We start from the raw sequence: 270,299 nt of genomic DNA, 5'->3' as shown, positions 1-270,299 counted from the left end.
ATGAAAGTGAAAATGACTAATAAGCATATTAAAATAGTCTCAACTTTGTTAGTAATCAGATCTATGCAAATTTAAACAATAATAATGTACTACTTTATACCCTTAAGATTTACAGGAAATTTAAAAATTGTATGATATTGTTGGTAAGCCTGTGAGGAAACATGATCTTGCTGATGGGAGTATAAACTTTAGTCATTCTGCATATATTTTGGAAGTACTGAATCACAAGTATATAAAAAACTTACAAAAATGTGTATGGTAGGTAGCGTTATACATAAAGCAAATACTTAGATACATGAAAGTCAATTTGATATTTAACGAACTTGTAGTTCAGAAAGGTGACAGTTTCCTGCATTATATGGTAAATCTCTTTGAAGTCAAGAACCGTAGTTTATCTTTGTATCCCTGAGCACTTGGCTTGCTGGTAGATATACCATAGCTGCTGTTGGTTAAATAGAAGCATAGTAAAATAGTTTTTGGTTTTTTTTTTTGAGGAATCCCGCTCAGTCGCCCAGGCTGGAGTGCAATGGCGCGATCTCGGCTCACTGCAACCCCCACCTCCCAGATTCAAGTGATTCTCCTGCCTCAGCCTCCTGAGTAGCTGGGATTACAGGCATCCACCACCAATGCTTGGCTAATTTTTTATTTTTGTAGAGACAGGGTTTCACCGTGTTGGCCGGGCTGGTCTCGAACTCCTGACCTCAGGTGATCCACCTGCCTCGGCCTCCCAAAGTGCTGGAATTACAGGCATGAGCCACCGCGCCCAACCCGTAAAATAGAAGTTTTTAAGGTCAAAAAAAAAAAATTTTTTTTTTAAGGAAGGGGGTGTCCAATCTTTTGGCTTCCCTGGGCCACACTGGAAGAAGTATTGTCTTGTGTTACACATAAAATACACTAACGATAGCTGATGAGCTTCAAAACAAAACAAAACAAAAAATTGCAAATAAAACTCACAACGTTTTAAGAAAGTTTACAAATTTGTATTGGGCTGTGGGTTGGACAAGCTTGTTTTAAGGAGTTGCAGAACCCATGGACTATTTAAGAAAAACTTAGTAACATTACATCTACTGTTCGTGATCATAGTCACACAATTTATAGCTACTGAACAGGGATTACAAATCAGAGTCACATGCTTTTGTCCTTTATTTTTTAGTATGTTATTTTCTCTAAGTGTTTGGTATAACATTCCATGAAAAACACAAGGCACATTTTAACTTTAAAGAAAATTCTTTGAAGAGTGGTTGGGAGTTTGTCATGTTCATTCTACCTTAAAAAGCATTTGACTAATGATGTTAGAAGATCATTTTTCTCAAATATAAATAAGTTTAATCTGGAATTCTATATTCTCCAATTTCAGTCATTCATGTATCATCTACCCAATGTTTTCCATATCCATGTATGACTATTATTTACTTCATATTTTTCAGCAATTTGTTTTTCTTACAAAGTTGATTTTTTCCTAAATTAGCCAGGTGTGGTGGCGGGCACCTGTAGTCCCAGCTACTCAGGAGGCTGAGGCAGGAGAATGGCATGAACCTGGGAGGCAGAGCTTGCAGTGAGCCGAGATCGCACCACTGCACTCCAGCCTGGAGGACAGAGTGAGACTCTGTATCAAAAAAAAAAAAAAAAAAAAAAAAAAAAGTTAATTTTTTCCTAAGTAAAAATATTCATGAATCAAAGTGTTGTGCCAATGAAATTTTATACCACACAATTTACAACCATGAAAATAAAAACTACATACCATATACAATTATTATTATTTTATTATTACTATTATTATTAGAGATAGGATCTCACTTTGTCTGCCCAGGCTGAAGTGCGGTGGCACGATCAATAATAGCTCACTGCCGCCTTGAACTCCTGAGCTCAAGCAATCCTCTCACCTCAGCCTCCCAAGTAGGTGGGACTACAGGCACACACGACCATGCCTGGCTAATTTTATTTTAAATTTTTGTATAGTTGGGATCTCACTATGTTGCCCAGGCTGGCCTCAGGCGATCCTCCTGCCTTGGCCTCCCAAAGAGCTGGGATTATAGGAGTGAGCCCCCACACCCAGACACAATTATTTTTATATGTTTTTCACTTTATGAGTCTAGACTGTATCTCTAAGGTTCATCACAGATCTAACATTGTGTCATTCTAGGTTCGGTCCTTCTACTTCAGCATCTTAGTTGCTCACTAACAATGGATGAATGCTATAAGGAATTTAACCAGAATATTGTAACTATAAAGAAGTTATTAAGATGTGTGCCATAATGTTCTGCTTAAAATCTAAAATAGACACATTCAAAATTTACAAATTCAGCACAAACTGATGCCAGGCAGGTATATATAAAATATCTGCAGGGTATACAAGCAAGTGATGTGGGTATGGCATGAAGGGAGTAACTTATTTTAAGAGTTTGGAGAACAGATGGAAGGAAGAATCAAAACAAATCTACTCTATCTTAGTCAATATAGGCTACTATAACAATGTACCATAGACTGAGTGGCTTATAAACAACAGAAATTTCTCACAGTTCTGGAGGCTGGAAGTCTGAGATCAAGGTGCTAGTATGGTTAGGTTCTGGTGAGGCTCTCTAACCAGATTGCAGACTGACTTCTCATTGTATCCTCACATGGAAAAAGGGTGAGCGCTCTCTGGGGTTCCTTTTATAAGGGCACTAATCCCATTCGTGAGGGCTCCACTTTCATGACCTAATCATATACCAAAGGCCCCATCTTCTAATACCATCACACTGGGGATTAGGATTTGAACATATGAATTTTGAGGGGGACACGTTTAGTTCATGGCAACTTACCTTGTTAGTTGGGAAAACTTTAATCTTTTGAAACTTTCTGAAAACCCAAGTAAGATGAGTTGTAAAGATAACAGTAATCAGCCATAGAATATAATTGCAGAAATATGTATTTAAAAAAAGATGAATAAGGCCGGGAGTGGTGGCTCATGACTGTAATCCCAGCACTTTGGGAGGCTGAGGCAGGTGGACTGCTTGAGCCCAGGAGTTTGAGATCTGCCTGGGCCTCTCTTATAAAAGAAAAAGAAAAACAGAAAAAGACAAATAATGCCATTGTGGACATAACCACAAATGAACAGGGTAGGCAGGAAACATGGGAATTCTGTATGCTCAAATTTTAGCCAACCAAAATCCAGAACAGCATGGTGAATAGCTTTAAAAAGAAACAAAAAATTACCCACCAGAAATTACATTTGCTGAATATGATTCCAATTTCTGATTTCAGCTTTACTTTGAAAAGTAAAGGTGAAAATATCAGTAATTCAACTGCAGGATTTTTCAGTAGTGGATACACTCTCCAGACAAGATATTAAAAACTAGAAAATTTTGAGTTTTCATTCAAAATATGTACTATTCATTACATTTTTGGAATGTCATTCATTCAGCTCAATATTTCTAGCAAGGGGAAAAAAGATGTCAGGTTAGATTCATTTGCCTATTTAAAAACAACAAAGAACACACTTTTAAATGTTCTGTTAATTTCTTTTAAAACTCTCTAAATAATCACCCTTCATAAAGTATGGGAATAAGATTAGTAGATACTACAATATTCTTTTCCAGCAATGTAAGAAAATTTCTTTTTGGAATGAATAAATTACTCTTCACAAATTTATTTTGGGTTCAGATAGCTACCACTTTAGCACCAAAGTTACTAAAGAGAATTAACTTAATAAGGAATTGGTGGTGACTGATGCTTTAGTATGGAAATTCATTATCCAGAAAATTATTTTTCAAATCACTAGTACAAAGTAAATTCCTAACAACTCTAATAGTCTTAAAATCTTAGTTTTTAAACTTACAAATTGGACATATAACTTTATATAAACAGGTAAACTATATGTGAAAACTTTTAGCTTTGCGAATTTGTTTTAAACCATGAATGTACACCATTTCTTAGATGTGAATGTTGTCTTAAAAGATTAATTTATGGAAAGCCAAATTAACATAAGGAATATATGTAATCCCATAAACTCAGTGCCATAATAAAAATTCTCTTCTGACACTCTATCTTTAGTCAACAGTAATGAGGTTAAAAGTTATAGGCAAGGGAATATATATCCCAAAATTTGTTTTATTTATTGGGATGAAACTGTTAGTATGATATACCTGACTAACACAATTGGCTTCTCCACTGGGTTTAACAGGTGATCTTAAGTATTTATTTTCACTTAAATTCTTTTTTTTTTTTTTTCGGAGACGGAGTCTTGCTCTGTCACCCAGGCTGGAGTGCAGTGGTGCAATCTCGGCTCACTTCAACCTCTGCCTCAGGGTTCAAGCAATTCTCTGCCTCAGCCTCCCGAGTAGCTGGGATTACAGGTGCCCACCACCACGCCCAGCTAATTTTTGTAGTTTTAGTAGAGACAGGGGTTCACCATCTTGGCCAGGCTGGTCTTGAACTCCTGACCTCGTGATCCACCCACCTTGGACTCCTAAAGTGCTGAGATTACAGGCGTGAGCCATCGTGTGCATCCAACCTCACTTAAATTCTTAATGAATATTGATATTTTGGTAAGCCAATCTACTTCCCAAGAAGATTGTGGCCATTTGATTTTTTTTAGCTCTTTCAAATTTATATAACATATGTTTTTGTTTTTTTCTTTTGAGACAGAGTTTCACTCTTGTCACCCATGCAATGGCACGATCTTGGCTCACTGCAAACTCTGCCTCCCGGGTTCAAGCAATTCTCCTGTCTCAGCCTCCCAAGTAGCTGGCATTACAGGTGCTAACCACCACACCTGCTGAACAACCCACTAGATCTGTATAAGTCTATCCTGTAGTCCTTTCGGCCATTTGATAGAAATTGAACAGGGAGTCAGAAACTGGGAATCAGAGTTTCCAAGTTCTTGCTCACCCCATGACCTTGGAGAGATGTTTGTCCTTTTAAGAATCTGTTTCCTCATCTGGAAACAAAGTTAAATTTTGTTGTCGTTTTTTTAGTAGAGTACGGGTTTCACCATGTTGGCCAGGCTGGTCTCGAACTACTGACCTCAGGTGATCCGTCCGCCTCGACCTCCCAAGGTGCTGAGATTACAGGCATGAGCCATCGCACCCAGCCAACACATGGTCTTTTTAGGCATTAAAATTCCATTAAAAAATTAACACAGCAGCTTGGAAAATATACTAAGTCTCTTGTAAAAGGTAGTAAGACATACAAGAAAAGTGAAAAAGTGCCAGGATTAAGTAATTCAATGCTTTGTAACTCAGAGTTAAGAATTTGGATTAGTGCTAGTCTATTAAAAAAAAAAAAAGCCTGCAACAATTCAGCAAACAATGGATTAGAGAAACTATGAAATTGACAAACAATATGCAATTCAGAGAAATGTAAGAAAGGTGATTTAAAACGGTAAAACTGGCAAATTTACAAGCAGGAAGAGGCTTTTTAGTGAATAACCATTTTCAATTTCTGGAATACAGGGAAATGTTTTGGAATTTCAAAATAACTCATTTTAAGATGAAGATTTAAAACAGCAAGAAAAACAATAATGACCTGTCACTACTGTTCACTGCTGCCCAGAACCTTCTACTGAAGTGTTAATAAACATCATCAGTCATGTAATCTCAGACTTGAATTGTGGTGCAAGTCACAAGAATACAGTGAAAATGTCTGTCTCTGAAGTTAAAAACTACAACAACAGAAGTAGGAGTGTTAATTTTTTTAGGTAGGTTTGTTTTTCTGAAGTTCATTAAAAGACTGGCTGGGCACGGTGGTTCACACCTGTAATCCCAGCACTTTGGGAGGCCGAGGTGGGGGGATCACAAGGTCAGGAGTTCAAGACCAGCCTGGCCAAGATGGTGAAACCCCATCTCTACTAAAAATACAAAAATTAGCTGGGTGTAGTGGTAGATGCCTGTAATCCCAGCTACTCGGGAGGCTGCGGCAGAATTGCTTAAACCCGGGAGGTGGAGGTTGCAGTGAGCCGAGATCACGTCACTGCATTCTAGCCTGGGTGACAGAGGGAGGCTCCATCTCAAAAAATAATAATAATAAATAAATAAAGACCAACTACTTCAAGCAATTTATGGTCAATCATTGATTTAAAAACGGCCAAGGCAAAAAGGTTTTGTGGGACAAACTGTCATTGGGATAGGTCCTTAAGCTGCAGATTCATCAAAAAGTACAAAATTATGCTGGACACAGTGGCTCACGCCTCTAATCCTAGCATTTTAGGAGATCCAGGTGGGCAGATCACAAGAGGTCAGGAGTTCAAGACCAGCCTGGTTAACATGGTGAAATCCCATGTCTACTAAAAACACAAAAATTAGCTGGGCGTGGTGGCACACGCCTGTAATCCTAGCTACTTGGGAGGCTAAGGCAGGAGAACTGCTTGAACCTGGGAGGTGGAGGTTGCCGTGAGCCAAGATCATGCCACTGCACTCCAGCCTGGGCGACAGAGCAAGACTCTGTCTCAAAAAAAATAAATAAATAAAGTACAAAATTTTATGGTTCTGAAACTTGGATTTATGTCTCTTTGAGTAGCTGCATTGCAATCTTTTCTTTTCTTCTCTTTTCTTTTTGAGATGGAGTCACCCAGGCTGGAGTACAGTGGCGCGATCTTGGTTCACTGCAAGCTCTGCCTCCCAAGTTCACGCCATTCTCCTGCCTCAGCCTCCCAAGCAGCTGGGACTACAGGTACCCGCCACCACGCCCGGCTAATTTTTTTGTATTTTTAGTAGAGATGGGGTTTCACTGTATTAGCCAGGGCGGTCTGGATCTCCTGACCTCGTGATCTAAAGTGCTGGGATTACAGGCATGAGCCACCATGCCCGGCCCACATTCTTTTCAATTACTAACACTTGATCAAAATGTAAAGCAGCAAATAGATTTTAAAAAAACAAACAAACCAAGACATTACTTAAGGTGTTTTTCTGAAAATCTAATTCCTGGAGCTAGATGTATAAAAAGCATAAAAACAAAATTATCAAGAACTAGGTTAATTGTTAGGTAGTCACAAAAAACATCCGAGGGACAAAGGTTAGGTTTATGTAGCATAGTGTAATGGAACCATCACTAGACTGTAAACCAGATAACCTGGATCCCACTCCCATATGCCATAACTGGTTATATGTAATTGGCCTCATAGTGACCTACATTTCTATTTCTGCAAGAAACTTAGAAAACTAGAGGCTTTAGACCAGATGCTTTCTAAGGTTATCTTACAATTTAAACTGTTACACTTTTAAGTCTTACGAGAAACATTTGTATCAGCCCTAACAGGAATGTTATAATTAGATGGAATGTGAGTTGCTAGGAACAGGTATGCACATACAACAAAATAGTCGGGATAAAAATAATACCTTCTCCCATCCTGGCTGACACGGTGAAACCCCGTCTCTACTAAAAAAAATACAAAAAACTAGCCGGGCGAGGTGGCGGGCGCCTGTAATCCCAGCTACTCGGGAGGCTGAGGCAGGAGAATGGCGTGAACCCGGGAGGCGGAGCTTGCAGTGAGCTGAGATCCGGCCACTGCACTCCAGCCTGGGCGGCAGAGCGAGACTCCGTCTCAAAAAAAAAAAAAAAAATAATAATAATAATAATACCTTCTAAGAATACTTGCAGCCACCATTGTCAAAACAGACTAAATTCTTGAAGTAGGAAAACCATTGGTCACAAATTGATCTTCCACTTGTATCAATAAACCTAAAAAATAGTATTGTTAGCAGTGCTTGTTAAATTTGAGAGCAATGATACACATAATTCTGTCTTCTTTGTACTGCTGTTTCAGACTCTGCTACTGAATTATGTTCCCTCCCAAATTCATATGTTGAAGTCTTAAACCTCAGCACCTTAGAATATGACGTTATTTGAAGATCAGTTCTTCAAGTTAAAAAGATGTTGGGAGGGGCCGTAATCCAATATGACCAGAGTCCTTATAAAAAGAGGAAATTTGGCCCAGCACGGTGGCTCATGCCTGTAATCCTAGCACTCTGGAAGGCTGAGGGGGATGGATCACCTGAAGTCAGGAATTTGAAACCAGCCTGACCAATGCGGTGAAACCCCGTCTCTACTAAAAATACAAAATTAGCCCAGCTGGTGCCTGTAATCCCAGTTACTCGGGAAGCTGAGGCAGAAGAATCACTTGAACCCGGGAGGCGGAGGTTGCAATGAGCTGGGATTGCGCCACTGTACTCCAGCCTGGGTGACAAGAGTGAAATTCCATCTCAAAAAATTAAAAAAGAAAAAAAAAAGGGGGGGAAATTTGGGGACAGACTCGCACACAGGGAGAACACCATGTTAACATGAGGCTATCCATCTACAAGCCAAGGACAGACCTGAAACAGATCCTTCCCCTACAACCCTCAGAAGGAACCAACTCTGCCAGTAACTCCATTTTGAAAGTCTGGCCTCCACAACTGAGAGACCATAAATCTCTGCTAGGCAACTCAGTTCGTAGTAATTTGTTATGGCAGCCATGGGAACTAATATCGATGCTAATTTACCATTTTATTGACAAACAAATATTGTTAAGCTATACATTTTCATGCCAGCAACCCATATCTCCCAGATCTTCCTAACTTTACATTAAATACTTCAGTGGGTTTTCTGTCAATAAACAATTTGACGTCAGAGATTTGGGCCAAGAGTCAGCATAATGGCTCATGCCTATAATCCCAGTGATTTGGAAGGCCAAGGTGGGAGGACTGCTTGAGTCCAGGAGCTTGAGACTGGCCTGGGCAACATAGTGAGATCTCATATCTATAAGAAATTTAAAAACAGCGGGCATGGTGCCACATGCCTGTAGTCCTAGCTATGCAGGAGGCTGAAGTGGGAGGATTGCTTGAGCCTGGGAGACTACTGCCTGGGAGCTGTGATCAACCACTGCACTCCATCCTAGACAACAGAACGAGACCGCCTCTAAGGAAAAAAATATTAAGTCTGTGCATGAATTTATGGTTCCTCAACAGAAAATGAAACATCAAGTTATAAATGGGTTATGATAGTTATTTATTATTGTGTAAGCCCTTATTAGTTCCTCCCTCATCCCATCTTAAAATATTCAACAATAGACAGGGGCTCAAAAAAATTTTTTTTAAAAAACAGACTGCCATGAAAACCAAATCTTTTCTTCCTGTAATAACAGTGGCTTCCTAGTGTTATTTCTTATTAATGAGAGTATCCGTGGACTTAATTGTATATTGCATTTTAGTTCTAGTCGTGTAATAATTTAATGACTTCATACACAAAAAAACTAATATTGTCTTGAGTTTTAAAAAGAAAAAGTTACTAGCACCCACGGTTAAGGAAGAAAAACTGCAGCTCATTTCAATACATTTGTTTCTTTTCAATTCATGAAATCGAGCACATGCAAGAAACAGGATGACAGTCACCAGGAGTGGTTAAAACTACAAACTATCACGCAATTGAAAATACCACATTAAAGATATATTTATATACTGAAAATGGAGGAATACCAATAAAATTTTATAATTTACAAAAGTTACCTGTTAAAGGCAAATTTCATAAGTTGTATTTACAATCATCCATTTAATCATCCCCAAAAAAAGGCTGAATTTATTATTTTAAACTTTCTGTAAGTTAAAGAGAATAATCAAGTTGTCTCATGGACTGGAAGGTGGCTTATTAATTCCCTTTCGTTTCCAAACCTCATCAAGCAGTCACTACATTTATGAGGTAAGTCAGCTGAGTGCTTGAAATCTAGATGAATTTTAAGATCTTCAATTTGTCCTGTTGAATATTCACAATATTGACATAAATAAATCCCTTCAGATAAATGTGAATTTAAATGCTTGCAATATTCTAGCATACTTGAAAAGCCTTTCCCACAGTCATCACAAACATGAGGAAAAATTTTAGTATGTTCAATAGCAACATGCCTGTTAACATTCGTATGAAGTCTACTCCGAAAACCACATACTTGACATACAAAGAAATTTTTACATTTGTCAAAGGTAATTTTGCTTAAGAGGCTATACTGTCCATGTTCTCCATTGTTATACTTATCACTTAACTCTATTAATTTACATGCATGCTCATTTACCACATGGCTATGCAAGTCTTCTGGATCATTAGTTTCATGTTCACAGAACTGACACAAGTACTGTTCATCACAGCTATGCTCCTGGAAATGTAGGTAGAGTTCACTGCTTGAGGAGAACTGTACATCACACTGTTCACACCAATAGAGGTGATCACTAAAATGGGTGTCTGCAATGTGCTGGCTGAGGTTCTCAAAAATTACTGTCTTATAATCACAGTATTTACAAATGTAGGGATCCTCTTCATGTAGCTTGGCATGTTCTATCAGAAGCATATTGGTAGAGAAACTTTCCTTGCACACTCGACACACATTTGAATCAGTACGTTTATGCTTCAGGATCATATGCTGCTTTAAGTCAGAAAAATATTTGCTGTTAAACTCACAAAGTTCACATTTATAGAGGCCACTGCTATTAGCTCTCAGTAAAGGCCATTTCTGCTGGGCAGTCACATTCAAAGCTTGGCTCTTGTCAAGAATTTTACAAAGTTTAGCTGGTGGTTCTTCATCAGTTTGGTCTTGGAGACTCTCAGAGGAATTGTTTTCTGTCTCTATATCATAATCCTCAGAAATCGCATGCACTTCTACAGCAATTGGAACATCTTCAGCAGTGTGAACTTCTATAGGACTCTCCTCTTGGGTTTGCTGGTTGACTGATTCAGGTGAGTCACACTCTTCATCACAAATTTCAATATCAGCAGATTTTTCTGAAGAATAAAACAAACTTATTATATGACTATAACTAAATAAGATCTGTGAAATACAACTGGGCAAAAAGAAATTTATTGCATGCACTTTTTTTAAAATTCACCAATACAAAATGTATCAATGCTATTAATTAGTTCCCCCAACCTGTAGAAAAGGCAGTGTGGTCTAGAATTCTAAGTACAGGACTGGGAACCAGGTAGTTCTGATTTCTGTTTCTGGCCTTGATTCCATCTGCAAATTTTGGCAAGTCATTTGATGTCTCGGTATCAGAATCATCATCTGTAAAAAGGAATTTGGAAGAATACTTATTATTTATATAATCAAAGCATTAATTATAGAACGAAGCATCAATTTTTAAATACAATTTTGAATTCCAACAGGAACTAAGACTTGGATTTAGTCACAAAAAGAAAATTATCTATATACCTCAGACACAGAAAATCTGCTCAAACAAGCAAATGCTTTAGAATTGATGCCCCATTTGAACTAGGTTACACTTTTTGAAGTTTCTTAGGATTTTAAGTTTAAATTACTGAGTTTCAGTAAGTCTTTATACCCGCAGGTCAGCCCCAGTGTTTCAAAGGTACCACGGGGAAACTGAAATACAGGTTAATAGAGAAAACTGGGCTTCAATATTTTGCGAGGGAGCAAGTTTTGCTCTGTCTACCAAGGCTGGAGTACAGTGGCATGATTGTGCCTCACTCACTGAAGCCTCAAACTCCTGGGCTCAAGTAACCCTTCAGCCTCAGCCTCCTGAGTAGCTAGGACTATGGGCATGCACCACCAAGCCTGGGTAATTCTTGTTTTTTTGAGATGGGGTCTTGCTATGTTGTCCAGCCTGGTCTTGAACTCCTGGCCTCAAGTGATCCTCCCACCTTGGCCTCCCAAAGACCTGGGATTATAGGCATGAGCCACCACACCCAGCCCATCCATCATGTTTTCTTAAAATAGACTTTATTTTTTACAATAGTTTTAGAATTACAGAAAAATCTGAGAGGATAGTATGGAGAGGTCCCATGTATCCCAGTTTCTCCACTACTGACATCTAACATTAGTATGGCACATTTGTTAAAATTAATGACCAATACTGGTATCTTATTAATAAAGCCATCTAGATGTCCTTAGTTTTTAACCTAATATCCCTTTTCTGTTCCAGGATACCACATTCCATTAAGGTGCCATGTCTCTCTAGACTATTGTTGGCTATGGCAGTTTCTCACTCCTTGAGGAGTACTACTCAGGTATTCTATAGGATGCCTTGCTAATGGAATTTGTTGCTTTCTTTTTTTTAAATGATTAGGCTGGAATTACGGGTTACTGGGAGATAGACCAGAGGTGAATTGCCATTTTCATCACTTCTTATTAAGGGTACATACTATCAATATGATTTATGGTTGTTGATGTTGATCTTGATCACCTGCCTTAAGTATTTATCAGGTTTCAACACTGTAAAGTTGTCCTTTTTTTTTTTTTTTTTTTTTTGAGATAGAGTTTTGCTCTTGTTGCCCAGGCTGGAGTGCAATGGCGTGATCTCAGGTCACCGCAACCTCCGCCTCCCAGGTTCAAGCAATTCTCCTGCCTCAGCCTCCCGAGCAGCTGGGATTACATGCATGCACCACTACGCCTGGCTAATTTTGTATTTTTAGTAGAGACGGGGTTTCTCCATGTTAAGGCTGGTCTCGAACTCCTGACCTCAGGTGATCCGCCCACCTCCGCCTCCCAAAGTGCTGGGATTACAGGCGTAAACCACCGTGCCTGGCCTAAAGTTGTGCTTTTATTTTCCATACCTTACCCTTTGTAAGAAGTCACTATGTGCAGTCCATGTTAAGGAGTACAGACTTACATTCCATCTCCTAAAGGGAGGAGTAGCTACATAAATAATCTGGAGTTTTATTGTTTCTTGGCCTTTTGGTTAAGTCTAATAATTTGGAATTTTTCTGCACAGATTTGCCTCTTCTCCTCTATTTAATAATTTATAACAGCATGAATTCATGGATATTTGATACTCTGGGTTATAATTTTTTGTCCTCAAATAGGTTTCAGTTTTGGCTACTGGGAGTTCTTTAAGTTGACTTGTGCTCCTTTAGCATGCCCCTGTCAAGTGCGTGTGTTTGGGTTTTTTTAAGTACTTTTCCTATTTTCCGGCACTACAAAATGCTCCAGGTTCATCTTGTATATTTCCTGCCCCAGACCTAGAATCAGCCATTTTTCCAAGGAGGCCTAGTTCTTTTCACTAAAGAATGGCATTAGAAACCAAGACCTGGGCACTCAATGTGCTCATGCTCACTGCTTCTGGGTGTCATTTCTTTTAGGCCCTCTCAGCTAACAGAGCAAAAAGTGTGTGTGTGTACAGTACCATATATATATATACACACACATATCTACAAGCATTCTGTATGTAGCCATCTGAATCTATAGTAAGCTAAACATGAATTCATACTGATGTCTCCAACTCTACATGATTTTTGTAATTTGTATTTCTGTGCCTGTAACGGGAGCTCAAGGGAACTGGGACAATCTGGTTGCAGAAGTTGTTTAAGTGCAAGTTGTAAATTGTTATCGTTCACCAATGCTCTAGAACAGAGGAGCCAATAGAAGATCCAAGATTGAAAAATACCAAATCAACCTCTGTTCTTTTCTTCCACACTATGTGGTATAGCTGAGTAGAACTGTGTCTAACAGTATTCTTAACCTTTCAAGATAAATACTCCCAACTCTGAGTCACACCTGCTTTGCCACCAATTCCTAACCAACTAAAGTGGATTTAGGACTGAGAGCCGTGGCTCAGCACTCTGTGAGGCCAACATGGGAGGACTGCTTGACGCCAGGAGTTCAAGACCAGCCTGGGCAACACAGCAAGACCCTGTCTTTACAAAAAACTTTTAAAAATTAGCCAGGCATCGTTGTGCATGCCTGTAGTCCCAGCTACTCAAAAGGCTGAGTGGGAGGAATGCTTTAGTTCAAGAGGTCAAGAATGCAGTGAGCCATAATCCATGGAGTGAGACTTGTCTGCATGGGTGACAGAATGAAGACTGTCTCCCCGCAACCCTACTCCCTTCAAAAAAATGGACTTACGAGAGTACACTTTTTTATTTATATATCAGAAATAATGTGAAAAGTTAAAATTATAGCCGGGCATAGTGGCTCACGCCTGTAATCCCAGCACTTTGGGAGTCTAAGGCTGGCAGTTCATGAGGTCAGGAATTTGAGACCAGCCTGACCAACATGGTGAAACCCTGTTTCTACTAAAAATACAAAAATGAGCTGAGTGTGGTGGCGTGCTCCTGTAACCCCAGCTACTCAGGAGACTGAGGCAGGAGAATCGCTTGAACCCGGGAGGCAGAGGTTGCAGTGAGCCGAGATCACGCTGCTGCACTCCAGCCTGGGTGACAAAGTGAGACTCCATCTCAAAAAAAAAAAAAAAGGAAGAATTAAAATTACTTGCTTTCTTAAAAAAATACAACTTTGCTTTCTTACATTGTAACAAATTTCAAAGACTTGTCTGTTTTGAAATCATCAATCCACATTTTAGCCACATTTTCAAGTAAGGAATAAAAAATGTAAAAGCAGTTTAAAGAAACATATTTTCAAAAATATTAGATATACCTTTGTTGTCAAAATATTTTAAATCTGGCTGTCTCATAGAACAGACACTGTAACAATGATCAGAGAAAATTCCATTGAATCCATCTGCAATTCTGCTTATTCCAGAGGAATCTGAACATAAAACAAAATGAAAAATATTTCAAGCACAGTAAACATACACATTTAATGAGAAACTTCCCGTTATCTAACATACACAGATGTTCTTAATGTTACAGTATCTGTAATGAAAATACTATATATTTTCAACTTTTAAAGCTTTTATATTTCAGATCTGATACTGACATTGGACTTTGAAAGAACCACAAATTACATACTTTAAAACGTAACAACTTTGAAATACACAAGGATACATTTGTTTTATACTCAGAATCACACAAAATAAAAATATATGATAAACACTGTATTAACTGCACAAAACAGTGAAATAAACACCAGGAAGGTGTGCCATGTCATGCAGAGAAAGGTTATTACATAGGGGAAATGCTGAGGACCACTTAGGGCTTCTGAATATAGTCATTTCAAGTCTTGTATAAGAAGGGCCAGTAAGCAGTATACTAGGATTAATTTCTTCAGAAATGAAGAATGTGTAGGCTGGGTAGACTAATAGGTAAGACTGAGATGGTCCCAAGTAAATGTATACGAGGTGTATGAGAGACGGCCACAAAGACCCCTTTTCTTATACTGCCAACACAGCAGAGCCAACCTCAATCAAAGGATCTAAAATTACACAGTCATCCAGCCTGGCCAGCATGGTGAAACCCCATCTCTACTTTAAAAATACAAAAAATTAGCTGGGTGCGGTGGTACACGCCTGTAATCCCAGCTACTTGGGAGGCTGAGGCAGGAGAATCACTTGAACCCAGGAGGCAGAGGTTGCAGTGAGCTGACATCATGCCACTGCACTCCAGCCTGGGCTATAGAATGAGACAATGTCTAAAAAAAATAAATAAATAAAATTACACATTCAGAATGAATGAAAGTTTACATTTCCAAAAGTAATAGAGAGGATAAAGTCTTTTTTCCCCAATAATGTAAAATATTTTCTACTAAGGTTGTCATTACTGTGTCTTAAGCACAGCTTAGGAATCAGACATGCAAATCCCAATTATGCTATATAAGTAAATAACCTTGGCTATCTAATTTTAAGTATTTATAACCCATAGAGTTGTGAGGAATAAAATAATGTCTGTAAAGTTCTTATGTGTGCCTAGCACATGGCAGACAATAAGGAATATATATTCAGAGAATGTATTTAAACCGTTCTTTTACCTAAAAATTGACCCAGATACTTAAGTCTTATCTGATCACTCAGGAGAAAATGGATGAGAATATAATTTTGTGGGAATTAATCCATACCCAACTTCAAAATAAATTAATTACATGCTGACCTGAATAACGAGAAGGGTGTAGAGTCTTCCTTTTTCTTTTTTTAGGATACTCATTCATATCTTTTCAATCTAAAAAATGAAAAAAAAATTAACAAATATGTTACAAATAACAACTGTTAATGCCATTATAAAAATTCTAACTGAAGAATTTACTGGCAATAACAAATTTGTGAGCCACTTGAAAATCTATGGTATAACAAAAATGTTAAACAATGCCTCTGTTTGTATTTCAGATTGTTTTCCAATCAGGTTTCAAGGCAGAAACTGATTTCTGTTTTCTTTCTTACAGAGGTTAAAAAATTCTTTTTCAAATGTTGATATAAATTGTGAGAACTGGATAATTACAATAAATCAAATGCTTAAGTCATTTTGTGTATATATAAAAAAAGAAACATTGTGCCTATGGCACCACATTAGGAGTTTTATAGGCACAATTCCTACCATTGGAAATATTTTCACGTAGTTTTCAAGCTAAAGGTGGAGACATTTCCTTTAAAAAAAAAATATCATCACAAATATGTACCGGCCTCCTGGCTTCCAGAAAAAAGTACTCATCACATAGATCAGAATATAAATAATTTTTAAGAAAAAAATCATTTTCCTATTTATGAGGTCACATTCAACGTTCCACTGAGAACACAACAGGTGCAGCAACCATTGTCCAATTAAATTCTCATTAACTTATAAAATTAATTAGTTTCAATACAGTCCACTTACTTGGTGTAATTCTTACTACTGGAGTGAGGAAAAATGAATTATAATAAGTTTCTGTAGATGGTAAAAAAAATGCCTGTAAGTAAAACATGAAAGAAGTTAGTAAGCAAAAAATATAGGTCATTTCTGGTACTGCATAATACAATGGTACCAGATCTTTAATCAACTGGAAAGTTATACAGAACTAATTAAGATACACTATTTTGAAAATAATGTACTACATACTAAAAACTATATATTGATAAATGTGATTATATGTAAATTTCCACATTTCTTTGAAATGATTCACATTCTACAGTTTTTTTTTGAGACAGTCTCACAACTGACCTATAGTTAAATCTTTTGATACCAAAATAAAAATATGAATCTGAATTTATTCATCCATAAGGAAAGCAAGCATAATGAAAGCAAATCAAATTATAAACTTTTTTTTTGTTTTTGAGATGGAGTTTTGCTCTTGTCACCCAGGCTGGAGTGCAATGGTTCGAGCTCAGCTCACTGCAACCTCAGCCTCCTGGGTTCAAGCGATTCTCCTGCCTCAGTCTCCCAAGTAGCTGGGATTACAGGCGCGTGGCACCACACGGGGCTAATTTTCGTATTTTTAGCAGAGATGGGGTTTCACCATGTTGGCCAGGCTGGTCTCAAACTCGTGACCTCAGGTGATCCGCCCACTTCGGCCTCCCAAAGTGCTGGGATTACAGGTGTAAGTCACCTTGCCTGGCCCAAATTATAAACTTTAAACTGTTATAGTCCTTATAGATTATTTATTTAAGAAATAAAAGTGGCTGGGCACGGTGGCTCACGCATATAATTCCAGCACTTTGGGAGGCCGAGGTGGGTGGATCACCCCAGGTCAAGAGATCGAGACCAACCTGGCCAACATGGTGAAATCCTGTCTCTGCTAAAAATACAAAAATCAGCTGGGTGTGATGGTGCACACCTGCAATCCTAGTTACTCAAGAGGCTAAGGCAGGAGAATCGCTTGAACCCGGGAGGTGGAGGGCTGCAGTGAGCTGACATCACGCCACTGTACTCCAGCCTGGGTAACAGAGCAAGACTCCCTCTCAGAAACAAAAAACCAAAACAAAACAAAAAAAAAGAAAGTAAAAGTGATAATAATTTACTGACCACCAATTATGTACCAGGCTGTGAACATACTTTATCTCATTTAATCCTATGTAATCGTATGAGATGCACGTTTCACATCACCCTCTCAAAATCATTTACTTCCTGCTATTGATGAGGAAACTGAGGCACAGCAAAGTCAAAGCCAGACACTCAGTAAATGCTGGGGTTGGGATTTGAATAAAGGTTTACTCAATTTTACTTATCAATCTATTTATTTATTTGAAACAGAGTCTTGCTCTGTCACCCAGGCTGGAGTACAGTGATGCGATCTTGGCTCACTGCAACCTCTGCCTCCCCAGCTCAAGTGATTCTCCTGCTTCAGCCTCCTGAGTGGCTGGGATTACAGGCGCCCGCCAGCACACCCAGCTAATTTTTGTATTTTTAGTGGAGACGGGGGTTCACCATGTTAGCCAGGCTGGTCTTGAACTCCTGACCTCAAGTGATCTGCCCACCTCGGCCTCCCAAAGTGCTGGGATTACAGGAATGAGCCACCGCGCCGCCTATAATGCTCTTAACATCAAGGTGATACACAAGACAAGTGCTCTAGTTGAGGTGCACATACTATTTTTGCTGCTTTGCTAAGTTCTGGGTATAGCAGCACTAAACTGATAACAATACAGCAAGGAATAGTGCTTTTTCAGTTTATTAAGCATTTTCCTAACCCTTATTCTACTTCATCTTCAAAATGGTCCTGTGAGGTACATGGAGGAGTTACTAACAAACCCATTTACATTTTTACTGATATGGAAACAGCCTTAGTGAAAGTTAAGTCAACTAATAAGTGGGAGAACCAGAGATGAAATGCATGTACATCTTGCTTCCAGTTCTTAGCTACCAGGTGGGAGAAGGGAAAGGGAATACCCTAGAGAAACCGATAACCATGAAATGTACAGAAATGATACCAATATTTAAAATGCCTCACCTCGCCGGGCACGGTGGCTCACACCTGTAATCCCAGCACTTTGGGAGGCCGAAGTGGGCAGATCACCTGAGGTCGGGAGTTCAAGACTAGCATGACCAACATGGAGAAACCCCCTCTCGACTGAAAATACAAAATTAGCCGGGCATGGTGGCGCATGCCTGTAATCCCAGCTACTTGGGAGACCGAGGCATGAGCATCGCTTGAACCCGGAAGGCAGAGGTGGTGGTGAGCCTAGATCACATTATTGTCCTCCAGCCTGGGCAACAAGAGCGAAATTCCATCTCAAAAAACAACAACAACAACAACAAAAAAACAAAACCAAAAAAACCCCAAAAATGCCTCACCTAACAATGTAAACAATTGTTCCTTGAGTAACCATCTCAATTCACTGCACTCAAAATTTTAAAAAAGAGCTATTACTATCTTTATATAATAAACTAAAATTTCAAGACTTATTAATACCTCTTTTGTACACTTCCAGAATTCATATAGCCCAAAGCTTCACACTTCACGTTCTAAATACTCTAAAAGTATCAGGGAGAACACTGAAAACCGTCAGACGAACATGTTAAGTAGTCTCTTGTTATTTCAGAATGTATCTCAAGTTCTTTAGAACTTGAAGAATAAAAGTAAGAAAAGAAAACCAAGCGTGGTATTAAAATTAACGTTGCAAGCTGGCCTGGATTCAGGCTGTTAGTTGAGAGGAGTAGGCACACGGATCAGGAACGGTTTGACTCCTACTTAGGGCGGAACAATATCCAAATGTCCATCGGACTTCCTTTCAGCACGATGGTGAGATGCCTATTCAAGATCAAAAATGCTAACCATCCTTCATTTTAGCAAACATTTTTATGTGCCTTTTGTGTGCATAACAGCCTTGAAAAAACTTAAGCTTTTTACTCAAGGACATCAGAAACATTTGCCCACTAGTCTTCTTAGCAGGAAGATTCTGAATCACAAGCAACTTATCACACAGTTCCCCCCTACCCCCGAAATACAAACGACATATGTAACACGTGTCACTGCAGGAAAATCAGAAAAATGTTTTAAAAACTTTATATCACCTAGAAACCAACATCTTTCCACCTGTCATTTTTTTCAACCAACAAGAATGTCTATGCACAAAATACAATACATACAACAGGTAGTCAGCAATTATCAAACAGATAAACATTTTAAAAGGCTTTTCATGCAATGTGTAATCTTTCTTCCTAATTGGTATAAGATGTCTTTACAGTAAATAACTCCATTTTTAACGAGTTTAAAAAGAGTTAAGCTTTCTTTTTCGTTCTCATTAAAATAAGTATACGCTTTAAATTGTAAAGAATGGAAACAAAACATGTTGCAGGAAAGCCTGAACTAGAATCCACTACACGTCCAACGTGGAGGCAGTCTTTACTGCAATACCACACGGTCACTCAATACTTGATTCGCTATTTTTCAGTCCGGCATAAATCTTTCTCTTTGCAAAAAAAAAAAAAAAAAAAAAAAGTATAAACTGCTTCAAATTACTCGTTTCCCTAGGCAGTACTTAAAAACAAAACCAAAAAAGGGTTTCTAAGCACTGTAATGAGTGGAGCGACTCTGGGCTGGAGGCTTTGGGCGCCAGCATCGACGCCTGCTCTCCGCGGCTACAACTCTTTGCGCGAGCCCGGGGATTCGCCGCCGGAGGTCACGAAGCCGCCGGGCAGGGCCGCAGCGCCAGCGAGGACCGAGGGGCGTACCGAGCCCGGACGCAGCCAGACAAATGCCAGTCGGAAGCGCACGGCAGGAGTCCCCGGGACTTAGCTGCCTCCACCCCGGCGCCACGCACCAGCCTCGCCCGGGCCCAGAAGTCGGCGCCGAGACTCCCAAGCCCCGACCCCAAAGGTTCCGTAAAGACAACGGCAGTAGGGGGCCGAGGCGAGCCCGGCCAAGCCGTCCTGCGCAGGGGGTGGAACTGCCACCGGGATGGGGGAGGGGAACGCCATCCCGCCATATAACGAAGGCAGAGTTTCCGTGTAAAGGGAGCTCCAGTCTCTCCCGCCCTCTCCCGTTGGAAGATGCGCCCGCACGCCCGCGTCTCCTGGAGCAGTCCAGCGCCCGGCCCACCCGCTCCTCCCTCATACTCACCAGTCAGTCCCCCCGGGCCCGCCCGGCCGGCCCACGCGCAGCTCAGAAGCGGTGGCTGCCGAGGTGCCGGAGCGCGGGCGGAGGGGCCGCGCGGTCCTTCCCGCGGACGCACGGTGGCGGGCAGCGCTGCTCCGGCCCTAGCGCTCCCCCGGCCCTAGCGCTCCGGGACGCTGTGTTGGGCCCACCCCTCTCCCTCCCCGCGCGCTCCACGCCCTGCGCGCCGGGTCCCTGGCGTAGGCTCGGCGACCGCACTGCCTTGGCCGCCTCGGTCCGCGCCTGCGCCGCGCACCTCAGGGGCCCGCCGAGAGGGCGGGGAGGTGACGAGGTGAGGTGGGGGCAGGGAGCGGGCTGCGCCAACGCACCGCACACGCGGCCTGGGAGGGACCACCGACCCGCAGCCCCGGGGAACGCCCAGCGGCCCGCGCCCCCTGCCGGAGGCCTTGCGCCGCCGCAGTCTCCTTCTGGGCGGGGAAGAGCCCCTCCCGAGCCCCGAGGGTGAGCCCACTCTCTAGGATTGCTCCACGCCAGGCGGCCAGCGAATTTACCCCCGCCCGCCTCCAGCGCCCCCTCGAGCCCTGAGGAAGTGGGAGAAACGTGGCGCGCAGCGGCAACTTTCCCCGCGCTGCTCCTCAGGGGAAAGGACGCGAATGGTCTTGCCCAGGTTAGGCAAAGCAGATGGCATTTCACATCCCAAAGTGTGCCAGCAGCCTGTTGGGGACAAAAAGGCCGAGGACCGCGTCACGGTTTACTGAGGCCACACCAGAGAACCACCCAGGGCTGGGATGCTGCCCTCAGGGCAAGAGGGTGAAATCTGAAGACTGCGAGTCGGTGTTGGGTTTCACCCGATTCCTTGGCTCGAGAAATAGTGGAATGAATGAGGAGTTAAGGGGGACTGGACTCGACGATTTAAGTCCTTTCTCGACTTTGACTTGCTTTGAGCAGCTGTGGAAATGATTAAATTACGCGAGCATAAATAAATTTGTGAACATGGTTCCATAAATGATCTCTGTGCAAGTGTGGTGATATGTTTAATTCAATCCTTTTGATAATGAGTTGAGGTTTTTAGTCACATTTTACAAAATAGAAAAGTAAATGTGTGAGAAGCTAAAGACTGGGTCTTAATTCATTTTGGTAGCCTAAGCCCCTGAGGTTCAAACGGTTAAGAGGATGAGTGAGAGCCACGTGGATTATCAGGTACCCAAGGTCACGCGGATAGTGAGGACTGCAATGGTGTCTCTTTATTCATGTCCACTGCGTTTTCTGATAACCACATGCTAATCAACTGGAAAGTAATCGCTGGAAAGTAATCACAGACTTTGATCTCTTCACCATCGCCCAGGAGATAAAGCTATATTTGAAAGAGACACTGCTTGCTTGTTTGTGAGGCTCAGTTTTTATGACCTCCTAATTTTTATGTGCGTACTCAGCTCAAATAAGCTAATGTTCACGAATGCTAGTATGGTCCGAATTACAGTTCAAAGAAATGTAGAGACATTTTTAAATCCTAGAATAGTTAGTATCTAGCACAGAACCGGGAATCAGCGCAAACCACAAGGGGGTGTCATGCCACCATCTTACCGTCTTGCTCACACCTAGCCTTGTGTCCAAAAGATCTTTATATTTCAAAATGAAGTTTTACTCCAAAACATTTTGTTGTGAAAGTAAACGCACACTCTCCCCAGCATCCCGTGTATTGTTTGCACTTAGAGGAACATGATGTTGTTTAGATGTTGTTTAACATAGTCACAAATTGCAAGCAATTCAAGTTCTTGATTAGCTGGAGTGTTTTTCAGTTTCATTTTTGGGTCCCTCTTTTCCTCCAGCTCCAAGGGAAGGTGATAGCTGGGATAAAACCCTGAAGTCTCAAGAGTACTAAACTGTAGAGTTTGTTCAATACTATTATAAATTTGATTCAGGGCTAATAAAACATCATTCTTCCAACTTTTTCACACATTTGTAGAATAGCCTAATTTCTCCTTACTTCCGTCCGTCCTTCCCTCCTTCCTTCCCTCCCTCCCTCTTCTCTTCTCTTCTCTTCTCTTCTCTTCTCTTCTCTTCTCTTCTCTTCTCTTCTCTTTCTTTCTTTCTTTTCTTTTCTTTTTCTCTGTCTTTCTCTCTTTCTTTTTTCTTTCTTTTTCTTTTTTCTTTTCTCTTCTTTTTTTGACAGGGTCTCACTCTGTCGCCCAGGCTACAGTACAGCGATGAGATATCGGCTCACTGCAACCTCCACCTCCCAAGTTCAAGCGATTCTCGTGCCCCAGTCTTCAGATTAGCTGGGATTACAGGCACGCGCCACCACGCCCGGCTAATTTTTGTATTTTTAGTGGCGATAAGATTTCCCCCATATTGGCCAAGCTGGTCTTTAGCTTCTGGTTTCAAGTAATCCGCCTGCCTTGGCCTCCCAAAGCGCTGGGATTACAGGCGTGAGTCACCACGCCCGGCCACTTAATTTCTTCCTGATTAGAAAAGAGTTACATTTTTAGTACATAATGGAGACAACAGAAAAGTACAAAGAGCAAAAGTAAATTTACCATAATCTCACAACCCTGAGCTCATCAATGGTAACATTTTGCTTTATATCTTTCCGTTATTTTTATACCTATTCAGACATATAAATTTGTTTTCAAAATTAGAATATTGGTTGTGTTTTTTTCTAACAGGTTCTTTTTTCCAATTAGTATAGCATGAGCATTCTTTATGGTTTTTTGTTTGTTTGTTTTTTGAGATGGAAATCTTGCTCTTTCACCCAGGCTGGAGTGCAATGGCCTGATGTCAGCTCACTGCAACCTCCTCCTCTCGGGTTCAAGAGATTCTCCTGCCTCAGCCTTCCAAGTAGCTGGGATTACAGGCCTGTACCACCATGTCCCACTAGTTTTTGTATTTTTTGTAGAGATGGGGTTTCACCATGTTGGTCAGGTTGGTCTCGAACTCCTAACCTCAGATGATCTGCCCGCCTTGGCCTCCCAAACTGCTGGGGTTACTGGCGTGAGCCACCGTGCCTGGCCTCTTTATGTTATTAAAGTGTTAATAGCACCTTAAAATCACTATAAGTTAAATAGTGGACATTTAAGTTGTTTCCATTATTTAAAATGCTTTACCAATTTGTTAAGTAAAATATAGTATTCCATTTTAATACGTGTAATACATATTTTTGTATGAAATGGAATATTTTCTGATGTGCTTATTAACTACGCCTACCCCTGCCCCCGGCCCCCCAGACTGGGTCTCATTAGGCTGGAGTGCAATGGCATGATCTCACCTCACTGCAACCTCCACCTCCCGGGTTCAAGCGATTCTCCTGCCTCAGCCTCTGAGTAGCTGGGATTACAGGCACCTGGCACCACACAGAGCTAATTTTTGTATTTTTAGCAGAGACAGGGTTTCACCATGTTGGCCAGGCTGGTCTCAGACTCCTGACCTCAGGTGATCTGCCCAACTTAGCCTCCCAAAGTGCTGGGATTACAGGCGTGAGCCACGGCCCCAGCCGACCATTTGTACTTATTTCATGAATTCTCAGTTTATGTCCTTTGCCCTTTTTTAAAATAGGCTATTCATCTTTTTTTAACTAAAAATTTTAGCCTTTTACTTGTCATATCTGTTGCATGTTTCTTTTTCTCTCTTTCTCTCTCTCTCTTTTTTTTTTTTTTTTTTTTAGAGATAGGGTCCTGCCCTGCAGTCCAGGCTGGAATGCAGTGGTGCTGTTGGCTCACTGCAGCCTCGACCTCCCAAGCTCAAGCATTTTTACCACCTCAGCCTCCCAAATAGCTGGAATTGCAGGCCCCACAGAACCACATGTGGGTAATGTTTTAAATTATTATTTTTTGTAGAGACCAAGTCTCTTTATGTTGCCAGGGTTGGTCCCGAACTCCTGGGCTCAACTGACCCTCCTGCCTCAGCCTCCCAAAGTGCTGGGATTACAGGCATTAGCCACTGCACCTGGTCTGCATATTTCTTTGTAGTTTGTTGTTTGCTTTTTACTTTTGTTAGTGGTACAAACATTTTAAATTGTAGCGAAAGTAAGTCTATTAATCTTTTCCTTTGCAAGTTCTGTTTTTGGTCTTTTGCTGAAATAATCTTTTCTTCTATGCAAGATCTGGTTGCATGTTTTGCTTTAACTTTTTAGTTTGTCCGTAATTTATTTTGGGATATGGGATGAAGAGAACTCTTTCTCTCTCTGTCATGATCCTTTTGTCTTCTTTCTCTCCATCTTGTATAACAGCCTGAAAAGAAATTTGTAAGAAATAAAATAGCTTCATCTGATGCTCAAGTAATCTCATAAGGCATTAGTTTTCAAACATTTTCTGCATCAGAATCACCAGAAGATCTCACTGAAGTTCAGACATCTGTGCTTTATCCCAGAGTTTCAAACTGGGTAAGTGTGGACTAGGGCCTGAGTAGGTGCAGTTCGAACAAATTTCCTTTTGATGTCCATGCTGCTGGCCTGTGATCACATCTGGAGAACCACTATCCTAAGGCTTTCCTCACCCAACCCCACACTAACCATATGGTATTTCTCACTATTCCACAGATATGCTCTGCCTTTTTCTCACTTGTGTGATCTAGCATGTTTATTCTACCTGCAATTTGTTTCCTTTCTGTCTGTAAGATGAAGCTCACAGTTGATCTCTTCTATGAAACCTTGATTTTCCCTTGCTGAAATCTCTGATCAATCTTTAGAGATTCCACAGTAGTTATTACATTTGTCCCCTTATCCCCAGAGATGGATTTACTGTGAAGTTATTGAAGCTTAAATTTCAAGTCCCTTCAGTTGCATGAACCTCTTCCAAGATCAGGTTCTTAATTTTGTATTATTTATTTTGAGACAGAATCTCACTCTGTCGCCCAGGCTGAAGTACAGTGGCATGATCTCGGCTCTCTGCAACCTCCTCCTTCCAGGTTCAAGCGATTCTCGTGACTTAGCTTCCCAAGCAGCTGGGAGTACAGGTATGCGCCACCATGCCTGGCTAATTTTTGTATTTTTAGTAGAGGCAGGGTTTCACCATGTTGGCCAGTCTGGTCTCAAACTCCTGACCTCAAGTGATCCACCTACTTCAGCCTCAACAAAGTGCTAGGATTACAGGCATGAGCCACCACACCCAGCCTGTATTAAAATTTTGTATTATTTTTCTTCAGTTGATCTCCCCAGTTTGCATAAGCGTCTGCCCTTGAAAATTTTGGCTCCATCTGTTTATCATGTTGTCTCTCCACAGACTGTAAGTTCCAGTTTTATTATCTTCCAATCTGCTCCATTTCCCTGCTTGGCACAGTATATTGCATACAGTCTCATTCATTTCTTTCAGTAGAATATTCATTGCATATCTACTTTGTGTTCAGCACTGTACCAGATACTGGCAATACAGCGTGAGCAAGATAGACATGGTCACTGGTCTCCTGGTCCTTACAGTTAAGTAGGGAATATGGGCAATTATACAACACTGGAATGTAATTGGTAAACTTATATAGTGCAGGTAAAGAATGTTTATGGGAGCACATGACACAGGGCCTAGCTTGGTATTCTGTTTGTCAACTGAATTGATAAACTCTGTCACGGTTACCTAGTCAGCTAACACTAGTGCACACCTAAAGAACATACTTCTGACTCAGGCGTGAGGTGGCTGCAAGCAAGAGTCTCAAGTCAGCGATCTCACGTTCTCAACAGAGCCATCTGAGCTCCAAAATTCCAAGCCACCCTTACACAGGTACAAGGACTAAATTTATACATTTCTTTTTTGAAAGCACTACAGGCCAGGTACGGTGGCTCACACCTGTAATCTCAGCCCTTTGGGAGGCCAAGGCAGGCAGATGGCTTGAGTGCAGGAATTTGAGATGAGCATGGGCAATGTGGCAAAACCCTGTCTCTACAAAAAAAAAATTAGCCACGTGCCTGCCGTCCCTACTTGGGAGGTTGAAGTAAGAGGATCTCTTGAACTCGGGAGGTCAAGACTCCAGTGAGCTGTGATTGTACCACTGTACTCTAGCCTGGGTAACAGAGTGAGACCCTGTCTGAAGAAAACACCAAAAAAGCAGTCCAACAAAGCCCAAGTCTAGCCATTCCAATCAACACACTCAGACAGTTTGCTTTCCTAAAATGGGACAGGGGCAGTGTTTTGGTTGTAAAAGATCTAGCCTAGTTCTCCTTTCTTTCTTTCTTTTTTTTTTTTTTTTTTTTTTTTTTTGAGATGGAGTTTTGTTCTTGTTGCCCAGGCTAGAGTGGAATGGCACGATCTTGGCTCACCTCAACCTCCGCCTCCCAGGTTCAAGCTTTCTCCTATCTCAGCCTCCTGAGTAGCTGGGATTACAGGCACTGCCACTATGCCCAGCTAATTTTTGGTATTTTTGTTAGAGATGGGGTTTCGCCATGTTGGCCAGTCTGGTCTCAAACTCCTGACCTCAGGTGATCCACCTGCCTCAACCTCCCCAAATGCTGGAATTACAGGCGTGAGCCACCGCACCTGGCCTATTTTTCCTTTCTTGAACCTCATCCCAGAGAGCCAGCTAGACTCTATGCTGACCCAGGATCTCTGCTTAGCTGTCAAACCTCTTCATTCAGTGCTCACTTTTCAGTATCAGTCTTTATTTTTTCTGTTAGCTTGGTGAATGAATGAATAACACCTGATTAGTCTTGCATATTAGGATATTAACAATGATTCCTTCTACAGTGTATCTGAGGCACTGTTCATTTTCTAGAGCACTGACTTTACATGATTTACATTACTTTATTTACATTACCTGGGAGTAAAGGTCATGGTGTATCCATTTGATAGATTTGAATTCAGACACACATACCTGCAAAGATTCGAAGGCTGAACCTCTTCAAGGGAAATTGACACGAGTAGATGATGAAAAGGAAGTATTTCCCCAGTAAATAGATATATTTGTTATCCCTAAGAGGAAAACTTATTGACTGTTTAGGTCTGTGGTAGGCATTACTACTGTTCACCAATATCCAGGTGGGGTATGGAGACTTATGCCTATAATTTTGGCATGTTGGGAGGCTGAGTCCAAGAGCTTAAGACCAGCCTGGGCAACATAGTGAGACCCTGTTTCAAAAAAAAGTAGTAAAAAATTAGCCAGGCATGGTGGTGCACACCTGCAGTCCCAGCTCCTCAGGAGGCTGAGGTGGAAAAATCCCTTGAGCCACGCAGGAGGGTCCACTGCACTCTAGCATGGATGATAGAGTAAGGCCTCCATCTCTAAAAATATATAAAAATTAAAAACACTATCCAATTTTTGATACTCTCTACTTTCAGGCATGCAGGAGATTATACTTCCTGTCCTGCTTGAAATTAGGTATAATCATATAACTTGCTTTGGCCATTGACATATCAGTAGAAGTGTTGTGTGTCACTTCGAGATAGAGGCATTTCACGTCCAGTGCTCAATTCTCTAGCCCTCCCTTCCACTGAATGGAGTCATCAGGACCCACAGCAGACACTATATAAAGAAACAGATTTAGGCCAGGCATGGTGGCTCACGCCTAAAATCTCAGCACTTTGGGAGGCCGAGGTGGGTGAGGCTAAGAGTTTGAGAGCATTCTGGTTAACATGGTGAAAACCCGTCCCTACTATAAAAATACAAAATAGTAGCTGGGCATTGTGGCGCACACCTGTAATCCCAGGTACTCAGGAGGCTGAGGCAGGAGAATCACTTGAACTGGGGAGGCACAGGCTGCGGTGGGCCGAGATCACACCACTGCACTCCAGCCTGGGTGACAGAGCGAGACTTGGAAAAAAAGAAAACCCACACAAAAACCAAAAAACAAGTCGTTATTGTGTTAAACTGTTAAGCTTTGGGGATTGTTATTTCAGAATCACTAGCCTATCCTGATAGTTACAAGGGCTAAATTTATACATTTCTTCAGCCACAGCCTGAGTCTAAAGAACAGAACCTATTAAAAATCTATAGTTCAGTAATGTGCCTTTGGATTTCATTTGGATTCATTTAAGCAGCATTTATTAAAGCCTATTATTTTCAAGATAAGTGTGGTGGCCACTGTGGCTGTTTTCACTTTCTTTTATGACTGCCTTCTAAGCCACTGTGGAGCGGGCTGTTTTACTTTCTTTTCTGACAGTCTTGTAAGGGCACATTGAAAATCTTTGTAAATCTGTTAGAACTGTAATTTTCGTGTTGCAGTTCTCAAGTCTTACACCAAGGGGTGCCACATACTAAATGGTAACCATGGGAGCTGCTTTTGATGATCAGGCATATCCAGAGTTTATCTAGTCCAAACTTTGAGTAGCCCAACTTAGCCACATTGCTTTTCCCATTATTGCTAATGAGAGTTTAAAACAACCTCAAAGGCATACTTATTTGTAATAATTACTAATCACACACACACACACACACACACACACACACACACACGAAAACAATCTTGCTGGGGCGAAATGTCGAAATGTGGGTGAGGTGGGTCAGGGTAGGTGAACAAGACTCTGTGGTGTCTTTTCTGGTAGACACTACGCTCTGTGAAGGTAGAAAATTTGTGTGTCTAATCAAAAACTAGCACGGTGCTGTCCCACAGTAATTCCCTAATAAGTATGTATTGTATGAATGAAGGACAAAAGGAAGGAATGCATGACATTCTTAGCACAGTGTAAATCTTCATACAATGTTTAGTTTGTATGCTAAAGTTTGCTAAAACCAAAAGGTTTACTTAGTAGGCATTTTTTCTCATTTTTAATTCCTTCCAAAATTATGTTTTGAAGTTTAAAATCTTTATTTTTGAATCGGAAAATTGATGTGGAATCTTAAGGACAAAGCTAGCATTAAAGTGAGCTTTACTTAGTCACCGTTAAAGCTACAAAGTTTTCAGGTATTTTAAAGCCATTAAGAAAAGAAAAATGAGGGTCATGCACGGTGGCTCACGCCTATAATCTCAGAACTTTGGGAAGCTGGGGCGGGTGGATCGCTTGAGGCCAGGAGTTCGAAACCAGGCTAGTCGACTTGGTATGACTCCATCTCTACTAAAAATGCAAAAATTAGCCAGGCGTAGTGGGCACCTGTAGTCCCAGCTACTCTGGAGGCTGAGGCATGAGAATAGCTGGAACCCAGGAGGCAGAGGATGCAGTGAGCAGAGATCACACCACTGCACTCCAACCTGGACAACAGAGTGAGACTCTGTTTCAGTAAAGAAGAAAAAAGAAAAGAAAAGGAAAAGAAAAAGAAAAAAAAAAAGCTTTAAAGAAGACCATCATCATAGTGAATACTGGCCTTAGTTTTTCTGCTCTTCACAGATGTAAAATCTCTTTATTTAAGAATTTTAAGGCCGGGCGCGGTGGCTCAAGCCTGTAATCCCAGCACTTTGGGAGGCCGAGACGGGCGGATCACGAGGTCAGGAGATCGAGAGACCATCCCGGCTAACACGGTGAAACCCCGTCTCTACTAAAAAATACAAAAAAAACTAGCCGGGCGAGGTGGCGGGCGCCTGTAGTCCCAGCTACTCGGGAGGCTGAGGCAGGAGAATGGCGTAAACCCGGGAGGCGGAGCTTGCAGTGAGCTGAGATCCGGCCACTGCACTCCAGCCTGGGTGACAGAGCAAGACTCCGTCTCAAAAAAAAAAAAAAAAAAGAATTTTAAAATGGATTATGTATAATTGATTTGTTCATAAAAATGATGAGGTTTAGTATATCCAAAGAGTAGTTTGGACCATAATCCCACTAAATGAATGTTTTCCATTTTTAATCTGCATGTCTTTTGGGTATTTTTATGGCTTTTGTAAGCTTTTTCAAACACACAGAAGAATAGGAAGAATAATAAATGAACCCTCCTATGTTCAGCACCCAGTTTTCAATAATTATCAAATATTTACTATACTTCTACTGGTTTATCTCTCTGTTTTTTGTTTGTTTGTTTGTTTGTTTTTCTGACACTGAGTTTCACTCTTATCGCCCAGGCTGGAGTGCAATGGTGCCATCTTGGCTTATTGCAAGCTCCGCCTCCCGGGTTCAAGTGATTCTCCTGCCTCAGCCTCCCAAGTAGCTGGGATTACAGGCGCCCGCCACCACGCCTGGCTACTTTTTGTATTTTTAGTAGAGACGGGGTTTTGCCACACTGGCCAGGCTGGTCTCGAACTCCTGACCTCAGGAGATCCACCTGCCTGAGCTTCCCAAAGTGCTGGGATTACAGGTGTGAGCCACTGTGCACAACCGTATCTCTCTGTTTTTTCTGTCCTCTCTTCTTCCATCCATCCTTCCTTCTCTCTTCTTTCTTTTATCTCTTTCCTGTGGCTATTTATTTATTTGGAGATAGAGTCTCAGTTTGTCATCCAGGCTGGAGTGCAGTGGTGTGATCATGGCTCACTGTTAACTCTGAACTCCTGGGCTCAATCGCTCCTCCTGCCTCAGTATCCTGAGCAGTTAGGAATACAGGCGCACACCACCACACCTAGCTAATTAAAAAAATTTTTTTTGTAAAGGCAGAATCTTGCTATGTTGATCAGAAGGTCTCAAATGATCCTCCCCCCTGGGTCTCCTAAACTGCTGGGATTATAGGCATGAGCCACTGCACCCAGCTTCTGTGGCATTTGAAGGAAACATCAGGTCATTTTACTTCTATGTACTTCTCTATAAAACATTACATCTTCTTACATGAACACAAGTCAATTTCACACCTAACAAAAATAACACTATTTACTTAATATCCTCTAGTACTGATATTTCTTTGTCTTGCAAATGTCTTTTTCCAGTTGGTTGTTCAAAACCAAGATCCAAACGAGGTCCATACATCAAACCTAGTTGTCATATCTCTTTCGTTTCATTTAAGCGGGAATAACCCTTCCCAGTTTTTCATGCCATTGATTTGTGAAAGATGAATTTATATATTTTCTTTTAAATGTCAAAAGTTTTGTTATGGAGAGAACTCCAAAGATCTCCGTTGTAAAGAATCTTGCATCTGAGTCTTTCTCTGCCAGTTTGCAAAAAGCAGACAAACATTTAAAACAGAATAACTAGCTTTATACGGACAAAGAGGATCTGTTTTTATGAATTTATTTGGCTCCATTATAATAAGGAAATTCATATTTTTCAAGGAGAAACAAAACATTATTAAGTACAACACAGGTAATTCGATCATATTTTCCTAGCTTATCACTTTTAGTATTTCTTTTTTTTTTTTTTTTTCTTGAGATGGAGTCTCGCTGTCGCCCAGGCTGGAGTGCAGTGGCGCGATCTCAGCTCACTGCAAACTCCGCCTCCCGGGTTCACGCCATTCTCCTGCCTCAGCCTCTCGTGGCTTGGACTACGGGCGCCCGCCACCGCACCCGCCACCACGCCTGGCTATTTTTTTATTTTTTTAAATTTATTTTTATTTTTTAGTAGAGACGGGGTTTCACCGTGTTAGCCAGGATGGTCTTGATCGCCTGACCTCATGATCCGCCCGCCTCGGCGTCCCGAAGTGCTGGAATTACAGGCGTGAGAAACCGCGCCCGGCCCACTTTTAATATTTCTTGCGTCTCTGGCTGCTTAATTTTCTTTCCCTTTAAGGACCTGTGAAAATTGAAGATTAAACCAAGATCGAGAGTTCCCTAAGCAGCATACATCTCACTCTCTTCCCTGTGAACTAAATCCTGATTTGACTGAGGACTGCAATGTGTCCATTTTTAAAAAACTATGTTTTTCAGCCTCCCTTACAGATAAGGGTGGTATTAAGATGCAGGTCTGGGCCAAGTGCCCTGACTCATGCCTGTAATCCCAATACTTTTGAAGGCTGAGGTGGTAAGTTGGCTTGAAGCCAGAAGTTTGAGCCCAGGAGTTCCAGACCAGCCTGGGCAACATAGAGAGACTCTATCTCTACAAAAAATTAAAAAACTGTGGGGCATGGTGGAACATGCCTGTAGTCGTAGCTACTCAGGAAGCTGAGCTGGGAGGATTGTTTGAGCCCAGGAGCTTGAGATTACAGCAGGCTATCATCATGCTACTGCACTCCAGCCTGGGCAACAGAGCAAGACCCTGTCTTAGAAGAAGGAGAAGAAGGAGAAGGAGAAGCAGAAGGAGAAGGAGAAGGAGAAGAAAAGATGCAGGTCTGACCGATGAAATAGATGTAGGCAGAGGTAGTTTTAAGGGGCTATCAGAAAGCTCTTTTTAAAAATGGAGACAAAACCATTCATAAAGAGAGACGGCCTTTAAACATATTTTTTAAATGCTCAAATTAACTCATAAGAATTTGAATACAAATTAAAACTACCTTGAGCTCTCACTTGTCACTGGCACACTGGCATAAATAAAACAATTTAGGCTGAGTGTGGTGGGGCACGCTTGTAATCTCAGCACTTTGGGAGGCCGAGGCAGGGGCATTACCTAAGCTCAGGAATTCAAGACCAGCCTGGGCAACATGATGAAACTCCATCTCTACAAAAAACACAAAAATTAGCCAGATGTGGTGACACGTGCCTGTAGTCCTAGCTACTTGGGAGGCTGAGGTGGGAGGATCACTTGAGCCTGGGATATCAAGGCTACAGTGAGACGAAATCATGTTACTGCACTCCAGCCCGGGTGACAGAGTGAGACCCTATCTTAAAAAACAAACAAAAACCCAAAAACTCTTTTAGAGAGATGGTAGGGTAATAGGCAATTTCATTACTGTAAAATGATACACCCCTTGATGCAAGATTTGAACAATACCAGCAAAATTACAGATAAATTTGCCATTTGATTAATAAATCTCACTTCTAGAAATTTATCCTTAAAACACACTAGCATGAATATGAAATCGCATATGCACAAGATGTATTTGTGTGTGTAAGTGTTTTTATGTGTTGAATCAAAAATCATAACATACAATGTGGGTGCTCATTATGTGAAGAGGAGATGCAGAAGATAATAGTATTTGAAAAATGGAGAGGGTAAAGGGGCCTAAATGAAACTGGGCTTCTACATTTCACTCAAAGTAGTCAAATACCAAACATTCATATGAGTAGGCTATGGTAAGTTGCATATGTGTATTGCAAAAACTAGAGCAAAAACTAAGGAAACTACACAAAAAGATATACTCAAAACACTACAAATAAATCAAGAGAAAAAAATTAAAAATCAAATAACCCACAAGAAGTTAAGAAAAGAGAAACAGAGGAAACAGACAGGAAACAAAATTTAAATAGCAGATTTAAGTCCTAACATATCAATAATTACTTTGAATGCAAATGGTCTCAATATACCATTAACAGAGAGAGGTTGTCAGAGTAGATTAAGAAAATTGATCTAACAATGTTATGTTTATAATAAATTCACTTCAGGCTGGGCAAAGTGACTCACACCTGTAATCCCAGCACTTTGGGAAGCTGAGGAAGGAGGATCACTTGAGTCCAGGAGTTCAGGACAAGCCTGGACAACATAGTGAAGCCCCCATTTCTAAAAAAACAAATACAAAATACACTTCAAATTTAATGGCATAGATACACTAAAAATAGAAAAAATAAAACAACTTAATAGATATCTATTTGATTTTTTGGTAAGCTTTTGCTAACATTATTTATAGTGAGCAACAGTTCTTATCAAATCTCTATGGATAGTACAAATTCAAAATTATTTTTGTTTTCTGCCAAATCCTTGATCCATTTTTAAAATAAGGCTTCTAAACCAGATGTGGTGACACATGCCTGTAGTCCCAGCTACTTGGGAGGCTGGAGGCAGGAGGATCGCTTGAGGTCAAGAGTTCAAGGCTATAATCCCGCCTGGGAATAGTGACTGAACTCCAGCCTGAGCAACACAGCAAGGCCTCATCTCTAAAAAATAAAATGAATCTTTTATTTTTAGAATAGCTTTAGATTAACAGAAAAATTGCAAAGATAGTACAGAGAGTTCTCGTATACTTCTCACCCAGTTTTAGCAATTATTGACATCTTACATAACTTTAGTACACTTATCTCAACTAATAACTCAATGTTGGTGTGTTATTATTCACTAAAAAAGTATTTACAAATTCATAAAACAGTCATCTTAAATTTATGAGAGAGAGAGGGAGAAAGAGGAGTGTTGATAATTCCTATCTCATAGGGTATCCATGTTAAAAAATATCAACATTATTTATAAAATGCACATTATATGCTTGTGTTTATGATACTCACTGAGAAATACAAAGCTGAATAAAACAAAGGTTCTCAAAGACTATGATAAACTAATAGTCTTTTTGATTGGACATGTTACTGGGTGGGGAGATGCAGCGTAGGGAAGGTTTCTTGAAGGACTAGTAGGAATCAGCTAAGTGACAAAGAGGGGGAAGTTTATTGGCCAAAGGAAATGCATAAATAAAGACAATGAGAAAGAAATATGTCTTGGCATTTCTGGAAGAAGGGGTTAAATTTGAAGTTGAATGTGTTTATAGACAGGCAAAATGGGCAAGGACCAGGTCTGAGAGGGTTTTGTACGGCTTATTAAGAAGCTTAGACTTTGTCTTTACAGCCAACAGGAAGCCATTGATAAGTGGGGGAATAGCCCATTGCATTTGTATTCTAGTGCAAGCAACAGTGCATTAGCAATGGATTTCTAGCCACAATGATATTTCCCTGGAGATAGAAGAGTTAGAAACTATTGCATTGTTCTAGGTGGGAGACGATAAAGACTTTGAAATAGATCAATGGGGCCGGGCGCGGTGGCTCAAGCCTGTACTCCCAGCACTTTGGGAGGCCGAGGCGGGCGGATCACAAGGTCAGGAGATCGAGACCATCCTGGCTAACACGGTGAAACCCCGTCTCTACTAAAAAATACAAAAAACTAGCCGGGCGAGGTGGTGGGCGCCTGTAGTCCCAGCTACTCTGGAGGCTGAGGCAGGAGAATGGCGTGAACCCAGGAGGTGGAGGCTGCAGTGAGCTGAGATCCGGCCACTGCACTCCAGCCTGGGTGACAGAGCAAGACTCTGTCTCAAAAAAAAAAAAAAAAAGAAATAGATCAATGGTATTAAGGACATAAGAACGAGACAAATTCAAGAAATAGGAAGTGAAAGAGTCAGAACATGGTTATAACAGGGTGTTTGGAGGTGAGGAAGAGGGAACAGTGTAAAAGGAATTCCCAGTATCTGGCCTGTGTGACTAAGTGGCAGATAAACATAGGTAATACAGGATGGGGAGCAAGCCTGCTGGGGAAAGAGGATGAGTTAAGTTTTGGTCTTGTTGAATTTGATATACAGTTGGCGTTTAGTAGGCAGGTCAGACACTTTGTAGAAGGAACCAGTCTGGGGATAGACCATATACTGTAAAGATTCATTGTCATAGCTTATATGCATAGCACAGGATTTCAGATTTATTCATTTATGATTCCTGTTGCAGTGTATTGTCTGCTAGTAACACTATCAGGTAGCTGTTGCAAGTGACAGTGACAGAAATTCAATAACCAGTGACAGAAATTCAATTTCAACAAACTTAGGAAGTAACATATTTGTTCACATACAAGTGGGAGAAAAAGGACACAGAGAATGTAATTTGTGTCAACATTAGAGGGAGAGAGGTCATGAATACTTCAGAACCTGCAAAATGGATATATTTAATACAAGAGTTAACTTACTTAGCAGACCACAGAAAGCCAAGTTCTGTCAAAGTCCACCAGCCAGGGATCACCAGGAACACAACTGGAGTTAAACAACTTATGTTCATTTAGTTTGCTGCAGCAAGGGAGAATACAGCCCAGAGGAACCTTGGAAGCACCTCAGTAAGTGGGCATAGGGGACAGGGAGGGGCTCCTTATAGGACTGGATTTTGCTGCATAAGGATTAGGGAATTGGATTAGCTGTGAGTGGGATATAGGCAAGAAGTGGGAGAATTTCAGCAATTGGATAGCTTAGAAATTTTTTTCGGGAGGCTGAGGAACAAACTTGGACTGAGGATGTCATTGGTAACAAAGCAGCAGTCACTTAGAACAAAAGATTGTTAGTTTATTTATTTATTTATTATTTATTTATTTATTTATTTATTTTGAGACGGAGTCTTGCTCTGTCACCCAGGCTGGAGTACAGTGGCATGTTCTCGGCTCACTGCAACCTCCACCTCCCAGGTTCAAGCGATTCGCCTGCCTCAGCCTCCTGAGTAGCTGAGATTACAAGCGCACGCCACCACTAATTTTTGTATTTTTAGTAGAGACGAGGTTTCACCATGTTGGTTAGGCTGGACTCGAACTCCTGACCTCGTGATCTGCCCGCCTCGGCCTCCCAAAGTGCTAGGATTACAGGTGTGAGCCACCGTGTCCGGCCGATTGTTAGTCTTTTACAAAAAAAAAGTTTTATTTATTTAGAGACAGGATCTTGCTCTGTTACCCAGGCTCAAGTTCCATAGGTACAATCATAGCCTACTGCAGCCTTGACCTCCTGGGCTCAAGGGATTCTACTGCTTCAGCCTCCTGAGTAGCTAAGACTACAGGTGTGTGCCAGCAATCCTGGCTATTTTTTTAATTTTAATTTTTATTATTTTAAAATTATTATTATTATTATTTTTGTAGAGACAGGGGTCTTGCTATGTTGCCTGGCCTGGTCTCAAACTCCTGGTCTCCAGTGATCCTCCCGCCTTGGCCTCCCAAATTGCTGATATTATAGGTGTGAGCCACCATATAGGGCCAAGGTTGTTGGTGTTTTTGCAACTGTGGTATGTTCTTATATAGAAAAGTTGTTTCTATTACCTTGCTCATATTCCTTGGAATATGTTTATGTTCTGTTAGGAATATCACAGGCTGATTACCAGTAAGTCTGGTTTTCATTTTCTTAAATCTAACTGCTTATAGGAGGGTGACTCCAAGAAGCAGGCTGATTTTCATAGCAGAATTCTGGAAAGGTTTGAATTAGACACAACAGGCATGAATGGGTATGACTGGGACTGAAAACATGAGGAAGTCTGCAGAAAAATGAAAGAAAACAGTCAGGCCTTTAGAACTCTTTCTCTACATAGCCAGGCTACAACTTCCCACCCCAAGAGAGGATTGAAGGTTTACTTTCTAGAGAGAATCAGAGAGACTCTGGATTTAGAAATATGAGGAATAGCAAACGGAAGAAAGATCCTACTAAAAAGGAACTGAGGGGAACATTTGCATTTTCTGTTTTTTTCTTAATAATTATTTTATTTTATTTTATTTATATATATTTTTTAAGTTCTGGGGTACATGTGCAGAATGTGCAGGTTTGTTACATAGGTAAACGTGTGCCATGATGGTTTGCTGCACCTATCAACCCATCACCTAGGTATTAAGCCCAGCATGCATTAGCTCTTTTCCCTAATGCTCTGCCCCTCCTTCACCCTCCCCTGACAGGCCCCAGTTAAATGTTGTTCACCTCCCTGTGTTTATGTGTTCTCATTGTTCAGCTCCCACTTATAAGTGAGAACATGCAGTGTTTGGTTTTCTGTTTCTGCGTCAGTTTGCTGAGGATAATGGCTTCCAGCTTCATCCATGTCCCTGCAAAGGACATGATCTCATTCCTTTTTATGGCTGCATAGTATTCCATGGTGTATATGTACCACAGTTTCTTTCTTTTTTTTGTTTTTTTTGAGACCGAGTTTCACTCTTGTTGCCCAGGTTGGAGTGCAATGGCACAATCTCGGCTCACCGCAACCTCCACCTCCCAGGTTCAAGCGATTCACCTGCCTCAGCCTCCCTAGTAGCTGGGATTATAGGCATGTGCCACCACGCCCAGCCAATTTTGTATTTTTAGTAAAGACAAGGTTTCTCCAAGTTGGTCAGATTGGTCTTGAACTCCCGACCTCAGGTGATCCGCCTGCCTTGGCCTCCCATAAAGAAACTGCCCACAGTCAAGAAACAACAGATGCTGGTGAGGTTGTGGAGAAAACACTTTTACACTGTTGGTGGGAATGTAAATTAGTTCAACCATTGTGGAAGACAGTGTGACCATTCCTCAAAGACTTAGGACCAGAAATACCATTTGACCAAGCAATCCCATTACTTGGTATATACCCAAAGGAATACAAATCATTCTATTATAAAGATGCACGCGCATGTTCACCGCAGCACTATTCACAATAGTAAAGACATGGAATCAACCCAAATGCCCATCAGTGATAAACTGGATAAAGTCTGCATTTTTATAGTTAGACTTCAGCCCCCTTCCCTGACTCAGCTGTCAGAAGACTGGCTTACAGACTTAGAAATAGGATGATTCCTCCCTTGGGAAACCAGAGAATCGAAGGGGAAAAACTTATAGTTATGGGCAGAGGACAATGTGGGCCCCCAGGAAAACAGCTGGGTCCTGGCCTGATCACCCTACAATGAAGGCTACCATTGTGCTCCCAAAGAGCTTTGTAGAGCCTTACTTAGTCTTAAATATGGGCGGCACCCAAGGACCATGAGAGATTTGGGAAAAGCATTCAACAAGAAAGAAAATAAACACTTTTTTTTTTTTTTAATTAGAAGAAAAGAGACAATCCAGGGAGAATAAGATATTGAGCCATGAAACAGGAAAAAAAAAAAAAAAAAGAAAAAAAAAAAAAACAACCTAAAAAAGGAACATTCAACAATCAAGAAAACATTTTTGATAATTAAAAATGCATTAGCTAAATTACAAACTAAATTAGGGACTGGGTGCAATGGTTGATGCCTGTAATCTCAGCACTTTGGGAGGCTGAGGCTAGAGGATGGCTTGAGCTCAGGAGTTTGAGACCAGCTTGGGCAACAAGGTAAAACCCTGTCTCTTCAGAAATTACAAAAATTAGCTGGGCATGCACCTGTTGTTCCAGCTAGTCAAGAGGCTGAGGTGGGAGGATGGCTTGAACCTGGGAGGCCAAGGCTGCAGTGAGCCAAGATTGTGTCACTGCATTCCAGCCTGAGTGACACAGAAAAAAAAAAATTAAATCAATAAAAGCTTGAAAAGATAATATGAGGAAGTGGGATCATTTGAGCAGATCGAATGCTCAAATGAAGAGTTCCAAAATGACAGAACATAGAAGAGAGAGGAGAAAATAATCAGGAAAAAATATTAGAAACTTTCTCGGAGTAAAAGCTCATGAGAGGCCGGGCGCGGTGGCTCAAGCCTGTAATCCCAGCACTTTGGGAGGCCGAGACGAGCGGATCACGAGGTCAGGAGATCGAGACCATCCTGGCTAACACGGTGAAACCCCATCTCTACTAAAAAAATACAAAAAACTAGCCGGGCGAAGTGGTGAGCTCCTGTGGTCCCAGCTACTCTGGAGGCTGAGGCAGGAGAATGGCGTAAACCCGGGAGGCGGAGCTTGCAGTGAGCTGAGATCCGGCCACTGCACTCCAGCCTGGGCGACAGAGCCAGACTCAGTCTCAAAAAAAAAAAAAAAAAAAAAAAAAAGCTCATGAGTCTCCAGATTGAAGGATCCACAGAGTGCCCAGCAAAATAAATGGAAAAAAATTTCTACACCTGGATGAAGCATTGTGGGATTTTAGAACATCAGGATTAAAGAGAAGATTTTAAAACTCTAGGAATGGAGACGGGGGTAGAACATATACAAAGCATAGAATCCAGTCTAGAATTCTATAGCTAACATATTATCAATCAAGTAAGGGTAGCATAATGACAACCAAGTATTTAAAACGCTTACTGAAATAAATTGTTTTTCAGGAAGCTCTGAATAATATACTCTATTGAAAGAGAGGGTGAATCAAGAAAGAAATATGGGAGCTCCAGTAATAAGAAACACAAGAGAAAGGTGAGAATTGCCAGGATGATGGTAAATATAATTCCTGGAATACAATAATGTAGCAGGCCTAGAATTTTAAAAATCGAAATTAAAACAGAATGGTGGAGAGCTCCAGACATGTCTAAATTTAAAAACAAAGTAGAATACATAGTATTTTTTAAAGCACCAAAAGGAGATTTATACTTCTAGCACAGAGCTTGAAATGAATTAGAAAATTAAGCCAAATGAAGCATCTATAAATTCCAGGGAAAATTAAAAGTGAAGTGGCTCAGGTAACAGAAATATGTATTTACATAGTTGCTATAATATAAGTACTAAATATTTAACAACAATAACAAAAAAAACATAAGGAAGTGAGTGTTTGGGTGTGGGTGTGTGTGTGTTGTGAGGGTGGTTTTCCCACTAAACAGATGGAGGTAGAAGAGATCTAAACCCTTCTGATCAGGAGTAGGATGCCAGTAGAAGATATCTGAACTTGAAAAATCAAATTCCTATATAATCATGATGTCTGGAATATTGAGTAAAGTGTCAGACACTATAGCCAAAAGAGTTGGAAGTGACTGCCATTGGCAGGGAAGAAACTGGGTATGAGGAGGAGTGGAGGAACCGACTGCTGCTGTATATTAGAAGCCTTATGAAACTATTGGACTTGTCGGGCGCGGTGGCTCACGCCTATAATCCCAGCACTTTGGGAGGCTGAGGCGGGCGGATCACATACGGTCAGGAGTTTGAGACAAGCCTGACCAACATGGTGAAATCTGTCTCTCCTAAAAATACAACAAATTAGCCGGACGTGGTGGTGTGCACCTGTAATCTCAGCTACTCGGGAGGCTGAGGCAGGAGAATCGCTTGAACCCGGAAGACGGAGGTTGTAGTGAGCTGAGATCGCGCACTGCACGCCAGCCTGGGTGACAGAGCGAGACTCCACCTCAAACAAATAAACAAGCAAACAAACGCACGCCAAAAAACTATTGGACTTTAAAAAATATGTACATATATTCCTTTGATAAAAGTAAAACATTATCTTAAAAATTGCAATAAGAAAGGAAAGTGCGGCCAGGCACGGTGGCTCACGCCTGTAATCCCAGCACTTTGAGGGGCCGAGGCGGGTGGATCACGAAGTTCGGAGATGGAGACCATCCTGGCTAACACGGTGAAACCCCAACTCTACTAAAAAAATACAAAAAATTAGCAGGGAGTGGTGGCGGGCGCCTGTAGTCCCAGCTCCTCGGGAGGCTGAGGCAGCAGAATGGCGTGAACGGGAGGAGGAGCTTGCAGTGAGCCGAGATCGCCCCACTGCACTCCAGCCTGGGCAACAGAGCAAGACTCCATCAAAAAAAAAAAAAAAAAAGAAAAAAGAAAGAAAGAAAGAAGGAAGACAAGTGGAAACAATTGAAACCATGCTTTCTGTTTCCTTTTTTCTGTTTCTCTCTGTGCCTCTGATGCACTCTCCCTGCCCTGTGGATGGGATTTATCAGAGCTCTGTGGTGTGGGAAGGGCTAGGGAGGATGTGTCAGGGTAAGGGGATGGCCCTCAGCAGATCTGGACTCACAGCTTTGCCCTTGGAGAGCAAAAGACTCTTCCTCCCAACTCCAGTTAGTGTAAGAATGACTTACACTTCTCTTTCCACAGCCCCCTCTGTATTTGTGAAGGTTGTTTTATTGTCTTCAGTACTCTTCCTCCCAATGAAGATGTATTTGATGATTACAGAAATATTTGTAAATATTTTAGGTACTTGTGTTTACAAATATATTTTTTTATCAGAAGCACTTGGAGCCTCATAATGACTCCTAGGGATACTAGCTACTGATTATTTGATAATGATATAGAAAAGAAGAAGACTAGATTAATGACCACTTTTCTCATACATAGTAACAAAAGCATGTACATATGTGCCACTACATCTTTTCAGTCTAATTTCTTGGCAGAAATTTGTCCTTGCTCCTCACTTGGGAGTGTGTGAAAAATGCAAAATCTCAAGTGCCACTTTGTCAGAATCTGATTGATTGATTGACTGATTGATTTAGAGACAAGGTATTGCTCTATCACCCAGGCTGGAGTGCAGTGGCACAATTGCAGTTTACTGCAGCCTTGACCTCTTAGGCTCAGTGGTCCTCCTGCCTTCGCCTCTGGAATAGCTGGATCACAGGGCCTTGCCACCATGCCTGGCTAATTTTTTTTATTTTTTGTAGAGATGGGGTTTCTTTATGTTGTCCAGGCTTATCTCAAGCAATTCTCCTGCCTGGGATTATGGGCATGAGCCACTGTGCTCGGTCCAGAATATGATTTAGTCTGAAGCCTGGGTCTCTTTTTCTTTATTTAGTTCCCCAGGTGATTAGGTTGTTACCGAACAATCTGAGCAAATAATAACTCTATTCCTATTTATTTCACATTTGTGAGTGAGTAAACAGAGTCATTGTTTCCAAAATTTTGTGTGCACTTAAATCACCTGAGGGTCTTTTTTAAAAACAAAACAAAGCAAAACAAAAACCCTTTCATTTTGAAATAATTATAGACTCACAGGAAGTTGCAAAGACAATAGAGAGGTCTTGCATACCCTTCACCCTGTTTCCCCTAGTATTGACATGTTGTGTAATGTTAGCACCTCATTAAAGCCTGGAAATTGACATTAGTACAATGTGTGTGTAGTCAGATGCCATTTTATCACATATGAGATTCCTGTAACTGCAATCACAATACCAAACTAGTCCCAAAACACAAAGATCTCCCTTATGCTACCCCTTCATAATCATACCTGTCCCTTTCCCCCTGCTTCCCAGGTAACCTCTAACAACCACTGTGTTCCATCTCTAGATTTTTGTGATTTTTGAGAATGCTATACATGGGGAATTATTCAGTGTGTGGCCTTTTGAGTGTGGTATTTTTCACTCAGCATAATACCCTTTTAAAATAAAAATAAAGTTTTATTTTTAAAATTATTTATTATTAATTATTAAATTATTTATTCTAAATAAAATAAATTTACTTTAAAATCAAATATGTAGATTATATCAGCAGATTAGATTTTTAAAATCAAATATGTACATTATATTAGCAAATTTTATTTTTTAAATCAAATATGTAGATTATATTGGCAGATTAGATATTTTTAAATCAAATGTAGATGATAGTGGCAGATTTTATTTTTAAATCAAATATGTAGATTAATTAGCAGATTATGTAGATTAGATTATATATTTAAAAAATATATATACATTTTAAATATATAATCTAATATAATTAAAATATATATATATATTTTTTGAGACTGAGTCTCACTTTGTTGACCGGGCTGGAGTGCAGTGGTGTGATCTCAGCTCACTACAACATGTGCCTCCCAGATTCAAATGATTCTCCTGCCTCAGCCTCCCAAGTAACTGGGATTACAGGTGCCAGCCACCACACCCGGCTAATTTTTTGTGTTTTTAGTAGAGACAGGTTTCACCATGTTGGCCAGGCTGGTCTCCAACTCCTGACCTCAAGCGATCCCCCAGCCTCCACCTCCCAAAGTGCTGAGATTACAGGCATGAGCCACCACACCTGGCCCATTTTTATGTTTAAAGAAAAATAGAAGTTTTCTTTTAGCCTCTATTGGTCACAGGAGAAGCTAGCTTACAGCTTTTTTCTAAATTACTTTACATGTGGAGAAAGGATTTCTCTTTCTCCTACCAAGAATCTTTTGAGCAGAGAAGATTGTTAATTCTTTATATCTGTGATTATTGCTATTTTCCATATCAGTGGTCCTGGAGCTCCTTGAACTCAGGATGCTTTTTACCCAGGACCATTATATATGCCTTTGGTAAACCAAAAATAAGACATATTTTTGTGTTAAATGTAGTCCTGTTTCCCTTTAATACGTAGCATAGACAAATCATAATTGGCCTCAAAAATTAAAGAAAAAATTGATAGGAAAAGAGATCTTAAGGCCGGGCGTGGTGGCTCACGCCTGTAATCCCAGCACTTTGGGAGGCCGAGGCAGGCAGATAGCCTGAGCTCAGGAGTTCGAGACCAGCCTGGGCAACACGGTGGAACACTGTCTCTACTAAAATACAAAAAATCAGCCGGGCGTGGCAGTGTGTGCCTGCAGTCCCAGTTACTCAGGAGGCTGAGAGAGGAGAATTGCTTGAACCTGGGAGGCGGAGGTTGCAGTGAGCCGAGATCATGCCACTGCACTCCAGCCTGGGTGACAGAGCAAGACTCTGCCTCCAAAAAAAAAAAGAGGTCTTGTAACACTTTCTTTGCCTATAATTGCAAAAAGACACTAGTGTTTTGTATCTTTGGGAAATGGGCACATATCAGTCAAAAGAACGTCTCTACTCCCCTGTAGATCAAACATTTAACCTTAAAAGGACATTGAATTCTTTTGCAATTTCTTGCAAAAAGGATAATGTCTCTGATGAAGGGTGGCCAAATATGTCACCCCAAAATATGCCACTTTGGTGTAAGACTTATTTTGAGCTAAAGAGACTTAAAAAACAACAGGTGCAAGAGGAATGTTCCGAGTGTCTCTTTTCTTCCTGAAAGTAGGAGATAAAACTCCTGTGTGAAAGGTATCCTCCCTACACTAGGAGGAAAGAACATTTTTATCACCAAGGACAGGGGGTTGAAGCACAGATAATTCTGTACAAACAAAACTTGTTAAAATAACTCTTATCTGCCTCTAGCCTCCCCATATATTTCAGTTACTTTTCCACAATTTCCTCTCTCTGTTCAAACTAGTATAAAAGCAGTTAGGTTTTGCCACTTCTTTGGGTCTTCATTTTCTTATAAAAAATTCTGTGTCACATAAAGCTTACATTAATTAAATTTGTGTGCTTTTCTTCTGTTAATCTGTTTTATGTCAATTTAATTCTCAGACCCAGCTGAAAATTCTAAGAAGGTAAAATTTTGTCTCTGCTATACTGAAAAAGAGAACAATATTATACAGTTACATTTAAGAACTCTATGATCTGATATGTCCTGCTTCTTCAGAAATTGCAATATTATAGTTTCATATAAAATTCATTTTTTTTTTTTGAGACAGAGTTTCACTCTTGTTGCCCAGGCTGGAGTGCAATGGTGCCATCTCAGCTCACTGCAACCTCTGCCTCCTGGGTTCAAGCAATTCTCCTGCTTCAGCCTCCCAAGTAGCTGGGACGACAGGCAGCCGCCACCAGCAAATTTTTGTATTTTTAGTAGAGATGGGGTTTTGCCATGTTGGCCAGGTTGGTCTCAAACTCCTGACCTCAGGTGATCCACCCACCTCGGCCTCCCAAAGTGCAGGGATTACAGTTGTGAGCCCCTGCACCCAGCCAAAATTCTAATAATAGTAGTAATAATAAACATTTAAAAATTCATTTTATATGGATTTTAGAAATAATTGTAGGAGAAGACAGGAGTGAGTCTTGTATAGCAATTAACAAATACCCTTCTCATATAATGATTGGTATTACACATTTACATTTTGTTAGCTTTTTTTTTTTTTTTTAAATGTGTGGAGATGGAAGAAACATGTTTTGGCTCCTTTTCCTACTCTTGTGTTCCCACTTTTCTCCCTCCATATCTCTGCCTTGCTTGGTGAAAACAGAAATGTAGGTATTGCTGGGCATAGTGACTCACTAACCATAATCCCAACACTGGGAGGCCAAGGCGGGTGGATCACTTGAGTCCAGAAGTTCAAGAGCAGCCTCGGCAACATAGTAAGACTGTCTCTACAAAAATAAAATAATTAAGTGCGGTGGCTCATGCCTGTAGTCTCAGCTACTTGGGAGGTTGAGATGGGAGGATTGCTTGAGCCCAAGAGGTCAAGGCTGTGGTCGCACCACTGCATTCCAGCCTGGGCGACAGAGAGAGAGACCCTGTCTCAAAAATGAATATAATAAAATAAATAAATAAACAAATGAATAAATAAATAACCGTAGGAAAAGCAAGATGAAGTAAGGGCCTGTTAAGAGGATGCATGAATGAGCTCAGTCAGGCTCTTGGATATTATTTACATGGGGGAGTAAATTCAGAGTGGAACACAGTGAACAGTCAGGAGTTCTACAAATGACTAAGAGGTTTCAAAAAGTTGTTGATGACATTTGAAAGGACAGAAATAAGGTCTTCAGGGAGGATATTTGAAACTATTTAATTGTAGAGACAGTTTTGGTTTATTTTGTTTCACAGGCAGCCATCAATCCGCTTTTGGTCTTTAGACTTCTGCCTTTCTGTGGTGGACAGAACCCAAGGTGACCAGCATGATTCCTACCTCCTGGTGTTCATGCCTTTGTGTAATACTCTCTCCTTGGGTATGGGCAGAACCTATGACTTACTTTTAACCAATGGGATATGGCAAAGGTGATAGGATGTCACCTCTGTGATTCACATAACAAAGGTGATGAGATGTCATTCCTGTGCTTATGTTACATTACATAAGACCCTGACTTGCCAGCAGATTTGCTCTCTCTTGCCCTCCTGAAAGCCTTGAAGAAGCAAGCTGCCACGTGACAGCCATTAAGAGGGCCATGTGATAGGGAACTGTGGGCAGGTCCTGGCAGCCTTTCAGTTCTCCAGCCTCCAACAAAGGACTCCTGTCAATAACCTGAGGGAATGCTGAGATAGACCTTTCCTCAGTTGAGCCTCTGATGGGACTGCAGCCCTGACCAATGCCTGGATTACAGCCTAATGGGACCCAGAGAGAGAGAACAAATGTGTGTTCATAATATTGTGTGAGATAATAAATGTGTGTTGTTTTATGCCACTAAGTTTGTGATGCAGCAATAGACAATGAATTTGCTTTTTTAGAAATTTCACACAAATGAAATATCATAATACGTCATCTTTTGTCTGGCTTCTTTCCATTAACGCATGCCTTTGAGATTCATCAATATTGTTGCATATATCAATAGTCATTCATTTTTATTGCTGAGTAATATTCCATTTATGGATATACCACATTTGGTATATCCATTCACCAGTTGATAGACATTTGCATTGCTTCTACTTTTGGGCTATTATGAGTAATACTGTTTCAGCATTTATGTACAAGTCTCTGTGTAGACGTATGTTTTCATTTCTCTTGGGCAGATACCTAGTAGTGGAATTGCTGGGTCATATGGGTAGTATGTTTAACTTTTTTTAATGCTGCCAAACTATTTCAAAATTGGCTGCACCACTTTACATCTCACTAATGGGTGACAGTTTCAGTTTCTTCACATCCTCTGTAAAGTTGGTATTTTCAGTTTTTAAAACTGGTATCTCACTGTGATTTTAATTTTATTTTCCTACTGACTTTGGAAAAGTGCTTATTAAAATCTTCTGCCAATTATTTTTTCGGTTACATTGTTTATCTTCTTATTGAGTTGTAAGGATTCTTGTTATATTCTGGATAGAAGTCTTTTCACAGGTGTATCAGTGAATGTTCAATCAAAGAATCAGAACCACTAGGAGACATATAATATATACATACACACACACACACACACACACACATATATTTTAAATACACACAGATTTTTAAAATCAGAAATGTGGCCTTATGTAAATCAGATCAGGGATCTGATTGTGCCCTGTGTACAAGCTAATAAGTTAGCTTGTTAGTATTTCATGAATGCTGACAGGAGAGATCAGAATCTCGGGTCAGAGAAAAAGGATTTCATATTAGTGGTACAATAAGCTGAATGAGAATCAGCATTTTGGCATCAGCTCCTCTTGCCACTCAAGTTCCATGGAGTAACATGAATGACACTGATGGGTGACTGAACACACAGTGGCGTTACAGGAGAAGAACACTGAGCCTGAGGCTGTAAACAGCCTGCTCTTTCTCCCGGAAGTGGACGTTACTTCATCCCACAAGGTTACTTATGGCAACTGTCACCCTGAGAAATGGCCTGAGTAAAGAGCTCTGAGGGCCTTGTGTTCTGAGCATTCTCAGCAAGAATGTGCAAGGAAGCTCAGGGCTCAAGGTGAAGCCTCTCCCAACAATCCAACCCTTGCCCTTCAAGGCTCCTTTGAGTATCAGGAGAAGTATACAAATATGTATCAGTGAGATTGAAACAAGGTCGTGCTGGTCCTTGTGTTTGTACACAAATGGTGAAGGGCACATTCAGGAACTGTCGTCAATGGTCTCAGGCATAGGGGAATAATTCAGCATCAGACATGTCCACATGAGTTTCTGTGTTTTCATTAGCACATGCACAGGGATGACAAACTCAGTGGTAGGTCAGATTTCCCCTCACAGCTGCTGCTTGTTACAAGTGGACCACATGATCATTTTGCCAGACTGTGTTGGTGAGTATAACAGACAGAGAGAGCATAAACTCTTCTACCCCTCCCTCTTACTTCCTATGGTCTAAGGTATTCCCTACTCTGGTGCTAGGGTGTTGCTTTCCCTTCATGACCACAACATTAATGTGTCCATTCTAGTAACTATAACTTTTTTTCTAAGGGTCTCCTATTTGTACTTAGGGGGATCAGGTATGAGGGGAACAAGGGCATTTTAATGAAATTTACAGAGACCTATTATATCTTCCACCTTGGCTCATACAGACCACTCTACAAGGACTTGGTGATTGATGTACTGAACTAAGTGATCATTATCTCTAGGATCTAGGACCATGTCAGTCCAAACAAGTTTGAATTCAATAAGAGAATCAAGTAATTTTGAATTCTTAGGCTTCCTTTTTGCCTGGCTGATACACAGAAGGTATACCAATCACACAAGTCTTGGGCTGCTGTTAGCGGAATGAAAGAATCATTGTGCTCAGAAATGGTCAGGGTAAAAATCTCGCATTTTCAAAGTAAGTCTATATGACCCCTTCTTTCTTCCTGATCATTACAAAGAAGGAGGCTAAAAGGAATTGATCTCTCTCTGGTGATAGCCATGTGCATTGACCAAACTACTTTATTAAAGTGTTTGAAACAGAAGGAGGTGAGAGAGAGAGACTAAGAAATTTTGGGGGTTGATCTTTTGAGAAGACTGTTTTAGTGTTCTACAATACCTAACGCCAGCCCATGACATTAGGTGGGGAGCAGATTCTGTGATGGGGAGCATGGAATCTCCTTTGAATAAACTGATTATTGGCCCATTGTCAGATAGTCTTTGAGGGAGAGAGGAGAGCGAGGGGAGATGATATGATGGCTTTAGCCTGTGCCTGCTGAGCTCGAGCCTGACCAATTTTCCTTTCCAGACTGCCTGCTCTTTGGATTGTGAACTTGCTTAGACAGCCCCTACAATGGCATAAACCAACTCCTTGTAATAAATCTCACACACATTGGAAATTGTTGGGATGAACAATTTCGGAAGTGAGAACTAGGAATTCTCTTTTGGACATCTTCAGTAGATGGTGTAGACCTCCAAATGGAGAAGTCAAGTAGGCACTTGGACGGTTAATAAACATGAGGGCTATAGACGTAAATTTGGGACCTATGATTATAGAGATGCCTATTTTAAACCATAGGTCTCATGAAATTGGATGGGATTGCTAAGGAGAGAACGTATACAGAGAAAAGAGGAAAAACCACAACTGAGCCCTAGGTAGTCCAATGTTAAGCGCTCCAACAATGTAGGGAAAGCCAGAAAAGAAGATGGAAGAGTCATGGTCCCTGAGGTAAGAGAAAACCAGAGAGTGTTATGTCATGGAATCCACAAGCAAACAATCTTTCAAGAAGCTAGAGGCCAAATTCCAATGTTGGTAAACTGTAAAAGGAAGTGACTATTGGATTTTTTTTTTTTTTTTTTTTTTTTTTGGAGACAGGATTTCACTGTGTGGCCAAGGCTACAGTGCAGTGGCTCAATCTCAGCTCACTGCAGCCTCTGCCTCTTGGGTTCAAGTGATCCTCCCACCTCAGCCTCCCAAGTAGCTGGGACTACAGGCATGCACTATCAAGTCCAACTAATTTTTGTATTTTTAGTAAAGATGAGGTTTCACCATGTTGCCCAGGCTCGTCTCGAACTCCTGACCTCAAGTGATCTGCACACCTTGGCCTCTCAAAGTGCTGGGATTACAGGTGTGAACCATCTTGCCTGGCTGTAATCATTGGATTTGGTAATCACAATAATTCAGTGTTCACAGGAAACATTTTGGAGCACTTTTATAACATCTGTAATGTCAGGATTTTTCTCTTACGTGAGATAGTGGGAGGTAGTTATAATCATTATAATCCCTCTTTCATTAATGAGGATTTGGGGCTAAGATAGATTTTAGGGAATTGTTCAAAGTTAAAGTAGCTAGTTATGACAGACCTGGGTTAGAACCAGATTTCTTTATTCCAGCTCATTTTTCTGATTCTAAATCCTGGTTGGCATAGGACTCATCTGCAGAGCTTTCTAAAAATATAGGCACAAATAGTCTCATCAGGGAACTCTGGGATAAGGGTCAGGTCATGAGCACAAAAAAAGTACATATGCAATTCAACAAGTCGTTCTAATAAGAGGCTAGAGTTGAGGATCTATAATGAATTCGTCTATAATGTGTTCTGAGCAACCGTTAAATTAGACTTCTTAGGATGAAAGTCTATGCAAGATTTGGTTAACTTACCTCACAAGGTCAGCCCAAACTTCTTTGAGTTTCCCCAGGGTGGAAATGCTAATTAACCCCACATGTTAATGCCTCAGTTCAATCTGCTAAGTGTTTTCTTATAATTAGTCCCCTGCTTCTGAACGGAGAAAACATTATTAGGGTTTTATCCAATCACAATACGTCATGCAACACCACACGCAAATCTACACTCAAGTCAGAACTGCCTTTCCCAAAAGACAGTTACTTTCTTCATGACTGAACTTCCAAATTAAACTTACTTGTCTCATCAAGTGAATTTCCATGACTAGGTTCCCCAGGTTGAGAATCACTTAGAGTGACGAGAGATGCAACAACTGGGAATGTATGGAGATTGTCATCTGCAAGTTTATGAAATAAGGATTGTATCCAAAATGTAAGAACTTACCTGCTACAAGAAAGAAAATTATGCTTTATGGGTAATTTAAAGCAGGGACTCATACTTATTAAATCATGAGGTATTTTTTTCCAAAATTTTTTGTTGCCTAGGCTGGAATGCAGTGGTGTGATTACGGCTCAGTGCAGCCTTTACCTGGGCTTAAGTGATTCTCTCACCTCAGCCTGCTGAGTAGCTGGGACTACAGGCGTGCTGTCATGCCAGGAAAATTTTTATATTTTTTGTAGAGTCTGGGGTTTCACCATGCTGTCCAAGCTGGTCTCGAACTCCTGGGCTCCAGGGAAGACGTGTGTACAGATGTTTTTCTCTCGACTCAATTGTAAGTCTTTTCAGAACAGGAATGGTGTCTTATTCACTTCCCACAATGTTTAAGAGTGGTAGAGGATCAGTCAATGTTTGTTGAATGAATAAGTGAATGAATGGGTGATAGCTTCTTGTAGTTTCTGATTTATTAATAAATGAGTAATATATAAACGTTTCAACATTGAGATTTTGCTTTGTATCTTTTTCTTTTCTTACGTGGTTTCTTTTTTCTGAAGTTGTTCTGCTGGTTTGTTTTCATATTGCAAGATTTGAAGGAAGTTTCAAAGAGCTGACGAGATAATGCTGTTTCACATGCAAGTATTCCCTCCCCACCTTGGTGAGGAAGGCAATTACTATTTTCTCTTTCTGCTGAGGGAACGAGACTCAGAAAATACAGGGATTTATATGTCACAGACTTTGCAGTAAAATTAGCATTCGAATGTTTAGCCTTCACAGTGAGAGAAGCAATTCTTTATTTTATTCTGCTGATTCCTCTTTTCTTCTGCTTTTTCTATTTATATGTGGGGAATCTATGAGATAAAAATAACCCCTACATTTCTTATTCCTTTCTCAAATAAAATATTTCCCAGACGAGACATGATGTTCAAAATAAGAAACATGAAAATAACGTGAGATAATGTGAGAGGCTGAGGGAGATGATCAATGGTGTTACTTAACTTGTCCCAGCTCTATCTTTTAAAACATTTTTATTGTAAAATATTGCACATTTGTTTAGAAATATGCATCAATTTATTTGCACAGTTTAACAAATATTTATAAGGGAAACATTCATGTAACTGGTATTCAGATTAAAAAATTAAACATTGTGAGCACTTCACAGTAATCCACCTATCAATTTCTGATTACCGTCCCTGCCCTCTTTCCAGGGGCAACTGTTTTCTTTATGTTAATCACTTTCTTTCTTTTCTTTATAGTTTAACCACAACTACATACATCCTTAAACAATATTGCATAGTTTTGTGTGTGTTTTCAAGCTTTATATAAGTCATAGTGTATATATTCTTTTTTTTTTTTTTTCTTTTGAGACAGTCTCGCTCTGTCACTCAGGCTGGAGTGCCGTGTGCAATCTTGGCTCACCGCAACCTCTGCCTCCTGGGTTTAAGCTATTCTTATGCCTCAGCCTCCTGAGTAGCTGGAACTACAGGCGTGCACCACCATGCCCAGCTACGTTTTGTATTTTTTTGTAGAAACAGGGGTTTTGCCATGTTGGCCAGGCTGGTCTCGAACTCCTGAGCTCAAGTGATCTGCCCATCTCAGCCTCCAAAAGTGCTGGGATTAAAGGCATGAGCTACTGTGCCCAACCTGTATAAATTCTTTTGTCCTTTTTGCCCTCAACATTATGCTGTAAGAGTTATTCATACCGCCGCATATAGCTGAAGTTGATCAGTTTTGTTGTTAAATGGTATTCCTGCTTGAATATACTATATTTCTTTTTTACTGTGTATGTATATCTTTAACTTTACTAGATACTACCAAATTGTTTTCCAAAGTGGTTATACCACTTTACAACCTCACCAACATTAGAGTTCCAGTTGCTCTGAATCTTTTTTTTTTTTTTCTTCCTTTTTGTGGAGAACGGGGTCTCGCTATATTGCCTAGGCAGGTCTTGAACTCCTGGGCTCAAGCTATCCTCCTGCCTCTACCTCCCTGAAAGCTGGGATTACAGGCGTGAGCCACCGCGCCTGGCAGTTGCTCTGAATCTTTACCCACACTTGCATCCTTTTTTCCCCTGCCTTATTTGTGGCTATTACAGTGCCAGGATAATGTGTTTCACTGTGGTTGCAATTTGCATGATAACTAATGAGGTTTGCACCTTTTCATTGACTATTTGGATTTCTTGTTTTGTGAACTATGTGTTCAAGTTTTACTCATTTTTCTATTGGATTATATGGCTTTTTCTCAGTATATTTGGTCTGTCTTCAAGTTATAAAGATGGGCATTGATAGTGAAGTTCTGTGATAATAACCAACCTTTTTAGAAAACTGTTAGATGCAGTGTAAGGTTTTGTTTTTGTTTTTGAGACGGAGTCTCACTCTGTCACCCAGGCTGGAGTGCAGTAGCACAATCTTGGCTCACTGCAACCTCCACCTCCCAGATTCAAGTGATTCTCCTGCCTCAGCCTCCTGAGTAGCTGGGATTACAGGCACCCAGCACCACACCTAGCTAATTTTTATATTTTTAGTAGAGGCGGGGTTTTGCCGTGTTGGTCAGGGTGGCCTTGAACTCCTGACATCAGGTGATCCGCCCGCCTCTGCCTCTCAAAGTGCTGGAATTACAGGTGTGAGCCACCCACCCAGTGCTGGGATTACAGGTGTGAGCCACCCACTCAGTGCTGGGATTACAGGTATGAGCCCCATGCCTGGCCCAGTCTAAGTTTTTCGGAGCGGGGCAAGGAAAAGAATTCTGTGTAATGGCTTCTCCTTTTCAGATGTTACCTCTAGGCAGTTCATGAGTTTTCTGCTCTTGAGCCTGGGTAAATGACTCTGTAAGGTCTGAGTAAGCGCCACCAAGGGAGAATACAGGAAAACAAACAAAAAGCTGGTATCAGGAGACCATTTAATGGGGGACATCAAAGGATGTTTATTGCTTGGGGAAGACCTTCTGTTAACTATTACCTAGAAACAGAGAGCAGAGCATTTGATGGCTGATCAACCTCCTAAACTGGTGACTCCCCTTTAACTAATGCTTTGAAGATAATTCAAATTCCCATTAGAACCATTACCTCATCTGGAAACCACTGTTTACATGGAAATCAGCCAAATGAGAAAGGGATTTTCTGAAACAATCCCTTGGAGGAACACATCTTCCTTTCCCTTAAATAAAGTACAGAGAAAGTGGAGGACAGAGAGGAAAGTAGAAGAAAGTTAATTGTAGTTTCTGAGAAATACTCTGCTGGAGCACCTTTGTGTGTCTTTAAGCAAGTACTATTTAGGAAGAGCTGATGGGCTAACTGTAATCTAATGACTGATAATTGATATTTTAAACAGTTTTTCTGCACAGAGGATTAACCTGAAGAGTTGTTCTTTTTTTTCTTTTTAAATACTGCTTGAGGTGGTTGGAATTTTGCAGAGCATTATTTCTCAAACAACACAGGAATTATAACTCTATATATTTTTTGAGACAGAGTGTTGCTCTGTTGCCCAGTTTGGAGTGCAATGGCACGATCTCGACTCACTGCAACCTCCGCCTCCCAGGTTCAAGCGATTCTCCTACCCTCAGCCTCCCGAGTAGCTGGGATTACAGGCGCCCGCCATGACACCCGGCTAACTTTTGTATTCTTTTGGTAGAGACGGGGTTTCTCCAAGCTGACCAGGCTAGTCTTGAGCTTCTGACCTCAAGTGATCCACCCGCCTCGGCCTCCCAAAGTGCTGGGATTACGGGCATGATTCACCACGCACAGCCAGGAATTATAACTCTTAACAAGCTCCACAAAGTCTGACATTTCGGTCTTTTACATGCACCATTGTTTTTCCAGAGCCTTGAGCAGTGCCTGGTACATGATAGGGATTCAAATATTCATGAATAAATGAACGAACAAATGATTTTTTTTGACATTGATGGATAATGAATGCTAATAGCTTAATAACAGAAGGAAGCAAAGATGATGGTCAAAGAGTACAATTTTTAGTTATGCAAGATAAATAAGTTCTGGAGATTTCTATACAGCATAGTGCCTATAGCTAACAATACTGTATTATGTATTTAAAATTTGCTAAAAAGATAGATCTTATGATAAGGTTTTTTAACATGCAAATAATAATAATAATAAAATGGGGTGGAAGGAAACTTTGGAAGGTGATGTATATGTCTGTGGCCTTAATGGTGGTGATGGTTTCACGGGTGTATGCTTATCCCCAAACTCATCAAGTTGTTCACATTAAATATGAACAATTTTTTTCCTGTCATCATACTTCAATAAAGTGTTTTTTAAAGGATTATACTTGTTATTATGTGAACACATGCAAGCACACAGAGTCTACTTAAATTTAACCATGTTTCTGGCTTTCCAGTGGAAAAGATGCACAATTCTGCTCTTAGTGCGTAAATAACTAATGAGCATACAAACACTTTTATAGCCACAGACACAGGCAATAAGCTTAAAGTCTTAGTTCTTGAGGGCAAAAACTGCTTCACTCCCACTTCTATTTCTTAAGGATTCTCCTGGTTAGAAAGGCTTAAAATACGCTCTATCCATAATAGGTTCTGAAAAAATATCCAGAGGATGAACATCATATATCCTGAGGACGGACATAATTTACCTGGAGTTATAATTTAATTCATTGCAAATCAACACATCTCGTATAGCATTTTTTACCTGTGAGAAATCAGCCCTGACGTGGGAAGTGTGTGGGTGGGACTGCATCCCATTGATCTCTGTGTTCTGAGTGCCCTCACATGACCTGGTACATAATAGGGTGCGATCATGTAGATTGAATGAATTAATCTGTCCTATGAAGAAGAGTTGAAGAAGCTGATTATGATTAACCTGCAGAAGGAGAAGTCTTTGGACAGAGGAGGAGATTGCTGTCTTTGGACATTTGAGGGCCTAACCTGCGGCAGATGAAGAGCAGAGCGAGGACACTATGCGGACACTTCCGGTAAGCAGACTTTTATTCATTACATATCAGCCGAGGAAGAGTTTGATCTTAAAACTAAAACCCGGAAAAGAAAAAAGTTGCATTCCTTTTCCAGGTTATTTTTTGCAAGCCATTTTTATGGGGCACCTTGCCTCCCCCTCTTATTCATTCCTTTGTTTTCTTCCAAGGTTTACCGTATGAGTTCCCTGACTCAGCATAAAAGCCCCAGCTTTCTATCAGCAGATCTGCTTCCTGAGGAATGATGATCCTCTCTGGGTCATTACATACACTACATTTCAAGGCTTAGAATTCCATGGCTACCATCAGTTAAGAGTAATATATAGCTCTACCTTTGTCTGTAAAAATGAGACCTAAGAAGTGGTAAGGCATAAATCAATTTTATGTCAAGGCCACCTAAACCTCCACAGCGTTGCTCCTAATGAGTGTTGCTAAGGACTCTCCACAAATCAATGTGAAAAATTAGTCTCTACAAACAGTGATGTATCTGTTGCCTTTGGAAGTATTTGCACATTACCTTGCTATTAATATGAGGTTATATTGGATTAAAAATATTAGTTTTACCTTGACTTTTGTTTGGATGACGGAAATCTCAACTACTGGGCTTTTACATACTATTCTTTTCTACTTTAAATTCAGACCTCATCTTCTATTTATAAAATGCAGGTAATCGAAGAGAAGTGCTATGACTTAGAAAGAAACCAAGAACAGGAATAGAAAGTGTTCTCAACTTGTCAGCCTCTGAAGCTTTATGCAATCTCAGGTAAATTGTCCAATTTCTTAGCATCTCATTGTTCTACCCATAAAATAATGTTAACAAGAGAAATATACCACATTCTTTCTGCTGGAGGATGAAGGTATGCTTAAAAATTTTTGGCATATATTATTAAATTGTCCCTGGAAATAGTGTAAAAATGACTAGATTTAAGTCATTTTGTCAAAATATTTTTTAAAAATATATATTTATTCATACTTCCTTCTTATGAACAGGGCCGTATGGGACCTGGCTTGGGGGCACGCCCTGGCTGAGCTTTACAGGTGGAATTATAGTGACGATGCAGGAGTCCCCAAGGAGAGCTTGTCCAAAGAGTGAGAGGGCCAGGAGGGAAATGTGGTCAGTTTGAGACATGGCCCGCAAAATGCCTGAAAATCAACCTCAGCAACCCATCAGTTTAACAGTGCCTCACTCCACGTGGTGTGATAGAAAGGTCAGTGTTAGGAAGTTTGGGTTAGTGTTAACTCAGCTACAGACTGGTAATAACTCTGAGCAAGTCATTTAACCTCTCTGTGCTACAATTTCTTCATCTGTAAGTTGAGGTATTTCAGCTAGTTTGATACTTTCCAATACAGTGGCGGCCAGCCACATATAGCTATTGACCACTTAAAATGTGTGTGGCTAGTGTGGCTGAGGAGAAACTGAATTTTAAATAGTATTTAATTTTAATGGATTCAAATGTTTATTTATTTACTTACTTACCTAGAGGCAGGTATCCCTTGTCACCCAGGCTGGAGTGCAGTGGCGTGATCTTGGCTCACTGCAGCCTTGACTTCCTAGGCTCCGGTGATTCTCTCAACTCAGCCTCCTGAGTAGCCAGGACTACAGGTGTACACCACCACAGCTGGCTACTTTTTAATACTGTTTTGTAGAGATGAGGTTTGTCATGTTGCCCAAGCTCGTCTCAAACTTCTGGGCCCAAGCGATCCACCTGCCTCGGCCTCCAAAATGCTGGAATTCCAAAACGCTGGAATTACAGGTGTAAGCCACCGCATTGTCAAATTTAAATTTAAAAACTGGAACAGCATAAAACATTTTTATTTTAAACAAAACTTAGTAACTTTGACAGGACTACATTTTACTTTAGCCGTTGAAAATTTAGTGTCCTTACTGAGATGGGTTAGAAGTGTAAATTACAGACTGTATTTAAAGGACAGTGTGAAAGACACTGTAAACTATCTCATTAATAAATTTTTGTATTGACTGTATGTTTATGTGATAATATTTTAGATATGTTGGATTAAATAAAATAATACTATTAAAATTAATTTCACTTGTTTCTTTTAATGTTTTAAAAATGTGGCTACTAGAAAAATTTAAATTACTTATAAGGCCCACATTGTATCCATATTGGTTAGTGATAGACTAGGTGATCTCAATTGCATCTTCCAAAAATAAAGCCTATTGTTCTAGGTAGCAAATGGCAAGCTTCAGCTCCGAGTGACTTTGAGCATGGACTTTCAAAGTAGAGAGTATAAATTATATCCCCCTTTGCCAGCTATGTGATTTGGGGCTAACTTCTTGGCCTCACTGGGCCTCAGTTTCCTCATCTGGGGACCAGAAACACATCTACTTCATAAGGTTGTTGTAAGGATAAAATGAAATAGCATGTGTAAGGCACCAAGCACAGTGCCTGTGACCGTGTTGAAATAAGTTCTCCCCAACTTTCTCTTTTCTCTGATTGAGAAATACCCATGAGGACCAAAAGAGGAAACAAGGACAGGAGGGTTTTAGGAAGCACTAGTTCCTGTGTGGTGGTGTACGCCTGTAATCCCAGCTACTTGGGAGGCTGAGGCAGGAGAATTGCTTGAACCTGGGAGGCAGATGTTGCAGTGAGCCGAGATCGCACCATTGCACTCCAGCTCGGGCGACAAAAGTGAAACTCCATCTTAAAAAAAAAAAAAAAGAGCCAGGGTGTGAAGAGGTTTAGGAGGTCAAAGAAAATGCATGGCTTTGTCGACATGGATCAGCCATGTTCAGGTTTGATCCTTGACTTGATCCAGATGCCCACTTTCTAATCCTGCAGCTCATGTTTCTCCCTCTCTTTACTATTCCCCTTTTGCCCTCACAGTTTTTCTGTTAGTTATATTCTAGGCCTTTATAGCTTGCTGGTCTCAAGATGTAGAATTGCTGAAAGATGTAATTCAGACTGTTTGGGAAAGAAGACAAGTTCCTCTCTCCTTCCTGGGTTTCACTGTGAACCATGGAGGTTCCTACGATGCATGGTTCCAACCATTGAAAATTTAGTGTCCTTACTGAGATATGTTAGAAGCGTAAAATACAGACTGTATTTCAAAGACAGTATGAAAAAGCCAACTTTTGCAGCAGGGACCAAGCTTGTTTTACTTTATACAGGCTCCCTAATTCCTCTATGCCACTTCAACCCTCAACTGAGATCCCTGGCAGAAAGATGAAAAATCAAAAGGGCAAGAGATAGAACATTTGTTTTAGGCGTTGGGACAACTCCAAGTATTAAGGATAACAGATTTATTTCATGCTGCTTCATTTAATCAATGTTCATTCATGGCAAATTTTATTTATTTTTTATTTTAATTTTTGTGGGTACATAGTAGTTTTATATATTTATGGGTTACATAAGATATTTTGATACAGGCATGCGATAATCACATCAGGGTAAATGGAGTGTTCATCATCTCAAGTATTTATCCTTGTGTCACAAACAATCCAATTATACTCTTTTAGTTGTTTAAAAATTTGGGGAGTGGAGGGCAAGTGGAGGGAGAGCATTAGGACAAATACCTAGTGCATGTGGGGCTTAAAACCTAGATGATGAGTTGATGGGTACAGTAAACCACCATGGCACATGTATATCTATGTAACAAACCTGCATGTTCTGCACATGTATCCCAGAAGGTAAAGTAAAATAAAATAATATAAAATAAAATAAAGGAATCACTAATGAAACCTACATTTGCAAAATAAATTATAAATATTGAAAAGAAATACAAAGTACAAAAAATTTTTGTCTATAGTTACTCTGTTGTGCTATCAAATACTAGTCTTATTCATTCTTTTTGTTTTTCTATACCCACTAACAATCCCACTCCCCTCCCCACACGCCTCCACAGCCCACCCCACTACTCTTCCGTGGTAACCATCCTTCTAGTCTCAATCTCCATGAGTGGAATTGTTTTAATTTTTAACTTCCACAAATAAGTTAGAATATGTGAAGTTTGTCTTTCTATACCTGGCTTAAATTTCACTTAACATAATGACCTCCAGTTCCATTCATGTTATTGCAAATGACTGGATCTCATTTTTTTTTTTTAATGGCTGAATAGTACTCCATTGTGTATATGTACCACATTTAAAACATCAATTTGTTAGTTGATGGATTGCTTTCAAATCTTGGCTATTGTGAATAGTGCTTCAATAAACATGGGAGTGTAGATATCTTTGGGATATCTTTTCATCTTTTCTTTTCTTTTTTTTTTTTTTGAGATGGAGTCTTGCTCTGTTGCCCAGGCTGGAGTGTAGTGGCGTGATCTTGGCTCACTGCAACCTCCGCCTCCCAGGTTCAGGCAGTTCTCCTGCCTCAGCCTCCTGAGTAGCTGGGATTACAGGCACGCACCACCATGCCCAGATAATTTTTGCATTTTTAGTAGAGATGGGGTTTCACCACGTTGGCCAGGCTGGTCTTGAACTTCTGATCTCAGGTGATCCACCCGTCTCGGCCTCCCAAAGTGCTGGGATTACAGGCATGAGCCACCTCACCCAGCCTGATTTTTTTTCTTTTGAGTATATACCTAACTCCATTTTTAGTTTTTTGAGGCACCTCCAAACTGTTCTCCATAGTGGTTGTACTAATTTATATTCCCACTAACAGTGTACAAGGGCTCCCTTTTCTCCCTATTCCTGCCAGCATTTGTTATTGCTTTACTTTTGGAAAAAAGTCATTTTAACTGGGGTGAGAAGATATGTCATTGTAGTTTTGATTTGCGTTTCTCTGATGATCAATGACGACGCCTTTTCATATGCCTGTTTGCCATTTGTATGTCTTCCTTTGAGAAATGTCTATTCAGATCTTTTGCCCATTTAAAAAATTGGATTATTATATTATTTCCTATAGAGTTGTTTGAGCTCCTTTTATATTCTGATTATTAACCCTTTGTCAGATGGGTAGTTTGCAATTATTTTCTCCCACTCTGTGGTTTGTCTCTTCACTTTGTTGATTCTTTCCTTTGCTATGCAGAAGGTTTTTAATTTGATGTGATCCTATGTGTCCATGTTTGCTTTGGTTGCCTGTGCTTATGGGGTATTACTCAAGGAATCTTTGCCTACTCCAATGTCCCGGAGACTTAATGTTTTCTTTTACTAGTTTCATAGTTTGAGGTCTTAAGCTTAAGTCTTTAATCCATTTTGGTTTGATTTTTGTATAAGGCAAGAGATAACAGGTCTAGTTTCATTCTTTTGCACATGGATATCCAGTTTTCTTAGCACCATTTATTGAAGAGACTGTCATTTCCCCAATGTATGCTCTTGGCAGCTTTGTCAAAAATGAGTTCACTGTAGATGTATGCATTTACTGTGGGTTCTCTATTCTGTTCTACTGATCTATGTGTCTGTTTTTATGCCAGTACCATGCTGTCTTGGTTACTATAGTTTTATAGTATAAAGTCAGATAAAGTGATTCCTCCCATTTTGTTCTTTTTGCTCAGGGTAGCTTTGGCTCTTCTGGGTCTTTTGTGGTTCCATATGAATTTTAGAGTTTTTTTTCTATTTCTGTGAAGAATGTCATTGGTATTTTGATAGGCATTGCATTAAATCTGTAGATTGCTTTGAATAGTATGGACATTTTAACATTATTGATGCTTCCAATCCATGATCGTGTAATGTCTTTTTTTGTGTCTTCTTCGATTTCTTGCATTAATATTTTATAGTTTTCATTTTAGATATCATTCACTTCATTAGTTAGTTCCTAGGTATTTAATTTTATTCTTAGATATTGTAAATGGCATTACTTTTCTGATTTCTTTTTCAGGTTGTTCACTGTTAGCATATAGAAATGCTACTGATGTTTGTACGTTGAATTTGTATCCTGCAACTTTACTGAGTTTATCAGTTCTAATCGTTTTCTTGATGTATCTTTAGTATTTTTAGTATTTCTTGTTTGTTTGTCTTGTAGTTTTTGTCTTACAGTATTTTGTCTTTAGTATCTTTAGTATTTCCCAAATACAAGATCATATATGAAAACTAGGATAATTTGACTTCTTCCTATCCAATTTGGATGGCCTTTATTTCTTTCTCTTTCTATTTGTCTGATTGTTCTATCTAGGACTTTCAGTATTATGTTGAATAACAGTGGTATAAGTGGGCATCCTTGTTGTGTTCTAGATCTTGGAGAAAAGGCTTTCAATTTCTCCCCATTCAGTATGATACGAACTGTGGGTCTGTTGTATATGGTTTTTATTATGTTGAGGTATGTTCCTTCTGTAACCAGTTTTGTCAGGTTTTTGTTATGAAGAGCCGTTGAATTTTATCATGTGCTTTTTCAGCATCAATTGAAATGGTCATATAGTTTTTGTCTTTCATTCTGTTGATATGATGTATTACATTAATTGATTTGCATATGTTGAACTATCTTTGCATGCCTAGGCTAAATCTCACTTGGTCATGATGAATGATGAGTGATTGAGTTAATGAGTATTGATGAGTCATTGAATTATAAGTTATCGAATACTGAGTTTGATTTGCTAGTATTTGAGAATTTTTGCATCAATTTTCTTCAGAAATATTGGTGTATAGTTTTTTTTGATGTGTCTTTGTCTAGTTTTGGTATCAGGATAATACTGGCCTCATAGAATGAGTTTGGAAATATTCCCTCCTTTCTTTGTGTTTTTGAATAGTTTGAGTAGGATAGATATAGTTCTTTTTTTATTTGTTTGTTTATTTATTTGAGACAAGGTGTCACTCTGTCACCTAGGCTGGAGTACAGTGGTGAGATCTTGGCTTACCACAAGCTCTGCCTTGCCTCCCAGGCTCAAGCGATTCTCTAATAATATTTGCTCTATATATCTGGGTGCTCCAGTGTTGGGTGCATATATATTTATAAAATTATTATATCCTCTTGCTGAATTGACCCCTTTATCATTTTATAGTGACCTTCTTGTTCTCTTCTTATAGTTTTTGTCTTGAAATCTATTTGTCTGATTTATCCAATTTATTTGTCTGACTCCTGCTCTTTTTTTGGTTTCCATTTGCATGGAATATTTTTTTCCAACCCTTATATTCAGTTTATTGTGTATTCTTGGATAAGTTACTTTCTGAGCCTCAATTTCCTCATCTGAGAGTTGCATCTAATAGGGTCTATCTTACAGGACTGTTTTAAGGATTAAATGAGGCAATGCACAGTGCCTGGGGCATGACAAGATATGGTAATTAAGAAATAATTACTCAGGCCAGGCATGGTGGCTCATGCCTGTAATTCCAACACTTTGGGAGGCTATGGTGGGAGGATCGCTTGAGCCCAGGAATTTAACACCAGCCTGGGCAATATAGTGACACTCTGTCTCTCAAAAAAAAAAAGGAAAAGAAAGAAAAAAATTAGCCCAATATTGTGGTCTCATGACTATAGTCCCAATTACTCAGGAGAGTGAGATGGGAGGATCACTTGATCCCAGAAGGTTGAGGCTGCAGTGAGCCATGATTGCGTCCCAGCCTGGGCAACAAAGTGAGACCTTATTTCAAAAATAACTCAAAAATTGCAGTTATTATTGTTATATTTATTTATTTATTTATTTATTTATTTTTTGAGACGGAGTCTCGCTCTGTCGCCCAGGCTGGAGTGCAGTGGCGCGATCTCGGCTCACTGCAAGCTCCGCCTCCAGGGTTCACGCCATTCTCCTGCCTCAGCCTCCCGAGTGGCTGGGACTACAGGCGCCCGCCACTACTCCCGGCTAATTTTTTTGTATTTTTAGTAGAGACGGGGTTTCACCGTGTTAACCAGGATGGTCTCGATCTCCTGACCTCGTGATCCGCCCGCCTCGGCCTCCCAAAGTGCTGGGATTACAGGCGTGAGCCACCGTGCCCGGCATATTTATTTATTTAGAATTATTATTCAATTACTGTGTAATAATCAAGTAAAATTATCCGTTTTTTTTTTTTTTTTGTAGCATCTTTTTATCTCTTATCTGATTTCTTTTTTAAAACAAGTTTAAAAATATATTATAATATTAAAAAACGGAGACCAGGTCTCCCTATGTTACCCAGGCTGGCCTCAAACTCCTGGGCTCAAGTAATCCTTCTGATGCGGCTTTCTGAAGTGCTTGGGTTACAGGCGTGAGCCACTGTGCCTGGCCTTGCATTATTTCTGTTACAGTTATTTATTTCTTTGTTATCTGTGTAATTTATTTACTTTGATGTTTAAAGCAAAGAATTAGAAGTCAGTGAAGGAGATATCCTCACATGTAACTTGCGACTAAATATGACCTTATTAAGAGGGTAGTAGTTTCAATCATGCTGCCCCTATGGGTCATTTAAGTGAGAGTCTTCTGTGTGTCCCATAAGAGTGCACTAAGGCAACTGAAGTCATCTGATGTCCTCAGTCCCCTTGGCAAGCACAGAAGTGCTCAAAAGACTGATGAACTTGACACTAAGATTTTTCTTCCAGAAGACAGGGAGAAATCATCAAATGGATTTTTTTTTTTTTAAAGCAAACTAAATATTTAGCCACCTTTTGGTTTCACCTTTTTTTCTTTTTCTTTTTTACTAGTCAATGACTTGAAGCTCATAGTTTTACTTTTTAACACCAGCCAGTCAGTCAACTGCAGGTTCTTGGGACAAAAAGCAAAAGGAATAATGATCCCTTGTGGATTCCCGAGTCACCTGCTCTGTGGGCTGTGAAGTGTCTGTGGTCAGCACCACACCTGCTACCTCACTACTGTCCATGGTTTGTGCTTTGGGAGCTAGCCTGGAAGCTAAGAACTCTCACTTTCATTTGGTATTAACCACTTTCTTTCTTTCTTTTTGAGATGGAGTTTTGTTCTTGTCCCCCAAGCTGGGGTGCAGTGGTGCCATCTCGGCTCACTGCAACCTCCGCCTCCTGGGTTCAAGCGATTCTCCTGCCTCAGCCTCCTGAGGAGCTGGGATTAGAGGCTCCCGCCACCACGCCTGGCTAATTTTTTGTATTTTTAGTAGAGACAGGGTTTCACTATGTTGTGCAGGCTGGCCTCGAACTCCTGACCTCCGATGATCCTCCCACCTCGGCCTCCTGAAGTGCTGGGATTACAGGCGTGAGCCACCTTGCCCGGCCTGGTATTAACTACTTTCTAAAGGCGCTTTCTGTTGCACAAGAATGATGCATGCAGGAATGACTGCAGACACCTGAACCCTGGGCCTGCTGCTCCCTTAATTTGAGGGCAGCTATGGATGTTGAGCAGAATAGATAGAGCTCTTTTGCTACTTGATCAGGTTCCAATGACTCTTTGCACATACCTTTATTCCTGCACCTGTCCCATGTAATTATCCCTTTATAGCTCTTTCACCAGCAGGAATATAAATGTCACGGCAGGGCCACCTTGTTGCAAACTCCCAGGGTCCATCATGCACTTAGTAGCTTGTGTGAATGGTACTTCTTGGAGGTGGCAATGCACAGTCTAAGCAGCCCTTTGCAGTAAGTCAACTGCGGATGGGGCAAAATGAGTGCTTAGCAGAATTGGCCTTGTACATCTTTTATTCTGACATTGGGTACCTGGTAGGCACTCAACAAATATTTTTAAATGAATGACACTGGGTTTCCCATTTATTTTGAGTTGATTTGACCCATCTTAATCAGTGGATCTTTCCAACTAGTCAGTTGTCCTACCCTTCCACCCAGGAAGGTGTTTCAGTTTTAATAGATTTTTGTTATTGGTGTTTTTTGCACACTCAGTAAAACCTCTGGAGAGAAGAGTTCATATCAGCCCCTCACGTGGAGGGAGCTGTGAGTATTCAGGCTGCTTGGTAATGCTGCGGTCTTTCCAGCAGAGGTGGCTGGTCCTAGAGTGGTGGTTTGGTCCATCACCTACAATGATGCTGGGAAATAACTCAGTGATGTGGCGTCATTTTTTATCTCACAGATGTGGCTCTGGAGAAGATGCTAAGTTTCTGTCTTCAGCACATAGCATCAATGAGTTTGGGTCATAGCTGCAACCAACTCAACCAGAAGCAGATACACAGTATGCAACGAAGTGGGAAGAAATTCAACCCATTTCCCTAATTTGGAATATAGAGCCTCAGGGGTGAAGTTGTGAGTGGCTTATCTGTCCTGGGTTCTTCCTATTTCCTGAATTTATACTTCAGTGAAGGGAAATTTTGTGCCAGAATGGGCAAGTCCCCTAACTAGGTCCTTACCTCTGAATTTTTTCAGCTCAGGTGGACAAGTAGTTTTCGAGCACTCACTATGTGTCAGGCTCAGGGTGACCTTTGCGATTTCCACTTCCTTCTGATCTTTTCACCTAAGGCTGCGGGACTTGTGTTCTGGGAGAAAATTAGAAGCTACATCATCCTTATGGTTCTGAAAAAATTGAGTTCCCCAGACTTGGGTTCACCTGATCTGCTTCTCAAGTGTTAAAGAGGAACATAAAGGCATGTAGAAAATCCTTTTCTCTTGACAAATCCTGGCTTTCCAATTCTATTGTGTTGCTGCAGTCACCAAAATTAAACATTTGGATGTCAGAGACTGAATGTTGACATCCTTATTGTAAAAATCCTATCCCCATTTCTGGCTTAGCTGCCCCAGAGAGCTCTGTGTCTCTGCCTGACGAGAGAGAAGAACACACAGTTAGAGATGCAAAAGAGGAAACGCCATTAACATGTTTCAGGGTGAATATTTCTTTGCATTTGGCACTTTGCAATCCAGGTTAGGACTAGACTGGATTGTAGTATTTCTTTTGCTGCTTCCCTTTTTTGACTTGTCAGGGAAACAAGGCCTAAATACTTCAGCTTGGATGAACCAGATGGGGTAACCCATGAAGTTGTTGATTGTTTTTGCCCACCTGGCTGCAAAGCGAGGCAAGTAATTGTGTGCTCTGAAAGAAGTCATGGTGTAGCATGTCCTTACAGAGAGAACTGATTCCTTGCTGCCAGAATGTTAATGGCAGTGTGATCACTTAACTTGGCCAATATTGATAGTTTGTTTCAATTTATGATTAATGATTCATAATTATAATTAATTACGATTAACAGTTCATATTCAGTTAGAAGATAGGCTTTAATTTATGATTAATAGGTGGCACATAGAGCAAATTTGATTTTCTAGCCTATTTGCCCTTTCCTAGATCATTTAAAATGGGTAAGTTGATGGGTACTTCACTCACGACCATCTTTATGAGTATGCAATGGGTCAGTTTTTCTGCAAAAGAAGGCAGAAAATAAGAATAATTACTTTCATATTTTGGTGAAACTTCTTTCTTTTACTTAGATGGCAGAAATTGACTCTTTCAGAGACAAATGAAAGAAACCCAACTCAGTCTGGCTTCAGCAGAAAGTGAATTTACTGACTCATGTAACAGGGAAGTGTATCCAGGAGTGGACTGGGCTTCAGGCACAGCTGGATCTAGAAGTTCAAACATTGTCATTTGGGCAACTTTTCTCTCTCTACCTTTTTCCCTCTCCTTGTCTGTCCTACAGACAAGTTCCCTCTATGTGGTAGGTAAGATGGGTGACAATATCTCTGAATAAAATTCTCTAGCTGAACTGCCCTGGTGAAAATAGAAGGTTTGTCTTCCAGCGTCCTCACACTACTCTCAGAGAAAACTCATTTGCTCCACTTGGGTCATGTGTTCATTCTGGAAGTGGTCCCCCACTGGGGACATGGTATATGTGACCTGGATGATCTGGGTGAAATACTCATCCCTGTGGGAGGGTGGCCGGATACCACAATTGAGAGGTCCCTAAGGACACATGTGGTCAAGGAGTAGTTTCTCCAAAGGAATCAGAAGAAAAGGGGTGGGAAGTGGGATGGGCAGACAAAAGTCGTAGCTACCGCAGTCTTGCAAATGATCTCTCAAAATATCTCCCTTCCTCTCATTCTACGAGATACTGCTTTTTCTTCTGGAACTGTCTGGGTCTCTCTAGCTTCAGGAAGCTTATTTCTGTCCTGTCCCTCCTTCACTGTCTTCTGGCACTCATGGGCCATGCCACCAATTAAAATAATACATGCTGCTCTCTATTCTTTTGAATTAATAAAAAAAATTTTATTTTATTTTATTTTACTTTATTTCGAGACGGGGTTTTGCTCTCGTTGCCCAGGCTGGTCTCGAACTCCTGACCTCAAGTGATCCACCTGCCTCGGCCTCCCAAAGTGCTGGGATTATAGGCGTGAGCCACCTCACTCAGCCGAATAAAAGTATTTAAAATTTTATAAATGATTTGATGGTGCAGCTGACTACAAAAATGACAAAGTTAACAAAAATAAAATCGTATTATATAAAAGGAGGCATTGCCCACTACCCTGCATAGAGTGGGTATTTAATAATATTTATGATTTGATTTAATGTTTATGAAAGAAAGCGACCGTGAGGCATGGATCTTGTACTCTCTTAATGCCCTAGCAGGCGGGGAGCAGTAGCCAGTCTGTGAGGCTTGTGTGCTGAATGTGTCGAGGATAACTCAGAGACCCGCTGCCTATGTACTCTCTGGTCTGGCAAAAACTTTTCTGGTGCTCATACGAGGTAGTCCCAGTTAGAATTTACTGAAACTGCATGTGGCGGGGATACAAATAAGAAAATCTCTGTTTCTAGCCTTTACCAACCAATGCTATCTAAGGAAGATCTCGTCTTTGCAGTGCTAAGACTAGGACACCTTGTCGTGCCGACTGGTGTTACAGATAAACATAAGGTTTGGAAGAAGCGGGGGATTTAAACAGAATTACATAAGAAAAGGCATTGGTCGGCCGGGCGCAGTGGCAGCACTTTGGGAGGCCGAGACAGTGGATCACAAGCTCAGGAGATCGAGACCATCCCGGCTAACACGGTGAAACCCCGTCTGTACTAAAAATACAAAAAATTAGAAGGGCCTGGTGGCGGGTGCCTGTAGTCCCAGCTACTTGGGAGGCTGAGGCAGGAGAATGGCTTGAACCCAGGAGGCGGAGGTTGCAGTGAGCCGAGATCGCACCACTGCACTCCAGCCTGGGTGACCAAGCGAGACTCCATCTCAAGAAACAACAACAACAAAAACAACAACAAAAAGCTATTTGATTTAACAGCCGTTTATCAAAAAAATCATGTCATTAAAAAACAAAGCCTTTGAAAGTTTGGCTGGTCATCTGCAAAAGAACTCATGTCATTGGTTTTGTGTCATGTTCTTAAATTCATTTGGGCCATCCTGCTAGTCACAGACCCGTGTTTATTAGGAGAGAAACCCAAGAGTTTCGTGTCCTGAGCCTCTCAGGATTTCAGATTCATGGTTCTGACATTCTCAGCTCTGAAGCAACGGTATTTTCATCCAACTGAGTTCTAGTCATGAGCTCTTGTGAGACCAGACTCATTAATCACAAAAGTGTCCGTGCTGGCGAGGGTGTCTGCCGCATCTTGTCCATGTGTAGATTTAATGAGGTACAACATGAGGGTTACCTCAGCTCATTCTGTTCACTTGCAATTCATCCACGGTTTTATTCTGCACATCCCTAGCCCCACTGTGTTACCATAGATTTGAAATTCAAGGCCATAATATATTTGATAATTTTATGTAATACCATCTCTGAATGAAATTTTAATTGTGAAAAAAATTAGTTATGAATTCAGTAGCCATTTATAAACTGTGTATTATACTCCAGGCATTGTGCTAGAAGCTAAGAACAAGGATGAACAAGAGAATGTCCTTGTCTTTGAGAAACTGATAATCTAAAGGGCAATGCAAGACAAAGGGGCAGATGATTTCAGTCCAATTTAATGAGGCCCATGATACAGTGAAGTCTTTTTTTTTGTTTGTTTGTTTTTTTCCTGAGATAGGATCTCACTCTGTCACCTAGGCTGAAGTGCAGTGGCACAATCACAGCTCACTGCAGCCTCGAACTCCTGGGCTTAAGCAATCCTCCCACCTCAGCCTCCTGAGTAGCTAGGACTACAGGCACACACCACCAGGCCCACTTAATTTTGGAGTAAAGTCTTGAAAGAGAAATACAAGCTGGTCAGACAAAGGGGAGAGGGATCAGAAAGAGAACAGCAAGAACAAAAGACAGAAAGGCATGGATGAGTATGGGACAGCAGGGAGTGATGTGAGACCAAATCAGAGAGGTATCTGTGCCACGTAAGGAACTTGAATTTTAACCTATAGACCAGCGTTTTCCAACACACACACACACAGAGTATACGTGTGTGGTAAGAGCACTTAACTTGATATCTACTATAAGTGCACAATACAGTGTCAAGTATAGGTACAACATTATACAGCAGATCTCTAGGATTGATTCATCTTATACAACTGAGTCTTTATGCCCATTGAACTGCAACCTCCATTTCCCCCTCACCAGCCCCTGGCAACCACTGTTCTATTCTTTGTTTCTGGGAGTGTGACTATTTTCAATACCTCATATTAATGGAATCATGCAGTGTTTGTTCTTCTGTGACTGGCTAATCTCACTAAGCGTAATGTCCTCCAGGTTTATCCATGTTGTTGCATATTGCAGAATTTTCTTCCTTTTAAAGGCTGAATAATAATATTTCCTTACATATATGTGCCCTGTTTTCTTTATCCATTCATTCATTGGTGGACATTTAGTTTGTTTTCACATCTTGGCTATTGTGAATAGTGCTGCAAATAGTATGTGAGTGCTAATACCTCCTTGAAATTCTCTCTTTTTTTTTTTTTTTTTTTTTGAGACTGAGTCTCACTCTGTTGCCCAGGCTGGAGCTGGAGTGCAGAAGTATGATCTCAGCTCACTGCAACATCTGCCTTCTGGGTTCAAGCGATTCACCTGCCTCAGCCTCCTGAGTAGCTGAGACTATAGACATACACGACCATGCCTAGCTAGATTTTTGTTTTTTGGTATTTTTAGTAGAGATGGGGGTTTCACCACATTGGCCAGGCTAGTCTTGAACTCCTGACCTCAAGTGATCCACCTGCCTCAGCCTCCTAAAGTGCTGGAATTATAGGCGTGACCCACTGTGCCTGGTCATCCTCTTTAAGATTCTGATTTCAAATTTTTTGGAAAAATACCCAGAAGTGGGATTGCTGGATCACATAGAATTACTATTTTTAACTTTTAACGAAATCTGTATACTGTTTTCCATAGTCACTGCACCAATGTATAATCCCACCGACAGTGTACAAACATTTCATTTCCTCCACATCCTCAACAAACTTGTTATTTTTTGGTATTTGGATAGTAGCCATCGTAACAGGTGTGAGGTAACATCTTACTGTGTTTCGACTTGCATTTCCCTAATGATTAGTCATGTTGAGCATCTTTTCCTATGCCTGTTGGTTATTTGTCTTCTATGGAGAAATGCCCATTCAATTCCTTTGCTCATTAAAAATAAATTAGGTTATTTTTATTATTATTGTTGGCTATTGAGTTGTATGAGTTCCTTATCCATTTTAGATGTTAACTCCTTATCAGATGTGTGGTTTGAGAATATTTTTTCTCATTCTGTAGGTTGCTTTTTCACTTAGTTGATTTTTTTCTTTGTTGTGCAAAAGTTTTTTAGTTTGATGTAGTCCCACTTGTCTGTTTTTGCCTTTTTTTTCCCATTCCATTCCTTTTCTTTTTTTTCTTTTTTTGAGACGGAGTCTCGCTCTGTGACCAGGCTGGAGTGCAGTGGCGCGATCTCGGCTCACTGCAACCTCTGCCTCCCGGGTTCACGTGATTCTCCTGCCTCAGCCTCCCAAGTGCCACAGGCACATGCCACCACGCCCAGCTAATTTTTGTATTTTTAGGAGAGATGGGGTTTCACCATGTTGGCCATGATGGTCTCGATCTCTTGACCTCACTATCCACCCTCCTCAGCCTTCCAAAGTGTTGGGATTAGAGGCATGAGCCGCCGTGCCCAGCCTCCTTTTATTTTTCTTTCCAACTATTATTTTAGGTTCAAGGGGTATATGTGCAGGTTTGTTACATGGGTAAATTGCATGTCACAGGGGTTTGGTGTACAGATAATTTTGTCACCCAGGTAATACCCAATAAGTAGTTTTTCAATCCTCACCCTCATGCCACCCTCCACCCTTGAGTAGGCCTCTGTGTCTATTATTCCCTTCTTCCCTTCTTTGTATCTATGTGTACTCAGTGTTTAGCTCCCACTTATAAGTGAGAACATGCAATATTTAGTTTTCTATTCCTGCATTGATTCACTTAGGATTATGGCCTTCAGCTTCATTTATGTTGCTGCAAAGGCCATGATCTCATTTTTTATGGCTGAGTAGTATTCCATGATGTGGTACATAATATATACCATATTTTCTTTATCCAGTCCATCACTGATGGGTGTCTAGTTTGATTCTATGTCTTTGGTATTGTGAATAGTGCTGCAATGAAGACACATATGCATGTGTCTTTATGGTAGAACAATTTATATACCTTTGGGCATATACCCAGTAGTGGGTCGAATAGTAGTTTTATTTTAAGTTCTTTGAGAAATCTCCAAACTGCTTTCCACAGTGGCTGAACTAATTTACATTCCCACCTGCAATGTATAAGCATTCCATTTTCTCTGCAACCTTGCCAGCGTTTGTTATTTTTTGGCTTTAAAAATTTTTTTAAATAATTTTTTAAACTTTAAGTTCTGGGAAACATGTGCAGAACATGCAGGTTTGTTACATAGGTATACACGTGCCATGGTGGTTTGCTGCACCCATCAACCTGTCATCTAGGTTTTAAGCCCCACATGCATTAGGTGTTTGTCCTAATGCTCTCCCTCCCTTTGACTCCACGCCCTGGCAGGCCCCAATGTGTGATATTCCCCTCCCTGTGTCCATGTGTTTTCACTGTTCAACTCCCATGTATGAGTAACAATATGAGGTGTTTGGTTTTCTGTTCCTGTGTTAGTTTGCTGAGGATGATGACTTCCAGTTTCATCCATGTCCCTGCAAGTACATGATCTCATTCTTTTTTATGGCTTCATAGTATTCCATAGTGTATATGTGCCACATTTGTTTATCCAGTCTATCACTGATGGGCATTTGGGTTGGTTCCAAGACTTTGCTATTGTGAACAGTGCTGCAGTAAACATACATGTGCGTGTGTCTTCATAGTAGAATGATTTATAATCCTTTGGGTGTATACCCAGTAATGGGATTGCTTGGTCCAATGGTATTTCTGGTTCTAGATCCTTGAGGAACTGCCACACTGTCTTCCATAATGGCTGAACTAATTTATACTCCCACCAAACAGTGTAAAAGCATTCTTATTTCTCCATAGCCTTGCCAGCATCTATTGTTTCCTAACTTTAATAATTGCCATTTTTTGGCTTTTTATTAATAGCCATTCTGACTGGTACGAGATGGTATCTGATTGTGGTTTTGATTTGCATTTCCCTAATGATTAGTGATATTGAACACTTTTTCATAAACTTGTTGGCCATGTGTATGTCTTCTTCTGAATGTCCTTTACCCATTTTTGTTTTTGCTTGTTGATTTGTTCAAGTTTCTTATAGATTCTGGATATTAGGCCTTTGTTGGATGCATAGTTTGTAAATGTTTTCTCCCATTTTGTAGGTTGTCTGTTTAATCTGTTGATAGTTTCTTTTTCTTTTCTTTTTCTTTTTTTTTAGACAGAGTTTTGCTCTTGTTGCCCAGGCTGGAGTGCAATGGCGCAATCTTGGCTCACTGCAACCTCTGCCTCCCGGGTTCAAGTGATTCTCCTGCCTTAGCCTCCCAAGTAGCTGGAATTACAGGTGCCCACCACCACGTCTGGCTATTTTTTTTTTTTGTATATTTAGTAGAGATGGGGTCTAGCCATATTGGCCAGGCTTGCCTGGAACTCCTGACCTCAGGTGATCCACATATCTTGGCCTCCCAAAGTGCTGGAATTACAGTCTTGAACCACCACACCTGGCCCTGATAGTTTCTTTTGCTGTGCAGAAGCTCTTTAGTTTAATTAGATACCACTTGTCAATCATTGCTTTTGTTGCAATTGCTTTTAGAGTCTTTGTCATGAAGTCTTTGCCTGGGCTGATGTCCACAATGGTATTTCCTAGATTTTCTTCTAGGGTCTTTGTAGTTTTAGGTTTTACATTTAAGTCTTTAAATCATCTTGAGTGGATATTTGTATATGGTGAAAGGGAAAGGTCCAGTTTCAATCTTCTGTGTATGACTAACCAGGGATCCCAGGAGTATTTTTTGAATAGAAGTCCTTTCTCCATTGCTTGTTTTTGTCAGCTTAGTTTGAAGATCAGATGGTCGTAGGTGTGTGACTTTATTTCTGAGTTCTCTAACTTGTTCCATTGGTTTATGTGTCTGTCTTTGTACCAGTAACATGCTGTCTTAGTTACCGTACTCTTGTAGTATAGTTTGAAGTCAGGTAGTGTGATGCCTCTGGCTTTGTTCTTTTGCTTCGGATTCCTTTGGCTATTCCAGCTCTTTTTCTGGTTCCAAATGAATTTTAAAGATTTTTTTCCCTAATTCTGTAAAAAATGACATTGGTAGTTTGATAGGAATAGCTCTGAATCTGTAAATTGTTTTGGGCAGTAAGAACATTTTAACAATATTGATTATTCCTATCCATGAGCATAGAATGTTTTCCCATTTGTTTGTGTTGTCTCTGATATCTTTCAGAAGTGTTTTGTAATTCTTGTTGTACAGATCTTTCACCTTTCTGGTTAGCTGTATTCCTAGGTATTTTATTCTTTTTGTGGTTATTGGGAATGGGATTGCATTCTTGATTCAGCTCTCAGCTTGGGCATTGGTGTATAGAAGTGTTGCTGACTTTTATACATTGATTTCATACCTTGAAACTTTGATGAAGTTGTTTATCAGATCTGGGAGCCTTTGGGCAGAAACTGTTGGGTTTTCTAGGTACAGTATCATATCATCTGTGAAGAGAGATAATTTGACTTCCTCTCTTCTAATTTGGATGCCTTTTACTTCTTTCTCTTGCCTGACTGCTCTGGCTAGGACTTCCAGTACTATGTTGAATAGGAGTGGTGAGAGTGGGCATTCTTATCTTGTTCTGGTTCTCAAGGGGAATGGTCCCAGCTTTTGCTCTTTCAGTATGATGTTGGCTGTGGGTTTGTCATAGATAGCTCTTATTATTTTGAGGTATGTACCTTTGATGCCTAGTTTGTTGAGGGTTTTTAACATGAAGGGATGTTTGGTTTTATCAAAAGCCTTTTCTGCATCTTTTGAGATGATCATGTGGTTTTTGTTTTTAGTATTATTGATGTGATGAATTACATTTATTGATTTGCATATGTTGAATAAAGCCTACTTGATCATGGTGGATTAGCTTTTTGATGTGCTGCCAGATTTGGTTTTTTAGTATTTTATTGAGGATTTTTACATTTAAGGTCTGAATTAATTCAGGGTTATTGGTCTGAAGTTTTCTTTTTTTGTTGTTGTGTCTCTGCCAAGTTTTGGTATTAGAATCATGCTGGCTTTATCAAATGAGTAAGGAAGGAGACCCTTCTCAATTTTTTGGAATAGTTTCAGTAGGATTGGTACCAGCTCTTCTTTGTATGTCTGGTAGGATTGGGCTGTGAATTCATCTTGTCCAGGACTTTTTCTGACTGGTAGGTTTTTTACTACTGATTCAATTTTGGAACTCATTATTGGTCTGTTCAGGTATTCAATTTCTTCCTGTTTCAGTCTTGGGAGGTTATATGTTTCCAGTAATTTATCCATTTCTACTAGGTTTTCTAGTTTGTGTGCAAAGAAGTATTCAAAATATTCTCTGAGGGCTTTCTGTATTTCTGCAAGGTTGGTAATATCCCCTTTTCCAATTCTGATTGTGTTTATTTGGATCTTCTCCCACTTTTCTTTATTAGCCTAGCTAGCAATCTATCAATCTTACCTATTTTTCAAAGAACCAACTTTTGGTTTCATTAATCTTTTGTATGTTTTTTCTCATCTCCATTTCATTCAGTTCAGCTCTGATTTTGGTTATTTCTTTTCTTCTGCTACCTTTGGGGTTGGTTTGCTCTTGTTTTTCAAGTTCCTCTAGGTGTGAGATTAGGTTGTTAGTTTGAGATCTTTCTAACTTTTTGATGTGGGCATTTAGTGTATATGGACACTGCTATAGCAGTGCCTCAGAGATTTTGGTATGTTTAGTTTGTTTTCTCTAGTTTCAAAAATTTTCTTGACTTCTTCCTTAATTTTATTGCTTACCCAAAAGTTATCCAGGAGCTGATTGTTAATTTCCATTTAATTTTTTGGTTTTGAGAAGCGTCTTGGTATTGATTTCTATTTTTATTGCACTGTGTTCCAATAGTGTGGTTGGTATGATTTTGAGTTTTTTGAATTTGTTGAGAATTGCTCTGTTGTCAAGTATGTGGTCAATTTTAGAGTATGTGCTCTTTGCAGATGAGAAGAATATATAATCCATTTTTGTTGGGTGGAGTGTTCTGTAGATGTCTGTTAGTTTCATCTGGTCAAGTGTCAAGCTTAGGGCCCAAATATCTTTGTTAGTTATTCTGTCTCAATGCTCTGTCCAATATTGTCAGTGGGGTGTTGAAGTCTCCTACTATTTTGTGTTTATCTAATTATCTTTGCAAGTCTCAAATAACTTGTTTTATGAATCTTGGTACTCCAGTGTTGCATGCATGTATATTTAGAATAGTTAAGTCTTCTTGTTTAATTGAATCCCTTATCATTATGTAATGCCCTTCTTTCTCCTTTTTCATTGTTGCCAGTGTAAAACTGATTTTATCTGAAATAAGAATAGCAACCCGTGGTCTTTTTTTGTTTTCTGTTTGCTTGTTAAATCTTTCCCTTTTCTTTGAGGCTATGGGTGTCACTGAACGTTAGATGGGTCTCCTGAAGACAGCATAAAACCGAGTTTTGCTTCTTTATCTAGCTTGCCATCTTGTGCCTTTTAAGTTGGGCATTTAACTCAATTACATTCAAGGTTAATATTGATATGTGTGGATTTTACCCTGTTATCATTAGCTGATTTTTATGTAGACTTGATTGTGTATTTGCTTTATACTGTTGATGGTCTATGTACTTGAGTGCATTTTTGTGGTGATTGGTAACAGTCTTTCATTTCCATGTTTAGCACTTCCTTAAAGACCTCCTATAAGTCAGGCTTGGTGGTAATGAATTCCCTTAGCATTTGCTTGTCAGAAAAGGATTTTATTTTTCCTTCACTTATGAAACTTATTTTGGCTGGGTATAAACTTCTTGGTTGGAATTTCTTTCCTTTGAGGATGTTGAGTATAGGCCCCAATCTCTTCCGTTTTGTAGGTTTCTGCTGAAAGATCTGCTATTAGCCTGATGGGGTTCCCTTTGCAGTTTACTTGTCCCTTCTCTTTAGCTGCCTTTAATATTTTTTTCCTTTGATTTGACCTTGGAAAATCTAACAACTACGTGTTTTGGGGATGGCCATCTTAAGCAGTTCTCTTAATTTCCAGACTTTGTATGTCAACCTCTCTAGTAAGGCTGGAGAGATTTTTGTGGACAATATCCTCAAATACGTCTTCCAAGTTGCTTGCTCTCTCTCCCTTTCTTTCAGAGACACCAATGACTCATAGATTTGGTCTCTTTACATACTCCCATGTTTCACAGAAACTTTGTTCATTAAAAAATTTTTTTTTCTTTATTTTTGTCTGGGACTGAATTAATTCAAAGAACTAGTCTTTGAGCTCTGAAATTCTTTCATTAGCTTGGTCTATTCTGCTGTCAATACTTCTGATTGTGTTAGGAAATTCTTGTGAGTTTTTCAGCTCTTTTAGCTTGGTTTGGTTCTTTCTTAAAATGGCTATTTTGTCATTAATTTCTTGAATTGTTTTACTAGATTCCTTGGAATGGGTTTCAACTTTCTTCTAAATCTTAATGATCTTCATTGCCATCCAAATTCTGAAGTCTATATTTGTTATTTCATCCATTTCCTTCTGGTTAAGTACCTTTGCTGGGTGGCTAGAGTGATCATTTGGAGATAAGCAGACACTCTGACTTTTGGAGTTGCCAGAGTTCTTGTGCTGGTTCCTTCTCATTTGTGTGGGCTGATGTTCCTTTAGCTGTGGTATAATTTGAGTATAATCAGCTGACTTTATTTCTGGAGGTTTTCAGAGGGCTGAGGCTTTGTGTAGGGTCTTTATTTGTGACTGAATTCTTGTCCTTTGTGCAGGGTCTTTATTTATGGTGGACTTCTAACCAGGTATGTTAGCAAAATATTTTTGGTGTTGATGTTTGGGTTGTGATCTAGTAGGCAGTGTTCAAGTGTAATGGCTGGTAAGTAGGCTCCTGCTCAGCCATGCAGATCCTCTGTATTTCCTTGTGTTTGCAGCCATGCCCCATCTCAGCTCTCTGAGAGTGTTGGTTCTTCTCCCACTTGAGTGTTGGCTGCAGATCTTGGCTTGGCTCTCCTGGGCTGCACACAATAACCCTGGGGTGAGCTTAGGCTTTTTTTTTTTTTTTTTTTTTTTTTTTTTTTTTTTTTGAGACGGGGTCTTGCTCTGTCGCCCAGGCTGGAGTGCAGTGGCCGGATCTCAGCTCGCTGCAAGCTCTGCCTCCCGGGTTTACGCCATTCTCCTGCCTCAGCCTCCTGAGTAGGTGGGACTACAGGCGCCCACCACCTAGACCGGCTGGTTTTTTGTATTATTTAGTAGAGACGGGGTTTCACTGTGTTAGCCAGGATGGTCTCGATCTCCTGACCTCGTGATCCGCCCGTCTCAGCCTCCCAAAGTGCTGGGATTACAGGCTTGAGCCACTGCGCCCTGCCGAGCTTAGGCTTTATGTTCAGCTTGGGGGCTGAGGAAGGGACCTCAGTGGCAATGGTAGAGTGCCTTTCACTTGTGTCTTGGGGCTTCATCACAGAGAAATACAGAAGGGCTGCCAATTGGAGCAATCAACCCTGGGTGGGTCAGCTGAATTTAAGGCCCAAACTGGGGGCCTTACCCTGGTGATGAGCAGGGTTGGTGGGGGACCTCATTGGGGTGAAGACGGGCACCTTTTCTGCAGGGCTGCTGTGATGTGCTGGAGGTGTAAATAAAGCACTCAGTGTCTTTGTTTCATTTTTAGTCCAAGGGCAGCAAGGGTAGTACCACTGCAGTGGCAGTGGCAGAGGAGCTTTCAGTGGCTTCTGGGAGCTCCACCCCAAAGGAACATAGAGCCACTGCCCATGGAATTTTTCTGCCAGAGGTTGAGGGGTTGTGTTGTTGGCCTGAACCAGGGGCCCTGTCTGGTGAAGAGCAGAGATTTATGGCTCAGAGGGAAGAGAGACTGGGCTCCACTATGTGTGGCAACTGTGGTGTGCTGGAGGCAGAAGAAAGAAACTCAGGCTCTTTGTTCCTTTCCTAGTCTGAGGGCAGCAAGGGCAGTACTGCCGCACGGCAGAGGCAAAGGGGATATCAGTTCCTTCTGGGAACTCCACCCTGGGGAAACACAGCTGCTGCCAGTGAGGATGTTCAGCCAGGGGGTGGGGTAGCTACTCTGCGGCCCTGAGCCGGCAGCCCTGTCTGGTAAAGAGTAGGGGTCAGGGGCTCACAGGGAAGAGAGACCGGGCTTCTCTCTGTACAGTGGCTGTGATGTGCTGGAGGTGCAGCAGAGCAACCAGGCCCTTTGTTCCTTCCCTAGACCTAGGGCAGTAAGGGCAGTACCACTGTAGCTGCAATGACAGAGGGTCTGTGGGTTGCCTCTGGAATTTCCTCCCCAGAGAAATGCAGAGCAGCCACTGACTGAAGTGTTCAGGCAGGGCATGGTGGTTGTCGTAGGGGCCCAAGTCGAGAGGTCCTGCCCGTTGAGGGATAACAAGAGCAGGGACCTACTTGGAAAACAGTCTGGCCACTTTTCTTTCTTTCTTTCTTTCTTTCTTTCTTTCTTTCTTTCTTTCTTTCTTTCTTTCTTTCTTTCTTTCTTTCTTTCTTTCTTTCTTTTTTCTTTTTTTAAATTATACTTTAAGTTCTAGGGTACGTGTGCCCAACATGCAGGTTTGTCACTTATGTATATATGTGCCATGTTGGTGTGCTGCACCCGTTAACTCTTCATTTATATTAGGTATATCTCCTAATGCTATCCCTCCCTCCTCCCCTGACTCCACGACAGGCCCTGGTGTGTGATGTTCCCCATCCTGTGTCCAAGTGTTCTCATTGTTCAATTCCCACCTATGGATGAGAACATGCAGTGTTTGGTTTTCTGTCCTTGCAATAGTTTGCTCAGAATGATGGTTTCCAGCTTCATCCATGTCCCTACGAAGGACATGAACTCATCCTTTTTTATGGCTGCATAGTATTTCATGGTATATATGTGCCACATTTTCTTAATCCAGTCTATCATTGATGGGCATTTTGGTTGGTTCCAAGTCTTGGTTATTGTGAATAGTGCTGCAATAAAATAAGTGTGCATGTGTCTTTATAGCAGTATGATTTATAATCCTTTGGGTATATACCCAGTAATGGGATTGCTGGGTCAAATGGTATTTCTAGTTCTAGATACTTGAAGAATCGCCACACTGTCTTCCACAATGGTTGAACTAGTTTACAGTCAGTCCAACAGTGTAAACGTGTTCCTATTTCTCCACATCCTCTCCAGCACCTGTTTTTTCCTGAGTTTCTAAGGATCGCCATTCTAACTGGTGTGAGATGGTATCTCACTGTGGTTTTGATTTGCATTTCTCTGATGGCCAGTGATGATAAGCATTTTTTCATGTGTCTGTTGACTACATAAATGTCTTCTTTTGAGAAGTTTCTGTTCATATTCTTTGCCCAGTTTTTGATGGGGTTGTTTGATTTTTTCTTGTAAATTTGTTTAAGTTCTTTGTAGATTCTGGATATTATCCCTTTGTCAGATGAGTAGATTGTAAAAATTTTCTCCCATTCTGTAGGTTGTCTGTTCACTGTGATGGTAGCTTCTTTTGTTGTGCAGAAGCTCTTTAGTTTAATTAGATCCCATTTGTCAATTTTGGCTTTTGTTGCCGTTGCTTTTGGTGTTTTAGTCATGAAGTCCTTGCCCATGCTTATGGCCTGAATGGTATTGCCTAGGTTTTCTTGTAGGGTTTTTATAGTTTTAGGTCTAACGTTTAAATAATCCATCTTGAATTAATTTTTGTATAAGGTGTAAGGAAGGGATCCAATTTCAGCTTTCTACATATGGCTAGCCAATTTTCCCAGCTCCATTTATTAAATAGGGAATCCTTTCCCCATTTCTTGTTTTTGTCACATTTGTCAAAGATCAGATGGTTGTAGATGTGTGGTGTTATTTCTGAGGGCTCTGTTCTGTTCCATTGGTCAATATCTCTGTTTTGGTGCTGGTACCATGCTGTTTTGGTTACTGTAGCATTGTGGTATAGTTTGAAGTCAGGTAGTGTGATGCCTCCAGCTTTGTTCTTTTTGCTTAGGATTGTCTTGGTAATTCAGGCTCTTTTTTGGTTCCATATGAAATTTAAAGCAGTTTTTTCCAGTTCTGTGAAGAAAGTGATTGGTAGCTTGATGGGGATGGCATTGAATCTATAAATTACCTTGGGCAGTATGGCCATTTTCACGATATTGATTCTTCCTATCCATGAGCATGGAATGTTCTTCCATTTGTTTGTGTCCTCTTTTATTTCATTGAGCAGTGATTTGTAGTTCTCCTAGAAGAGGTCCTTCACATCCCTTGTAAGTTGGATTCCTAGGTATTTTATTCTCTTTGAAGCAATTGTGAATGGGAGTTCACTCATGATTTGGCTCTCTGTTTGTCTGTTATTGGTGTATAGGACTGCTTGTGATTTTTGCACATTGATTTTGTATCCTGAGACTTTGCTGAAGTTGCTTATCTGCTTAAGGAGATTTTGGGCTGAGACAATGGGGTTTTCTAAATATACAATCATGTCATCTGCAAACAGGGACAATTTGATTTCCTCTTTTCCTAATTGGTTACCCTTTATTTCTTTCTTTTGCCTGATTGCCCTGCAGTCTGCCACTTTTCGATAAGGCAGCTCTGTGTTGTGCTGGAGGTCCGTGGTGGTCCTTAAGCTCTTAGCTCTATCCCAGGTCCCAGGGCAGCAGGGGCAGGGGCTACCAAGTGGTAAAAATGGCAGGTCTGCCTGTTACCTTTGGGAGCTGCATCCCAAGGAAATGCAATGCTGCTACCAGCTGAGAACTGAGAACTGAGGTGGAGGTGGGGTGGCTATGCTGGGGGCCCAGGTCAGTAGGCCCTGCCCAGTGAAGAGTAAGTAGTGGGAGTAGAGACCTGCATGGAAAACTGTCTGGCTTCTTTTCAGCAGCTGCACTGTGCTGGAGGTCCGTGATAGGCTTTAAGCTCTTTTCTTTCTCCTGATCCTGAGGGCAGCATGGGCAAAAATGGCAGGCCCGCTTGTTATCTCCAGGGCTTTTGTTGCCTGTGCTTTTGGTTTCATATTTAATAAATCATTTCCGAGACCAATGTCGTAAAACTTTTTCTCTGTTTTCCTTTATGGATTTTACAGTTTCAGGTCTTATGTAAATGGATCCTTAATCCATTTTGAGTTGATTTTTGTATATAGTATGACAAAGGTCAAATCTCATATTTTTCCATGTGGATAACCAGTTTTCTCACCATCATTTGTTAAAGAGCCTCCTTTCTTCATTGAGTATTCTTGGCACCCTTACTGATGGTCAGTTGACCATATACATGTCGACATATTTGTAGGCTCTTAAATCTGTTTTATTGGTCTATATGTCTGTTTTTTATGCCAGTACAATACTGTATTAATTACTCTAGCTTTGTGATATTTTTTAAAACAGAAAAATATGATGTCTCTAGCTTTTTTCTTCTTGTTTATGATTGCTTTGCCTATTTAGGGTCTTTTGTGGTTCTATATAATTTTTAGGATTTAAAAAGTATGTAAAAAATGCCATTGGGAGTTTGATAGAAATTACGTTGAATCTGTAAGTCACTTTAGGTGATATGAACATTTTAACAATATTGTCTTCCCATCTATGAACATGGATTAGCTTTCCAATGATTTGTTTCATTAATGTCTTGATCAATATTTTGTAGAAGTCTTTTAGAAGTATATATCTTATTTTTTGATCCTATTGTAAATGGAGTAGTTTTCTTAATTTCCTTTTCAGATAGTTTGTTGTTAGTGAATAGAAATCCAACTGGTTTTTGTATGTTGATTTTGTATCTTGCAACTTTATTGAATTTGTTGTTAGTTCTAACAGTTTTTCGGTGGAGTCTCTAGAGTTTTCTATGTGTAAGATCATGTCATCTACAAACAAACAGAAACATGTAATCACCGCCCGCCCCCCCCACCCTGCCACTCCACCAATCTTGATTTTTATTTCTTTCTCTTGCCTAATTGCTCTGGCTAGGACTTTTAGTATTATGTTGAATAGAAGTGGCAAGAATGGTCTTCCTTGTTTTTTCTTGATCTTAGAGGAAAAGCTTGCAGTTTTACACTGTTGAGTATGATGTTAGTTGTGGGCTCTTCCTTTATTATTTTGAGGTAAATTCCTTCTCTACCTAGTTTGTTGGGAGTTCAAGTTAGCAAAAGGAAGGAAATAAAAAAGATTAAAGAAGAAACAAACAAAACAGAGAGTAGAAAAACAATAGAAAAAGTCAGCAAAATTAAGTGTTTATTTTAAAAAAGTGAAACAAAAGAGACAAATCCTTAGCTAGACAAAGAAAGAAAGAGAGAAGACTCAAATAAAATGAGAAATGAGAGGGAACATTATATTTGATGCCACAGAAATAAAAAGGATCATAAGAGACTATTATGAACAATTATATGCCAGCAAATCAGATAACGTAGAAGAAATGGATAAATTCCTGGAAGCATACAACCTACTAAGGCTGAATTATGAAGAAATAAAAAACCCAAACAGATCAATAGCAAATAAGGAATTTGAATCAAAGATCAAAACCCTCCCAGCAAAAAAAAAAAAAAAAAAAAAGCCAAGAACCAGATGGTTCACTATTAAATGTTACCAAACATTTAAAGAAGAATTAACACCCATCATTCTTAAACCATTCCAAAAGAACTGAAGAAGAGGAGGAAACACTTCAAAGCTAATTGTATGAGGCCAGCATTACCCTGATACCAAAGTAAGACAAAAACCCTATGAGAAAACAAAACTACAGGCCAATATCCTCAATGACACAGATGTAAAAAACTTCAGCAAAATTCTAGAAAACCATATTCAACAGTTCATTAAAAAGATCATACAGAATGACTGAGTGGGATTTATTCCTGGGATGCAAGGATGGTTCAACATATGCAAATCAAGTAATATGATTTACCACATGGAACTAAGCATCAAAACCACACAATCATCTCAAAAGATGAAGAAAAGGCATTTGATAAAATTAAAAGTTCAAGACATATTCTTAAAAATATTTGTTTTATATATGATGATAATTACTCTTGCATGGGAAAAGGGTTTCACGGTTAACCCAATTTGGAAAACACTGATTTAAAGACAATATTAATAATGTTCAGTTGATACCTGTTTTTATTAAGCATTGTGCATCATCTTATGTTAGGCAGAGGAGAAACAGTGGAAAACAAATAGACACTGGCCCATGTTTATGGGACTTAAAATCCAATAAGAAAAGCTGGAATTAAACAAATTATTGTGCATAATTCATTAAGTAATTATGAGTGAGAAAAGTCTCAGGAAGGAGCCTGCAGAGTGTTATTGGATATAGTTTAGAGTGGTTAATGTGAATAATAATTAACACTCTTTTTGGCTCCTGCCATGAACTGGACATTGGGCTAAGAGCTTCATAATCATTACATTTAAACAAGCCAAATGGAGTGTATGCTAGTGTGCCTTTTGCATTTCCTAGTGTTGAACATGGTAATAGAGCATTTCCCAAGTGAATCTGACCTCAGAACACTTTCTTTTTTTCTTTTTTGAGACCAAGTCTTGCTCTGTCGCCCAGGCTGGAGTGCAGTGGTGGGATCTCGGCTCACTGCAGCCTCTGCTTCCTGGGTTCCAGAGATTCTCCTGCCTCAACCTCCTGGGTAGCTGGGATTACAGGTGCATGCCACCATGCATGGCTAATTTTTATATTTTTAGTAGAGGGGTTTTGCCATATTGTCCAGACTGGTCTCAAACTCCTGACCTCAGGAGATCCGCCCACCTTGGCCTCCCAAAGTGCTGGGATTACAGGCATGAGCCACTGCACCCGGCCCATTTTCTTTTTAACATTTCTAAATTAATTAATTAATTTTGAGACGGGTTCTTGCCCTGTCACCTAGGCTGGGGTGCAGTGGCATGATCACAGCTCACTGCAGTCTTGAACTCCTGGCCTCAAGGGATCCTCCTGCCTCAGCCTCCTGAGTAGTTGGGTATACAGGCATGGGCCACCATATCTGCTTAAGTTTTAAAAAAGTTTTCTTTATACAGACGGGGTTCTCTCTATGATGTCAAGGCTGGTCTCAAAATCCTGATCTCAAGTGACTCTCCCACCTTGGCCTCCCAAAGTGCTAGGATGACAGGCATGAGACACCATGCCCAGCTAATTTATTTATTTAATTACTATTATTATTATTTTGAGATGAAGTTTTACTCTTGTTGCCCAGGCTGGAGTGCAGTGGCACCATCTTGCTCACTGCACCTCTTGGGTTCAAACGATTCTCCTGCCTCAGCCTCCCAAGTAGCTGAAATTACAGGCATCTGCCACCACACTTGGCTAATCTTTTGTATTTTTAGTAGAGATGGGGTTTCACCATGTTGGGCAGACTGGTCTCGAACCCCTGACCTCAGGTGATCCACCCGCCTCAGTCTCCCAAAGTGCCAGGATTACAGTAGTGAGCAAATGCACCCGGTCTTTCCTTTTTTCTTTTTAAAGAATATATAATATTCATTTAATTCTATGGCAATTTTAGCAAGGCTACTGTGAATCACGGAGAGCCATTGAAGGGTTCTCAGATGGGGAGGGAAAAGGTTAAAATCTAATTTCTCAAATGATAGGAAACATTTACACTGAAACCCTGGTGACTGAAAAATGGCCAGAAACTTTAGAAAGAGTTAGGGATCTTCAACTTTGCCACTGCATAAGAGTTACCTTTACTTTTTAAAATACTGGCCTATTATTTATTTATTTGAGATGCAGTCTTGCTCTGTAGCCCAGGCTGCAGTGCAATGGTGCAATTTTGGCTCACTGTAAGCTCCATCTCCTGGGTTCAAGTGATTCTCCTGCCTCAGCCTCCTGAGTAGCTGGGATTACAGGCACCCACCATGACTCCGTTAATTTTGTGTTTTTAGTAGAGATGGGGTTTCACCATGTTGGCCAACCTGGTCTCCAACTCCTGACCTTAGGTGATCTAAGGCCTCCCAAAGTGCCGGGATTACAGGTGTGAGCCACCACACGTGGCCAATACTGGCCTATTAAATAAATCTAAGTCTCTTGGAGAATAGTCTGTATTTTTTACGAAGTCTAGATATATGAAAAACTGGTAATACCAGTTGTCTCTGTGGAGGGTTATTGGGTAACTGAGCAACAGATAAGGGAAGAAGATTCTTCACTGTAAAATGGTGAACAGTGGTTAAATATTACCTAGTTAGAATAAATGTACAAATTTAAAAGAGTCTCCATAGATGATCTGGATACAGCCAAGATTGACAACCACAGGTATAGTTAATTAGTGAATTAAAAACAAAATAATGTGAAACAAGTAATTAAAATTTTCTATTAAAAATAAGATGTGCTAGAATAGATTTGATGATTGAGGGGTTAATAACCTTAAAGAAAGCAACTTTCCAGTGATGAGATGGAGAAATTAGATCACAATGGTTAAGGAGTCAGGAAAGGGGGTAAGCAGAGGCCAAAGACTATAAGCTGTTTGTTGATGGGCAGCCACAAGGCAGGCTGTCTGAACCCTGATGCCTCCACTCATGACTTGTGGGACTTGGGAGAGTTTCTCAGTCCCTCAGATTCCTCATTTGTAACATAGTATAACATTATCTGTCCTATGATTCTTCAAGGATCTAGAACCAGAAAAACCATTTGACGAAGCAATCTCATTACTGGTTATATACCCAAAGGAATATAAATCATTCCACTTTAAAGACACATGCACACATATGTTTACTGCAGCCCTACTTACAATAGCAAAGACTTGGAACCATCCCAAATGCTCATCAGTGATAGACTAGATAAAGAAAATGTGGTACATATATACCATGGAATACTATGCACCCATAAAAAGGAATGAGATTGTGTCCTTTGCAGGGACATGGATGAAGCTGGAAGCCATCATCCTCAGCAAACTAACACAGGAACAGAAAACCAAACACCGCATGTTCTCACTTTTAAGTGGGAGCTGAACAGTGAGAACACACGGATACAGAGAGTGGAACAACACACACCAGGGCCTGTTGTGGGGTGGGGGATGAGGGATGAGGGGTGGGAACTTAGAGGACGGGTCAGTAGGTGCAGCAAACCATCATGGCACACAGATACCTATGTAACAAACCTGCACATTCTGTACATGTATCCTGTTTTTTTTTTTTAGAAGAAATAAAAAATATATAGTACTAAAAAATCTCTCTCTCTCTCTCTCCCTCTCTCTCTGTCAATCATCTTTCCTAAAAATGGTACAGGATGGGGGGGTGGTGAGGAAGAAAAGGACAGCTTACATATTCTTATATATAAACTTAGACATATAGAGAAGGCTGGATGTTTTCAGAGCAGGAATTGTTTGTGTTTCTCTGCATAAGCATGTTGAAACCTCCCCCTAATGAACCAGCTGAGATGAGACTATAGATCCATCTGAGTAGACATGTCCCATTTGGGTCAAGAAAGGAAAACAATATGTTGAGTCAGGTTAAAAAAAAATCCTAAACCATAATTGTCCACTTTCTTAGCAAGGAGAACAGTAGTGTTCAATTCTTTTAGCCCCAATGCCCCCGCCTTTTTTTTTTTTTTTTTTTTTTATGGAGTCTCGCTCTGTCACCCAGGCTGGAGTGCAGTGGCAGGATCTTGGCTCACTGCAAGCCCGACATGACAGGTTCACGCCATTCTCCTTCCTCAGCCTCCCAAGTAGCTGGGACTACAGGCACCCACCACCACGTCTGGCTAATTTTTTGTATTTGTTTAGTAGAGACAGGGTTTCACCGTATTAGACAGGATGGTCTTGATCTCCTGACCTTGTGATCTGCCCACCTCGGCCTCCCAGAGTGCTGGGATTACAGGCGAGAGCCACCGCGCCCGGCCCCCAATGCCCCTTTTAAAGCAAACACTTTACTATTCTGAAATCAAGTTCATAGATAGTATAACTTACTTACATGCATTAAATAATAATATAATGGTCTAACTATGGAATACAGGAGAAATTAAAGTTAAGTAGTTTAGTATTATTATTTTATTTTATTTTATTTTATTTTATTTTTGAGATGGAGTCTCACTCTGTCACCCAGGCTGGAGTGCAATGGTGTGATCTCGGCTCACTGCAGACCCCATTTCCTGTGTTCAAGCGATTCTCCCTGCCTCCACCCCAGGTAGCTGGGGTTACAGGCATGTGCCATGACGCCCAGCTACTTTTTTGTGTATCTTTAGTAGAGATGGGGTTTTGCCATGTTGGCCAGGCTGGTCTTGAACTCCTGACCTCCAGTGATCTGCCCGCTTTGGCCTCCCAAGATGCTGGGATTACACGTGTGAGTCACCATGCCTGGCCAGTAGTTCTTCGTTAAATATGTAATTCTTCATGTGAATCCTTGAGCATGGCTACATCAGTTTGTAGACACTAATGAAGTGGTCAGCTGCTGACATGTATATGGACACTGTGGATGTGACAGCTGGGAACAGGCTGTATTAGGTGTGTTATTGCCTTGGAAAGTCGAGCACCATGAACAGGTTTGCTGATGGTGATGTGAGTTCCTAAAATGGTGAAGAACTTTGGAAACGTCCGAATAAAACAAAGTATAAATTTCTTTCGATTTACATAGTAGATGCATTTCGGGGAAATTCAGTGGATATTGAAAAAGCACAAAAGATACTTCAACACAAGGTACTTTGTACTTGATGTAAAATGGCATTAGGTTTTTTACTCAGATCATAATAAGTAGCCCTGTCATCTACATTAATTTCCAGTGGACATGAAATAAATTTCCATCACACTTGGGGCAATTCTTTGTTGCGTGGGACGTCTACCACATCTGGCTGTCCACTCTCTAAGTGCCTGGCAGTGCCCTTCCAATCATGGTGACAACCAAGAAACACCCTCACCCACAGACCCACAGATTCCCAAATGCCCACCAGGAGGTGGCATCGTTCCTTTTGAGGTGCCACTAAATACTCTACTAAAGTGGAATGTTTGAGTCAAATTGAACTCTATGAGAGGCTCATTAAATGCTTGTGGAATAGAATGAGCAGGAATCTTGCAGATCCTCACAGCCATCATTTTGAATTTTAATTCACAATGTGGAGAGAGCATAGATATAACTAGAAGAGCTATACAGGGATAGCCTAATGGTTTAATATTTCAAGCCTACCCCAATTTGTTGGAAGTTGCTGCCTTTAGTGGTGAACACAGAATAATTTTTGCAGTAGTGTCCAGCTTCTGCAATCATCCAGCAGCTATTTACTGAGCATCCATGCCAAGCACTATTCCAGGAGCTAGCAATACAGTAATAAACAAAAGACACAGATTCAGGCCCTCATGGAGCTAAAATTTCAAGCTCAGGAGGAGCTAACAAAGGTGTGCGCCATGGCGTCGGGAACATACTGTCCATGAATTTGTCTTACCTGAAACAAGAGAGTTATCTGAATTACTACTAATTCTCAAGGACTTTCCTGAGATTTATTTTTATTTTTATTTTTGCGACAGGGCTTCATTCTGTCATCCAGGCTGGAACGCAGTGGCGCTATCTTGCCTCACTGCAACCTCCACCTCCTGGGTTAAAGTGATTCTTGTGCCTCGGCCTCCCAAGTAGCTGGGACTACAGGTGTGTGCCACCACACCTAGCTAATTTTTGTATTTTTAGTAGAGACAGGGTTTTGCCATGTTGGCCAGGCTGGTCTCAGACTCTTGGCCTCAAGTGATCCACCTGCCTCAGGCTCCCAAAATGTTGGGATTACAAGACTGAGCCCCTGTACCTGGCCTGGGATTTTATTTTTTAAAATTAAGCACTGTCCGGGGGTTGGGGCATGGGGCAGTCAATGTGGGAACCAAAATGGAGAGAAGAGTGAAGCCTGAGGGTGCTGGACAAATGGGATATTAAAACTTTTTGGGCTGGGTGCGGTGGCTCACGCCTGTAATCCCAGCACTTTGGGAGGCCAAGGTGGGCAGATCACAAGGTCAGGAGATCAAGACCATCCTGGCTAATATGGTGAAACCTTGTCTCTACTAAACAAATACAAAAACTTAGCCGGACGTGGTGGTGGGCACCTGTAGTCCCAGCTACTCGGGAGGCTGAGGCAGGAGAATGGTGTGAACCTGGGAGGCGGAGCTTGCAGTGAGCTGAGATCGCGCCACTGCACTCCAGCCTGGGTGACAGAGTGAGACTCTGTCACACATACCAAAAAAAAAAATAAAATAAAAATTAAGCACTGGATATAGATTTATTTTTCTATTCTTTGTCTTTTTCTCCTTAGAAAGAGAAACAGAAAAAAAACAAAATAAAATAACTTCTAATTGATTAAGAATTCAGGTTATTTGCATTCTTATTAATGGGGGTTATTCTATAACGTTTAGGAATGCATCAAAATTCATGACCAGATATCACTTGCCAAGAATGGGGGCTTCATCAAATCCGGAACGGAATTTATCTAAAAGTGATCAAGACATGCAGACTTATAAAAAGCCATGAACATCCTGTCTGTATAACAACTTGGCCAGCAACACTCCTGGGGCAAAGGACTAAGGCTCTTTCAAGCCTTGACAATAAGACACCTATAAGAATAAGCCCAAGCTCCTCCTGAGCGAGGAGGCCGACTATTGTCAGTAGAAGCATGGACTTTTGAATGTGATCTGTTCTGGAGCCCCAGAACTAGCTTTTGTTACTTTGTGATTTTTGCATAAGTTCCTCAGACTCTCTGGTCTTCTGTGTCCTCATCTGCTGAAGGAGCAAAAAGTTCCTACCTCCTCAAGTCCTGTGTCTGAAGGACACTATGTTCCCATAGCACTGAGCACAATCCCTGGCACATGGTTACTTAGGGCACCCAAGTTATCATTATGTGTCTAGGGAAAGTTGGGTTGGGCGTGCAGTGGTTGGATTCTCTTCTTTCTAGGTGAGCGCTGCCTCTCAGCAGCTGATGGGGGAATCCCTGCATTATTGTCACACCAGGAGAGAAGATACCTGCTTCCTGCAAGCAAACTTATGATTTCATACACTTTATTGGATCTTAAAGGCAGATCTTTTTTTGTTTTGTTTTGCTTTTTTGAGATGGAGTTTCGCTCTTGTTGCCCAGGCTAGAGTGCAATGGCGGGATCTGATCTTGGCTCACTGCAACCTCCGCCTCGTGGGTTCAAGCTATTCTCCTGCCTCAACCTCCCAAGTATCTGGAATGACAGGCATGTGCCACCATGCCCAGCTAATTTTGTAGTTTTAGTAGAGACAGGGTTTCACCATGTTGGTAAGTCTGGTCTCGAACTCCTGACTTCAGGTGATCTACCTGCCTCAGCCTCCCAAAGTTCTGGGATGAGCCACCACGTCCGGCTTATAGGCAGATCTTAACAGCACATTAAATCACCTGCTCCAACTCCCACAATGCACAGAGAAATAAGCTGAGTTCCAAGGAGGCAGCATAACCTGAGACTAGAAATGGTGCTTAGGTTCCTAAGCCCAGGCCTCCAAGGCCTATTTCCTGCATAATGTGACCTGATATCTCCCAAAGTATAAATGTAGGGCCACCTGTGTTAAGATCACATGAAGGGCTTTTTAAAATGCAAATTCCGTCATCCTAATTGTTTTATCAGAATCTCTAGAGATGGGACCTGGGAATCTGTATTTAACAGAGGATCACACTTGAGTTCAAGAACCACTCATGTAGTAGAAAAATTACCTCAACTTACAATATGAAATGTGTCTGTGCCAAGTGCCACCTGGTAAAGACTCGATCACAGTGGATTTCAAACAAGATAAAATATTGAGGGCTGTTGAACTGTCGAATAATTTCAGCTATTATTTCTATTAGTTTCTGCCTCACTATCCATCGAGTTGTTTGTATGCCAGGATAGGCCCAGTTCTCTGGCTCTTGTGAGCGTGTTTAAGTCAGTGTAGCTCTCTGCTCTTGCAAAAGCCCAAAAAGTGATTTAACATATGTATAGACTTAGAACTGTAACTAGCTCATAAATAGTAGCCGTTAGTATTATCACTCAGAGCAGGAAAAGCACCTGCACAGAGGTGATGCTGGTTTTTCTGATGTGAGCCTAGTTCAGGCAGTCAGGTGCCCATTTGATTAGCAAGATGGCTGGAGATAATAATCAGGGTAAAGGAAAGATCCCATCGAATGCTCCAGAAGTTTGTGGCACAGATCATACTTCCTTGTTGTTTGTTTTCCTGCAAAGAGAATGTAAGATCAGATGTGACTTTACTTTTGACAGTTTGAATTCTTGCTCACGTCGGCAAAAATTCCCCATATTGGAATGACTGTCCAGTTAGGGGTTTATTTATTCTCCTACGCACAAATATAGACAGTCACGCAAAGAACAGGCTGTTGTATAATTTTAGGTTTTGTCAATGATTTGTGCATCTCTAAATTGGAAAACACAGGCATAGTTTTCATGAACATGGAGAATTTCAGCTACAAAAGAATTTTTAGCCATAATAGGTATTGTATATTTAATTGAGAGAACGTGAAAAAGAATGAGGAAGTATTTTCTCCAGTATGGTGAAAGGCAAAGAGGGTTCTTTATTTCCCCTTAAGTAAAGCATCTACTAAATGCAAAAGAAATGATTGTGGACTCTGGAACCTGGAACCCATGACGCCAGCATTTTGCAGTAATAGCCTCTTTCATACATAGATCTCATAACAGTTTGTAGACACTAAGTTTTTCCATGCTCCTGCAACTCACACTGGATTTTTATTTACTTCCTTTTTGCTCTGGAAAAGCAGGGCAGGAAGTTTTTAAAGGGTTCCTTGCAGTTACAAAGCTAGAATTTGAACCCAGTGTCAAAGCCTCTGGGTCAGATTGAGAAGGGTCCCATGTTGTGAGCTTGGCAGTTAATTCATGGTTGCTGTTTTATGGAGCAGGAGGTGATCCTTAGTGACTCAGAGGAAGAAGTAAACTGAGGGAGGGTCCGGGAGACCAAGGTACAGTGCCTGGCATCTCTTATCTCTGCATTCTAAGTGGCTTAGCCTTGCTGTGTTCCTGAATGCACACATTGGGATTGCAACTCACACTGACCACTTTAGGTTATTCTTGAGAGAGAGGCTGTGAGTCCTGAATGCAGTACGTGTGTGTAGGGGGCTTGGCTTTCAGGCCAAGAGTGGAGTGAGTGTGGTGTTTGGCAGACAGAGAGGCCAGTTGGTTATCAAGTGAAGGAGCGCTAGGGAAAAAGTTCAAAGGGCAAAAAGCTATGTTGCTCCTTCTCACTTACTGTCCATGAGTATTTTCTTTTAAATGGAACCAGAATCATAAGGTAAGAATGACCATGAGGCTCTGGTAAAGGCAGGTGCAAGTTTTGTGTGACAGGAGTCTCATGGACTAAAAAATGATCATATTTCTGAGGTTGAATTAAATGCATAAAAGCAGCAGCAAATCACACACTTCTTCAAAGAGAGTTACCAAGTTGCAGGGGAAATTTATTAGCACATCTAAGTCTGAAAAGGAAAAGCTATCTCATATATATGAGGTTAAGTTGGAAGAAGGAGGCAGAAGGAAGAAATTCCAGTTGTTACCTTTTTTTTAAATTCCAAATTGCATCTGTTCACTAAAAACAAATATTTTGGACTGGGTGCAGTGGCTTACACCTATAATCCTAGCACTTTGGGAGGCTGAGGCAGGCAGATCACTTGAGGTCAGGAGTTCGAGACCAGCCTGGTCAACATGGTGAAACCCTGTCTTTACTAAAAATATAAAAATTAGCCAGTTGTGGTGGCACATGCCTGTAATCCCAGCTACTCGGGAGGCTGAGGCAGGAGAACAGCTTGAACCCAGGAGGTAGAGGTTGCAGTAAGCTGAGACCGAGCCACTGCACTCCAGCCTGGATGACAGAGGGAGACTCTGTCTCAAGAAAACCCCCAAAAATATTTTATAAGATAGAAATAGAAAAATAATACAAATGAAAAGTGTATTAAGTATATATTTTTATTAAGCAATATTAAAATGGCTGCAAGTAAGAGTTTATATAGCTATATTTACATGGATATTTATAGATGAGATTATGCTTACATTCTTGCCCACACCATCTTGGAAGATGTTAAGATAATATCGCCTTGACTGAAAAACATACAGCAAATGTGGTCTATTTGGCATTCTATCATCCACATCTACAGGTGCCTGTAGCAATGTGAGGTACAATAATATAATGGTAATTGATGTTCCTAATTTGGGAGTGTGGAAAGATCCTCAAATGTCTTTTAGATCATCAGAGAAAGATAAAATAATATTTGATATAGCTTTTTTAAATTTGAGATAGTTTTAATGGCGAGTTATTTTATGGCCCTGTATCGTGAAAAATTGGGAAATCACATATGGTTTAAAAGCGAATTCTCTTAATTGGAACATGCTATAAACTAGAAAACCCATTATTTCAGCTTGCACTCTAACAGACAATACGTGGAAAAGGAAACGCGGCCAGGGCAAAACATTTCCTCTTCTTATAAACCTTGAACTGAGTATGTCCCTCACCAATTATAGAGTGTCCCTTGGGCCTCAGAACTTTCCACAAGCGTTGAGGTCTCTATGGCGATGCTCCCGGCTACCGAAGCGGAAACACAGGTGATAAGGTGGCGGCAAGCACAGGTTAAAGAGAGAGAAGGAGCTTTGGCTGCAGCAAACCACGCAGGTCCTTCTTGATCGTCTAGAACTGACGGCTCCGCCTTGCCAGGAGTCTGCAGAACCACGCGGCTGGCCTCCCCGGAGTTACCCCCTCTCCAGGAAGGCGCGGCAGGCGGCAGCGCCGGAGGCTCGGGGCTTCTCATGGCTGCAGCCGCGCTGGGGGCTGGGGGCTCCCGCTGGGACTCGGCTTCCGTGGATGCCTAAGCTTCACCTTTCCCGCGCCCGCAGGGGCATGACTCAGGTGAAAGGAGGTCATTTCCTCAGGCCCCTGGCCTCATGCAGCCCTTCAGCATCCCCGTGCAAATCACACTCCAGGGCAGCCGGAGGCGCCAGGGGAGGTAAGTTACCTCCAGAAGCTCGGCCGGTAGTGGGAATCGGGCTGAATAAGCAATTGGAAGAAGAGGGGACATCTCGAGCTTGGGGAGTGAGTGTTTCCTTGTTCTCTGAGGATGCCCACTTGCCATGCCTCCCAGGGTCCCCAGGAGGCTTCCCCAGCAGCACTCACATCACGGGGCTGCAGCCTTTCCTGTTGGCTCTGTCCTCCAGGTTGCCAGTTCTTGGAGACTGGAGACCTTTGAAACTCACCTGTGGCTCCCCAGCACTAGATCATAGCCTAGCCCATAGTTGGTGCTCAATAATTGTATCTTGGTTGAATGAGGAATGAAGAAATTACACCAGCATTCGGTCCCATTGGTGAAGCCTTGGAGTCACAGCCCTTGGATTCAAACCCAGCTCACCACTTAATCAGCCATATGATTGGGCAAGTCACTTAACTTCTGTTTGCCTCATCTCCTTATCTGTGAAATGCAGATAGTAAGAGCTCCTGCGTGCCTCAGCACAGTATACCACATCCTCTCTAAACTATACTGTTATACCACGTACATGCTCTACACCTCTCTAAACTCTAGCCTTTTAGCTATTGTTATTACCCACCCTACTCTTCTCCTTAAACGGGAAAGTAAGAGATTATCTTCAGGACCCATTTTCTCCCCAGTGAAATGCAAACCAGAGGAGCTGAAAGCCTCTAGTGAGCTGCACCCCTTTTGCCTGCCCCAGGATTGGGGCATGGGGCAGTCAACGTGGGAACCAAAATGGAGAGAAGAGTGATGCCTGAGGGTGTTGGACAAATGGGATATTAACATCTTTTGGGCTGGGTGCGGTGGCTCACACCTGTAATCCCAGCACTTTGGGAGGCCGAGGTGAGTGGATCACCTGAGGTCAGGAGTTTGAGACCAGCCTGGCCAACATGGTGAAACCCCATCTCTACTAAAAATACAAAAATTAACTGGGCATGGTGGTGGCGCGCCTGTAATCCCAGCTACTCAGGAGGCTGAGGCTGGAGAATTGCTTGAACCTGGGAGGCAGAGGTTGCAGTGAGCAGAGATCGTGCCATTGCACTCCAGCCTGGATGACAAGAGCCAAACTCTGTCTCAAACAAACAAGCAAAACTTTTTGGGAGGGGTACATTTCACAGCGAGGTTCACTCACTGTCTGGAAATATGCATGATTTATTATTGGCTCTAGTGGAGTTGGGAGCTGAGAATTGGAAAACATTAAAGATGGTAATGGTCATCATGTTACTCACTTCCATTATCTTTTAACTGCACTCAGGGGTATTTGAGAGACTGCATAAGGAGAGTGAGATACAGGAGTTTGGATAGGATGGGGGTTCAGGGAGGAAGGACCAGACAGACTACAGAGGAAAGAAAGGCGTTCTTCTCTGCTAGACCTGAACCAATTCTTTTGTGAACAGACAATTAAAATGAATCACTGTATGGCAAAAGATCAAATACAAACATGCAAGAAATAAGTTTTAGTGTCCCATTCGTCACACAATTAACTAGATATAAAGGCAGTTGTGTTGTCATCAAAGCAACCTAGTATATCCCATTTTCATTTCTGAAATGCACAACTGAATTATTGCTATTTTCTCTTGCTGAACTTGATGAACTATGTTGACTTAACCTTATATGCTGTTTCAAAATAAGTTGTTAAATAATGTTGTAATTAAAAAACAGAAGAGTAAAAATAATTACCAAGGGTCTCCTCTGTAACCAAAACAAATTACAGGGAAATACTAATATAATGTACTTCATGTTTAGAAATTCATTTCACATACATCAGTGAAATGAATGTTAGATGAATTACGAAGTTTTGATGAGCCACAGCATCTTTCTAAGGAATACTTCTTGCACAAGTTTCAGTGCTGGAGGGAGAGGCTGCTGGCTTCTGTGGGGATCACACCCAGGTGAGTGTGTTCAGGCTGTTTGTAATTGAGTTTGCCTCAGGCTAAGCCAGAAGCTGCCTGTAGCTGTGTGTCCTACTTGGGCTGGGTGGGAAAGTCAGTCCTACCTGCAGTGAAGAAACAGAAAGTGGTAGATATTGCCTTGATTATGAATAAAACAGCTCAAGGTAATACACTGGTTAGAAGTGGACAGGTATTACTGGCAGAAAAAGGAATCAATATGCTTTTTATCCATCTTCTGACTAGAAAGCAAACTAAATCATACCTAAGTGCTTTGAGGTCCTCGAATGAAAGATGCTTGTAAATACAACAAAGTTAATTACAAGGCTGTTTATGGTCTGAGAAAACTGGAAACAATCTAATAATATTCAATAATAAGGAAAGGGTTAAGGAAATATTGCATATCTAATTAATGGAACATTATGTAGCCAATGGGATTACAAAGAATTGTTAATGATATGTGAAAGTGCTTATTATGTTAAGTGAAAAAGATAAGATTAACAAAAAAAATCTCAAATCATATCTAATGTGATCTCATTCTGTTTAAAATAATATAGGCGGGGTGCGGTGGATTATGCCTATAATCCCAGCACTTTGGGAGGCCAAGGCAGGTGGATCACTTGAAGTCAAGATTTCGAGACCAGCCTGGCCAACATGGTGAAACCCCATTTCTACTAAAAACAAAATAATTAGCTGGGCGTGGTAGCAGGCACCTGCAATCCCAGCTACTCGGGAGGCTGAGGCAGGAGCATTGATTGAACCCGGGAAGCAGAGGTTGTAGTGAGCTGAGGTCACGCCACTGCACTCCAGCGTAGATGACAGAATGAGACTCCATCTCAAAAAAAACAAAAAAAACAAAAAAACAAAAAACACAAAAAACAAAACAAAAACCCAGAAAACAAAAACCTAATATAGAGCATGAGGTGATTAACCCAGCAACCAAGTGCACAATACTTACCTTTAAGTGTTAGAACTGTGGGTGAGTTTTTGTTCTCTTCTCTATGGTTTTTGGATTTTTCAAGTTTCGTACAATGAGCATATAAAAATATATTACTTTCATGAATCATTTGATATTTGTTGAGGAATTCTTTGTGAATTTACAAACAAATTCTAAGTTTGTAGTCAGGTCTCATAAATGTTCCATACATGCTTGAGAATAATATATATTCTATAGGAGTCAGTGTTCTATATTTATCATTTAGATAAAACTTGTTAATTGATTTACTTAAATCTATTACCCTACTGATTTGTTCAGGTCGAGCTATCTAAATTACTGAGGGAGTGTATAAAAGTGCCTCATAATCTGATAGTGGATTTTGTCTATTTCTTCTTGTAGTTTGATCAGTGAAACAATGCTATTAAGGTACATACAAATTAGCATTGTTATATCTTCCGTGTGAATTGAACCTTTGATCAGTGTTAAAACCCTGATACTTAAATTTCTAGTAAAGCTTTTAATTCTTAACATTCATGTTTGCTTTCTGTTACATTTTGCCCATAAATTTCACCCTTTATGTATCTGTGTTTTAGATGTATCTTTTGTAAAAACATACATATAGTCCTCCATTTACAGTGGGATTACATCCTGAAAAATCCATCATAAGTTGAAAATACTGGAAGTTGAAAACTTAAGAGTATTATCTATTTACCCTCATGATTGTGTGGCAGACTGGGAACTGTGGCTGGCTGCCACTGCCCAGCATCTCAAGAGAGTAGGGTACTGCATATCGCTAGTCCAGGAAATAATGCAAATTCAAAATTTGAGGTACAGTTTCTACTGAATGCCTATTGCTTTCACACCACAGTAAAGTAAAAAAATTGCAAGTGGGCGGCGGGGCGGGGCGGGTCATGGGGCGGGCGGAGGCGCCCAAGCTCGGCTTCCCCGGTGTCCTCCCACCCCCGGCCGGCTCAGCCCGCGGCCAGCTGCGCCCCGCCCCTGCTGGCCGATTCCAAGCCCGAGCCCAGTCTCGCGAGCCGCTCCCCGGCAGGCTGGCCCCTGGCCCCGGAAGCGCGAGCGTTCACTCCGCGGCGAGTGGCCCCGTCTCCGCGGACAGAGCGCGCGCCCCCAGGCCCGGCCCGCGAGGGGCTCCCGGCGAGGTCCCCGAGAGTTTCCCGCTGGGTGGAGCTGGCCGAGCCCAGCAGGATGACCAGCCCCGCAGCCGCGCAGAGCCAGGAGATCGACTGTTTGAGACCGGAAGGGCAGAGGCTGGCGGAGGCCCGGCTCGTGGCAGCACTGACGGCCGGGGCGGAGGCTCGTGAGATCCGCATGAAGGAGCTGGAGCGGCAGCAGAAGGAGGTAGAAGAGGGACCAGAAAAAGATTTTACTGAGAAGGGGTCTGGTAACACGCCAGGCCTGTCTGCAGCCACGCTGGCCTCTCTGGTTGGGAGTTCCTCTCAGAGAGGCAGCTGGAGACACCTCCATCTCCATCCACACTAAGGCCTCCATCAGGGAAATAAAGAACTCTCTAGCAGAAGTTGAAGAGAAATATAAGAAGGCTATGGTTTCCAATGCTCAGCTATACAATGAAAAGACAAACTTCATGTACCGGGTTGATACCTTGAAAGATACGTTGCTGGAGCTTGAAGAACAGCTGACTGAATCTAGGCAGCAGTACAAAGAGAAAAAGAATTTGAAAGGGAAAAACATGCCCACAGTATACTGCAATTTCAGTTTGCTGAAGTCAAGGAGGCCCTGAAGCAAAGAGAGGAAATGCTCGAGAAACATGGAATAATCCTAAATTCAGAAATAGCTACCAATGGAGAGACTTCCGACACTCTCAATAATGTTGGATACCAAGGTCCTACCAAGATGACGAAAGAAGGGTTAAATGCCCTCAAGTCGACAGGGGATGGGACCCTAGGAAGAGCCAGTGAAGTGGAGGTGAAAAATGAAATCGTGGCGAATGTGGGGAAAAGAGAAATCTTGAACAATACTGAGAAAGAATAACACACAGAGGACATAGTGAAGGACTGTGTGGATATAGAGGTATTCCCTGCTGGTGAGAATACCGAGGACCAGAAATCTTCTGAAGACACTGCCCCATTCCTAGGAACCTTAGCAGGAGCTACCTATGAGGAACAGGTTCAAAGCCAAATTCTTGAGAGCGTTTCTCTCCCTGAAAACACAGCACAGGTTGAGTCAAATGAGGTCATGGGTGCACCAGATGACGGGACCAGGACTCCCCTTGAGCCATCGAACTGTTGGAGTGACTTAGATGGTGGGAGCCACATAGAGAATGTGGGAAAGTCAACGGTGACTCAGGTTGGAGAGCAGGCAGGCACAGTGGCCTCGTGCCCTTTAAAGCATAGTGATGACACAGTTTATCATGATGACAGATGTACGGTAGAGGTCCCCCAGAGTTAGAGACAAGCACAGGGCATAGTTTAGATAAAGAATTCACCAACCAGGAAGTAGCTGAGCCCAAGGAGTTTCCAGTGCATAGTACAGAAGTAGGTAGGGATCACAACGAAGAAGAGGGTAAAGAAACAGGATTAAGGGATGAGAAACCAATCAAGACAGAAGTTCCTGGCTCTCCAGCAGGAACTGAGAGCAATGGTCAGGAAGCGACAGGTCCAAGTACAGTAGACACTCAAAGTAAACCCTTAGATATGAAAGAGTCTGACGAAGAAAAGACTGACCAAAAGGGAGACGCATTGGACTCATCGCAGAAGACAAAGGACAAGAGAAAGAAAAACAAGAAGAAAAAATCCCCAGTACCCGTAGAAATCCTTAAAGAATACAGATTTAAACGAAATTAAGGAAGAGCAGGTAAAGTCTACTGACAAAGTCAGCAGTGGAAGCCCAAAATGAGGTGACTGAAAATCCAAAATAGAAAATTGCAGCAGAAAGCAGTGAAAATGTTGATTGTCTGGAGAATCCTAAAATTAAGTTGGACGGAAAACTTGACCAAGAAGGCGATGATGTAAAAGCTGCAGCTGAGGAGGTACTAGCTGATGGAGACACATTAGATTTTGAGGATGTCACAGTTCAGTTATCAGGCCCGAGGGCTGGTGGTGAAGAATCAGATGAAAGTGTTGCAAAAGATAATGCCAAAATAGATGGTGCCACTCAAAGCAGTCCTGTAGAACTGGAGAGCGAAGACACAGATTGCTGCACGCTGCCCAAAAATGAAAGTCCCTCACAGGACATTAGTGATGCCTGTGAAGCAGAAAGTACAGAGAGGTGTGGGAAGTCAGGACATCCAAGTCAGACCGTCAGGAAAGCTTTAGACAGCAATAGCCTAGAAAACGATGACTTGGCACCAGGTGGAGAGCCGGGGGACTTCAATCCAGAAAGCAGAGAAGATACCAGAGGAGGGAACGAGAAGGGCAAAGGCAAAGAAGACTGTACCATCTCCTAAGCTGAGGCAGGCGGCAGGCATGGTGCACAGGAAGTCTGAGCGTGAGGGGCTCTTTTCTCTCCACTGCCAATGTAAGTAGAATGTTCTAAATTCACAGAGGTGCACTGTATGCCAATTACCAGGTGATCTACTGCTTTAAGTTATAGACTGTTACTTGTAGATTTCCATGTAATCATTGAGGTTATCACCCAGATTAGAAAGACATATTTGTTATTGGTGTGTGTTCTAATTGAGAGTATTCCAGTAGTATCAAACAATAATGTCTACTGTTTATAGTCCACTTAATAAAAATAGAAGCATTTACCATTTGCCTTAGGCTGATAGGAATATGGATATTCTTGACCAAATATATCAGCGTCTAAGTGAAATGACCAAACAGCATTCTTAGATTTCTGTATTATGAATAAAATTGATATTTAAATTAATGTCTTTTTCACATATGTGTACTTTCATATTTGATTTTAAAATGTACATTATAACTTGTAAGGTATTTTATTTAAAGGAGATAGCCAAATAGCAAATAGGTCACTGAATAAGATTTGCACCTTAGAACAATAATCATTTTAAGGATAACAAGTAAACGTCTGAAAGCACGAGGGACTTTATTTGCCTTCACCCTCATGTAAGTCTTTGATCTTGAACCAATGCTTTTGGATCTCATTGTTGATGATACCTGAATTTACTTTGTAGGGGATTTTAACTTCATGCTGATGATGTATTGAATTCATTTTATACGAAGATTTGAAGATTTTTTCTGGAAGTGATATATGTCAAATTACATTTCCTACTGCAGTATTTGAGCGGGGACAGTCATTTTTTTAAATGTTTTTAGCTGGGCATGGTGGCTCACACCTGTAATGTCAGCACATTGGGAGGCCGAGGTGGGTGGATCACCTGAGGTCAGGAGTTTCAGGCCAGCCTGGCCAACATGGTGAAACCCTGTCTCCACTAAAAATACAAAAAATTGGCCGTGCGTGCTGGTGGGCGCCTGTAATCCCAGCCACTCCGGAGGCTGAGGCACGCCTGAACCTATGAGGCGGAGACTGCAGTCAGCTGAGACCGAGCCATTGTACTCTAGCCTGGACAACAAGAGCGAAACTCTAAAAAAAAAACCACACACACACACACACACACAAAACAATGTTTTCACGCCTGTAACCCTAGCACATTGGGAAGCCAAGGTGGGAGGATCACTTGAGGCCAGGAGTTCAAGGCTGCAGTGAGCTATGATTGCACCACTGTACTCTAGCCTGGGAGATAGAGTGAGACCCTGTCTCTAAAAAAAAAAAAAAAAAAGATTTTGAACCTTAAAATTACTTCTCTTTGTTTGAATTTCTAATCATCATTCACAAGAGCAGTAAAAAAAAGGTTACTTGTTCTTGTGCAAACTACTAATTAGACTATAGTAGGATATTTTGAAGAGCTGAATCACTTTTGGTATTTTGGTATAAATATTTTCATTTGTTATTTCCCAGTATATTCTTATTGGAAAATTCTTGTTTTGATCTGCCTGAAGAAAATATCTGTTTTCTATATAAAGACACATTTAAAAAATAATTGTAAAGTTAGATATAATTGGAAAATATAAAATCACAAAGGAATGTACCTTATGAATGTTGTTGACATTTTATGAAATTATGTGGATTCATATTACTGTTACAAGACAGAATTGAATGCAAAAAGACCAAAACCTCTATAAAATTTGAGGAAAATGTGTAATGTAATTGAAATAAAAACATTTTATAATTGTAAAAAAAAAAATTGCAAGTGGAACCATCTTAAGTTGGGGAACCACCTATATGTATTTAAATCTAGTCTGACAATCTTTATATTTGAAAAAAATTTTTTTGGAGACAGGGTCTCACCTGTCACCGAGGCTGGAGTGCGGTAGCACAATCATAGTATGTCTGGAATTGGTGGGTTCTCGGTCTTGCTGACTTCAAAAATGAAGCCGCAGACCTTCGTGGTGAGCGTTACAGTTCTTAAAGATGGTGTGTCCGGATTTTGCTCTTTCTGATGTTCAGCCATGTTCAGAGTTTCTTCCTTCTTGTTGGTTCATAGTCTCACTAGCTTCAGGAGTGAAGCTGCAGACCTTCGTAGTGAGTGTTACAGCTCTTAAGGCAGTGTGTCTGGAGTTATTCATCCCTCCCAGTGGGTTCGCGGTCTTGCCGGCCTCAGGAGTGAAGCTATAGACCTTTGCGGTGTTACACCTAATAAACACAGTGCCAACCCAAAGAGTGTGCAGCAGCAACATTTATTGCAAAGAGCAAAAGGACAAATCTTCCACAGCGTGGAAGGAGACTCCAGCAGATTGCCACTGCTGGCTTGGGAGGCCTGCTTTTATTCCCTTATCTGACCCCACCCACATTCTGCTGATTGGTCCATTTTACAGAAAGCTGATTGGTCGGTTTTATAGAGAGCTGATTGGTCCATTTTGACAGAGTGTTGATTGGTGCATTTACAATCCCTGAGCTAGACACAGAGTGCTGATTGGTGCATTTACAATCCTTTAGCTAGACATAAAAGTTCTCCAAGTCCCCAACATATTAGCTAGACACAGAGCACTGATTGGTGCATTTACAAACCTTGAGCTAGACACGGAGTGCTGATTGGTGTGTTTACAAACCTTGAGCTAGACACAGATTGCTGATTGGTGCATTTACAATCCTTCAGCTAGACACAAAAGTTCTCCACCTCCCCACTAGATTAGCTAGACACAGAGCACTGACTGGTGTGTTTATAAACCTTCAGCTAGACACAGAGTGCTGATTGGTGCATATACAATCCTCCAGCTAGACATAAAAGTTCTTCAAGTACCCACCCAGGTGACTTTGCCTAGTGGATCCCGTGCCAGGACCATGGGCAGAGTCACCCGCTAATCCTGCCCCACACCACTGCACTCTTCAGCCCTTGGGCAGTGGATGGGATGGGGCACCACAGAGCAGGGGGTGGCGCCCGTCGGAGAGGCTCGGTAGTGCTGGAACCCACTGCCTGGGGGTTCAGGCATGGCGAGCTGCAGGTCCTGAACCCTGCCCCACCAGGAGGCGGTTGAGGCCCGGTGAGAATTGGAGCGCAGCAGGCAGGCAGTGTTGGGGGACCCGGCGCCCCCTCCGCAGCTGCTGGCCCGGGTCCTAAGCCCCTCACTGCCTGTGGCCAGTGGCGCTGGCCAGCTGCAACGAGTGCGGGGCCTCCTGAGCCTGCACCAATCCGGAACTTGTGCCAACCTGGAACTCGTGCTGGCCCAGGAGTGCTTGGCAGCCCCAGTTCCCGCCCACGCCTCTCCCTCCGCACCTCCGCACAAGCAGGGGAGCTGGCTTGGGCCTCTGCCAGCCCAGAGACGGGCTCCCACAGTGCAGCGGCAGGCTGAAGGGTTCCTCATGCGTGGGCAGAGTGAACGTCCTGGCCTGAGGAGGTGCTGAGAGCGAATGAGGGCTGCTAGCACATTGTCACCTCTCAACAGCTTACTGCAGCCTCAAACACCTGGGCTCAAGGAATCCTCCTGGCTCAGCCTCCTGAATAGCTAGGACTATAAGTGTGCTGCTACAACTGGATGGTGTTTTAATTTTTATTGTGTAGAGACAGGGTCTCGCTATGTTGCCCAGGCTGGTCTCGAACTCCTGGGTTCAAGTGATCCTCTGTTCAAGTGATCCTCCCACCTTGGTTTCCCAAAGTGTTAGGACTATAGGCATGAGCCACCACAGCCAGCCCTAATCTCTATCTTTTAACTGGATCATTTACTCCATTTAGTTTTATAGTAATTACTGATACACTGATGCAATAACATTATTCTATCATGTTATTTTGTGCTATTTGTCCTGACTTTTTCATGAGTTTTTCCCTCTTCTTTATTGCCTTCTTTTGGATTGATTTCTTCCCCTTCCCTTCTTTGTCTCTCTACTAGTTTGGAATTTCTGGAGTGTCACCTAAAAGAGTAGAGAAAGGTGATATTTCTATGTAGCATGCATATTTGAACTTTTCAACATGAAATTAATGTCTTTATCTTTCCCCATGGAAAAATTACCACTGTTACCCCCTCTAAATTATATCCTCTTGTCATGTATTTATCTTTTCTTTTAACCCCACAAGACATAATAGTAATAGGATAATTACAATTATTATTACTTTATAGAATTAATATCTTTTTTTTTCCTTTGAGATGAAGTCTTACTCTGTTGCCCAGGCTGGAGTGCAGTGGCACGATCTCAGCTCACTGCAACATCCACCTCCTGGGTTCAAGTAATTCTCCCACCTTAGCCTCCCGAGTAGCTGGGATTACAGGTGCCCGTCACTACACCTGGCTAATTTTTGTGTTTTTAGTAGAGACAGGGCTTTGCCATGTTGGCCAGGCTCATCTCAAACCCCTGACCTCAGGTGATCCACCTGCGTCAGCCTCTGAAAGTGCTGGGATTATAGGCGTGAGCCACCATGCCTGGCTGTTGTGTGTTTTATGATTTTTAAATGAGTGGATATACTCCTTGGACATTTATATACTTTTTTTTGTTTGTTTTTGAGACAGAGTCTTGCTCTTTTGCTAGGCTGGAGTGCAGTGGCGTGATCTTGGCTCACTGCAACCTCCGACTCCTTGTTTAAGTGATTCTCCTGCTGCAGCAGCTAGAATTATAGGCACATGCCACCACACCCAGCTAATTTTTTGTATTTTTAGTAGAGATGGGGTTTCTCACCATGTGGGCCAGGATGGTCTCAATCTCCTGACCTCATGATTCGCCCACCTCGGCCTCCAAAAGTGCTGGGATTACAGGCATGAGCCATTGCACCTGGCCTATAGAATTATTTTAAGGCCTAAGTTAAAGGTGTGTGCCTACAGAGAACGTATGTATTTAAATTTGCCAGTTTGCAGAGGGCACCATGTACTTAAACAACATTACACGAAATTCTTAGTTTGAGATTGTTGTATTACCCAGGTAGTACGAATTCAGGCTGTAAATTCCCTTGAGGATCACCTTGAGGATTATCTAAAATTTCAGGGGAGATTGTAGTTTTCCTCCCCTAGTCAGTGTTAAGGTTTGAGAAAGGCATTTTCCTTGCCATTTCCTATGGAGTGGTGCAGTGGGAGTTAAGGGGGAGGGACTATTTCCAGTTCAACCTGACACTGACTTTTAAGTCCTTTGGGGTTCCAGCTCTAGTTGGATGGTATATTAAACTGCATACCTCGGATAGACCTTGGACATTGTCTCCTGTCCCCGTGACCCTAAAAACGGTGAAACAAAAGCTCAAGTTCACCAAGTTCCGCAAATGCCCTCAAGTTAAAACTTTACTTCTGTCCACCTTCCTCTCTGGGTTCCTACTTTCACATAGTTTTGTCTTTTGAGTATTTCCAATTCTTTTTAAGCTTTGGCCAGAAGTTTTAGTTGTCTGTAGTTACAGTGAGTGTCTAGTGTACCATACCACTGAAACAGAAGCCTGGTACTTTTACAATAATAAAAACATGTCTATGTGGTTTTTTTTTTTTAATTTTTAATTTATTTATTTACTTTTTTTTTGAGATGGAGTCTCATTCTGTCGCCCAGGCTGGATGGAATGCAATGGCGCGATCTTGGCTCACTGCAACCTCGGCCTCCCGGGTTCAAGCGATTTTCCTGCCTCAGCCTCCCGAGTAGCTGGGATTACAGACACATGCCACCATGACTGGCTAAATTTTGTATTTTTGGTAGAGACAGGGTTTCACCATTTGGTCAGGCTGGTCTCAAACTCCTGAGCTCAGGTGATCTGCCCACCTTGTCCTCCCAAAGTGCTGGGATTACAAGCGTTGAGCCACTGCGGCCAGCCAAACATATCTATGTTTTAATTTTTTATGATTATTTTATATTATCCCTTCCCCACACATGAAATAACTTCTTTCCAAGTGACTTATGAGGTTGTCAACTTTTCATAAAGCCTTGGAACAAAGTGGGTAGAAAAATTATAAATAAAAAGTCTTGTCTAGGGTACTACAGGTCTGTCTTATTCCTAAATTAGAATCAGGTTATGCCAGTTTTTTATAACATACCATTTATAATTGGGTATGTTAAAGAATGTATTAGAAATCCCATAGTAACCTCATTATAAGCCTCTTTACCCATGGATTCCAAGGATATCTTACAATAAATCTCTGGGATACCTTATGCTACAGAGCAACTAAAGTCCAGCTTTAGAGCACAAGGGAAATGCAGGATATTGGGTCCTGGAAACTACAAAAACCACCAAACTCTGCTTTACGGCTAAAACTTTCTTTAATCAATCTGTCATATTTATTGATAAACTAGAAAATGTGGCCAGGTGCAGTGGCTCACGCCTGTAATCCCAACAGTTTGGGAGGCCAAGATGGGTGGATCACGAGGTCAGGAGATCGAGACCATCCTGGCTAACAGTTTAAACCCGTCTCTACTGAAAATACAAAAAATAGCTCCACATGGTGGCGCGTGCCTGCAATCCCAGCTGCTTGGGAGGCCAAGGCAGGAGAATCGCTGGCACCCGGGAGACGGAGGTTGCAGTGAACTGAGATCACACCACTGCACTCCAGCCTGGAGGACAGAGCGAGACTCCATCTCAAAAAAAAAGTGCAGGTTCAAATTTCATTAAATTTTTTTTCCATGCCCCTTCTCTGCTGGTAGGATGATAGAGGATGAGTAAAATATCAAAGACAACTAAAATTTCCTAAACTAGATCCTCGGCTCCTAAAGAAGTATTAACCATGGAGTGCCGCCATCTTCTGAGGTTGGTGCTTCCCTGTATAGGCTCTTGGAACATTCTGGACTGTCTGACATTCCTCTTACTTGCTTTAGAACCGAAAGATGCTGTTGGGGGAAAAGGGAGCTAGGGAGAGGGAAGGGGAAAGATGTGGGATAGGCATAAACTGTGCTTTTGGGGAAAAAAAACCCAGTAATTTCCTTGATGGAGTTTGTGCTTGGCTTTAAAATGTAGAAAGCTTTTAGGAAGCTTGATAGAGCCTGTGCTTCTACCATTAGTGCTGCATTTGTTTGACTTAAGATTTCATTAACCTTCTTAAAATAGAGATACTTCTGGAACTCAAGTGGCTACTGAGCAGGGAATGGCAAATCAGTGACACTATAGGAAGTGGAGGGATTGTGGCAAACTAGAGAACACACCTTCCACAGGGGCAGCCACTGCTCGGCTGGGCCCGCTGTTCATCTGCAGGGACGTGCATCTTGAGATTATTTCCGAAGTCAGGACTCAGCATTTTTATGAGAAATGTCATGATTTTTAAGGTCTTAACAAGTTATCCCACATTAAAAAATAATAATAAGCCGGGCTGGGCGCAGTGGCTCCTGCCTGTAATCCCAACACTTTGGGAGGCTGAGGTGGGTGGATCATGAGGTCAGGCGTTGGAGGCCATTATGGCCAACATGGTGAAACCCTGTCTCTACTTAACACACAACAATTAGCTGGGCGTGGTGGCGGGAGCCTGTAATCCCAGCTCCTTGGGAGGCCGAGGCAGGAGGATTTCTTGAACCTGGGAGGTGGAGGAGGTTGCCGTGAGCAGAGATCGTGCCCAGCCTGGGCAACAGTGCGAGGCTCCATCTCAAACACACACACACACACACACACACACACACACACACACAAAAAAAAAAAAAAAACAAAAAAACAAAAAAACGACAGAGAAGGCCAAACAAAGCACATCTGTGGACCGGATGCCTCCATGCCCACCGGTTTGCGACCTTTGTGTTGGGCTCTTCTGTTCACCAGACACCCTGCCCTGCGAGAATGTATCTCATCCTCTGCTGGAGCGGGTTTGCAGGCACAGGGAGGAGAGGGAGAGAAGAAATGCAGGGACACTTATGCAGAACCGTGAGTGGCCAGAGAGGAGAAGGAGGGTGAGTGGAGCAAAGAAGCCATGACAACTTCATAATTCTGAGTGGACTGGGCAGTGGCCAGAAATCCTGGTGGTGGATATGCTGCCTTTCCAACAGGTGAATATGAAAGAACAAGTCAAGCCTTGTTCAGGATGCTGTTAATTCCAGATGTGAACTTTTTGAGTCATTCTTTCCATGTGGAATTCAAAGGAGAATGTAAAAAGAATTTCAGGAGGAAAGTGCAATATCCCTGAAAGGTAACAAAGTTCATAACACTTATTTACGTGCAACATTCTCTAGTCATTGATTAAATAGATCACTACAGACTTGCATGAGGCAACATTCCTTAGTCTTATTTGCCACAATATATTTAAAAATACTTGCTTACACATCACTTTAGCTTATTTAGATGGACTTGTCACCAAGCTCTGAACTGGGATTTCACTGTGTTGCATTCATGCTGCTGACGAGACACAGGTGGGCAGCAAATGAGATTATCCCTCCATTCCCCATGGATTGGAAATGTTGCCACTTGTTTATGAGCCCACTGCAGTATCTCCTTCTCCCTTTTCCCAAAGGACAGCCTTTCCTGCCTCAGGGAAGAAGAGAGAGACAGACTACAGTGATGGAGACCCACTGGATGTGCACAAGAGGCTGTCGTCCAGTGCTGGAGAGGACCGAGCCGTGCTGCTGGGGTTTGCCATGATGGGCTTCTCAGTCCTAATGTTCTTCTTGCTTGGAACAACCATTCTAAAGCCTTTTATGCTCAGGTAAGAAACAGAGGAAGGAAATCTAGAGTTTCCGATTCAGATAAGATCCAGGCACAACGGTAAAGGAGGAGAGGCTGGCTTTGGTTTCTCAATCTGTGACTCTCTGACGTGGTCTAGAAAAAGAAAAACGCAATTCCTCTTCCTCTCTCAGTGCTGGGGGCAGCTGGGTGTGGTGGAAGAGGTGGTGAGAAGGTCAAAGATATTCCCCTGCACTGCCTCCTCCGTTCTCATAATCTATATATACCTCCAAACATGTAATCCACAAATTATAGTTTATTCATTTAGGTCATAAATCCTCACCTTAAAATGTTAGTATTCCAGGAGAGAGTTAAACCTTGTATGCAAGCAAAATAAAAGTTTTTTGAGTCTGATTTTTTGAGTTTGACAGTGTCTACCTGGCACATAGTAGTTGCTCAATACATATTCGTTTCCTTTTAATTAGGTTCTTTATTCAGTGCATGTAGTGATACAGTTGACCCTTGAACAACATGGGTTTGAACTTCGAGAATTCACTTATAAATGAATTTTCTTCTGTGCGTGCCACCCCGAGACAGTAAGACCAATCCCTCCTCTTTCTCCTCCTCCTCAGCCTACTCAACATGAAGAGGATGATGATCCACTTCCATTTAGTGAACAGTAAACATGTTTTCTCTTCCTTATGATTTTCTTCTTCAACTTTTATTTTAAGTTCTGGGGAACATGTGCAGAATGTGCAGGTTTGTTATAAAGGTAAACGTGTGCCATGGTGGTTTGCAGCACATATCAACCCATCACCTGGGTATTAAGCCCAGCATGCGTTAGCTATTCTTCCTGATGCTCTCCCTCCCCCTGCCCACTGAAAGGCCCCAGTATGTGTAGCTCCCCGCTATGTGTCCATGTGTTCTTATCATTCAGTTCCCACTAAGTGAGAACATTCAGTGTTCGGTTCTCTGTTTCTGCATTAGTTTGCTGAGAATAATGGCTTCCAGCTTCATTTCATACATGTTCCCGCAAATGACATGATCTTGTTCTTCCTTATGATTTTCTTTTCTTTTCTTTTTTCTGAGACAGAGTCTTGCTCTGTTGCCCGGCTGGAGTGCAGTGGCACGATCTTGGCTCACTGCAACTTCCGCCTCCTGAGTTCAAGCAATTCTCCTGCCTCAGCCTCCTGAGTAGCTGGGACTGCAGGCACCTGCCACCACACCCACTAATTTTTGTATTTTTAGTAGAGATGGGGTTTCATCATGTTGGCCAGGCTGGTCTTGAACTCCTGACCTTGTGATCTGCCTGCCTCGGCCTCCCAAAGTGCCGGGATTACAGGCGTGAGCCACCATGCCTGGCCATGATTTTCTTAATAACATTTTCTTTTCTCTAGCTTATTTATTTATTTATTTTTTAGAGAAGGGGTCTTGCTGTGTCACGCTGGAGTGCAGTGGTATGATCATAGCTCATTGCAGTCTTGAACTCCTGGGCTCAATCAATCTTCCCATCTTAGCTTCCTGAGTCAGTGGGATTACAAGGTATGAGCTACTGTGCCTGACTATTCTAGCTTATTTTATTGTAAGAATTCAGTATATAACACATATAAACACAACATATGTCTTAATCAACTATTTATTGGTAAAGCTTCCAGTCAACAGTAGGCTATTAGTAGTTAAGGTTTTTTTTTTTTTTTTTTTTTTTTTAATGCACGGTCTCACTCTGTCACCCAGGCTGAAGTACAGTGGTGCAATCATGGCTCACTGCAGCCTAGACCTCCTGGGCTCAGGCGATCCTCCTGCCTCAGCCTCCCAAGTAGCTGGGACCACAGGTGTGTGCCACCACACTTGGCTAATTTTTAAAGTATTTGTAGAGATGGGGTCCCCCTATGTTGCCCAGGCTGGTCGTGACCTCCTAGGCTCAAGTCATCCTTCCACCTTTGCCTCCCAACGTGCTGGAATTATAGGCATGAGCCACTATGCCTGACCAGTAGTTAAGTTTTTGAGGAATCAAAAGTTACATGCAGATTTTCGACTGCAGGGTTGGGGGTGTGATGTTGGCATCCCTAAACTCTGAATTGTTCAAGGGTCAACTTTAGTTGCTACTTATTAAGTATATGCTGTATGCTCAGTACATACTATATTTTATCCTACTTAAACCTACAGCAGCCCATGATAGAAGTGCTGAGGCTCAGAAAGGCCAAGTAACTTGCCCAAGTTCACATAGCCAGTAAATAATATGCCTGTCATTCTGACATAAGACTTGCTTCTTAATACCTAAATGAAGTTTGCTGAAATAAGGGGAATAGGAGTTCTGATTAGGGAAGGGGAGGAGCTATTTAATTTTGTAGGATGGCCCATACAACATATGGTACTTTGGGGCCAGGTCAGTTCAGGGTAAAAGGAAGGCAAGGGGTGCTTTTTGGACAGTGCTTTATTTTTGAACAGCCCCCACTTTTGTTTTTGACAGCCAAAGAGCAACAGAAGGCCCAGGGGGAGTAGAAGAGGAAGGCCTAGGAGTTCAGTGAGGGAAAGGGGTCATAAAAAGGAAGAGAGTGGTCTACTTCTGTTATTTATGATTCATCTCCTGCCATTCCTAGGTTACCATTGTTAGGGGAAAGATATAGAGGTCACCATTTACTACAGCATACAGTGCCACTATTGGAAGAATTCCAGAAGAACCTTCTCTCTGGTATTAGCACTAGGAGAAGTTGTGCTGCTCCTGATCAACCAGCTTACTTTCATTTAATGGACACCAGGAATCTTGTATCTGGTTGTATTTCCTTCATTGCTTTGGCTGCTAGGAAGCCCAGAGGCAAATTTGTAGCTCAGTTCTCATAACTACAAGGGATCTTATGGTCTGCAGGTTACATGTTTGTACCTCACTTTTTTTTAAACTTTTTTTTTTTTTGAGATGGGATCTCACTATGTTGTCCAGGCTAGTCTCAAACTCCTAGGCTCAAGCAATTCTCCTGTCTTGGCTGTACCTCACTTCTGACTTCATTCTGTCTTTTTTTCCTCTTTTTCATTTACTCCTTTTCCCCTCATCCTTTTTATATATATATATCTGCATTACATGTCTATACAATGTGATTGAATGTTTGAATGTATGGGAATGTTGAGTAAATGTGCATGTGTGTGCACAGGCAGATCAGATTATCTTTAAAAATGTGACATATTTGGGAGATGGCTTGAGGGTACCTTCTGCAAGCTGGTACCAAACTGTTGCTCATAATTAAGTTTCACTTTTCTAAGCATTCCTGGAAATTATTTGGTTAAATTAAGTGAGTGCCTAAGAGTGGTGAGTTCTAATCTCTCTCAACTTACGTCTTGTGCCATCTCAGAGAGTAGGTTTGTTCCATAAAGGGTGGTATTAAGTTAAAAAGGCCTGGGTAGCTCATACCTATCCTACTCCCTCAGCCTCTCATCTCTCAGTCAAATGATGAATTTTGTCACAGCTGTAGCCAAATACACACCCGATGCTATTGAAGGAACATGCTCATTTTTGAGCCCTGAATACATCCCTGGTTCCACCTGAAAGGCTCTGACTGGGGCCTTGTGCAAGGACAGCATGTCCTACTCTATTTTGGAGCTTTCTAAAATCTTCAAGGAAAATTCAAATCATACTCAGTTCAGTACTTGGTCAAGATTTAGAGAGCTCAAGTTCTAACAGATAAAAAGGTAACTCTAAATTATTATTTCAAGATGCCTAGTTAAAATAAGTATATAAATTAATTTAGTGAAAAAGCAGACCAGTGCTAAATCTATGAAAGAATCTTATTTTCCATTTTTGTATTTTCACTTGCCCAATATTTTTTCTTAGGCCACATCTAGTGGTTTTTATACCCTGGACCTTGAGGTTATGTTAAACTGCATGGCGTGTCTCAAGTTTGTTGTATTAATAAGGGAGAATGATTATTTTGGTCAAAGAGATTAATGAGAGTGCATTATGAACCTAGCTAAATATTGCCTTTAAAACATTCTTACTTTTTTTTTTTTTTTGAGGGGGGGTAGGACAGAGTCTGGCTCTGTTGCCCAGGCTGGAGTGCAGTGGCACAATCTTGGCTCACTGCAACCTCTGCCTCCCGGGTTTAAGCAATTCTCCTGCCTCAGCCTCCCGAGTATCTGGGATTACAGGTGCCCGCCACCACACCCAGCTAATTTTTGTATTTTCAGTGAAGATGTGGTTTTGCCATGTTGGCCAGGCTAGTCTCAAACTCCTGGCCTCAAGTGATCCGCCCACCTCGGCCTCCCAAAGTGCTGGGATTATAGGCATGAGCCACTGTGCCTGGCCCTGCTTTTCAAACATTCTGACTTTAGAGCTTGCTAATCTGACTTATTATGTTTAAGGAAGCAGTAAGTAAACACAGGGGTCCCCCTACATGTGAGTGTGAGGGTATATAAAGAGCCGGTCCCATACATTAAATCAAAACATTTCCTCTTCCCCTCGTTTACTTTGTCTTGGACTTGTTTTCAAATTATTTCATACATATACACATGTCCTTTCTTTTCAACATCACCACAAGATCTTCATGGCAGGAATTTTGTTTGTAATTTCTCATAGCACCTAGGATGTTTTGCATATGTAGTACGTGTGGAAATTCTCAATAAATTTTTTCCAAGTAGAATTTAATTCAGGCCAGGAGTGGTGGCTCATGCCTGTAATCCCAGCACTTTGGGAGGCCAAGGCGAAAGGATCACGAGGTCGGGGATTCAAGACCAGCCTGGCCAATGTGGTGAAACCCCATCTCTACTAAAAATACAAAAAATTAGCTGGGCATGATGGTGCACACCTGTAATCCCAGCTACTCAGGAGGCTGAGGCAGGAGAATCACTTGAAACCAGAAGGTGGAGGTTGCAGTGAGCCGAGATCGTGCCATTCCAGCCTGGGCAACAAGAGCGAAACTCCGTCCCCACCTCCAAAAAAAAAATATAATTCAGTACAGCACTTACTGAACATCTACTCAGTGAGAGGCATTCTGTTTCATGCTTTGAGGAACACACAGATGAACTGGACGTAGCTCCTGACCTCAAGGAACTTAACTGATAGCAAAAATATTGTAAGTATTCTACGAGAGATTCCACGTATGATTTGCACTTGCCTCTTTGGAAGTAGTGGGTATGTGGAATTGTACCTTGTTGCTAGCAATTGTATAGGCTATGTTGACCAACGGCCCCGTAGTTGGACTCCTTCCAAAGGCACATTTTCATCAGGACAAGCCAGTGCATCTTGAGATGATGAAGCATGAGAGATGATGAGATTCCTGAGTGAGTGTGAATCTTGGTGGTTACAGTATTATGGTAATGCTAACACTGTTTACACTGTGCTTCTCCAAATACCTGCATCTTAAATACTATTGAATATAAAGATTCCTGGGCCTCAAGTCAGACCTACCAAACCAGAATCTCTGGAATGAAGCGCTGGAATCCACAGTTTAACAAATTCTTCATTCTAACAAACTCACAGGTGATTCTGAAGTTTGAAAACCATTGTTACAGTGAGAAATATGCCAGTAGGATCATCAGAAGTGAGGTGGAACTTGGGACTTCGCGGCTCTTTACCCCAACTCTTTGTCTTCTGTGCTCCCTGATTATTAGGTGCCTGCTGTAAGGATCCTGTGCCACCTCAAAATACACAAATGCCTTGTTCACAGATGCCTTGGGCATTGTATACATAAGCTCATAACCACACTGAAATGTAGAACGAAATTTTCTAGTAAGTGAAGAACATTTATTTTTTTCAAATTGAAGTGCTCAGAGAGAAGAATCGACCTGCACTGCCATCCACACAGATATCATGGACCACTGGCTGGACTGTACCTTCACCTGTGGTGTGCACTGCCGCGGTCAGGGGAAGTACCCGTGTCTTCAGGTGTTGGTGAACCTCACCCATTCAGGTCAGAAAGCTCTCCTACATTATAATGAAGAGGCTGTCCAGATAAATCCCAAGGTATTGTAAAGTTTAAAGAGTTCTTATGACAGCAACCCTTCCCTGCCAGACTGCCCCTAGCAGGGTACATAAATAACCCAGGGCTGTCTTTAGGGATAGATCTGTTTTTTTTTTTTAGTAAATATTTTTATAGTGATCAAATCAGGATAAATGAAGCTTTCTTCTTGGTGGAGAAATGGGGTATATAGAAAGGAGATAAATTATTCCAATTTCACAATTTGGTGTCTGGAATTTATACGCTAAGCCAATGAGTAGTCATTTGTGGGGAGTGTTTCTTTTGGAGATTCCACTCCCCATCATATCAAAATGCTACAATGTACTCACAGTCTCCCTTGAATCAAGCGAGTAATTTTTCTTATCAAATAAATGTAAAGATTATCATTTTTAATAAATTACATAATGGGTTCTTATGATTTAACAAATTATAGAAATGATCCCTGAAAGTATAGTCTTTCATATGATTTAAAATTTGTATTTATACCTAACTATAAAAAGTTGAGTTGTGTTAGATTAGTTGACGTGTTACACTTTATTGTCTTTAAGCATCAATTTCAATCTGATGACTTTTGTTTTCTGTTTTGGATGCAATGATTTTTAACATTTCAAACATTTTGTAGGCCTTTAGCACAGTACCTCAAGTACCTAATGGATATGGTAATAAACCTCAAGCTTTTTTGAAAAAAGTCACCAGCTGACAGAGGTCCCTTCTCCACTGGTTCTGTCTCTCAGAAACCAAAGTCCAGGTGGGGCTCCCTCTCTGTGAGTCTAGAGCAAAAGCCTCCATGTGCTTTTCTTCAGGGTAATATTTTGCTACAGGAGATCAAGACAGAGACAACAGAGACATTACTAGGCGTTGAAAGTTCATAGGCTCAATACATTTTTGTTCAGTGGACAAATGGATTCATACTGTCCAAGAGACCAAGAACCTGCATGTGGGGAGGAGTCATATTCCTTATGAAGTTGGTCACTGACTCTCCTGCAATGTCATATAAACTAAGAATTCCCTTCCACATCCTTGCTTAATGACTGGAAATGGCCATTTCACTGTGGCCCTCCAATCAACCTTTTCCCATGAGCTATGTAATATTTTACCACCTTCTAAGATTGAAACTGCCCACTAATAACTTCAACCTGAAGCTATTTCATAATAAAAACTGTTAAGTATTTGGTATTGGTGACAGTGCCTTTATCTTTTTCCCTCCTCCATATTCCTAGTGCTTTTACACACCTAAGTGCCACCAAGATAGAAATGATTTGCTCAACAGTGCTCTGGACATAAAGGAATTCTTCGATCACAAAAGTGGAACCCCCTTTTCATGCTTCTACAGTCCAGACAGCCAATCTGAAGATGTCATTCTTATAAAAAAGTATGACCAAATGGCTATCTTCCACTGTTTATTTTGGCCTTCACTGACTCTGCTAGGTGGTGCCCTGATTGTTGGCATGGTGAGATTAACACAACATCTGTCCTTACTGTGTGAAAAATATAGCACTGTAGTCAGAGATGAGGTAGGTGGAAAATTACCGTATATAGAACAGCATCAGTTCAAACCGTGGAGTATGAGGAGGAGCAAAGGAAGGAGCAGAGAAATCTTTAGACTGTGGCCAAATTAAAGTGCTGGCCTTCAGATGTCTGTGATTTCTGCAACTGAGGACCTAATTATGCCCGTCTGCAAACTAACAATGTAAAAGGTAATAATTAAAGTTAAGTATCATATTTTCATGTGGGAAAAAAATTTAAAAGCCTCATTTTGTATTCTATTTATTTCTATAAATACATACAAATTCACTATCTTTTCTAATCCCAATCTCTTTCCAAGTGAGCTAAGGAAGCACTTTTTTTTTCCTGTGTAGCAAAATGAGTTCAAGATATTCTTTACCTAATTTCAGCTCTAGCTAGAACCAGTCAATATGGAAATAAACAATGACGGTATCTAACCTACCGAACACTGAACCATCAGCCTAACTATGCAATATAGTCACACTAAAATATTTTTCATAAAAAAGTTCTTAACAGTTTGTTCACTATACGAAGATAAAAATCTGGTAGAAAACTTAAGAAAACGTGGACCTAACATATTAATTATAGTTTTTTTCTTTTCTTTTTCCTTTTTGAGATGGAATTTTGCTCTTGTTGCCCAGCCTGGAGTGCAGTGATGTGATCTGGGTTCACTGCGACCTCTGCCTCCTGGGTTCCAGCAGTTCTCCTGCTTCAGCCTCCCAAGTAGCTGGGATTACAGGCGTGTGCCACCCGCCCAGCTAATTTTTGTATTTTTAGCATAGACAGGGTTTCACTATGTTGGTCAGGCTGGTCTTGCCTGACCTCAGGTGATTTGCCCGCCTCAGCCTCCCAAAGTGCTGGGATTACAGGCATGAGCCACTGCACCCAGCCTTGGTTTGTTCTTTACCAGTCTACACAGCAGAGGAAAGCTGCTGCCTAGAAAATTCACTGAGTTTAGAGTTACTAGTATTTAACCTTGGCATGTACCATGTAATTTTTCTTTCAGTAACATTTTTCTAGTTAATTATGCTTTTCATAAGCTCATTTCACTCTGTGTACTTTCTGGTGGGAAAAATGGGCCAGAAATATGAAGAAGCTATACTGGATTTCAACATTCATCTCAGATGATCCACATCGTATTAGGTTGGTGCAAAAGTAATTCCAGTTTTTGCCGTTACTTTTAATGGAGAAAAACTGCAATTACTTTTGCATCAACCTAATAGCAAAGTCCCACAAGTTTAGTCAACAATTGTCTGTACTTTAATTGATGAATCAACCATGGTTATTAAGTGATGTCATAAGGCTCTCAACAAATGCTTTCCAGATTGGTTATGCCGAATCTATGAGTGGAAAAGAGAGTTTGGTCTGATTTTCCAAAGTGCCTCCAAGTATCTTTAAAATTTTATTATACTAAAAAATCTTCAATTATGGACAGTAGAATGAGACATTTGAAGCTACTTTTATATGTAGATGTAATAAAAAAACTGATTCTAAGTCAGTTTAATGCCTTTTAGCAATTTCAAGACACACATTACTAATTCAGCTGAATAGAGCAATATTGACTTGATTAGTAATGAATAATCTTGGTGTTTTCCTCTTTCAAGTGTGCAGTGGTGGAAAGAACATGTGTCTCAGATTAGGATTTATTTGACTTTGTAGGCCATAATTACAACTTTGGGCAAATCAGCTAACCGGTCTAAACCTCTCTTTTCTCATCTATAAAATGGGGATAACCTGTTCTTTCACGCAGTTATTTTATAGAAGCAGCAAAGTAGGGCATGTGAAACACTTTAGCATAGCTTCTAGCATCTAGTAGGGGCACTCAAAATGTTAGATAATTTATTTAAAAATCTGCTGGGTTGTAACATTCAGTGAGCCTTGGTACTTTTCATTGGACAGCTGGTATAGAGGCTAGGGATAGGGAACTGCAGTTCATTTTCCCTGCCCCTCACCCCAGTTCTCTTGGCTAACTGTGATATGCATTTAAGGCCCAGAACCTGCTGTTTAAAAGGTTGTGGTAAACTATTTTGTATACCAAAGACTTCTCTGTAATAAAATATATACGTACACATGAACATTTTATATGCATGCACATTTTAAATCATTCTGCAAATTGAGAGTCTATACTTTTCTTAAGGGCACATCCCTATTCCATTTCTTTGTAAATTTGACTTCTACCTAACAATATGCAATTATTGGGATTTTTTTTTCCCTAAAAATTCAAAACTGCTAATTTAAAATGTAAAGTGTGTGTTTCAATTACCAGTTTTCTATTTAGATAGGAGCTACCTGATTCATTCCAGCAAAGAGAGGTATTATCCCTGGAGAACAAAGTCAATTCAAAATTATTTAAACCATTTGGCAAATAAATACAATTTAAGTAATTATTTGCTTAATTGCTTTACTAAGTTGTTAATGCCTATGTGCCTTAGTGGTCAAAGCCCACACTTAACTTTTGCAATGTTTATGAGAACTGAAAGCAAAACCAGTTTGCTTCTGGCCTAACTTCATTTCTAGGTTCTGATCTTCAAAGGACTTGGAAAAAGTCCACTTACCTATTACATATACATACATACATTCATACATATATGTATATACATATATTTCTTAAAAGCATATAATTCTTTATGCTTAAAGGAAGTAAATATTTAAACATACATTTCTTTAATATTCATCACTTTACTGGGGCAGAAAAATTGGCTTTTAAGGTATAATAGTTTCAGATTTTCAATCAAGTATTCTTAGTCATTACTGAAAAGAACTCAAATTCAGCTAAATTTTGATTATTAGCAGCACTGGCTTTTCAAAAGGAATGGCAAAAGAATTATCACAGTTTTTTGCTTATATAGTACACTAAGGATTGTTTGGACACAAGTCAAAGTAATTTTTCTTTTTTTTTAATAAACAGCGTGATGTTACAGACTGCAGAGTTAAAGAAAAGCAGACATTGACAGTTTCTGATGAGCACAAACAGTAAGTGCAGTCACAGGCCACACTTCTTGCTAGGAACAGCAAGACTGGGAAGAGGTCTTAAATTTAGTGGTACTGTTATTATTCTATATTCTCAATATAATAACACATGCATCTTGCTGTGTCAAATGCTTTTTGGGCCATCATTAAAAGGACATTAAAAACGTTTTTCTTCTAATGAATGCAGTATACCACAGGACTTCAATTCATTGAATGACAAAATATAGAGAAATAAACTTGCTACAATTAATGGGGCCAAAAGGGTGGTTCGAATTTCTTCCAGGTGAACATTTGACATGTTAGTAGTCTTCTTTTGGTAGTGCCACATTCCCCAAAGTATTAAAGTGTTATGCTCCAAAAGGGTATATTCTTTTAGATTTTATTCAACCCAATTAGGTCTGAAGACTGAATCACACTGAAACCATCAACTTCATTTGAAACTTGGGTTCCATAGCCAAAAACACTTTTGAAATCAGATGAAGGCCAAGTTCTCCAACCACTCTTAGGAACATAAATTACATCGAACAAGGGACTTTTAAAAGTGAAATAAAAACAAAATTAAATAAAAATGAAATAAATAGATAACGATTTTGGAAATTCATACTAGAATTAAGTTTAGTCTAATTATATTTTAATATGAAACAATGAAAGTTTGCTGCCTCCTTGCTAACCTAGAAAAACTGACAAAAATAAGAAAACCTAAAAGTATACACGGTTCTTGGCATAACCACAAAATTACTGTAGTGACAGATTAAATAGGTTGCAGATAATTCATAGACTTTAACTGGCTAACAAAATATATTTTGAAACCTTTTCTGTACTTACCTACATGAGTGTAGTATACTGTTGGTAGAAAAATCATTTATCTAACTACTATATATGCACAAGGGACTAATTTTTTTTCTCCACTAAAACTCTTATATGTAGTTGTGTAAAAATTAAGTCAGAAAATTTCCTCATGGCTCACACCTGTCACTTTATGCTAACTAGCAAGGCTGGAATATTAACATACCTAAAATCAAGCAAAATAAATGGCGCTGCACTAATAAAAAGGAGGTGCAAAACCGTAAGTGGAATACATGAATGAAGTAAGTTTATTTAAAGACTAACATCCCAACTTGGGAAACTCCTAATAAATTCTAAACTCTTCAGAATTATAGAACCTTGATATTTCTTTACACCTTTTATAAAAGATGCCTTTTGACTAGGGCTAAGCAAGCAGTGTGTATACAGACAGAATTGTGTGCAAGTATACACACACCAAATGCACTAATAATGAAGAAAAGAGAACAAAATGAATTTCAAACGCCGAATTCGGGAACCTCCTCGAACTATTGCTTTTTTCAAATGGCTGGACCAACGATTAAACTTCAGCCAAGTTTTTTTCTTAAGGTCTTCCATATCATTAAAAACAACGCATGCCAACTCTCACTTTATAAATCTAAAATTCAGTTTTAGATTTATAAAGCACAATTTCTGCACAATTTCTGAGCCTCAAGTATTGAATTGTGACTCATCTATTTTTCCCCCATTTTCCTTCTGAGGTAGAGTTACCAATCCAATTTTATCACGACCATAGATATTTTGAGCTAAACCCCATAATCTTTTCATAGAGTAAAAATAATTTTTATGAAAAAAGAAAACAGGCTTCCCAGGCCATGGCACATAGATATATTTACAATTTTTAATGTAATAATTAAAAATGGTATTGAGTTTGTATTTTAAAAAACAGCCCAGCTGTATTATTCTGTCACCAAGAATTATTAATTGAGGATGCTGTCAATGCTGAATTTTATAGTTCAGCTTCACAATCCCATCCATGATGAAGAGTTAATTCTCTTACGGTATACAATATACTCTCACAACTTTCAGCCTTCTCTTAGACATGCCCCAAATGAGCAGGATGGATATAAAGAATGTAATTCATTCAAACAGCTCCTCCCTGTTCTGCCCCCTCCCCTCACATTCCCCTCTTCTCAAAAACATCTGAAGTATGAAAGTTGTCTTTAAATAGTAAAGCACCACAATCTATTAACACCACATATTATCTTTAAACTTAAATATTTTAGTGATGTCTTGGACATCAAAATAATTTCTTAAGGTGGACTCTGAGTATGTGGGTCCAGCCCAGGTCTGCAGTTTGTGCAGACATAGAAAAAAGAGGAACTTTAAATATTCAGAAAAAGTTAACAGGCTAGCTTTAAAATACTGCTGGAAATTAAATTTCTTCAGAGTTGGCAAGCATGGGCTATTGATCAAAATATGAATTAAGCGGATTTACATCAAGAAAAAAATAAATCCATGTTATGTGCTGTGAAATTTCCATGATGCCTTTCAAATAGGCTGCTCACAATTTTTTTTTATAATTCCAAATCACTCGATTTTTGATGGAAAAAAGAATACAGATGGACTGTGTTTTACCTATGTGAAAATCACCAATCCATTTAAAATAAAATCCAAGAGGGCATATACAGTCTAATCAAGTCATCATTTTCCTGGTTAATAAGAACTACACTTTACACAAAATACTTTATCAGCAGCTGTTTTCATCAAAAAAATCAATAGTTTCACAGTTGAAAAAGTTACACATTAAAATATTTTACAATTCATTATATATTCACCAGGTTCCCATTTTCTAATAGGCTTTTAATATAAAGCAGAATAGAAGGGAAAAATCTCAAAGTTGATTACTTTGACACTAAGTTTTACATAGGACACTAAGAACCACAAAAAGCTTAGGTTCTGTTGTAAAATAGCAACCAAATTCCATTCTTCTTTTAAAAATCCAATTAGAAACATCTTTTTTAAAAAAACAAATTCCACAATAAGAGTAACAGATTTCAAATTAACAGTAGTCTAAAAATCTTCAAAATAAATGGTTTTGTATAGCTGAGAATATGGTAGAAAGTGAAAGCATAATTTTCGAACAGTCATTTCTTACTATAGTGTGTTTAAAATTATTTTTATTATTTTCTTTAGACTTTTTCTCAAAACAATTATTCAAGGAAATATTTCTTAAGTGGCCCAATAAAACTGCAGAGCCAACAGTCAGTTACACCATATTCAAGGACAAGGATAGTCAGCTATAGATAGGAACTGTCTAAACCGTGGGAACTGATCTCTGATACTGAAGTACCCAGAATTGGCTACATTATCGCTGACTTGAAACAGATCTTAGTCACCCATGTAGCATTTAATTCAATGTTTGGTTCTTTGCCTCATTTCTTTCTTAGGTCACAATCTATAGTCTTTATAGAATTTGTCTACATTTCTTCTAATATAATTTGGTTGTAATAACTTTTGAAAATAAATATAAATGATGAAATCGGCCATATGGTTTGTGCGTGTTAATAGTGGAGAGGTTCTGGGAGAAGGAGGGGAGACAAGTATCTGGACTGATGTGATAAAAATGTAAAAAATGGTATAAATTTTGTGCAAGGAGGCTCAAGGCATTTTTGGCACTCGGGTAAAACACAGTTCTCTGTTAAATCTTCAGTTTCTACCATCAAAGTTTCAGATTTGTACCATTTTACTGAGTTTTCCTATAATTTAACCCTGATATTGAAAAGGCTGGGATGTTAGTATCAACTGCCTATATCTAAACAACACAAAATGTTAGTAAGTTTTAATAAGTTATGAAATCTTCTATAACTGCAAAATAATCTTTCTGGTTGCCTGCTTAAAACAGAGTTTAAATTCTGCTTAACTACTGCAAGACAGTTTGCAGAAGTAAGTTCCCTTAATCTTCAAATTTATTTTTCTTGTTGGCAATATTATATACATGCTTTAGTGAAATACCTAAATTTCCAATAATTATGCCCTTTAAGGGATCTAAAATAGCCAGATATTAAGAGTATTGGTATTAGAGTCCCTTGTTCACTACTCAAGACTTCAACTATAGGTAACAGATTTCATAAATGAATATTTTTAAAGTGATGTTGTTTTACTACAGTATACAATGTTCACTCTTTATAAAGTTGTTTTCCAATAATATGCCTAATATAAAAAACTGTCAATAATTATTGCACTTTTTTGATGTGGCACCTGAACATCTAAAGCTAATTTCCTAGGACATTAATCATTCATTTCAAATACAGAGTAAAATATCAGATTCTAGAATGATGACTAGCAGTAGCCTCTACATCTTGGGTTAATGTTTTTCAAAATGTTTAAGATATGTCCTGTGCTCAAATAGTATTTAATAAAGTTGGAGAGTTAACTCTGACTCTGACTACTTGGGAATGAGACATGATCTTAAAATGGTTTAATGTTCTACTTTGGAGATATGGATAAATAGTTTAAAAAGGTAAAAATTTCATGGTTTCTATTCCCCCATATTTTAAAGTATCATTCATGAGTATACTTCAGTAAAGGGGTTTAAGGAATCAGGAAGATAGTCTAAATTGTGTTAATTTTGGTAACTAATTTCATATGATTGAGACATTCTCAACTACAAAAGAGAATGGAAGACGGGGGATTCACATAAGAAATAAAAGGAAAGATGAAGTTTTATGTTTTCCTTAAGTAGTTATACACTGGGTATTGGCATAAATGGGATAGTGCCTGAGCCTCATCTACAGACCAAGAAGAAAGCTGACCATGCTGCTATGAACAATAAAAAATTTGGGGTGCAAAACAATGCATGACTATGGGACAGATCATGTAAATAAAGAATATATATTAATGATAGTTTCTATAATATAAATAGCCTTTAATAAAAAAAATAATCTTTTTAATAACATTAATACTTCTATTTTCTGGAAAACATGCATGAAAAATGTATTCAGTTCAACTGCAAAAGGAGAAAAAAATCAACTTAAGGTGAATACTGTACAATTCTGGAATAAGAACTATTCCTGTTCATTCTTTTTCTATGATTTTTTTTTTTTTTTTTTTTTTTAAACTCTGTGGGAGCCCAGAATTTCCCTGGGAAATAAAATCCTTTAAATACTGTCCAGAAAAAAAAAAAAAAATACCACCTTATAACAGGTCTCATTTGTGACTGCTTCCAAAACTGCAGATAAGACCTCAAATCATCAAAAGGTTTGATTTATTAAAAAGAAAAAGTCTCTGGTGAAATCTCAAGAGTCCCTTCCACCCCAAGCATTTTTCTTCATTAAACAAGGAGTCAAAAACCCACTCAAACTATAAATTGAACAGCAATGGAAAAATAAGAAATTTTCATTCTTTTCCAATCTTAATGTAATTTAACATAAACTCCAGTTTACTTACACCTAAAACAATAACAGCTTTTGTTGTGTCCACATTTCAAAACATAGAACATTTGCAAGACAAAAAAAAACATCATTTTTCCTTCTCCATCATTTCTATATATTTTGGGGATTTTTGTTTTGTTTTGTTTTTTAAAAAAAGATACAAACAATCTTCAAAGTTTACCTTTTTGGACTTAAGGCATAACATGAAATTGCGCATTATTCTAAAGCTTAATTGTGAAATGAACTAGTTTAAGTGCTATCAAACCCTGTTTGCGTTTACATTAAATTATATAGTATTTTATTTCTGTTCTTGCTGTAAATTCTAATGCTGTTCATGGATTGTGCAATTCCTATGCAATCGGTCTTTGCCTGCTGATAGTTATTAACAGTGCAGTGTGGAATCCAGAGAGTGAGCTTTCATTTTCTCAGTTATCTTTTCAGTTCAATGCATGCTGTTTAATTGTGTGGAAGATCCAATCCATTTTTGTTGTCCAGCCACCATGATGTGCATCATTCATTTGTTTCATGAAATATTCCAAAGCCTCTTGCTCAGTTTTATCTAAGGCTAGGGTCTTTCGAATGTATGCAATGTCATCAAAAGATTGTAGTTCTGGCATTCCAGAGCCAAGCATCATTGAGAAAAGATTTATGAAGAGATTGGCATGCTGTCGAATAGCTAGATAAGCCTTGTAACACATCTCCTGAAACCTATAAGTAATAAGAACAGTTTGATTAGTATGGAGCAAATGATGTTAATACCTTCAGGTCTTTGCTCAAATGTCACACAATTAGAGAGGCTTTCGTAGACAAAGCTATAAAAAATAGCATTCCTCTCTCACTTACCTTACCAACATCTTTTGATTCCCTTTACCCCACTAGAATATAAACTTCATGAGAATAAAGACTTTTTAAAAACTGCTTTATTACCAGCACCTACAACAATGCCTGGCATGTCAGCAGTTTAATAAGTATTAAATGTATGAATTGGTCCATACTAAATCCTTTTGTGCTTAAGCTAGAGTCAGGACCGAGTTATAGACAAAGCAGAATTTTATAGAAGGTTGTAAAAAGTACTTTAAAGTCTGATATAGTCTAATGAGATACCATAAGGTGAGTTATGAATAAACAAGGTGATTATGGTTGACGGACTTTCATCAAATTGTATGAGCAAAAAATGTCGTACTAAGCACTATACATTATTTATCAATATAGAGGTGGAGTCCAACTATTTAAAGCTCAGTAAATAAAAACATTTAATGTGTTATGAAGTTTAAGGGTTACTTTCTTTTTAGACCTTAATTAGCTCAACAAATTAAATTGTATTCCCTTTCCATCTTCCTTCACAGCATCACACAAATAAACACAAAAAAATAAAAACATTAAAATAGTTTGTCACTCAACAAAGTAGGCATAGAAGGGACTTACCTCAAAATAATAAAAGTCATATGACAAACCCACGGCCAATATCATACTGAATGTGGGGAAAAGCTGAAAGCACTCCCCCTGAGAACTAGAACAAGACAAGGAAGCCCACATTGGCATCCAAATTGGAAAAGAAGTCAAACTATCGCTGTTTACCAATGACATAATCATATACCTAGAAAACCCCAGAGTTCTCCAAAAGACTCCTAGATTTCAGCTGGGTGTGGTGGCTCACTCCTATAATCCCAGCACTTTGGGAGGCCGAGGCGGGAGGATCACCTGAGGTCAGGAGTTCAAGACCAACCTGGCCAACAAAGTGAAACCCCATCTCTACTAAAAAATACAAAAATTAGCTGAGCATGGTGGTGCACGCCTGCTACTTGGAAAGCTGAGGCAGGAGAATTGCTTAAACCCAGGAGATGGAGGTTGTAGTGAGCTGAGATTGCACCACTGCACTCTAGCCTGGGCGACAGAGCAAGACTCTTTGTCTCTCTCTCTCAAAAAAAAAAAAAAAAAAAGACTCCTAGATTTGATAAATGAATTCAGTAAAGTCTCAGGTTACAAAATCACTGTACACAAATCAGTAGCACTGCTATACACCACCACCAACCAAGCAAAGAATCAAATTAAGAACACAAGCCCTTTTAGCTTCAAAAAAATACCTAGGAATATACCTAACCAAGGGGGTATCTTTCCTATTCAAGGAAAACTACAAAACACTGCCAACATCATTTTTCACAGAATTAGAAAAAAAATCCTAAAATTCATATAAAATCCACCAAAAAGAGTCTGAATAGCCAAAGCAAGGCTAAGCAAAAAGAATAAATCTGGAGGCATCACATTACTGGACTTCAAATTATACTAGAAAACTATAATTACCAAAACAGCAGATACACACAAAAGTAGACACATAGACCAATGGAACAGAATGGAGAACCCAGAAATAAAGCCAAAAACTTACAACCAACTGATTTTAGACATACAAAAACATAAATTGGAGAAAGGACATCCTATTTAATAAATGGTGCTGGGAAAACCACCTAGCCACATGTAAAAGAATGAAACTGGATCCCTGTCTCTCACCTTATATAAAAATCAACTCAAGATGGATCCAAGACTTAAATCTAAGACCTGAAACCATAAAAATTCTAGAAGATAAACTAGGAAAAACTCTTTTGGACACTGGCCTAGGCAAATAATAAATGACTAAGACCCCAAAAGCAAATACGACAAAAACAAACAAAATAAATGGGACCTAATTAAACTATAAAGCCTTTGCACAACAAAAGAAATAATCATCAAAGTAAATAGATAACCCATAGAATGGGAGAAAATATTCGCAAACTATGCATCCAACAAAGGACTAATTTCCAGAATCTATAAGGAACTCAAATCAGCAAGAAACAAAGAATCCCATCAAAAAGTGGGTTAAAGCCGGGCGCAGTGGCTCAAGCCTATAATCCTAGTACTTAGGGAGGCTGAGGCGGGTGGGTCACCTGAGGTCAGGAATTCAAGACCAGGCTGACCAACATGGTGAAACTCCGTCTCTACTAAAAATACAAAAATTAGCCGTGCGTGGTGGTGTGTGCCTGTAGTTCCAGCTACTTGGGAGGCTGAGGCAGGAGAATCGCTTGAACCCAGGAGGTAGAGGTTGCAGTGAGCTGAGATCATGCCATTGTACTCCAGCCTGGGCGACAGAGTGAGACTCCGTCTCAAAACAAAAACAAAAATGAAAACAAAAAAAGTGGGCTAAGGACACGAATAGACAATTCTCAAAAGAAGATATGTAACAACATGAAAACATGAAAAAAATGCTCAACAACATTAATCATCAGGGAAATGCTGATGATTTCCCTGATGATTAATGATATACCACCTTACTCCTGCAAGAATGGCTGTAATTAAAAAGTCTTAAAAAACAACAGATGTTGACATGGATGTGGTGAAAGGGAACGCTTATACACTCCTGGTGGGAATGTAAATTAGTACAGCCTCTATGGAAAACAGTATGGAGATTTCTTAAAGAACTAAATGTAGATCTACCATTTGGTCCAGCAATCCCTCTACCCAGAGGAAAAGAAGTCATTATATCAAAAAGGCATCTGCATGCATATCGTATGTTTATTGCAGCACAATTCACAATTGCAAAGATATGAAACCAACGTAAGTACCCACTGACCAATGAGTGGATAAAGAAAGTGTACATTTACACCACGGAATACTACTACACCACAGAAAAGAATGAAATAATGTCTTTTGCAGCAACTGGGATGGAGCTGGAGCCCAGGAATGGAAAACCTGAAAATACACTATGTTCTCACTTGTAAGTGGGAGCTAAGCTATGGGTACACAAAGGCGTACAGAGTGATATAATGGACTATGGAGACTCAGAAGGGAGAAGATGGGAAGAATGGTAAGGGATAAAAAAGTACATATTGGGGGCAAAGCACACTACTTGGGTTACAGGTACGCTAAAATCTCAGACTTTACCACTATTTAATTCATCCATGTAACCAAAAACCACGTGTACCCCAAAAGCTATTGAAATAAAATAAAATAAAAAACAAACAAAAAATAGTTTTTGTTAAAGTGGTAAAATAACTTCTTTTATTTTATTTATTTTGATACAGGGTCTCACTCTGTTGCCCAGGTTGGAGTACAGTGGCGTGATCATGGCTCACTGCAACCTCAACCTCCTGGCCTCAAGTGATCCTCCCATCTCAGCCTCCTGACTAGCTGGGACTACAGTGCATGCCACCACGCCTGGCTATTTTTAAAATTTTTTTTGTAGACATGAGTTCTCACTGTGTTACCCAGGCTGGTTTCAACTGCTGAGCTCAAATGATCCTCCAGCCTTGGCCTCCCAAAGAGTGGGATTACAGGCATGAACTGCCACACCCGGCCAACATTTATTATTTTGAAATTGCTTGAAAAATATTGATTGTTTCTAATAGAGCAGCCAGAACTCTTTATTTTGTGTTTTTAATTTCTCAAGCTCACCTCTCAAATTCTCTTGTCTTTGTGCATTCTTGGGCTCCTTTACTAATCACTATTAAGAAATCCTGTGTCAAAACAAATGGCACACGTTCTCGTTTATAGCCAAATTTTTTCTTCTTGTGATCCAAAAAGTGTCCAAAATCTATATGAAACAGCTTTCAAAAATAAGAAATTATGTTATAGTTTGACATATTCAGATACAAAATGTCTTGAATTAATAAATTAAGAACACCAAAAACATTTTAAACAGAGAAAACCATTACTTGTCCATCGTCTTTCACCATGATGTTACTATTGTGACGATCTCCAATTCCCAGAATGAAGGTAGCGACACAATATCCAGCACATGAACGTGTAAACAGGTCAATGGCTGCATCATATCTACAAAGAAGAAGTAAACACCTCATGAGTAGTACGGAAATATAGAGTGCTTCAGGCCAACTTGAGAAAAAAGGGTACAAGCGTCTATTTAAACAATGAAAACAATCACTAACAGGGAATAAGGTAATTATGTCCAAAGATTTTGAGATTGTGAAGTTTTCATGGGTTTCTAAGGAAATTTCCAGATGTTCCCTGACCAAAGCGTAATTCTTATTATAGTGAAAAAATACCATCTCATTAAAATTATTTTTTTCTAATCATTTTAACAATGAATTAGAAATAAAATTTTGAATGTGCAATATTCATTTGTTTAAAAAGAATAAGCAGTAACAATACATTTTAGATAATACATAAAATGAATGTTTAAGATTTTACCAAATCAAAAGTAATTATAATCATTTAAATCCATTAATGTCAAATATTGCAAAGGCTGAGCATAGTTTTTTCCATAGAAAGTACAATTGTTTTCTCTGGTCTAAGTCAGAGGAATACACAAACACTGACAGACTCATCTAACAAAAACTTAGACTAACATAGGAAGAAAGAATAATACAACTCACATTTCTCCTTTGTTCTTGTCTTTGAGCCACTGATGTAGAGTGTGGCTGTTGAACTGCAGTGCACCTTTCAAGCCGCCTTTGCACTGAATTTGCATAATAGTGTGAGAATTTCGCACCACCTCAATAAGTCCCACACAGTCACCGATTGACAGACAACCATAAGGCAACATTCTGAAAGAGGAGCAACACATTTACAATTAAATGATGGAATTTTAAAATAGCAAATATTTTAATAGGCCAAAACATGAGTATTTTATTAGTAAATTTGTCATGCATGACCTTTACTGCCTTTCCCCAATTTTAATTTTCTTTTTTATGGTGTGATAAATATACTCCTGGAATAATCCTCAAAATTACCTGTCATCATTTATTATAACCTTCAACTGAGAAGGTGCTGAACTTTTATCAGAAAAGCATTAAGAAAATTATTGTGGCAATTAAAATTTTACATTTATGACTTTAAAAATATGGGTGAATTTAAAGATGTTTAATTGACATCGAAATAAAACTATAGGGCAGGAGATCTCAAATTTTTGGTCTCAGGACTCCTTTACACTTGTAGAAATTACTGAGGACTCCAAAGAGCTTTTAGTTATGTGAATTACAACTACTGATATTAGAAATTGAAATAGGGAAAGTAACAATTTTAAATAGTTACTAATTCATTTAAAAGCAACAAACCATGACATGTTAATATAAATAACGTATTTCATGAAACAAGAAAATGCATTTAAAAAATGTAGTGAGAAGAGTGACATTCTTTCACATTTAAACATTTTTTTAAATGTCTGGTTTCATAGTACACAGCTGGATTCTCATATATGCTTTTGTATGCAATCTAATGCAATGTTTTAGTTGAAGTATATAAAGAAAATCTGGCCTCACAAAGATAGGTAGGTAGAAAAAGGAGTATTACAATAGACTTTTCAGATAATTGTGGTATTTTTCTTTGATACTATTCCAAAACTTGGTAAGTTTCTTAAGTTGCAATATGTAATCTAAAACCATATCAATAAACTTTTCATACTCAGTTACATTAAAATCAATTTGTCTTTCTTGCCTTTTAATGGATCTTTTACCCATACATGATTTTATAGTATCCTGCGCATGGCCATTTGTAGATGTTCCAAATGTTGATACTTTTCATTATACCATACTGAAAACCACAATTGTTAATATAACCAAGAATCTCATTAGAAAGATGTTAAGTTTAGGGACTCTATTAGGTTCAGTGGCAGATACTGAAAATTAGAATTTTCAAAATTCTAAGTTTGAATTTCTAATGAAATTTTTGTTGCAAGCTTGAATTTTATCATTGGCAACAAATACTGTCACAGTTGTTTTCGTCAAAGAGACAGGCACATATTGTTCATTTTTAAGAAAATGTCTGCCAAATATCCATGTCTGAATAACCATAGCTTGCCTACTAGTTATTTTTTAAGTAAAAATCGTGTTCCATCAAAACAGCAGCTAGTTCAGCTCACAACTCAAATAATCTCACAAATGTTTCCCTTTGATACAACTATAATACTTGGGGATGTGACACAAATGCTTTTTAGGATACCTCTCACTTATTAACATAGAAAATTAAATAGGACATGTAGTCAAGGGTGCAGATGTGAGGATTTAAAGAGACAATGAAAAAAAGCGCCTAACATTCAGATTGACACGTGAGTATCCAAAGTTTGGTTTTCCTTGCTCTGTTCTTCTCATAAGCTACTTTCCACTCTTTCCACCTTTCCTTTACTTCTTAAATTCCTAATACAGTCTATACTTATTTTCATTTTCTTACTTAATTCCTTGTAGCCTAGCTTCTACACCTACCATTCTAGTGAGTAAACTCTTAAAGATAATCATGAGTCATTAAATTCAAGTGCTTTTTCACAGACCTCATTCTTTTAAACCCCTTGAAGCCCTTGGCCCTACAAATTGTCAATCACTTCCTCTAGTACTCCTACTTCTTTTGATGACTTCTCTTACACAATCTTTTCTTCTACCTGCCCTGGTAAATAGGGAAATTTCTTAAGGTTGTACTCCTGCTCATTCTTTCTTATTTTATGTTTTTATCACTGTTGAACATGCTCATAGTTCAAAGAATTCAATTGTCTTCCAAGTCCTGTTATTAAAAAAAAAAAGCAGGGTTAAAATTAACCCGATTATGAATTATAGTTTTGCCAAGTATAAATAAAAATGCTGTTATGATTTTACTTAAATAATTTTAATCTCAAGTTAAACTTGAAATAAAATTTTTACTTACATTTACTTGTTAAAAAATATTCAGAAAATATAAGACTAAAAAACCGTTAATAATTCTAATCATCTTAACTTTAGAATCTTTTTTGCAAAGTCACTAATTTACAATTAATGTAATTAACTAGGGTTACATAGTTACCTCCTTTACTCTTTCTTGGCTCTACAATCTTTTTTACAGTCTATTCCTTTGGGGGACGTGGTAGTAGTGGAATGTGGATCTCTCACGACACAGGAAATAATACCAAAAAATGAAATTAGATTCATATAACCTTAACCGTCTTTGGAAAGCAGCAAGGGTTAAGCAATGTATCACGAGTTACGAATCTGAAGTTGATAACAGTTTTGTGCCTTAGCATATCACTTGAAATGTCCACTTTCTTCTTTCCAATACAAAGGTACTACTATTTGTCAGTGACACATTTTTGTATACTAGCTACTCTTAAAATTTATAAGAGGCAAACAAATAAGCCCTTGTCTGGTGTTACCTGCAATTCCTACTAAATGTACCCTGTTGTCGCAGCTAGACTTGACTCTATGTCCACTTATAGGCCAAAGTACTTTGGAGAGAGCGGGCTTTGCCTGAATGACTATGGATTTGCAAAAAGACAAGTAAGATAAGGAAGAACATTTTAGAAGCAACAATGACTAGGAGAAGATGAAGCACAACAGAAAACTTGGTGATAATACTGATACTGTGGAAAGTTGGGTAGAAACCAACAGACTGGTAAAAACTCTAAGATTAGCTGGTTGCATAATTTTGCTGAAAAACTGATTCCAGTATTTGAGGATTTATACAACTTTAGAATTAGAAAATTTCTATTATGAAACTTTCTTTTAAACTCTTAACTTCTGAATGAAACCAGGGGTCTTGTGTGTCTCCTTTGTCTTGTTCCTAATGGTCACACTCCAGAGGCAGTTGCAGAGTGTTTATTAGCTTCTTAGCTCTTTTTACTTAGCTGAATATAATTTAGCTATTCTAAGTCAAGTAAGAGGAGGATATGTCAAAGTACTATAGTGTAATCAACTATTGATAATTACTACTGCATACATTTCTTTTTAGATATATGACTCTATATGCTTCTGTAATTATTAATAGTTCACTTTTTCAGGATAACTTTCAACATACAGGTTGCCTTACTGGTTACCTACCGAAGATCAAGACCTTGATTTTGCCAGATATTTTCCATAATACGAATAATTTGAAGTGTTAGCATATCTTGCCGTAAATCTGAAATTCAAATAATATGTATCACCATTTAATGCCACAGATGCAAATTTGGGGATCACGCCATCACATAGTTTTCAAATGAAAAACAAATACAGCTATATTTATCTTCAAAAGAAACTACAGGAAAGCAATATTCTGATTCTTTTAAAAAAATGTATAAATGAGTGTGTATGTCCACTCAAAGCCTTTACATAGCTTTATTAATTTATAATTTTTTGAGATGGGGTCTTGCTACATTGCCCAGGCTGGTCTCGAACTCCTGGGCTCAAGTAATCCTCCAGAGTAGCTGGGATCACAAGCATGCACCACTACAAATGGCTCTTAATATTCTGATTCTTAAATCCACTTTTAAAGTCTTTGCATAAACATATTTGAATAACAATGTAGGATAAGTGAGCATGTATCTCATAAAAATTTTTAATTAAAGCATTTATAGTAATTATTTTTCTGAATCCTTAAATTTGAACATATGTTTACATTAAAATATTGGGATCAACAGAATTCACTGCTGAAATGTCATTTCCTATTGAAAACCCATCCATGGATCCTCCTTCACTCCCCCGATAGCCTTTTCCTCCAAATAAGTACCTTCTTTTATATGGTTCCTAAGCAGATTACACTTTTCCTTTGTACCATGCTTGTAATTTCATTTTTATAATTATTTATTTAATGTCCCTCTTTTCTCTGTTAGGCTGTAAGCTCCAAGAGGGCAGGGATTCTGTTTTCTTCACTGCTAAAACCCCAGGGCCTAGCACATAGAATATTTATGGAATGAATGGATACTCACACAGCTAAGCAAATGATAATTAGAAACTGATTAAAAAAAAAAAAAACCAAAACAACAACAAAAAATACTTCTCTACACAGGTCCACGAGAGGGGGGTTGAGGCAGGGAATAGGAAAAAGAAAAAACAAAAAACTGATTTCAGGACTTCTGATCTAAGCCTAGTACTTCTCTTCTTTTCATTGATTATATATGCATATTTCAAAGGTCAAGATATCTGATTAATATTATGTATTTTATCACATGTATGTATTCCTTAAATGGCTTTCAATAGTTTTCATGGTTCATAAATATCCTGGGTATAAAAAGATAGCTAAATTCATGCATCGTAAGCTCATTAATACTCTTCCTTACCATCCCCATTTTTAAAGATGATCTCATTGTTCTGAAACAGTAACTCTGACATGATGTCTGGGTTCTCCCAATTCAACCACAGTGGCCTTTTTGCAGAGGACATAATTCGACACTCTTCAAGCCTTTAAAATATTTAAAAACTTTATTAGGCACCTTTGCTTTATTATTCCTTTACCCTCAAATTTATTTTAAAATATAAATACCATACAGCTTTTTGAAGTGTTATAAAGATTTAAAACTTTCTCAATTTTTATTTAGGAATCCATTTCTAAGGAGTATAAAAAAATACTAAGTTTTAGAAGTTATATAATTGCATATGAATTTCCAACAAATATATGGAGATATACCATTAGTTTTACAGATATTACATTTCCATTTCTTATCCTATGATAACAGAAATTCTGGCCATAGAAGGTTTTAAATTCTATTATTTAAGTAGTAAAAACTCATTCTGAATAAAGGCAGTACTGAACTTAAGATAATTTACTACTCTTATTTTGAGGGTAGGAGAATGACAGCGAGAAGCATAGATTATTGAACATTCTAATTATAATAGACATTTTGACTTTTCTCAAGATTTTATCCAGAAAAGGTATTTATTTAAATATATCAATGAAACCCCCAAGAAAGTACCTGAGATTTCCTAGTTGATGAGCAGGGTTTAGAGGAGATAGAAAGCCCTGCAGAGCATCCATGAAATCTGGTCGCCTCATTTGCTCAACTAAAAACTTCATCTGTACCTGATTTAAAAAAAGGATAGTAACAGTAAGAAACTGACTTAATAAAAGGTAAAACTAACTGCTAATCTCTTTTATACATGAGAACCTCAGTACTGTACAGTCTCTGAATCTACATCCTAGACTGGCTGCCTTCTAATTAAGAGGGTTTCTATAACAACAGAGCAGCAACACTCAAGAGACAGAAGCAAGACTGGCAGCACTGTGTACCCCTTCCTGTAAGAAGATGAAATCTACTTGGTGATAGTGGCAATGCTTTTGGCTGTAGAGCAGGGCTAGTCAATTATGGCCGGCAGGTCAGCTGCCAGTTTTTGTAAGTTAAGTTGTATTAGAATACAGCTATACCCATTCATTACATATTGGCTACTTTTACGAGAATAGCAAGAGTTGAATAGTTAAGACAGAGACCACATGGGCCTGCAAAGTCTAAAACAGTTACTATCTGGCCCTTTAAGAAAATTTGCTGATCTGTGTTCTCGAGGAAAAACTAAGGAGACCATGTTGTATTCGCTTAATAACCTTACTTTTAGGCTTTTAAGAAAACACAGCATTCATACTCTCATTGTTAGGTAAAAGTGGTCTAGTGAGGCTAAAAGAAATTGTTGGGAAAAGGACTTATAAAAACATTTGTTACATGGAGTCTCATATTATAATCAGGTTTTAGTATGTGGCTACAAAACAATATCTCTTTTTAATCAATTCAAATCAGAGCCCAGACTGCTGAATTATCACGCAATAGCTGGGATTTTATTTTAGGAAACCTTCACCTTTTGAAAATATAAAATGTGAGTAGGGGGAAAAAGTGGTTAGGAGCCAGGAATTAATAATAAATTAATTTTCATGCTGGAATTTAAATAATAAGGTTTATTTTTCTTCTTGTTATATATAAATGGTTAGAAAATCTAGTCATCACTGACTAGATAGCTCTTGTTCATGTAAAGGCATTTCTATCACTGACAACTCTAATAGCACAGTGCTTCATGTATTTTATCACTCATTGTTAGGACAAAACACAAAGCCACTCAAAGTAACTGCTCTTGTTTCTATGACTGCAATCTTGGCTCCCTATCAAAATCTCATTTAAGCCAATAATGATCTGAGTAATGAATTTCATGTTCCTAATTAATCCACTGTATCATAGCCAATTTGTGACATAAAAACTCCAGCTTAGAGGAAATGCCTATACAGATGGTCTCCAACTTAACGATTTTTCAACTTTGTGATGGTGTGAAAGCAACATGCATTCAGTAGAAATTATACCTCAAATTTTGAACTTTTATCTCTTCCTACATGCATTCAGTAGAAACTATATGTCAAATTTTGAACTTTTATCTCTTCCTACGCTAGTGATATGCAACACAGTATTTTCTTGAGATGCTGGGTAGCAGCAGCCAGCCGCAGCTCCCGGTCAGCCATGCAGTCATGAGGGTAATTGACCAATACTCTACAGTGTACTGTGTGGCCAGCATATTTTGGATACTGTGTTTTGTGTTTTCGCATCCCAACACATCTACAAAATGCCCATTTTTGCCTTTAAGATATTTTCAACTTATGATGTGTTTATCAGGATATAACCCTATTATAAGTCGAGGGACATCTGTATTTACAAATGTATCTAAAATTTAGTTTCTTTCTTCTTAGCTCAGTTACAATATATAAATACAATAAATTTTGTTCTTCCAAGGCAATCTAGTCCCTTCTTGCCCACAAATTCCAGTATCAGAAAGAGTACAATTATTTTCTAACATCCTATATTTGAATTTATATATCACACTTCAATAAAATCAACTCATACACTGTATGACATTTACATTAATACAGTAACTTTCTTTTAAATTTTTTTTTTCCTTCAAGTACTAGTAATGAAGATGTTGGAAAAATTCATTCAGTACTGCTAACTTACATTCTCTGTCCTTTGGGGACTCACTAATAAACGATTTTTTTTTGTTTTCATTTCACTAGAGGTGAGGAATGAGCTTCCTTTTAAGTGTAAGAGGTGGTGAATTTAGGATGTGGTGGATTGGATTGAATAAAGATTAGGGTGTAGGAAAAGGTCATAAAAAAGTTTACATTGGGCTAGACACAGTGGCTCATGCCTGTAATTCCAGCACTTTGGGAGGCCGAGGTGGGCGGACTGCTTGAGTCCAGGAGTTGGAGACCAGCCTGGGCAACAAGGCGAAACGCTGTCTCTACTAAAAATAAAAAAATTAGCTGGGAGTGGTGGCATGCTCCTATAGTCCCAGCTACTCGGGAGTCTGAGGTGGTAGGATGGCCTGAACCCAGGAGGTCAAGGCTGCAGTGAGCCGAAATTGCACCACTGCATTCCAGGCTGGGCAAAAGAGCCAGACTCTGTCTCAAAAAAAAAAAAGTTTACGTTATATTTCCTACTCTTAGTTATACTAAGCTAGACTGCAGATGACTAGAGTGTGTGATATATTTACTGAGTGACTCGAAATCCATTTTAAACTTGGAAATGTAAAAACTAACTTCTTTCCACTCATTTTCAGGGTCATTACTGAGAGACAATAAATGACAGAATAAGGAAATAATCACTGTAAATACTTAGGGACCTGAATAAGAGAAAGGAAGGGAAAGTAAAGGGATCTAACATTTATTGGGCACTTTCTATGTTCCAAGGATTGTGAAAGGTTCTTTGCATAACTCATGTAATTTAATTCTCACAATGGCCTTACGAAGCAGGTACTATTCCCATTTTACAGACAAAGAAAATGAGTCTTGAGAGCCTACATAATGTGTCTAACACTACACAGCTGAAAGGCAGTGGAACTTGGTTCCAAATCCTAATATGCTTGATTCCAAGGACCATGATCTGTATATACACTGAGCTTCTAAACAACTCTGCCCCATTGCAATGAAAAGAGTCTCAAACACAAACTAGAGTACACACCTTTTGTGTTTCATCCTTTTTCTCCTGTTTGAGAATGTCAGTTAAGTTAATGAGCTTTTCCATTGCCTCGACTTGCCTATTCAGGTGCTTCAAATACATCCCACATGCACGACAATAGGACTCCAAAAGCAGGCCAAACCTCTGGCTAACTGTTTTATTGTGCATCTCAGATCTAAAAGAATCATGCAAAATTAAAAATATATATATAATAGTCTTAACTGAGTATACAAATAATATTTGCTGAACAATTTAAACACTCATTTTCGAAATCCAATAAATGTTGCAATCACACTAATAACAAAATTATTCAAAACCTGTAATTTAGAAGCAAAACCAGTATGAGTTTCAGGTAGTTCCTGAATATGTGATTAAATAAACATCTAGTTTTTAGATTTATTTCAACTAGTTTTCATTTACTAATCTCAGTACAAGATATAAAAACATGAAAAAAGGAAATTGAGTACAAAAATAATCAAATGAAGAGGGAGGGAACAAAGCGCTCAATGAATGCTATTTGATTCTTCTGACACACGCCTATGCTTCTTGTTTTCAACTTAACTTCTGGGTTCCATTTTTAAATTTTAACACTTAAAAAATCATATTAGATATAAATCTTTCTAAATTTATGCAAAATTATATGGTTTATGATCTGTAACTTTTGAGTACTAGATATATCACATTCTACAAAATATTTTTTATTCTTAATTAGCTTGTTTTTCAATAAGAACCATAGGAGTTTGACATTATTTTTCTGAATTTCAAGGTAAAACATTTTTTTCTTTTTTTTGGGATATTTTAATCCACACACGCAGTGAAACCTACAGCAATACTCATCTGGACCTAGAAAATTTTACTTAAGTAGAACAAAAATCTTTAAAAATATTTCAGCTCTCATTCATGACTAAAATTTAGTTTTGAATTTATTACTTTTTAAATTTCAAAGAGCAAAAGTTGAGAAGCTCATCACTGGTACAAAATACTTTTAGTATGGAAAACTCTTCCAGCCAAACATAAACAAAAGTATACAAGTAATACATATTTGTAAGTCTATTAAGAAAGCAAGTAATATGTACCTTAAGAATTTAATGGGAAAATAATTAGACTTACTTTAAATGCCAAAAGAAAAAGTGCCCAATCCTTTGATTAGTCAATGCTTTCTTCAGTAAAAATCTCACAAGCAAGTTATCCAAATATTGTTCATATTTTAGGACCTAGGTGTTTCAATAACAAAAAATCAGGGTCAGTTTCTGCATGGCTGAGCTAAAGAAAATTTTTTCAGAAAGAAAGTGGCTATTACTGGTCATAAATTTTTTTTTTCTAAAGCATAAAACTAGTTAGTGCAGGTTTTTAAAAAGGAAGTTGTATGGATCTAGAATAAATTACTATTTTAATTAAACATTATTTACTATTTTACATTATTTTACCTGTACTAGCTGAATTAAATACTGAGAAAGTTTGTCATCTGTTAAATATTTTTCCAAGCACCGAACAGCAAAACCTCGAACCATAGGATCTGGGTAATTACAGTCCAGAAGTTCCATAGCCTGTTCAGGTTTGATTGGAGGCCAGTCTTTTACCAAGCAATACATCTGTATATGAGAAAGACAATAAATCATATTTAAAGGGGAAAGACAGTTGTGAATGAGCCATCTAAAACACTGCCTTAACTTCTGATTTTAAAATTAGTTTAGATAAATAACCTCCTTAGAATTTACAGTTCTAATTAGTTTTATCTGTGGAAATAATGTTAAGGGTATTTTTTCTACACTATATTACTATTATTAGTCTATTTCATTTCTTTTATTTATGCAGACTTTCTGAGAGAAAACAATTTTAAGTGACATACCAATTTGTACAACAGTTATCTAGTATTCTCAAACATACATTTACCTGGGCTACTTCATCTCTAGAATTCCATTTAACAGACAGAAGCAATTTGGGTAGAATTTCGGGGATAGTTACACAATAGTGTCTGTGTGGGAGAAACAAAATAAAAATAAACACTCTTGCATGCTATTCAAAAGGTTTACATGTCTAACTTCTCAATATGCAATCTGTAAGAAGTCCCAAACTTCTTACATTACTAGCCTTTTTAAAATTCAAAGGACATCAGTGCTTAACACTACAGTTGGAAATATATTTACATACATACTTAGGCACAGTTATAATGGCAAAGAACACAAAAGGAAAATGCAAATGGATTATAAAGTACTTAAATTTAGTTAATAGTTAAGAAAAATTATGAATATATGTTATACCACTCTTCATATAGTTCATATTTTTCATCTACTTATGCAATATGAATGAATCATAGAGTCACCACTTCTACTATGATTACTGGACAAAATTTATGTCTTAATGGACTTTCTGCAGAAATGCACTGCAACTGGTTTATTTAAGTATACCAGTATCACCAACAGCAGGGTAGTTTCTTCATAAATGAAAATAAGGCATTATACTATTTGAAGAAACATAAGAAAAAAGAAAAATGAAAGGGAAACCCTAAAAATTATAATATCTAGACCAACTAAATCATATCTAAATTGACCTAAAACTACTATTTTAACAATCCTAAAGAAAGTCGTATCAGGAATTCAGAGTAAGAAAAAGCATTTAATGTGCCAACTACCAATGTAGTATGATTTTCTACAAGTATCAATTTACAGCCATTGTTTTTAAAAAGGCAATGTTTATAGTTTAAAAATCATGTAAATTCTACTTTATTTATTCTAATAGGTATGGTAAAAATATACCGAGATCAGCAAAGTCAGTTATTTTTTCTGCAATAAAGAAAAAGAAACAGAGAATCTCCATTTCAGCACTTACCTGTGGCTCCACAGAAAATCTTTCTCCTGCTCAGTGATTTCAGAGAGAGGATCTCGTGTAGAAATTGCTTTGAGCTGTTCTTTGTCATTTTCCCTTAATTCATTGTCTCTAGCTAGCCTGTTACTCTGTAAAATAAAATTATATCTTATGTAGTTTTTTTTTGTCATATTTTCCCCCTCTGGATTCACGGATGATTTACAAAAAAAGCAAATAAATTTTCAATAAACTTTACATCGCTAATTAACTGTTGTAAAATAATTTATTCTCATTGCAAGACTTTATTTTCAGAGACAGGAAAGAGCCAATCCAAGATATAATATTTGTGGAACAAATCCAGTAATTTATTTGGTTAATATTACACCAATCACAGAATAGTAACTGCTGAAGTTAGCCAACAACAAGACCAGATTAGGATACTAGAGGATGGTAGTGAACAATTTACTTTTCCTCCTGACGAGGATCTTGTTAACTTATCTGTGAATGTTTTTGATATAAGAGACTAAGAAACACTAAAATAATAAAAATGTAAACTCTTTCATGTCCTTTGCCTAAACAAATCCTTATGATCACTGCAAGGCTTTCAAATTTAAAAAGTAGAAATCAGTAAGAAAAAAAGAATGAAAAACACCCCCATTAAAACACTGTATCCTGAATATTAGAAAATTAAAAATAATTTTTTTTGTATAATTCCAAGCAATGTATATTCCCTGCAAATATAGATATATTAACTGTGTAATGAACAATGAGTACATATTAATGTATTATGCAAAACAAATATAAACCCCTTAGGATGGGTTACATATATTTCTAAGTAGCTAAAAATGAAAGCAGACACCCATGCCACCTGGTTTGTATGTGTTTATATGCTGTTAACTTATTCAGCAGGATGAAGAAATATTACTGGCACATATTTGTTCAAGTATTTATTAAATATGTACTATGTACCTTGTTTTGTTCTTGCTGTTGGGATTACAAAATAGTAAAAGACTCTGCACTTACAGAGCCTCAGTTATAGTGGGAAATCAAATAAATAAAAATATTGGAAAATTGATATAAGGTACTCTGGATGATGTAACAGAGAATGATTGAGAACACAGTATTTGTGATTCAAGTAACAAGAAGGAACCTTTATCCACACTACTTAGGGAAAGACTATTGCAGATGGAGAAAACACTGAAAGCCTTCCTCCCACCCCAGAAATAACTAGTTTGGTGTGAAGGAAGAAAGCCAGTGAGCCTGATGGGCAATAGACAAGGGAGAGAAGAAATGTAAGCTGAATTCAGACCACATAAAATTTGCAGGCCAGTGTATAAAGTTGGGATTTTATTTTTATTGATAGCTATTTAAAGAATGAATACCTTGATTTGATTTGTACTTCATAAAGATTATTATGGCTTCTCTGTGAAAGGAGGGAGACCAGTTAGGAGGTTATTGCAATAGTCCAGAAAAGAGAGAATACATACTCAATCCTCGATTTACCAGGAAAAGAAGTTGCTACTGTTTATTTACTTATTTTTATTTGTTTACATTTTAAATGTAAAATAACTTAAAGAATAAAGTGATGGGGAAAACAATTTCATTAGACATTTTAATAAGAATTTAAATATTATAAAACCAAATTCTTATCTACATTTTTCTGGTTTTGAAGATAAATATATCATTGTCAAACTAGAAACTACATTGTCAAAATGCAATATTTTTGAAAACTCTTGACGGCTCATAACTGTTGAAGGAAGGGCCATCTTTTTTCCTCTGTAACTGCAAAACATTACTACTCTATAAATACCAATCAGAATGAGTCGCTCAAGGAGTTATTTTATTTCTACATCATCTTTTTCCTTCTAGTCACATTTGTAGACACAGCTACTTTCAGCATTTGTCCATTTAAACAGTGTATCAGGTAAATTGTTAAAGTAGATTTAGAGGTTCAAGAAAATTAAAAAAAATTTTTGGTGCATATAGGAAAAGATGAAAAGAATATTGTAAAACATGAGGCTGTTCAGGTTCTTGTCACAAAATACTGTGTGATGAAGTCATTCTGGTGGAATGACTAACTGAATGTGAATACAAATTTCCTTTTTGTCTTTAGAAATACTACCAAATTTCCTTTTTGTTGTTAGAAATATATTCTTTACTCATCATTATCTTGAGTTTGAGAAGACTTAAGATAACTAAGAGACAGTTTAGGTACTGTCATCTGACATTTCATTTATATAATAAACTTCAGCATGATTAGCATTTAGAGTAGTGGTTATCAACTAGGGTGATTTTATGTCCTCCTGACCTCCCAGGAACCTTGGCTAATGTCTGGAGACATTTTTGATGGCCATAACTTAGCAGGATGGCACTACTGGCCTGCAGTAGGGTAGAGGACAGGGATGCTACATCCTGGATTGCACACACAGAACGGCTCCTACAACAAAGAATTATTTGGTGCAAAATGTCAATAGTGCTGAGGTTGGGAAACTGCTCTAGGCTGCTACTATCTATCTGCATTCATATTACGATTTCTCTAATGCTTGTGAAATATCTTCCTCGATCAGTTTTCATCTGTCATCATTCTGGGTGAAAAGTGAAAAATTCTGATTCTCAAGTGTCCAATGAAAGCCTAAAAGAAACCAACCAACTAAACAAAAAAATTACAAAGACAGTGTCTGCAGATTTCTTCTATGCTTCTGGAAAGATGATGCAAGACACTGGGCAATGCAATAAGAAAACTGAAGGATGATGTAACGTGATGATTTACTTCACTATTTTATCATCCTTCTAGGCTATTCTATCCTTCTTTTATATTTTCATATTATTTTAGTCTTTTTTTAGCATAGTTGGAAACAATGAATATGGATAAAATAATTTCTAGAATGATGAAATAGTAAAATATTTAAGATACAGAAAAACTAAGATCCCATGTCGTATCTTAGATTCACAAGTTTCCAATAGATACAAATTGTAACTGAAAAATAGAAGTTTTATTCTACTATAAAATAAGCAGATTTCTTTTCTTTGAAATAAAAGTTCTTTTAAGAAAGAATAGTCATCAAATATCAATCCTTACAAAGAGTTAGAATTGTTCAAAAAATAAAGTCATATATTTTAAATTATATATGCAGAAAAGATAATTCATTTTCCCAAAAGTAGTGGTAAACGCCTTACTGAGAACACAGCTATGAATCAATAAATCAGGATTCCTAAGTGCAATATACCAGGTCTTGGTGCTGCTGTTACTGTTAATGGGATACATGTGTTTTGGACTTCTTGGCCCAAAATTAATTGGCTGGTTTATCTATAGCCAACAAGGCCAAAGAAAAAGTAATACATTTGGAAACACCAATGAACACAAACATCTTCTCTTGGCATTGACACCTTTGCCCTTGAGAAATCAGGGAGAGTTAATGGTTCCTGAACCTAGTTATACTGTGGTTCCAAAGCTATGGCCAAGATTAGACAACCAGATCAATATTTAAATTCCACCTTATATACACTCTTTCCTGGGGAACCTGGGATAACGTGGTGAAGACCTGCTGTTTTCTCTGCTTCCAAGCTTAACTAACAATGTATTTATGCAGGCGTACCCTGTATTATTGTGCTTTGCTTTACTATACCTCACAGATATTGCATTTCCAACAAACTGAAGGTTTGTGGTGGTATCCCTACATAAAGCAAGTCTCCTGGCACTGTTTTTCCAAATGCATGTATTCATTTTTTATCTCTGTGTCACATTTTGGTAATTCTTATAATATTTTAAACTTTTCATTATTATTATACATTATGATGATCTGTGATCAAAGATCATTGATGCTACTGGGGGGCACTATGAGCCAATTAAGATGGTGAACTTATTCGATTAAGTGTTGTATGTTCCGACTTCTTCACCAACCAACCCTTGCTCATCTTTCCCCCTCCTCTCAGGACTCTCTATTCCCTGAGACACAACAATATTGAAATTTGGCCAATTAATAACCCTACAATGGCCTCTAAGTATTCAAGTGAAAGGAAGAGTGCCGTGTCTCTTGCTTCATTCACATCAAAAGCTAGAAATGATAAAGCTTTGTGAGAAATGCATGTCAAAAGCCATACAGGCCAAAGGCTAGGCCTCTGGTGCCAAACAGCCAAGTTGTGAATGCAAAGGAAAAGTTCCTGAAGGAAACTAAAAGTATTACTTCAGTGAATGAAGTATAAGAAAACAAAACAGCCTTAATGCTGAAATAGAGAAAGTTTTAGTGGTCTAGATAGAAGATCAAACCAGCCACAACTTTTCCTTAAGTCAAAGCCTAATCCAGAGCAAGGCCGTTAACTCTTTTCAATTCTATGAATATTGAGAGAGACAAAGACGCTGCAGAGGAGAAGTTTGAAGCTAGCAGAGGTTGGTTTAAGAGGTTTAAAAAAGAAGCTGTGAAGCAGCAAGTGCTGATGGAGAAGCTGCTGCAAGTTCTCCAGAAGATCTAGCCAAGATAACTGATGAAGGTGGCTACACTAAGCAATAGATTTTCAATGTAAACAAAAGAGTCTTATAATGGAAGAAGATGCCATTTAGGACTTTCACAGCTAGAGAACAGAAGTTAATGCCTGGCTTCAAAGCTTCGGGCTGACTCTCTTGTTAGGAGCTAATACAGCTGGTTAACTGCAATGGCAGGTTTTGAGAGGACTGACTCCAAATCTGAAAGAAGTTCTATTGTGGGTAAAATGCTATCAAATAGCATCACATGCTGCAGAGAAATCTTTCATGAAAGGAAGGGTCAATCAATGTGGCAAACTTCATTGTCGTCTTAAAGAAATTGCTGTAGCCAGTCTAATGTTACTTCAGCAACCACCAGCTTGATGAGTCAGCAGTCATCAACACTGAGGCAAGACCCTCCACCAGCAAAAAGATTACAACTTGCTGAAGGCTTGGATGATCATCAGCATTTTTTAGCAGTATTTTTAAAGTATGTACATTGTTGTGTTAGACATAAAGCTATCACACACTTTACAGATGACAGTATAATGTGAACAGAACTTTTATATGCACTGGGAAACCAAAACATTTGTGACTCTTTTGTGATTTTTGCTTTAGTACAGTGGTCTAGAATCAAACTCACAATACCTCAGAGGTATAGCTGTACTTCAGTCTCAACTTCAAGGTGACTATCTCAGAGAGGTCTTTCCTGAAATATATATATATATATTTGCTTTTCCCCACAAATCCTCAGTTAGTTATTCTTAGCTCACTATTGTTTTTCCTTCCTGGCACTTAACATGATTTATACAGCTGACCCTTGGACAATATAGGGGATAGGGGCACTGATCTCCTGTACAATTGAAAATCCATGTATAAATTTTGACTCCCCAAAAACTTAACTACAAATGCCTACTGTAGACTGGAAGTCTTAACAGAAACATAAACAGTTGATTAACACTTATTTGGTACATATGTACTATACACTATATTCTTGGAATAGAAAGTGAAAAGAAAACGTCATTAAGAAAATCATAAGGAAGAGAAAATTCATTTATAGTACTATACTGTGTTTACTGATACTGTACATTGATGCTGTCTTTTGGCCGGGCATAATGGCCCACACCTGTAATCCTAGCACTTTGGGAGGTAGCGGAGAGAGGATCACTTGAGCTCAGGAGTTCGAGACCAGCCCAGGCAACATAGTGAGACCCCATCTCTCTCTCCTGTTTTTTGTTTTTTGAGATGGAGTCTCACTCTGTTGCCCAGGCTGGAATGCAGTGGCGCAATCTCGGTTCACTGCAACATTTGCCTCCCGGGTTCAAGCGATTCTCCTGCCTCAGCCTCCCAAGTAGGTAACAGGCATATGCCACAACGCCTAGCTAATTTTTGTATTTTTAGTAGAGATGGGGTTTCACCATATTGGCCAGGCTGGTCTCGAACTCCTGACCTCGTGATCCACCTGCCTCGGCCTCCAAAAATGCTAGGATTACAGGCATGAGCCACTTACCCAACCTCTTACTAAAAAAAAAAAGTTTGGCTGGGTGCGGTGGCTCACGCCTGTAATCCCAGCACTTTGGGAGGCTGAGGTGGGTGGATCACCTGAGGTTAGGAGTTCGAGACCAGCCTGACCAGCATGGAGACACCCCATCCCTACTAAAAATACAAAAATTAGCTGGGCATGGTGGCGCATGCCTATAATCCCAGCTACTCAGGAGGCTGAGGCAGGAGAATTGCTTGAACCCTGGAGGCGGAGGTTGCAGTGAGCCAAGATCGCTCCACTGCACTCTAGCCTGAGCAATAAGAGCAAAACTCCATCTCAAAAAAACAAAAACAAACAAACAAAAGTGTATGTTGTCTGTTTACAAGATGAGTTGTCTGTCTGAAATAAGGCCAACTGCAACTGCAGACCTCAATATATGGTACACATCAAGCAATTCAACTTTTTGCCTGTAATCTCATGACTTTTCTCTGCTTCTTGAGAGCACCTCCAGCATCACTAGAGGCTCTCCTCACAGGCTTCACAGTGTTATTCAGTGTTCACAGTATTGCACTAACCATGACGAAAAATATGCAAGAACTGAGAGAGATCACTTTTTACTGCAATAAACAATTTACTGAAGTGATGAAGTGCTCATGTAGAGATGATCAGCATTACACAGCATTTCTGTTTGTTTGTTTTGTTTTGTTTTTTCAGACAGAGTCTTGCTCTGTCGCCCAGGCTGGAATGCAATGGCGTGATCTCGGCTCAATGCAACCTCTGCCTCCCGGGTTCAAGCGATTCTCCTAACTTAGCCTCCCAAGTAGCTGGGATTCCAGACACATGCCACCACACCTGGCTTTTTGTATTTTTAGTAGAGACGGGATTTCACCATGTTGGCCAGGCTGATCTCGAACTCCTGACCTCAGGTGATTCACCTGCCTCGGTCTCCCAAAGTGGTGGGATTATAGGCGTGAGCCACTGCGCCCAGCCTACATAGCATTTTAAGTGTATATCTGCAACGCTTGAGCTTACTACAATAGAAACAGGAGGTGGCTATGAAATTATTACAGTAGTACAGTATGTACTACAGTTAATTTTATGCAGATACAATTTAATATTGCATCTTTATGTATTCTGCATTTCTCTTGACTATGAGTAGTACCATGTATGGTCTGTGTTTGTGTGTGTATGTTTTGATAAATTTTAACTTTTTATAATAGATTTGTGTATATTTTATGGTCGTAAATGATAAAATAGACTTGTATCTACATATATTTTATGGATTCATGACATACCTAACTTCAGTTTTTTTTTTAATACTTCTAGGCTATGTAGTTTGTCTCCAAGTATTTTCAAATTGTCACAAATCTCCAAAAAATTTTCCAATGTATTTATTGAAAAAAATCCACATATAAGTAGATCAGTGTAGTTCAAATCCACGTTGTTCAAGGGTCAACCGTAATCTTATATTTCTGCTTTTATCTGCTTAATATCTATTTTCACCATTAGAGTGCATACTCAGTGAAAGTCTGTTTAGTTCATGACTTTATTACCTAGTGCCTTTCCCAGTGCTTTACACAGAGTTGGCACTCAATAAATGTTCGTTAAATGAATGAAGGCTTTAAAAAAGCAGAGTTGCAGTAAAATATTAGCATACAGAGAACTTAATTATATTGCAGTATTGGTCCTAGAGCTCACAGTATCTATGCCAGTAAAATACATGGATCCTTTTCCATAAAGAAAGTATGTACCTAAATCCACAGATTATGACTGACACTTAATAAACTCAGTGATTTGCCTTACCAGTCCTGCGTGGGAATAGCTAAATCCTGCTTCTCGGGACACAGACCAATTGGCATGCTCTTCAATCACTGACATATCTGGGAACTTTACCACACTGCTGAACCAGTCAAACTCCAACTCTAAGCATGGAGTTTCCTAAGAGATGGAAGAAAAGCTATTATATATACATAAGAGAGAAGGCTTGACTGCCACTATAGTCAATATAAATTAGACTGTCATCTAATTTATGACAATAAAATCCTTACTTTATTTGGATTTGATCCAGTAACACCAATAGGGTTCAGCAAATCTTCTAATCCATGAGGTACTGGCCAAAGATTCAAAGCCATTTTTCCAGATACTAGAGTGTCTGTGTAATCAAACAAGTTTATATTTCCCCATGCCAATGGACAGTGTTCCTTAAAAAACAAAGAAAAATACTCACTAGTCTAAATTATAAAACACATTTCAAAACACTTTTCTTCGCCAGAAAGGAAAATTCAGCAATCATCTCTATAATAATGGGAATATAATATCTAAAAAAAAAAGTTGATTTTTCAAAGCTTAAGCCCGTTCTTTCCTTTTTCCCCATTTGAAATTACATGTATTTTAATTATAAACAGAAAATATGAACCAAAGCAAGCATGAGATATTTGCATACAATGCCTGTTATATAGTCACTTTGCATTTTTAAAAATGGTATCAATAAGAACTCAAAACATATTCATCATAAATAAATTCCTGAAGCTCTCCCAAGGTATTCTTCTATATTTGTTAAAAATTTAAAAATAGGTTTGATTTATTAATATTTTCTTAAATAAAAAATAACATCCATTTTGTCAAAAAATTCAATCAGTGGTATAATCAGGAGTTTTTAAAGGTAAACATAATTCATGGGAAGGGGAACATCACACACTGGGACCTGTCGTGGTTGAGGGGAGCGGGGAGGGATAGCATTAGGAGATATACCTAATGTAAATGACAAGTTAATGGGTGCAGCACACCAACATGGCACATGTATACATATGTAACAAACCTGCACGTTGTACACATGTACCCTAGAAACTAAAGTATAATAAAAAAAAGAAAAAAAAAGATTTACTTTATTTATACATGTTTTATTTGTCAAATAAACATCTATCTTTACCTAAAAAAATAAATAAATAAAAAAAGATAAAGGTAAACATAATTGTTCCTTTTGAAATACTTTACCTCTTTAGCACCCTTTCGGCCTTTAACAGAGCAAATGGAAAGGCAAAGTCGAGCAGCACGAGGAAGGTCAGGAATGTATATATCATAATTCAGCCATTCATTCCACCTATGTAAAATTTTAAAGAAAAAATAATGTATCAAAAAAAGTCTTCATCCAAAGTATATAAATGACTCCTACAAATCACCAAGAAAAAGATCAACCAAACGACAAACAGGCAAGAGACTGTTTGGAAAGGCACTTTATACGATCATATTCAAATAGTTAAACACGAAAAGGGAGTCATTATTAGTCATACAGAAAATGAAAATGAAAATCTTATGGAGATATCACTATACATAAGAATGGCTAAACTATAAAGACTGATGATGCCAAGGGGTGGTAAAGTCATGCAGTAATAGGAAATTTCATACACTAAAGAGTATGGGGGTATAATTTGTTACAACCAATTTGGAAAGCATAATCAAATAAAAGTGAGCATATGTATTCCCTGTGACCCAGCTCCAATTCTAGGAATAAAACCACAGAAATGTGTGCATTTGTTAAAAGCAGAAGACATGGGTATTTATTTACTTTGTGACTGAACTATACAACTATGGTTTGTATACTTTTATGCATGTGTGCTATATACGTCACTAAAAAACTTATTTATATTTATAATATATACATAATATAAATACATATTATGAATATATATTATTTATATATATGTAATTTTGCTCATAAAAGTCGAATAGAAAAGGAAAACTAAACAAGGTAAAATGAGATTTCCTATTATGATTATATTTAGTTACTTTCATACATAATATAGTTTTATCCAAAGGAATCCACTAATCTAAATAAATCAGTAGGTAAATAAAGTGATGGATACATAAAGTATTTGAATTGAAGAATAATTATTTTATAAAAGGTAATAAAACTTCGCATTCATAAGGGAAGAATAAAACACTGCTACAAAAAGTGAACAAGATAAAAAAATTATTCAAATTTTAATGACAAATTTCCTCAATTTACTGGGTGCTACATGTGAAATTATGTCTGTCTTTGGTGAACATATTTGTAAAGAACCACATACAATAAACAGTTTTGTATTTTAAAATAACATTACAATAACGGATAGAGTATGGGCTCAGAAATCAGACTGGAGTAGAATCTTATTTCCCCTTTTTCACTAACTGTGTGACCCTTGCTTTGTCTTTTGCCTCCTCTATGAAATGGGACTAATAATAGTACCTACCTTCATAAGGCTGATAACTATCTCATAAAATTAAATGAGATAACACAAGCAAAGGAATTAGAATAGCAACTGGCCCATGATAGAAGCTCATATGTTAGACAGTAACTTTAAAAACTTTTCAAATGTCTTCTTTATCATTCTGGTCTAATCTTGATTATAAATAAAGTAATTCTTAATCAACAATAAAACAGTATAAAAATTCTATTTTTAATTAGCCAAACTACGTAATAAACTTCATCAGTGAAATAAGTTCCATTTATTCTAGTATTTTTGCTCAAGTATGGACAAAGATTATTTAAAATATGGTCTATTTATAGAAAGAAGACACATTTAAAATGGGGAAATTTGGCAAGAATTCTAAAGGTAAAAGAAACAACAAATGTTATTATTATTATTATTTTTTAGAGATAGGGTATTATGTGCCCAGGCTAAAGTGCAGTGGCTATTCACAGGCATGACACAGTGCATTACAGCTTCGAACTCCTGGGCTCAAGCGATCCTTGCCTCAGCCACCCTTAGCCTCCTGAGTATCTGGGATTTCAGATGCATACTACCATGCCCAGTAATAAATAGAATTGTAGAAACACATAGAGAAAAATGTTATGGGACTTAAGTCCACAATGATTTAAAAAAAATTAGGCCGGGTGCGGTGGTTCACACCGGTAATCCCAGCACTTTGGGAGGCCAAGGTGAGCGGATCACCTGAGGTCAGGAGTTCAAAACCAGCCTGGCCGATATGGTGAAGCCCCATGGGTACTAAAAATGCAAACATTAGCTGGGCATGGCGGTGGGTGCCTGTAATCCCAGCTACTCAGGAGGCTGAGGGAGAGGTTGCAGTGAGCTGAGTTTGTGCCATGCACTCCAGCCTGGGTGACAGAGCAAGACTCTGTCTTAAAAAAAAGAAAGAAAAAGTACCAGACTTTTTATTACTCCGAAATCTTTAGAAGTGCTCATAAATTAATAATAAGTGTTCTATACTCTTTCTAAGAGAGCTATGTCCTACCAATCTACTTGTTCAGCCCTATGCTAACAAAATAAAGCATGTTTCTCTTTTCTTCTAAAGTTCATCCATCCCACAACACACAAACACACACACATATACACACGCTCAATTAAGTTCTTTGTTTCTAGAAAATGGTTGTGTGTGTGTATATAGTCCAAATTGATTCTGATTTTGGGAGATACTCATAACATGAAGAAATCATAAAGCATCTAATTTATCTAGCATAAAGGAAGCAGATTTGAAACAAATAGTAAGAATTTTTAAAATCTACTTTTCTATCTTTTTAATAACTTCATATTCACTTATCTGATTTTTTTTGTCAGCACAGAAAAGTTTAAGAAGTTTACTTACATTTTCACACTACTACCATAAATACTTCACCTTTTAGACTACAGAATGCTTAAAGACAAATACAGACCCTTCTAAATAGCTATTTTACTAAAATTTCAACATTTTAATCATATATTATTAAACAAATTTATCTTTTACTTTTTTTTTTTGAGTCAGGGTATCACTTTGCCCCCCAGACTGGACTGCAGTAGTACGATCATGGCTCACTGCAGTCTCAACCTCCCTGGGCTCAGGTGATCCTCCCACCTCACCCTCCTGGGTAGCTGGGACTATAGTTACACACACCACGATCCCAGGCTAATTTTTTGTATTTTTGGTAGACTGTGTTTTACCATGTAGCCCAGGGTGGTCTCAGACTCCTGGGCTCAAATGATCCATCTGCCTTGGCCTCCCGAAGTGTTGGGACTATAGGCATGAGCCACCACGCCCAGCCTATCTTTTACTTTTATAAAGCTAGTTTAACTTTTGGTACGTGAAACAGCTAGCTAGGATAATTCTATCCAGTATTATTCTGGGGTCTTTGCTTGGGGCTTGTTGAACTCCTTGGATTGATAGGTTTATAGTTTTTACCAAATATGAAAAAATTCTGGCTATTGTTTTCTAAAATGTTGTTTTTCTTTTCCTCCTACAACCACCCCACTAATCAGTGTGAGGCATACGGTATGAGTGGGATATAAACTCTTGTTTTGGCAAGAATTTAAAAAGATCCTGGCCGGGCATGGTGGCTTATGCCTGTAATCCTAGCACTTTGGGAGGCCGAGGTGGGTGAATCACCTGAGGTCAGAAGTTCAAGACCAGCCCGGCCAACATGGTGAAACCACTCTCCACCGAAAATACAAAAAAATTAGCTGGGCGCAGTGGCACGTGCCTGTAGTCCCAGCTGCTCGGGAGACTGAGGTAAGAGAACTGCTGAAACTTGACTGTACTCCAGCCTGGGCCACAGAGTGAGGCTTCGACTCAAAAAAAAAAAAATCCTGAAGTTGTTTGTTGTCACAATCTCATTTCTGACCTGAATGATATGCTTTTTGACCTACAATGGTTTATGCAGGCTGAGGAACTATCTTCCTTCCCTGTGGCAGACAAGGCTACCATCTCTTTGAACTTTACGTAGGCTCTAGAAGGGTGGCAATCTTTAGCAACAAGACCAGAACTTTTTCTTGAATGTCTTAGAACTCAGTCTAACTTCATTATGAGATTTACTTCAGGAGGAGTCACTAGTTAGCTCTATTGTTATTTTATTATAAAGTCCAGTAACAATTTGAGTTATCTTGAAATATTACTGCTATTATATTCAGGGGTACTCTTATTCCAAAATGAATCTATAGAGAGAAGCAAAGAAATGCAGGATAGTGAGCTATTGGATTATACTACTTTTTATTTCTTCATCACATCCAGGCAGTAATAATTTAAAATCCTCCCCATAACTCCCTCTCCCCCTAATAAATTAATTTGCTCCCAAAGACCCTTTATTTGAATGTCATAAATATCTATTCTTGGGAGTGATTTGAAGGAAACTGCCTCGGGGTAGTTTGGTTATGGAGTTGTTTGCCAACTCTTACTTCTCCTTCATGTGAATGATGATGGAGACAGGAAAAGAATAAAATGCTAGGTTTTTAATCTAATGTGGGGAATCATTAGCATAAAATTGTAAGCATACTCTGCTCTCTCTTTGATACAATGAAAAGAGACAATCAGAAACTATTCTGATAAAACTTTAGACAGAATCAATAAAATAATCCTGTGACTGATACTCATTTGACAGAAAGTCTTGCTGGTCTATATATACATTTCTGGTTAATTTATTAAAATATAGCTTGTATAAAGCTAATGATGAAGTATAAAAAATATACTTTTTTTTTTTGAGATCAGATCTCACTAAGGCTGGAATGCAGTGGCACGATCATAGCTGACTGCAGCCTGGAACTCCCAGGCTCAAGCAATTCTCCTGTCTCAGCCTCCCTAATTCCCTAATGGCTGGGACTACAGGCACGTGCCATTGTGCCTAATTTTTTTTTTTTTTTGAGATGGAGTCTCGCTCTGTTGCCCAGGCTGGAGTGCAGTGGTGTGATCTCAGCTCACTGCAACCTCAGCCTCCCAGGTTCAAGAGATTCTCCTGCCTCAGTCTCCCGAGTAGATGGGATTACAGGCACCCACCACCCTCTGGCTAATTTTTTAAATTTTTGGTAGAGTTGGGGTTTCACCATCTTGGCCAGGCTGGTCTCAAACTCCTGACCTTATGATTCACCCGCCTCAGCATCCCAAAGTGCTAGGATTACAGGCGTGAGCCACCGTGCCTGGCCGGTGCCTAGCTAATTTTTAAGAAAAACTTGTTGTAGAGATGGGGTCTTGCTTTGTTGCCCAGGCTGGGCTAAAAAAAATACTACTTTTATTGATCACACTGCTAAACACTAATATAACCTTTGGAAATATAAGTCTATATACTTCCTCACCTGGGATTGGAACAAGGTACTCTTTGAGTGTTCACATTGTCACATAAGGGTTCTCCTCCATGGTAGATACCTGTTCGAACATAGATCTAAAAGAAAAAGGTATGTATTTACTAATGTATACACTCAACATACACATATGCACACACTAGATAGAATCAAATATAAAACCACGGAATTTTTGTTCAGATCTAGCTTGGGCTCTCCTTTTCTTCACATATATAATAAGTTAATACTGATGTAGAGTCTTCACCAAAATTAGTTGCTGCCTTCATCCACTAATAACAATGGAGACGTCAGACTACTAAAACATAAATATAGGTCCACAATCCCTTTAAGGCAGGTATGTAATTCAGAGCTTCCATATTTTAGAAAGCTAAATTAGTAAACGTACTTACTAAATACTAGTTCCTTAGCTGATGAAGCAGTACCTCATAAAGACATTAATATTTCTTTAATAAGATACATGAATATTTATACTAAGTGGGGTTAATAAAGATTATAAAAACCCTCACTTGGCCGGGCGCGGTGGCTCAAGCCTGTAATCCCAGCACTTTGGGAGGCCGAGACGGGCGGATCACGAGGTCAGGAGATCGAGACCATCCTGGCTAACACGGTGAAACCCCGTCTCTACTAAAAATACAAAAAACTAGCCGGGCGAGGTGGCGGGCGCCTGTAGTCCCAGCTACTCCGGAGGCTGAGGCAGGAGAATGGCGTAAACCCGGGAGGCGGAGCTTGCAGTGAGCTGAGATCCGGCCACTGCACTCCAGCCTGGGCTACAGAGCAAGACTCCGTCTCAAAAAAAAAAAAAAAAAAAACCCTCACTTAAGGTTGGCTCAGGTCTTTCTGCCAAATGAATTCTGTAAAACTTTTGATTTTAAGAACTAGAATTGTGAATATTAGAATTATTAACAAAGGACTGTGAGCTGTATAATAGCTAAGGTAGATGGAAGCTCAAGTAAAATTCATGATATATTTTTACATTCGGAGATTTGGGTGTTCTCCTAACCATCTGAAAACATACTACAGGTCAACAGATTACTGCACAGTTCAAGAAAAAGGTTATATAAAATAAATTCTATAAAATAATAAGCATTAGCATTTGACTTTACCTTATCAATGTCTCGAATATTTACATTCACGTAGGTTGCACAAAGAATTTTTATTCTGAGTGCACTATTTATAACCCAAAGGGATTTTGTAGATGTTTCTCCATTCATATATGGTGTAGCTGTGGAAATGCGTCTGGAATAAGATGGCATTGTAAAACAGTCCATTGGCAGTTGAGAATAAAGGCTTTCTTTAGCCATCAACATCAAATTGGGCATCCTCCCAAGCATTATACAGCTTCTTATATACTGTAAGAGATTAAGAGGGCAAGCCATTTCCTGTAAGATTTTTCATTTTAAAAGTAACATGTAAGAGTATTTGAGAATGTACATATTAATCTGCAAAGGCGATAAACATTATAGACCACATTTATTAGTAGTTGCTATAACATTTAAAATACTAACATTTAGGATTTAGGTTGAAGCACAAGATCAACCAAACACTTCTGAATATAAATTGCATAAAGAAAAAAATTAAGGTCAACTTTTGAAACTATAGTTCTACCCTTAACTGGAGGCCAAAAAAGGAATTAAAAACAAGGATCATGGGATACTCATTATGAAAACATTGTATTTGGTAACAGAAAAGCAGTATCACTTAGGACACCTCTGTCATTCAATCTATTAAGTCATATTGATGTCCCATCCAAAGGCTGCTGTTCACTTGCTTTTTTGTCCAAACGTACTGAGAAACATTAGTTTTGCTAAAATTAAAACAAAAAAAACACAAATAGTGGAGACCAGTAATATTATGGATAAATATTTACAAAAAATACTAAATACACTGGTCTGAATTTCGAAATGGTAGTTAGGATAGAGATTTTTAATATAAATGTTACTGTATACGCATTATTTTCCTACCCGTAAGCCCCACTAGACAATAAGCAACCTGAAGGCCAGGACCAAGTTTTATTTGGTATTGTAAATTAGTACTTGACATATGCTTGGCACAAACATAGTTGCTTCTTATAGGTATTTATTTAATAAATAGAAAAAGAGAGTAGGAAAGTACCAATAGAATATCTTAACAGTAGGTCATGGATTTTTTGAAATGTCTATTTCAATCCATTCCAGGGTCACTGGTTGGAGGGGATAAAAATCACGAAATAGGCTGGGCATAATGGCTCATGCCTATAATCCAAGCACTGTGGGAGGCCGAGGTGGGAGGACTGTTTGCGCCCAGAATTAGAGACCAACCTGGGCAATATAATGAGACTTTGTCTCTACAAAAAAAAAAAAAAAAAAAAGAAAAAAATTTGCTGGGCATGGTTGGTGGCACATGCATGTGGTCCCAGCCACTTAGGAGGCTGAGGTGAGAGGATTGCTTGAGCCTGGGAGGTTGATGCTGCAATGAGCCATGATCATACCACTGCATTCCAGTCTGAGAGGCAAAGCGAGACCCTGTCTCAAAAAACAAACAAACAACAACAACAACAACAACAAAACCCATGAAATAGCTATATTTGGGAGCTAGAGTAACTGCCAACATTTTCAGCCTCTCAAATGAATTAATCACAGAATTAAAAGAATAAACTTACAAATGGTATTTACTAATATTACTTATCAATAAGTATATTCTAAAAATACAGATACTTGGTTGGGCACGGTGGCTCATGCCTGTAATACCAGCACTTTGGGAGGCCAAAGCGGGTGCATCATGAGGTCAGGAGATCAAGACCATCCTAGATAACACGGTGCAAACCCTGTCTCTACTAAAAATACAAAAAATTAACCAGGTGTGGTGATGCGCGCCTGTAGTCCCAGCTACTCGGGAGGCTGAGGCAGGAGAACGGTGTGAACCTGGAAGGCGGAGATTGCAGTGAGCCAAGATCATGGCACTGCACTCCAGCCTGGGCGACAGAGCGAGACTCCATCCTCGCCTCAAAAAAAAAAAAAAAAAAAAGATACTCATCCTCAATGTGATTACTTTTTAAATTAAAAATTAGTATTTTGAAACTTGTTACTCACCTTATACTGACTCAGAGGATATTTTTCTAGGAAGTATTCATCACATCCACACACTTTTAAAATATACTTGCCCTGATATTCTAAAACACAGAGTTTTAGCTGTTCAGAGGATAGCAACATACTTCGAGTTTTTTTCCTGATTGCTTCAGCAATTACTTGTTCTGGTACACAGTCATGGTTGATTTTCAGAGTATACTTCTGCTTGTCATTATTTGGAGAAACTATTACCCAAATCACCACTATTATTTGCCCTATAACAGGAAAACATTATTAGATGCAATCACCATATCTCTTTCATTTTTCAAGGGAAAAATTTCAACAAGTGTGCACTATCATTACTTCATCCATATCAGAAATGCTTTTTAATCAGCCCAATTAAAACTAGGTAAGTATCAGTAGAAATAGAAAATGTTCATATCTGAGCGGGCTGCCAGACCATTCCCAACTCTCATGTTTTATGACAAGCACACAAAACTGTGACAAGTGGGTCACAAGTATCTGAGACCAAACTAATTTCCATTCTAAACTGTATGACATTACTGCATGGGTACTGCCCCTGTGAACAGTGATTCATGATGGTATCAAAGGTTCGACAGTGCCTAAGGTGAGTTTCTGGTAACCATGGGAAGTAAAGAAAGAACCAACGGAGGCTTAAAGATGTTGAATTAGAATGACAGAAAATGTGAGGGAGGAAAGGTAAGAAAATCAAGAGGGGAGAGGAAATGGATTGTCTAATTTTCTCCTTTTAAGATTAACTAAGCCAAGTGGCCAACAAAAAGAAAAGAGAAAGATGGAGAAAATGGGAAGACAAACTATGTAGAGAGGCTTGGGTGTTCACAGTAAATTTCTTTCAAGTTGTCTATATGTTGAAAATTTTTCACAAAAAATGCTGGGGAAAATGAAAAAAGCATTTCACTTAAAAATATATGCTAGAATAGAATTTTGAAAGATCTTATGTTGCATTAAACTACTTTGAAAAATATGGATAAAATAGTAATAAGATGTCTTAACTTAAGTCTACTGATAGAATTTGATATTTAATAGTGTGTGTGAGTTAACTCAAACTGATAATTTTACTTTGTTACCCTCAAAAATACAGACATTTATCTGATTCAATGACATGTATTTCGAAAACAATATAGTTTATATAGTTTCCTGTTCACTTAATTTAGAAACTGATACATTAAATGTCAAAAATCTACCTATATATTATCACTCATGATCAGAATTACTGCATTTAATATTTAGGAAAATTACTTATTTTTTTCTGGTGTATTTATGATATGTAACAACAAGAATGTATAAAGTTCTCCCAAAATTTCATGAAATGTTTCTATTTATACTTGTTTTTATTTATGAAAAGATAATCAGCTCTAATTCTGAATCCTAAAAAACAGTAAATTTCAAACTCATACTTCTTCCGCTTTATAGACAATTTACCAAGAAATCAGTATCATATTCATACAAAAATTCAACCAATAAATATTGATTGTACACAATTTGTACTTAGCACTCAACTATGTCTTGTCAGTATAAGCAGTCCCTGCCTTCAAGCAGCTTACTATCTAGCTGGAAAAAAAAAAAAAAAACAAAAAAGACTATACAAAGATTTAGGCACAGGTAGAAGACTGCACTATAGTAACGATTAGAGTAGATTAGTCATTTTCTTACCTTTATCTAATTTATTATATATGTGCTTTGGCAATTCTGGCGAAGATTCTACATTTGGAGGATAGACATACATTGCTCTACTATGAGGTGAATTGAGATCCCTAAGATCCACAGCTTCTTTACAAACATTCAGAATATTTCTTCGGAAGTCCTGTACTTCTGGATCTTTAACCATATCAAATTCACACACTGGCATGCCAATAGCAAAACCTTTAATAAAATTACATAAAGAATATAACATTCTATTACATACATAGTATGAACATGTTTTTTTACAAACAGGGAACTCTGTAGATTTGGAAGATCACAACAGAGTAAAAAAAGTACCTCTAGGTGAAAAAAAATTTTTGATGAATGCATATATATTAAGAGTTGATAAAGTCCCAAATATTTTTAATACATAAAAAATAATATATTCAGCAATTTAGAGCAAAGGCAGCAAACATTCCTATCAATCATTTTTAAAAGAATAACAAAATTGAGATATAACAAATCTAAGTCATCCTCCAAATGATATTTCTTAAATAAAACCTTATGGAATAATATCAAGGTGTTAAAAATAGTTCCATAGTTCGATAGTAAAACATACTTTAGATTTATAATGATTTTTATTTAGAAAGCTATTTAAGATTACAAAGGGATTGGTTTAAACAGAAATATTTTAGTAAGAGACAACAGTTAAGGTTCATAGTGATTTGCATTTTAGAATAGGATACTGTATCATACCAATTTCTCGATTGAGGATCTTTTCTTCACGGTTGCCTACTGGTTCAATTACTTTTAAAAAGGGTTGAAAAAGCCGAAGGTCACAAAGTCGTCTTGTTTCATCAAAAAATTCTTCCCTTTCTGCTTCTTGGGTAACACTTACGAAAATGTAAGAAGATTCATCTTGAAGAAGTTGATGGAGGGGGTATTTTCTTGCTTCTTTAAATAGTTCATGCTTTATGGTTATTAATGTAGCCTCACGGAGGCATTCTAAAGTCACTATCATTCCATTTGGTAGTAAACATTCTACTAGGATTCTTGGGGGCATCAAGTGGATGCCCCACAGTTCACCTGATGATGGTCGTGGAGGCATTGTTCTGATTTTTTGCAGGTTTTACATATAAAACTACTTTAAAGAATTAGACGTATGGTTGTCCCAAAGCAGAAACCTAAATCAAAGAAGGAAAACGTAAGTTAAAAGAGATACAACTATAGAATACATTTGTAAAATTGCTAAAATGTAAAAACTAATTTTCCATGGTTTGATGTGATTAGGCTAAGTAGTAATAATTCATCTTAAATATTTTAATCGAGACTGTTGCTCTAAATTAGGCTATAAAGAATTTATTTCAGCAGAGATTAGAAAAACCACTTGTATTTAATTAAATTTAATAAAGTCATTTAAGAAAACATTATATATATTTGAGTGGATTTTCTAAGTCAGGTTTCATCAAGCCAGAGATAAGGCTATGGGAAGAATGAAAAGTAAGCTGCAATTCAACCCAAAATTCCCGTTGCATATCACCTTTATTATTCTCTTCTATCTTATGGAACAACAGAATTTAGGCCAGAAAGAATCTTTTAGATCATGGGTCCACTGCTCTTATTTTAAAATAAGTAAAACCATGCCTAGAGAAGTCAAATCCTTTTCCTTTTTCACTCTCTGCCCTCATTTCACTCTCTGCCTCATGTAATAATGAGAAATTTTATGGCTTAGTCTTTTCTTTCTTAAATCAATCTTTGTAATTTTCCTTTTTCTTTTTGTGTTGATTCTTATCTAGGTGATATCTTAGACATTCTGTTCTTAAAGTATGATTTAGGTATATATTCACAATATTAGAAAGTGTCATCAATGATTTTTCCTTGAAGTATGAGGATGAATTTGTAATGATCTACCTACTTTCTCAAATAACCCAGTCCTAACACTTCTGACTGAAATGAATCTACACGTAAATAAGATCCATGACTCTCTTTGTCAGTGCCATGTTCCAATCAGTTTGTAATATTTTAAAAACTATTAAGTATTAATTATGAGTTGAAGGCCCTTAATTTTTTAAGACATCAACAATCCTGGGGGTCTTTTAGAAGATATTATCAAAATCCATAAAACACAAGTTTACTTCTTGCTGTTTATATTTTCTTTTATTCAGTGAGTGAAACTGTAAGAGTATATCAAAAGGCAAAGTGAGAGATACCAAATAAGAAAAAAAAGAAAGTTAAGCTACAGAAATGAATCAAAAAGGCCCAGATAATCTACTATATTTGATTAGTCTATCAGGACTTGTAGGTAACAGCTATAAATGACACTGCTTATGCACCAAAAGTGCATTGGTGCTATCCCCAGGACTATGTTGGGTGTGGGAATCGAATGATGAATAATATAGACATGGCCCTTGCCTTCACAAGACAAAGCAAAGAATATGAAGATTATGTGTATGCTGTGTGTGGGGTAATTAAATTCACACTTACAAAACAGAATAAATGCTATCCTGGAGAAGTGCCAGGTTCTATAAAAGCACATAACACGGTCATCAAGTTTGGGGTGGGAAGGTTTCCCATAGTAGGTAACATAAACTTAATCCTTTAAAGATAAGCGGCCAGGCGCAGTGGCTCACATCTCTAATTTCAGCACTTTGGGAGGCTAAGGCGGGTGAATCACGAGGTCACGAGTTCGAAACCAGCCTGACCAACATGGTGAAACCCCGTCTCTACTAAAAATACAAAAATTAGCTGCATGTGGTGGCACATGCCTATAATCCCAGCTACTCAGGAGGCTGAGGCAGGAGAATCGCTTGAACCTGGGAGGCAGAGGTTGCAGTGAACCTAGATAGCTCCACTGCACTCCAGTCTGGGTGACGGAGTGAGACTCCATCTCAAAAAAAAAAAAAAAAGGTAAGAGTAGAACAAACACAAGAAAGAGGAGAGGAAACCTGCCATCCCTTACTCCTCTCTCCATCTCACACCAATCAACATCTAACCCATGAACAAGCTTCATTAATTCTCTATTCTGTCTACACTCTTTCAAATACCACTCTGTGGTATTTGGGCTGGTCATCACTATTTCTTTTCTGGACCACTGCAAAGGCCTAAATGGTCTCCCCGAATCTATGCCTGCCCCCTATAATCCATCTCCCCTCATAGCCAGAGTGCCTTAAAGAGAGCGAGAGGGCCTAATTTGATTATACATTTATGCTGTACCAATTCGTGGTTGCAAACAAATAATTATGGTATGCTTCAGAGTTATAACATATAAAGGATGTGAAGAGTAGGAATAGCAGAAATTTTTAGCCTTTTTCCCACCCACAGAAATACAGAAATTAACTGGAAACAATGAAGAATGTAAGAAAATTATTTTTTGATAGTTCAAACTATTTTTCTTCAAACTTATAAAAGAGATCCACTGAACTTATAATATTTAAAATAATTGTCCTATTTCCTACATGTAAAAAATTTCATTGGCTAGTAAAAAGATCAGATGGATCAATCTGTATGAACAATTATAGAAGTGACTTAAATTTTTTTAAACCTACAAAAAATTTGAAGAATGCAAGGGAAAACGCCAAATGACTACTTTTAAATGACATGCCTGCATAAAAAAGTTCAAATGAAAACAAAACCAAAACCACAAGCCACACAAAAACAGCAGCTGTGTTTATGATTTTTCTCTGCTGAATGGCACTGACAGGTCTCTATTATGGAACTACTGGAGCAACTATTTTATATAATAAACAACAACCCACAGGGAACCCTCATATGTTCCCTAAGTATTACTAAGAAAGAAGCCTAGTTAGTACAGTAGACAGATCACTGGTTTTATTCCTTATTCTACAGTAGTATATTTATGGGTAATTAACTATTAAATACTCAAGACACACCCTTTTCATTAAGAGAATAAATGTGATTATGGTAATAAAACACTTGTTGATCCTGGAAGGCAGGCACGGGTTGACATTCTGGTAGACAGAATGACAGCCTTTTTATTTGTCAGATGGTTATTTGTCTTCTCATGCCAGGTCTTATTCTGTACAAACCATTACCCCCGGGTTCACATAAAGTGTAGAAGTGGCAAATGGAACTAACATTTGTTTTTTGAGTATGTACCATGTACTTGGGTGGGCAGTAACTCTATTGAGGAAGATTTTACATATGAGAAAACTGAAGATCAGAAGTGAAGTCACTTGCCTCCAATACATGGATTTTGAATCCAGGTCTAGATTATTTTAAAGCCCATACTATAACCATGCTGTTATTTGGGTTTCAGTTATGGCCAGGCAATATTCACCAGTAGTGAATAAGAGAATGAGCTCTAATTTGAATCTACACTAGATTCAAATTTTGGCCACCTTAGTCACTAGTTGTATGGCCTTGGGTAGTTTAGTTCATCTCATTGAATCTCATTTATCCCATTTGTTAAATTGGGATAATAATGGCATCTACTTCATTGAACTGTTGTGAAGATAGATGAGGTGATATATGAAAAATACATAAGCACAGAGATCAGCACACAGTAAGCACTTAATAAATGTTAAACATTAGTAATAAACTTGTAAAGTATTACCAACATTATCTTTTCAAGCTTATTAGGAATTATACACTGCTGGCACCAGATGGGGTAAGAAAAGGTTTTCGGAATTTTTTTTTTTTTTTTTTTTTAACCAAGAAGGCAAGTAAATAAGGAGCTTCATAAAGAAGTTATATTTCAAGTGCTAATACCTGAAGGTAGCAAGGCTCACACACAAGCCTGGAAGAGTACCGAGTGGCTCAGATGCCAGTGCTTTCCCAGCTGCTTCCAGTTCCCCAGATTCCCAGGATTCCTATTGAAATGTTATAGCTATCTACAGCTTAGGTGTCGGGAATCCCTTGTTATCTCTCTCTACCCTGTTTTTGTTGAGAAGTACCTGCTTAATGTCAGTCTCAAGGCTAAGTATGGTACAAAAACAAAGGTTAAAAAGATGCTTTCCCTTCTGCAGTTAAGGGCCTCATAGTTTACTGGGGAATGACTTTAACAATGTGATAATTGTTACAAGATAGAATATGAACAATGGAAAAGCCTGAGGAGATTAGGGAAGGCTTCAGAGAGGTAAAGTTTCAGTTGAATATTATAGATTAAAAATTTCACAGAGAGGGTATGGCCTGAACGTAAGAGAGCCTATAGAAGGGTGTTCTAGATTGCCACAAGAGAGTGTGTATAAAGTCAGACCATGAAAGAATGCGGCCTGTTCCTAGCAATACAAGCTATTTTTATTACTTGAGTCTAAAGTGCATGGGAACAGGTGGAGTATGTGACAAAGAAGGAGAGGTGAAAGGTAGGTAGGGGCCAGATGTAAAAACATGTTAGAGTTTGAATTTTATGTTGTACACTGTTAGTAAAAAGAAGACTCTGGGCTGGGGGCTGTGGCTCACACCTGTAATCCCAGCACTTTGGGAGGCTGAGGCAGTAGGATCGCTTGAGCTGAGGAGTTCCAGACCAGCCTGGACTCAAGACCCCATCTCTACAAAAAAAAAAAAAAACACAAACAAAGTAGCCAGGTGTGGTGGTACATGCCTATGGTCCCAGGTACTCAGGAGGCTGAGGTGGGAAGATCTAAAGCCTGGGAGGTCAAGGCTGCAGCAAGCCATGATGGCGCCACTGCATTCTAGCCTGGGCAAGAGCGAGACCCTGTCTCCAAAAAAAAAAAAAAAAAAAAAAAGTCTCTTAAGTATTTCGAGCTAAAAATGACATGATGCTTTTAAAATGATTTTTAAATTCTCTCAGATTTCTTTAAAAATTGCTTTTCAAGTGTAGGTTATAATCAAATGAACATTAAAGTGTAAAAATTACATATTCTCAATTGTCTAGAGAAAAATCCCTAAAATTAAGAAATCAGAATATATAACATTTTAAATAAAAGGGCCTTTAGACTACAGAAAAAATTAAATACTGATAAAGAAGATGGAATTATTAAATTTAAAGCAATAGAGGGGGATAAATCACTATAAAATTATGCAATCCTAATGTAGTTTGGAGGTTTGAGGTCACAGAATTAAAAACGTATTTACTAAAAATAAAACACTTTAAGGGTCAAGAAACCGGTCTATTGAGGTTTTGAGTTCAGAATGCCAGGACTAAACATTCATATGCATATTGACAAATCACTACTATCTGGAAGTCTTAAGAGTAAATAAACTGGTTTTGCTTATCCTAATTTTCTATGTATCGAAATAAGTTATTTCAGTTTGAAGACTGTTCAAAATAGAGCAGTCCTATTTTCTTAGAAGTGTGTGCAGGTGCACCATTCACAATTTACCTTTTTGAAGAATTACAGTCCTCATCATAAGCACCAATTACTGGGCTATACTAAAACACAAACAGCAAAGCTCTTCAGGATTATTGAGAAATTTGGTGGAGAGTTGGGGGTACACTTTTGGTCCTAAAACCAACAACCCCAGGTTGCTGAATGCCTCCCATTTCTTTGTTTTCTAGCAGTCAATGGTCACTTCTGAGCGAAGGCCAACCTGCCTGATTATAGTAGCATCTCCTTCTTCTAGTCAGCACTGACATGTGACCACCATTTTACAAACTATAAACTAAAGGCCAACAGACCAAAAGATAATACAAGAGGCTCTGCTGTATGACCTTAGGAGCACAAAATATGTGACAACGGATGCCTCGATCATCAGAGATTTTTGTTTACTTCTTTCTTCTGGTGTTAAAATTACTGTTAAAAGTTACTGTGCTTAGGAAGGAAGTACTTAAACATCTTCAGAAAGCCTGAACCTGCGTTAACTTGTTGGTATGGACTGGGTCTGCATCAGCTGTCCAATTGGGTAGACAGTACTACCCAGCAGAAGTAACGATACCTTTAAGAACAACATAAGTAGCAGAAATAAAGAGTAAAAAACAGTATCAGATTCTCCGTTGTCATTTGACTTTTATACTGGAAAGTTTCTTAATTCATTGGGCAATTCACTATTTTGAACACTTGATGCGTACTCTTTTAGACCAAGAAGATAATGATATCTTGACAGCTTGATTTTCAATCCCTAAATTGAAAGCCTTTCTCTATTTACATTAGAATTCTGTTTCTAGATTTCGTTATTTAAGGCAAGGATGGTCAAAGTAAGACCCACAGGCCAAATCCAACTCACCACTTGCTTTTGTAAATAAAGTTTTATTGGAACACAGGTAACAAACTGTGTTTATATAATGTCAATAATACTTCTGCACTGCAACAACAGAGTTGAGCAGATGCTATAGAGACCATATGGCCTGCAAAGCCTAAAATATTACTATCTGGCATTTTGCAGAAAAAAACTTTGCTGATCCCTGTAATGTATAAGAATTACCTGGTATCAACTGGATAAGTGCCCAGTGGCTAAGTTATCCCAAGCCCTGCCTCTGCAAACCACAGTCCTGCAGTGTCAACCTAAGTTCTTTAAGCCATTAAGTTAAAATCTTGAAATAGCAAAGTATCTCAGAAGTGATTTAAGTGGGTACTTTCATTGCTAGGAGCTTAGTACCTGATAGGAAACTTTTTGTGGAGTAATTCTGAAGTTATCCCTAAACATTGTTACTCTGAAATTATCTTGTTCATTCCCTCAGTTCTGCTTTCTCTATCTCATCACATACTTGAAAGCTGTTAGACTTTCCCCTGAGTCTTTTTCCGCCAATTCCTTCAACCATAATTCAGGCAAGATAGTTTACCATCTCATTTTTGCCATTACTGGATATGCCCTTTTGCTAATATTCATCTCAAAATGTGGCAATGAAAATCTTGTACAATATTCTGGAGTCAGTATTTCCAAGGCAGAGTACAGAAAACTATTACTTGACTACGGATTACCAGTCTCTATAAATAAAGCCTAAGACGTTTTCTGGCTTAATTACTTTAAAATATGCAAAAAGTATATTTTATATATTTCAGTTCAGGTTTCAATTTCAAAAGTGTATTATGTTTAAAATACTTATGTTTTTAGGCCAGGCATGGTGGCTCATGCCTGTAATCCCAGCACTTTGGGAGGCCGAGGCGGGTGGATCACCTGAGGTCAAGAGTTTGAGACCAGCCTGGCCAACATGGTGAAACCCTGTCTCTACTAAAAATACAAAAATTAGCTGGGCACAGTGGTGGGTGCCTGTAATCCTAGCTACTTGGGAGGCTGAGGCAGGAGAATTGTTTGAACCTGGGAGGCGGAGGTTGCAGTGAGCCAAGACTGCGCCATTGCACTCTAGCCTGGGCAACAAGAGCGAAACTCCATGTCAAAACAAAACAAAACAAAAAAACCCACCAAATACTTATGTTTTTAAAACATCGATATTGTATCTGCATTAAAAAGTCATTAAAAATAAGAAAGAAAGTTATTTTGAAGCATACCTCAGCACAATGGCACAACTGGCAGCCCAATCAATGCAAACAGCCACAATTTGCTAAAATAAGCAGCTTCTATTTTCTAGTTATTTATGTTCCACAAATATAGAAGCTGTTTAAATGTTTGCTGAATGACCAACAGTTTGTAAAACAAGTTTTACCCATACTTTTAGATATATGTTGACAAAATGTTTTCCACTCTCATTCTTAGATAGAGCCAACAGGAAAAAAATAGTTTTGTGGCTAACTCAGTTACATCTCTTTATTTGCTCATGTTAGGGGTCAGGAAACTATACCCCAAAGTATGATGCTTTGACATGATGAGTTCTTTGAACTAAAAAAGTAGCAACAGAACCAAGGTCTGACATTCCCGTGTACCTCTGTCTCTCCATCCTCTTCTCTCCTAAAGTGAAGAAAGGGCTTTCTCTGAAGTTTCCCTTATCAAGAGGGAAGTTTCTCCAGAAGGAATGTAATTATGAATCCCATCTCTGGAATCTACATTAACTCCTATCACAGAAGAGGAGACTAGAGGTCTGCACACCCAAGACACCAGGCCCATACAGACTTTTCACCTAGTCTTCTGAGGGCTACTACCTGAGAGACTTTATCCACACAGCAAGACAATTTTTGTTTACAGTGCAGTTCTTCCCCTCACCCTCCAGGAGCCTTAAGCCATATTTGTTTCTGTAGCTAAAAGTACTATTTAAGCTTCAGCTCTCTGGCCCTTATCTGAGTCTCATACTTTGTAGGACCCCTATGCATATGCATACGATACATTTACATACCTTTTCTCCTGTTAATCTGTCTACTGTCAAGTTTATTTCTCAGACCCAAATACTGAGCCTCCAGAGGAGAGAGAGAGATGGTTCCTTCACCCCCCTACAACTCATTAACTAGGAGGAAAAAAAAAAAAAAAGCTTTTCTGATTTTTAAATTACCAAATGAATCTTTAGGCTGATTTGGAACAGAACAAAACTTCCCTCTTCATTTGCTACAGAAACAACATGATTCAAATCTGGGTTAATAATTCGATGGTCTTATTACTGCAGTTGAAACTTACTTTAAATATTTCTAGAGTCAGTTACTCCCTTTTTAAATGTTACCACAGCCTTTTATATGTATTTCTATAACCATACCTCAACATACTCATTAAAATTATCTATAGTTATGTTTGACCTCCTATTAGGCTACGAACTTTTTCAGGATAGGGTCTTTTATGTGGGGGGTTGTGGGGGGGGGGTGTCACTACAATCCTAGAGCATAGAAGAGCAGGTAGAAAAACTAAATTGTTGAAATTACTACAGTGAAAATGTAACAAGCGCCTAAACAAAGAGAGACAGCAATAGAAATAGTAAGAAATGGATGGTTAAAGAAAAATCAAAAGCACTCAGAGACTCAAATTTGGATTTGAGGGATAAGAAGCATAATTTTAAACAAATTTCACTATAGTGGAGATGCATGGGAAGCAAGTATCCTTCAGTACAATTTTCTGGACCCCAGTTAGGGCCTCTAAAATTCTCTTCCTCTAAGAGTCACTGAGCTGTTTCTGGAGTGAGTCCAAAGGGACAGCTGTAATATATACTAGCTCTGGAAGGATGCATATTATCCATTTCTTTCAAAGTGCTGTCCTTCACCGACCTTTAAAAGCTGGCCATGAGAAAACAGATTTAACTCACACTTTTAGAGTGACCAAAAGACCTTTACAACTTCAGGGTGGAAAATCAAGTTCTCATCACTAGTATGCAAAAAATTTAAATTCCTTTAGTGAGGAACTGCAATTCATTTTCACTATTAAATTCATATTTATAGTGCTAAGAAACATGTTATAAAAATACATTTCAGAGACTTAATGAATTATGTAAGACAAGGGTTTCCTAATATGAGGCCCATGAATGGATTTAGAGAGGATCTGTGCTAACACATTTTTTTTTTAATGACAAATAATTAAGGCTTCGGTGAGTAATATTTATAGCAACGTAGACTTCTGATTATCAGTAAATGTGACCAAGGTGGGTTAAAAGAATCCAGGTTGAATGGCAAAATCAAATGGTAAAGAACCATTAATGAAGTACAGATTAATACTTGGTTCTTAGATTATTAAAGCATGAATTTTAAATTTCGTATTTTATAAAAAGAAACCATACCAGATTCTGAAACGTGTAGTCACTAATTTTCTCAATTTGATTTTTATTTTTTGATTTTTCCTTTTTTTTTTTTTTTTTTTTGAGATGGAGTCTTGCTCTGTCACCCAGGCTGGAGTGCAATGGCATGATCTCAGCTCACTGCAACCTGTTTACTGGGTTAGAGCAATTCTCCTGCCTCAGCCTCCCAAGCAGCTGGGACTACAAGTGTGTGCCCATGCCCAGCTAAATTTTTTGTATTTTTAGTAGAGACAGGGTTTTGTCATGTTGGCCAGGCTGGTCTCGAACTCCTGACCTCAAGTGATCCGCCTATCTCATTCTCCCAAAGTGCTGGGATTACAGGTGTGAGCCACTGTGCCCGGCATACTTGAATTTTAAAAATTCAAATTTTAGTGTGCACAAGGACAAATTAAAGTTTCTTAAAATATAAGCTCAAAATGTGACTAAACATTAATAAAGGTGAAGAGAAGATACGATTATGAGAAAAGGCAAATGTACTTAATGTGGAAAATGATATATATTTCATATTATACCATTTAATAGGATACAAATGATTCCACAGTGATAGAGAGTTTTCTACTAAATATTTCTTTTCTTATTTAATTATTTTATTTCTTTCTTTCCTGGGAAGAAGGGAGTCAAGGCAGATTATCACAGCTTCACATAAAAGCAGCAGCAGGTAGTCAGAAGTAAACCGTCATCCTGAGTTCCAATGACCCTAAATCAGGTAACACTGAAAATTCTGTTTACGTTTTCACATCAAGAAGACTGTATTTGGTAAATGATGATTTCAAAATACAGAACTAAAAGAATGACTACTATTCCAAATGGAAAAAAATATATTAACATTTGCCTTTGGTTTTCTAGTAGTACAATACTTGGTCTCCAATTCTTTTATTCCTTTTTATTAACCAGCCCACCTTGTGACCAATGGCATGCACTGGTAAGACAGGTGGACAGAATTAGGGGTGTCTCCTGGCCAAAGAAAAGGACAAAAGCTAATCAAACCACAAAGAGAGCCTAACTAGTGACTTGAGCTTGTACACATCTTTTGCAACACCTGTAGCAAATGAATAACCAAGGAACCTGGAAACATTTTGGAAATCTCCAGATTTTTTTCAGCTATGGTATTATTTAATATACAGTAGCAAAGAGAACAATGTATATTAACAAATCTAATCCTAAGCAGAAATGGTCCAACCAGTATTTCATTTTAGTTGAGATCAGTGCACCATCATCCTCAATTCCACTGACCCTAGAGAGAACTCTCCAATTCTCAAGTCTTCCTTGTAGGCTCATTTGAAGGTAGTTTCCTTATTTGCAAAAGGTGAATAAGAACAGCTACTATCACAAAGTAATGTTATAATAATTAAATGAGGGTCGGGCATGGTGGCTCATGCCTATAAACCCAGCACTTTGGGAGGCTGAGGTGGGCGGATCACAAGGTCAGGAGATCGAGATCATCTTGGCCAACATGGTGAAACCCCGTCTCTACTAAAAATACAAAAAATTAGCTGGGCATGGTGGTGGGTGCCGGTAGTCCCAGCTACTCCGGAGGCTGAGGCAGGACAATCGCTTGAACCTGGGAGATGGAGGTTGCAGTGAGCCGAGATCGCGCCACTGCACTCCACCCTAGGCAACAGAACAAGGCTCCATCCCAAAGAAAAACAAAGAGTTTAATGAGATAGTATACGTAAAGTCCTCAGCATAGTGCTTGGAACACAGAAATTCAATAAAGGATCCCTGTCTCTTATCTACTGGATCAATGTTATCTAAATGCATGTGTCCAGAAAGGGAAACAGAACTTTACTGTTTTAGGCTTGTTGTAAAGAGATGGTAGATATTATCTAGTTAGAATTCCTACACTTAGTAAAACACTATTTGGTTCACTGAAGCAACACTTAAAGGAAATTTGGTATCATATAGAAGGTAATTTTTTAAATTAGAGAAAAAAAAACCACTTCCCTTATAAAATGACTATAAAGTAGCATCTTTTACATAAAGAGAGAAACAATCCTAAGGTATTTAAGTTTGGCAGCTGTATATCCATTTCAGGACCAACTGTATATACTGAAGACAGTGAAAATAGAAGTCTATACACCTGATTGCCTCAATGAAAATTTAACCAATGAGATCAATGAAGAGATCAACCTAGCAAGGAATTGTGGTCTAATATAAAGGAAATGCAAAATACGGAAGGATTCTTGAAATGTTACTGCAATTTCCTGCTAAGCAAACGTTTCAGCTCCTGTGGAACTCAAAGAGAAAAGGTCCTGATGGTTTAACCTTTTACAACAAGTTTATAACCAAACCTATATTGATGATCCCTATATAGGGCTCATTTTTCTTTGTAATTCCCCTTTACAATGACTCACATCCCACATACTTCAGGAAGAAAATCCCTCTATGACTTGGAACTTCAAAGATGATGCTAACCACACACTGTTCCATTCTTGATTGATGGATTCATTTAAAAAAAAAAAACTATAAAAGGGCTCTATTTTTCAACTTAAAGTCAATGTTAAAACCACCTCTTCTCCCTTTTTCTTCCAAAAGCCCAGGGCTTCACCAAAAGTAACTTCACTCTTTGTTGCCATAATGCAGCTAACACCATTCCGGACTTGGCTGACATATAAAATAGCTGTTTCCTGGCTGCTTGTGATCTAAAGAAAATGAAACAAAAGGGTACATTATCCAGGGCCCAGCTTGTTGAGTTCATTAAGAGTTTAAGAATATCTAGATTAACATCTTAATTAAATTAAGAACATCTATGTCATATTGTGAAATATATATTTGGTATCTGTCCTCTCTCCTGGCACACAACTCCTAAATTCCTTGGAATCTCCAAAGTGTTAAGTGTCTTTCTGTATGCTAATAAGTTGACTGGTGGCTGGCAGCCCCTAGGTTGCTTCAGGATGAGGGTTGGTTACCAGAAAAACCAAGGCAAGATTAAAGAATTGGGGCTTTTAGTCCCACCCCTACCTCCACCCCTCCCCTCCTCACCACCTCCTCAGAGGAGAGAGGGGCTGAAGGTTAAGCAGATCACCAATGGCCAATTATTTAATCAAACATGCTACTTAATGAAGTTTCCATAAAAATCCAAAAAGGACTGAGTTCGAGGACCTTCTGGATAGCTGAACAAGTGGAGGTTCCTGGAAGGTGGCGTGCCCACAGAGGGCACGGAAGCTCCACACCCCTTCCCATAAGCCCTGCCCTATGCATCTTCTTCATCTGTATCCTTTGTGATACTCTTTATAATCAACTGAAGAATGTATTTCCCTGAGTTCTATGAGCTGCTCTAGCAAATTAATCAAACCCAAGGAGGGGGTCATGGGAACCCTGATTTATAGCTAGTCAGTCAGAAGCACAAGTAAAACCTGAAAGGCTTATGACTGTCTAAATGGATGACAGTCTTGTGACTGAGCCCTCAACCTATGGGATCTGATGCTATCTCCAGGTAGATAGTATCAGAACTGAATTGAATTACAGGATACTCAACTGCTGTCTATTGAAGAATCTGCGGCAGAATCAACTGACTGGTTGTTGGTGGGGAGAAATCCCCATATACTTCTTGGCAACCAGTGGTCACAGAAGTCTCCTGTGTTGATTGTTGTGGTGTGAGAGCAGAGGAAAAATGGTTTATTTCTATACAATCTAGAAAAGGATAATATGAGCAATATGTCTTTCAAATCACTTGACCTGATCCTTTTAAAGATCTGTAAGAAGCTGAAGGCAAGATGTTTCTTTAAATCATCAGGGATTAGAACTTCTCCCCCTGAAGTTTATCAAATGGCTTCTCCTCTTTTGTTTTTATGTTTCTTTCTAGTATAGCTCAATGACTTAATAAGCCTTTCTGTGGCTCTGAATACCTCAACAGCTTTCTTTCAAGTCTTTCCATTACTATGGGTGAGAGTGGAAAACAGTTGCCACACGCTGTTCCCCCAGTGTTTCTTCATCAAAAATCAATGGCTATCTTATTTCCTTATATCATGGGGTGAGGACATAATTTAGTCACCACAGGGACTTGTATTCAAGTACTATCCCAGAAAGTGATACTCTTTAGTATTTAGATAAATTAAAACTTGCCTGCATCTCACTGATTAGCCCTATTGTCTTGAGAATGAAGAAGAGATGAGTCTTTCATACCAAACTTTTACAGTGCTGCCATCATAAAGTGAAACTTGGGTTAGCTACAGGTTTCTTGGTTCTATCTTCCTTAAACATAACAGTCGGTATCCACAGAGGTGAAAGAATCCCCACCAAAATGCCTACACAGAAGATTTTCAGTCTAGGCTGGTCCAATAAATAGAGCTATCAACGTTGGGGACACCAGCAGATACAATATATTCACCTAATTGCATCCACATATGTTTCACAGAAGGTCTTTTTTGCTCTGGACTATTACTTTCATTTTTGACCAATTCAACATTCCAAACTTAACAGATTTATCTGTACTGTCTGTCAGAAGGCCAAAGTGATCTGGAGGGGAGAGAACCAGGGACTAATGATAAAGCTTCATCATGGTCTACTGTCTTCTGTAGAGTTCTCTATTTCCTGAGACCAAGTGTCATAAAATTGTAGCTATGGTGTCTGTGACTATGATTACATACTCCCAGGCACAAATAATAAGCAAAGCAGATATTAATATATCACTGTCCTAACTGGCTGTTGCAAGGACAATATTTTCAAAATCAAATGACACGGTCTGGACTGTGCTGCTGTGATTGTGGTGGTGATAACTGCCAATACTGACGGGCTAAGGAGGAGGTGTAAATGGACTCCACCAATTTGCTTTGCAGCAGGAAAACAGCCTGCTGGTACGTGAATCCAGATTAAAAATATGGAGCACTTCTTGAATGTGTGTATCAATTTTGCACAGGGAGGGGCAATGCTCGTCTTGTTGTCCTTCTAATTTTAGTAGTATGTGCTGTGAAAATAGGCACTAGCCAATAATCTTCTACCAAAAATACTAGAAGGACCTTGCTTTTAGTTTCATTCCTGCCAAGACACAGGCCCTAATGGCTTCCATTACATAATTATGTATCAGTTAACACAGTGTCATAAAATATATTTTAGTTCACAAAGTATTTAATACACAACAAGGATTAGACACTGGAAAAAGTCTGGCTCTAGATGTACTGAGTATCCTTGTTTGCCATATAAATACTTAGGTCCCTGACATTTTTGTCTAGTTATTTATCTATCCTTGCTATTATCTTTTTGTCCACATCACAACCTCAGCCTATGTCCTTGAACTGATTTCCTTTCTTAGGAGCTACTATTGTAATCTCTTTTTCTTTCGTCTAATACCATATTTATATATTACTGGTATTCTCACCAATAGAAATAAAGCACAGAATGTATAGTGCACTGAAATTTTATTGCACTTAAGGTGATCACTTAATGTCTATTCTTAACTTGCTCATTTCAAATGCCAAATTTATTGGTCAAAACAACTTTTTCCTGGCTCTACATAAATTAATCAGATAAACCCATAAACAGCTTCTTACAAAAATAATACATTTTCTTCCAACTATACTCTAATGAATTTAAGATATTGTATTTTTTTAAGTGAATACACCCCAAGTCCATCTGGGATGTTACGACATTGGATGATATACAGTAGATGATATACATGATATACAGTAGAAATTTGATTTAAATAACAATGCTTTTTCAATGATAAAGACCAAACAATAACTTTATATTCTGATGTAATTGCTTGCCATATGCCCCATTTTCTGGCAATAACAAAATATTCTAGTATTACGTTAGTAATAATGAAAATGTCCATTGCAAGCAATTATTGACCAACTTTAATAGTGATTTATCATCCTTCAGTATTTGATCTCTGGCAAAAGGGCTATTTCACAACAGGAAAGCTTGAAGTAATGCAAAATAACTTTGGCAAGCAAAGAAACTCAGATCTCCCAGAAGTGCAGTGAGAGCTTAATTTCAGCACAAGCGTCCCCTAGCTAAAATGTGAAGAGAAGTTCTATGAATGAAAGCAACAACAATGTGAAGTCATGTAAGCACAGATTTTTTAAAAATCCATCTTTTAGATAACACAATACAGCCAAGATACTTCAGAATCCATTCAACAGTGGAAAAGAAATATTAGTAAGTGGTCTTTATTTTCCCTTTCAAACATTTACTGTTTGTTTATACTTATGTACAGTTCAATGTACCAAGTATCTTGGAAATTATAATTACTATACCTTAAAAAGCAAGCAAGGAGAACAAACTGAAATGGGTATAACTGTGTAAAAGCAGCAACATACATGATCAGTGAGTAGAATATTACCTTTTTTTTTTTTTTTTTTTGAGACAGGGTCTCTCTCAGGAGTACAGTGTTATGATCATGGCTCACTACAGCCTCAACCCCCTCCCCACCCCAGCCCCAGACTCAAGCAATTCTCCTGCCTCAGCTTCACGAGTAGGTGGGAGCTAGGACTACCTGTGTGTGCTATCATGCCCAACTAATTTTTTTTTTTTTTTTTTTAAATGCAGAGATGGGGTCTCGCCATGTTGCCCGGGCTGATCTTGAACTCCTGGGCTCTAATGATCCTTCTGCCTCTGACTTTCAAAGTGCTGGGATTAGAGGCGTGAGCCACAGCACCCAGCCAATACTGCCACTCTTATTCACTGATGCTCTGTATGACATTAGTTAACCATCCAAGGCATACAGTTAAACAATAAATTACTTACAATGATTTAATAAATTAAAATGCTTCTTTTATAAAATTTATCAACTGACAAAAACTTTTAAACTGGCTATTTAACATAAGTCATTAATGCTTTTTCAATGATAAAAAGCTTTTTTTTGGACACAAAATTGGACATTTTGTATATGTGTCCAATAATTATAATTAGAGATAAATATGTGATGGAGTATCCTGACACGGTAAAAATTCAGAGTGAGAGCATCTAGTACTATGGTATATAAAGAAGACATTCAAACCTCTATTTCTTAAATTACAAGACTTTAAAAGTTAAAATAAAACTAGAATATAACCTTTCAACTTCATCATCTAGCTGATATGCTCTATTTGATAGCTGCTTTATGGTCTATGTGACTATAATTTAGTAGACTTAAACTAATTTTGAGGAACATAAGAAAAAAAGGCAGAGAAAATATGTTCAATTATCTCCACTGTCAATATGGGAAGTTAGAAATTTAACTTCTGACACAAACCCCTCAAAATAACAAAGTATTAAAAAAATAACATTATGGGTCCTATTTCTATTGCATAATTCACAGAATTATAACAATTAGCTAATTTGTTTAAAAAATCTACCTTCCCATCTAGAATCAGCTAATTAAGATGTGCTTGGCTTCTTTGTTACAACTGGGTTGATAATACTAGTGTTCTTGCCCATCACTAGTCTACTCACAATAGTATCATCAGCACTAAGATCCAAATAACAGTGCCGTATTTATGACTGCATTTTAGTTTCCACAAAAGCAAAATTCTGAGAACAGCATGAGTCATTATCCCTAGGGTAAAAAAAAATAATAATAATGTTTCTTTGGTCAGAATATGAAACTTATTGCTGATACCAGTAATTTAGTCTAGAAATTCCTTTTCTGAATAAAAGGAACAGAATGTTTCTCTATTCACATACTCCAAAACTAACAGAACTGTCCATCTGTCTGCTTTTACTACTCTCCATATCTGGTGTGTGGTGACAGAGAAACAACCTTTAATCTAGCTATTTTCAGTACTGCTCTTTTGTTCTTCTGTTCTCTCAGTTTGTCTTTTTGCCAGGACAAAACACACAAATACACACACATATAGAGACACACACACAATCTCTGACCTTTCTCTTCCTAGTAGGGCATTTATGACAAAATCATGCAATAATACACAGAGAACATTCTAAACATGGATATGTATATCCATGTTAAATGTTAAAAAGTTCTCAGGTTCACATTTTATATTTCATCTTAAAACATCTTCATAATTAAAAAGTAAAAGTTACAAAGGTAAAGAAATACTGATGTTATTATTTAATTAAAGTGTGTTCCCCCAAATTTCCTTAATAGAATGTTGAAATGATCTCTGTTGTTTTTATGGCCTCCTTTAATGGTTTCATTTGTTGATACCTCTTACTCTGCTCATTATTCAAATGTGGAATGCATTCTTCATGACATCACCACTTTCTCAATCTCCAAGGTTAAAACCTTTGGTGCTTTCAACTCCTCTCTTGCATGACATCACTTCCACCCCTTAAATCACCCTCAAATTCATCACTTTTTTTTTTTTCAATCTTCTCTATCACTACTAGACCCTAAAAGAGTTCTCATATGCAGGACTGATCTCTAATTCACAAGCATTCATTAAGCAATTACCATCTATAAGACACTAGCAGCTGAAGCAAAGGGATGGGTGATGAAAAGGAAACGGGGAGAAAAACATTCATACAAGTATATAAATGAAGTTGAAAGACCTTATTATCTAACAATTACAAGGCAGAATGTGCTAATTTTAGGAGAAAGCGAGCCTGTGTGTCCGTTTAGGGGAGGCTTAATGAATGAAAAAGATTTCTGACAGGTACAGAATGAGAGAGTGCAACAGGTTAAGTGGACAGTATGAACTAAGGCAAGAGACCCTGAAAGCACAAAGCAACCAATTTTTCCCCTACCCACTTAATTATCCACAGTGTCACTAGAATTGGCTATCTAAAACATATATCTAATTACACCATTACTCAATTAAGACAATATTGTGAATCTCTAGTAACTATACAATACAGCCCTGACTCAAAGCCTCAACCATTACAACTGTGCTCTGTCCTTATTTTTCCCCACACTCCAAGCTCTAATCTTACTAGATCAATCTTTACCCTTTACAATTTTTTTTTGCCTTTGTAAATATGGTCCATGATCTTTTACCTCATATTCACATTTATTGCCATTTTAATCATACTCATCCTTTAAATTCAGCCCAAGTATCTTCTGTAAAGTCCCTTCACAGTCTTATTAAACTTGGCTTATCATTCCAGATAAACTTTTGAATATTTTGCTAAATTCAAAAACAAAAATCAAGGCAAAACTTCTTGGTATTTTGAGAACAGGGAGAACTGACATCTTTACAAGATGTTTTTCCTATCCAAGTATGCATTTTCACTTACCTATTTTTCAATGTTTCTCAGTAATTTTTCAAATTGAACTATAATTAACATACAATGAACTCTGCACATCTTAAGCATTAAGTTTGATGACTTTTGACAACTTTTTACACCCATGTAACCACTGCACAAAACAAGACATATAATATACATTTCTATTATCCTAGAACATTCTGTCATGCTCTTTTCCAATTACTTTATCTCTCTGCCCCCAGGCAATCACATTTTGGTTTCTGAAATTATAGATTAGTTTTGCTGATTCTTAACTTTACATAAATTGAATCTCAGTGTATAGTTTTGTATTTGGCTTCTTTTGGTTAACATACTGTCAGGTACAGAATGAGAAGAGCACACCAGGTTGGGATTCATCTATGTTTCAATGTATTAGCGGTTAGTTCTTTTTAGGTAGTATTCCAAAACATACTACAGCTTGTTTATACAATTTCCAGTTGTTGAACATGTGGGCTGTTTCCAGCATTGGCTTTAAAAATTCCTACATCAATTTTTGTTATACTTAGCAAAATGTTAGGTTGTAAACTTGCAGAAAAGAGTTTATTCTTAAACGCTTATCCTTTAAAAAGCCTGTTTGCAAGGCTGGTTTGGTGTCTGGGAACTTGGATCTTGGATTTTGGGAGGATTCCTACCCTGATTTCCATCTGATAAGACTAGCTCCATGTGTCTAAAGTGTTTATGATAACAATATGCTTTCTGCTTAATACCTGCTTTCCTTTGGGAGTCTGGAATTTGGGTGTGCACTGAGCAGAGGGTATGATCAGACACTGGTAAAAGTCCTGAGCACTCAGTCTCTAGCAAACTTCCCTGGCTGATTAGATTTCACAAGTATTGTCACAACTCTTTGCTGGGGAAATTAAGTGTGTCTTGTGAGACTCTATGGAAGAGGACTGTTGGAAGTCTGTACCTGGTCTCCCCTGGATTTTGCTCCATTCACCTTTTCCCTTTGCTAACTCTGTGTTTTCACTGTAATAAGTGATAGAGCCATGAGGACGACATCATGCTGGGTTATGTGAGTTGTCCTAGCAAACCATGAAACCTAGGGATAATTCTGGGAACCTCCTGACATATAAGGTAAATGTTATGTTTAACTTTATAAGAAATAGTTCTTATATTCCCACCAGTAATAAGTTAGAGTTCCAGTTGGTCTATATCATAACTATTCAGTAGTATCAGTCACTTTTATTTCAGCTATTCTAGTGGGGTTACCTCATGATGGTTTGAATTTGTAGTGGTATCTTACCATGGTTTTAATTTGCATTTACTGATGACTAATAATGATGGTGGAAATCTTTTCGTGTGCTTATTGGCCATTTGTGTATCTTCCGTGAAAGGTCTGCTCGAGTCTTTTGCCCGTTTTTATATTAAGTAGTTCATAATTTTTAAAATGTTAATTTCTGAGGATTTTTTTTTTATTTTTAGAGACAAGGTCTCACTTTGTCACCCAGGATGGAGTGCAGTGGCGTGATCATAGCTTACTACAGCCTCAACTTCCTGAATAGCTAGGACTATAGGCACATGCCTCCATGCCCAGCTAACTTAAAAAAAAAAACTTATTTTTTTGGTAATGACAGAGTCTTGTCTCACTATGTTACCAGGCTGGTCTTGAATTCCTAGCTTTAAGTGATCCTCCCACCTTGGCCTCCCAGAGCACTGGGATTACAGGTGTGAACCACCACACCTGGCCTTCAGAGGTTCTTTATATATTCTGATACACATCCTCAATCTCTTGTAAATGCTGGGAATTCTGTTTTTTTTTTTTTTTTTTTTTTTTAACTCATTCTGTGGCATGTCTATTCATTTTCTTAATGCTGTCTTTTGATGAGGAAAAACTATGAATAAGACTTATTTATCAAATTTTCTTTTGAGATTAGTGCTGTCTTGTCCAACAAATCCTTGCTCAGTTTTAAAAGATTTCTTCATATAAGCTCTGCTATGGTTTAAGTTTATTTCGAGATAAGTGATCTTTTTGTTAATTTTCTGAATAGGTTTTTCTCTTCCACTATATTTTATAATTAGTTATTGTTCAGATAAAGAAAAACTATAGGCCGGGCGTGGTGGCTCATGCCTGTAATCCCAGCACTCTGGGAAGCTGAGGCAGGCAGATCACCTGAGATCAGGAGTTCGACACTAGCCTGGCCAACATGGTGAAACCCCGTCTCTACTAAAAATACAAAAATCAGCTGGCAGTGGTGGCAGGTGCCTGTAATCCCAGCTACTCAGGAGGCTGAGGCAGGAGAATCACTTGAAACGAGGAGGCGGAGGTTGCAGTGAGTGGAGACTGGGTCACTGCACTCCAGCCTGGGCGACACAGTGAGACTCCATCTCAAAAAAAAACAAACAAAAAAAGAAACTATAGTTTATATATTAATGCTATAATACCAAGACGCCACACAGAAAAAGATGGGTAAATCTCACTAAATAAAAGTCAAAGATTCTGGTCTAGCAATAGTACCATAAACCAAAATGAAAGACCACTGGCAAACTGGGAAAGCACCTGCAACACACATATGACAAAGGGCTAATTTCTGTAATTTACAAATAGTTTAGTCAAGTCAATAAGAATTTTAAAAGGCTATACATACAAAGTTTTCAGAAAAAGAAGTTTAAATAGCCAACCAACCTAAGAAAATATTTAAAAATGCAAATAAAAACAAAAATATATCCCCATTTCTAAACTTATCATATTGAAAAAAACAAGTTTGATGAAACCTAGTAACTGCAAAGATAGCCCTCTCAGATTGTTGGTAGGAATGTAAACTTTCTGGGAAACAGTCTGACAATATGATTCGAATTTTAAATGCACTTATTCTTACATTAGGTAACCTCACTACTGGGAACTTATTATACGGATCTCTTTGTAAAAATTCACCCAAAAGTAAGCCAAACAATATTCATCGCAACAATATTCATGAAAGCAAAAACTACAAACCACCAAAATCTTCATCAATAGGGAGATTTCATAAATTATAATAAAACATTTTATGGACTACTATATAGCCATTAATATCAATGACATAGACTTGTAGGTAGTGACATGAAAAGATCACCAAGATGTAGCAAAGTCGTGAAGGAATAGCTGCAGAATAGTTTATAAAAAAGGGGTAGCATATACTTCTGATCTTAAAATATCTGAGTAAAGTCACCAATCATTTCTAAATAAGGAGAATGAGAGAAACTCTTTCTTTGATGAAGCTGGAAAACTGTAACCCTAAACCATAATATACAAAGACAGGGGGGGAAAAAACTCACCAGAGGTGAGAAATGTTAAATTTAAGTGCCTAAAGAACCCAGCCAATTCTCATGAAACCCCATAAAGTTCAGGACTAGGAGGTTCCTGGAACTACTGGAATTCCAGGTCTCCAACTCCAGTTGGTGTACTCAGTGACTTCCCAATCATGCAGAAATCAGAAGGCATAATTTCTGGAAAAACTAAACTCAAGATGCTTTGGACTTCAACAGATACAGAAGTAGATATGGATGAAGTATGTATGACTAAAACCAAAAGATTACGTGCAACTCTAATGAGACCCAAAGTCCCTTTCTTCAGTATTTCTCTAAAACATAAGCAGCCCCCACAGAGAAGACTATAGATTTCCTCTGGAAAGGATTCAAAACTAGAGAAAACAAAACTAACCTAGAGAAAAATGGTGATACGAAGATTTCCTATAGCGGACTTTACCAATAGACAAGAGCTCTGACTTCATACCCAGGGCTTTCGGTCAGCTTTTCGTATCTTTTAAATATGAATGACCACCGAGGATCTTCATGCATTTGAGGAATGTCTCCAATATTAAAGATTGAGACCAAAATGAAACAGAAGTGGTGAGAAACAGAATGATGGCACAGAGGAAAATGTCAAAGAAACTGTAATTAAAGATAAAAGATTGCATACTTATGCAGAGGAACCAATAAGACCAGGGAATAAGAACTGGAAAAAAAAAAAAATTCAACGAAAGTTTGAAGTTAAAGTTAAGGCAATTTTCCAGAAGGCAGAATAAAAAGAAAGGGATGAGTAAGAGGAGGGAAAGGTAAAAATTTAGAAAAGCAATCTAGGAAGTGTAATATCTGCCTAGTAGGAGTTCCAGAGAGAATAATGAAAACAAAGGGGAGGGAACTATCAAAAAAGGCAAGGATACTTCCAAGAATAGAAAAATGTAAATCTGTAAGCAGCAGGGACTTATGGAGTACACAGCACAATAGATAAATGACACACACCAAGATACCATACCATAAAATTTCAGAACACCAGAAGTGAAGAGATTAATCACTTCCAGAGAGAAAAATAAAAAATAAAATATAAAAAATGAGGAAACAGGCACTTAGAACTCTAAATATCAAAACTGAAAGCTGGAAGATACCAGAGCAATATCTGGGTAAAAATGATTTTCAATCTAGCATTCTACACTCACTTAAAATATCACATAATTGTAGGAGCAGAATAACACATATTCAGGTATGTAAAATCTCAAAACATTTACCTCCTAGTTATCTCTCTTCAAGATGCCACGAGAGGATAAGCTCCTATAGAATGAGGTAGTCACCATGAAGGTATGGGGCATAGGAATCAAGGCTTCAACACAGGAAGCAGGTGTAGGGAATTTCCAGGATGAGGACAAAAAGGAGTCTTGAGATAACAGCTGTGAAACAGACGCAGCAAGCAATCAAGATTAAATCAGAAATACTGAAGGCGCTACAAAGGCTATTATAGGAAAATAACTAAACTAATTATCACATATGAGACTTACTGCAAAGATGGACTGAAGCTCATTGAAAGACAAATTCAGACACAATGGTAACTAAGCAAATTTCTAAGATGAAGCAATTAATTAAAAAACAACAGTAAAGTTGTAACAGAAAAAAAATAACCCCATGTAGCATTTGCTTTATTACTATATGGTCACTGAATAATGAAATAACTAAATGTGGATTTAACCAGTAATGATTAAATATAGGATGATAAGTCAAAAGAAGATATGAGCGTTAAAATTGTATGAGAAAGCTAATGAATAATGTCAAATATTGGTGGACCAAGACGGAGCAATATACCCCATTATTATAAGGTGGCAAACACCATAGTAGTAGCTTAAATAGTTGAAAGTGGTTTCCTGAAGCATGACATGGGACAAGACAAAGTTGTGAGGGGGCTGGGGGTAAGTGAGATACAGTAATGAACTGATGTTTTGTTTGTTTCTGAGATGGAGTCTAGCTCCGTTGCCCAGGCTGGAGTGCAGAGGCACAATCTCCGCTCATTGCAACCTCGGCCTCCCCAGGTTCAAGCGATTCTCCTGCCTTAGTCTCCCGAGAGCTGGGATCACAGGTGCTTGCCACCACGCCCAGCTAATTTTTTTGTATTTTTAGTAGGGACAGGATTTCACTGTATTGGCCAGGCTGGTCTTGAACTCCTGACCTCGTGACCCGTCCACCTCGGCCTCCCAAAGTGCTGGGATTACAGGTGTGAGCCACCATGCCCAGCCTGATGTTTTTATTAACCTTTCAGCTGTAATTTGAAAATAATATGCATATATTATTTTATTTTAGCTTTACCTGAGGTATAAATTAAAATTCAGTTTGATGAGTCTTGGTGAACGTATAGTTGTAAAAACCACCACTACAATTAAGTTTTAAAACACTTCCGGGCCGGGCACAGTGGCTCACACCTGTAATCCCAGCACTTCGGGAGGCCAAGCCGGGTGGATCACCTGAAGTCCGGAATTCGAGACCAGTCTGGCCAATATAGCGAAACCCCGTGTCTACTAAAAATACAAAAAATTATCCAGGTGTGGTGGCAGGCGCCTGTAGTCCCAGCTACTTGGGAGATGAGGCAGGAGAATCGCTTGAACCCGGGAGGCAGAGGTTGCAGTGAGCCGAGATTGTGCCATTATACTCCAGCCTGGGTAACAAAAGCGAAAGTCCACCTCAAAACAAAAACAAAAAAACATTTCCACAACCCACCTTTACAAGTGTTATTTCTTTGCAGTCAATACACCACGTAGGTAATTACTGGGTTGTAAGCACTTAAGTTTAGGTCTACGAACCATCAATCCATCAATCCATTTTTAATAAATTTGTTATTCTAGCACTTTTTTTTTTTTTTGAGATGCCGCGAGTCTGGCTCTGTCGCCCAGGCTGGAGTGCAGGGCATGATCTCGGCTCACTGGAAGCTCCGCCTCCCGGGTTCACACCATCCTCCTGCCTCAGTCTCCGGACTAGCTGCAACTACAGGCGCCCGCCACCACGCCCGGCTAATTTTTTTTTTTTTTTTTTTTTTGTATTTTTAGTAGAGACGGGGTTTCACAGTGTGATAGCCAGGACGGTTTTGATCTCCTGACCTCGTGATCCGCTCGCCTCAGCCTCCCAAAGTGCTGGGATTACAGGTGTGAGCCACCGTGCCCGGTCTTTTTGAAGAGACTATTCTTTTCCCATTGAATTACCTTAGCACCTTTGTTGAAACTCAGTTACCACATAAATAATACCTAACCTATTTATTTATGTGTTTTTATTAACAGATAAGGTAACATATAATATAAAAGCAAAAATGTTCAATAAAAAGAAAACTACGTTACATTTCATTAAATCATGGGAAAAAGATCTATAGGATGTACCAATTGTCCAAAATAAGAAATTAATTGAAAAATATCACTATGTTAAGAATTACTCTTTCTAGATTCTCAAATCTCTTTCATTCATCTATATGTCTATCCTTACGCTAATACTGTACTATTTTGATTATTGTAGCTTTATAGCAAGTACAAATCAGGTACCTGTGTTCAGATTTTGTAGTTTTTGTGTGCGGTTATGTTTTTTGCACTTCCATATACATTTTAGAACCAGTCTATCAATTTCTATGAGAAAACCTGACAAGATTTTGATTGGGACTGCATTGAACATAGTGTACCAATTCATGAATATAGTGTACCTCTCAATTAACTTAGTTCTTCTTTAACTTCTATCAACAATATTTTGTAGTGTTCAGTGCACAGGTCTGTGTATCTATTCTTAAGTTTATTACTAAGTATTTAGCTATGTGATACTATTGTAAATGATTTTGTTTTTAATTTCATTTTTGGATTGTTCATTGCTAGTATTTAGAAATATAATTCTTGTTGGTTATCTTTTACTCTACAGCCTTGCCTAAGTCACTTGTTAGTTCTAGTAGTGTTTTTTTTGTTGTTGTTTTTTGTTTTTGGGTAGATTCTTTAGAACTTTCTCTATATATGCCATCTTTTTGGTTTTACTTCTTCCTTTCCATTCTGAATATCCTTTAATTTCTTTTTCTTGCCTTACTACATTGGCTAGGACCTCCAGGATAATGTTGAATAAAAGCAGTAAGAGCAAACATCCTTGCCTTGTTCTTCATCTTAAGTGGAAAACTATAAAATCATTCACCATGAAGTATGATTTTTTTTTTTTTCCACAGACATCCTTTATCAGGTTGAGGAAGTTGCCTTCAATTCCTGGTTTGCTAAGAGTTTGTATTATAACTTTGTAATGAATTTTGTCAAATACTTTTCTGCGTCTATTGAGATGATCACTTTTTTTTTTTGTTTTCAAATTTATCTTATTAGTATGGTGTATTAAACAGAATTGATATTTCTAAGTCAAGTCAGCCTTGCATTGCTGGGATAAATCCTACTTGACCATGATGTATAGTATTATCCTTTTAAATATAATATTGCTAATTAAACATGCTAATATTTTGCTAAGGATTTCTGTGTCTACGTTTATGAGGAATACTGGCTGCTAGTTTTCCTGGGATGCCTTTGTGTTGGCTTTGGTATCTAGTAATGCTGTCCTCATAAAATGAACTGTGATGCTCTCCTTCCTCCTGCTTTTCTGAAAATGTGGGTGGGGCTTATATTTTTTTCTTCCTTCAGTGTTTGACAGAATTACTAGCTATGCCATCAGAGCCCAGATTTTCTTTATTGGAAATTTTTAACTACTAATTCAATTTCTTTACTCTATATAGGTCTATTTAGATTTTCTACTTCTTTTGGAATCACTTTTGGTGATCAGTATCTTTCAAAGAATTTGTTCATTTCATCTAAGTTGTCAAATTGGTTGTTGTAAACTTGTTCATAATATTCCTTTATCTTTTTAGTATTTATAGTGTCTGTAATAACAACCATTCTTTCATTCTCAGTATTTCTAACTTACATCCCTTCTTGATCATTTTCTCTAAAGGTTTACTGAACTCTTTAAAGAACCAGCTTTTGATTTCCTTGATTTCTGTTCTGATCTTTATTACTCCCTTTCTTCTACTTACTTTGGGTATACTTTACTCTTTCTTTTCTAGCTTTTTTTTTTTTTTTTTTTGAGACGGAGTCTCGCTCTTTCGCCCAGGCTGGAGTGCAGTGGCCAGATCTCAGCTCACTGCAAGCTCCGCCTCCCGGGTTTACGCCATTCTCCTGCCTCAGCCTCCCTAGTAGCTGGGACTACAGGCGCCCGCCACCACGCCCGGCTAGTTTTTTGTATTTTTTTAGTAGAGATGGGGTTTCACCGTGTTAACCAGGATGGTCTCGATCTCCTGACCTCGTGATCCGCCCGTCTCGCCTCCTAAAGTGCTGGGATTACAGGCTTGAGCCACCGCGCCTGGCCTCTTTTCTAGCTTCTTAAGGTAGCAGCTTAGATAATTGATTTTATGCCTTTCTTCCTTTCTGGCATAAGCATTTAAAGCCAAACATTTCTTTCTTAGCACTGCTTGAGAGCTACATACCAAATATCTTCTTATATTTTGTGTTCATTTTCACTCAGTTAAAAATATTTTCTATTTTACCCAGTGAATTATTTTTTCACCCATGGGTTACTCAGAAATGTATTCATTTCCACATATTTGGGGATTTTCCTTATTTCTTTCCATTTTCCTTATTTCTCTGCATGATTTTTAATTCCTTTGTAGTTGCAAAACATATCATATAATTTCAATTCTTTCATATTTATTAAAACATTTCATTTTTGTGGGCCAGTATACTATTCACCCTGGCTAATGTTTCCAATGCACTTGAGAATAATGTGTTTTCTACTGTTGTTGGGTATTCTGCAGATGTCAATTAGATGGAGTTGGCTGATTGCTTTATTCATGTCTTCTGTATCCTGTTTTCTGTTTACTTATTCTATCAACTGTTGAGAGAAGAGTATTAAAATCTCCAACTCTTCTAAATACTGAATTGCCTATTTCATCTCTCAGTTCTATCAATCTTTGTTTCATGGATTTTGTGCCTCTCTTAAGTGCATATACATTTAGAATTTTTATATTTTCCCGCCATATTTGTCACTTCATAATTTTGAAATGTTCCTCTTTATCTCTAATAATACTCCTTTTCTTACAATCTATTTTGGCTGACATTAACACAGTTACTCCAGTATTTTGATGCCTGTTTTCTGAGGAAGGAAATCATCTAACCACCTCACACTGTCATTACTGGAAGATACACTTATTTTGATGATAGAAATTAAATAAATATTTAAAAAGGTAATGTAATTACAGGTTCAGAAGATATTTAAAATGAAAGCATGTTTACCACAATTTTATACTAATACAATTAAAAATCTGGGTTAAAAAGCATATATGAACAAATGTGTACCCTCCAATGTTCCCCCTACTCCAGAATTCACTCCATTACCAACACTGGCTTCACTTGGGGAAGAATGTGAGTGAGTGGTCAGGAGAAACTGATACAGGAAATTAAAATGTGCAAATATGTCCTCTCCTTTATATTTTTTCTTTTCCTTATAAAAGCAAGACAAAAAAATAGCTATTGTTTCTTGAATTATTCATAATATGAATGACAATGCGAGTCTTTCATTATTAAGCCTGACTGAAGCTTCTGCTTTGGTATATCTATTACTTAATTCGTCAAAGAATAGCTTTCTATTCCTATTTTACTAAGGTCGTGTGTATGTGTGTGTGTGCGTGTGCGCGCACACACACACATCTGTGCTGGAGAAAAGAAGAGGGAGGAAGGAAGGGAGGGAGGGAAAGAGAGAGAATTAATGTCTGTTATGGATTTCCTAAGATTAAAATGACCCTTGTATTTCTAGAATAAATGCCATTTGGCTATGGTGTGTGTGTGTGTTTTAACAAACTACTGAATCTGCTAATTATTTTAAGATAACTAATACTTTAAGTGAGGTTGGCTTGTAGTTTTCTTTTTGTATGTGTGTAATGTCTATGTCCACCTCTAAAACAGAGTAAGAAGTGTTATAATAGCTTTTAATATACTGAATGTTTGAAAGAAGAGTAATGAGAAGGGGCTCATTTAAGTAGGTATTAAATCCTTAGTTATAAAAATAGAATAGTATTGGCCCATGCAGATCCAGAGAACAGAAGTGAGTTCAGAAGCAAACTTAAGTACAATAGTTGCTGCAATTTTGTATAGAGAAAAACCCCAGGACCTTTAATTAGGACAGATTATTTAATAGATGGTCCTGGTAGAATTGATTAGTCATGTGAACAGAAAAAAAAATGAATTTTTACTGCTTTAAAATAAACGAAGAAAACTTTAAAATGCTCCCAAGTAACACAAAAGATTGAAGAAATGGAAAAACATTCCACATTCTTGGATAGGAAGACAATCAATTCACAAAGATGTCAATTCTTCCTTAGATAATCTATACATCTGATGTAATCCCAATAAAATAACAATAGGATTTTTGTGTCTGTGTGTAGAATTAAGCATGCTGATTCTAATGTTAAAAAAAAAAAATTGCAGGAGACCAGAAAAATTAGGGGAGGGGAGAAGGTAGGGGAGAGAAAGGTCTAGCCCTACTGGATAGGTCACTTCAAAGAGGGCTTGTGGGGCTGTGAAACCAAGAGGTAGGTCTTAACAGTATAACCAAAGACTGAAGTTCTCTATAGGATGCCATAGCACTTAATGGTGCTATGTTTTCCTCAGGAGATATGACTCAGCCACTCATAAACATAACACGATAGTCCATGATTGTTGACGTGGGAAAGTAAATACATGTCTCAAAAGTTTGACCAAACTTTCTCTTCTCTGGAAAAAAAAATTACGAAACTAAAATAATCACAATGGTAAGATATGGCTCATGAACAGTCAGAAAAAAAAAAAAAGAAAAAAGAAAAAGAAAAAACAAACCCAGAAATTAAAAAAAAAAAGACACAGAATGTGCTACATGATAAAGGTATCATTTCAAATCAATAGGGAAGAGACCAGCTGGAAATGGCTAGACATTTGGGAAAAAAGAGTGGGTTTTCAATTTATATCTTACATTGAAATGAATCTTATTAGAATAACAAACACAATGTAAAAATATAACCGTAAGGGTATAAAATTTCACCTATATTTGCAAAATTTTAAAAAATGCTAGAACATAGAGCAAAAAGATACACATAATGAAACAAGGGTGAAAAAGATATACAATAAATCAAAGAGGTTCTACAACTTAATACTTCCTTATTCCACAAGTTCTGAAATAAGAGAAAAATAAAGATACAAAAGAAAAACATTTGAGAGCTGGAGAGACACGTTCAGATTAAAAGGGACCAGTGGACAGAATAAATGTAAAAAACTATACTAGACAATAAAAGATATAGATAAAAGCTTAAAAGCTTTCAGAGAGAAAAACAAGCAGTCTGCAAGAGAAAAATTATCTGACTGGAAATGCTATTCTCATCAATAACAAGTAAAAAACAATGCAGTAATTAAAATGCTGGAAAATAATTTGACCAGGAATTCTATACTCAGCAAACTATCATGTGTAAAGACAAAATAAAGGTATTTTCAGACCATTAGGTATCCAAAGTTTTACTTCCCCTGAACCAATTCTAAGGCACTTAATTGACTAATTACTCTAGCCAACCAAAGGTAGAGGTCAAGAAAGAGGAAGAGACCACATGCCAGAAATGATGGAACTGAACCAGTGGTCAAATAACGTAAGCAAATCATTAAGAAAAAGTAGTCCTGAGATAAACTTTAATCACAGAAAGTAATATGTCCAAACTTGAAGATGAAATCTGAATTCCAAAGTAAAAAGTGTTCCGGAAAAACAATCCAACAGGTTTGAAGCAGCAGATGAAGAACTGAGAAGTCCAGCAGCATTAATGGCAGGTTGAATGCCGTTTCTATGGTTTCAACAATAGAAAAAAGAAAAGTAATTGGAAACTTTAGGGGAAAACAAAAAATGTATAACATCATGCTTAAAATGAAGCAAAAGAGCACAATCTTGAGCAGTATGTGGAATATGTGAAAAGACAAACCATATGATCTGAATGCAAAGAATGTTCATTGCGTAGTTCATGATGTTGGACACAGATTCAGAAAAAGAAATCCAACTGTAGTACTCTACTTGGTTGTAAAGTGAAACATTTTTATATGATATTAATGTAAATACTACTAGGTTCAACTATTAAAATCTATCTATAGTTAAAACATAGGAGGATTTAAACATGGTTATAGAACAGAATACAAATGTTATCAATACTTGACAATATAAAAAGTAATTATATGTAACATTTTGTGGAAAGGTGGGAAAGACTTGACAGGAAGAATGGGACACTTATCACTGTCTAACATAGTGAGGAATCAGGAATACTACTGAAAGTTGTCGTAAAAAATGAAGATATGAGTATCTTAAAAGTAGAAAGACAGTAACAAAAGCTAAAGAAATGAGTGAAAGGATAGTGATATGCTGATTAAACATAGTAACAAAATTAAGAAACAGTATCAGAAACTTTCAAAAGTGAAATTAGAATGTTCAAATTTAATAATCTTCAAGTCCAGTAGCTATTAATAGAGGCAATTCTTCCATTCCTCAAATGCTCCAATTATTTACTAAGGTATGTATATATTTCAGCTTAATACTGGGGAGGGTTATTGTAGATATTAGCTTTTTATAAAAATATTCTGAGGCACTGAAGAACTCTTTTTGGAAATCCTATAAGATTTAACAGCTTTTCAAGTGTTTAATGTATTTCAAAGTGTGGTGCCCTAATTTCCATTTTCTTGGTTTCAGTTCCAGAAATATTGGCAGAAAAAGTAAAAAGCTGACAGCTGGGTATAAGATATTACAAGACAACTCTAATTATCTAAAATGTTTCTTTTAAAAGAACAGTTGCTACTAAATATTTCATTGCTAACATTTGGTTTAAACCATGGCTAGATGTATCCTATGGCACACTGGATCTGAATTTTGCAGCTGGTCGTTGATTTCCATCAACACCTTAAGAGTGAAGTCTACAGTAAGGCTAAACATATCTAAACTTTGGAAAGTGAGCTTTCAAAACTACAGTGGAAACCCATTTGAATACTGCCTTAATTGTTGCAGAATAAAATGTTTCTTATATGAATATCAGCTCATTTGATTAAACAAATATTTGTAGACATCCCATGAGGCACTATAACACTCTTTCTGCAAGAGAAATAAATAAGCATTACAAAGCAGAATAAAGGTTAGATGTGAAAGTGAGAGACAAATGGCTTAATATCCAGCAATCTGTTCATACCCTAGAGAAATAGGCATTATTTTATTTTTATAGTGTGAATATGATGTAAAAGTTTATTAAAACATTTTTGCCCATAACATGATAAAACATAAATATGTGAGCTGTATGGGTAGAAAATGGAGGTGGTAATTTAAACGAACACGGGAGCCGTATGGGTAGAAAATGGAAGGGGTAATTTTACAGTTTATTCTCTATCTTTTCTGTAAAGACCAAAACCAGAAAAGAAGCCAGATTTCTTATGTGTAAGTCTTGAGCCTACACTTACAAGCTAGGTAACTATATGCAAATACTAATTTCTCAAGACATCATTTTCCTCACTGAAAATGGGACTAATTACTCCTTGCCTTCTTTATTGGATTGTTAATGATTTGACAAATATTTAGTATGCAATTATTTTGTGCCAGGCTTTTACTATAAGATAAATAAAAGATCTAAAATATGGCATCCCTGACCTCAAGAGGCTTACAGTCTAGTGAGGAAGGTATGAAAATAAGCGTAATTTAGTATATGTGTGTTGTAATAAATAGAGGCTATGGAAATACAGAAGAGGGAGAGATAAACTCTGTCTAGGAGAGTGAGTCTGGGAATACTTGACTCAGATTATATATAAACTGAAGACAGTGTACCAAGATCAACATGTTACTGGGTAGGAGAAGCCATAGCAAAAAAGGCTGTAAACCACAGAACAGCATGAGCACAAGAACAGGAGTCCACAACGACCTAGGTGAGCGTGTAGCAGTTCAGAGTGACTAGACTGTAAGGTGTCCATGAGAAAAAAATGTAGAAAACGAGCACAGAAAAGAAGGCTGATGTCAAATTGTGAGAATTACAGTAAATAAGACTGCATGTTTTCCCAAGGTCTGTTCTTCAACATCTTGTCCTGGGATCATATGTGTAAGGATCGTGAGAGGGAAGGCTTATTAAAATTCAGGTTCCAGGCTCAGCACAGTGGCTCATGCCTGCAATCCTAACGCTATGGGAGGTGGAGGTGGGAGAACTACTTGAGGTGGAGGTGGGAGAACTACTATGGGAGTTCAAGGCTGCAGTGAGTTATGATCAGCCACTGCACTCCAGCCTGGGTGACAGAGTGAGACTCTGTTTCAAAAAATAAAAATAAAAATAAAATTCGGGTTCCTAGTACTATGGATCTACCGAACCAGAATTTCTAGGGTCAGGATAATTTGCACATTATCAAGTCTGCTAAGTGATCTTATACAACCCAAGTTTGACAAGCATCAATATAGGTCATAAGAACTGCTAAGCTTTAAGCATATCAATTTCATATTTTAGGGTGATTATCTTAATAGCAGTGTGAAAGCAGTGTTAATCTCCCCCCAATCTCTTCCATACAACCTATTTATAAGAGCACACACACAAAATTCTGCTATTTACCTGATAATTTTTGCAGCAGTGTGGTAAGCAAAAGAGGAGAGTAGAAAAGTAGGACAGGTAGTGATAGTAAAGTGAAATGGGAAAGGAATAAACTAAGGCAGTGATGATGAGAAAAGATGGGGCTAAAATCCAGGGACAATTCTAAGAAAGAATACCTAAGATTTGGTAATCAGTTGAATTTGGCAGGTCAGAAGGGATAGAATCAAGGTTAACAGAAATTTCTTTTTTTTTTTTCGCTCTTGTTGCCCAGGCTGGAGTACAATGGTGCGATCTTGGTTCATTGCAACCTCCGCCTCCCAGGTTTATGCGATTCTTCTGCCTCAGCCTTCTGAGTAGCTGGGATTACAGGTATGCACCACCACGCCTGGCTAATTTTATGTTTTTAGTAGAGATGGGGTTTTGCCATGTTGGTCAGGCTGGTCTTGAACTCCTGACCTCAGGTTATCCACCTGCCTTGGCCTCCCAAAATGCTGGGATTACAGGCATGAGCCACCACGCCCGGCCGGTGAGCACAAATTTCTAACTTACGTAAGTAATGATGTTATTAAATTAGAACAGAAAAGGACTGCATAAAATAGAGATGTGAAAACATTCTTAAAACAAAATCTAATTGTAAGGTATTAATCAGTTTCCTTTCTAGAGTGCTTCCCACACTTTTCATTTTCTTAACTTGGATGGGAATTGTATTCATATTTCTTTCAATGTAAATGTAACCCATGTTTATTATAGAACTTTATTCACTTAAGCACTGACTGAAATGTCTATTATGGGCCTGGGACTGTGCTCTGTAAGTACTGGAAACACAGTGGTGCACAGATGATGAAATCAAAAGAAAATGTACCTCAGACACCATATTACCACATTTTACGTATTCTCTTACAGCTTTTTTGTCTGGATATTTTTGGTTTATTTGTTTTCTATAGTTTTGTATACTTGTACTCACATCGTATATATAATATTGTATCTTTTTTCACTACAAAAACATTTCTGCAAATTATTGTAAACTCTTCATAAACATTTTCTATGACAAGCTATTTCCATGGGAGATGTAAAAGTTTACTTGTTAAATACATAAGCTGTTGTAATTATATCTAATGCTGCAAAGAGAATTATTGGGTTAAATGGTATGTTGACTTTAAAGGCATGCAAATTGTTCACATGCTTTCCAAAAGGGTTAAACCAATTTAGACTGCCAGTGGAAATAAACGGACAAGCACATTTGATGGCACCCTCACCAGCAAAAACATCATTAGAAAAATACTTTTGCTAACTCAAAAAGTTAAAAAAAAAAAAAATCAATCACTACATCTTAAAATTTCACTTCTTCAATTACCTGTCAGGGAAAAACATTTCCCTTATGCTTGTATCTGCCTTTCCCCTTTAGTAAATGAGCCCAACTTCTCAAATTCTTTGCTCATTCATCCATATAGGTCATGGTGCTTTTGAAAGTACTTGTAGTAAAAATTTAAAGACAGACATCTATTGAGTTTTTGCAGAACTCTAATTCTGGTACGTACATCTTTTAATTTGTTCACTTGTATGGGGGTTGCGGGGAAAGGAGGTGAGAGAGTTTTTTTATGTTTTTTTTTTTTAAGATAGGGAGTCTTGCTAGCAGGCTGAATTTGAACTCCTGGGCTCAAGCAGTCTTCCTGCCTCAGTCTCCTGAGTAGCCTGGACTAGTGGGGCACTTCGCCATGCCCCAATATTTTATTTGAGGGTCAAACGAATGATCTTTCTCCTTTTGAGTACTTACAATTCTTGAAGCTTTGGAAGGTATTTCTCCATTCACATAAATATCTTTTTAAAATGACACTAGGCATAAGAATACTCTTTTTCAATTTACTCTTCAACTTACCTAGACTTTATTTTGGTATGTAAGATGAAATAAAGATTCAAATGTCTATTTTCCTAAGCATTTAATACTCTCAAAAACATTAATACTAAGTCTTCCTTTTTCTCCTAATTTCTGATGACTTCTTTATCATATTTAGAGTGTTTCTGGGATCTCTATTTCCTTTTACCAACTTTATTATCAATGCGTATGCCAGTTTTCAACTCTTTCATTTACTCTAATTGTACTGTATATTTTGATAGCTAATAAGCCACAGGGTTAGCCCTCTGTCCTTCATTTTCCACTCAAAAGACACCTCACTTTTATCTGTTTATAGTTTCTCAGACAAAATTTAAAATTACCCTGCTAATTTCTCAAACACATATTTTTTTTTTTAAAGAAGAGAATTAGGCTAAACCTGTAATTTAATGAGAAAAATGGATATCTGTAATTGTTGGACTTCCCATTCAGGAACATGATATTCCTTTCCCTGTACCCTCCAACATCCCAGTAGAGTTTTAGGTTTCTTCACATTGGCTCATTTATAATTTTATATTTTCTGTTACTGTTCTAAATGGTTTTCTGTTTTCTAAACAATTACTGCTATCATAAGAACTATTGATTTTTAAATATTTGCCTTACATCTGTTTACTCCATAATTCTTATTCATTCTAATAATTTCTCAGTTGCTCTTGGTTTTCCTAGGAATGAAATACTATCATACTAGGCTGGGTATGATATTATGTCTAACTTAGGCATGTAATCCCAACACTTTGGGAGGCTGCGGTAGGCGGACTGCTTGAGCCCAGGAGTTCAAGACCAGCCTTGGCAACATGCGAAACCCCACCTCTACCAAAAATACGACAAATTAGATGGGTGCGGCAGAGTGTGACTCTACAACATGTGTTTAGATAATGTGTTTATCTACAAGTAGAAATTATCCTTAAAATGCAAAGATGGCTTAATATGGCCACAAGAAACTATCATTCGTGCATGTGTATTCTCTTTGATACGTGTGTACGTATACACAAATTCACACTGTTTTAAATACATGTATTATATATATTGCATATATAACTTTATGTTTTAGATTTCTGTATATTTCATACAGAGATAAAATGTATATTTCTGTAAAGGTGATATATAAAAACTATATACATTGTACTTTAAGAGTAATTAAAGAGATTTTTCAAGGAAAACCTTGACTGTACAATCACAAGGTATGTTTGTGTTGTTTACCATTATATACCCAGGGTCTACCACATTGTCAATTATAGGGTATACTGAATAAACAGGAAATAATGTTTAACCACTCAGCTACTTTTTAAAAAAATATAAATACACATATAGTGATATTTTCTCAGTCCAAATTCTGAAGGCGCTTTTGAAAAATGTTTCATTCCCCAGATGAATTACTTAAGTCATATTAGAACAATATGGAAATTGAATATTTGGAATTACAACAATCTCACAACATCTGGTCCTGTGACCACTGGAATTTCTGTTATTTCTTTATTATTATTACTTTTTGAGACAGTCTCATTCTGTCACCCAGGCTGGAGTGCAGTGGCATGATCTCAGCTCACTGCAACCTCCAATTCCTGGGTTCAAGCAATCCTCCTGCCTAAGCCTCCTGACAGCTGGGATTACAGGTACACGCCACCATGCCCAGCTAATTTTTTGTATTTTTAGTAGAGACGGGGTTTTGCCATGTTGGCCAGGGTGGTCTCGAACTCCTGATCTCAAGTGATCCACCCACCTCAGCCTCCCAAAGTGCTGGGATTACAGGCGTGGCATGGCCCAGCACTTCCTGTTATTTATGTTTCTTTCTCCTATCTGTTCTGTTGTATGTCTATGGATGTGCTAAAGGAAATTCAACGATACTAGGCAGAATTTACTTTATAAAAATACTGAGCAGGTTTCTGTTACCCCCTTTGCCTAGAGAGAAGAAGACAGAAAATGTAAGTAAGGTGACAAATCTATGTGTTACTTTCACCTCCTTATGGAATAATCACTCGCTTTGTGCAAACACTCAATTTTTGTCCTACCTGCTCTGTGTGGAGAAGTAGCACTTCCCTCCAGGCCTTGTAATGAGAAGTGTACCCTGAGCCTCCTGTGCCATTCTTGTTAGCTGGACAGAAGACATTGCTACTGGGCCAAGAAGACTTGATCTCTCTTACACCGGGGAAGAAGAGAAGGTCTGATGCAATGAAATGGGACATTTGCTTATAATTCTAGATCAGAACCAGAATAGTAATTTGCCTACTAACTATGTAACATTGAACAAACCACTGGTTTGTGAGCCTGAAAAGTTGGTACTAAACAGCTAGTAACTGAAAGAGATATTTCTGGGGTGCCATGCTCTAGAAATGAGCATGTGCAAATAAACATAGTCTGAGATTGTACAGAATTGACATTTTTCTTGAAAAATCTCAAGTCATCCATAAAGTACAATGTATGTGGTTTTTGTATACCACATTGTACAAAATTGTGTTTTGCACAAAGATATAATGCACATACAGCAATCTAGAACAATAAAACTATATATGCAATATATAAAATATGTGTAGAATTTAAAAGGGTGTAGGCTTACATGTGGGGTACACACGTGTGTATATCAAAGAGACTACATGACAGTCTCTTGTTGCCACATCTGCAGGCCACACTGGAGACCTATACAATTGCTCAGCAAGCCCAAACAGCAGTTTCTCTTCCAGCACAGGATCAAACTGCTGTTTCTTTGGCTGGGCACTACAGGCTGGATATTAGAGGCCATGTTGTACGAACATTACATGTCTGAATAACAGAATCACACTCAACACAGCAAAATGTACATACCTAGACCTAGGCACTGAGACCAACTGAAGGGACGGCAAATTCTTATCTTTAAGCACCTATCTACTTTGAAGCAAAAGCTCAGTAGTGAGATGTGATTTGTAATATTTACATTAGTTACATGCTGCATAACAATGTTTTGGTCAACTATGGACTACATATACAACAGTGATCTCGTAAGATTAATGGAGCTGAAAAACCTCTCATCATTTAGTGACGTCATAGCTGTTAGTAACATTGTAGCGCAATTACTTTACTTTTTAAAAAATCTAGTGTAGCCTAAGGGTGCAGTGTTCATCAAGTTTACAGTAGTGTGTAGTAATGTCCTGGGCCTTCACATTCACTCACCACTCTCTCACCAACTCACCCAGAGTAACTTCTAGTTCTGCAAGCTTCACTTACGGTAAGTGCTTTATACATGCATACCATTTTTTAAATCTTTCACACCATATTTTACTGTACCTTGTCTATGTTTAGATATGTTTATATATAAAAATACCATTGTGTTACATTTGCCTATGGTATTCTGTATAGTAATAAGCTGTACCGGTTTGTAGCCCAGGAGTAATAGGCTGTACCAGACAGCCTAGGTGTTTAGTAAGTTATACCATCTACGTTTGTGTCAGCACACTGTGGTATTTGCACAATGGTGAAATTATCTAATGATGCATTTCTCACAACATATTGCCACTGTAAAGCTACACATGACTGTATTATTTTTGTCACGTTTTTATGTTTGACTGAGTAGGTACAGTTGATTTCACGTAAAATAAATGAGATTCCACTGTACTAATTAGATGTGAGACTTCATTTTCCCAATCTTGGAAATGAAGTGATTACATGTGTATCAAGGTGTTATTGTGAGGAATAAGGGAGGCAGCATATACGAAGTCCATAATGTTCCCCCTCCTCAGATTTATATTAAAGTTGGGGTTTGTGGGAATTCAAAATATATACATTTGTATGTACATATAGAAAAATCAAGAAAACTAATTCCATGGGTTTCAACTATAACTCTTTATGATGTCATTTAATAATAAGTAATAAATTTTTAACTTCAATGCCTAAATCAGCCATAATCCCATACTATGGAAACAAACTCTTGGTCAGCACCAGGGCAATCCAATGTCATGTTATTTTTTCATTGTACATATCACCCCCTAAAACAGACAAAATTACATGCAGTTTTACATGTACAAAAAAGTTTGGAAGCATGCTTAATAAAAATCATTCTTCAAAGCACACAACAATGAAAACAATTACAATAAAAATCGCAGATAATTTCTAAAGAAACCTCCATATATATTAACAACAACATATGTAAAGTGTGTAGATTTTACTATTATCCTGGTATATGAGAAATACAGACCATGAAATCATCAACTTTAGAAAAATAAGTTACCTTGCATGACCATCAAGAGCAGTCTAGCCAAAACTGCTAAAAAGCAAGAAGAAAACATAAACATATACACATTTTCCATAAACTTAAATATGAGCGAATAGTCTCATTTACATAAAGTAGTAATAACAGTACTAAAACCAGGTAGACAATACCACAGAAACTTGTATCAGTGGCATCACATACCTATTTGGTAATTAAAGGCAAAGACTTAGAGATTGAACTTACGGAAATAATTAAAACACATGGTTGCTTTCCTTATTTTTACGTAAATGACTTGTAAAGTTTACACATGTCCATTGAATGTCCTAGGTAACAAACACAATGATACACAAAAGAGTTAAATATTATATTCAATAAAGACTTCATAGCAAGTAGAATGGACAAACAAGATACAAGCAGCTTGAAAACAGGACGCGAGATTTCTTTAAAAGCTTTGTAATATAAGGACTATGTGACAATATGACATAACTCTTGTCTTTAGTGTATGAAAAAAAGATGAGAAAAAAAGACAAGACAGGGAAAGGAAATATCCAGCAGCACAAAACAAATACTGCTTCAATGGTAGGGTGCTATTAAGGCAAGTGCTGGGAATTCGAAGATTCCAGGAATGGACAGGGAAAATCAATCCACGGGAAGCACAGACTAGATGTGAAAAATGTACATTCATTTACTTAATTCCTTCTGTCCATTAATTCCTCATCCTATTAAACTAAATATCCATCTGCTAACTTCCCTTAGGATTAGGTATGAAATAGCATTCGGATTCCTAGAGCTAGAATGAAATTTTGTTAAGTTTTAACAAATAAAAAGCAAGCAGTATTGTAAAGAACTGAAAACTACTCTACACTTGTTTGAAGGCAAACTTAACTGTCCACTATCCAGAAATTGGATCCACTAGCAAATTCTTGGAAGGGACAGATTCAATTCACTTCATGTTAAAGCCCCCAAATAAATGGAAAAATATAACATGGTTCTTACTCTCAAGGAGTTCACAGATACTTAATGAGTGCTTACTATGTACGAGGCACTTTACTAAATGCTTTCAAGTATTATTTATTTATCCTCATTACAATATTGTGATGTAGGTAGTTATTACCCCTCATTTACAAATGAAGAAATATGTATTACCCGAAGAATATTTAACGGGATAAATAACTTGCCCAAAGTTACAAAACTAGTAATCTCAATAGTCTGCCTCCAGAGAACATGCTCTTAACCATTATGAGACATATTTAGGAAAAGGCAAGGAAAATTAAAGAAGTCTACTACACCGACCATATTTTGTGGATTTTCTAAGACTATCCTGACTGCAAATATCCTGTCCCATTGTTAGATTACGTACCTCAATTTTGATTGGTAAAAAATTAGTTTTAGAGTAAACGAACATATATGTCTGATATTTATACCAAACAAACAAACAAGACCATAGCAAGATACATTTAGCTGTGCTTTAGCAGTTATACACTGGTAGATTTACTCAAAATAATTTTGAAGAAATCTGGAGTCTCATAATATCACTAAGAAATCTGAAAGCTGGTCATTTCTGGTGAAGAAAAAAAAACAAGTCTCTACACTGTAAAATTACTAATATTTTAAACTGTTTTGAGCTTTACTACTACTGTTATTATCAAGACAAGTATAGAAACTGCTTTGAAAAAGTCATGTTCAACTTTTACAATTGGTATATACTTAGAAAAAAGAATACAAATTTCACTTTCATAAATACCATAAGATGCTGCCTATCATGGTCTCAGCTGCAAATAATAGTAGCCATTAGATTTTAAGAAAAGCTTCATAAGGCACATAACTTTAAAATGACATTACTATGCATTGATATTTATACGTATAAAAGTTAGGGTTCCAAAATGTAATTATTTCCTTTCCCTGCTGTCATGTATGGTTTCATTTCAGATTGGAGTTTATAAGTAGTGTCTAATTTCAATATTTTTTCCACAAATTTTCCCATTAATGCTGCTTTGAATTTGATAATATACTCCATAAATCTATATTCACAAAATAGCGGCTGACTTAGCAAAAAATTCCAAGGATGTTTAGCTTGCCAAAGACGTTAACCTCCTAAGAGAAAAATACAGTTCAGTCACTGTGGGGCTAAAGGCAGTCAGTAGTTTTGAAATACAGTAATACTTTCAGGTCTAGACCTGCCATAAGTCCATCATGAAAAAGAACTTGGAAAAGCAAGAACTCTCAAAAAAAAAGCAAGCCGCAGAAATATGCTTAGCTTGTTGAAAAATGAGTACATCCTCAAAATAACTCTAAATAATATCTCATTACCTGAGCAGTGTGCTGGTTAAAAAATATTGAAAAGTTGAAGGTAATTTGAATATTAACAGAAACAATAAGTCAACAGCATAAACATCACTGCTTTCTGATCACAAACAATGATTTCTGTCATCTTTCCACATACTTGTCTAGACAACTGAGGACAGACCTAGAAAAAAGAGGCTTACCATGCCTACAGATTTATGTTTCTAAGATTAGAACGCACTTTCTGAAAACCATCTAGAGGGATGAGTTACCAAGGGAAATTATGGAACATACTTTCCTAGAAGTCTTTAACAAGTAAGGATGCTGGCCAGTGGCTATTAAGGGTGCTGTGACAAGTCTGCTGGCCTTTATAACCCTAGCAACTGGTGTGCAGTAGATGACCTACTCTCAATGTCTGGCAGTCATTTAATTGCTCCCAGTGCCAGTAACCAAAATGACCACACCTGTAGAAATTTATTCTCCAAAGTCACTAATGGTTTCAAGAAAGGGGGGAAAAATCCTTCCACTCCATTCTTTTCCAATGGCAGCTTTTCTCTGCCACAGAATTTCACACAAGGGCCTTTAAAATATGTGCAAATTTATAAACAGGCAGACGAAATGATCTTAGCTTCTGAAAACACAACAAACTGAGATAGACTGTCTTCCCTCTAGGGAGTGATTTACTTACTCTTCCCTGAAATAAAAAATAGACTTTAACATACTAGGAATCTCAGCATTTGGGAGTTGTAAAGAACCTTAGAAATCTTGCAGGTGAAGAAATAGGCTCTGAAAGGCCAAGATCTTAGGCCAAACAGCTAGTTAACAGATGAATGGAGAAACCGTGTTTTCTGATTCGTGATCGAATTTTTTTTTCACCACAGCACACAGCCTCTCTGTAACCTAACAATCTTTGCCGAAATGTCTCCACATATCAATAAAAATAGGCAACTAATTAATAACTTATAGAAAAGTGTTTCTTATATACAGTTTTCCCTTGGTATCTATGGGAAATTGGAGATTGGGTCTAGGACTCCCGTGGATACCAAAATCCATAGATGTTCAAGTCCCTTATATAAAACAGGGTAGTTGTTGCATATAACCTACTCCTGTGTATTTTAAATCATCTCTAGATTACTTATAATACCTAATACAATGTAAATGTTATGTAAATAGTTGTTGTACTGTTTTGTTTGGAAATAATGACCAAAAAAATCTGTATATGTTTAGTACAGAAATAACTATCCTTTTTTTCCTAATATTTTCAATCTGTGGTAAGTGGAACCCACAGAGGCAAAACCCACAAATACAAAGGGCCAAATCTGTGCTCAATAAATGATCAGCTAAGACTGGCACACAGCAATTTATCTGCTTTTCAGATAAAGCATATGGCTCCTGATAGAAACATAAGAAAGTACTTTTATTTCTAAATATGATTCTGTTTCACAAAGATCAGTGTTTACTGATCACCTACATTGGGGCACTACACTATGTGCTAAGGATACAACAATGAACACAACATGGTCTCTGCCTGTTCAAAAACATATGCCTAAAATCCTCTTCAAAATAGTGCCTTATATTTTTGTTGTACTTATAAGACATATTTGTTCATTGAGCCTTGCTAACTCCTGGTGAGTTAGGAGAGTTATGATTAGAGCAAAATGATTCTATCCCTATGCAGTTTTTTTTTTCCACATCACAACACTGACTTCCTTGGCTTCTACTACACAAATACTTAAAATCTGAAGTGTACCTGACAGGCATAGTCTGTAAGAATTCTTACAGATTTTAAAAATCCCTCATTTATTTCAAATGGCAATGCTGGCCATTATACAGACCCCCTGGTAACAATCACAATAATATACGAAAGTTGCTAAAACACAACCTCTTATAAATGAGTAAAATTTAAATTATCAAGCTAACTACCAAAGTGATACATCAGAATTGTCAGGCCAAATATGAAACATTATGCTTCTGTTAAATATAAATTTTAAATAATAATTAGTATGTATACATTTTTTCCTAGTTTTATGCAACTTGTGATTATTTAAATTATCTCATTAATTATGTTACTTAGCAAGCAACACATTACAATTCCTATTGTATCAATACAGAAAGAGACATAAAAATGTGTTACAATCTGCCCCCCACTATATACATATACAAAGTAGCAGTCTGAAGGGGAATTTAGTCCCTTAGGCCAGTGGTCCTCAACTTCTTGGGCACCAGGGATCAGTTTCGTAAAAGGTAATTTTTCCAGGGACTGGGGAAGTGTGGGGGCGATGGTTTGGGAATGAAACTGTTCCATCTCAGATCATCGGGCATCAGATTCTCATTAGGAGCGGGCAACCTAGATCCCTTGCATGTGCAGTTCACAATAGGGTTCGTACTCCTAGAGAATCTAATGCCGCTGCTGCTCCGACAGGAGGCAGAGCTCAGGCGGCAATGCTGGTCCCATTGCTCACCTCCAGCTGTGCAGCCTGGTCCCTAACAGGCCAGGGACAGGTACTGGGTCTGCTGGCCAGGGGGCTGGGGACCCCTGTTTTAGGCATCTAAACCAGAGCTCTCTAATACATATTAGAAACAGCTTCACTTTAAGAACTATTTGAAGAAAAAGATAGCTCTAAGCCACCACTTTTATTACAAACTTACAAACTTTTTATAGGAGTATTTTAACTTAAAACTCCCTGAACTATATAGGTAGAGAGGGAAAGAAAGAACACCTAAAAAGTCCTTAACCAGAATCAACTGATTCATATAATAAAGAATTAAATGTGAATAAGGTATATAGTGATAAAATATTAGCAGTATATCCAATAGCTGAGTAATCTTTTTGAATGATGGAAATCTCTAGCCTTGAAGCTGAATCCTCAGACTTTAACTATATCTTGCCTCATATTTCTCTTTTATATCCTAACGAGTCAGTTTCCCCTATCCACAGTTTTTAATTTTTATTACAGTATTTATTCCAAATAAGTTACTTATAAAATTCACTTACACATAAACTTAAAGGAAAATTCAGGCGAGCAAATTTGATTCATACAAAAATAAGACTGGTAACAAGAAACTTCTGCAGAGCAAATGTTACAGGATGAGTATCCCTTATCTGAAACTCTGGATACCAGAAATGTTTCAGGTTTCAGATTTTGGAATATTTGCATATACATGAGATCTATTGGGGACCCACGTCTAAACACAAAATTCATTTATGTTTCACATACACCTTATACACACAGGCTGAAGGTAATTTAATACAGTATTTTAAATAACTGTATGCATGAAACAAAGTTTGTGTACCTTGGACCACCAGAAAGCAAAGGTGTCAGGTGTAGAATTTTCCACTAATGGTCACATGTTGGCACTCAAGAAGTTTCAGATTTTGGAGCATATAAAATTTCAGATTTTCAGATTAGGGATGTCCAACCTATATGACATTCTGCGTAAGTTTACTTTCAATATTACCAAATAAATAAAGGTGATATATATATAACACTATATTAAATTTTAAAATATGGTTCCCAAGTAAAGTATCAACAACTTCAGTCTGCTAATATCTGTAACTGCTAATCTGACATTGAAAACATTATTTGTGCCTATCTTCTGGAATTAGTCCTGACCAGAAGACCAAATTTTCCTATATTTCTTGCATCACCTGAAAATTACTACATAATGATTCCTGATTTAAGGTTTAGTGAACAGAGATTTCACCAAAATCTTTGGATTTTCTTTTATAAATCATCCTTAATTTTAATTTGTTCCCATTTTTTAGAATGATGACGTCTGATGTTACTTATCTTTGGACATAGTGTAAATTCATCAGTTTAGACTCTACCCTCCCCCATATTATCATATATATATATATATATGAATAGCTTGGCGCTTGCTATCCCCTCTTGGCTGAAACTTCCAGGCATAATTATTTCCCAAGCAGGCTGACTAACACCTGAGTGTTTGACAGTGGAATGGGGTTCTGAGAGACTGAAACCAAATGTCACAGCGTTTTTTGGTCCCTAATCACACCTGCAGTGCTAACAGTCAGCAGAGTGGAAAATAGGATTTATTACGTAAACTGTGTCCTTCTGTTATCTCAGATAAGTCCACTCATGAGATCTAACACCTCCTAAGGAGAAAGGAAATGAACATTTATTAACCACCTGATCCAGGTCAAGAACTCTCTTGGATCTACATTATCTCATTTAATTCAACAACTCTATTGAATAGTAATTACCCCCATTACAGATAAGAAAATCTGTCCAAAGTAATCCTGCCAGTAAGTTGAAGAACTAAGTTTTGAACCATGGTGCCTCAGATTCCAAAGCCAATACTGTTGATACAGAATTTTAAGGCTAGATCAGTGAGAACCACGTAGAGCATCTAGTACAATCCCTCTATATTATACATGACACCCAAAGAGATTGAGATGTGTCCAAATGTCTGTGGTGAAACGGGAAGAATTCAAGTCTCCTTATTTCCAGTGCAGTACCATACATGATAATAATCTTCATTTTTTGTGTGTGTGTATCTGTCTGAGGTGGAATGCCACTCTATATATTTTATAACATTTCAACTGTCCCCAAATGAAATTCGTATGTGTGGCAATTTCAGGGTTGTACATTTTTAGTGACCAAAAATATTAAATGAAATTGGCAAGAATAAAAACTGGTGCTTATGAATCACTATATGTTTTAAAGAATTCTGTCTCTACTATATTTATTTGTTCAGTCAAGTGCTATAATTTACAGGCTACTATGCTTGGCAATAAAAATACAACGGTACAGTATATAAGACAGGAGTCCCTATCCTCATGGAATTTACAGCCTAATAGAGGATATGGACAAAGAAATAGGCAATTACAATGCAGTGAGGTTAATGCTATGACAGTGGGAGTACAAGATGCTATAGGAACAGGAAGCAGGGACACCTAACCCAGACTAGACTTTTCAAAGGAGGTGATGTGAAAGATCAGTAGGAGTCAACCAGTCAAGGAAGGAGAATGGAGTGTTCAAATGTCTCAGGAAGTACAAACTGTATTTGCACAGGAGAGTGTGAAAAAACCAAGGGAGCTGCAGGAGTAGGGAAGAGAAATAAACCTAGAGAAAGAAGCAAGGACCAAATCATACAGGTCCTTGACAGCCAGGGTTTTACATTCTTTTCTATTCGCATTTCCTGGTGAACTTCAAAACAAACAAAAACACAGATAACTGGGATCCATCTCAGGCCAATTGAATCACGATCTCTGGGGATGAGACCAGAGTACTTTTAAAAAGCTCCCTAGATTATTCTAATGTGTAGCCAGGATTGAAAACCACTGTTTATGATGTAAAGGAAATTAAATAAAGATATTACTGCAAATATGGGAAATGGAGATCTTCAGTAATTAAGCCTCCTTGGGCCCTAATTTCTTCAGTTCTATTAAAAAACAGGCTGGAGATTAGACGCAGCATGATACAGTGAAAGGAGTCGGCAAATGTTGGTTTTGTCAATGAGTCTGTCACCTGCCAACTGACTTCAGATTAGAATACCATTTCTTAGGGATAGTAATACCACTCTGTCTATGGCACTGTTGATATAGCTCAAGGTAAGTAATACTTAAGAAAAACTATTTGATAACTGTGCTAATAAAATGTAAACCATGACATTCTAAGACATATACTTCTAAAGCTGAATAATTTTTAAGATTGTAAATATTTTCACTGCAGACGAAATATTTTATAATGCTTAAGAAACACACTTCATTTAAAGAATCACCCCTGTCTTGGAATTCAAGATATAAAATAATAAAATAGAGAACTGATCCTTTTAATGCTATTGTACCTGCTCAAGAGATCAAATGGGATTAAATTACCTCTCTTCAAATAAACAGATCAACAGAGCAAGTGTCCTTTAAATGGTAATGGTAACTGTTTAAAAATCTTTATTTAGTAAAGGGCACTTAGAAGAAGTGGCACACAAAGTAAACTGGTTTAGAGAAAAAGTTATTACAATCTACTTTATGTTATATATTATTTATAAGTTTAGGGGTTTTTTTTTGTTTTATTTTTTAAGGGGATACAGATTTGGGATGGAGAGGACTTTATTCTGACAGGAAGGAAGCTCTGCTATCAGAAAGGCTGTTCCATGCACACAGCAAGTAAAGCCACTGCACTTTCACAGTCTCCCTTTTAAATATATCAAGGCCCATGACAATTTACACTTTCATGAAGCCATTTTTCAGTTTAAGTACAATATTTGTATTTAGTGACATCTCCTTAATGCTATAACCAATTTAGTTAAAAGTTTTAACCTTAAATAAAAACACTCTTTTACATTTATAGGTGTTTCATTTTTAATTATTTAAAACTGACAGGAATGTCTTTAAAACTTTACATGCACAATCATACAATATTAATATTCCTTTACTTTCTTGTTATTTCCCCCATGATGCTATCACGATATGCTATCACTTTTTATCACCTTTTTTACGATTTTAATAGCAACGTACTCTATTTTGAAAAAGCACAAGAAACTTTTGAAAAAAGTTATGAAGTTTTATTTTGTCCTAAAATGTGAGATGAAAAAACTTAAGCAAAACACCAACACACACACACACACACACACACACACACACACACACACACACAGAGTCCTCCTCAGATAATTCTGGCTGATGACACTGCAGAACAGTTAATCTGATAATTAAAATTTTCCAGAACATGTGATATTTAGACAGAGATCTATGCTGTCAATCGAGCTTCAGTGCTTTAGTTAAAAGAAAAAAAAAAACAACTTAAAACCTGAATACACAGACACATTAAATTGTTAAGACTGTAGTTGCTTTGAGAGCAAAGTGTTTCGATTTATCCAAACTAACTTAGCAACACGGTATTTTGAGTATTTTCCAGAAGTCGTCTTAAAACACGCAATCCAGCACATAAATTTTGTACGGTGCAATGTAAGCAAATACTCAGAAAAATTCAATTTCTAAGCAGGATAACATATGACCAATACTGCCCTCAGTGGTTCAAAAGTCGCAGTAGACATGATCCCCTGAGATAACCTGGAATTTACCTGCCCAAGTATTCTAAGGGGTTCTTCCCGGCCACACAAACTACGATTCAAAACATCGCTCCGAAAACCCAGGTCCTGCATGTGTACAAAGGCGCAGTGCTGGCATGAGGAAGCTTCACCAAGATGAAATCACAACTCTAATTCATTAAAGAATATGCAGACTGTTTTCTAGAAAGCCCCTCTTGTTGCGCTCCCTTTACCCTTTATTTAACTATGTAAATAGCCTCAATTATTGACATAAAAAAAATAGCTTTCGATTCCCACGTCTGGTAACATGGTTGGCCACCATCACTATTCGTTTAGCATCCTAAAATAAACCCCTCAAGTCGAGGTCAAAAACACGCCGGCTGAACATCTGGTGTTTACATAGCCCAATTCTGGGCCCTACCCTACCTTTCCGAGCCACTTAGGAGCTATGGAACAGGCATCACATAATACACTTAGTAAAGACACAAGTCACATGAGTCACTGTCTCAGGTCTATGAATGAAAGGTCTAAGCGTTTGTCTCAGCTAAAAGGAAAAAACAACCTCGAAAGGAAGGGTGGGAGGGGGAGCTGGGGAGTGGGGGGAGCGGTGTTCCTTCCATACCCCTGCCGGGCGATTTAAACCCAGTAAGAGGCAAACGCAGGGCCGCCAGGCTGGCGGGGCCGGAGTCCTCGGGCGTGACAGCCCCTCCGGAAAAGCTCGCGGTTCCGCGCCCGGGTGCCTTGCGCCGCGGTGCTCGCGGCAGCCCCTCCACCCGCCGGCTGGGTGGGCGTGCAGGGCGCGGGAGACGGAGCCACCGCGGCCGGGGCGGCGGCCCTGGGCGCACTTCCTCAACCTCCAGCCGCCCCGTCCCCAAAACTGGGAGTAGAAGGAAAGGAAGAGTGAGGCGGCAGCCAGAGAGAAAGGAGAGGGAGCGGCGAGCCCTCGCCTCTGCAGCTGGGAGAGGCCAGAGGCAGGCGAGGGAGAGGGAGCGGCGATCGCAGGCGAACTCCGCCGCGGGCCGACGCTGGGAGACGACCAGCCCGTAGCCCCCGCCCAACACGGCGGGCGCGCCCGGGAGTCTCCGGCACCCACCCCGTCCCCATTCCCACCGCACCCGCTCCCGGCCAGTCCGCGCTCTACTCACGCTCGGGGCTCTTCCAGGCTCCGCGGCTCTAACCGCATCGGGTCCCAGCCCCGCGGGCGGCGGCGGCGGCGCCGAGGGAGAGGAGAGCGGGCGGCACGGCCCCCGCCTCCCGGCCCCTCTCCCCCGCCGCTCCGGAGCTGCCCGGCCGGGCCCGAGCCCTGCCTCGCCGGCGGCCCCAGCCCCACTCCCAGCGGCCGCGGCAGCAGCAGCCCGAGACCTCAGCGGCCGCAGCGCCGGCACCGGAACTGCCGCTTTCTCCTTCTCGCTCCCTCTCCTGGCTAGCCCCCGCCACACGCCCCCGCCCCCGACTCCTTTCTCCGTCGCCCCTGTTTTTTTTTCCTTTTGTTTCCAGAATAAACTTTATTGGTCTCTTTTTCCGCTCACATCGTGTAAACAAACAACGAACTCTTCCCCACCCCCTCGGCTCCCCCCCTCCTCCGGCAGAGGAGGGTAAGAGCTGAGGAGGGGCAGGGCCTACAATTCCCCGGAAGCAGATGCGCACAGCAGCGGAAGTGAAATTGAGGCGAGGAAGAGCAGGGAGTGGGCAAATAGGGTAACAATATGTGCTACTGCGCCTGCGCCTTGCTTTTCCGCCCGAAGTTTGTGTACAGTTGGGGCTGCTCTTCTGACGTTTGTTAAATGATCCGTCTTCTGGAGTAGTGAGGATGTTGTGTCATCCTAGGACAACGTACATGTAGTATATTTGTTTCTACGAGCAGCAGGCGAGCTCGGGTAGAGATATAGAAAGGAATATTGGGAGCAAGTGGGTTATTTCACTTTTACACCCATAGAGGAAACGAGATTAGTTTGGGGGTAAGAGGAGGCGCGGTGGCTAACCGCCGCTGTCAGTGGCTAACCAGAGTGGTTATGGATTCTATAATAGAAAGAATGCTTTTTACAAAGCGTTGCTGTGCTTTCTTCTGCCAACATGGTTTAAATTGTATACCATCCCTAAGGCGGAATGCACTGTCACAGCCCTCTGCAGTCCTTTGACTCAGTTCGTGGGGACCTTTTGCTAAGCGCTGTTTTTTTGTTTTGTTTTTTGAATCGGATTCTGATTCAAACCAGCTTGTAGGATTCAATTCTAACTATTCAGAAGACGTGGGGGATTTTTTCGCGTAAAGCCAATAGAGGCTTCAGAAATGTCATATAGGCTATAGATTTGATTCAAGGTGGTGTCTTGGTACTGCGTACATTAGACGTCTGTTTGCTTGAGAGTAAATCAATCTGTTGACTTTTGAGATTACTACTGATAAGGGTTGGGTACTGTGCGTTTTTCTCCCCCTACTGGTCTTTGGTTGTAATATTGGAAAAGCGTAGGAGCAGTGGTTAGAAGTCTGAGATACAAGTACTCCAGCATCGGTTCCTTCTTGAATTTTTAAGTAATAGAGGGCTTGGGAAGTGACCCATCCTAGAGATACTACAGTCCTACTTGTCATCTAGAGCAAAACTCTGACCGATAACAGTCTTCTCGAACACCACACGTCCGTCCATACCCCAATGGGAAATGAGATGGATCTGTTCCTCTTTGTGGTCGTATTTCACTTGACTGTATTCCTTTATTTCCTGTGTGTTCTTTCTCTCTTCCTTTTTCTCCCTTTAGCTCGGGTTTTCATCTCACATTCCAAGGGTTTGTGTTTCTAAATGTTTTTCTCGAACCAATGTTTTTCAGCAGTTTTAGAACACTGTTACTCCAGAGTACGGAATTTTTTAAAAAAGCAACACTGAATTGCTAGTCAAAGTAAATCTTAAGGCAATATTTCCCAAATTGTGTTTCAAGCACAGAGTTATGTGAGATATTAATAGGTAGCCCTTGGTGGGGAAAAATATTCTAGGGATATTTTTCCTTATAAAATTTATTTTTTATTTTTATTATTTTTTTGAGCCGGAGTCTCACTCTGTAGCCCAGGCTGGAGTTCAGTGGTGCAATCTCGGCTCGCTGCAGCCTCCACCTCCCAAGTTCAAGCGATTCTCCTGCCTCAGCCTCCCGAGTAGCTGCGATTACAGGCACCAGTCACCATGCCAGCTAATTTTTGTATTTCTTAGTAGAGACGGGGTTTCACCATGTTGGTCAGGCTGGTCTCAAACTTCTGACCTCAGGTGATCCACCCCTCTCGACCTCCCAAAGTGCTGGGATTACAGGCATGAGCCACAGCGGCTGGCCTATTTTTGATTTTAAAAAACGTTTTATTTTATGTAGAGACAGGGTCTCGCTTTGTTGCCCAGACTGGTCTCCAACTCCTGGGCTCAAGAGATTCATCTACATCGACCTCCCAAAGTGTTGGGATTAGAGGCTTGAGCCGACATGCTCAGCCTAAAAATTTTTTAATAAGTAAGAAAATGCTAATTACATAATATGTTGTTTGTTGTGTGATTATCTGCTCTTAAGAAGTCATGTGTCATAGCAGAAAAAGCCATACCTGGTACTTGAATGCATGACACTATTCATTGGTGCAGGAGTAGCATTTACTATTCAATTCACAGTTGATATGTTTGCCTTATATGGTAGCCATTGGTCTTAGGTGTCATCTGGCTTTCAAAGGTTTTTGCTATGTTATTCAGTGTTTAAAATATCTATATGATATAAAATTATCTGTATGATATAAGCATCTATATGACCACACTCATCACTCAAGGACTAGGAGCTGAAAGAAGGTTTTGAAAAAAATAATGATTCTCAGGCTGCAAAGGAAACAAAAAGGGTATGCTTCAAAATTAAATAATTGCATCTTAAGGGTTCTAAAGGCAGGAGGTGAAATGTCCAATATGTAGCTATTGTTCTATTCTAATAATCAGAATTATAATGATAGTTACTTGCCTTTTGGGTTTATTTCCATTGAAAATCATAACTGATACTCAATATGCACCAAAACATTCTCTAATAGTGCTTAAGTCACTACTAAGCTTTGAAGTCCTTTGTAAATAAGAGTCAAGTTGATTATGTAGCAGTATACTTTAGATGTATAAAATTGCCAAGTAAAACAATAAAAGCACACCAAGAGATAACAATATGAGCTACCATATAGCAATTTTTTTTTTTTTTTGAGATGGCATCTTGCTCTGTTGCCCAAGCTGGAGTGCAGTGGCACGATCTTGACTCACTGCAACCTCTGCCTCCCAGGTTCAAGTGATTCTCCTGCCTCAGCCTCCCAAGTAGCTGGGACTACAGGCACGTGCCACCACGCCCAGCTAATTTTTGTAGTTTTAGTAGAGATGGGGTTTCACCATATTGGTCAGGCTGGTCTTGAACTCCTGACCTCGTGATCCACCCACATCAGCCTCCATAGTGCTGGGATTGCAGGCGTGAGCCATCACACCTGGCTGAGACTCCATCTAAAAAAACAAAAAAACAAAAAACAAACAAAAAAACCCACCACACACACACACACACACACACTCACACACATGTACTTTTAAGATTTTAGTTCTTTTCAAGTTAAGATTTGTGTTGCCCCAGAATATCTTGGTGAACGTCCCATGTGCACTTATGAAAGAATATTTTGTTTCCTATTGTTGGGCAGAATGTAGTTTCATACCAAGTTGATGATTTTGTTAGCACTGACATTTCAAAATATAATTGTGGATTTCTTTCTCATTTCACTTCTGTGTATTTTTATTTTGTGTGTTTTGAAGCTTTGTTGTTAGACGTATACACGTTTAGAACTCTTGTGTTTTGATAAATTGACTCTTTTTAATCAATCTGTACTATCCCTATTTATTCCTAGTAATGTCTTTGTTCTGAAATCTACTTTGTCTGATATTAATACAGCCAGTCCAGCTTTTTTTTTTATTAATTTTTCCATGGTATATTTTTCCCATCTTTTTTCTATCTATTTTTATATTTAAAGTAAGTTACTTGTAGATAACACATATTAGATCTCTTTTTAAAAATTCCAATCTGACAATTTCTGTGTTTTAATTGCTGTGTTTAGATAATTTACATTTAATGTAATTATATGGTTGGATTTAGGCCTGCCATTTTATTATTTGTTTTCTGTTTTTCCTCTATATTTTTGTTTTTATGTTTCTGCTTTCCTGCTTTCTTATGGATTATTTAAAAATTTGTAATATTCCATTTTAATTTCTATATTATAGTTTTAATATACTTTTTGGTAATTTTTTGGTAATTCTGTGGATTATAATATACATACCTAAACTTTTGCAGTCTACTTACTATTACTATTATACCACTTCAAGTAAAATGTAGAAAGAAGCCTTGCAACCATATAGGTTTACCACTGTCTCCTACCCCACTCCCTGACCTTTAGTCATTAGTTGGTATATGTATTACATTTATATATATGGAAGCCCCATCAGATGTTTTTATAATTTTTGCTTTCAACAGTCATGTAGAACTCAAGAGGAAAAATAGTCTTTTATATTTACTTACCCATTTACATTTATGTTTTGCTTCATTCCTGAAAATCCATTTTTCCTTCTGTTATAATTTCCCTTTATCCTGAAGAATTTTAGCATTCTTTTTAGAGCAAGTCTGCTTGTGACAAATTCCCTTCATTTTCCTTCATTTGAGACTATTTTACTTTTGCCTTCATTTCTGCAAAATATTTTAGCTGATTATACAATTCTTGGTTAATGGTTTTCTCCTCTCCCTGACCCCTCAGTACTTTAAAGAATCATCATCGCATTTCTCAGGAGATAAAGAGCAAACCCTGTACTTTCCTCGAAATTCCACTATGTGAGCTAAGAGATCTAGTATCTGAGAAGTTCACCTTAAAACACTTAACGGTCAATGTTTTTCATTCCAGCCATGCCTTGCCTGAAGTCAGATGTGAATGTTCATTACTATTACACAACCATGTTAAAGTCTAACTGCTCTACTTACACTTAGCATGGGAGGATTCTGGCAAAGCTCCTTTCCATACTTGAGATACAAAACAATTCTGGCCACAGAAAGGAGACAAATGTGCAATGTTTTCAAGTTACCAGGAGTGCACTTACGGAAAAATCAAAGCTTTAAAACTCGTAAAAGACTATTTTCGGCCAGGTCTGGTGGCTCACACCTGTAATCCCAGCACTTTGGGAGGTTGAGGTGGGTGGATCACTTGAGCCCAGCAGTTTGAGACCAACCTGGGCAACGTGGCGAAACACTGTCTCTACAAAATAATACAAAAAAATTAGCCGGTCCTAGTGGCATGCACCTGTAGTCCCAGCTACTAGGGTGGCTGTTGCTGAGGTGGGAGGATCCCTTGAGCCCAGGAGTTTGAGACTGCAGTGTGCTGTGAGCATGTCATTGCACTCTAGCCTAGGCAGCAGAGCAAAACCATGTCTCCAATAAATAAATAAATAAATAAATTTTAAAAACATAAGACTATCTTCAGGTCTCATCTGTAGTCATTCAAATAGTTTTCCCCGATATGTAATTTTTCGTTTTTCTCTAGATTATATCAAGATTTAAACACTTAGGTTTTAAATGGTTTGATTCTGATAAGTTGAGGTATTTTATTTATTCTGTGTGTTTCTAGTTCCTGAATTTGTAAAATGATGTATTTCAGTAATTTTGGGAAGTTTTCAGAAATTACTTTTTCCAAATATTTTTCTGCCCCAGTTATTTCCTTCTCTTCTGGGAATCCAGTGACAAGAATGTTAGCTGTTTTGATAGTGTCCTACATGTCTCTAAGGCTTTGTTCATTTATTTTTCAATCTTTTTTCCTCTCTCTTGTTCCTCATATCTATCTATGCTGGATATTTTCTGTTGCTATATCTTGCAGTTCACTTACTTTTGTCTCTGTCATATCTGTTCTGCTGTTGAGCTCACCCAGAGATTTTTAGAATCTTAGATACTGTATTTTTTAAGTCTTCATTTTCTGAGTGGTTTCTGTTCCTCTCTTGAGTACCTACACCTTTCTGTTCATTTCAAGTTTGGTCTTTTACCCCAGGGACCATAGTTAGTAGCTACTTTAAAGTCTTCTCTGATAATTCCAACATTTGGATCAACTCAGGATTGGCATCTGTTGATCGTCCTTTCCCTTGAGAATTGGACACATTTTCCTTTTTTTTTTTTTTTTTAAATATGTCAAGTCATTTTGGAGTGTATATTGGAAAATTTGAATATTATGTTGATATGATTATGTGTTCTCTTATGCTCTGGATAATATTAATTTTTTGTTTGTTTTAGTAGGCAATCCATGTGACTAAGCGTACTCTCGCTTTCTGTGGAAAGTGATTCTAATCTCAGATTCGATTTTAATGCCTTTCCTATGCTGCTTTGGTGCTAGCCTGTGGATGTGCTTGCTACTCAGGGGTTAGTCTGAGCTGTAGTTAGAATTTTATTTTTCATTTTTCTTTCCGACTCTTATTTTGGGTCCAAGGGATACGTGTGCAGGTTTGTTACATGGGTAAATTGCGTGTCACGAGGATTTGGTGTTCAGATAATTTTGTCACCCAGGTAATCTCATAATACTTGACAGGTAGTTTTTCAGTCCTCACCTTCCTCCCACACTCCACCCTCCAATAGGCTTCAGTGTCTATCGTTCGCTTTTTTGTGTCCATATATACTCAATGTTTAGCTACCACTTATAAGTAAAAACATGCAGTATTTGATTTTCTGTTCCCGCATTAACTCATTTAAGATTACAGCTTCCAGCTCCATCCATGTTGTTGCAAAGGCCATGATCTCATTTTTTAATAACTATGTAGTATTCCATGGTGTATGCCTACCACATTTTCTTTATCTAGTCCACTGCTGATGGGCTTCTAGGTTGATTCTGTGTCTTTGCTATTGTGAATAGTGCTGCGATAAACATATGCATACCTGTGTCTTTGTGGTAAAATGATTTATATTTCTTTGGGTGTATACCCAGTAATGAAATTGCTGGGTCAAATGGTAGTTCTATTTTAAGTTCTTTCAGAAATCTCCAGACTGCTTTCCACAGTGGCTGAATTAATTTACATTTCCACCACCAGTGTATAAGTATTCCCTTTCCTCAACAACCTTGCCAGCATCTGTTATTTTTTTAACTTTTTAATAATAGCCATTCTGACTGGTGTGAGATGGTATTTCACTGTGCTTTAGAGTTGCATTTCCCTAATGATTAGTGATATTGAGCATTTTTTCATAGGCTTGTTGACCATGTGTTTATCTTCTTTTGAGAAGTGTCTGTTCACGTCCTTTGCCCATTTTTAATGGGGTTGTTTGTGTTGTGCTTGTTGATTTGTTTATGTTCGTTATAGATTCTGAATATTAGACCTTTGTTGGATATGTAGTTTGCAAATATTTTCTCCCATTCTATGCATTGTCTGTTTGCTCTGTTGGTAGTTTCTCTTGCTGTGCAGAAGCTCTTTCATTTCATTAGGTCTCGTTTTTCAGTTTTCGTTTTTGTTGCAATTGCTTTTGGCATCTTCATCATCAAATCTTTGTCTGGGCCAATGTCCAGAATGGTATTTCCTAGATTTTCTTTTAGGGTATTTATAGTTTTAGGTTCTATATTTAAGTCTGTAATGCATCTTGAGTTGATTTTTGTATATGGTGAAAGTTACAGGTCTAATTTTAATCTTTTGCATGTGACTAGCCAGTTATCCCAGCAGCATTTATTAAATAGGGAGTCCTTTCCCTATTGCTTGTTTTTGTCAACTTGGTTGAAGATCAGGTGGTTATAGATATATGACTTTATTTCTGGGCTCTGTATTCTGTTCCATTGGTCTATGTGTCTATTTTTATATCAGTACCATGCTGTTTTGGTTACTCTTTTTTTTTTTTTTTTTTTTGAGATGGAGTCTCACAATGTTGCTTAGGCTGGAGTGCAATGGCAAGATCTCAGCTTACTGCAACTGTTGCCTCCCAGATTCAAGCAATTCTCCTGCCTCAGCCTCCCGAGTAGCTGGGATTACAGGCACCTGCCACCACGCCCACCTAATTTTTTTTTGTATTTTTAGTAGAGACGGGGTTTTACTATGTTGTCCAGGCTGGTCTCAAACTCCTGACCTCGTGATCTGCCCATGTTGGCTTCCCAAAGTGCTAGGATTACCGGCGTGAGCCCCCTCACCCTGCCTGGTTACTCTATCTTTATAGTATAGTTTGAAGTCACATAGTGTGATGCTTCTGGCTTTGTGCTTTTGGATTAGGATTGCTTTGGGTATTTGGTCTCTTTTTTGGTTCCAAATGAATTTTAGAATGTTTTTTCTAATTCTGTAAAAAATGTCATTGGTAGTTTGACAGGATTAGCATTGAATCTGTAAATAGTTGTGGGCAGTTTGACCATTTAAAAAATATTGATCCTTCCTATTCATGAGCATAGAATATTTTTTCATTTGTGTCACCTCTGATTTTTTTCAACAGTATTTTGTAACTCTCACTGTACAGCTCTTTCACCTCCCTGGTTATCTGTATTCCTATTCCTTTTTGTTGCTGTTGTGAATAGGCTTTCACTCTTGATTTGTCTCTCAGCTTGTATGTTATTGGTGTATTGAAATGGTACTGATTTTTGTACATTGATTTTGTATCCTAAAACTTTGCTGAAGTTGTTCATCGAATCTAGAAGCCTTTGGGCAGAGACTATGGGGTTTTTTAGGTATAGTGTCACATCATCCGTGAAGAGAGATAGTTTGACTTCCTCTCTTCCTGTTTGGATGCCTTTTCTTTCTTTCTCTTTGTCTGATTGCTCTGGCTACGACTTCTAGCGATATGTTGAATAGAAATGTGGGACTGGGCATTTTTGTCATATTCCAGTTCTCAAGGAGAATAGTTCTAGCTTTTGCCCATTCAGTATGATGTTGGCTGTGGGTTTGTCATAGATAGCTCCTATTATTTTAGGATATGTTGGTATCTAGTTTGTTGAGGGTTTTTAATATGAAGGGATTTGAATTTTATCAAAAGCCTTTTCTGCATCTGTTGAGATGTTCATGTAGTTTTTGTTTCTGTTTATGAGATGAATCACTTTTATTGATTTGCGTATGTTGAACCAAACTCTATCCCAGAAATAAAGCCTACTTGATTGTGGTGGATTAGCTTTTTGATGTGCTGCTAGGTTTGGTTTGTTAGTATTTTATTGTGGATTTTTACATTTTTGGTCATCAGGGATATTGGTCTGAAGTTTTCTTTTTTTTGTTGTGTCTCTGCCAAGTTTTGATATCAAAATGATACTAGCATTATCAAATGAGTAAGGGAGGAGACCTTCCTCCTTAATTATTTGGGATAGTTTCAGTAGGATTGGTACCAGCTGTTCTTTCTATGTCTGGTAGAATTGGGCTGTGAATTTGTCTGGTCCAGGGCTTTTTCTGGTTAGTAGGTTTTTTATTACTGATTCAATTTTAGAACTCATTATTGGTCTGTTCAAGTATTCACATTCTTTCTGGTTCAATCTTGGGAGGTTGTATGTTTCCAGGAATTTATCCATTTCTACTATGTTTTCCAGTTTGTGAGGTATTCATAATATTCTTGGTCAGTGGTAATGTCCCGTTTGTCCTTTCTGATTGTGTTTATTTGAATCTTCTCTCTTTTTTCTTTATTAGTCTAGCTAGCAGTCTATCAATCTTATTTATTCTTTTAAAAAACCCACTTTTGGTTTTGTTGATCTTTTACGTGGTTTTTCCTGTCTCTGTTTTATTCAGTTCAGTTCAGCTCTGCTCTTCTTCTGCTACCTTTGGGGTTAGTTTGCTCTTGTTTTTCAGGTTCCTCTAGGTGTGATGTTAGGTTGTTGATTTGAGATCTTTCTGACTTTTTGATGTGCGCATTTAGCACTATCATCTTTCCTTGTAACACTGCTTTAGCTGTGTCCAGAGTTTCCAGTATGTTGTATGTTTGTTTTCATTAGTTTCAAGGAATTTCTTGATTTCTGCCTTAATTTCATTGTTTACCCAAATGTCATTGGGGAGCTGATTGTTTAATTTTCACTTAATTGTTTGGTTTTAGTAGATCTTCTTGGTATTGATTTCTTGTTTCTTTGGGTTGTGTTCCAAGGGTGTAGTTGGTAGGATTTTTTTTTTCAATTTCTTGAGAATTGCTTTATGGCCAAGTATGTGATCAATTTTAGAGTATGTGCTATGTGCAGATGAGAAGAATGTACATTCTATGTTGGGTGGAATGGTCTGTAGATGTCTGTTAGGTTCATTTTGTCAAATGTCAAGTTTAGGTCCCAAATATCTTTGTTAGTTTTTCTGCCTCAATGATCTGTCCAATACTGTCAGTGAGGTGTTAAAAGTTTCCCACAATTATTGTGTAGTTATCTAAGTCTCTTCATAAGTCTCTAAGAACTTATTTTATTAATCTGGGTGCTCCAGTATTGGGTGCATATATATTTAGGATAGTTAAGTCTTCTCATTGAATTGAATACAGAGCTACTGCCAGTAGGAATGTTCAGTTGGGTGTGGGACAACTGCTCCTGGGGGCCTTGCCTTGTGAAGAGTACGGGGTGGGGACTCACAAGGAAGAGAGACTAGGCTCCTCTCTGTTTGGAAGCTGTGGTATCCTGGAAGTGGTAGTGAAGTGACCAGTCCCTTTTTTCCTTCTCCAGAGCAAGGGCAATAAGGGCAGTGCCACTTCAGCTGCAGTGGCAGAGTGGCTGTGGGTTGTCTCTGGGATTTCCTCATCAGTGAAATGCAGAGCTGCCACTGACTAAAATGTTCAAGTCGGGGCAGCAGAGTTGTGCTGGTAGCCCAGGTTGAGAGGCCCTGTCCAGTGAAGAGGAACAGGGACAGGGACCCATGTGGAAAGTGTCCTGGCTACTTTTCCATAAGGCAGCTATGCTGTGCTGAAACACAATCATCCTTAAGCTCTTCACTTTTTCATGAGCCCGAGGCCAGTAGGAGTGGGGCTGCTCAGTGGCAAAAATGGTGGGCCTGCCTATTACCTCTGGGGGCTCTGTCCCAGGGAAATGCAGAACTGCTACTAGCCTGAGAGCTCAGGTGGGGCTGGGGTGGTCATGCTGGGGTCCCAGACCAGTGGTCCTTGTCCAGGAAGGTACAGCAAAAGCGAGGCATGCAGTCTGTCTTGGGTTTGGCCCTTATCCTCAGGGCATGAGAGAGAGCCTGGCCTCCCCCATTGCTGGAGCTATAGCTACTAGTTCCATGAGCCCAGGGGTCCAAGGCCCCTTGGTCTCTGCACATGCCTGAGTGGTGGCTTTGCCCAGACTCCATGCAACTCTCTGTGTCTGTGCAGAGGCCTTAGGTGGAAGGGGTCAGGAAGGATCTTCTGAGCTCGGGGTTGCAAAGGTCCATGGCAGAAGTGCGGGTACCCAGGGCCTCTCACTCATCATTTCTCCACATTGATAGGGGGTCTCCCTTGGCTCCACACCAATCCTGGGTGAGTAACTATCCTGTCTCACTCCTCTTTGTTCTCCATGGGTTGCATTACTTACTTGATGAATCCTAGAACGTCCTCCTGGATGATACAGTTGAAGAACTAATGTTTACTTACCACTTTGTCTCCTCTCAATGAGAACAGTGCATGCTAGCTACAAAAGTCAGCCATCTTTTGTAGTTTAAATTTTAGTTCAGGTTTTAAAACCTTTGCTATGTTTATGTTGATCTGTGCAACCTTTATGAAACTCAGGGATAAGCCCAAGTCTTGCATAGGCTCATATACAGATGATCCCCCTTTCCAGCTCTCCCGTCTCTGGAAATTCCCATACATTCTGGCCTTCTGAGGCCCCTTTTCCTGGTTCCTCTGTCCAGAAAGATGGGTTTTTATTGCAGTTTTAGCCATTCATGCTGCTACTCTTCTGCACAGTTGTGTGACTAGGTCCTTTCCTTGGGGAAAGGCCATGAGACAGAAAATCAAAGACCTGGGAGACTTACCTCTTAGAGGTAGCACCTCTACATTTTTGGCTACATTCCATGACCGACTTACTTTTGTTTACTTTTCAGAGTCCCCATGTAGTTGCTTCATTTTATCTAGAGCTTTAGAGGGAGAATTAGGCTATACTGGGCTTATCCTACCATGCTGGAGGTAGAACTTTGAAACTATGGTTAAATATTTTATTATTTGTTTCTTTATATGAGTCATGGCACAGGAAAGTAAGTTCCATGAGACCAATACTGTTTTCATAGCACTTAAACAGGTGCTAGATTTATAGGAGGACTCAAATTGAATGGGAAACATGTTGCTATATATGCTGCTTATTAGAAAAGGAACAGGTCTTTATTACAAATGAAAGTGTGGCACCAGACGTCACCTAGTGTCATGTGTTACAGAGACAAACACTAGCAATGAAAAGAAAATCTACATCTCTCAACAATTAAGAAGTATATATCATCTCAAAGTATAATTAAATCTAATAATTTTCAATTCATTTGGAGTGAAGCAATAGATTATTTGCAAATAGTATCTTTCTTTTAAACACACAGAGTATTATCCACAAGTAAAATTTGTATTAGTTTATTTGAGCTATCTTGTGAACTATATATTTTTAACTTTAAAAACATTTTTATTGATACATAATATTTGCATATATTTATGGAGCATATGTGATATTTTGTTACTTGCATAGACTGTGTAATGATCAAGTAGGGATATTCACGATATCTGGCACCTCAAGTATGTGTCATTTCTATGTTTTGGAAACATTTCAAGTCCTCTCATCTAGCTATTTTGAAATATACATTGTTGTGAACTATAGTCACCTACTCTGCTATCGAACATTAGAACTTATTTCTTCTCTCTAACTGTATGTTTGTACCAATTAACCAATCTTCCTTCATCCTCTGCCTCCAACACACACACCCTTTCCAGTCTCTGGCAACCATCATTCTACTCTCTTAACTCCATGAGATTAGTGTTTTAGCTCCCACATATGAGTGAGAACATGCAACATTTGTGTCTGTGCCTGGCTTATTTCACTTAGCGTAATGACCTCCAGTTCTATCTATGTTGCTGCACATGACAAGATTTCATTCTTTTTATAGCTGAGTAGTCCATTATGTATATAAACCACATTTTCTTCATCTATTCATCCATTGGTAGATAGACACTTAGGTTGGGTCCATATTTTTCCTATTGTGACTAATACTACAATAAACATGGGAGTGCAGGTATCCCTTTGACATACCAATTTCTTTTCCTTTGGATAAATACCCTGTAGTGGTATTGCTGGATCATATGGTAGTTCTATTTTTAGTTTTTTGAGATATCTCCATACTGCTTTTCATAATGGCTGTACTAATTTACATTCCCACCGATAGTATGAAGAAGAGTTCTGTTTTCTCTGAATCCTTACTAGCGTCTGTTATTTTTTGTCTTTTTAGTAATAGCCATTCTAACTGGGGCAAGATGATATCTCGTGATTTTGATTTGCATTTTCCTGATGCCTGGTGATACTGAGTATTTTTTATATACTTGTGAGCCATTTGTATGTCTTTTGAGAATTGTCTACTCATGTCCTTTCCCCACTTTTAAATGGGATATATATATATATATATATTTTTTTTTTTTGCTGTTGAGTTGAGTTCCTTGTGTATTCTGGGTAATAGTTTCTGGTCAGATGAATAGTTTGCAAACATTTTCTCCTATTCAACAGGTTGTTTCTTCACTCTGCTGATTGTTTTCTTTGCTGTTCAGAAGCTTTTTAGTTTAATATAGTCCCATTTTTCTATTTTCATTTTTGTTGCCTGCGCTTTTCAGGTCCTAGCCATAAAATATTTGACTAGACCAGTGTCCTGAAGTGCTTCCTGTGTGTTTTCTTCTAGTAGTGTTATACTTTCAGAGATTTCTTTTAAGTCTTTAATCTATTTTGAGTTTATTTTGATATACAATGAAATATATACTTTATTCTGCATATGTATATTCAATTTTCACAGAACCAGTTATTGAAGAAACTGTCCTTTCTCCCATGTATGTTCTTGGTGACTTTGTAAAAAATCAGTAAGCTGTAAAAAATGTGGATTTATATTTAGGTTTTCTATTCTGTTCTGTTAGTTTATGTGTCTATATTTATTCAAATATTTTTTTCTTTGGGTTACTATATCCTTGTAACAGTTTGAAGCCAGGTAGTATAATGCCTCTAGTTTTGTTCTTTCTGCTTAAGATTGCTATGATTATTTGGGCTCGTTTTTGTTCCCATATAAATTTTAGAATTATTTTTTCTATTTCTCTGAAAAATGACACTGGTATTTTGAGAGAAATTTCACGGGATCTGTAGGTTGCTTTAGGTGTGTGGTCATTTTAACAGTATTAATTCCTCCAATCCACAAGCATGGGATGTCCTTTCATTTGTTTGTGTCCACCTCAATTTCTATCATCACTGTATTATAGTTTTCCTTGGAGAGCTTTTTTCCCTCTTTGGTTAAGTTTATTTGTAGGTATTTTACTTTTTGGTAGGTATTATAAATGGGATTTCCTTCTTGATTTCTATTTCAGGTAGTTCATTATTAGTGTAGAGAAATGCTACTGATTTTTATTTGTTGATTTTGTATTCTGCAACTTTACTGAATTTGTTAATCAGATCTAAGAGTTTTTTCGTGGAGACTTTAGGTTTTTCTAAATATAAGATCATGTCATCTGCAAAGAGGGATAGTTTGACTTTCTCTTTTCCAATTTAGATGCTTTTTCTTTTCCCCCTTTCTCTTATCTGATTGCTCTGGCTAGGACTTCTAGCACTATGTTGACTAATACACAGTGGTGAAAGTGGGCATCCTTTTCTTGTTCCGTTCCCGTTCTTATAGGAAAGGCATTCAGCTTTTCCCCATGCAGCATGATGTTGTGGGTTTCTGATATATGGCCCATATTATGTTGTGGTATGTTCCTTGTATGCCTAGTTTGTTGAGAGTTTTTTTTTTAACATGAAGGATGATGAATTTTATTAAGTGCTTTTTCTGCATCAGTTGACATGATCACATGGTTTTTGTCCATCATTCTGTTAATGTGATGTATCACAACATATTGATTTGAATATGTTGAATTATCCTCACAACCATGGGATATATCACACTTGATCATGGTGTATAATCTTTTTGATGTGTCGTTGGATTTGATTTGCTAGTATCTTCTTGAGGATTTTTGTGTCTGTGCTCATCAGGGATATTGCCCTGTAGGTTTTGATGTTGGGGCCTTGTCTGTTTTTGATATCAGGGTAATGCTGGCCTTATAGAATGAGTCAGGGAATATTCCCTCTTCTTCCACTTTTTTGGAATAGTTTGAAAAGAATTCGTGTTAGTTTTTCATTGAAAGTTTAGTAGAATTTGGCAGATATCTGGTCCTTGGTTTTTGTTTGTTTGACTTTTTGTTACTGATTTAACATCATTACTTATTATTGGCCTGTTCAGGTATTCTATTTCTTCCCGATTCAGTCTTGGTAAGTTGTATGCATCCAGGAATTTATCTGTTTCTTCTAGGTTTTAATGTGACCTTTTTTGTTTCTGGTTTTGAGTCATTTCACTTTTTTTCTTGGTTAGTCTAGCCAGAAGTTTATTCATTTTGTTTATCTTTTAAAAAATCAATTTTTGGGCCGGGCGCAGTGGCTCATGCCTGTAATCCCAGCACTTTGCGGGGCTGAGGCGGGCGGATCACCTGAGGTCAGGAGTTCATGACCAGCCTGCCCAACATAGCGAAACCCTGTCTCTACTAAAAATACAAAAAATTAGCCGGACATGGTGGTGGGTGCCTGTAATCCCAGCTACTTGGGAGACTGAGGCAGGAGAATTGCTTGAACCCGGGAGGCAGAGATTGCAGTGAGCCAAGATTGTGCCACTGCACTCCAGCCTGGGTGACAAGAATGAAACTCCATCTCAAAAACAACACACACACACACACACACACACACAATACCATATTTGTTTTGTTGATCCTTTGTATTGATCTTTTTAGTCTCTATTTCATTTAGTTCTGCTCTTATATTTGATCTTTATTATTTCTTCTTCAGGTTTGGGGTTTGGTTCTTGCTTTTCTGTTTCTTTGAAGTATATCATTAGGTTGTTTATTCGAGAGCTTTGTGGGTTTGTTTTTTCTGATGTAGATGTTTGTTGCTATAAACTTCTCTCTTAGCATTGCTTGCCATATCACATAGGTTTTGGTATACTGTATTTAAATTTTCATTTGTGTCAAGACATTTTTTATTTCCTCCTTAATTTCTTCCTTGAGCCAATGGTCATTCAGGAACGTGTTGTTTAATTTCTACTTGTACAGTTTCTGAAGTCCCTCTGGTCATTGATTTCTAATTTTATACCATTGTGGTCTGAGAAGTTACTTGGTTTAATTTTGATTTTAAAAAATTTGTTGAGTTTTGTTTTCTGGCCTAACATATGGTCTGTCCTAGAGAATGTCCCATGTGCTGATGAGAACAATGTATATTCTGCAATTGCAATTTACAGAATGTAATTCTGTAAATATCTATTTTGTCCATTTGGTCTAAAGTGCAGTAAGTCCAATATTTCTATGTTAAATTTCTATCTAGATGATCTTTCTAATGCTGAGGGTGGGTTGTTGAAGCCTCCAACTATTATTGTATTGGAGCCTCTCTCTCCCGTTAGATTTAATAATATTGTCTTTATATACCTGGGTGCTACATTGTTGGGTGCATACATATTTAGAATTGTTGTATCTTTTTGCTGAATTGATCCTTTATTATTATATTATGACCATTTTTGTCCCTTTTTACCATTGTTGACTTAACATCTGTTTTGTCTGATGTTAAGTATAGCTACTCCTGATCACTTTTGGTTTCCAATTTGTAGGGAATATTTTTTTTATTCCCTTTACTTTCAGGCTATACGTGTTTTTACAGGTGAAGTGAGCTTATTGTGGCAGCATGTAGTTGGGTAATTTTTTTTATCCAGTCAGACAGCCTACAAATTTTAAGTGGAAAATTTAATTCACTTACATTCAGGGTTAATATTGTTATGTGAGGGCTTATTCCCGTTGATTTATTAATTGATTTCTGGTGGTTTTGTATATCCCTTGTTCCTCTCTTATTGTTTTATCATTGTGCCTTGATGGTTTTCTATAGCGGTAACATTTGAGTACTTTCTCCCCCTTATTTGTACATTTGCTATACCAGTGAGTTTTATACATTTATGTTTTCATGATGGTAGATACAATTTTTTTACTTTCAATTGTAGGACCCCTTAACCACTTCTTACAGAATCAGACTAGTGGTGATACATTCTCTCAGTTTTTGCTTATCTGGGAATCAAACAAAAACTTGCTTTCTCCTTCATTTGTGAAGGAAAGCTTTGCTGGGTATAGTATCCTTGGCTGGCTTTTTTTTTTTTTTCTTTCACTACTTTGAATATATCATCTAATTCTCTCATTGCCTGTAAGGCTTCTGCTGAGGAATCCATTGTTAATGTGATGGCTGGGGTCAGGGGGAGCTCTCTTATACATGATAGATGCTTTTCTCTTGCTGTTTTTAGAAGTCTCCCTTTGTCTTTGACTTTTGACAATTTGACTATAATGTGCTGGGTGAAGATCTTTTTGACTGTATCAATTTGGTGATCTCTGAGTTCTTATATCTAGATATCTAAGTCTTTGACTAAACTTGGGAAATTTTAAGCTATGATTTCATGAAATATGTTTTCTATTCCTTTGATCTTCTATTTATCTTCTGGAATGCCAAAAATTCAAACATTTGATTACTTTATGATGTCTCACATGTCACATAGGTTTTGTTCTTTCTTTTTCTCTTTTTTTAAATAATTTTTGGTCTGGCTGGATTATTTCAAAAGACCTCTCTTCAGGTTCTGAAATTCTTTGTTCTGCTTGATCTAGTCTACTAGTGAAGCTCTGAAATGTATTTTTAAATTTTATTTATTGAATTATTCAGTTCCAGGGTTTCTATATCACTTTTTTATGATATCTGTCTCATTCATATCCTGAATCACATTTCTGATTCCTTTGTGTTCTGTGATTTCTTGTCTCTCACTAAGCTTTAAAATGAATATTTTGAACATTTTTCTCAGCATTTCATACATCTCTTTTTTATTGGAATCTGTTGCTGGACAATTATTGTGTTCCTTTTGAGACATCATATTTCCTTGCTTTTTCATGTTTCTGTGTCTTTATGTTGATACCTGCACATCTGGTATAACAGTTATTTCTTCCAATTTTTGGATTAGATTTCCTAGGGCAAGATTTTTTCTTGAAGATGTATCTGAGCTATTGGTTGGGTTGGACGTTTTGGCTTTGAGTCTAGATGCATGCAGTAGTGTAGTCTCTGTATGATTTCTTTGGCTATAAATAATGTCAGTGTTTTTTGTGACTTCCTCAGTGGCTTAGGCTGTGGTTGTTAGTGGAGGCTGTGGTTAAGTTTTACTGGGGACACAGATGCCAGCTGGGGCAGTCCTTGTCCCCAGTGTGGTAATGGCATGTTCAGCATACCTGTTCTTGAGTCACCAGGTGATATATGCAGCCACTGATGTTAGTGGACTGGTTCTTGGGCCTCCAGATAGTTTGGTCAGGTGCCAGCAGTGGCAGTGGTGAGCTGGGTAGGTGAATGCATCCTTGGTCTTCTGGGCAGCATGTATGGTGTGGACAATGGCCGTAGAGGTGGCAATACAATCCTCAGGCTCCTAAGTGGCCCATGCTGGTGTTAGCAGTGGCTACAGTGGGTGCATGGGCCAGCCTACAGGCCCCCAGATGGCATGTGTGGGTGGATGCCAGCTGTGGTGGTAGTAATGGCAGGTAGAATGGGCTCATTCTCAGCCCCCTAAAGGGGTGGATGGAGGAATGATCCTCAAGTCCCCAGGTGGCTTGTTCAGGCACTGGGAGTTGGGGGAGGGGAAGTGGCAGGCCAAGTGGCTCTGTCCTCAGGCCCTCTGGTGGTACACATAGTGGGCAATGTGTTATAATCTTCAGGCCTCCCAAAGCAGTGTTTGCGTAGTAGCAGCAGCAGTGGTAGGTGGTGACAGCCTGTCCTCAGGGCATGGAAATGTGCTGTGGCCCTGCTGCTTGGGAAGGCAGGGTTGCCGTCAGTGGGAACAGCTGCAAGCAGGCAGACTCAGGCTCTGGAGAGTGCATGCTTTGGCACCCATGATGGTGGTAGTGGTGGCAGTTTTGGCAGCAGGACAGCCAGTCCTCAGGGTACTTTCAAGTGCCCTGCTGATGGAGTGGGGCAGGTTTGCTGTCAGTGGAGAATGCTTTGGCTCTTGGTGGTGGCAATGGAGGCTGCACCAGTGATGGCAAGCATGGAGACCCTGTCCTCAGGGTGCACGCAGGTGTACTGCGGTCTTGCTGCTGCCTGAGTTGCTGTCAGTGGCAATGGCCCCAGGGAGGTGGGTTTCTGGCTCTGGGGAACACATGCTTTGACTCCCTTTGTCCTGGGTACATCCTCCCTCGTGCTACACCACCTATTTCAGGGGTATGTTAGAGTACCAGGAACCCTTCTGCTCCACTAGGTCCAACTGGCATCATTCTGCTGCAGTCCTCTGGCTGGATGTGGGAGGATGATCTGGGGCTGTTGGTCCCCAGATCAGGATTCAGTCTTGTCAGGGCTGAGCTCCCAAAATGTCACTGTGCTGCAGCTGTTAATGTCTCAGAGGGGTGGTGTTTGGTACTCAGTGTGAGCTCCCTTTCTGGAACAATGCTGTTGTGAGGTCCCCAGGCAGCTCCCTTATGCTAGTCTCAGGGCCCGGGAAGGTTGAGGGGGTCTCCCATGGCTAGAGTTATGAGAGTTTGTGGTGGGAATGTGGGCTGCTGGGGATCTCTCACTTGCCCTTTGCCTGCACTGAGAAACGTTTCTGGGTTCCCAGCTGATCCTGGCCTAACTGGCTACTTTGCTTTCCCTCTCCTTTCATGCCTCAGGTGTTTGCTGTCATTACTCTGTTGAATCTCAGTGTTCTGTCTTAGATGCTCTATTTGAAGTGTGATTTCTACTTGCTATTTTGGTTTTTCTTTATGGAGGAGGTGAGTGCTGGATGCCTATAGGCAGCCATCTTAAAACCTCTCTCTATGTGTTGCAAATATTGTTTCCCAGTTTGTCATTTATCTGTTAATTTTGTTCATGGTATCTTGCATAGTGCAGAATATTTAAATGTTTTTATAGTTAAGTCTACCAGTCTTTTCTCTTTCTAGTTTTCAGGCTTGGTGTCATACAAGGAAAATCCTGGCTGGGCGTAGTGGCTCACGCCTGTAATCCCAGCACTCTGGGAGGCCGAGGTGGGCAGATCTCTTGAGCTCAGGCGTTCAAGACCAGCCTGGGCAACATGGTGAAACCCTGACTCTACCAGAAATACAAAAAATTAGTCAGGCATGGTGCTGCATGCCTGTGGTCCCAGCTATTTGGGAGGCTGAGGTGGGAGGTTCACTTGAGCCAGGGAGGCAGAGGTTGCAGTGAGCCGAGATTTTGCCACTGTACACTCCAGCCTGGGCTATGGAGTAAGACCCTGTCTCAAACAACAACAACAACAACAGAAAATCCACCTTCACTTTATAATGATAAAATACTATTGAATTTTTAAAATCACTTAGTTTAATTTTTACAGTATATATATATATATAAAAACATATTGAGGTATGTATATATAAACAGTAAAAATTAAAGACGTGCAAATTTATACGTCTGCATGTGTGTGTGAGTATAAAAAACTGGGGTAATGTGATTCCCCCAGTTTTGTTCGTTTTGCTCAGTATAGCTTTGGCTACTCTGGGTCTTTTGTGGTTCCATATATGTTTTAGGATTGTTTTTTCTATGTCTTTGAGGAGTGTCATTGGTATTTTGATAGGCATTGCATTGCATCTGTAGATTGCTTTGAGTAGTATGGACATTTTAACAATAGTGATTCTTCCAATCCATGAACATGGAATATCTTTCCATTTTTTTGGTGTGCCCTTCAATTTCTTTTACCTATGCTTTGTAATTTTCACTGTAGAGGTCTTTCATGTCTTTGGTTAAAGTAACTTCTAGGTATTTAATTTTATTCGTAGCTATTGTAAATGGGATTACTTTATTGACTTCATTTTCAGATTGTTCACTGTTGGCATAAAGAAATGCTACTGATTTTTTGGCCAGGCATGGTGGCTCACACTTGTAATCCCAGCACTTTGGGAGGCTGAGGTGGGCAGATCACTTGAGCTCAGGAGATTGAGATCAGCCTGGGCAATATGGTGAAACCTTTTCTCTACAAAAAATTAGCCAGGTGTGGTGACACATGTCTGTGGTCCCACCTACTCGGGAGGCTGAGGTGGGAGGATTGTTTGACCCTGGGAGGTGGAGGTTGCAGTGAACCGATATTGCAGCACTGCACTGCAGCTTGGGTGACAGAGTGAGATTCCATCTCAAAAAAAAAAAAAAAGTATATAAAAGAAAGGAAGGAAGGATACTAATTTTTATTGATTTTATATTCTGCTACTTTACTGAATTTACCAGTTCTAATAGTTTTTAGGTTTTTCCAATATAAGATCATATCTGTAAACAAGGGTAATTTGACATCTTCCTTTCCAATTTGGATGCTCTTTGTTTCTCTTTTCTGATTGCTCTAGCTAGGACGTCTACTACTATGTAGAATGATAGTGGTAAAAGTGGGCATCCTTGTTTTGTTTCAGGTCTTAGAGGAAAAGCTTTCCATTTCTCTCCATTCAGTATGATACTAGCTATGGCTCTGTCATATATGGCTTTTATGATGTTGGAGTATGTTCCTTCTGTACCCAGTTTTCTGAGACTTTTTATCATGAATGAATTTTTTTAAAAAAAATATATATATAATATAATATAATATATAAATAAAAATATATATTACATATTATATAATATATAACAATCTATATTATATAAAGTATATTATATATAATATATGTATATTTTTTGAGACAGGGTGTCATCCTGTTGCCCCAGCTAGAGTGCAGTGGCATGATCACAGCCCATTGCAGCCTCAACGTCCTGGGCTCAAGAAATCCTCCTACCTCTGCCTCCTCAGTAGCTGGGACTAGAGGTACATGCCATCATGCCAAGCTAATTTTTAAAGTTTTTATAGAGACAGTGTCTCTCTATGTTGTTCAGGTTGGTTTCAGGAATGTTGAATTTTATCTAATGCATTTTTAGCATTAATTGAAATGATCATATGGTTTTTGTTCTTCACTCTGTTGATACGACGTAGCACATTGATTGATTTCCATGTGTTGAACCATACTTGCATCCCTGGGACAAATCCCACTTGGTTATGATGACAGATCATTTTAATATGTTGTTGAATTCAGTTTGCTAGCCTTTTATTGAGGATTTTTGTGTCAATATATATCAGAGATATTGGCCTGTGGTTTTCTTTGTTGATGTGTCTTTGTCTGGTTTGTTATCAGGGTAATACTGGCCTCATAAAATGAATTTGGAAGTGTTCCATCCTCCTCTAGTTTTTGGAATAGTTTGAGTAGCACTGGCATTGGTTCTTCTTTAGATGTTTTGTAAAACTCATTAGTGAAACCCTTGGGTCCCAGAGTTTTCTTTGGTGGGAGACTTTTCATTATGACTTTGATCTTGTTACTTGATATTAGTCTGCTCAGGTTTTAGATTCCTTCATGGTTCAATCTTGATAGGTTGTATGTGTCTAAGAATTTGTCCATTTATTTGAGGTTTTTCAATTTAATGGCATATAGTTGCTCATAGTAGCCCCGAATGATCCCTTGATTTTCTGCAGTTATCAGTTGCAATGTCTCCTTTTTCATTTCAGACTTTTTATGTATTTGAGTCCTCTCTCTTTGTTTTTTAATTAGTATGACTAAAGGTTTGTCAGGTTTTTCACACAAAAAACAATTTTGATTCATTGATCTTTTGTATTGCTTTCTTCATTTCAATTTCATTTATTTCTGTCGTGATCTTTATTATTTCTTTTCTTCTAGTAATTTTGGGTTTGCCTTACTCTTGCATTTCTAGTTCTTTAAGATACGTCATTAGTTTGTTTTTTTGAAGTTTTTCTTTTTTGATGTAGGCACTTATAGCTATAAATTTCCCTCTTCTTATTGCTTTCACTATATCCCATGGGTTGTGGTATGTTGTGTTTCCATTGTTGTTTGTGTCAAGAAATTTTTCTAATTTCCTTCTGAATCTCTTCATTGACCCGCTGGTCATTCAAGAGCATATTGTTTAATTTCCACGTGTTTATATAGTTTCCAACGTTTTTGTGTCATTGATTTCTAATTTTATTCCATTGTGGTTAGATAGTTGGAATTATTTAAAATGTTTTTAATATATTTTAAGGCTTGTTTTATGACCTAATATATGGCCTATCCTTGATCCATGTACTGAGAGAATATGTATTCTGTAGCTGTTAGATGAAATATTCTGTAAACAACTATTAGGTCCATTTAGTCTACGGTACTGATTAAGTCCAATGTTTCTTTGTTGATTTTCTGTCTGTTCAATGCTGAAAGTGGGGTATAGGTCAGAATAATACTCATTTCTTATGTACTTTAGGAGTATAGGTAAAAATAAAACAACAATGCAGAAGAAAATCCTTTTGATTTTGAAAACTTTCCCAAAATGTTGACTGGGAAAGAGCTTAAACATTCATTAAAAGCTTCTATTATATATCTCTCTCTCTCTCTCTTTCTCCCCCCCGCTCTCTCTCTCTCTTTACATATATATATATATATTCAAATTTAAAAAAATACACTCAAGGAATGGAAACGCATCATTTTTTAATTCCATGAATTTATATTCATTTTTGTTTTTATGCATGAAATTTTACTGGGTAATGGAATTTACCATCCCTGTTTAGATTTCTGCATTGATGACATATAACCCCTAATTAACCAGCGTGTTCACCCCAAATGGATCCATTTATGATACATGGAGAAAAAACTTGGTTTTGTTGTTGGTCAACTTATGCCTGTGTGGACTGATCACATTGTGCCTTGTTCAGAAGACCTGATCACAAGTTCTTTAAAAAAATATAAAACATATAAAAGTCACTTGGCATTTCGGAATCTAAGTCCCTTTTTAATTCCAAAAACACATGAAACACTATTTTCTTGGTGAGTATTTTCTCATATACTTTGCTACTTTAATAAAGATTAATTCATTTAAGTCTTATTTTTAAAAAATGACTCAAGTGTCTCTTTTTTTAGGTAGCATGAGTATTTCAAGATAAAAGAAGACAGCTTGGTTCCTAACTAAGCCTGTCCTTCCCGACCTTGGTATTTACTTCATTCTTATATTTCTTTAAGAGTAAAGCAAGACCAGGGGAGGTACAGCTGCCTACTGAAAAATCACTGTTCTGTTTGGTACATTGTTTCCCTTGAGGGAAGAGAAGATAACTCCTGAAATATGTCAAGGAATTATTGTTAATGATTTCTGTGTACAAATATTTTAAGTTGGGAATGTTGAGAAACTTGAAATTTATATGGGAACTTCTTTTCCCTTTCTGAAGCCATTCTTCAGAAAAAAATTCAAATTCTTGTCACAATTCAGATATGGGAAATTGTTTTGCTTTATTTTAAAATGAATTTTTTTTGTTAAGTCTGTATTCCCTTTATTGTGTAAATCAAAGAAAATGACCGAGGCAAGTCTCAGTCATTTTAGGTTTATTTGCCAAAGTTAAGGATGTGTGCCTGGGATACAGGTCTATGCCTTTCTCTGAAGATGATTTTGAGGGCTTCAATATTTAAAGGGGAAAGGGCATGATATTGGGAAATACACAATTTTCATGTGAAAATTGGGTAGGGGAAAACAGTCACTCATGCCTTTGTCTGGATCAGTGAATCTGCATTTTTATATAAGACAACATAGACAAATAGGGCAGAGGAAGCAATCAGATATACATTTGTCTGAGGTGAGCGAAGGGATGATTTTGAGTCCTGTCCTGTGTCCCACACCTGTGAAGATAAGCTATCAATTGACATTGCCATGGTGAGCTTCAGCGGAACTGCTTTAGGGTAGAGATCTTGGGGCCCATAAGGATTTCCTTGTGGGCAAAGTGTGAGGGAGGTATGTAGCTTTTCATCTTTGTAGCCGTCTTATTTAGGAACCAAAATGGGAGGCAGGTTTGCATGACCCAGCTTGACTTTTCCTTTAGGCTTAGTGAGTCTGGGATTCCAAGATTTATTTTCCTTTCACAGATGTCTTTATGTTTAAGTATTTAGATGTTTTATCTGATCAGGAAGATTATATAAATCTTATATAAAAAATCTTATATAAAAATCTGATCAGGAAGATTATATGAAGATTATATAAAAACCAGTTTAGTGGTTTTTAGGAAGTGATTAATGCATGAACACACATTCTTGAACTTTCCTCCAATCACACAGTCTTAGACTGTTTATGTAAATAAGAGCTTAGACCAGTGGATCTCAAACTCTAGAGAGCTTCAGACTCACTGTGAAGACTTACTAAAACACAGATTGCTGGGCTCTACCCTCAGGGTTTCTGAGTCTGTAGTCCTGGGAAGGGATTTATGAATTTGCATTTCTAACAACTTTCTACCTGATGCTGATGCTGCTGGTCCCCACACTCTGAGAACCACTGATTGAAACTGTTTGGTTCAATTAGTGGCTATCAACCATGGTTCTGCCCTTATACACTTGAAGGATAGAACGTTAATAGCAGCGTGTCAATTTAAGGGTCAAGGTGTGGCTGGGCATGGGGGCTCACGCTTGTAATCCCAGCACTTTGGGAGGCCGAGGCGAGTGGATTGTGAGGTCAGGAGTTCAAGACCAGCCTGACCAAGATGGTGAAACCCCATCTCTACTAAAAATACAAAAAATAAAAAATAAAAAAAAATTAGCCAGGCATAGTGGCAGATGCCTGTAATCCCAGCTACTCAGGAGGCTGAGGCAGAAAATTGCTTGAACCTGGGAGGCAGAGGTTGCAGTGAGCCGAGATCACACTAGTGCACTCCAGGCTAGGGGACAGAGTGAGACTCAGTCTCAAAAAAAAAAAAGAGTCAAGGCCTTAGAGTGGGGATGGGCCAAATTGCAGCATAACTGAGGTGCAAAGGCCAAGAAAGGACTTCTTTCTGGTAATAAATTTTTTTCCTTTTTACTTAGGGCACTATAGTATTATATCTGTTGATCAATCAATCGCTGTAAGTGTTAGCCTGAGTAGTGTTCATGGTTGTAGCATCTTCACATATTTCCTTTGCTGGGCCAAATTAGCTTTGACTTAAATTTCCAAGGGCATTTAAAAATGTATATTATTTCTTTCCCAGAACAATCCTATGGGGTAAATATCCCCACTGTACAGATGAAGGAATTGAGGCTTAGAGTAGTTAAAGAATTTCTGGGGTCACACTGTAAGTAGTCACCTCTGGCTCCATTAGGTTGCATGAACTTGGCTAAGGTCCATAAACTCCATGTGTAAAGTTTCCTCATCTATACAATGAGAATGATACCACTACCTACCTTCTGAGGTTGTTTGGCCAACTAAAGAATTAATCTAAAGAGTTGTGTACGTACACATAATAAATGCTCGATAAATGTTACCTCTTAAGACTGCTTGTGTAGTCTAGTTAGTACCAGTAGGGCAGGATGACCCCGAAACTTAAAAAGTAGTACTTTTTTTTTTTTTTGAGGTGGGCTCTCAGTCTGTCACCCCAGCTAGAGTACAGTGGCGTGATCATAGCTCATTGCAGCCTCAACATCCGGGGCTCAAGTGATCTTCCTGCCACGACCTCCCAAAGCACTGGGATTATAGGCAAACACCACCATACCTGGCTAATTGTTTTAATTTTTTGGTAGAGATGGGGTTTCACTATGTTGTCCAGGCTGGTCTTAAACTCCTGGCCTCAAGCAGTCTGCCTACCTCAGCCTCCCAAACTGCTGGGATTACAGGCATGAACCATTGCACCTGGCCTAACCTGCATTTGTGCCAGGTAATCCTCCTCATGTGTATTACAGGTCAACAGTCTCTTACCAACAATTTAGAAACCTCAAGTGCTCCAAAAACTACGGTTTTTTTCTTTTCATAAATCATGTATTAGCAAAACCTTATGTGACCTGCACTCATTTAGTGGCACAGCATGACCTGAACTATAATAACATGAAGCTACTGCTTAATCTGGTATTTTTTGTTATTGTTTTTTGTTTTTTGAGACAGAGTCTTGCTCTGTTGCCTAGGCTGGAGTGCAGTGGCATAATCTTGGCTCGCTGCAACCTCTGTCTTCCAGGTTCTCATGCCTCAGCCTCCTGAGTAGCTGGGACTACAGGCTCATGTCACCAAACCTGGCTAATTTTTGTATTTTTAGTAGAGATGGGGTTTTGTCATGTTGGCCAGGCTGGTCTCGAACTCCTGACCTCAAGTGATGCACCAGCCTTGGCCTCACAGTGTTAGGATTACAGGTGTGAACCACCATGCCCAGCCTGCTATTATGAAATTAGATGCCATTTTAATGTTCTTTTTTTTGAGCCATTAAAGTATGTATTTTCTAACAACAAAGATATTCATTTACGTAACAACAGTGCAATTATGAAAATCTGGAAATTTAACATTGATATAGTACTTTTTTCTACAAACTTTATTAAAATTCTACCAGTTATTCTAATAATGTCATTTAAAACATCAAAAAAAAAAAATCATGATCCGGGACCCAATCTAAGGTCATATATTGCATTTAGTTTCCAAATGTTTGTTTCTTTAATCTAGAACAGTCCTTCAGACTTTCTGTCTTTCATGATATTGACATTTTTGAAAACCACAGACCATTTATTGTATAGAATATCCCTCAGTTTGGAGTTGTCGGATATTTCCTCATGCTTGGATTCAGGTTGCATACTTTTGGCAGGAATACTACATAAATGCTGATCTGTTCTTAATACATCACATTGAGAGGCACACGATGTCAGTTTGCCCTAGTATTTGTGATATTAACTTTGATCACTTGGTTTAGGTGCTTTTGGCAAATTTTTCCACTATAGGTTACTATTTTTCCTTTTGTGATTAATAAATTATATATGGGGGAAATACTTGACTATGTGATTATTCTGTTCCTAGATTACTTTCACCTACTAGTTTTAGGATCCTTTGATGATTCTTGCTTAATCAATTGTCATCATTTTAGAATGATCTGTTTTCCTCTGGAAGCATCTAGACTCTATTCTAGGTGTACCATAATTTCATGATTCTGATGCTGGAATTTAATGATACCAGTGTATTCTGTTTTTATTCATACTACTGAGTGCTCAGTTGATTTTTTTAAATGGAGATTCTTCTCCTTTGGAAAGTTTTATTTTTATTATTTTTTCCCCATTTTCTTTTTTCTGGAATTCTCGTTGGTCAGATATTATACCTCCTGTGTCATTCGTTTTTATTTTTGTTAATATTATCTGTATTACAGCCTGTCTCTTTAATCTTCTCTTTACCGTACTATCTAGAACTTATTAGTCCAATACCTCTATTGAATTTTTAATTTTTATGACCATGCTTTTAATTTTATAGAGCTATGTTTTCTCTTAATGTTACTTTTTTAAAAATCACATCTTGTATATCATTTATGCAATGTGTTCTCTACATATATGCATAACAAAATGTCTGGATGTTTTGTTCATTTTCTCTCATCTAGGTTGGATTTCCATTTTCCCTCCTGTTTTGTTTATTTGAGTATTGTTTTGTTAGGGGCTTTCCTCAAATGCCCCGTGACCCAGGCTATCAATTTTTACTTTATAATGAGGCGCCAAAAAAGCTGGGTAGTACTCTGACTAGTAGGCTTCATTGAAGGGCGATCAGCTGTTAGGATCTGCGGAACTAGGACACCTGGTTCAACCATATTTTAAGCCTCCCAAGGGTTAAGTGAGGTGATTCAATATGCTTCTTTTTGGTAGTTAACTTATGGCATCCTCCTCTTCTCTGTTGTCATTTCTCCATCTGTTTTTCATCTTCCAAAAATCTGTTGGTATCTTTTGTAAGCTGGTGTTCCCGATTTTCCTTATTTTCCTTGTGAATTTATCCTTTTCAAAAATACATTTAATGCCATTTTTAGATGGGACTAAAGGGAGAGGAATTAAACTTCTGTAGTCAATGTAGCATCTATTTCTGGTTATTTTAATGTATTTTATTCTCCTAATGAACTTTATAATCCATTTTCCATGTTATATCAGCTTATCTACCCATCAACATATGGGAATTTATTTAGAATTGCATTAAATCTATAGGTTAATTTGCAGGGAACTGACATTTTAACAACACTGAGTTTTCCATTCTAGGAATTCTCCATTTTTTAAGTGTGCTTTGATATGTATTTCAGTAAATTACTACCAGGTCCTTTAAAGAGAGCTTATATGTTTCTTATAATCTTATCTATAGATATTTCATTGTCTTGGTTGCTGTAGGGAACAGATCCCTATTCCAACATTTCCATTACATTTTATAGCTAATTATAGAAAATAAAACTGATTTGTATATTTATCTTATATCTGATCACCTTGGTGAAATCCCACAAGTTCTGAAAAAATTTAGTTGATTTTATATACATATAAAATGTGTATAAACATAATTTGCAAATGTATATCATATTTTTATAACAAAAGCATGAGATTAAAGCTGTTTTTCTAAGCTTGATATATTTTGTTAATATATTTTATTTTCTTGTGGCAATTAATTTGTGAGACTTTTTTCTATTTCTTTTTATCCAAATATACATGATATATTAGAAATTCCTCTGATGGAGATTTATTACACACTTTCATTTGAGTATTCCATCATGAAATAAATTTGAAAAATCCTATCTCAAAATACTCAACACCTAACACAGTGCCAGGTACTTAATAGTAGCTCAACAAGTACTTACTAAATGAATGAGTAAATGTTTTCAATCTTCCCAGTCATTTTCCTCAGGCTTAATTCGCTAAACCCCTACAGACGGGCCGTTTTCCAAAAACTCTCCAAAGTGAATATTTCATAACATCTCTGGACACCCACATTAGTGTTTAACAAATTTCAATGTCAGGAAACTTCTTTACTTTCAGGCTATTTTGCTGTAGCCTAAGCATTTCCTTTCATTTTCTTTAGTACTCCTAGAGAGCAGGTTACTAGTCAATGTGTATGAATATGAGAAGAGCATTACATGGAACTCAAAATTTAAAGATTTGCTTTAGAAATTCTTTCCTCTTTCCTCAACTGTGATTCTGTAAAATGAGGGTAATTCTGGGACCTAGGGGGAAAAGAAGATTTATTCATTGAAAAGTATTAGAAAACCATGTCTAACAATTTTAGAGAAGGGTGGTATTTAAATATGAAGGAAAAGTGATACTTAAACATGAAGATGTTTATCTCCCTCTCCTCAGAATTCTTTGGAAAAATGGTTTCCAAACTTGGCTACATTTTTTAAATACCTGAGGAATGTAGTAAAATATAAATATTTTTAGTCCTCACCCCAGATATGTTGAATTTGGATCCTAGATAAATGTTGTTTAGAAAATTGTAATAAAAACAAAAAACTCATAATAATTTTCCAGGTGAATGGCCAGGTTTACTGTGTTAAAGTTTCTTATAGTCAGAACTTGATTTAAATTATGTAAATATTATTTACTTTGAGCCATAGAGTGTATTATTGTTATTTTATTTTTCATATACCTTTTCTTTTATTCATTTTTTAAGAGATGGGGTCTTGCTATGTTGTCCAGGCTGGCTTTGAACTCCTGGGCTCAAGGAATCCTCCCACCTTGGCCTCCCAAAGTGCTGGGATTATAGGCATGAGCCACTGCCCCCAGTTTCATATACCTTTTAATATTTCTTGGAGTTAAAATAATCCTGTATTTTCATTTGTTTCATTTTTTGTGTATATATTGCTAATTCTTTCCACACTCGGTCGACTATATAGGATGAAACCTGTTAGATAATTTATGTCATATGCATTTTTTCCCCAAAGCCTTATATTCTCCTCCAATTTTGACTATTTTCAGTCTAAAACAACACAAGTGCATGGTTCCTATATTGAGATTTTATGGATTTTCTGTGTCAAATCTGCTTATTTTATGTCATGTCATTTTCCTTCTTTCTTTATTACCTCATTTTAATACACATATTAGCTACAACATCCTAAGAGAGCGTGAGGCATATGTTTCTGAGACCTTACACATCTGAACATTCTTTGTTTACCCCTCACAAGTAATTAATACTGTCTTTGTTTGGGCTATGATAACAAAATACCATAACTGGGTAACGTAAACAATATAAATGTATTTCTCACAGTTCTGGAGGCTGAAAGTCCAAGTGCCAATATGGGATGTTTCTGGTGATGGCCCTCTTTCTAGCTTACAGAGTGCCGCCTTCTTACTGTGTCCTCATGTGGTGAGGAGAATAACAGTAAATTTTATGACATCTCTTCTAGGGACACAAATCCCATAATGGGGATTTACATTCTCATGACCTCTTTTTTTGTTATTGTTATTAGAGTCTTGTTCTGTCACCCAAGCTGAAATACAGTGGCATGATGATAGCTCAAGGTAACCTCAAGCTCCTGGGTTCAAGCAATCCCTGCCTCTCAGCCTCTCAAGTAGCTAGGACTACAGGCACATGCCACCATGCCCAACTCTTACTTTTTTTTTTTTAGAGATGGGGTCTTGCTGTGTTGTCCAGACTGGTCTCTAACTCCTGGCCTCAGGTGTTCCTCCCATCTTGGCCTTCCAAAGCTTTGGGATTACAGGTGTAAGCCACTGCCACTGGCCCCCACATGGCCTCTAAATGTAATTATCTCCCAAATACACCATCCATCTATACCATCACACTGGGGGTTGGGGCTTCAATATATACATTTTGGGGGGTCATAATTCAGTCCATAGCAAATCATTTAGTTGATTATAGAATTAAGATAGAAGTGGGCTGGGTGTGGTACCTCACGCCTGTAATCCCAGTACTTTGCGAGGCTGAGGCAGGCAGATGACCTGAGGTTGGGAGTTCGAGACCAGCCTGACCAACATGGAGAAACCCCATCTCTATAAAAATAGAAAATTAGCCAGGCATGGTGGCACGTACCTGTAATCTCAGCTACTTGGGAGGCTGAGGCAGAAGAATCACTTGAACCCAGGAGGTGGGGGTTGCATTGAGCCGAGATCATGCCATTGCATTCCAGCCTGGGCAACAAGAGTGAAACTCCATCTCAAAAAATAAAACTTAAAATTAAAAATAGAGGTTGAATTCACCCAGAATTTTCAAGACATTGCCTCATTGTTTTCTAGATGCAATGTTGTTGAGAAGTTTCATATCATTCTTGTCCTGGTTTTTTGTATATATTTCTCTTTCTATTCTGGAAGCTTTTAGTATCTCCTTTTTATTCCTGATGTTTTTGTGTTTTGGTCTGGCTCATTTTTTAATACACTGTGCTCAGCAATAGGGAATCCTTTAATGAAGTTGGAGATTTATGTCCTTCAATTCTGGGAAAATCTTTTAATTATTGATATAATTTGGGTATTTGTCTCACCTGAATCTCACATTGAAATGAAAATCTCAAGCGTTGGAGGTGGAGCCTGATGGGAGGTGTTTGGGACATGGATTTCTCATGGCTTGGTGCTGTCCTTGCAATAGTGAGTCCTCATGAGATCTGGTTGTTTAAACGTGTGTGGCCTCTCCCCCAACCCACTGTCTCTCTTGCTCCTGCTCTTGCCATGTGACACATCTGCTCCTCCTTTGCCTTCTGCCATGATTATGATTGTAAGCTTCCTGAGGCCTCCTCTGAAGCTGAGCAGATGCCAGCTCCATGCTTCCTGTACTTCCTGAAGAACGGTAAGCCAATTAAACCTCTTTATTTTATAAATTATCCAACCTTGGGTATTTCTTTATAGCAATGCAAGAACAAACTAATCAATTATGTCCCACTTTTATATTCTTAGTTCTTTCTTCTTGAAATTCCAATAATTTGGGTGTTGAACTTCTGGATTAAAGCTCTATTTTTTTTTTAAGCCATTTTTCTCATATTAATCATCTCTGACTTTTGGACAACTTTTTTCAACTTTACCTGTTAGTACTTCTACCGAATTTTTATCTTGATGGTTGTGCTTTGATCACATATATAATCATTTCCTAGAGCTTTTTTTTTTTTTTTTTTTGTCTTGTGTGGTGGTTTAGTATGTCCACAAATTTTTTGATGCTCCTATCAAAAAACTGTAGCCTGATAACCCTCTTCTTGCATATGGGCTAGATTAGTAACTTGCTTCTAATGAATTTTTAAAAAAGAGCAAGTGATGGTGTGTGACTTTGGATACTAGGTTATAAAGGACCTTGTGGCTTTCTGATTGCTTTTTCTCTAGATTACTTCCTCTGGAAGAAGCCAGTAACTATGTCATGAGAACCCACCAGAATCTTATGGAGAGGTCTGTGTAGATAAACTGAGGTATCTTACCAGCAGCCATATAATGAACTATCTTAAAGAGGGTCCTCCAAATCTTTAGAAAACTGCAGCCCCAGATGACAGCTTGACTGCAATTTTATGAGAGACTCTGATTCCAAACTATGTAGCTAAGTTGCTCCCAGATTCTTGACTCGCAGAAACTATGTGAGATAATATTTGTTGTAAGCTGCTAGATTTTGAAGTAATTTGTCATGCAGCAATAGATAACTAGCGTGCTTTGCCTCTGAATGTTCTTATAGCATCCTGCTTTTGTTTCATAGATATCCTATTGTCTGTTATTTCACAGGACATGAATAGTCATTATTTGTGTATTTTAAGTTTTCATTTGCTCACTGCATTGTCTAATTCTTTTGGATTTCACTTTTTTTTGTATAGTTGACAAAAAGCCAAAAAGATGGAAAGGGATACAGATTCTGGGAGTGAGGTGTGGGGAGAGGAGGCAAACAAATGTCAAAGTCAGCTACAAAAATCAAGAAAAATAAAGTGGAGTAAATGATAAATATCCTATAAAAGAGAGAATTATGTATATATTCCAGAGCAGGGGCCCTCAACCCCTGGTACCAGTCCATGGCCTGTTAAGAACCAAGCCACACAGCAGGAGGCAAGTGGTGAGTAAGCAAGTAAAGCTTCATGTGTATTTACAGCTACTCCCTATTGCTCATATTAACACCTGACCTCTGCCTTCTGTCAGCTCAGTGGTGGTGTTAGATTATCATGAGTACAAACCCTACTGTGAATTCTGCATGCAAGGGATCTAGGCTGCACTGCCCTTATGAGAATCTAATGCCTGATGATCTGTCACTGTCTCCCATCACCCGCAGATGGGACTGTCTAGTTGCAGGAAGGTAAGCTCAGGGTTCCCACTGATTCTACATTATGGTGAGTTGTATAATTATTTCATTATATATTACAATGAAATAATAATAGAAATAAAGTGCACAATAAATGTAATACGCTTGAATCACTCCAAAATCATCCCCTACCCTAGTCTGTGGAAAAATTGTCTTCCACAAAACCTGTCCCTGGTGCCAAAAAGGTTGGGAACTGCTGTTCTAGAGGTTTGCTTTGCTCACTTATAAATCATGGGAAGCATTAAACATAGTCTGTCAATCTGATTTCATCAACTATCATTGGCACTCACATTTCTTTCTTTCTTTTTTTTTTTTTTTTTCTTGAGATGGAGTCTCGCTCTGTCGCCCAGGCTGGAGTGCAGTAGCATGATCTCAGCTCGCTGCAACCTCCACTTCCCAGACTCAAGCGATTCTCCCACCTCAGCCCCCGCAGTAGCTGGGATTACAGGCATGTGCCACCATGCCTGGCTAATTTTTTGTATTTTTAGTAGAGACAGAGTCTCACCATGTTGGCCAGGCAGGTCTCGAACTCCTGGTCTCAAGTGATCTGCCCGCCTCAGTCTCCCAAAGTGCTGGGATTACAGGCGTGAGCCACCGCGCCCAGCCTCAAATTTCTTAATTCACATCATCTTTGACAAATATTTCTAATATAAGGTAAGTTAGAAGTACTCAGTAGTGATTATATACTGTTTTACTTGAATTCTCCTGTCCTAAAGCTGTGTGATGGATAAACCAAGAAGTTACAAGACTGTATTTAGAAAACCTACACATTATTTATCTAACAAGTGGACTGAATATGGAATTAGTTGAAGAGTAGTTTTCAGACAAAGATAAAGGTCAGTAGAATCTTTGTAAACCCCATCACCTACTGACTGTGTCCTTGAGTAAGTTTCTGAAACTTTAAGAGCCTCTTTTGTAAAATGGGGTTTTTTATAGTATCTACCATAAGGTTGTTATAACAATTTAATAATATAAAGTACTTAGCATAGTGCATGGAAAATTGTTAGCCTTCTTTTTTTTTGTCTTCTCCTTCTAACTTCTCTTTTCCCCACTATTCTCTTCCTTATACTCTCTCTCTCTCTCTGTTTTTTTTTGTTTGTTTGTTTTGCTTCTCTACTTTATACTTCTCCGTAGTATTAGTATTACATAACAATGAGTTATCATGAACTTTGGATCTGTCTTGGAAGGGCTTCTGACTTACTGACAAGTTTTCTTTTCTTTTCTTTCTTGACAGGTTCTTGCTCTGTCACCCAGGCTGGAGTGCACTGGTGTGATTACAGCTACTGCAGCCTTGACCTGCTGGGTTCAAGTGATCATCCTGCCTTGGTCTTCTAAAGTGCTGGGATAACAGGCATGAGCCACTGTACCCAGCCTTTATTGGCCAGTTTCATAAGTCTTATTGATGCTACCACACCCAAAGATATTGGTACCTACATTTATGAGTCATAATCAGACCTCAAACACAGAAGCTTGACTTTCTATAACACACCTAAATCACTGAACAATATTTTCCAGAAAGCCTACTCTGTAAGAAAAATTGCTGGGTGGTGGCTATACCAAAATATGACATACTGCTGAAAGTCTATTGGAGGAGGCAGTCAAATTTGATATAACATGGAACTATCACTAATATAGGCATTTTCAGAATGTTATGGGAGCCCTGATATACTTATGATGGTCGCTGAAGGCTTGGCAAAAAAGAAAGAACTTGAAAGAGATGGTGTGTGTGTTTGTGGTTGTATGTGTGTGTGTGTGTGTGTGTGTGTGTGTGTGTGTGTGTGTGTGTGTATGTGTATAGGGTTAGGCATCATACCACATGTAAGAAATAATGTATGCAAACTACAGAGGTATGAGAGTGCATTATTATTACTGGAGACTAGTAAGTAGTGGAGTGTAAAATCTGAGGACCTGCTATGTATCAAAGCTGTGTGGTAAACACTGAGTCTTCAAAGACAAAAATATAGTGTTTGCCTGTACAAAAGCAACAAATTAAGTCTGTACTTACTATCGGAGAATTATAAAATCAGCAGGGGAAATACTCTCATAGCACTTCGTTATAGTCTTTGTTTGATAATCTATCAATGTTTCATTTATTTATCAATGTATTTGTTAGTTCATCTGTCAATGCATTTGTTTAATAATCTATCAGTGTTTATTGGATAAAGAAATAATTAATGACAAATCTTGAAAAATGTTCAGGAGTCAGTCAAGATGAAGCTTTATTTCTCTTTCCCAGATACTACTATTGCCTCCAGTGTTTCAACATTTATGTGATACTCATGTGTTTCCTTTTATGTATTTGGCCCTTCTCATTGTTTGCTGCCATCTAGTGTAATGAAATTGATGTTGTAATGTTTTGTTAACTAAAATGATATTCTGTTGGTTTTTGAAGAGTACTGCCCTTCATAATTCATTTAAAAACTTAAGCCATAATCAAAATTTCAATAAAAGGTGGGAGAGTGCCATCATTATGATGGTATTATTCAGTAGTGTATAATGATAATTTTGGAGATCAGATTCTATGCATTTCCGCTAAGTAAAAGAACCTGTATAAAATTTGAGAGACAGTAGGTCCAGTAATGGTAATTAATATAATTTTAAAAACTAAATACACTCTGAGGTAATGAAATAGGATGGGGTGCAATTTGAAACACCTTCTGTTCAATATCACTGTGTCCTGAATTCCTGTACTTCATCTGCTCAAAGTTCATTCATCTTTTGCTGACAATGATTTTTTTTTTTTTTTTGAGACGATATCTCGCTCTGTGGCTCATGCTGGAGTGCAGTGGCGCAATCTCAGCTCATTGCAAGCTCCACCTCCTGGGTTCACGCCATTCTTCTGCCTCAGCCTCCCGAGTAACTGGGACTACGGGTGCCCGCCACCATGCGCGGCTAATTTTTTGTATTTTTAGTAGAGACGGGGTTTCACCGTTTTAGCCAGGATGGTCTCGATCTCCTGACCTCGTGATCCACCCACCTCGGCCTCCCAAAGTGCTGGGATTATAGGCGTGAGCCACCGTGGCCGGCTGGCAATGATTTTTAAAATGTAAAAATGAGGTAGATAATATTATTTCTTGATAATTAAAACAACTGTAAGTAAATTAAGGTCAGAAAATATTTAATTTGTTCACTGGCTTTCACTGCTCCTATGGTCTGAATATTTGTGTTCCCCTCAGATTCGTATGTTGAAATGTAATCCCCAATGCAAGAGTGTTAAGGTTGGGGCCTTTAGGAGGTGATTAGGTCAGGAGGGCAAAATCCTCACTGTCATGAATGTGATTGGTGCCATTATAAAAGAGGCCCCAGGGAGCTTGTTTCCTCCTGCTACCACATGAGGACACATAAAAGGCACCATTTATGAGGAACAAGCCATCACCAGACACCAAATCTGCTGGCACCTTGATCTTAGACTTCCCAACCTCCAGAACTGTGATCAATAAATTGTTTTTGTTGATAAATTACTAAGTCTAAGGTATTTTGTTATAGCAGCCTGGATGGACCAAGACAATTGTCATATACCTATTATAGTGTCATTTTCTCTCTCTCCCTCCCCATTCCCCTTTCTTTTTGCATTCTGTGAAATGGGAAATGTTTTTATTTTTTATTTTTATTTCACTTTTAGAAAACTTGTGGCCTTAAATAAAATGTTGGCTGGGTAGGCCTGCCATGACAACATTACTAGACTTTTCAAAGCAAATATAAAATTAAATTGTTTTTGAAACCAGCATTTGCTGTGATGGAAGAGACTCCAGATGAAGGACTTCCTTCCGTTCTAGACATAGGGCCTCTTAGAATTTCCTCTGAGAGTCATCAAATTAGAAATGGAATGCCTTATTAGAATATTTTATCTTGGTTGGGCATGGTGACTCAGGCCTGTAATCTCCGTGCTTTGGGAGGCCAAGGCGAGAAGATCTCTTGAGGCCAGAGTTTGAGACCAGCTCGGGTAACATAGTGAGACCCTGTCTCTACAAAAAATATATGTATTTTTAAATTAACCAGGTTTGCTGGTGCATGCCTATAGTCCTAGCTACTAGGGAGGCTGAGACAGGAGGATTGCTTGAGCCCAGGAGTTTGAGGCTACAGTGAGCTCTTATTATACCACTGAATTCTAGGCTGGCACTGGGGAGCCTGAATTCTAATCCTGGCTGTTTGTTGTAAGTGGTGGTATGACCTTAGTCCAGACATATAGGCCACTCAGGCCTCATTTTCCTGTTTTATACATTCAAGCATTGGGTTTAGGTGTGTTTTTGTTTTTGTTTTCCTTTCCATCTCTAAGATGTAGCTTTTTTTCCCCATGCCATTTACTTTGCAGAGCTTTATTTTTCCTCCAGATATGAGGGGAAAGCAAACCTAGATTAGAAAACAATCCCTGAAAAGCGAAGACAATGTGGGGAAAAGTTGTTGGAGAAGCAAGAAAGGTTAACTCCTTGCCTTCTTTTTTTTAGGTCTATCTGCTCTGCTAAAAGGTAGCAGAATAATTTCAGGTGTATCTCTCATCCTCCCCTAATTAAAAACTGGTTAGATTCATTCTGAACATGTGTTTCTGTTACTCAAATGATCCAATACCCAGTATTGGGAAAGATGTAAGTTTACAATAGATAGTTTATCACAGGGAAATGCAAAGCACAGATGAGATAAAATGAAATGGAAAGTACAGTACTGCAGGCATGTTTAAATATTCAAAACACCACAGGAGATAAAGAATATACTGGCTCCTCACTGAGAAGTTGTAGACTGTGACCATCTTCTTACCTTACTTGTGGAAACTGGAGCTCTACTATATGAAGTAATTACCAATTCTCTAGAGTGGTTTATGGAAATTGGTTTTATTGTCTCATAAATAGGATATTAGAAATAATGAACAAATTATTTGGAGAATCTGAAAAAGAATTTCCCCTTTAAAAGTGAGGCAACTTAATTTCATTTGGAGATGGCAGCAAGGAACCACTTAACCTGATAAAGAAAATTAAAGAGTTATGTGTCAGATTGTGAATTCATCACTGCTGAAAACCTTTCCAGGCGCTTGTATTGTGGGGAAAAATATTCAACCATTTAGTTATGCTTTATTTTCAATTTTCTTCTTTAAGGCTCCTATAATCAATTTAAAAGCTTGTATATAGCACCAATTGTTCCCCACTATCTCAAAGGCCTCTTTTTAAAAGCATGAAAAATTTTAAGAAAATGCCTACTTTTAGTAATTATATTTTTGTGTTTAGTAATTGGGAGAAGACACAATATATAAAAATCTCCCTGAAGTTAGACCACTTTCGATTAACTGTACCCAGCATCTCTACCTGTTTCAAACATAGTGTATATATTATCTGGTGATACTCTTTCAGACTACAGATAATTTTTGTGTGCCAAAGGATTGGATGATCTCATATATCTCCGCATGACCCAAGGTCCAAAGATAGGTACCTGACTGCTCTAGAATAATGACACTCAACCAGATCGGGGAGAGGAAGACCTGAGATACAAGGTGTTGAGCTTTTGCTCCTATAGTTAGTGTTATGAAAACAGAGGGTATATTGAAGATGTGTTTCTTCCCCTTCAAACATTATCCTGCCACGTCCCCACCATCCTTCAGTACTTCTCTAGGAGCAGGGATTCCTGCACTTAGTAGTTTCATGCACAGTGAACACTTAATAAGACAAAACCAAACAAAACACATAAATGCTGGGGAGAGGGAATGGGGAAATTGTATGATTAAGAACATCAAACAACCACCACTGACCGTTATAGTCATACTATAAACGAAGACACATAAAAATTAGAAAGAAGGTAAATCTCAACATAAACAGTCAAATTTAAGTTGAATAAATTTAATGTAATAAAAAATTGAATGCATTGTTCTTTTTCTTGTTTTCTGGCAGACTGGTATAAATATATTTATGGACTGTGATTGGGAATCACTACTTAGAAGAATATAATCTCCATTTCTAATCACTTATAATTTTGTTGAATATTTTTATTTTTTTTCCATCTAGAACTTACGTTTAAATCTTTTTTAAAAGTTTCAAATAAAACTGTGGTTTCCTCCATGTTGAAGAAAGCTTCAAACTTAGGTGTAACATGCAATGTTTATTTCTTTGCTTCTATTCTATTATCTTCCTCGGGTTATATTTTGTCATAAAAATTACTTTGCCTCATTCCCCAAAACTATTCGAGGTGGCTTATGGCCTATTGTAGAACAGTTAAATAAACAGAAAATGGAATTAAAATTAAAAAAAGGAAATAAAGCAAAAAAACAATGCTAGGGTAAAAAAATAAATGATGGGAGTCCTGTGTAGATTTTAGAGGTGAGTTTCATATTTGAATCTAGGATCCATAACAGCCAAAAAAAAAGAGCAAAGATGATTGATAAATTATCTATTACCATATAACAAATTACCTCAAAACTTAGCTGCTTAAAACAACAAACATTATCTCTTAGGACCAGGAACCTAGGAGTGGCTTAGCCGGGTGGTTCTGGCTCAGAATTTTTCATGAGGTTGCAGTTAAAATGTCAACAGGGCTGCAGTTATCTGTAGGCTTGACTGGGGTTGAAGGATCCACTTCCAAGATAACTCATCACATGGCTGTTGGCCAAGGCTACTGACCTTTGCTCCTTGCTGGGCTGGCTATTGCTAGGAGACACCAGTTCCTTACCATGCTTCTGAACAAGGCTGCCTGGCTGTCTGTATAACATGGCAGCTGGATTTACCCAAAGTGAGTGATTTAAGAAAGATAGAGAGGGAACTATATTGCCTTTTATGATCTAGTCTGGGAAATGGCATATTAACATTTCTGTAGTATTCTTTTGGTCACAGAGACCATCTCCGGTACATTGTGGAAATCAATTAAACAAGAATGTGAATATCAGAAGGCTGGGATCACTGGGGGCCATCTTGGCAGGATATCCACCACAGGGATCAAACTATAAGATACAGTGTTATTAGCTTAAAAAAAAAAAAACTCTTAGGAAAAGGAAAGTTGATTTTTTTTTTTTCTAGACTGAGGTAGGAAAGACATTTATTTCTTTGAATTGCATAAAGGGGACATTATATGAAATTGTGTACAATGCTCTCAACAATATACCAAAAATAGCTCTAGTAGTGAGTTATATAGGTTTTTCTGTTACTCCTTTAATGTAAATTGATGGCATAAAAATGAAATATCACTCAGTGAAAGCACTGATGAAAAATCTACACAATCAAAATTCAAAGTGTTCAGGTGTCCTAGTATGATCCAAGCATAATCTTCAGGGAAATAGAAGTGATGCTTTTCAAATTGTGGTAATTTTACCCCTGGGATTATACATATTAGTGTGCTGGGGGTAATTAAAACCAAAGAATTCACAAGTCTCATCTTTCTGAAATCTATGTTAAGATTTTGGAGGAAAGTCGTGGAATTTTTTTTAATTTTTTTTTTTGTGTGTGGAGGAGACAGTCTCACTTCATTGCTCAGGCTGGAATGCAGTGGCGCGATCTCTGCCCACTGCAGTCTTAACCTCCCTGGACTCTCTGGCTGAGGTGATCCTCCCACCTCAGCCTCCCGAGTAGCTGGGACCACAGGTGCGTGCCACCACTCCTGGCCAATTTTTGTATTTTTTTGTAAAGATGGGGTTTCACCATGTTGCCCAGGTTGGTCTTGAACTCCTGAGCTGAAGTGATCTGCCTTCTTTGGCATCCCAAAGTGCTGGGATTTCAGGCATTAGTCACTGCGCCTGGCTGGATTTTTTTTTTTTCTTAAAACATTTGTCATATAAATCCATAAGCAAAAGCAGCAGTTATCGTTTGCATTTATACAAATTTCACATTTTACATTTGTTCAATTTTTACATGTTTTTATATTGTTACAAACCAAGAATTGCTAAGAAATTTTGACTTTTATATCATTGGTTATTTGCTCCCCTCCCCACCCGTACACAGTTGGGTACATTATTACTATGAGTCTAGATTATGTAATGCAATTTCCTTCTCATTGTCCACTCCCTCCAAAGTAATGCATGCACCCAGACCATGTGATTTCTCAGTTACCCTGTAGAGGCTTACATATTCATTATTTTGAAGAATAAGGTTGCATCTTTTCAAATTCCTGTATGTATTTATGTGTTTACTTATAGTTTTGATTATAGAAAACATTTCGTTCTCACAAATCAGTGTAACTTACTAACATAATTTCCCATAAACAAATCTTTCATTTACATATATGAAGCTCTGCTTAGTTTTACTTCCTATGCTAGTGAGTTTTCTTGTAATACAAATATACCTGAAATTCCATTTCAAGAGCTATTGTAATGATTCTTTTTGTTTCTTAAAATATTACACATTTTAAATTACGTCTTCGGTTATGACAACCCATTGATGGTGGAAAATAAAAATTTTGATGCATAAGCTTAAAACCCATGAATATATAAAATGTTCATACTAAAATAAAATAACCAAAATGATCAAAGGTTGTGAACAAGTGGAAGAGTCCCTGAAGATTTCCTCATTAAACTTCCCAGAAAAAAAGTTAGCATTACTCCAACTACAGTAGAATGAGCAGTAGGAGGCAGCAGTAAATGAAAAAAGGGAGAATGTACTCAGATTCTAGGTTATGAGTGGTAGCATATTAACATTAAAATCTTAGTGGCTTAATGCAATGGCTTATTTCTCACTTGCCTAGTTGATTATAGATCCGATAGACTCTCCAGGGCAGCTCCCTTCCAAACAGATACTCAGGTATCTAGTCTGCTTTCATATTGTGACTCATTGCAAAACACAGCTTCCATATTTGGAAGATCATGTACTGGCTGTTAAATGCTTTGACTTAGAAATTGCTTACATATTTTCTTTCCCAGCCCAGAATACTAACATTGTGTTTATCTGGCTGCAAGTGTGTAAGAAAATGTGGAGAAGCATATAGATATTTGGTGGGCAGGAGATGCCTCTTCTGTGGATATTTCTGTAAGCACGAATCTTATTGGGGGTGTACAAAATAGCTTAAACCTTAGTATGATTTATGGGGACAAACTCTGAGTAACTATATAAAACAACCTCTCTTTCAGTGGTGTTTAAAAACCAACCACACAAATGAAGAAAGTCACGAAAAATTTTCAAACTGAAAAAGAAAAAAACCCATACAATAATTTAAACAAAAAATGATATAATTAAAGCCACCTATAAAATCTGTTTCAGAATCCTTGAGGGTAACGAAGCTACTGACCAGGAGGAGATTTGATGAAGATTTGGAACTGCAGATTTGGCCAAAACATGTTTTGCCTCAAAAATTGGTATTCGAACTGAAACAATGGACCTTTTTGAACTCTATTATTGAAGGACATATTTTCATATGCTCAAAGTGTATCCAAACATGTTACATTGAAGACAAATATTGATCTAGTTTTTCACTGACTTTTGTTTACTACTGTTTGCAATGAGAATACTTGTGAAATTATGTTTATTTGCAAAGTGCAAACAAAAATATTTCAATAAGATACATGAGTTGTTAGTGAACAGAGTAGCAACTTAAAAAAATTAATAAATGGGGCCAAAGTAATCACATGTAAAACTTTGGGAGTGCTTATCTCTTGAATTTATTAGTAAACACTGCTTCCATTATGTATTTAGACTAGTCAAATGCAATGGCGAGAAGTTGGGAAGTAGAAACAGGAGTTCGATTTTTAACTGACTATGAACAAACAATTGATATAACTCACTACCTTCAGATCAGCCTGCTTCATTTTTAGAACATCTCATCTCAAAACCATTTCTCTTTACTTGGTGTGTTTAAAAGGATGGTACGTGATAAATTGTGAATGTTTTCACTGAAAACAATAGCATTGCTTCAATCAAAAGTGAAGTTTGAGCATTGTGTGCAGAAAGTTGATCTTGAAGACTGCAAACTATTTAAATGTGATAAAAAAAATTACAGCTTCAATGGTAAAATGTCACTTTCTTCACTGAAAATGTTTTTGGACAGGTAATCCCAAGATTGACCCCAGACTAGGGAACCTATCAGTCTTCCTTATGTCATTAGTGACTTGTTCTTACAGAATGTCCAATAGTAACTTGAAATTTCTGCTTGCTTTCTATCTTTGTAGCTGCATTCTAAGTCTTTCCTTCATTATTTCTCTTCATAGCTTACAAGGTAGTAAAAACAAACAAGCATACATACATACAAACTTCTTGTCATCTCTGTTCACATATTTTTTGAGACTCCGGGATTTTCAAAATATTGTTACTCCAAGAGAGAAGAGAAAATTGACAAGAAACTGAAACTGATACTTGGTAGTAGCTTGCTTCAATCTGATTTTGCAATATTGATACATTCATTGCAAAAGCATCTTATTCATTTACCACATGCTTTTTGATTCATTTTTTTCCTGGTAGTAACTAGTTTAAAATATTGTTTCTATATTCAAACATAAAAGTAGATTGTAAGAGTTCTAATAGGCAATTTCTATTCTGGAGCCACCCATTGAGTTGTAGATCTGTACCCTCAGAAGCTTCAGAGGCACCCATCTCTCTCTAATATGAGTTAGCACTCTCATCTCCGATTCCCAGTATGGGAAGACACTACAGAGGCCTCTGGTGTGTAAAGCAACACAGGCTCCCTCAGGATCTGCATTACCTTTCCTGGCTGCCAGGCTGATAACTAAGACTAAGTCACAGTGTAGCCCATGCAGGAATAAGCTAGACTTGACATGGAAAGAAAAAGACCATGTCCCAAAGAAGCTGCAAGAATTCGTCTACCTGCACTGAAAGGAGCTAGGGAAAGTTCTTGGCCAAAGTCTGAAATTAACAACTGGATGAAGAAGAGTGTGTTGACTTGGGGCCATTCTCTTGGGATGTGAGATTTCCCGACAAGGAGCCCAGAGGATGGTGCAGACTCATTGCTAGAGAGGCTCTTAGAAGCTTGGAAAAAGTGACGGCCCAGGCTGAATGAAATTGAAATGCCTATATTCCTATCTTGTCATTGCAACAGGGATATAAGATCTTGCTTATAGAAAGAAAAGCTGTGGGCTGGACGTGGTGGTTCACGCCTGTAATCCCAGCACTTTGGGAGGCCGAGGCAGGTGGATCACGAAGTCAGGAGATCGAGACCATCCTGGCTAACACGGTGAAACCCTGTCTCTACTAAAAATACAAAAAATTAGCCGGGCTTGGTGGCGGGCACCTGTAGTCCCAGCTACTTGGGAGGCTGAGGCAGGAGAATGGCGTGAACCTGGGAGGCAGAACTTGCAGTGATCTGAGATTGCGCCACTGCACTCCAGCCTGGGTGACAGAGAGAGACTCCATCTCAAAAAAAAAAAAGAGAAGAAGAAGAAGAAAGAAAGAGAGAGAGAGAGAGAGGGGAAAGAAAGAGAGAGAGAGAGAAAAGAAAGAAAGGAAAGAAAGAAGGAAGGAAGGAAGAAAGGAAGGAAGGAAGGAAGGAAGGGACGGAAGGAAGGAAGGAAGGAAAGAAAGAAAGGAAAGAAAAAGAAAGAAAGAAAGAAAAGAAAGAAAGAAAGAAAGAAAAAAGAAAGAAAGAAAAAGAAAGAAAGAGAAAGAAAGAAAGAAAAAGAAAGAAAGAAAGAAAGAAAGAAAGAAAGAAAGAAAGAAAGAAAGAAAGAAAGAAAGAAAGAGAAAGAAAGAAAAGAAAGGAGAAAGAAAAGACTTGTGATTTCCTGGGCTTTGTGCCAGGAAAAGTTGTCATTTCTCCTTTCTGGCAATTCTGAAGGAAAATATAGTCAGCTATTTTTATTATATTCAATATGAAATCTAGCCTGGAATCATAGTGCTCATTCTAAACAGTAACAGTTAATTATTATTCCTCTGCTTTATTGAGCTATAGCTCCCTGTTGAGACACAGTGATGGATATTTTGCTTACATGTTTTATCTAATTTAATCTCAATATCCTTTCTGTCAATTTGTATTATTATGCTTATTTTGCAGATAAGCACCTTAAAGCTTAGAGAGGTTAAATTGCTAATATTAATGAATCCATGGTCCAGATGTCATGGAATTCTCTTCAAGGTGCCATTACCAAAATGAATTGTCTGAAACTGTTTCCATCCCTTTTCACTTGATTCAAACTTCTGATTCCTAGGAGAGGTCACTGATTGGACTTAGCTTGGATCATGTCCTCACTCCCTGGCTAGGAGAGGGTGACACCCTGACTGACAGTCATTTTATACTCTGTGTACCAGGGTAGAAATAGTTCTCTAAGGGAAAATCAGAGTACTGTTCCAAAATGATTGCAGAGGCTGATAATCTCTACTATTGGGTAACGTTACCAGCAGTGTCAAGAAATGCAGGTAGAAATACTTGGTAGTAGGAAAAAATAGGAATTAGTTTAGTTTTATTCTAACATCCCACTCTCTGCTTCTGAAGAGGTTATATTTATCTGAGTTCTGCATATCCACTAGCTTTCAACAATTCAAACTCTATTTTTTCTTAAGTGAACAGGATGTCATCTGTCTCTATAATAAAGTGTGCACACACATGTGTACATGTATGTGTGTTTTGTGTACTGAGAAAGAGAAGAGAAGAAAAGAGAGAGAGACAGATTGAGTATGCTGTTTGGGAGCTATGAAAATGGAGAGTGGCCCAGCGCAGTGGCGCACACCTGTAATCCCAGCACGTTGGGAGGCTGAGGCAGGCAGATCACTTGAGGTCAGAAGCTTGAGATCAGCCTGGCCAACAGGGTGAAACCCCATCTCTACTAAAAATACAAAAATTAGCTGGGCACTGTAACACATACCTGTAATCCCAGCTACTCAGGAGGTTGAGGTGGGAAAATTGCTTGAACCCAGGAGACAGAGGTTGCAGTGATCCAAGATCACTCCACTGCAGTTCAGCCAGGGCAACAGAGCAAGACTCCATCTTAGAAAAAAAGAAATGGAGAGGAATGGGAAGATATGTGCTTTTTTAGGAACAGGTACTAGATGATGGCTGGGTGTGGTGGCTCACGCCTGTAATCCCAGCACTTTGGGAGGCTGAGGCAGGCAGATCGCGAGGTCAGGAGATCAAGACCATCCTGGCTAACACAGTGAAACCCCATCTCTACTAAAAATACAAAAAATTAGCCGGGCATGGTGGCATGCCCTTGTAGTTCCAGCTACTCAGGAGGCTAAGGCAGGGGAATTGCTTGAATCCAGGAGGTGGAGGTTGCAGTGAGCCGAGATTGTGCCACTGCACTCAGTCTGGGCGACAGAGCGAGACTCTATCTGAAAAGAAAAAGAAAAAGAAAAAAGAAACATACTAGATTAAGTTAATCTGCTTTGGCATGATGTTTCACACCCTGGAAGTGGGACAGCTTTGGAAGGGGTCTAGTTTCATCAAGAAAAAGGGAGTTAAGATCTGTAGGGCATTAAATACATTCGGGTAAGTTTTTTTAGCTCTTGATTCAGAATAATCAAAAGAGAAACATGCATAACTCTTTTCTGAGTTGCTGCTAACCTCAAACAGCACTTGGAGGTAGTTGGTGAAATGGAAGGAAACCTTCAAAATGTCATAGTTTTAAAAACCCGAGCCAAGTTCATTGAATTGTATGATGTGCTTTATAATAGACCTTTCCTATTAGAGCAAGGGTACATATTCAAATAACTTCCAGGGCCAAGTAGATAAGATAATAGGTGGATCGTAAGATGATATATGCCAAATGACACTCTCCCTCAGTACAGGTCATACACTAAGGAGTAGTGGAGACTGTGGGTGGTGGGGAATGCATGACATATATGAAGGCAGCAGCTGTTATTTACCCACGCCTCCCTGAGGGGCCCAGAAGTCCCAAGTGCAGGAAGAGAAAGCTTGAGTCTGGTGCCTTAGACCACTTGGCCATTCTGACACACTCAGCAGCTGTTATTTAGTTATAGCTGATTATGGCAATGTGGACTGCAGGCCTAGTGTTACTAGATAATGACAAAACCTAACACTTATATGATTTTCATGTTCCAGACCCTGCTTTAAATACTTTATATGAATTAATTAATTTAATCCCAGAACAACCCTATGATCGCATGCTATTATTAGCCCCGCTTAGCAGATGAGAAACTGAGGCATGAGAGAGATTAAGTAACTTGTCTGAAGTGACGTGGCTAGTGAGAGGCATAGCTAGAATTCAAACCCAGGTTCAAATACAGAGTCCATGCTCTTAAGCATGATGCTCAGATAAATTCTTGATTTTCAAGAGAAGCTAGGATTTGTTTCATGTGAAATCTACCAATTTAAAAAATGTTAATGACTAAACAAAATAAGCCCGTGTACTGAATTTAATGCCAGCTAGGACTTCTTGATTGGGCTTTAATATAAACAGAGGAGCTGCAACAGTAAACAGAAAATAAGATGTAAATTAATAATGTAGGAAAATCACAATAATCAGTGCAGGCAGAGATTTGGGAAATTCCCAAATGCCAAGGCATAGAAAGTTGTCAGGCAGTGTTAGTGCCTACATCTTGGTTTCTAAATACCATTCTTCAGTGAAAAGACCTAGGGCTCTATGCACACATGGTTGATTCCAGGACTATGACAGGGAAAGTAGGAGGAGAAGCCTAGAACATCTTGTGGTGCCAGAAAATAAGAAACTGCTTAAATAAAATGGGAATATATCAAAGGACACAAGAGACAACTTTAAGGACCTTACACTGGCCAAATCTAGGATAATATGTGCAACAAATTAAATGATGACAATAATGGGTTATAGCCCATAGAATAAAATAAATACACATGAGTCCATACCAATATAAATAAATAATTGAATATATAAATAAATAGGGAAGAATGGAAAGCTCTTTCTTTTTTTTTTTTTTTTTTTTTTTTTTTTTTTTTTTTTTTTTAGACACCAAGATTTTTATTTACCCACCTTCCTGCTTTCTTTTAACATTATAGGTCAAATTATTCTCTTTTTGACCCAGGGTTGTGATAGGAACCATCTAGTTATAAAGTGGTGGCAGATTTCACGAAATCTGCCTGCATTCATTCGTGTTTTTCTGGCCCCTCTCAACCTCTGGCTGTCACTTCTCTATTCTTTCTCAGTTGCCCCTTACCAGTCTATTCTAACCCCTGTAAAACAGGGACTAAAAGTACTAACCTCATTGTTATGAGGTTTAAGACCCAGCACTAAGCCAGACTCTCAGGAAAATTCAAACAACAGTTCCTCTTTGCCCTTCAATATACCCCCTTCTCATCTGTCGTGGGCTGAGGAACCACTGGATCTGTAAACCAAGCACACAGGTATAAGTCCACAGACCAGGTGAAGGCCTAGATGGCAAAACACATGGGTTTTGTGACTCCACTACTGACTTCGAGGTTAAGGAAGGACTGACTTAGTGCGCTGTTCCAAGACCACTGAGTTCATAGTTCCCTGTGGCTGGGACCTCCATCATGACTGAGGCTTGAGGAGAGGCCTCTGTTCCTGCTGCCACATTTGGAACAGTATGATGGCTGCAGCAGAGGCCAAAAACTGAGCGATCGGCCCCAGAGAGTCGATGGGGGACACTGACAAACCAGTCACAAAGTTGGTGCCATTAGCTCTTAGGGAGGAGAGGCGGGGCCTGGGCAAGGACAGCAGCTGGAGGGTGAAGCGCAGACCTGGCTCTCAGTAGCGGTAGTGATCCGGCTTGAAGGGGCCATCACGGGACATGCCCAGGTACTGGGCTTGCTTCTCAGTCAGCTTGGTCAACTTCACATTCAGCTTGCCCAGGTGGGCTTCAGCCACTGCCTCATCCAGCTTCTTGGGCAGGAAGTGAACCCCAACGGGGTACTTGTCTGGATGGGTCCACAGCTCGATCTGTGCCATCACCTGGTTGGTGAAGGAGTTACTCATCACGAAGCTGGGGTGGCCCATGGCACAACCCAGGTTGACCAGCCGACCCTCAGCCAGCAGGATGATGCGGCGCCCATTCTTCAGCCGGTACCGGTCCACCTGCGGCTTGATGTTCACCTTCTCCACGGCGTTCTCATTGAGCCACTTGACATCGATCTCCACGTCAAAGTGTCCAATGTTACACACAATGGCATCATCCTTCATCTGCTCAAAGTGCCGGCCAAGGATGATGTCAACACAGCCTGTGGTGGTGACAAAGATGTTGCCCTCCTGACAGGCCTCATCCATGGTGGTCACCTCATAGCCTTCCATGGCAGCCTGCAGTGCATTGATGGGGTCAATCTCAGTGATGATGACACGGGCCCCGAAACCCCGCAGGGCCTGGGCACAGCCCTTGCCCACATCGCCATAGCCTGCTACCACCGCTACCTTGCCGGCAATCATCACATCTGTGGCCCGCTTGATGCCATCTATGAGGGACTCCCGGCAGCCATAGAGGTTGTCAAACTTGCTCTTGGTGACGGAGTCATTGACATTGATGGCAGGCACCTTGAGGATCCCATTGGCCATCATCTTGTAGAGGTTGTGGACCCCAGTCGTTGTCTCCTCAGAGACGCCTCGGATGCCTGACAGGAGCTGCGGGTACTTGGTGTGGATGAGGTTGGTGAGGTCGCCCCCGTCATCCAGAATCATGTTGAGGGGCCCGTCCTTGAAGTACAGCGTCTGCTCAATGCACCACAGGTACTCCTCTTCCGTTTCGCCCTTCCAGGCATACACCGGAATGCCAGCCTTGGCAATGGCAGCTGCCGCATGGTCCTGGGTGGAGAAGATATTGCAGCTGGACCACTGCACCTCAGCACCCAGGGCGACGAGGGTCTCAATGAGGACGGCCGTCTCCACTGTCATGTGCAGGCAGCCAGCGATACGAGCGCCCTTCAGTGGCTTGGAGGCCGAGTACTGCTCCCGCATACGCATCAGGCCCGGCATCTCGTTCTCAGCAATGTCCAGGGCCTTGCGTCCCCAGGCAGCCAGTCCGATGTCAGCGACTTTGTAGGGCAGTTTGTCAGACATGCTGGAGGCGCTCCTGATAGAAACAGGCGAAGGGGGCTGGGCCTCAGTCTACGGACACGCACTGGGCGGGCGGCGCCTGGTAGGGCGGAAAGCTCTTTCTTACAGTTGAATTCTAACTAATACATGTAGAATAATAATGGAAAATGGATTATTACCATTTGGCATAGTAACAATTATTTCAGGCAAGAATCATCCATGAATGCTAAAATCAGTGAAAGTATGATGATCCTGTAAACAGAATATTCACAAACTGTTAAAGTATCCCCCCATAAGACACTTATTAATTATAAAGATAAAAAGAGTAACTTTATGATGGAAGAACCTGGGACATACCTCCTTAAATTATCAAAGGTAACACCACCAGTAATTAGACATATTCACATCATATGCCTTCTGTTATAATGCACTTTAAAGAACATAGTCTCAGCTGGGCATGGTGGCTCACACCTGTAATCCCAGCACTTTGGGAGGCCGAGGTGTGTGCATCATCTGAGGTCGGGAGTTTGAGACCAGCCTGACCAACATGGTGAAACCTTGTCTCTACTAGAAATACAAAAATTAGCCAGGCATGGTGGCATGCGCCTGTAATCCCAGCTACTTGGGAGGCTGAGGTAGGAGAATTGCTTGAACCCAGGAGGCGGAGGTTGCAGTGAGCCAACATTGCACCACTACAATCCAGCCTGGGCGACAGAGTGAGACCCTGAGACCCTGTCTCCAAAAAAAAAAAAAAAAAAGAAAGAAAGAAAGAAAGAAAAAAGAACATAGCCTCACTTCTGTGATATTCTTGTCAAAAATACAAAACCTGAATTTAATCATGAGGAAACACTAGACAAACTCAAATTGAGCGATGTTCTACAAAACAATTGACCAGTACTCTTCAAAAATATCAAGGTCAAGAAAAGCAAAGACTAAGGAATTATTACACACTAAAAGTGATATGAAATCAAATGCCACATGTTTTTTTTTTTTCTCCTTTCCAACTTTTATTTTAGAATCGGGGTACATATGCAGATCTGTTACAAAAGTCTATGTGTGATGCTGAGGTTTGGGGTGTGATTGAACCCATCACCCAGGTAGTAAGCATAGTACCAACAGGTAGTTTCCAGTGCTTGCCCTTCTCCCTCTCTCTCCCCAGTAGTCCCCAGTGTCTATTGTTCCCTTCTTTATGTCCATGTGTACCCAATATTTAGCTCTCACTTATAAGTGAGAATATGTGGTATTTGGTTTTTTGTTCCTGCATTGATTCAGTTAGGATAATGACCTCCAGCTGTATTCATGTTGCTGCAAAGGATATTATTTCATTCATAGCTGCATAGTATTTCATGGTATATATGTGTCACATTTTCTTTATCCAATCTCCCATTGATGGGCAACTGGGTTGATTCCATGTTTTTGCTGTTTTGAATAGCTCTGCAATGAACATACAGCTACGTGGGTTTTTTTGGTATAATAATTTATTTTTCTTTGGGTATATACCCAGTAATAAGATTGCTGAGTTGAATGGTAGTTCAACTCTTAGTTCTTTGAGAAATCTCCAAACTGTTCTTCACAGTGGCTGGACTAATTTTACATTTCCACCAACAAGGTTGCTTTTCTCCACAGCCTTGTCAACATCTGTTATTTTTTGGCTTTTTAAAAAATGCCATTCTGACTGATATGAGATAGTATCTCATTGTGGTTTTGGTTTGCATTTCTCTTACGATTAGTGATATGAAGCAGTTTTGCATGTTTGTTGGCAATGTGTATGTCTTTTTTTGAGAAGTGTTTGTTCATGTCCTTTGCCTACTTTTTAATGGGGTTATTTGTTTTTTGCTTGTTGAATTATTTAAGTTATGTATAGATTCTGGATATTAGACTTTGGTCAGATGCGTAGTTTGTGAATATTTTCTCCCATTCCGTAGATTGTCTGTTTATTCCCTCGATAGGTTCTCTTGCAGTGCAGAAGCTCTTTAGTTTAATTAGGTTCCAAATCAATTTTGGTTTGTGTTGCAATTCCTTTTGAGGACTTAGCCATACATTTTCTTTTCTTTTTTTTTTTTTTTTGCCAAGGCTGGTATTGAGAAAGGTATTTCCTAGATTTTCTTCTAGGATTTTTATAGTCGGAAGTCTTACATTTAAGTCTTCACCTTGAGTTAATTTTTGTATATGGTGATAGGTAGGGGTCCAGTTTCATTCTTCTGCATATGGCTAGACAGGTATCCCAGCACCATTTATTGAATGAGGAGTTCTTTTCCCATTGCCTATTTTTGTTGCGTTTGTCAAAGTTCAGATGGTTGTAGGTGTGTGGCTTTATTTTCTGGGTTCTTTAGTCTGTTCCATTGGTTTATGTGTCTGTTTTAGTATCAATATGATGCTGTTTTGGTTACTGTAGCCTTAGAAGCAGTGTCCAATATTTGGTTTCCCTAGGCCACATTGGAAGAAGAATTGTTGTGGGCTATACATAAAATATGATAACATTAATGATAGCTGATGAACTAAAAACATTGCCAAAAAAATCTCATAATGTTTTAAGGAAGTTTATGAGTTTGTGTTCACCACATTCAAAGCCATTCTGGGCCACAGGTTGGACAAGCTTGCATTATAGTATAGTTTGAAGTTGGATAATGCGATGTCTCTTTTTGCTTAAGATTGCTTTGACTATTTGGGCTCCTTTTTGATTCCATATAAATTTTAGAATCATTTTTTAAAAAATTCTGTGAAAAATGATGTTGGTAGTTTGATAGGAATACTGTTGAATCTGTGCATTGCTTTGGACAGTATGGACATTTTAACAATATTGAGTCTTCTAATTTATGATCATGGAATATTTTTTCATTCATTTGTATCACCTCTGTAGGCTTTATTCCTGGGATGCAAAGTTGGTTCAACATATGCAAATCAATAAATGTGATTCACCACATAAACCGAATTAAAAACAAAGTCCTATGATCATCTAAATAGATGCAGAAAAAACTTTTATAAAATCAGACATCCCTTCATGATAAACACTCAACAAACTAGGCATCAAAGGAACATACCTGAAAATAAGAGCCATCTATGACAAACCCACAGCCAACATCATACTGAATGGGCAAAAGCTGGAACCATTCCCCTTAAAAACTGGAACAAGACAATGGTACCCACTCTCACCACTCCTATTCAACATAGTACTGGAAATCCTAGCCAGAGCAGTCGGGCAAGAGAGAGAGATAAAAGGTATCCAAATAGGAAAAGAAGTCAAACTCTCTCTCTTTGCTAATGATATGATTCTAGACCTAGAAAACCCTAGAGACTGCCAAAAGTCTCTTAGAACTGATAAACAACTTCCGTGAAGTTTCAGGACACAAAATCACTGTACAAAAATTGGTAGCATTTCTATACACCAATAGTGTTCAAGCTGAGAATCAAATCAAGAATGCAATTCCATTTAGAATAGACACATACACACACACACACACACACACACACACACACACACACACCCCCAGGGATACATCTCAACAAAGAGATGAAAGATCTCTATAAGGACAATTACAAAACACTGCTGTGCTGGCAACATATAATTTTGAATGGGATCCTGGTCTGCCAAAAAGGGCAGGATTGGTAGAATTTGTAAAATCTGAATAAGGTCTATAGACTAGTTTAAAAATATTCTATCTATGTGAATTTCCTGGTTTTGATTATTATACTATATGCTATCCATTAATATTTGGGAAACCTGTGTGATGGTTATATTGGAATTATTTGTACTAACTTTATAACTCTTGTAAGTCTAAAATTATTTCAAAATTTAAAATTAAAACAAAGTTAAAAATTGTCAGACATAATGCAGCTAATTTCATTGAAGGATACCCGGAGAATTGCAAAAATAGCTAGTTTGAGAGTAGTGAGTGACCACTTGGACAGCATGTTTTCTGGTTTCCAGACAAGGTTTTGATATCAGCTAGTATAGGCTAGGTTATGCTATGATAAAAAGGAACCTAGAAATCTTAGTAGCTTAACAGATAGAACTCTATTTCTCACTCACACAAAGTCTACTATGGGTCTGGGAGGGCAACTCCCTAAGCAGCAATTCTCTGTTTCTATTTCTCATGTGGCTTCCACAGTACCTCGACAGGGAGGATAAATATAGTCTTAAACCTTTTGTCCAGGAAGTTCCATGTCACTTCTGCTCAAAGCTCATTGGCCATAAGTAGGCATATGATCACTCTAACTGCAAAGACATTGGAAAGCATGGGGAAAGCCTATTGATAGCAATAAATGCTTTGCCACAGTGCTATTATCTTGCAGATGAGGAATCTGGCTCACCCAAATTAAGTAAATTGTTCAAGGCCACATAGTTTATTAATAGTGTGTGAAACTTATTGTTTGACTTAATTATTTCCAAACAATATGATGAAAAACCTTTTCTTTCTCTGAATGTCTCATGTGGTAAAAATACACTGATGTGATTTTCATTACCACTGACCTAATGTCTCTGTCAGAGGCCCCCTCTCCCTTCCCTGATCCTATGATTACGCTCTGTAGGTCTTGATTTTACTTTTATTTTAAAAATAATAGCATACATACAAAAAAGTATATGAAAACCTATATGTATAATTTAAGGAAAAATAATTCATATTCATATATCCACTAATGGACCAAGTGTTTGTACTTTAAATACCCCAGAATCCCTGGATATATTCTTGCTGGATTGCATGCCAATCATTCCTCTCCAGAAGGAGTTGCTGTTCATAATTTGTGTTAATAACTCTCTCAGTTTTCTTTATTGTTTTTGCCACCTAGGAACATGTCCCTAAATAATAGATAGCTTAGTTTTGCCTGTTTTTAATCTTTATATAAAGGTAATTACTCTTGATGTGCTCTTCCTTGGCTTGTTTTTTCAGTTTAGCATTGTTTTTGTGATTTATCCATGTGGATGTAAGTAGCTGTAGTTTAATTTTCATTGCTTTGTAGTATTCTATTTTATGAATGTACCATAACTTATTAATAAATTCTACCTTGAGGAGCATTTGGGTTATTTCTTTCTTTTTTTCTTTTTTTTTTTTTTTTGCCATTATAAACAGTACTGCTGTAAACACTTTTGTTCATGTTTCCTAATGAACATTGGTAAAAGTTTTTCCTGGATTTTATATCTAGGACTGAAATTGTTAAGCTGCAGAGTATACACACGTTCAACTATACTATGTAATTAAAAACTGTTTTCCGAAGGGTCTGTGCCAATTTAACTTCACCAAAGAATGAGAATTGCTTCATATCATTATCAAAACTGGGAATTTGAACATTTAGGTTTTTTTCTCTGATATGGTGATGTAAAATGATATCTCATTGGGGTTGTAATTTTAATTAAAAACTTTATTCCCTTGATAATTATGTTAAACATCTTTATATAAGTTTATTAGCCATTTGAGATTTATTTTCCTTGAAATTTTTTTATTACTTTTGCCTATTTTTCCATTGGGTTTTATCCTTATATAATTAATTCTCAAGAATATATATATTTATAAATATAGATATATCTATATTTATAAAGAATTTTATGTATGTATACACATGTATAATTTTAATATTTTGTTGTTTTCTAATCCTTTCTTTTTCTTTTTTTTTTTTTTAGGCAGGGTCTCACTCTGTCATTGGGACTGCAGTACGGTGGCATGATCACAGCTCACTGCAGCCTCAACCTCCTGGGCTCTAGCAATCCTCTCACCTCAGCTCGAGTAGCTGAGACTACAGTTGCACACCACCACGCCTGGTTAATTTTTGTATTTTTTGTTGAGATGAGGTTTTGCCATGTTGCCCAGGCTAGTCTGTAACTCCTGAGCTCAAGCGATCCACCAGCCTAGGCCTCTTAATATACTGGGATTATAGGCATGTGCCACCATGCCCAGCCTGATTTCTAATCCTTTATTGATTATACATATGCCAAAGATTTTTTTCAGCTTATGGCTTTTTATTCTCTTTGTGTTGTCTTTATTTGTAGAATGACATTTATATTTATGACTTTATCTTTACAACGTTACATACCTTTTGCACAGAAAGACCTTATTAAATATATAAATTGCCTTGATCAGGTAAATCTTTGGGGATGATTCTAAAAGCTGAGGCTTTCAGACCTTCAGTATGTTTGGGAAGATTGATGGTTGACATAGTTTGCAATATATGATTGTAATAAAAATACAAAGGAATACGAGAAACAGACTTTTTTTTTTTTTAAATCACATCCAGACTCCTAATAAATTGCCTTTCTAGACAAACACTTTTCACTGTGATATATTCATTTTGTTCTTTTGGTTTTTGTTTATCTTATCGTCTCTGATGATTTCTTTGAAAATAAATTGCAATATAATAATATTTTGAGTTATTGCCCTGGCCCAATAAAACAAAGTTGCCTGTTTGCCTCAGTACATTTATACTGTTTAGAATAGGATGTGCTCATTTGCCCAGTTATTCTCCAGAACATATAATAGTCATTTATTTCACTGATCTTCAACTCATTTCAGAAAGATCTTAAATTGCTGGTGGATCTTCTCCTACTAAATGGAAACCGAAAGAAAAGTGAAATTAAACAATAGAAACAATCAAATAAACTTGAAGAGAAGCTGACCAAGATATACAAATTAGGATATCTAAGTGTTTTTCTAAAATCTTTAATCTTTCATGACTACATTGAATGTTTATTAAAGTTTACTGTAAGATTTTCCATTTATCATTTGAAAGGCCTTATTATGAAGGCAGTTCTTCCCATTTGATGACAAATATCAGGCTTAGGATGAAATTTGATTTTCCTTGAGATACAAACTTCCTTCTCCATTTCTAAAGTAAAGTTTTATTGTTTCTCCAGTGTCTGACCAACCTGGATGCATTGGTAAATCCAGTTGTTTGCTTTCCACAGGATGCTGAGAAATTGCAAAACAGGGCCGCGTGCGGTGGCTCACGCCAGTAATCCCAGAACTTTGGGAGGCCGAGGCGGCGGGTGGATCATGAGGTCAGAAGATCGAGACCATCCTGGCTAATATGGCGAAACCCCATCTCTACTAAAAATACAAAAAAAAAAAAAAAAAAAAAAATTAGCCAGACTTGGTGGTGGGCGCCTGTAGTCCCAGCTACTCAGGAGGCTGAGGCAGGAGGATGGTGTGAACCTGGGAGGCGGAGCTTGCAGTGAGCCGAGATCGCGCCACTGCACTCCAGCCTGGGCGACAGAGCAAGACTCCGTCTCAAAAAAAAAAAAAAAAAAGAAATTGCAAAAGAGTGAGATGGTCTTCCTACACACCTCCAATCTTTGGAATTGGGGTTGTCTTTTCTGTCAGGGAACCTTATTAATGCTATATTTTGACTACCCGAATTACTAATACCCAGCATGCCAGCATAGCCTTTGACTAGGGGATTGCTGGGTCAAATTTCTGCTGCTAGGTCTTTGAGGAATTACTACATTGTCTTGCACAATGGTTGTACTAATTTATACTCCCACCAACAGTGTAAAAGTGTTCCTTTTTCTCCACAACCTCCCCAGCATCTTCTTCTAGGATTTTTATAGTTGGAGGTCTTACATTTAATCCTGAATCCATCTTGAGTTAACTTTTGTGTATGGTGATAGGTAGGGGTCCAGTTTCATTCCTCTGCATATGGCTAGCCAGCTATGCCAGCACCATGTATTGAATGGGGAGTCCTTTTCCCATTGCTTATTTTTGTCAAGTTTGCCAAAGATCAGCTGACTGTTATTTCCAGGTACTCTATTCCATTGGTCTATGTGTTTGTTTTTGTACCAGTAACATGCTGTTTTGGTTACTGTGGCCTTACGATATAGTTTGAGGTTGGGTAAGTGATTCCTCCAGCTGTTTTCTTTTTGCTTAGGATTGC

General features: G+C 38.6%; 4 protein-coding genes, 1 non-coding gene and 1 pseudogene across 13 annotated transcripts; 3 read left to right on the top strand and 3 right to left on the bottom strand.

The window, feature by feature from the left end:
- Positions 1-8,944: 8,944 nt before the first annotated feature.
- Positions 8,945-20,882, bottom strand: ZNF639 (zinc finger protein 639). Its single transcript, XM_005546434.4, has 6 exons — positions 20,591-20,882; positions 16,432-16,504; positions 15,715-15,783; positions 14,327-14,437; positions 10,865-10,999; positions 8,945-10,719 (listed from the first exon to the last, which is right to left on the bottom strand). The coding sequence occupies exons 3-6, from the start codon at positions 15,770-15,772 to the stop codon at positions 9,566-9,568; spliced, it is 1,458 nt and encodes a 485-aa protein (XP_005546491.1). The 5' UTR covers positions 15,773-15,783; positions 16,432-16,504; positions 20,591-20,882; the 3' UTR covers positions 8,945-9,565.
- Positions 20,883-94,579: 73,697 nt separating this feature from the next.
- Positions 94,580-131,917, top strand: KCNMB3 (potassium calcium-activated channel subfamily M regulatory beta subunit 3). 8 transcript variants are annotated; one of them, XM_074031430.1, is made up of 4 exons: positions 94,580-95,069; positions 109,730-109,921; positions 115,630-115,775; positions 129,568-131,917. In XM_074031430.1, the coding sequence occupies exons 1-4, from the start codon at positions 95,008-95,010 to the stop codon at positions 129,645-129,647; spliced, it is 480 nt and encodes a 159-aa protein (XP_073887531.1). In that variant the 5' UTR covers positions 94,580-95,007; the 3' UTR covers positions 129,648-131,917. The 8 variants fall into 8 exon arrangements, with proteins under 8 accessions (XP_073887531.1, XP_073887529.1, XP_005546487.1 ...); XM_074031428.1 differs by having other exon boundaries at positions 115,630-115,828; XM_005546430.5 differs by lacking the exon at positions 129,568-131,917 and adding an exon at positions 120,238-120,306 and having other exon boundaries at positions 115,630-115,828.
- LOC102121202 (leucine-rich repeat flightless-interacting protein 1 pseudogene) lies at positions 98,997-101,337 on the top strand (annotated as a pseudogene).
- PIK3CA (phosphatidylinositol-4,5-bisphosphate 3-kinase catalytic subunit alpha) lies at positions 120,214-211,869 on the bottom strand. 2 transcript variants are annotated; one of them, XM_005546432.4, is made up of 21 exons: positions 211,623-211,869; positions 161,388-161,815; positions 160,662-160,871; positions 158,991-159,241; positions 157,026-157,271; positions 155,917-156,002; positions 150,878-150,983; positions 149,932-150,084; positions 149,687-149,821; positions 141,966-142,090; positions 141,030-141,111; positions 140,564-140,728; positions 140,247-140,350; positions 139,140-139,311; positions 136,128-136,234; positions 135,495-135,616; positions 134,278-134,356; positions 130,876-131,046; positions 130,198-130,315; positions 129,938-130,089; positions 120,214-126,223 (listed from the first exon to the last, which is right to left on the bottom strand). In XM_005546432.4, the coding sequence occupies exons 2-21, from the start codon at positions 161,737-161,739 to the stop codon at positions 125,953-125,955; spliced, it is 3,207 nt and encodes a 1,068-aa protein (XP_005546489.1). In that variant the 5' UTR covers positions 161,740-161,815; positions 211,623-211,869; the 3' UTR covers positions 120,214-125,952. The 2 variants fall into 2 exon arrangements, with proteins under 2 accessions (XP_005546489.1, XP_065396284.1); XM_065540212.2 differs by lacking the exon at positions 149,687-149,821 and having other exon boundaries at positions 125,333-126,223.
- On the top strand, positions 191,051-191,182 carry LOC123572067 (small nucleolar RNA SNORA25). The gene has a single exon (XR_006696407.2). It is a non-coding gene; the product is annotated as a small nucleolar RNA SNORA25 (small nucleolar RNA).
- Positions 211,870-260,358: 48,489 nt separating the features above from the next.
- On the bottom strand, positions 260,359-262,549 carry LOC135969674 (adenosylhomocysteinase-like). Its single transcript, XM_065540209.2, has one exon. The coding sequence runs from the start codon at positions 262,461-262,463 to the stop codon at positions 261,165-261,167; it is 1,299 nt and encodes a 432-aa protein (XP_065396281.1). The 5' UTR covers positions 262,464-262,549; the 3' UTR covers positions 260,359-261,164.
- Positions 262,550-270,299: the final 7,750 nt, after the last annotated feature.

Source organism: Macaca fascicularis, chromosome 2 (assembly GCF_037993035.2).
Source record: "Macaca fascicularis isolate 582-1 chromosome 2, T2T-MFA8v1.1".
Lineage (NCBI taxonomy): Eukaryota > Metazoa > Chordata > Mammalia > Primates > Cercopithecidae > Macaca > Macaca fascicularis.
This window is presented reverse-complemented; position numbering and strand designations above follow the sequence as displayed.

Excerpts from the sequence above, each read along its gene's own strand:
- PIK3CA (XM_005546432.4), bottom strand. The coding sequence starts at position 161,739 with ATGCCTCCACGACCATCATCAGGTGAACTGTGGGGCATCCACTTGATG. Across the intron at positions 160,872-161,387 it reads GATCCTCAATCGAGAAATTG|GTTTTGCTATTGGCATGCCA; the intron begins GTATGATACAGT and ends ATTTTATTAAAG. Across the intron at positions 140,729-141,029 it reads CTAGAGATGAAGTAGCCCAG|ATGTATTGCTTGGTAAAAGA; the intron begins GTAAATGTATGT and ends TCTCATATACAG.
- KCNMB3 (XM_005546427.5), top strand. The coding sequence starts at position 109,561 with ATGGACTTGTCACCAAGCTCTGAACTGGGATTTCACTGTGTTGCATTC. Across the intron at positions 109,629-109,729 it reads ATGCTGCTGACGAGACACAG|GACAGCCTTTCCTGCCTCAG; the intron begins GTGGGCAGCAAA and ends CTTTTCCCAAAG. Across the intron at positions 115,829-117,043 it reads CTGTCCAGATAAATCCCAAG|TGCTTTTACACACCTAAGTG; the intron begins GTATTGTAAAGT and ends CCATATTCCTAG.
- ZNF639 (XM_005546434.4), bottom strand. The coding sequence starts at position 15,772 with ATGAATGAGTATCCTAAAAAAAGAAAAAGGAAGACTCTACACCCTTCT. Across the intron at positions 14,438-15,714 it reads ACACCCTTCTCGTTATTCAG|ATTCCTCTGGAATAAGCAGA; the intron begins GTCAGCATGTAA and ends TTTTATGTTCAG. Across the intron at positions 10,720-10,864 it reads CCACACTGCCTTTTCTACAG|AAAAATCTGCTGATATTGAA; the intron begins GTTGGGGGAACT and ends TTTATTCTTCAG.
- LOC135969674 (XM_065540209.2), bottom strand. The coding sequence starts at position 262,463 with ATGTCTGACAAACTGCCCTACAAAGTCGCTGACATCGGACTGGCTGCC.